Source organism: Rhinolophus hipposideros (genome assembly GCF_964194185.1).
Source record: "Rhinolophus hipposideros genome assembly, chromosome: 14".
NCBI lineage: Eukaryota > Metazoa > Chordata > Mammalia > Chiroptera > Rhinolophidae > Rhinolophus > Rhinolophus hipposideros.
The window spans coordinates 15,365,408-15,598,899 of record NC_138060.1 but is presented as its reverse complement, the minus strand read 5'-3'; the positions used below and the strand labels follow the sequence as shown (position 1 = coordinate 15,598,899).

The window sequence follows — 233,492 nt, the reverse complement described above, 5'->3', positions numbered from 1 at the left end:
GCCAAGTCATTCTGGAAATAAAGTGAGAAGAAGTTAATAGTTTAAATTAGACTTCAGGACTTGGTCTGAATATTCTAATTTATCAGAAAAGAGTGGAACATAGATCTTAAAAACAAGAAGATATGAAAATGTGACATATCAAACATGTGGGATGCAGCTAAAGCAGTGTTCAGAGGAATTTTATAGGCCTCAATGCATATAATCGAAAAGAAAGGCCGAAAATCAGTAATTTAAGCTCCCATTTGAAGAAGCTAGGAAAAAAATGGTTCATCAACCCTAGAAAAAAATAGAAGGAAATAACATAGATCAGAGGGGGAAAAAAATCAATTAAATAGGAAAAAATGTTGATATTAGACATGCTGCTTGTTCCAATCTCCCAGGCTTACCAGGAGTTCTGAGCTGAGGAGGTTCTGGGAGAGGGGGCCAGTCTTGGTGGGTTTGGTTGGTGCGAGATGGTTTTCTGAGGGTCACGGAAGATGCTCCAGACCTGGGTAAGTACCTCAGGTCAGAAGTCCTACTAGATGCAGGTATTGTGCCCTGGGTTGGACAGCAGCTCTGGATTACCTCCGCCCTGCACCTCCGTGGGGCCATCGAGGCAGGGCCGGGTGCTGTCTCCCCCACCTGTAAGGGCAGTGGGCAGGGTCTGCAGCAGGACATGGCTCCCACCTCCTCCACCATCACTGGAAAGCATTGCCTGGAAGTCATGAGCAGAGCATGTGAAAGTCATTTTTGATAAACCCATCAAGTGGTTTTCAGGGTTCTCCCTTGGTCCTGCAATTCTGTTCCCAGCATACTAGAGACTTGAAAGCAGACAAGCACAGCTCCCCCTGGCGCCCCACTTCCCGCCTTTGTGACTATGAAGAGCCTGCTGATTACTGCCAGCTGGCTGCCCCCCAAGCCACGCCCCACTGGGCTCTGTGGTGTGTGCTTTAATGACAGCCTTGGAAAGAAGAAAGGGGTCATTCATCACAGCCCTGCCTGAAAGACTGCCCGAAGCTTCTGAAATAACAATGGAAAGCCTCCGGGGAATCACAAGTGGACACTTAATCCCACTGCCTGGAGTTGCCTTCAGGGCTGCTGAGGATGGAACCTGCTGGGCAGGTGTTGAACAGGCTGAGGGGCAGGCCATGGTTAGGACTCAATCTGACATCAGTCTGGGCTTCTTGTCCTGGGAAGAGTCAACACCAGGGGTGGCCGATGCCAGAGACACATAGTTGGATGGTGCTGCCTGTGTGTGTCTGTCTTCCTTCTGAGCCCCTGAGTCTTCCCCGTCCAGGAAACATCACTGCTTATCCAAAGACTCCCAGAAAGTACTGGGAGATTGTAATGTACGGCAGCCCAGGCTGGAGGACGGAATCATATAACTGTGCTAGGCACTATTCTAAGTGTTTCCCATGTGTACTATCAGCTTACCAAGCTCTCACACAGCCCTAACAGGTAGGTACATATGACCTGTGCCTATATTACAGCCAAGGAATGGAAAGGTGAAGTGTCTTGCCTGCCCAAGTTCACACAGGTAACAAATAGAGGGAGGTCTCTTAGTTTATGATGGAAGGTGACTTGCAAAAACCATGCTTTTCCAGTGTGAGCAGGAACTCGGTGGTGCCTGGGGCCGTGCTAGCTCCCCTGGACCAGGCCAGTACGTGGCAGCTTCAGCCACAGATCACCAAGGCTACACCTCAGGCCCTTGCTAAGGAAGATGACCCAGTTTTTCATTCAGCAAATAGTTAAGACCCTCCCCCTGCCCAGCCTCCTGCTAAGGAGGAAACCAGTTCACCTGGGTTCCAGCAGCATCTGCTAAGAGGGCAGCAAGGGTCACCTGCCCTCCTCAGTCCAGCCTCTGTAACAACCAGGACCCGTGTCACATCCTCCCTGGAAGGGCTCATTTACCTTGCTGATACCCTCATCCCCCAGTTTTCAGGAGGGGAGACATCTCCTGCAGTTCTTGTTGCCCCAGGGACTCAGACTTGGAAAGAAGCCAAGAGATACCGCCCTGCTCATAGCAGCTAGAGGCCAGTAGGGACACCTTTGAAGGAGAAGCTTGAGGCCCTGAAATTCTTACCAGCGAGTGGCTTTCCCACTGCTTTCAGACAAACTTCAGGTTTTAATTAAACATAAATGCTGTATTTAGGGCCCCTTATTTACTTTCCAACTCCTGGATATTGATCTCAGGACACTCATGGGTTGGTTAGTTGATTAACATTGTTCTAAAATGATGGATGCAGATTTTAACATCCACAGGTACCAGCCTCCTGCTTTGGGGGGGTTCTTGTACAAGACAAAGAAGTCTTTTATTAAAAGTAGCCGTTCACTGGATCTGTTTCAGAAGCGTTTGCTGAAATACTGTATGGGCAGGTTTGGGTGCATTTTTCTTTTTAACTCTCTTAGTCTGTCTCCATGTTTCTCTGTGTCTGTCTCTCTGCTCTCGCCTCATCTGTTTCATCACTCATATTTGTCTCACATCCATCTGTCCGCCTCTATCACCCACGCACGCAGGCACACACAGACATACTGTCCGCTAACAGTTGGAATCCTGACTCTTCTGATCCTTCATCTTTTAAATCTTCCAACATCACTCCTTTAACCACACAGACTGGTCTTTCTCATCAGCCACTTCTCTCCCCCGCCCCCTCTCCCCGCCCTCAAATTGGATGATGTTCACACAACCCCTCCATTCCCTGAAAGGAGGAAAAAGGTAGAATTTTGGAGGAGTGGTAGTGGTCACAGATGAGGCTGTGGAGATGTCCTCAATTACCTGCCATAGTCAGGGCCAGAGGGTGACAGTTCCAGTTCCTGGTATCCCCAGCTGCCCTGGGGCCCAGTATTACTGCTCTCTGGGCTGGAAATGACCAGGATGTGGGTGTGAGGTTGCCTGTGCCTGTGGTGGGATGAGGGTCCTGTGTGACTATCATTAGCCTAGTAGTCGAGGAGGAGGAGGAGAGGTTCCTTTCAACAACAGGCTGAGGCAAGCCCCTCGGCCTTGCCTCCTAAAGGAACCTTTTCTTCATTGTTTTCTGGATGTTTGGTCTCTAAACCTTCAAGGGACTAGATAACTTTAAGGCACTCTTAATAGGCTGCCATCCTTGGGTAGGGGATAGGAGAATGAAGGGTTCTGAGGGGCAGAAAGTGGTACTAAGGTGACAATCCCAGTGACCCAAAGTCAAAGCTGGCTGGGAGTTGGGTAGCTTGCTGAAGGGCACCTATTAATGGGACTATAAGTCTGCAATCCCTTACCACATCTCACAGAGCCAGGTGTGAGTCCAAATTCAGAAACTTTCCAATTTTAGGAAGGTATTATGTGTACATTATATCAGCCCCCCAGTAGGGTGTGGGGCCACCTTACATGACCAAATGCATTGTTAACAAAACTTCAACCAAGTAAGTGTGAAGATCTAATTGGTTTTATTGACTCATGAATTGGGCAGCATACCATCTAGCAACTAGGGAGGTGCTCCAATGAGTTGTACAAAATGGAAGGTTTTTATAGGCAGAAAGAGGGCAGGACCAAGAAGTTAAAAGAGGGATTATGTCAGGCAAGGATATGTTTCCCTAGGGGAAGGTATGGGGTCTTATCAGGCAGATTACCTCAATAGATAAGGAAATTCTAGACTGACTGACTTAAAATTCCACTCCTGGGAGAAGCTGAAGCTGCAATTAGATTAGTTATTAAGTTTTGGTTTGGTGACCTGGCTTCGTAAAAGTGACTCCATTTTGGCTTTTTTTTTTTTTTTGTAGCGGTAGTCATATTTTTACTGTGCAATGTATAAATATCCACAGTAAATGGGACAAAAGCTATAAAAAGCTCACCTCAGTTCAGATTAAGCATTGGTTCCAATGAAGAAAAATTTTGTTTCCAGATTTTTCTTGGATTTCAAGATTGCAGATAAAGGATGGTAAACTTGCATTTCCTGTTCTCTCGCTTCTGCCTTGGAAGGTCAGGATGGGAGTCGGGGTGGGAGGTGTCAGTGTAAGAAATGTCCAAACCTGTAGAGAATTTTTTTTAAAAGATTTATTTTATTTTATTTTTTTTTTTTTATTGAGGAAGGGGAACAGGACTTTATTGGGGAACAGTGTGTACTTCCAGGACTTTTTTCCAAGTCAAGTTGTTGTCCTTTCAGTCTTAGTTGTGGAGGGCGCAGCTCAGCTCCAGGTCCAGTTGCCGTTGCTAGTTGCAGGGGCACAGCTCACCATCCCTTGCAGGAGTCGAGGAATCAAACCAGCAACCTTGTGGTTGAGAGCCCACTGGCCCATGTCGGATTGGAACCGGCAGCCTTCAGAGTTAGGAGCACCGAGCTCCAATCGCCTGAGCCACCGGGCTGGCCCCCGAGAATTTTTATGAGTTTATTTGAGCCAAAACTGACAAGAATTGCTGGGAAGAAAGCTCTCAAATGCTCCCCAGAATGGCAGTTTGCAGTTTCTTTTATGCATTTGGAATTAAGGAGGAAACATATGGAAAATTATGTGGAGGTGGGAGAAAGCAAGGCAGGGATTGAATTATGGGATAGTTAACAAGATTATGTGCTCTCTTGAGAGTCGTTATGCCTTTGAGGGGTATTCCTTCTGGCATTTCAAAGGTGTGTTTACCTAGCTGCACAAGAACAGTGGACAGGACTGGCTTGAAACCTTTCACTAAAGAAGTTTTAGGCTTCGGGCTGGACTACCCACCTTAACTGCCCAGTTAGAAATTTATGATCAGATCAACTTGTGAGGTTACTTTTCACAGAACCTCTTTTGCAGCCACACAAGTGACATCTTGAGGAGGAGTCTGTTCTTCCAAGGAGATGTCTGCAGATGGGTGTGATACACAGCTCCCTCTTGTGACCATCCGGGCAAGTCCTGATTTGTATTTAACAATTAGAAAATATAAAAATGATTCCCTGTCGCTTTAAAATAAAACAAATGCTGAAAAACAAAAAACAGTGAGTATCTTCTACACCTTCCAAACAACCCCACCCTTCTCCTATCAATCCACTTGGAACTAGTGCACACATACACAAACATACACACGAATAAATGGTTGATTTGTGTGTTATCTTCTTAACATAAACGGTTATTACTGTTGGACATTCATGTTGCCTACCCCACCCCTTGCTTGCCCTTTTCATTTCTGTATCTTGGGGCTCTTGTTGGTTAGAACCCACAGATCCCTCAGGTTCCTGTGATGAGGATACAAAGTCCTCCAAAGTGGGGGTGGGGTGGACTGCTTCGTAGGGAACCTGCCTGAGAGGGTCTCTGAATTTTAAGAAAGGATCTTGGGCCCCTCCAAAAACAGCTGCTAAGTACAGGTGGTTATCTCCTCCCCAAATTCTCCCTTCCTGGGGTCCTGGGGCCTTTTTAAGGGAGAGTTTCTAACTTCCCTTCAAAGGAAAGTCTCCTCCATTACTTAAGTACCTTTCAAAAATGCTGAATGAGACGAAGTTAAATAGCCCAGCTCTATCTCTAGCCCCAACACAAGCAGGAAAATGACTGCAGGAGCAAAAAACGTCCTCAGAAGGCAGCTAGGGAGCTGGCCCGAAGCGGGGACCAGGCTATCCTGAGGATGCTTTGGACTTCTTAGAGCTACTTTTCCTCATTTGCGAAAGGCAATAATAAGTGACATTGCAGGGTAGATGGGATAATGTGAGCAAACTATCTAGCACTTGGCCGGTCTCCCTAAATGGAAACAACAGCTGCAGTTTCATAGCTTTTAATGTCTGATCATTTTCACTTCCTTTGTCCTATCTTCAGTCTGCTGACATAAATGGATACAATTCCCGTGTGATTGATGGAGAATTGTGGCTGTGAATGTTAAGGGACTGTCATCCTACTCGGGCTTCTCTCTTGCCTTTTTCCCCAAGTTGTGAATGCTCCTCAACTTTGAGCAAAATCCATTTGGCACCAGTTCACAAGGCAGGGAGGGGAGCTGAACACAGCCACGCGGGTGGAAGTATGGACTCATCACTTTCTTGACTGCCATAGCTTCCAGACGCATAAAATACTGATGTAGGTGATGTTGGATCTGAAAGCAGTTTCTGAGTGTGGGCCGGGATCGTGTCGCGTGAAGCCAAAGAATGGAAATACGGACCAGGGAGAAGCAAAAAGTTTTAAAAAGAGGATAGTTTATTAGAGGCAGGAGAAGAGGTTGCAGTTCCCAAGTGGGAGAGGGTCCCGAATGGGGGGTGCCTCATGACTGAGGCAAAAGCTCTTACTTTTATGCCTTCCCTTGCCTGCTTGGGGAAGGGGAGCTGTTTGAAGACGGGAACTGGCACCTTCTAATGAAATTCGTCTACCAGGTTTGTTCTGCTTGCCCATCCTAAAGGAATTAGCAAAGTAACCCACTCTTATCTATCAGATCTGCTCCATTTATGAGGCCAAAAGGAATTTTATGATTAACCTCAAGACCTTGTTACATTATGTCCTAGAGCGAAGGAGTGATTTCAAAACCTGAAGTTTTAGGATATGGCTGTCTTTTGTTTATTCCACCAGGGACCTCCCTGTCTATCTAGGGACATGCTAACTCTCCTATATCAATACGAGCAGATCCTTCCCAACAACTTTGCTCTGAAATGTCAGATACAGAGAGTATCCAGAATGGCCCCTCTTGAGCCAGCTGACTTCACCCAATGCAATGCTGGGCAACTTTTATAACGACTGAGGCAGTCTTGTGTATTTTGATTTGGAATGATGTTAAGATATCTTGTTAAGAACGGAACGCACCCCCTACCATATCTCTGGGGAGACACTTAAGAAATTCATACTAGTTGTTGCTCATGGAGAAGGGGCGGGAAGGAGACTTACTCTTCATTGCTTATCCCTTTATACCGTTTGAAATGTATGGCGGAAGCCTAAAGTATCTACTCAAAAAATAAAACTGAATGGAAAAACAAAGGTCAACCAACTATTTTATCCCAAACTCTGACAGCACTAAGAGGATTCAGGCCGTGTGAAAGGCACTTCATTTTCAGGGCTTGGTACAGGAGAGTGAAAATTATTCAAGCTCTTTGAAGTCCAAAATATAAAGTGTGATCAAAACATATGGTGAATATTTGTTTATTTATATATTCATCTGTTTACTTATTTAATTTTATTTTTTTAAGGAGGACACAGCTCGCAGTGGCCCATGACAGGATCGAACTGGCAACGCTGGTGTTATCAGCACCACGCTCTGACCAACTGAGCTAACTGGTCACCCCACGGTGAATGTTTAAATTAAAAAAAATTATTACAGTAAAAGACACATTGCCATTAATCCCCTGCAAAATACTCCCCCTCGCTTCGAACACACTTATCCCATCATTCTTGCCACTTTCTGAAGCAGTCCTGGAATTCTTCTTTCGTGTCTTTAGTTGCACTGTCATGGCTGCCTCAAGGTCCTGAATCGATTCAAAACGTTTACCTTTCATGGTCGTTTTGACTTTGGGGAAGAGCCAGAAGTCACACAGTGCCAGATCCAATGAATAAGGTAGATGAGGACACACCGTAATGTTTTTATTTGACAGAAATTGCCGTACCAGAAGCGATGTGGGACATGGTGCCTTTCTGATGTGATCAAAACATGGTGAGTGCTGCTGCCGAGTGCCGTCCAGCGGAAAGGCAGGGGTCTTCAATACGGGAAGCGGTGCCTGGAACCTTAGTAACAGTGTGACAAGTTTCAACTCGTTTCCTGCAGTCGGGCGTGGGCTACAGTTCAGAGAGGTGTTTTAAAGTGTGCCATACGTCATTCTCCATCATGACAATGCTCCAGGTCACACATCATTTCTGGCATCTGGCAATTTCTGTCAAATAAAATTATACGGTGTGTCCTCATCCACCTTATTCACTGAATCTGGCACCGTGCGACTTCTGGTTCTTGCCGGACGTCAGAATGATTCAGGACATCCAGGCAGCCACGACAGCGCAACTAAAGACACTCGTGAAAGAGGACTTCCAGAACAGCCTCAGAAAGTGGCAAGGACGACGGAGTGTGTTTGAAGCGAGGTGGCAATGTGTCTTTTACTGTAATAATTTTTTTTTATTTAGCCATTTGCCGTATTGTTTGATTACGCGGCACACGCGAGCTGCACTGGTTTGCACGGGCTGCGGCCTGGCAGGATGGGTTTGCCAGGCAGCCGGTCTGGGAAACGCTCTCCCATTGCAGAGTGTCGCCGGGAGCCGGATACTTTACACCAACTATTTTTGGCTCACGGCTCTGAGGTTGGTGCTCTTCATCTCTCCGTGTGATAGACGATGAATCTGAAGCTAATTTTGGCAGCTTCTGAAAGCCCTGCTTTTTTCAGAAAGAAAACGCCACTGTTCGTGGGGCCTGTGTTGATTTCCTGCACCTCTCCTCCCACCTGGAGCAAGTCCGGCGTCCTCCAGGGGCAGCGGGGAGCCCGCGGAGACCAGGCCCCGGCCTCGCTGCGGACGTTGGCTGCGGCCGCCCCGCCGCTCCGCCCGGTACCCCGGCCTCACGCCACACGCGTGGCGGGAACGCGACGGTGCAGTGCGGGGCACACCACCCAGGGTCCGACGGCCCGCTCACAATTACACGCGCACAACTGTGTGGTCCCGGGCGGGTAACAGCCTCTCTTGCCTGTTGCCACCTCTATGAGACGGGGCTGATGGTACGGAGAGCGACATGAGGTCGTGAGAGCCCCCTGAGACGACATACGTCAAGTTCTTCGCACAGGGCCCGGCACAAAGGACGCACTTGATGAATACCAGCTGTTATTGTTGTTAGTGTGAAGTACAAGGACTGTTTCAGGAGTACAGAAGCCGTACCTTTTTGTTCTCCGCCGAATCCTCAGTATCTAGCACATAAAAGGGGCTCGGCAAGTGCTTAATGAATAAAGGCGTAGATGACATTTGGCTTCCGTTTGTAACTAGGACCACCTGGGTCTTTTTTGTCAGCTCCGGCCGACCGAACACCTGCTCTGTGCTGTCGGCCACAAGAGACACTGAGAGCAGGGCCCGTCCTTGGTGAGTGATTGGCAGAGATGCTCAGCACAAGAGATGCTAGATATCAATGTATTGAATGAACGACTGCATGGATACATGAGTGACTATGAAGCAAGCGTCCTGGCCAAATAAACACGCCCTGAGTCCCGCACCCCATGCAGACCCGTGCACACGCGGTTTTCCCCGGAGTGGGCACCAGAGGGTGCCGAGCTCGGCGGGCCTGGGCTCCGGATGAGGACTCGCTCCTGGGGCCTTAGGCGGACGCCTCGCGGTGACGTCACACCCGCGCCAAGCCGCCACGCATCCGGGGGGCGGGCAGACTGAAGCCGAACGTGAACATCCCCGGAGTTTCCCGGACTCAGGCTCAGGCCTCCGAGTCTGACGCCTTGGCGGAGTCTCCAGGCCTTGGCGGATGCTCGCAGTGAACAGGACTCAGGGAGGCGTCAGCGTAGTCCCGCAAAGGACGGGTAGGCGGAAGCCCATAGCAGAGCGGCCGTTTTCCGGGTCTGGGCTTAGTCGGCCGGCGGGTGACGCAGGCCGCGCGGCCTAGGCCGCATGCGCAAGACGAGAGTGACGGCGGGCGGCGCAGGGTGGCCCGAGGTGCTTTTCCGCTTCCGCGCAGGACCCGGCGGGTGGGAGGCGAGGCCTCTGTACAAGGCGGCCGCGGAAGCACAGGGTGGCTGTGAGAATGTAGCGGGACCGTGGGTGCTGAGCGCGTGCTCTCGGCGCCAGCCGGACGCCAAATGGACGTTCATCGAAAAAAGTTGAAAACGACTTAAGTGCTCGACAGTAGGGGATTTAGCCTTTTTTTTTTTTAACGTCATTGATTTCGTCCATGATTTACATACGGAGTGCTTACTACGTGCGGTGCACTGGTTTAGGCTCTTGGGAAACAGTGACCAAGGCAGATCCCAGTTTCTTGGGGCGCGTACGTCTGTTGGCGTGGGGAGTACGAACAAAGGCCACGACGTCGTTGTGTTAGCAGGTGGTGCGTGTGTGAGAAGAGCCAAGTGGCGGCGTGCTGGGACGGGTGCCGCGGTCGGTGGGCCCTGGGTCGGGTCGGGGGGTCCGACGGGAGCCGCGCCGGGCGGAGGGGCCGGGGGCCGGGGGGGCGGGGCCGGGGGCCGGGGGGAAGCGGCACCCACCGCGGGGTTTGGCTGAGAGGGACGACGTGGCTCCAAGAGGTTTTGATTGGCTCACGGTGGCCGCGGTCGAGGCTGGTTCGGGGCGGGAAGCGGGGAGAGCAGTGACTGACGGACGAGGTGCAGAGCGTCCCTGTGGCCGTTAACAAGGCTAATTTCAGAGGTGACGATGGCGATGAGTGTAGAGAAGTGCCCGTATTTTGGTGGTGAGCCTGGTGACTGTGCCGGGCTGTCCGAAGGGCTTCCCAGGCATCATCGTTTGAAATCTCAGAGCGGCCGGCGGAGGGCAGCGCTGTCCTTGACCTTGAGGCGCAGGCCTGTCCGGCGAGCGGGGATGCTCAGAGCGGGGATGCTCAGAGCGGGGACGCTCAGAGCGGGGACGCCCAACCCGCGCTCCTCAGGTCTGCGTGTGTGTGAGAAACAACAAAATTTACCATGTTTTTTAATGTACAGTTTCTTGGCAGGAAGTACACACTGTGCAAGTATGAGCACTGCTCACTTCCAGAATAGCCTGTAAGTCGTCCTTGTTGCTGGCACCCTAACCCCAGGCCTCGTCTCGGTCCCCTGCCTCAGGCAGCCAGTTCCATCCAGTTAGTCAGTGACACTTGGAAAACGCCGGTCGCGTGCCAGGCAACGGATGAGGTGCTTGAGTCCTGTTCTCCCTGCCGTTCTCGTCATTGCCGCGTCCCGAAACCAAAGACGCGCTTGCGGTCCAGGCCGCGCGCTCCTGGCATCAGCCGTGCGCTCAGTGGGCTGGCTGAGTACCCGCCCTGTGCCACACGCAGTAAATAGTCACGTTGGTTGGATGGAGGAATGTAGTTCTTCACCCTGACTTCTCCTTTTCTCTGGTGGGAGTGGTCAGAACCGGCCTGAACCAGGGGCTTTTGCACGTGCTGCTGGTCTGCAGCGATGTGACCTTGGATAAGTCCCTTTCCTTGGTATTGCCTCAGTTTCCTGGCTCTTATGTGGGGGGGCCAGGTATTACATAGACAAGGTTAAGAGATCGCATAACAAGGGAACCTAACAGAACAGTGTCAAAGAAGGCTCCCGGGAAGGGGTGAAAGTCCTGGAAGAAATGAACTGTAAGCTACAATGCGCAGGATGGGGGGGGACTATGGAAAGGGAGAGTAAAGTGGGAGCAGAGCCAAGGACGGGGATTCTCTACAGGGGGAGCAGCATGTTCTGAGTTCTTGAAAGGCTCAGATCTGTTGGAAATGGCATGGAGTGCCCATTCCAGGAATTCCTCCCCAAACCCGTTGCTGTTCAAGCTCAGTCCTTCGTGGGGCTGCCAAACAGCCCTCTGTTGACCTGGCCTGATGGAAGGAACTTGCAGATCCAGTCAGCAGAACTGCTACCCCGCTCTCTGTTCATGTTCTGCGTTGACTGAGTAAACAAGAAGAGGGCCTTCAGATCCCAGATTTACTCCTTTATGGTTTTACTTTTTTTTGGGGGTGGGGGTGGGGGGATTAAGAAGTATCGTACCAGAGGGTCATGAAGGCGCTGGGAGTGGTTGGAATCTTTGTTCCCTTGCGCAGGTGTTCCTTATCTTTGCCACGCTTCAATGTCCTCCTCTCAAAGATGGAAATAATAATAGCTTTTATCTCATAGGATCATTTGAAGACATGACTTAAGGCATGTAAAGCATTTAGCACAGTTGGGTACTCAGTAGGGGAAAATGTTCGGTGGGGTTATGTTATTAGAATTTAAATAATACAGTTGTCTGGCATATATGAAATATAGAAACTTCCTTTGTGTCTGTATGGGCAACCTTAGTTTGACCAGAATTAGATGAGTTACTGTCCTTAGGAGTTCTTTAAAAAATCAAATAGGTCAAATTCTCATTAACAAAGTGAAAAATAGCTTGTACCTTGTTCATTTCTAATCCTCTTGACGCAACGTAGGTGTAATCAGCATGGAAAAGATGCCAGCCCCCGCTGCCACATATGAAAGAATAGTTTACAAAAATCCCTCTGAGCACCACTACATGAAAGTCTGCCTGTAAGTGCAGTCTCTTAAATTCTATTTTTGATTACTTGTGTATGAATCTGAATAGCATGAAGTTTTAATACAAGGTATTTTTTCTTTTGTGATGTTTTTTACAGAGAATTTCAAGATTGTGGAGTTGGACTGAATGCTGCACAGTTCAAACAGCTGCTTATTTCAGCCCTAAAGGACCTGTTTGGAGAGGTATGGGATCACTGGTAGATCGAACACTCCTAAGATCTTTGTAATGAATACTGAAGGAACACTTTTCCAAATATTATTTAAAAACTTTAAAACCATATTTGAAATTTCAGAATTAGACTTTCAGAAATGAAGAATTTTTGGTAGGTTTGTTCTAATATGATTTCTTTTTGTCAAGGAATTCATTAGACAAATGTTTATTTTAGTGCAGTGCTATTCCAAGTATGGTCCAGATTGGCAACCTGCAAACTGTTTTTTTGCCCATTGCGAAGATTTGTGACTTGCACTAGAATGTAAATCAGCACACCACTTTCTTTACTGAGAAAGTCTCCTTAGGAAAAATACTAAGCTGAACTAAACAGTGTGATTAGTGATTTATTGATTTACATTTTGATGCATTTCCTTATTATGGACCAGCACTTTGAGCAGTCCTGTTTTAGTATTCACTTGAAAGCGAGTTTTGAGAGAGAACAAAGGTGATTTTTCAGGAAAATTATTTCTTGATTCATATGTTTTGTCAAATCAGAATCTGCTAAGCATCTCATCAAAATTAAAAACTTACTCCACAAAGACTTGCTTAAGAGGATGAAAAAACATATAAAGACCGGGGGAAAATATTTGCAAACCACGTATCTGACAAAGGATTAATATCTAGAATATATAGAGCTGTCAAAACTCAGTAGTAAAAAAAAAACCAAACAATACAGTTAAGAAAATGGGCAAAAGACTTGAACAGATATTTCACTAAAAAGGATGTACAGTTGGCAAAGAAGCACATGAAGGAAAAGATGTTCAATATCATAGCCATTAGGGAAATGCACATTAAAAACACAGTGAGATACCACTAGCAGAATGACTGAAAGAAAAAATCGTGATAATAAATGCTGGTGAGGATGTGGAGAAACTGTCACTTATACATTGGTGGTGGGAATGTAGAATGGTATAGCCTCTTTGGAACACAGTTTGGCAGTTTGTTAAACTAAACATGTACCTACCATACAACCCAGCAGTTGCACATCTGGGCATTTATCTTAGAGAAATGAAAACTTAATATTCACACAAAAGCTTGTATGTGCATGTTCATAGCAGCTTTATTTGTAAGAAACCCAAAATAGAAATAAGCCAGATGCCCTTCAATGGGTGAATAAACTATAGTACAGTCATACCGTGGCATATATTCAATAATGAAAAAGAACAAACTATTGATACAACTTGATCAAATCTCCAGAGCATTAGGCTAAGTAAAAAAGCCAATCCCAAATGGTAACATACTGGGTGATTCCATTTCCATAATGAAATAACATAATTGCATAATCTGGAGAAAGATGAGTGGTTGCCTGGGGTAAAGGATGTGGGGGAAGGGTGGGTGTGACTAAAGGGGTAGAAGGAGGGGCCCCTGGAGACGGTATGGCTCTTTACCTTGATTGTGTGGTTACATGAAACTACGTAGGTGGTAAAATTGCATAGAACTATGCACACACACACACACACAAATATGAGTGGAAATATCACTGGTAAAATCTGAAAAAAACTGGTTTATCAATTTCAGTCTCCTGGTTTTGATACAGTACTATGGTTATATAACGTGTTCGTAGGGGAAGGGGTGCTGGGTAAAAGGTGCATGGAACCTTCCTTTACATTTCTTTGCAATCTCCTGTGGCTCTAATTTTTCAAAATAAAAAGTTTAAGGAAAAAAATGTACCTTTTGTATATCAAGTATAAAACCTGGTTCCTGGGGATATAGCTATAAACAAACAGAGATGGCCTCTGTCTCGTGAACTAATGGTCCTGGTTATTTTCAGTAGGAAACCACATTTCCTACTAAATGAATGGCAAGAATGGTGAGTCTAATGAAAGAGGAAGTATGGGTCTTGTACATGGCATGGAAGGACATAGCAAGTGACTGAGCTTAATCTTCGGGAGGGAACAACTTAAATGAAGACTTGAAGGGGGAAGAGTTACAGGAGGAACATTTAAGGCGTGGGAAGAGGGTTGTAAATGCGCAGGTCCAGTAGTCCAGGACCATTAAATAAAATACTGCTTTTTTGGAGGAGAAAAGCACCTGACAGGATTAGTTATCAGAGTTCAAGACTAATGATGACAATAGTCTAATAGCATTATTCCACACTTAGGTTGGTGCTGCCTTACCCGTGGACATCCTGACCTACGAAGAGAAGACTTTGTCAGCCATCTTGAGAGTATGTAGCAGGTACGGCAGACAGCGGAACATTTCTAGTGTAACAGCAGAGACGGATGGAGAGATAGAGCAGAAATGCTCCTTTTGAATAGAAGAGCTTTGTCATTGTGAACTCTGATTAGCTTTTGGAAATTTAAACTGGGGAGAATATGAACATTTATGCAGTAAGCATTTACACTCTAGAGAGCAAAACTTGGGATTTGTTTACAACTGTGGTGTTTCCCATTGACAGTCACGGTTGCAAACTCAGAAATACCAGGCGTGCCAAAAAAATGTATGCAACTGGACACTTCGGTCAACGTTGCTCAAGCAGTAATTTGCCGTAATGAGAAGTGTCTGGACGCTGATGGTAACCACTTTGAGCACCTCTTGTAATTGCAGAAGTCAAACGTGACTTGTATTCATTTGTTATCGGTATATATTAAGTTTTACTATTTTACTTTTATTTTTATGTTTTTTAGAAGAAATTTTTTTTAATTTTTTTCTTTTCTTTTTTTAAAAAATTTATTGGAGTGACATTTGTTAGTAAAATTACATAGATTTCAGGTGTACAATTCTGTATTACATCATCTATAAATCCCATTGTGTGTTCACCACCCAGAATCAGTTGTCCTTCCATCACCATATATTTGATCCCCCTTACCCTCATCGTCCAACCCCCACCCGCAAGTTTTACTATTTTAATAGTTTTCCTGTCTTAAAATGTGTGTACATTTGTTTGCCACCCTCTGTATATATTTTAAAAACATTCTTAATTGAGGTTTATTTTTTTTGCTGCCTATTGATAATATACTATCCTCTTACTTTTAAAGTTTTCTCATTTAAATGGGGTTTTCTGGACCATCACAAACAAAAGAAATAGGGAGATGTTGCAGGGACAAATCTTTATGCTTCCTTGCTTTTTCCGCAGTGGCCTTGTCAAGTTGTGGAGCTCTTTGACCCTGTTAGGATCCTATAAAGGCAAGAGATGTGCTTTCAGAGTGATGCAGGTAAAGGCTGTTCCTTCACATATTCCGAACAGGGCTGAGTAGTGGATCAAACTGCTTTTTAATATGTGTTCTATTTTTGTGCTTGCATAAATCTAGTATGGTTAACATTATCCACCTTGGGGGAGGGGGGTGGGAATCCATGACTTCATTGCTTCCAAAATCGTGAGACAAAGCACTTAGATTTTAGATTGTATGAGAGGAGTTTGGGGATAAAATTTGGAATTCTTGTGGAAAAGTCTTAACTTTAAATTTATTGCTTCATGCCTAGTGCCTTATGTATTGGAATGCTTTTTTTGAGCTTATCATGACCACTTGCTTATCTAAGGCTACCTCTTAGGACTCATTAAAATGCTACTACATCAGCTTGTCTTGTCCTATAAAACTGGACATGTTTCTGCATTGCCTTGTGTTTCAGTGCAATTTTCTCCTGATACTGCGTTAATGTTTTTCTTTCTCTTACAGGTTTCTCCGTTTCTCCTTGCATTATCTGGTAATAGTAGGGAACTAGTGTTGGATTGAATAGTCTTCAATTTCAGAAACATTCCTCCGCTCTCAAAAGTACTTTTTGATGCCAGCATAATGTTTGAAGACTGAAGCAGGGTAAAAACTCTTGTTGAGGGAGCTGAAGATGTTGCCAGTAATTTCCAGCCATCTTTGGTGGGGTGGGCTTCGGAGGAGAATCTGCCTGAAACAACCAGTGCTAAGCAGGCAGCACTTACAGCATTTGCACATCAGAGTTGGAGACCGGGCTGAACTCAGCAGGGCCTTCACACAGAGGGATGTGGTTACCTTCTCAGAATTAACAGGGGATGTCAATCCTTTGCACTTAAATGAAGATTTTGCAAAACACACCAAGTTTGGAAAGACAATTGTACATGGAGTTTTGATCAATGGACTTATTTCAGCTCTCCTGGGTACTAAAATGCCTGGGCCAGGCTGTGTATTTCTTTCCCAGGAAATTAAGTTTCCAGCCCCTTTATATGTTGGAGAAGTTGTTTTAGCTTCGGCAGAGGTGAAAAAGCTGAAGCAGTTCATTGCTGTTATTGCAGTGTCATGTTTTGTAATAGAAAGTAAAAAGACTGTTATGGAAGGCTGGGTCAAAGTTATGGTCCCAGAAGCTCCCAAATCCTGAAATACATGTTTAAAGATTCAAGTTCAGGTATCAATGTTACCATTACTGAAGAGCCTCTGGGGAAAACACGGATTGCTGCTCTTCAACAAGGAATGGCTAACACCTAGCAGCCTATATTGGAGGAGGGGTGGAGGTAGAGAGGTGTCATGTGCACTTTACAGTTTGGCTTATGCTTCACACAGACTTGAGTATATTTATCTGTCTGGTTTTTTGTTTTTTTTAATTGAAAAAATACTGGAAAGGTTATTTAGCTAAAGGTTCTATTTTAGGATTTCAAACCTAGTTAGATTTGCATTTGGATAACACAAGCCTACCTATCTCTATACAGAATAAGTTTCTCATTGAATTCATAACTAGCTAGCATTTAATTATTGAAGGCAACAATAGAAGTTGGGTCATCTTTGAACACTTGTCTTTTACCAGTAAACATTCTTAGATACTGCTCTTCAGCAGTTTCTGGGTTAGAGTTTTTTGTACTTTGTTACTGTTACATGAAATGGTTGGCATCTAGTCTAACCTTCAAGTGGTACTTGCCTTTCAGATGTGCAGATTTGGACTCAATTATATAAACTCTTGGTTTAATCTATAAAATGGGGACAATAACACCTACCACACAGGATGTTGGAGATGATACAAATAGCAAAGCACAAGGCCTAACCTGTAAATAGCTACTACTATTCATTCTCCCCTGTGAATGAGGTTAGAGGTTAAAGCTAACTGACCCACAGGTAAGCAGGCCAGTCTTTCAGGATGTTAGCCAGTCTCTTGGTATTCTAAACATGGAACAGATCTGAAATGCAAAGTTTCTATTTTAGTAATCCAGATTATGTTCTCCTTTCCTTGAAAGTATCGTGGGTTCCCCTTTTATATAAATAATCTATGCTTATTTTCTTAAAAAATTGTAAGAAAAAGTATAAGGAACACTGGAGTCCAAGTTCTTAAGAGTTGAGAGGTACTGACAAGGAAATGTGCCTAATATGCTAGTACTAAAAGGTCATCCGCAATATAGCTAACCCTTTGAAGACAAGAATCTAGAATGGAACATAGATGTGGTCTGCCTGTGCTGTGGTTTTAGATAGTGGCTCTGACCACAGCTCGGTGCTTTGACCAGAAAGGTAAGATCAAGTGGAATTGGTTGGATCAACCTACATTTACTGGAAAAAGGTTTTTCCTCATGTTAGTGGATCAGTAATTAGATTTTTAATTTTTTTACATTAAGGGGATCATATTATTAGAAAGAATTATTCTAGTCACTAGAGGGCAGTGATGCATATAAAGTGAGTATTTTAAACCTAAATATTGTACTACTGTTTGTGAATGAGATGAAAATAACCAAAATCAATGTGAGAAGCAAGGGTGCCCCTCTGACGAGAGTGTCAGAACGGGCAGCACGTGCAGGCTCAGACCCACCTGATGAAGGCTTGTAGGTAAAACACATGTTGAAAATTTGATGTAACTGAAAAAATGGGGAACTTGCACAAAATATGGACGTCAAGCCATATTCAGGTTCTACTCCTATAGAACTCATTTCCTGGGCCTTAGCAGCAGTGTTGAAGTATTGCTCCCTAAACAGAGTGTGTGTGGTATGGTCATTAATACTAATAGCTAACCATTGTCACCCCAATACATTTTAATTGAAAAAAAGTACCAATAGCTACCATTTTTTCAATACCTGATGAGCCAGTTTTCTACATTAGTTCTAATCCTTGACACAACTTTGTGAAATTATATTGTCTCATTTCATAGGCAAGGAAACAAGACAGTTACTGTGTGACTTGTGCTATGTACAGCTAGTATGTTGTAGAGCTGGGAGTCAAACGGGCCTGCCTGGCTCCAAAGCATTTTTTTCCATCACACTGTGGGTCTTCTAATGTTACCATGATTAGAGTACTGTCAATTTCTATACTAGTATCTTGTTATGTGACATTAAAATATTTGGAACATGTCTAATTTTTTTTTTTAATATTCAGAATGTTCTAGATCTTATTCACGGCTACACGGAATTCCCTGTAGTATTTTCCTACATATTATTACTTTATGGCTTCCACCCATACCTATTGCCTACCCTTTTCCTAAGTTGACATTTGGTGATTATTTGTCTTCAGAGTAGAATTACTGAAAAGGTTATTCTAAAGAAGGCCAAGTATGGTGGGAAGGGGAAGATGTTAGATCTGGCCAATAGCTGATTTATACCGTGTAACTCAAAAGTAGTTTCTCAATAAGCTCGTTTCCATTTTTTTTTATTTTTCATTGGGGAAGGGGAACAGGACTTTATTGGGGAACAGCGTGTACTTCCAGAACTTTTTTCCAAGTCAAGTTGTCCTTTCAATCTTAGTTGTGGAGGGTGCAGCTCAGCTCCAGGTCCAGTTGCCATTGCTAGTTGCACAGGGCACAGCCCACCATCCCTTGCGGGAGTTCAACTGGCAACCTCGTGGTTGAGAGCCCACTGGCCCATGTGGGAATTGAACTGGCAGCCTTCGGAGTTAGAAGCACGGAGCTCTGAGCCACTGGGCCGCCCCCCCCCCTTTTTTAAGTGCTCCCTAGGTGTCATGGTCTGTGATCTCTGTAAATCAATAAAAAGATAAGTAGGCAAGAAGTTAGGGATACTTCTCTGTAAGTGACTTGTTATTCTTACTAAGTCAAGAGTCTCAAACCACTGATGCTTGCTGGCTGTAAGGAAAAATGGTGGTTTGGCTGTTTCATTTTGAACCCTTTATGTAGAAGCTGCTGGAAGGAATGACCCAGTGAAAGCATGGGTGACCCTCAAATTAAGAAATCTCCCAGATAATTGAGAGGTGACCTTGACTATATGAGGTCACACATAGAAGTGACTACAAAAGTACTGACTAAAATAGGCCAGATCATACTAGCATTTTCCACATAGGGGCATTATAAGTCTGCAATTCTTTCAGTGTTTGATTGCCACAGAAAGATATACTCATCTTAAGCAATTTCAGCCTAATGTACTGGAAAATTGCTTAACAGATTTTCATATTCTATTAGAAACATCTCCATATTGGTGAAATGCCACTCATTTCTTTTTCTGAGCAGCAAATCTTGAGTAACAACAGGGAGACAGCCTCACTACAGCCACCATTCATCTTGTGGACTTGACTTGTGTATTCACCTAGAAAAAGAAGAAATTGCCAAATGCACACCGGGTACCTATTAGGTAACTACAGGTTTTCATTTTGTGCTGAATTATTAGTCATTTTTCTTTTATGTTTACTCCCAAAGAAAATTGCTATTAAATTACATGTATTAAGTTTTTATATTAAAACATACTCTACCAAGGGCTGACTGTCACTGAGCAGCTAGCTGTACCACTCTGAATGCCTCATGTGTTGGCATAATTTATTAATTGGCTCTATCTGAGTTGAATGGGAGCACTGGAATTACTCTTGGGCTGCAAATTACTCTTGACTATCTCCAGGGTCCCAGATGCTTCACTTTCTTTGTTCTTGGCCTCTCTTCATTTGGATTACAAACACAGCAGATAGAAAAATTCTCAACATCTTCAGTGAAATTTTGGGTTTGAGCAATGTGACCAACTAGAAGAAACCATTTAAGTTCAAAATCACAAGAAAACCCAAGACTAATGTTGACACTACATAAATAGAGCAGGATTAATAGGCCCCACAGTCGATTTCTAGGCCACAATCAATTTCTGGGGTGGCTCTTAAACACAGTTCATAGGACCTTATAAACCCTGGGGAATGTTCCTCTGCAATTAGATGGACAATATCAACACATTAAGGGAAATAAGAATGACCAAATTGGAGTTGAATTTTATTGTTTTTCTATGCAGATCATAATATTTAAAGAAATAAAATCATTTTGGGTTGGGAGGTGATGCTGCTTAGGAAGCACTGAGTGTTTTATAAGCTTCTGATTGGATTTGTAGAGCAGTTGCCAGGTCTAGAAGCATCCTCACTAAAACTCATTATCTTCAGTCAGTCTGGCCAAACCAAGTTGTTAGGTAAGCAACCTGTAGGCCAACATACAAGAATATAAATCTTTTTTTTTTTTTTTTTGCCCTGCTAGCCCTGAGTAGTAGTGTATGTGGCAAAAACTAAGATACTGAATACCTCATTAACTTTACCCAGACAGACTGGAAGCAGAGATGATTTGATTCATCTCAGCTCTGCTTAAGGAGGGTTTCCCCACATTCAGTGTGAGCCACTTCAAAAGCCAAGCTGTTGAGGCTGTTCCGTGAGGTTTGGGGCCTGGTCTTCAGAGAATCTAGGGGTCTAGTTCAGTCCAGGATCCTCAGAGGGTCACTGACAAGGCACTGATTTGGGAAGATGAAAAGACTCACCATAGAATCTCTTCTGAGTTTCCAGAAAAAGGGAAAGTCTGGATTGAATTACTCTGGCTTCATTCCATTACTTATCTGACTTCTGACTTTCAGTTTCCTTTTCTTAGTAAGGAAGACTAGACAAGGTTATTTCATGACCTCTGCAACTCATTGTATGGTATTTCCCCCCACCCAATTATACAAGTAAAATATCTTCATTAGACACATTTTGAAAAACACAGCAAAGCATAAAAATCGAAAATACCACTTCTTAAAGACCCTAAGTTAATATTTTGGTATATCTCCTTTTGGTGTTTTACCTGTTAAATATATTTTTAAAACTTGGGGTCATACAAATGCATATACAGTTGACCCTTGAACAACACAGGTTAGGAACACTGTACCCCATGCAGTCAAAAAATCCACATATAACTTTCGATTCCCCCAAAACGTAACTATAATCCTCCCTTGGTATGGGTAGATTGGTTCCATGACCGCCATCAAGGATACCAAATCTTCAGATGCTCAAGTCCCTTATATAAAACGGTACAGAACAATGCATATAGCCAGCCCTCCACGTCTGCAGATTCCCATCTGTGATCAAAAATACTGTTTTTGATCTGCAGTTGGTTGAATCTGTAGATGCGAAACTGGGGATACTGAGGGCTGACTGTATACGTACTGAAAAAAATCTATAGATAAGTGGACCTGCGCAGTTCAAATGCATGTTGTTTAAGAGTCAACTGTATTGCTTTTCTCCCCCACTTACTATTACATCAAGAATATATCCCAACATTATTAGTCTTTGATTTTTAACCATAACAAAATACTCTATTTATGATTGTACCATGATTTGTTCAATTTCCTTTTGTTAGATACTTATCCTTGCATGCTATATATTTCCACTGATCTCTGATTATTTCCTTAGGATACCTCCTAGAGGTGGAATTACTGGAGGAGAACATTTTCAAAGTCCTTGATATGTATTGTCAAATCCCAGTTCCTAGCACCAGGCCTATCATATGGTAAGTACTCAGTAAATAATTATTGAATGAATAAATGCCCTCAGGAAGGTTGGACCAATTTATACTCCCACTAGCAGTATGCAAGAACAGCCTTGTCTTGGCCAGCCCACATGATAGTAATGATTGAAGCAGAATTTGGGTGTCTGTGATTCTGGCAATGAAATAATCTACTCGCCTTCAAGAAATGAAAATAAAAAGTTGAATCCTCCCTAAGTTATACATGGTTTTGTTTTAATAGACTGCTGCTTTTAAACATGCTGGCAAAAAAAAAAAAAAAAAAAAAAGGAATGCAGGAAGAGTTCTGATTATTTTAGGACTGAATCATGAAGTTCCATATTTCTCTCTTCCCATCTCTATCCATTGGATCTTGGCTTCTAAGACAGTTTGTCAAAGCTACTTGACCACTTGGGGTTGCCCAACAATCCCATTAAGCTTGAGATCTGGAGAGGGTGCCCTTTAGATACTGTCCAGACCTGTGATGTCAAATTTTGTTGGTGGTGGTAGTGTTACCAAGAAACTTTGTTCTCTTGTTTTCTGAATGTAGAAATTTAGGGGAGAAAAATTTAAGTTAGAAACCTTCCCTTCTGTAAACTGTAGGGGAAAAAAGAAAGTAATATTGTTTGAACTTTTATGTGCCAGTCCCCTTTCCATCGTATTGCATTCTTCATACCAAACTTTCCATACAAGTATTATCTCCATTTTGCAGATGGGGAGGTAGGCTCAGAGAGAGTGGGTAACTTATTCAAGGTCACACAGCTGGTAAATGCCAGAGCCCTGGATATCCTGGTCATCTAATTTCAAGTCCAATTCTCCACATCATCTTAGGATGCTGCCCTGGGAAAGTGCAGTGTGGGTGGGATTTCTATGTGTGTGTGGAGTGGCCTGGGTGTGTGTTGTAAGGAGTGCCAGGATTGTAGCCTTGGGCTCAGGCAGAATGTGAGCACAAAGTTTTCTGGCTCTGGGTTTGAGGTTCTTGGAGCTGGTACAGTGGGACTGAGGACCGCAAGTCTGAGGGATCTTGGTTGAGGGATCTCAGGGTTGAAGGCCTTGTGAGCTAAGAGCTGGGGCCAAGGGAAGAAGCTGGGAGTCCCTGGACAAGTGCCCAGTTTCTAAGGCCACCAGTTCAAAGAGCTTGGGTCTGAGGGTTCTGGAGTCCAATGGTTCCAACTGTGGGATCTAATTCTTAGGTCCCAACTCTTAGGTTCTTGGATCTGAAGGATGAAGTTCAAAAGTTCCTGTTAAACCTGAATCTGAGGGACTTGTTTCAGAAAGTCTCTGGGTCTGCAGGGTGCAGATTGAGGGTTTCAACTTGAATGCCTTTTTTCTGGGTCTTAGGGTCCTTGGGCCTGGGAGGCCTGGGTGGGAAAGGTCCAGCTGTAAAGGTCTCAAGTCTGCAGGCCCAGCTTGTGAGGTCCTAATGTGAAAAGCCGAACACTGAGAATCTTCATTTGGGGATCTTTGGCCCTGAGGGTTCCTGGACCGCAGGACTCAGGGAGCGGTTTCTTCGGATCCGAGGATCTCTGGAGGTGATGGCTGATGGCTTAGGTGTCCCTTGATCTGAGGCTCGGTGCTAAGGGTACCTGGTCTGCGGTGCGGCTGCGAGGACCTTGGAGGAGCGGGTCCAGGGCAGCGGCGAATGCGGAAGTTTGGCGCTAGGACCTCGCGGGAGGCAGCAGAGCGAAGGGCAGCCAGTACTGACAGCGACCGCGGCGGGGGACGGTCGGCGTTAGGACCCCGCGGGCCCGGCGGGTGGTGGCGGCGCGTGGGGCGGCGCGTGTTGACAGCGGCGGCAGCGGCGGAGCCGGGCGGGCGGCGGGAGTCGGCGCCTCTGGTTCCTGCCCCTGGTCCCGAGGCGGTGGCGGAGGGGCGTCCCGGGATGGCCTTTATGGAGAAGCCGCCGGCCGGCAAGGTGCTGCTAGACGACACGGTGCCGCTGACAGCAGCCATCGAGGCGAGCCAGACCCTGCAGTCCCACACGGTGCGCGGCCCGTCGGGCGGGCGGGCGGCGCGGGGCGGCCCCGGGCCGCGAGCGGGCAGCGGACGGCCGGGCAGGGTCGCCGGGGCGGGGACCCAGGCAGGGGTCGGCAGCCCGGGCCGGGAGGGCTGTTCGGTGGCGGTGGTTCTGGGTCTGGGCCCCCGGGGCCCAGGCGATCGCTGAGGTCCGGAGGGGTCGCGGGTGGGGATCGCAGCCCCGCGGGCCAGGGAGTGGGAGGGGCTCGGCGCTGCCCTGGAAGGGGACTCCGAGTTGGGGGAGGTGTTGGCTTCCCGGGCCCCCCTGCGCCGGCGGGGTCACCAGACCGCTCGGGACCCTCTCATCCGCTTCTGCCTGTCGCCAGCCTCCTCTTTAGGGCTGCAGTTTCCCTCCTTTCATCTGGGGGTGAGTGGGGGGGATGCGGGTGTGCCCGGCCAAATGGAAATGACTTAAGCCTACTTGTTGGGGTGGCAGAGTGCAAGGGGCTGGGGTGCAGCCCCATTTCCAGGCCAGCTGCTGGGCCGGGGCGTGGGGAAATCGTGAGCAGGCAGGCTGGGCTCCTGCTGAGGCAGGTGTCTGTATGGACGTGCTCCTTCCCTCCCCCAGTCTGCGACTGAGTGGGCCGTTGTAACAGTCATTTGAGTTTAAAATCCACTGGAGTAGCATAAAGGAGTAATAGATCCTCACAGTAAACACAGGCAGAGTTCATGTCTATAACATATACTGTCTTTTATGTGGCTTTAAAACCACGGTTATTTTCATTTGCCTGTCCTTTTTTTTTGAAAAAGCACACTATGCATTATAATTTACAAGTAATAAATCCAGGAACCAGTTTTTTAAAAAAACACAAAACAGGAGCTGCCAGCCAGTGGGACTTTGGGAAATAATGAATGGGGAGAGAGATTCCTTAAATTGTAGTGTTTTGTTAGGTCATGAAATCAGATTCCAGCTCAGAGGCTTGTTTGTTTACCATTGCAGTGTGTTTGGGGTTCTTCATCTGGAGGCTAATGCCCCACAATCGCCTTCTGTTTCTCTTTTTGTCCAAGCTGTTCTGGTGACTTCAAAGAGACCTTTTATTCTGTTGTATTAAAGTGGGACTTTTTGAACCTCAGTTTCCTCTTCCGACAACCATGCTTTGTAGGGCTTGGATTGTTCAAAGTGTTCATTTCCAGTTAGGAAGTGATATTTTTAAAAAGTGCATTTTATTTCCTTGTGCTATCTTTAATTCTGTTCGATGGACTTGGGACAAGGCAGTGTATAGGACAGAATTTGTTAAATCCTCTGTAATTTGTGCTAAGGGAGTATGCGTTAAGGGTTGAAATTTAGGTCTGGGAGTCAAGAATAAATTCTGCTATTAAAATAGATTTTTGGCTTGACTGATGCAAGTAAATGTTACAACCTTTAGGGAGTGGGGTTGAGTCTTTAAGTATATTTTGTATTGAGAGTAAAGAGAGATGTTTATAAATGTTCACAGACCACTTCTTCCAGGAAGCATTCCATGATGGCCACTACCCCAAACCATGTGCTCACTTCCACCTTAACATTGATCAGTTTATTCTGTAATTACTTCTTTAGTATTCCTCTCCATTAGGCCGTGAGAGGAAGACATTTCTTGTTCATTTTTGGGTGGGTCCCAGTCCTTGGCATCTGATAGGATTTCATATGTGTTTGTTGAATGGATAAATAATTTGCAACTATACTTTGCCTCTTTCTGTTTGTGTAAAATGTAGTGATTAAAATTGGGACAACATGGTATCTGAGGCATTAAGTTAAGGGGTCAGTGCTTCAGCAAGGTGGTGAAAGGTGTAATAGGATTCAGATTTTATTGCAGAGCTGTAAGAAACAAAGTGAAATAATTTAAGGTAGAGAGAATGGCAATCCTTATAACAATGACTGAACACAAAAGACAGTGACTCACAGGAGGCCCATAGAGGCAGATGTGGTGGAGTTAAAAAAAAAAAAAGTAGCATTGTCTTACATAATTTTTGACTCGTCTGCGTTCTTGTCATTTTAGCTGTAAAATATAAGACTGAGAAATGTTGCATCAGCCATGAACTTTACTGAGAAGATCATATGCTGATGCAAACTTTTTGGACTATTAATGCCTATGAGTAAGTCCCTTTAAAACAGGAACTGTTGGAAATTATTTTGGAACGTAGTTGTTAAGGGTGGTATATAGAAGAAAAAGGCGTTGTTTTCTGTTGGTTAGATTGAAGATAGCTTTCTGGCTTGTTAGCTGAAGGGAGATGGTGTCCCCAAAGTCAGAGGGACATCCTCCCTTTGAAATACTGAATCTCTAAGATGTTGCTTCTTGGCTGTGGGATAGAAACAGAGACAGTATATGGTAGACAGCCTTTGGGTTGGAAGAGGTAAGACCTTCATAGGGGTTTGTGCTGACACTTGCTAGTCATGTGACATTGGTTGGGCAAGTCACTTAACCTTTTTGATGTTTAGTTTTATCATCTATAAATGGATTAAATGCCAGACCTGCTTTACGAAATGTTTGTAAAGTGCATTCAGTTGTTCTTCCCTCTTTTCACTCCTTGGCAACATATATGCAAAGGGTTAAACACATTAAAGTGTTAATATTGCAAGCAAGCTAATTTTTTTCTATATAGTTCCTTTCATTTATCAAGGTTGTTTAGCCTTGGGAAACAGAATTTACAGGAGAAAATTTTAGGGCTATCTATGATTTAAGATTTATGGACTTGGGAGGGAAAAATTTTGTGGATTGGAAACTGCAGATGCCGGAAGGATGAAGGAACAGTAGGTCACCACCAGAGAGGCATATTGAGATGAGCAACTGGCAGAAAGTATGCAGGTTGGTAGGTGATACTGTGCCTGACTGTGTTTAAATGATTTTATTTTCACTTTTATGGAGCACAGTGAATTGAGCTTCAGGAAACAAACCAGGCCTCTGCTGCAATAAAATGAAGTTTCTATAAAATCATACATGAAGGACAGTATTTAGGGAGAGGAACTTTTCAGCATGGGGTGGGAGGAAAGGGAAGGATTTTCTAAACAAAAGGAATTCTGGTAAAAAACCACACATGTAAATTGAGGGAAAGTTTGGGAGAAGTAAGAGAATAAGGGAAATCTGTAAGTTCCTGGCTACATGAAAAGGAAAACTTTTAAAGTCAATAGACTGAAAAAATGCTTATCTAGTTGAAATAGAAACCAGAGGAAACTGACAGTTTTGAAGAGGGGTGTTATCAAATACGCATATCCAATTTTTGCTGGTCAATCTGCTGTAGTGTGATAGCTCTTAATCTCGATTTCCACCTTTTAAAATGTACTTCTCTGAGGTTCATCTGATCAGGGCCCATTTACTCTGCATTTGGTGCATTTTGTTCTTGAGAAACAAAAGATAATTTTAGTGATGTTTGAGGCATAACAGAAAAATTTTTAAAATCTGTGGAAAAGATTATATTACATGTTAAGATCTTTCCTGAAAATGGATCTCTCCTTGAACCTTTGATTTTGCAACCTGCATTCCTGCACAGTTTATTCAACAATACTCATTCATTCAACAAAAATACAATGAGTGCCTACTATGTACCAGGCACATGCTGGAGGTGTGATGGTGAATTAGACAGCTTCTGCTTTCATGGAGCTTTTGTTCTATCGGATTCTGAGATCTTCCATTTTACAGAGTGTATACAAGTCAACCAGAATCTTTACCTCTCATAACACATGGTTTTGAAGTTCCTTTTCTGGCTTGGTTTATATAGCTTCAGCTTCTCAATCAGTGACGTTTTTTAAAAAAAATATAATCTTCTAAATTCTTTCCACTTATTACCAGAATACCTATTCAAATGTGATGCCAAATTATGAGACATTTTAAGACAATACAGTGCTCCATACCGGAATCTATCTGGGCTTCCTTTTGGGATGCTATTTGGAAGCTTTTTAGAATTCCAAGTTATACTGAATACTTCAGAAGTTTTTTTGAAGACATTTGCATAGCCAAATGCAGACAGTATGATAGTTAACTTGTAGCACTTCCACATATTACATAATAAAATAATAATAATTATTTTCTGGGAATCTAACCACTCGTCTCCTACTTGGTTAAGTATTTTTCCTCACTTGTTCGTGAAACCTATGGTGGGTGCAGTCAGAAAATTGAGTTGGAAGCATTTAGAGACTGGTAATTTAGAGATTGTAAGTAATCTATTCCTATTGAAGTCAATTTTTTGCAGCCTAATTTTAGGGGCTGGTGATTCTTAATCCTCATATGTCACCTCTGAGGAGGGTTATCCCACTAGAAAGCTTTCTTGTGGTAGGAATATAAGTAAGAAGCTGGCTGTAGTTACTAGAAGGAAATGTAGGATTCCAGGGCTGAAGTTTATTTTATGTGAAAAGATAGTTATGTGCTTTGCTCCCCACGGGAATCGTGGACACAGCCACCCATGTGTACAGAGCTTCCACATGGAGTGTGATCTTGAGATTGTGCTGTGGGAAGGAGAGCAATAGACTTTTTCATTGTTTTTCTCAAAGTGGAAATCAGTCTTGTCAGTGACTTCTTTCATGAGTAACATGCACATGGTAGGGGGAAATTCAGGTGTGACTCCTTTTTAGAGAGGACAGTTTGAAACTTCATTTTCAGTTTGAAACTTTTGACTAAGGACTATGGGACAAGCACTTATTTCTCTTTTTTTAAAATTAAACTTACTGGGGTGACATTGGTTAGTAAAATGATACAGGTTTCAAGTGTATAGTTCTATAATACGTCATTTGTATATTGCATTGTGTGTTCACCACCCAAAGTTGGGATGAGCACTTTGTTTTGGGTAAATCCTTGGGCTTCAGAGGGGAAGAGTTTGTGGAGATTGACAATTTAGTCTCCAGCTGATCTTTCTGGCTACCAAATCTGGGGTAAGTCTGGCCGGTTCTGGCTGAAGATCAAGATATCAGGTGTTGGGCTGGCCCGGTGGCTCAGGCGGTTAGAGCTCCGTGCTCCTAACTCCAAAGGCTGCCGGTTCGATTCCCACATGGGCCAGTGAGCTCTCAACCACAAGGTTGCCAGTTCAATTCCTGGAGTCCCGCAAGGGATGGTGGGCTCCACCCCCTGCAACTAAGATTGAACAAGGCACCTTGAGCTGAGCTGCCTCCCGGATGACTTAGTTGGTGGGAGCATGGGCTCTCAACCACAAGGATGCCAGTTCAAGTCCTCGAGTCCCACAAGGTATGGATGGTGGGCAGTGCCCCCTGCAACTAGCAACAGCAACTGGACCTGGAGCTGAGCTGCGCCCTCCACAGCTAAGACTGAAAGGACAACAACTTGAAGCTGAACGGCACCCTCCACAACTAAGATTGAAAGGACAACAAATTGACTTGGAAAAAAGTCCTGGAAGTACACACTGTTCCCCAATAAAGTCTTGGGGGAAAAAAAAGATACCAGGTGATGCTTCCTGCTTACTAAAAAAACTTGAAAAGCGAAGGAAATGCCATTGTCATTGTTATCTTCAGATAACCGAGTAGTTATTTTTTGGTGGCCAAGAGGTTCACCATTATTAGCATGTTAGTTTGAGGAATCCATTGCAGAGTAACAGGGGTCTTCCTGGAAAGTTGGTTGGTTTTTTTTGTAACAGCTTTATTAATTCACATACCAATACGTTTTACCCACTTCAGGTATACAACTCAATAGCTTTTAGTATATTCACAGAGTTGTATAGCTGTTACCATTATCAATTTTAGAACATTTTCATTACCCGAAAAAGAAACGTCAACCCCTTAGCCTTTACCCCGCAAAGTTTTATAACATTGCAGTATGCTAACCTCAGAATATATCCTAAGCCCAAGTTTTTTAGCTCTTTGAGTCCAACTCCTTTAAAGATCTCCTCAGAGGGACAAATTCTCCATAAACGCTTATGCACATGCTTATGTAACCTCTCAGAATCTCACTGACCTGAATGAAGCCTGTTCTTAGGCTGTGAGTCTTAGGATAAGAATCACAGTTGGAAAAATATTAAAAACTGTAAACTTGTAGAATTCCTTTTCTTGGTTGATGAGGTATGTGCATCTAAAAACTGCAGTACTCTAGCACAGATAACCTACTTTATGAAAATCCTGTACTTAGCACAATAGAATTATGTCCTGTTCGTTAGAAGGTTGCAGCACGCCTGCTGCGTTTAGGTATGTGCCTAGATGACTTAATAAGCAGAGTGGCTCAGGTGAAAAGCAAAGGGCTCTGTACCGGAAAGCAGGGCGCCTGCGCCCCAGCCACAGTTCCACCTGTTTATTGAAGCACCTCTTTTTATGATATCTAAACAAGGCTGCCCACATTTCTTTGACATGGCTCATCAGAAACAGGTCATTTCTCCTCATTAATTCAGTTGATGCTTTTTTATGGCTGTGGGAGGAGGGAATGAATGGAGTGTTGGTATGGGAGAATCCTGGAGGTGAAAATATCTAAGAACCACCTGTAGAGGTGGAAAGGGAAAGAAAGCAGTGTTGTTCATTTAGGGTCTTCCTTTGAGCCTACCCTTCCCCCAGGTGACAGGTGATTCCTGGACAGGGACTCACCCTTTCCTCTTTGCAGAAGCAGAGGGTAATGAAGCCTGAATTGGTCCTGCTCATGTTCAGCCCTTAGTGTCAGGCCAAGGGTTTGGCCAGCACGGCAGCACCCACTGACCCACCAGATCCCAGGGAATGTCTGGGTGGCCTGTTGCCATGCCCGGGGTATCTCTGCATGTGACCACCTAGCTCATCACATTCGCTGGCAGCCTGGCGCCCATTTATTCCATGAGTACTTCTTGGGCTCTGCTGGGCGCTGTGGGCTGCTATGGAGGCAGTGGTGAGCAGGCCCTGCTCTAGGCCCTCACGGAGGCTGCTGAGGGTGGGGAGGGGGTCTGTGCAGTGAGGGCACACCTCTCTGCTCCTTCCCACTCCGTAGGTGGCACGGCCGTGTGGGTAGCTTGTTCTGCCTCTGTCCAGGTCTTTCGTTTGGAGATTTTTTAAAACTCTACGTCAAGCCTTTTAGGTCCCCATGTTGCTGTTTTTATTCAATTTCAAACTAGCACCATCCCTAGCACATAGATAGTAAGCGTTCTGTAAATATTTGTTGAATAAGTGAATTTGTTGAATAAAAGCAGTTATTTGAGATGCAGCTCAGGAAACCCTTCCTGTAGACTGTTACAACATCTTACCTACCAAGCTGGATATGGTTTTCCTTCCTCTGAAAATCCCATTCAGCTTTGGCTAAAAGTTGCAAGCTTTTTACACACCTGTTGTTTCTTATTACCCTGTTTTCAGTGTATACCTACCCCTCCAACACAGGTGAAACTGTATATAATTTGAGGACAGTGACAGTGCCTTAATGACTTTGGACAAATTGCTTAATCTCTCCAGCCTCAGTTTCTTCATCTGTAAAGTGAGCATAATTAAGAGTATATTAGGGCCGCTGTGAGGATTAACTGAGCACATATACGTGGAACATTCTGAACAGAACTCAGCATGGAAGTATCAGCTGTTTTGTTATTTATTACCTTTGTATTTGCCGGAGTACTGGTAGCTTTTTTGGCACTCAAGTATGTTGAATGGAAAAAGGAAAATTATTTATTTATTGTATTTTTAAAGATTTTATTGGGGAAGGGGAACAGGACTTTATTGGGGAACAGTGTGTACTTCCAGGACTTTTTTTTCCCCAAGTCAAGTTGTTGTCCTTTCACCCTTAGTTGTGGAGGGCGCAGCTCAGGTCCAGGTCCAGTTGCTATTGCAAGTTGCAGGGGGCACTGCCCACCATCCATACCTTGTGGGACTCGAGGACTTGAACTAGCATCCTTGTCGTTGAGAGCCCACTGGCCCATGTGGAAATCAAACCGGCAGCCTTCGGAGTTAGGAACATGGAGCTCTAACCGCCTGAGCCACCGGGCTGGCCCGAAAATTATTTATTTAAAAGTTTGTCTTACCGTCAATTATGAATACTTCGCTAACAGATGGCAAAAAGACCAGTGACATCTCAAAGAGCAGCTCCCATTTTCTTTTTCCCCTCTTTTTACCCTGAGGAACACATTTGGACAGCCAGGCTCAGGGAGATGAAGCACAGGGTCTCCTTACTGCAGAGCTGGCTGTTTGTGTTTAAATGCTGCAGAAGAGGTGGAAGAGGCAGGGGGGCCAGTGGAGGGCCTCAGCCAATGAACTGGCAGATGAGCGCCCAGAGGCCAGGTCTGGGGAGGTAGGAGGCCACTGGCAAATGCCTATTTCAGCTCTTCACCTCCCAGCTTTTGTTCATCACCAGAGGAACCCCAACATGGGACACACAGAGTGGACTCTGGCAGTGGAGTGAAAAAATACAGTGGAAAGCCCTGTGCTTTGTTCTTTCCCCTGCCACTTCCCCAGCCAAGTGATCACTCTCACTGACACTTGTGAGGGGGATGGGGTAGGAGGCCGCTGACACCTTCAGAAAGCTGCTTCCTGAGAAAGGCACTTGTGGTCTCTAGTCCAGCTGACTTCCTTTCCCCTAAGTGGACCACTCCAGTAGTGGGCAGGTACCCTGGGGTTGGACACAGTTTACTCCATGTTGGAAAGCTCCTAAGGTGCTGGGGACATTAGTAAGACTTATGAAGAGTCTTCTGTGTGCCAGGCCCTGTGCTGTGTACTAAGATAAAAGATGAATGAAACAAGGAGCGTACATCTTTGTAGAGGTGGCAGACACCTAAACTAAAGGTGAAGGGAGGAACTGAAAGTGCCGGGTCTGTCTGAGAGTGAGGGCGTGGTAGGAGGGGCTCCATCCACCCAGGTCCTGCGGAGGTTTAGGGAGCTAGGAAGGGCTGAAGGGAGCCTTTCAGAGGACAAGATAGTCTAAATCCCCACTCCCCAGGTTTTTCTTGTAATTTAATAATTTGCTTTCATAGTAATATTGAATTGTAAAAACCCCCTCTGGAAGTGATTTTATATCTAAAGAGTATTTTATTTAGATCAGTACATTATTTAAAATTATATTAAAAATATAAAATTTAAAAATAAAATTAAATAAAAATAAAATTTAAGATTGCCTAAAATTTTAAATGTGTGGAATCTGAATTATACTGGATTTTGCTATATTAGAGACGGTAAGAATTGTGATAAGATGTATATAACTTAAGACACAGAGAAAGAGCATCTTCAGATAATTTGCAGAATTACCATTTTTATGATAATTCTACTTCTCTTATTTCTAACTTCTCACTAACTTGTACTTTGTCATTGGCATTCCTGAAGCCTGCCTTTAGTCATGCATGGTCCATTATGGGCATAAATGAAATCATATATGAGTAAGAGCAAAATTAGTTAAAAAGCTATGGAATGGTAAAAACCATGATAAACCAACTAAATCCTGACTGTGCTCATCTGATCTCCGTGACCCCGCCCGTTTCCTGAGTGCGCACACAGAGGCTCCTAGTCTGTTCTAAGTTAAAGGGATAAAATATTTAAGTAATTATTTTATTGACAGATTTTTTTTTATAAAAGTAGAAATAAAACAGAGGCCTTATAGCCTTTAACACATAAATCCTGAAACACCTCCCAGAGCACCTAGCTGTTCATCCTGTTCTAAACTGTGACTCACTGATTTGAGTGACCAAAGTTTTCTCAGTTCACTCAGCCTGACTGCATGGGAATGGATTTAATTTATTATATGCAGTGGAGGCGTTAGGGCAGTGCAGTCTAATGGAAATACAATGCGAGCCACATACGTAATTTTAAATTGTCTAGTAGCCACATTAAAAAATAAAAAGAAACAGGTGAAATTAAATAATATAATCTACTTAACCTACTATATCCAAAATATTATCATTTCAACGGGTAGTTAATCTAAAAATTATTAATATATTTTATGTTCTTTACATCATACAAAAAATTTGAAACCATGTGTATTTTACAATTATAGCATCTCAATGTGGGCTAGTCCACATTTCAGGTACTCAATAGCCACATATTGCTTGTGGCTACTCTACTGGACAGAGCAGATATATAGACATTAGAAATAATATTCGGATGTATGGTTGCTAACATTGAAAGAGATTTGTGTTATATTAAGTGGAAACAAAGCAAATCACAACACATTGTGTTTAATATGCTTACATTTTTCATAAATATCTATGTTTATCTCTACAAACGGTCTGTACCATCCAATACTATAGCTACTAGACTACTTAATAAAATTGAATGAAATTCGAAATTCAGTCCTCTAGTCACACTAGCCACATGTACATAGTAGTTGCCATATTGGATGTCACAACCTTAGGTCATGACTCTCTTCAAATTGCTGAAATGATTGAGAAAGGCGGAGCTAGAGAGTAGGACCTATGAGTCCTGCAACCAGGCGGCTTTGGGTCCATTGAGACCCAGAACCTCCATGGTTTTTAAAGTAAAACATAGGAAGAGGTTCATTTTCATACAGCTGTTGTTAGATTTTAATAGGAGCATAGCGTGGAAGCAAAGCCTAGTCAAAGACCTGGTTCCCTTTTGGTATCACTGAAATTAGCTGCCATTCAAATTGCTGGGGATGTCCACAAACTTGATGTCCACTTCAGCACGTCCACGTAGAAACGTTCCTTTCTGCTGCTGTAAGACCTGCCTAATGTTCACAGTGGGGCCTATTTAACTTGGGAAGAGAAAATAGTTTTCTTGTTTGTACACAGCTTCTATGTGGTGCCCAGATTCAATGTAGCCCCGATTTACAGACAACAGTTTGTATCCATGTAATAGGAAGGAGGGCTGCAAAGCGCAGGGATATTAGTCAGCAGCCTGGGCCGGGCGGCATTCTGAGAGCTCTACAGCTGTGTTAACTCCTATGCCCAGGCCTGGGATCTCATCCTGGCTCTGCCCCTCACTTTCTCCAGCTTCTTCCTGACTTGACGGACTGGTTCTGTTGGTTCGGCTGACCTCTGTGCATCAGAATGAGAGGGTGTATGATGTGAACGCTTTCTGCCCAAGGCCATGGAACATAGGAACTGCCGTGTCCCTGGGCCTGCCAGGCCATGGTGAAGTTCATCCTTATCACTGACCAGCTGACTGCACTTGTTTAAGTCATTGACCCTCTCTGAGCCTTGGGGTTCCTGTAAAAGAGAGATAGTGACACCTCCAAGCATTGCTGGAATAAGCTGAGCAACAGAAGGCATCAAGTAAGGGCTCCCTAAACATAGCAATTTTTACCTTGAGCTCTGAGGAAATAGATGGCACCGTGGCATGTATAGTCTCTCTATGGTTGGTTACGAATTGGAACTAATGTTTCAGGAAGACAGTGACATTTTTAGGCTAAGTAGAATAAATATATGTGTAGTTAACCCTCCGTTATTCTTAACGATGATGATGATGGGTTCTACTGTAAATTACTGAAAGGACTAGGGACTCCCCTGGTTTGACTTTTGATTCATTGTTTCAAGCTTCTTTCCCACCAAATGTTTTACCACCCCGATGCAAGTGGAAGAGTTAATTTATTTGACTTTCATTTCCTGTTTTCCCAGTCTAACCAGTACAGTAAAAGTGCTGAAGAGTCGTAAAATGACCAGAAGTTCTCTTCCCAAAGGAAAACAGATGATAGCTTGTGCTCTTATCCATGCTCAGATAATCTCTATTTTTATCATTCAGGATTCTTTATTTTAAAGTTTTAAATTACGTGTGTAGCAAACCAAGGAACTTTTTAAAAAATTCCTTTTTCCTGATTAGAAATGTAATACATGCTCATTGAAGAGAACCTGAGAAATACAGAAAAAAAATAGCTAAGAGAATTTAAACCACACAAAATTTTACCTCCAGAGGCAACTGCTGTTGACATTTGGTGTAGTTCCCTCTTCTTAATCAGATATCACAGAATTCTTTTTATCCTTGTTTTCATATTTATCGTTATAGCATACGCCTTTCCCCTTGTAATGAAAAATTCTTTTAATACATCTGTTTAAAGGCTTGCATATTGTTCCTCTATATGAATAAACCATGTGTAACTTAACGCTTTCCCTTATTGTTGACATCCAGGTTATTTTAGGGACAGACTTTTTAATTAGCCACTTTTACAAATGGGCAAAGTAGCTGAGACAAGAGAGGCTGGAGTAATGGTACTTCCTGTTAGAAGTCAGAGACAGGTAACATTGTTTCCCATGTTCAAAGCAAAGGACTGCTTTTTTATTTTTCCTTCCATGGTCTCCATAGTGAGGTTGCTGTCTCCCACTGCTGTCTCCCATGCTTGCCAATTAAAGCTGTGATGTATTTACCAGCAGACACACCTGGTGTTTGCTGTTTTCTTAGCAGGAGAGAAGAGTTGCAAAGCTGGCCTTGGTGTTGGATGCTCTAAATTTACAATCTCATCTAATAGTCACCACATTCCTTTTGGAAAGGTCGGACTTTTCAGATGAATGAACTGAGGCTCAGAGACGTTAGGTCACAAAACTAGTAAGTAGCAGTGGGCTTAGAACCGGGTCTCTGAATGGAAAGCCAGGGCCCTTCCCCCTGGGGACTTGTGGTGATGGTGTCTGGGAGAGGGGCACTGGTCACTGATGACCAGCACACAGTGACCAGCTCCTCCAGCAGGCTCCAGGAGGGCCCCTATGGCCTGTCTTTGGGGCAGTGCTAATGGGGGGAGGTAGAGAGGTGGCCCAGGAGGCAGAACAGGTACCAGCTGAGGGCGTGAGGCGTGAGCACTGGCCACCTTAGCTACTGGAGCCCACAAAAATCATGTACAACCAGACTGGAGTCTTTGTGTTTAACTGTCTTTGGGTTTAACTGTCTTTTCTAGTTAAACATGTGGTGGGCGGTTCTCTGAGATTATGTTCACTGCCTGTTTCTGCACTTCTAGGGTGATGACCCGAGGGATGTGAGGATTATTGAACAGTGAAGGTTATATTTCATTTTTAATTCCTATTTAATTGAGCCTTAAATGTTTGAGGGCTTTTTTTTCTCATTGCTTTGATGTAAGGTGGAATACTGGGTTCTCATCTTAGCAAATTATATAATTTGCTTTGGCATTCGTTAAGGGTCTTTGTACGGGAGAATGCTACAGGAACTGCTTTTAAAGTGCTGTATCCATTCTGTAGTCATGTCTGAGGTCAAAAGAATTTTTGAGTGCTGCTTTGCAGTACTCCTGCCTGGAACAGTGGCTGTCTTTGAAGTCCGAATGGAGACCAGCTTCCCTAGCAGCGCAGGAGACCGTCCTGCAGAGAAGAGAGTGGACTTCAAAAGGCCCAGATAAGGGAGAAGCACAAGCCACGGGGCCGCTGCATCTCACTGCAGGAATCAAAGCGTGCTTGTGCTGTGTTCCTTGTTCCTTCTGTGAACGCAGTAAAAGCTGGATAATTTGTTTGCATAAATTAAAGCACACGGATCTAGGATTCCATCAGTTAGATTTTAAATGAAATTTATTTCGGTTGGTTGAAAAGGAGATATACTTGGCTTCCCTCACCTGCCACAATTTAGGTTAGCTTCAGATGCTTTTAAAACCTTTAGTGTTTTCATTCGTTTGGGGGGAGGTTTTGCACAGTATTGGATTGTGCAGCAATTAAAACACAAGGAAATTCCAGCATTGAAAATTTGCAGATGAGACAATGATAAATAATGACTATTTAGCAGAGTAAGGAGTAATCATTAATGCTGAGTGAAATATTAAGGACCATGAGCCGTGAGGCAGGTGGCCAGGGAGCTGAGCAGAAGCCTTGTAACTGAGAATTTCCTTAGAAACCTCGCTGTCCTTCGGGGTGACACTGCCTGCTGCCCGTGAGCTGCAGCTGTTGTGCTGTGTGAGACTGTGGGTTTGAATACTGATTTTATAAAGGGATGATAGGTCTGAGAGCTTGCGAGATCACAGGAGAGTGCTGTTTGACTTACCTCGACAGAGGTACACAGGAAAAAGAGCAATGTGCTTCCTCCTTGCCGAGGGGTAAGCCATCAGTCAACAAATACACATCGAGTGTTTGCTGCACTTCTGCTATTGGCCTGAGCTTGTGCTGGTTGCTGTTTGGAATACAAAGAAATGTGTGATTTCAGTCCGTGAAGAACTTAATCCTGTTGGCGAGATCCCTCCTCCCCCAGCATAGGCAGACATGGGACAAAAATAGCAGTAATATGACTAAAAGGCTGAACTAGGTTTTGAATAGGTAGAACCACAAAGAGAGGAGAGTAAGAGGTATTTAGGGTACAAGAAGTCTGACTGGGTAGAGGAGGGTTTGAGTAGAAAGAAAGGGTTAGGACAGTTAGGTCAGGTGTGGAAGAATATGGAAGCTAGGCAAAGGCGTTTGCGTTTTAGCCTGCGGGAGATGGGACCCCTGCAAGAGTCCTGAGCAGGGAAATAGCATAGTGTTGGATGTCCATCCAGCGAGGGCACTTGTGCTCAGCATTCTTTGCAGGCCTTTCTCTGAAGATGGAAGCAGGTTTGGGAATGAACCCAGAGAAGTGGGGTGGCTGGTGGGTGCTGGAGACAGACCTGGCTTCGTAGCCCAGAATCACCACTCTCGACGAGGTACTTATCCTCTCAGAGACTCACTGCCCGCAGCTGTAAATGAGGGTAATGCTTCTTTCGCAGTCACTTGAAAGGGCCATTGGGAGATGGTGTGACTGTTGCCTGTGGAAGCCATCTTCCAGGTCCCGTGTGGGGGATCCCTCTAGGGCGCAGGGTAGGTCCCTACATTACCCAAGAAGACAGGAGAGTGGAGTCCACGTGAAGCGGAAGGGAGGGATGGGGGGAGAGGAGACTAAGGTTTGGTGGGTGCACGGTTCGTTTGTTTCCTTCATCTTGTGACGGGCTTTATTTTTGTAGTGTGAAGCTGCTTCCTATTTACGAGGGTTTTAGAAATGTGATTCTCACCCCTGGCTGGGGAACTTTTAAGACCTCCTGATGCCTGTGCCGCAGCCCAAACAAGTGAATCAGAATCTTAGGGCAGTGGGGTCTAAGCATAGGTGTCTTTTAAAAAGTATTCTATAGGTGATTCTAGAATGTAGCACGGTTGGGACTCTTTGCTTTAGAGGTAAAGATGTGGGAACACGTGACAGGTATCTGTAAAATACCTCCGAAGAGCTGCCCTGTATTTTTGTACTTTGAGTCTCTAAGAGTAAATCTAATAGCTGTGTGTGCCAAAGGGAAGAAACAAATTACATGGGTTAGGCTGGTTTAAAGGTTTGCTGAAGTTTTGGCTTTAGCTCCTTTAACACATTTCTTTTAAAGTGGCCTGTGTTTATAGCCTCACTAATGTAATTTGGGGCCAGATTCAAAATAAGTTTTCTTCCTTGGTTTTCCTAAAATCTCACCGAAGTGAGACATCTTTGAATACCAGCTACTGTGCACAGAAATCTTAAATACCATTTTGGAAACTCAGGAGACACAAAATGCCAGTAAGGGTGCTTACGTGGAGAATGGTCTGTGTCGGAAGCATGAATTATGATTGTGGCAAGGACAACCCTGCCCTGCATTCTCAGCATATGAGTCCCTAGTCTACGTCATTAGGGGTGAACCACCCGAGTCCCACGGACTGATGAGGACCCCCATCTTTCAGGGCTGCAGAAGGAGCCAGGCTCAGGTGCCCCCTGGCCCTGGGGGTTGCCAGCTGTGCCTGGAGGGTTAGAAGGTCTTAGAGTCAGCGACTTGGGTTCCAGTCCCCAGTCAGGTGCCTCCTCGCTGGCTAGTGACACGACCTTGGAGAGCTCACTTTATCTCCCTGAGCCGAGTGAACTGACATCTTCTACCCTCTTGGCGGCTGTGAGAACTGAATGAGAAGTGTTGAGTAAGGAGCTTAGCAAAAGCTCCTGGCACAAAATCAGCACTCACTTTCCATGAATTCTTTTACTTAAGTCAGAAATCATGTGATCCCGGTGCCTTTCCAGTTTGAAGAACTTCAGCACCAGACCTCACTGACTTGCCAAACTGCCCACATTCGAGGGCTTGACAAGCAGCCACGCTGCCCGTCCACGATAAGGCGTGTGGTATCCTGAGGAGGAGCAGGAAGGAGAAGAACAGCTTCCCCCCTTTGGGGAAGTGGCAACAGATGGCAGAGTTTGGGGCAGGCATATCTGTGTGACTCAGGGCTGCCCTACGGGGCTCTTAATGCCCCCTTCTGTGCCTGATGGGCATTGGTGTTTATTGTCTCTTTTATACACACCACAGGTTCTGTTCCACATCAGAGAGGGTGGCAAAGTGGGGACGACGCACTGGAGGATTCTGGGCGCTGACTCCAGCTCAGGAGGTGGAGGCCTAACTTCAAATGGGGGATTTTTACTGGTCTCCAGGGCACTCTTCTCTGCTTGAATAAGAGCACCAGCCGTGGGTGCAAGCAGTAGATAACCATACGGGGTTTTTCAGCTTACAGCATTGGAGATTTGAGGCGAAAGTATTTTCTTTTGGTCAGGTTGGATGGATAGTATCAAGCAAACTAAAATAATTCAAATGTTTTATAATTAGGGAACAGTCTGCCCCATTGAAGTGGAATAAAAATATTTCCGAACAGCGTCACCTTATCTTATTTCCCATTGTCTTTCTGTATTTGTAACTACATGGTGGATGGGACTTGGGGCTGCACTGGACCCTCATTCTTAATGAGCCTTTACCGGCCAAGTACAATGGGTGGTACTCGAGGCTGCCAGTAACTGATTTCACCCTCTCGGGATGTGCACTGTCACAGATGCTGCTGTGTGTGGAGGGCCGGGGACTGTGGCCAAGGCAGATGGTGACAGAGGAACCCCCACCAGCACTCGCATCCCAAGGCTCCGTGGACTGGGATGATCTGTTGTACTCGATGCTCCCGAACGTGGGTTTCTCAGCCTCGGCACCATGGACATTTGGTTCTTTGTTGTGGGGGCTGTCCTGTGCTTTTAGGTATATAGCAGGTTCCCTGGCCTCTGTCTACCAGATGCCGGGAGCGCTCCTGCCCTTCCCTGTGACATCCAAAGATGTCTCCAGACATTGCCAATTGTCCCCTGGGGGCAGAATCACCCTTTTTGGAGAACACTGGCCTACACACCAAGAGTGTCTTGGCAGGAACATGAATTCACATGTCACTTTTGGGTATCACAGTCTGACCTCAGCACCCAGGCACTGTCTCGCAGTGCTGCCCGTCTGCCAAATGCTTTTCCCAAACATGACTGTGTGCCCTTTTGTAGCCAAGTGAAAACAAAAAAATCTAAACTACATGTCTACCTGGGAGGAATGGAGTCAGACAGTACTTTTCTTGTTCAGAATTATATCGCCAGCATGAACGAAGCACAGGGATTGGAACATGGTAGGTGCTTAGTGGGCATTTTCGGTTGGCGGCACCATCTTTGTAGGACACAGGTACAAATTTTACACTCAAAGTATGTGAAGCAGGACAGCAGATGTCTACTGAGCATCTACCAAGTGCCCGACATTGAGCTGGGATTTTGAAAACTAATATTCTTTTTCTGGCAAATCATAATGGGGCAATGGAGGCTTGAAGCAGTTTTGTAGAATTAACATTCCCTCCCCCCCCACCCCCCGACTTTAGACATCAAAAAACTTGTCTATGCGTTGTTGTTTGGAATTACTCAATTATATGTGCTAATTTCAGCCCTGTAAGAATGTAAAAGCTCAGAAAATTTGCCAGTGAGACAAGTCTGAGAAAAAAAAGAAAATTTCAAAGCTAAAGGACTGATCCCAAAATATAAGAATGTCACATGTTTTTAGCATTTTGGCTTGACCTATTCAGAAATAATTGCATTAGTGTATTGCATAAGAGATTCACCACACTACACAACTCAGTTTTGAAGTATTTTATAACCCTACATGAAACCAACTAAGCGTGGTGCCAGGCTCATCGTTGATTCACTAGTAATTGAGAGCATGTTGTTGAATGTATCATCCTTAACATATTCTAGAGGAGGTGGAACTTCCTGCTTATATGGACTTTATTAGCCTTTGCTAAATAAACAATGGAAATGACTGATTGTGTAATAAGATCTACTTTAAAATCCAGTTACCAGGTTAACAGTACTTATGTGGCTTTACTCTCTAACCTATTTAAGTCAGAATTAATTCAGTAGAAAGGATTTGTTGAGTACTGCGTTGATAAGGATTTATTGAGTGGTGACTATGAGTGCTGCCTAAATCATACTATCCAATGATGTTAAAACAATTCTGAGCATCTGAGGAAAGAATATTAACATTCTTTGTATAGTTTAATCTGTACACTCATCATAACTCCTGTGTGTATAAGCTGGACCAGATCTGTTTTCTGCTTACTAGTGAGAATTACTTAGGGAGGCTATTAAAACTTCTAATTCCCGGGTTTGTATCCTAGAGATTCTGATTCAGAAAGTCTGATTTGGTCCTGGGAATGTGTATTTTTAACACCCTTACTTTTCCTGGCTCCCGGGGAGCAGGGAGATTTTAATGATCAGGCAGGCTTGGCGGTTACTGGATTTGGTTTCTTTGGAAAACACCATCACTGCATATCTATTCTACCGTTTTGTTTTCTTAATCATGGCTTTTTCTAGATGACTGCATATATCGTGCAAACTCTGAACACTAAATATCATGGATCGTACTTAGTCTCTTGACTGCTAGCACATCTAGTTTGGAATGCCTACGGTTAAACTTTTTATTTGAGATAATTGGAGATTCACGTGCAGTTGTAAGAAATAATTCAGAGAGATCCCAAATGTCCATTACCCAATTTCTTTCAGTGGTAAGGATATCTTACAAAATGAGTACCATATCATAACCAGGAGAGTAACATTTGATGCAGTCAAGATACAGAATGTTTCCACTGTCGGGAGGGAAAATTTTCCTCTACCCTTTAAGGTTCGTCTGGCTGGTCTAATAATCAAATTGACAGACAAATTAGCAGGTGAAAAAAAAATTTAAGTTTAATAACATGTATATCTCCTCTATACATGTTATTCAGTTAAAGACAAAAGAAGATGTGGAAGGTGGGGAATGAGTTGTGGAAGGTTACAGGGGAAGTACAGTGAACAAACGTAAGATTGTTATGCAAGATTCAAGGTCCTGCCTTCTCTTGGGCTAGTGAAGGCAGGCCTGGGACAGTGACGGAGGGAAACAGTCTCATAAATGGAATTTCCCTTCCAAATGGAATTGCCCTTTACAAAGGGTAATTTCTACTTGGTTTTCAGAGCTTCTCCCATGTCTGCTGTTTCTTAAAGTTAACCAGCCTAAAATAATCGATATCCCCAAAGAGTCATATTTTGGGGAGGCAAACTCTGCTCCCCTTTACCATCAATCCAAGCAACCTCATGTTTTAGTCTGTTCAGGCTGCTATAACCAAATGACATAGACTGGGTGGCTTATGCACAACAGAAATTTATTTCTCACAGTTCTGGATGCTGGAAGTCCACGGTCAAAGTGTCAGCATAATCCCAGTCTACTGAGGGTCCTTTTTCTGGCTCATATCTGGCACCTTCTCAAAAGTGTCCACACATGGTGGAAGAGGCAAGGGATTCCCCTGGAGTCTCTTTTGTAAGGTACTGATCCCGTTATGAGGGTTTCACTCTCAGGACCTAAGTACCTTCTGTCTTGCGGGGGACCCTGCTTGCTGCGCCATTTGTCGTGTGGGAGACCCTGCTCGTTTCGCCATTTGTCGTGCGGGGCGGCCTGCTAGGTCTCTGGTCCCGCTCCCCACGTAAGAACGCAGGACATGGCTAGGCCAAAAAGGAACACCCATGGAGCCATAGATAGGGGAGTCATACCGCTATCGTCTCACTGGAGGCCGGATCCACATGACCTGGAACCTGCTGTCGGCTTCTCTGCCTGCCAACCGACTGACCAACGCAGCCATGGCGGTTACATCAGTGGCTAATTGGCTAACTGGTTACAGCTGACGACCATCTACTACCTGAGCCAGCACCTTTCCACGTGAGGCCGAGAGCCTGGAAACTGCTCTCTGGGACTCTGTCCCCACATCTTCCAAAGGCCCAACTCCTAGTGCCATCATCTTTAGGAGTTAGTATTTCAACATGTAAATTTTGGGGACATAAACATTCAAACCACAGCACCTCACTTTGCCGTTCTATAGCCACAGCCATTTCCCTCCCACATGTCCCTACCACCCCAGCCTTAACTCTTGGCAACCACTAATCTGTTCTCCATATCTATAATTTTGTCATTTCACATTATATAAATACAATCATATACAGATGCTCCTTGACTTACAATGGAGTTATGTCCCCATAAACTTACCATAAATTGAAAAACTATTGTTAAGTCAAAAATACATCTAACATGCCTAACTTACTGAACATCATAGCTTAGCCTAGCCTACCTTAAACATGCTCAGAACACAGTATCCAAAAACCGCTGGCAGCATAGTACACTGGAGAGTATCTGTAGTTTACTCTCGTGATCTCGTGGCAGGCTGGAGCTGTGGCTTGCTGCCTCTGAACAGTAGTCGCATGAAAGTATTGTTCCTCATAGTGCTAGCTTGGGAAAAGATACAAATTCAAAATCTGAAGTAGGATTTCTACTGAATTTCTATCGCTTTTACACTGTAAAGCGAAAGAAAAATCATAAGTTGGAGACCATCTGCAGTTTATAATCTTTCAGAATTGGTTGTTTTCATTCATCATAATTCTCTGAATTATCAAGTTGTTGGCTTGTATCAGTAGTTTATTCCTTTTTGTTGCTGAGTAGTAGTCCATGGTGTGGATGTAGCAAAGTTTAACCATTCACCTGTTAAAGGATATCTGGCTGGCTTTACTTTGGGGCTCTTATTAATAAAGCTGCTATGAACATTTGTGTAGAAGTTTTTGTATGAACCTAAGTTTTCATTTCTCTGGGGAAAATGCCCAGGAGTACAGTTGCTGGGTTATATGATAGTTACATGTTTAACTTTTTAGGAAACTGCCAAACTGTTCAGAGTAGCTGTACTATTTCACATTCCCACAGGCAATGTATGAGTGATCCAGTTTGTATGCCAGCCAGCATTTGGTGTTATTTTTGTTTCAGCCATTCTGATAGGTGTATTGTGATATCTCATTGTGGTCTTAATTTGCATTTGCTTGATGATTAGTCATGTTGAGTATCTTTTCATGTGCTTATTTGCCATCTATATATCCTCTTGAAAAGAATGTGTATTCTGTTGTTGTTGGATGGAGTGTTCTATAAAGGCTAATGTAATCTTTTGGTTGATGGTATTGCTGAGTTCCTCTGTGTTTTTGCTGGAATTCTGTTTAGTGGTTCTAGCAATTGCTGAGAGAAGGGAGTTGAAGTTTCCAACAATAATCTTGGATTTGTCAGTGTCTTCTTCCAGTTCTATCAGTTTTTGATTCACATATTTTGTATCACTGGTGTTTGGTGCATACACATTTAAGACTGCTATGTCTTGCTGGTAGATTACCCTTTAATCTTAATGTGATATCCTTCTTTGTGTCTATTTTCTTTGCTCTGAAGTCTACTTTATCTGATACTTTCACTTGTTTTTGATCTTCTGATTTGGGTCTTTTATAATTGAGGTTCTTTTTCTCTTTTTTAGGAATATATCATTCGGGTACAAAGAGGAATTTCTGTAGAAAACAGCTGGCAGGTAAGCTATTTTTTTTGGGGGGGGGGTCATTATAAATGTTTAAAATTTCTAAACAAAATTCTGACTGTGGCATATAAAAAAATCTGGGAAAATGAGAATATGTATAAATACAAATCATACTTCTTTTAGATATAAACCTTTAGCTCTAAGACATATATCATAAAAGGCTTTTCTATTCCCAGTTGTTTGGTTTAATTTATGTTTGATGTTACCATGGAGAATATCTAGCTAGGAATTTGTTTTCTAGCTAGACCCAGAATAAGTAGGATAGGCAAATTACTTGTTTTGTTCCTAGAAATTCAAACCTCCCCAGCAGCCTTGGTTTGGATGAGGGAAATTAGAATTCAGTCCGCCAGGTACGGTAGTAAGGTGAGACAGTGCCCTGGACATTATAAAGTTTGGACACTGCATTTCATGGACTCCCAAGTTCACTCATGGACGATTTCTAGTACTGGTTCCCTTGTTGACTATAGGTGGGGGTCTTCTTACAGCCCCAGGGTCTGCTTTCCTCAGTGGTGGCCTCAGAAAAAAACTTCCTGCATGCAGCTTCCATCCCAGCTGACTTGCAGAGGGTGGCTGAATGCTGAGACCATTTCTTTCCTGTTTCAGTAATATAGTTACCTTCTTCCTCTTCCATCTTCCAAAACTCTTACCTTATCTTTCACAGCCCGACTTGAACCTTACCTCTATTAAAGAACAAAATTCAACCGAGTAAATTTGAAGATCTAATTGGCTCTAATAAGTGATTAATGAATCAGGTAGCATCCCACCTCGCAACTAGGGAGGTGCTCTAATGAGTTGTACAAAATGGAAGGTTTTATAGACAGAAGGAGGGTGGGACTAAGATGTTAAAAGAGTGAATTATTTTGGCAAGGACACCTTCTCTTAGGAGAAGGTACGGGGTCTTATCTGGCAGATTACCTCACTAGTGTTAATAAGGAAATTCCAGGCTCATTGATTTAAAACCCCACTCCTGGGAGGGGCTGAAACTGCAATTAGGATAGTTATGAAAGTTTTGGTTTGGTGACCTGGCTTAGCAAAACTGACTCCATTTTGGCCTTCCTTCCTTCCTTCCTTTTTTCCTTCCTTCCTTCCTTCCTTTCTTCCTCCCTCCCTCCCTCTTCCCTTCCTCCCTCCGTCTCTCCTTCCCTCCCTCTCTCCCTCCCTTTCTCCCTCTTACCCTAAGCAAGCTTTGACCACAGTGACCCATACTTGGTCTTTTCTTTGCCTGAAATTTCAAACTGCTTTTTGTTTGAATAATTATAATATTTAATATCTATTGAGCATTTGTTGTTAGGCACTGGTTCAAGGACATTAATTCATTCAACCTTTTCAAAACAGTTCTGTGTGGTAGTGTTAGCCTCATTTTACATTCAAGAGGTAAGTAACCGGTCCAAGGTCACACTCAAACCAGTGACAGATAAGGGTTGGCATTCATATATTCTCCATGGTTAACCACTATGCTACCTTTTGCTGCTTTGCACTTATCAGGGATGGCCTTATATTTAACTTTTGTATGTATATGTGACAAGTATTCTATCAGAAAAATGAACCTTTGATACAGTTTTCTAGATTTAGTGCATTAGAATTCCAGGGGATAAGTAACAAAAATGTAGACTTTTGGGCTCCACCCTACACCTACTGAATTAGATTCTCTGCAGTGCGGTCCTAGGTGATCTCCAGGTAAGTCTTCTGCAGGCTCACATTTGAGAATCATCATTAGTAGTTGAACAATCATCAAATTGTTCAAAAGCAAAATAATTTCCTTGCCCAGAGCCTGGAAAACTAGTAGAATTTGTCTATGGCCTAATCAAAGACATCAACATAGCTAAGAAAGAATGTGTAGACAATGGAAGGTGGACTGTCTGCCAAAAGGGGAAACATGGGAATCGGAGAGGTGTGCTCTCTGCCCGCAGCTGCAGTCCAGTCTTGAGAACAGTAGTATCTCACCTGGGGGTAGTTTTATCCAGAGCAGAGATGAAAAGGCCTGAAAACTGTCCACCTCCTTTTAGTTTTATTTCATTTTTTTTCCTTTTTTAGTAAATCATTAATTCATCTTTCCAGGTGCCTGGTTAAAAAGAAAGATACTTAAATGGCTATTCGTCCTGAAAACAAATACATTATCCCCTTCCCTTACCTGTTGGTGTCTTGTGAATTTGGCTGGCATTAACCAGTTTCCCATGGCCCAGCCAACCCTGGCACAGTGCTAGGTCTGTTTTCTGGGCCTGTCAAGTTAAACAAGTTAAGCACCTTTAGTGCAAGTGCCTCAGCTCTAGAAAGCCAGTCAATATTAAATAAGGAAATGAAAAGAGATGGTCAGTGCTGAATTAAACACCACTGTCTTGTTTCTTACAGATTGTCAGGAGATACAGTGACTTTGATTTGCTGAATAACAGCTTACAGGTAAATATCGTAAGACACTAATGACACACATTGATGGCCTAGGGTGTCTTAGAAACCAGTTGGAAATGGCAATATCGGGAACAAGAAATTAGCAAATTTCCCTGGCAAAAGAGCTAAAGTCATACTTTAAACAGATGATGTGTGTACTCTAAAAATAAACTTTCGAGAACAAACATGTGATTTGTAACAGTCACTCTGCAACTGAGTACCTTTGTGCCAGACTGCTTCCTTACCATGATCACGGGATGCTGTGTATTACCCTTTTTGCAGATTAGAAATGATTAAATGAATTGCTAGAGGTGTTCATTTAGATGGAGCTGGAACTTCATCAGACTCTTTCTACTAAACTAGGCTGTTTACTCAGCATTGCAGACCAACATTCAGCAGTAACTAGAGAATTTTTCAGTGTAACTTTTCCTTTTAAATACATATTTGTAAATTCCTTTGATTTAAATGTTCCTAAGTTGGTGGCCATAATGGAAAAAGGGATGAGCTGCATTCTTTCCCTGGAAACACAGCCCATACGGTAATGATTGAGGGGTCCTAGAGGGGCTTTAGTACTGTTGGAAATATTGGCAATACTACCCATGTCTTCATTTGGCAGATTGGTCTTCAAGTCCAGTGGATTACTGAAGATTATTGGGCTTGTGTCATATCTCAGATTTGATTGGTAACACAAAACCTTTAAACTTGAGCCAGGTTTATTACCTAATAAGCGCTTGGCTTATTACCAGCTCAGCTCCCTTCATTGGTGAGCTAGCCATTGTCACTTATTCTGAATGACCTCTGATCCTGTCCAAAAAGGTCGGGAGGACTGCTGGCTAGGAGGGAGCATAATGCTTCCTTTTCTTTAAATGTTCATGTTTTATTGACCAAACTGTGGAAAATAGCATTTGTAGAGTCCACACTTTAACATTATTTACAACACTGTTAAAAGCATTACCGCCCTATTTTCCTTCCAATAGAATTGGCCAGAGTGTCTGCAAACCTTTAGGTAGTTTCCATATGGCCATGCATTTGACACATGTTGTCTTTTGAAATTTTAATTATAGTATGACCAATTTAAATCTCCAGACAGAATATTGGCAGAGATTGAATTTTCCTCATAGATAGGTTTAGTTGGTTTCATTTATGGATTTTAATAGCATATTCTTTACTCTTAGACAAAAGCTGGGCCTGTGATGACATTATAGCTAGGGCACCAATGTGCAGTGTATTCCAGCAGTGGATGTTCTCCACAAGTCACTCCAGACATTTCCACGTGACAGTTGCATAGTGGCGTGAGCATCTTAGAGTTAACATGGAGCATACTATCTATTTTCACTTTTATACACGATGAACCTTCACCCAGTTTTAAAGAAGGGGGACTCATCTTTGTACTATGTCCTTCAGCTAGAGCTGAGTAAGAATTGTGGGAGAAATATTTCTAAAATGGAAATTGCCTGGGCCCAGCCCCTAAGAATGGGTTGTGGGGAAAGGTTTTAGCTCCTATTTGTTCTTGCTTTAGGGATACAAGGTTGAATCTTTGTTGACTATTCAATTATGGCATTTTTAATATAATAGAATTTTATTTTTGCTTCAGTGTAATTTTCCTGTTTAAAATGAGTACTTTCAATGTGCATCTTATTTCAAATGCAAATATTCATGTGTATTGATGTTGGCTTGTGTTGGGCAGGATATGGCCAGACATCATTTCAAGTGGGAGGTTTTTCTGGATCCAAGTAAACAAACAGAAGAAAGTACATACAGCTTTTTGGCAACAAACTGTTTTCAAAACAGCCTCCATAAAATAGACCAAAAGGATTCCAAAACCGCAGAATAAAACTGTGACCATGATTTTCAGTGTCTGATTACCCTTCTGACAGATAATGAGTTCCTGCTGAAGGAAAAGAAATGTAATACACATATGCAGAGTTCAATAGAAAAAATGCCTAAGCGAAAAAAAAAGCAGGATGTAAAATTATACATGCAATATAATATAATTACATGAAATGTTTAGAAATAAAGATTGGAAGGAAATATGCCAAAATGTCAACAATGGTGATCCCAGATGATGGGATTATGGGTTATGTTTTTTTTCTGCTTCTTTATACTGTTCTGTACTTTGCAAATTCTCTACAAACAAGCACATGTAAGCTATGTAAGAAAAAACAGAGAAAAGCTGTACTTTCCCAACTTTTTATAAGTGAGCACATTTTGTGGTAACAGTGAAGAAAAATCACCACCTTATTTTAAAGGCAACATCAAATTAGTAACCATCTAGGGAGACAGCATAGAACAAGGAAGAAGAAGGAAGCAGGAGTTGAAATGACCGGAACTGGGTCGGGAACCTCAGACTTGGGAAGGAGTCCAGGCTTATCTCTTACTGGCCTTCAGACATTGGATTAGTTATTTCCTCTTTCAGTCCTCCCTTTCCCCATCTGAACTGAAGGAGTTAAACCAGATCTCAGTTCTGTTGTAGCGCAAATGTTTGTTATTTGAATTTTACTGCCCATTGTTGACATTGGAGAGATTCTACTGTACACTGAGGGGACATGAGAACAAATTAAGAGTCTGTTGAGAGTTTAGAACTCCCTAGAATACTCACTGGAATGTGGTTGAATGCAGTTTGTAGGTCATTAAGATCTGATACCAGAAGTGAGAGATTGCCATATGGCCATGCATTTGACACATGTTGTCTTTTGAAATTTTAATTATAGTATGACCAAACCTTCAGAGTTTGAAGGTTTTTCCTGCAGCAAAAGGCAGTTTTCTTGAAAATGATACAGTTTGTCATATAATTTGCAGGCTTCTACTAGGCTAGCATGGGTCAGATTATGGGCTTTAGATCCCATTTTGGTGATCATCTCCCCTTTGCATTGTCATCATGCAGGTGTTATGAATGGAACTTTGGGGGCATTTTCTGCTGGCTTCCTTGTTCTCTTTCCCTTAATTCAAGAAGGGAATCCATCAGGCGTCTTATAGAGGAAAGTACTGGAAAATGGGATGATGAGGTGTCATGGCTTCGAGCCATCAGTGTGGAGGTATATAGGAAGTCACCGGCTTAGTGACTCTGTCACTCCATGTGCTAGTATTCTCTTTCCCATCTTATCATTAGTCACTGGAGTTCTAAATTTTATATTCTGAAATCGGTGAGCATTTTTAAAAAAATTCTAGGAGAAAGTTAAAAGAAAATAAGTGTCTCTTGAATGCTAATTTTTGTAAAAGGCAAGACTTTAAAATAACCCACACATTGCACAGTTTTAGTACTTTGCGGAATATGTATTGTGAGGACGTAAACTCCTCCAGTATGTCTAGCAGACTGACATAGCAGGGACACGATGACCACGGCTGTTGGCGAAGGACTCTGTTTCACCTGATGATTTGGAAGAGCTGATGGTATGTCTGGGCAGATGGGTACATTTTCCTAAGGTGAAATGAAGCTAGAAAAAATAGATTGGTTGAAGCTTGGAGGCCACAGAGTTTGAAACAGGTACCTTATCAAATTCATTTTCACATCCTCACCATGAATGAAATATTGCCCTACTGAGGTTTGAATCCAAAGATATTAGACATGACTCTCCATCCTGAGAGATGTGGGATTCAGCTGGGTCTGCCACTGGGCGGGTAGTGCAGGCAAATCTGCTGACACTGGTGAATGGCATTTAAAAAAAATCTGCTCTGTATGCGATCCGTTTGGTAAGCAAAAGAGTTTTTCTTTCTTTCCTTTTTTTTTATTTGAAAAAAGTAGTAAATGAGCAGTGTAAACATTTTATAGTATAGAAATAAAAATTAATTGACTAGCCCTCTACCAGAGGTAGCTTTTCTCAAGCAGCAACTTTAGATATTTTTTGTGCGTATATAACTATATCCTGGGCACACAGTCTCATATTCTCTCTCTCTCTCTCTCTCTCTCTCTCTCTCTCTCTCTCTCTCTCTTTCTCTCTCTTTCTCTCTCTCTTTCACACACACACATACGAGATTAATAGCCTGAAACTTAATAGAATTTTTAAAAGAAATAAATCGGTTGTATTTTCAGTAATATATTACCTTTGATTATTCTGTATTACTTAATTCTCCTGAACAAAAAAATAATGATAATAAAGTGATTGGTTTAGATGCCATGTTTCCCTGAAAATAAGACCGGGTCTTATATTAATTTTTGCCCCAAAAGACGCATTAGGGCTGATGTTCAGGGGATGTCATCCTGAAAAATCATGCTAGGGCTTATTTTCCGGTTAGGTCTTATTTTCAGGGAAACACGGTATGTCCTAGCTGAGTGATAGTGATGTGCTTTCTTCAAAAGGATGATTTTTTATTTAGCTAATAAAGAAACTGCTTTTAGGTAAAGCCCAATTGTGTGAATGAGGAAAATGACCTGAAATTTGTGTCTTATCTAGCAGTGAATTACCCCTGGTAGAAAATTCACTCTAAGTGTGCTCTGGCATACTTTCATTAATTAGGTTGGAGAAATAGGCAATTTAGAATTGTCCGCCAACCTTTTCATCTTGTCCAATATCAAGTTCAAGGTCTTCATTGTTGTTTGAAAAATACAGAGTGGAACAGGCTAAATTAGGTTTGCCCACATGGGTGGTTTAGATTACAGCCTTGTCTGAATTCAGGATGGCCTTCTCAATCAATACAGATGCCATTTGGACTGCTCTAATCTAAGCACCAGTGTAAAATAGCACTGCTTTTTGAAAGGGATTTTGCTCATTAAATTAAGGTACCAATTTGATGCTTTATTTTTTTAAGTTTAAAAATAGACTTGGAGTTTTAAATGATCTGGATAATGATAGTACATTGAGCACCTGCGTTTATTTTTTTCTCCCTCCCGGAGCCACTCAATTTACAACATTAAATTGATCTTACACACACACACACACACACACACACACACTCACACACACACAAATTGCAGAGGAGAAAACTACAAAACATTTGAAACTGAAAATTCAGTGGCTGAGAGCTTGTTGCAGAATCCAAGACCGGAAAGAACCCAAGTGGCACTCAGAGAGTTAGGAGAGTCTCCTTTATTATACTGGCGGGTTCAGCGGGATCCTTCCCAAAAGACTGAGCCCCTAGCAAGGTTTTGAGAAGGTTTTTATGGGTTGGGGACTTTCTTGAGTCGGGGAAGGGGTAGGTGTCATCTGGTGATTGGTTCAAGGTGTCTCTTGGAGGGGGTTATGCGGAAGTGGGCTGGGGCTTAGGCTGGGGACCTCTCTCTCCACTCGGGCCACCATTTTAGGTCGGTTCCACATGGCAGGGAACCATTTTAAGGTCAGTTTCCCCATCAAGCTAACGAATTAAGCAAATAGGGAGGGCAGAATTTTGACATGGGGGGTAGATAATCCCACTGGGTCCAGTTTACACCGCAGAACTTCTAAAAGCTTTAGCAATTGACGTTATAGGGGCTGCTTTCAGAGTGGGGTAAGGTCAAGCTAAAATCAGGAGTTGAAACTATGTTTAAGAAGCAGTCAGGGGCCGGCCTGGTGGCTCAGGAAGTTAGAGCTCCATGCTCCTAACTCCGAAGGCTGCAGGTTCGATTCCCACATGGGCCACTGGCCTCTCAACCACAAGGTTGTCCATTCAACTCCTTAAGGGAAGTGGGCTCCGCCCCCTGCAACTAAGATTGAACATGGCACCTTGAGCTGAGCTGCCTCACGGATGGCTCAGTTGATTGGAGCACAGGCTCTCAACCACAAGGTTGCCAGTTCAATTCCTCGAGTCCCTCAAGGGATGGTGGGCAGCCCCCCCTGCAACTAAGATTGAACACGGCACCTTGAGCTGAGTTGCCACTGAGCTCCCAGATGGCTCAGTTGATTGGAATGCGTCCTCTCAACCGCAATGTTGTCGGTTTGACTCAAGGGATGGTGGGCTGTGCCCCCTACAACTAGAAAATGGCAACTGGATCTGGAGTTGAGCTGCACCCTCCACAACTAAGACTGAAAGGACAACAACTTGACTTGGAAAAAAGGCCTGGAAGTATACACTGTTCCCCAATAAAGTCCTGTTCCCTTTCCCCAATAAAATCTTAAAAAAAAAAAAAAAAAAGAAGAAGAAGAAGCAGTCAGATCCCCAGATCTCCCCCCATCTGAGCAACTTCTGCCTGCCCTTCTCCCTCCAGCAGAAAACTAGAAGTTTATTTCCTGGAGAGGGTACAACAGTCTTTGGACTGGGGAATGCACGCACAGCTGAGAATATTTACATAATAAATAGCATAAATTTTGCCCCCAGCCCAACCCTTGTTCTTCTCTCCTCTCCTGCGGTCTTTCTCTCAGTTCTCTGAATACTGGCATTCAGACCTAGACCCTCTGGGCAGGAGAGCGGAAGATTCGTTTTTGGGGATCGGCGCAGCCTAAGAGGAAAGAGCTAAAGACTCTTTCTCACACTAAATACAGGTCACAGGTTCTTCCAGTGACAAACCTGAGGGAGGTCATGTGCTACAATGAAGCTCACAAGGACAAGCCCCAGACACTTACACGGAGCTTCTAGTCAGCTTTTGGTGCTCACGTGAAAGTATGAGCAGACAGCCAGGGGTCACCAGATTTGCACATGAAAGGTAAAGACCAAAACAAACAGAAAAGAAAAAGAACCTTTAGGAAGCAGAATACAAACAGGAAGAAGAACATTTCAGGCACTTCAGAAAAATTGTCTTTTATAATCTCAGAGAGATAAGAAATTGCATTAAATTCAGGATGTTATTAAGAAAAAAAGAAAAGAATACTTAGAAATAAAAAAGATAGTAGAAATGAAAACTCTTTAGAAGGGCTGAAAGATAAAGGAAATACCCAGAAAACTTTTTCAGTAAAAATAAAAAAGTCTAACAAAGGTGTGAAATCGGAGGGAAAAGATAAAAATAGATCAGTCCAGAAAGTCCAATTTTGGAAAATAGGAGTTCCAGAAAAAGAAAGCAAAGGGCATGTAGGGGAAGAAGTAATGACCTCATATAAGAAAATACCAAAGAATATAAGGATGTTATTAGTTTCTAGATTTAAAGGGCTAAGTACTCAGCATAGAGAATGAAAGCCGACCACATAAAGGCACATGGAATTCACAAACTGAGGTCAAAGAGAAGATCGTCAAAGCTTCTAGGGAGAAAAAAAAAAATCCAGAATCAAGAATCTACTGCTTGAGTGCTCGCTTCAGCAGCACATATACTAAAATTGGAACGATACAGAGAAGATTAGCATGGCCCCTGTGCAAGGATGACACACAAATTCGTGAAGCATTCCATATTAAAAAAAAAAAAAAGAATCTACTGCTTGAACCTTTAGCAACAGCACTGGAAACTAGAAGACAATGAGGTAGTTCTTAGAAATTCTGAAGGAAAAATATTTCCAACTTAGAATTCCACATCGAGACTCACTATCAATCAAGTGTGAAGGTAAAATAAAGACATTTACACATGCAAGTTTTCAAGACTTTTGTCAGCGTCCTAAGAGGCGGGCAAGGGAGATAAACTTTGGTGCAGGATGCCTAAGAAAAAGGAAGGAATGGATATCGATAGGGTGGTAAGCAGGAGAAAGACAAAAGCGTGTCCAGCATGATGGTGAAGGGAGCTTCCCGGACGCCAGCTGTGTAGCAGGGGTAGGGACCATCCGTCCGGCTTGAAGCAGGTCGGTGGGTTCCGGAAGATACTCAAGATGAAACCAGTGCATCTCTGTCTCTGAATACGTTGAGAAAGGGCTTAGACGGAGAGTTTGGAGTTGAGAGAAAACTAAAAAAAATAGACTGCCCGCTGATAAAGTAAGCATGGTAAGCATGGCTCTGGCTCAGTCGTGAATATCAATTACCTAATGTAAACTTGAACACTGTACTAAATAAAACAGCTGTATTGGAAGGATTAGAAATCAGATGTATGTGGGATGAGGTCAGGATTGTGAAAGAGAACTTAATCCCCTTCTTTCACGATGGGAAATTTATAGATAATACCTAAAAATGAAAAATTAAGCTATAACAATATAAACATGTCCCAATGCTGATTCGTTGAAAGAATTGAATATGGTTGTCTCTGGAGAGTGAGGAATGGAAATGTCACCTGGTGTCATGGGAATGCTATGGAATTGTGGATAATAAAAGAATCGTTTGACTTTTGAAATTATGTTCATGTATAAGTTTGATAAAAATAAACACGCATTAAACTGTTTTATAGTTGCTATGCTTAATGTAGTATTTCATGAACTCTAAAATGCACAGTTTTTTCACATTTTCATAATATCACTGAAATTAGGATGCATCTTACAGTCTATGGTGTCCTAAATTTAGTGAAATATGATGGCTCAGGATTCTGTTACTGTATCTTATTTGGGAATGACATGAGTATAATTCTCTTTTTGTTTTGTTTTTTAATTAAAGGTTTCAGGTCTAAGTCTTCCTCCCAAAAAATTGATTGGTAACATGGATCGTGAATTCATAGCTGAGAGGCAGAAAGGTCTTCAGAACTATCTCAACGTTATCACCACAAATCATATCTTGTCTAATTGTGAGCTAGTGAAGAAGTTTTTAGACCCAAACAACTATTCTGCAAACTACACTGGTAAGCAAAGGGATCTGTGCACTGTGGTCACGTGGCGAAAGAGGCTTTGTGCTTTGCTGGAGATAAAATATGTGGGAGGAACTATTTCCAAATGGGAAGATGTGTGCATTTGTTACGGGGCATTATTCACTTACTAATCCTTACCTGATGGTAATTTACTGTAGATGTATAAAAAGAAAATAGTGACTTCTAATATGTTTGTAATGTCTGCACAGAAAAATACGGAAGAGAAGTTATTGTGTCTGTGTACTTACAGTCTTGTCTTTATTATCTTCCCTGACGGAACAGAGAGTAAATAATCCATGCTAATCTATACAGCAATCTCAGCTTGATTTGTATTAGGTTCCACTTTTGTATTTGCAATATATAGTGGGTCTGGTTTTTCTCAGAATTTCTTTGAACACAATAGTGATTCAGAAGTATCCTCTCTCTGTCTTCCCAGTTGTTGGCTGAGACCCACTCAGTGCAAAGCATCAGGAGATTGTGGTTGTCTTCCAAACCTACTCTAGATCAGGGCTAGCTTTCCACAGAAAGCTAGCATTTATAACCTAAGCCGGGTTCAGCAGAATGAGTGATGTAATGTTGAATTCACTCTGGTGTGGCCTTGAGGAGACCCGTGGAAACTATCATAGTCCTGAACCAATGACTAGAATTCAAATGATTACTTAAAGCTAAACCATGCTATAGTCTAAGTGGAACTCTGGGTATTATTAGTATTAAGAAGCTGATTTCCTTGCTAAGAGAATAGATTGCTTACATGCTACTTTTTGGGTTCTCAAAACACTGTTTTTGAAGTAATTAGAGGGAGGCACTTTTATTCCTAGTTCAGAGAGGGAAATAGAGGTCTACTTGTCAGGCACCAAACTTTTCTGCACCACAGAATCATCTGGGAGCTTTAAAAAAATCCTGTTGCCCAGGCTGCATTCCTGCCAATGAAATCAGAATCTCTGCAGATGGGGCTCACAGTTTGTAAAGCTCCCCAAGAGATTCTAATATGCAGCCGAGTTGGAAAACCATGGTCTTTGGGCCTTAGTACTCACACTGTGGTCCTCTGACCAGCAGCAGTTGCCTTACTGGGCGCTCGTCAGAAATGCAGAATTCAGGCCCATCCCAGACCTACTAATCAGGCTCGATTTTAACAAAGCCACCAAGTGATTTGCACGCACTTTGAAGTTTGAGAAGCCTCACTCCAGAATGTACCTGCTGTCTTCTAATTGAAGTGCCTGTAGGAGAAAGAAAAATGCCTTTCCAGAATGCAACTGAGTGAAGGAAAGTTTATTTCAAATTTACATTTACTATAGATTACAGGTTGAACGTTGAGTTGTTACAAGGCTTCTGTTCACTCCCCACTTGTGTTTTGCTTCTCCTAAGAGAAAAGGCATCACAGCACTGGAATATCTCGCATTCTTTCAGAGTAGCATCTCTCATAGCTTTCATTTCTCCATGCTTCACCTTGATTGTTCCCCGGAGTGTCAAACCGTGGACTGTTTGGATTGACTGTTATCAAATCAGACTGAATGCAGCCCTGTTCATTGGTTTGTTCACATTAAGAAATTTCTAAGACTGCCTGCTAATATTCTCCTGAGGGCAAGCATCGAGGTGTAGTGGACACGTGATGATATTGTGATTCCACAAACTCTGTCTATGCCTGTTCCGCATGCGGGATGTAGGGCTGGTGCTGGGGGTGCAGGCTCGAGAAAGACGCTCTCCATGCTGTCAGGGAGCTTGTATTAGAAGTACACTGAGTCACCGAGGGTGAGAGCTAGGAGGGATCTTGAAGAGGCACATCAAGATGTACCCTGTCGTTTTATATGTGAGAGGCCTCCCAGGAGGGAAGGCCTTACCTCTGGTTGCACATTTGTATGATTTGTCTTGAGTGTTTTCCAATTAAAATGCTGCTCAGACCGATCCCTATATTTCCTCCTACTGTACCTCTCTCACATGCTGCTATTGTCCTTGATCTTCCCCCTCTCCCCCAGCTTGGTGGACAGTCAGGAGTCCAAAGCAGATGTGGTCAGGGATATAAGAAAGCCACTAGATACTCCACTAGAACCCAAATGCTCAAGGAGCCGCCACTATTTAGACGGCATAGTCCTGTCATGGAACAATAGGGGATGGATGCTGTTTTCAGAGAGATGCTGATTTATTTCTCCCTTTAAATGAAATGTCAGAATTTGTGTTGCTTCTAGGCTGATTCACCCACAGTCTCAGGAAAGGGAAACCCAGGCTTCCTTCTCACCCCTGCTTGACTGAGCCATTCCCCGGAAAGCCAGGCAGACTCGTCCAGCGCCCCCAAACTCAGCGTGGCCATAGTCAACTGCGGGGCCGTTGTGAGGTGTTCATATGAATTAGCAAGTCTAACTGGACCAGCTGCTGTACAGGGAAAACAGGCGTCTTCCAGTCATGAGGGGTTTGTGTTGGGACACACACACCACCACCACTACCACCAGCACCTTACTCATTTTATTAACAAGGCATTTCTATCATTGAAAAGCCTCATTGCACTGTAGCTATCTTGCCACTTCAAACCTCAAACTCTCTTAGAGTAAGTGGGGTTTGAATGTCCACACAGAAGTCACTGGAAGGCCTGGGTCCTCGTCCCAGCTTTGTCCTGGGCAGCATTTTCCCTCTGTGGACCTCAGGGTCTGGGCCTATAAAACAAGAGCTGGCGGGGGGGTGGGCAGTGGTCTGGGGAGTGTGGCAGTTCCATTCTGGTCTTAAAGCCCCAGGCATCCCATGAACAGGTTATAGTGGTGGGCTCCTAGATAAAAGGAGGGAAGGAGGGATTGGGGGAGGCGGATTGTATTCAGAACAGCAGCAGGGTGCCATGGAGAGGTTGGAGGCCCACATCTGCTGTACAGGCCTCTGCGACACCACCCCTGGTAGTAGCCCAGCTGCAGGACTGGAGGGCTCAGTGTTCCCTGTAGTCGTCCCATGGGGCCAGGACCTAGGAGCTCAGGCTGCATGTAGTGAGGACAGCTGGTATATTCTGAGCTGAGAACTCTGAGTTCTGTGGGAAACTCAGGATGGATTTGAAGGCTTTGCTCTGCGTTTCCTGCCTGGGGCTTGCTTATTCGCATTTACTGAGCATGCAGTTTCCCCCGTGTCAGTTAGTGCTAAACAAATAGAGGGCAGATGCCTTCCTTTTAATGGATTTCATGTTCTAATGGGAGAGAGCATCCACATCCATTGAACATGTATTAAACTCTTAGTTTTTGCTGCATCAAATATTTATTGAGCACCTACTATATGCCAGATGCTAGGAGTACAGCAACAAGGAAGGAATAGTCATGTTCTCCCCACCACCAAGGCACTTCTGCAGGGAGATTGACAGGTGAACACTGGCATGGTAAACTCAGGGCAGCACTTTGAGCGTGGAGATGGGGTTGCAGATGGAAGGTGGAGGAAGGCTTCTTAGGAGAGGTGATACCTACAGTAGAAGTTAGCCAGGCCAAGAGGCAGGGGCCAGTGCTCCAGGAGAGAGGTATTTCCATATGGCTGTGAGCTTTACCCAGATTACGATCTATCCTTCCAGCCGGAGTTTATGATCTGGTGGAAGAAAATAGCCCTAATACAGAGAATCTCACAGGAGAGGGATAGATAAAGCACTGGGAGTGTACAGAGTAGGGAGGGAAGCAGCAAATTTGGGCTGAGTCTGGCAGGACAGACGGGCAGGAACAGAAAATGCTGAGGGTTGGGGACAGGCCAGTCTTCAGTGACCGGGGGAGGCAAATCTCAGGGTGAAAAGAGTGTGCGGCACCACATGTTTGGGAGACAAAACCAGAGCTAGGCTGCACACTAGGTTTAGAACCTGGGTCTTGACTTGGTGAGGAAATGGGGCACCAATAAAGGCTTCTAAACAGAAAAGTAGATGTTTAGGATTGAAGTATGTTGCCTGAGATTGGAAAGAGGGGATTAGTATTGGGAGCATCGCATTCATGTAACTTACTTGACAATAAATCATAGTTTAGTGGAAAGAAAACGTCCTTTCTACAGTTACAGTTATTTCCCAGTCCTCAATTTGTCAGTAACAAATCTAGCATGTTCCACTTGTTCAGCTATTTCCCCATTCCTAAAACAATGTATGGTGCGTCATAGCATACGGTAAATATGCGTTGAACAATGATTTTGTGGGGAATTATGAGTCACTGTTAGTTTTGAACCAACTGTCCTTCACAATCTCTTAGAATGACATTACCTCTTAGAAGGATCATTATTTTTCATGATCCTTCTCAAAGTTGATAAGAATAATTTTCGCTTAAAAGAATTTCATTTCAAGTTTGTTTACATTGGTTATTTTGGAAATACTAAAAACATTTTATATCAACATTAATTATAGGGGAGGTACAGAGTTCCCAGTGTTGATAATGAAATTTATATGCTTCTGCCGCACCCAGTTCCTCCGAATGGTTTATCATATTGGGGTAATTAGAACAAATGTAAATGGAGTAAGTTTTGTATTTGTTCAGCACATCTTTTCTTCTGTGTGGATAGACTGACACTTTACATATTGAGTCAATAAACAAATAGCTAGTGGGTTTTCTTCCTCAAATCTCTTAACTCATAATGTACTGTAAAGCACATCAAAATGATACTGTGTGCCACGCTCTCAGCATGGTAATTCCAGACTAAGTCATTTTGACATATGGAGAACATTTTTGCCCAATCCCTTATGCTTCACCAGTCTTCCCGGAATGCTAGGCAGAGGTGAAGTGCCACAGTGAATTTGCAGGATTTCTTTTTGCTTTCAGGGAGCAGTAATGCTTCATTTACTCACTGCATCCAGGCAAAGCACAAATTATAAATGTTGCTTTTTGCAGGAAATGTAAAAGCAGAGTTATTCTGATAATTTCTTAATACAATGAACTTTAAAGAACTTCCTCTTCTCATTGTCTTCTTAAAAGGAGGAAACATTCTCATGATAAACACAAAAAGAAGGTTTTTTTTCCCAGTAAACAGTCACACCGTCACTTCCCACAATAGAACTGTGTTGTTGCTGTACATAGATGTTTTGCTAAAACACTGGCTTTTATTTCCAGCGTATTTTTAAGGCTAATCACTTGTTTGTTGGTGAGAGCTGTAATTCCTTGAGGAATGAAGGCGGGATAAATATCACTTGGAGAAACATTAAATACTATTCCAAGCCAACCTTAGAACATTTTGAGTTTTGTGCCTGGGTTATGTCCTGGTGCATACCCGTATATTGAATTTTTGGCTTATACCAACTACTTTACATAATTTAGGTCTTCTAGTTAAAAAAAAAAATGTGTGTGTGTGTGTGTGTATTCACATCATTACCATGTTACCCTGAAAATAAGACCTAGCTGGACAGTCAGCTCTAATGCATCTTTTGAAGCAAAAATTAATATAAGATCTGGTATTGTATATATTATATTATATTATATTATATTATATTATATTATATTATATTATATTATATTATATTATATTATAACCGGTCTTATAGTAAAATAAGACCAGGTCTTATATTAATTTTTGCTCCAAAAGGTGCATTAGAGTTGATTGTCTGGCTAGGCCTTATTTTCGGGGAAACACGGTAGTAATTAATTACTTTTTTTCTTTAATAAACTTTTTACTTTGGAATAATCGTAGATTTACAGAAAAATGACAGTGATAGTACAGAGAGTTTCCATATACTACTCACCCAATTTCCCCTGATGTTAACATCCTACATAACCATGGCATGTTTATCAAAACTAAGAAATTAACTACAGATTTTGTTCTAGATTTCACAGTCTATCCAGTAATGTCCTTTTTCTGTTCCAGGATTCAGTCTAGAATCCTACATTGTGTTTAGTCTGTGGTTTTGTGGGGGTTTTTTTGTAATTAATTTTTTTAAGAAGGTCATAGACTAATAAGGATTTCATTTGCAAGGATAATATCTTAAGCAGATGGTGCTTTCCTGGTATATTTGACTAATGAGTTTCTAAAATGTCTTTGCAGAGATTGCCTTACAACAGGTTTCCATGTTCTTCCGATCAGAACCGAAGTGGGAGGTGGTGGAACCACTGAAAGACATAGGTGAGAAACTGGCATGCTTATTCTGTTACAAAAGATCATAGAACTGGATTCTTTGTCATGCTTTCCTATATGTAGCCCAAGAAAGCTCTTAAACGCAGGTGATTTCTTTTTCTTTCTGTCTCCTACTGCTTGAGGACACAGTCCTTAACTTTTAACACTTAATGAATCTTGGTTAAAGCCCCATCTGAGGACTTTGATGATTGTAAGTTACACTTTCAGAATCATCATTCATTCCTCATCTATCTTTTTCACTAAATCTAAACTGTAGCGCTGCTTCCGTATTTCTGTGGATAATTTCTTTGCTGCTTTTTTTTTTTGTTTTTAGTGTAGTCTTTGCCATGTCATCATTACCAAATGATTGTTTTTCTTGTGCTTCTACGAGTATAGCTATGGATAACGTTGCCAAACTTAATTTTTATTAATTATGCAGTCAATGAAACTTACATCAATTGGCATTAAAATTATATAGCTATAAACACATTTTTGCTTTTATGGCAGGTTGGAGGATAAGGAAGAAATATTTCTTAATGAAGATTAAAAATCAGCCAAAGGAACGGCTAGTATTAAGCTGGGTAAGCTGGTTTTTTGCTTCAGTCTCATTTCAGGGACTTCAGATGGATTTATGAAAGCAGACACTGATAAGAGAGTCATGAAATCACATTGTGCTCCTGAATGATGTTGTAAAGTCCCCCATCAAAGGAGACTCATTTTAAGTCACTGTGTTTATGCATTTGGTTATTTCAATGTGATTCTATTTGATCAGCTAATAAACATTTGGAAAGAAGTAGGAACAGCTTAAAATTGTTCTCTGGAACAATTTTTGTTCTCTGGAACAATTGTTCTCTCTTTAGGATTGGCAGTTTTTCAGTTTGTTTTAAAGAAAGTACTTGGGCATTACTTGGTTATCTCTCACTTTGGGAATTCCAGTAATGCATTTGGTTAATGGAATTCAATGAGATTACAATTAAGTCCTGCTATTTATATGTTTATATTCTATCTCCAGAAAGGCCTTGAAGTATCAAGACTTAGATTGTTTTCATCTTTGGTTTACATTCATGTATTTGGACAAATGACAAAAGGGAAAGACATAAGGAAATTTTTTTTCTTTTTTGATAACTAAGGTAGCACCTTGATATTTCCTCCCATGTTTTCAGGCTGACCTTGGCCCCGACAAGTATCTGTCAGATAAAGACTTTCAGTGTCTAATCAAACTTCTGCCTTCCTGTTTGGTGAGTACAAGTCTTTCTATTATTCTTCGTGCTGATGACAAGTTCACAGTGTGTTCTTGTGGGTGACCGTGGACAGAAGAGCTAGACATACTCTATAGCAGGGGTGTCCAAACTGCAGCCCGCAGGCCAACTGTGGCCTGCAATCCATTTTTAATTGGCCCGCAGCAAATTCCAAAAATATATTTAGTTTACTTAAATAAACCAGGTGAGGCAATACGTACTTCACCTCGAGTGAGTGGCCCGGCTGTTTGTGTATTTTACCGCATATGGCCCTTGGTGAAAAACGTTGAAAAAAGTTTGAACACCCCTGCTCTATAGGCTCAAAAGAATGGAGAGGTACAGTGGGTTTCAGTTCAGACTGGAATTGCTTAGGCCTAGTCCCATAGATTGGAGGCCATTTAAAATGGTATTCATGACACAGAACCCATGAAACGTGGTAATTTAAAGTAGCCTTTGTGTTTTAAGCAAATATCAGAGGAGGAACTAGCCATTTTGTTCTTGGTGAGGATGTTAATTAATATCAGTGGAATTAAAAGAGCTGTTCTAGCTTGAGAAAACAGAATAATATGGATTTAGGTAAGCTGGTAAGAGAAATAGCCCTCTTGCTATCTGAGTTACTACTGTGTTTCCCCGAAAATAAGACCTAGTCGAATATCAGCTCTAATGCATCTTTTGGAACAAAAATTAATATAAGACCCGGTCTTAGTTTACTATAATACAAGACCGGGTATAGAATAGAATAGAATAGAATAGAATATGTAATATGAAATACTGGGTCTCATATTAATTTTTGCTCCAAAGATGCATTAGAGCTGATTGTCCGGCTAGGTCTTATTTTCAGGGAAGCTCAGTATTGTCACAGGTGGCCTTTAGGAGTACCTGGCATTATTTATTCTAATCCGAGGCCTTCGGTGGAAAAGAACCACATTAATCTATTTCAAAATAGATGCAGCAGGATGTCTTCAGGAAAAGACTGATCTGGCCAGAAATTTCAGTTAGTGTTGATGTTCTTTATCTGTGGTCTGCGTGAGGATGTAGAATGAGGCACTCATGGACAGAGCACAGTTATGCTGACCTGTCCAGTTGGGTTTGCAAGTTCATTTTTGAAGATAGAGTGTCTTGTCAAGCTGGCAAAACGAAGCTTTTAATGAGGTGTGATGTGTAGCCAAGAAAAATGCTGTGGTCTTTGAGTTTGATTAATTGTGTGACACAGGCTGTCAGCACTCAATTCTAAACTTCTTTTAATAGATATGCTTTTTAAAAAGAAGTTAGTGCAGACAAGTGATACATATTAATTGCAGAAAAGTCAGAAAACACAGATAAGCAAAAATAAGAAAATAAAACTGACCGGTAATCCCAACCAACCAGAAATATGAACAAAAATATTCAATTGTTACTTTTCTGGAATTTTATATGATTTTTAAAAAAGTATATACAGGGCTGGCCTGGTGGCTCAGGCGGTTGGAGCTCCATGCTCCTAACTCCGAAGGCTGCTGTTTCGATTCCCACATGGGCCAGTGGGCTCTCAACCACAAGGTTGCTGGTTTAATTCCTTGAGTCCCACAAAGGATGGTAGGCTCCGCTCCCTGCAACTAAAATTGAACAGGGCACCTTGAGCTGAGCTGCTGCTGAGCTCCTGGATGGCTCAGCTGGTTGGAATGCATCCTCTCAACCACAAGGTTGCCGGTTTGACTCCCGCAAGGGTACCCTCCCCAACTAAGATTGAAAAGACAACCACTTGACTTGGAAAAAAAGGCCTGGAAGTACACACTGTTCCCCAATAAAGTCCTGTTCCCCTTCCCCAATAAAATCTTTAAAAAGAAAAGAAGTATATACATATTATTTTAAAACCTAATTTTTTTTGGCTAATAGTATACCATGCACACCTTTTATTGTCAATAAGTATAGTAAAACATCATTATTATTGGCAGCATAGCATTATCGTTGACTGTACCTCAGTTTACTCAACTAATTTCAATATTTGGGTCACCTCTAGTTTCTTTTCTCTTTTTTTAAAAAGCCGTAGTGAACAATGTTAGCTAAGTGTTTGTATCCATTTTTAATTATTTTCTTGAGACAAACAACTTGAATTAATTAGTAAGTAATTACAGGGAGTTACCTTGAGACTATGTAAGTATCCTGTTCTTCATCAGATGCACTGGTTTTAACATTCATTGAGATTTTCTAACTCCAGCGTTCCTCTTATGTTCATTAGTCGGCATTCTACTGTAAGGAAGAGTTTCCTGTTCGCCCTTCTTTATTTATGTATAACAGTATGGACTCAAGGATTTTATTTTATTTATTAGGTTTGTTTTTGGGGTGATGAAAATGTTCTAAAGTTAGATTGTGTGATAGTTGCACAACTCTATGAATATACTGAAAACCATTGTATACTTTAAATAGGTGAATTGTAATGCTATGTGAATTATATTTCAGTAAAGCTATTAAAATATAAACAGCAATCATTTTGATGTGATGGTCAGGAGAAACTTCATGATCAATAACTATATTTTCCTGGGCACAACTACTACATTTTCCCTCAACCCATTTAGGCCCTACCCCCAAATCTTTGCATAACTCATCTCCCTTGGGTTTACATTTTTATGGTACTGCTTTGAGCTAATGGACATTGTAATAATACCTGTCTGGTGCCAGTTGGTTCATGTAACCAAAATTTCAGGTCCTATGACTATTTTCCTTTCGGTCATTAATAATTTGTCTTCCTCCCCACTGCACTTGGTTGACGTCAGTCCCCATCTCAGGAGGATACTGGGAGTCATCATATTACATACTTCAGGGGAAGGACAGAAAGATTCATGCTAGCTGCTTTGGAAAAGGGCCAAGATGCCAAAAGATGCTACTTTTGCTTGTTTTCTGGCTGTCGTGCTTGGCACTGTGCAGCAATGTGGCATGTTAGGCAAAGCTGTGAATGAAGACGCATTTATTCTGGTCCCTACTTGGCTGTCCTAGGATTCGGCTTTATTTTTCACCAGTTTACAGAGGCAGAATATTACAACCACTATTCTAGAAACTCAGACCTTCTCTCTCTTCCACTACACTTCTGCCGGGAACTATGAGAACACACATACCAGAGCAGATGTCTTTGCACGTCAAGTTTACCAGATCGGTTACCTACTTCCTTTTGTCAGTATTGTCTATGTTCCTTCTCTCATGTAAAGAATGAGGTACGAGTTGGTCATCTAATGACTTGGAAGTGCCATGTGTTTAGGGAATATCTTTACATTCGTATACAACTAAACTGTGGAGATGGGACTTGACTATAGAACGAGATCCTGGATGTAAAAGAACCTAGATGCTGATGCAAATAAATGTGAATTTTTTTTTGTTTTGGCAGCACCCTTATATCTATCGGGTTACCTTTGCCACAGCTAACGAATCCTCTGCATTGCTAATTAGGATGTTTAATGAAAAAGGAACTTTGAAGGACCTGATATACAAGGTACTTGTGGTGCAAGTTCATGGTCATAAAAAAGTTCTCAAGTCCCTTTAGAACCTGTTATGGATACTTGATCCCTAACGTTTCAGAAACTAGGCCGTGAGGATTTTATTTGGAATTTATTTTGATTTTAGTAATAAAAACTACCCAGTTTGGTTAAAGATCATTCCTTTCCCCACCTGAGGGAAGGTTGAACATTCAATGATTATGTCCATTGCATTGTAGGCTGCTCTCTTAAGGTCAGTTTTAAAGTTGTGTCTTCCATTTAACAAAGCAATACTGAACTATCTCAAAGTTGGAAAAAAATTTTCTTTTAAATAATAGTGAAAAATTCTAACAGTATACAAGACTTGGGGGTCGGCTAAAACCAAGACCAGGCTCACGTCTTCACTGGACTAGAGAAGGGACGAAACCCAGGTCAGCCTTTTTCTGTCAGCCGTACAGGCTATTGTGTTTTAAAAACTCACATCCTGCGGTCTGGTGCCCCTAGCCTCTGTAGTGTTGCCTGTTGGGGAGCCCATGTGCAGATGTCCTCCCTCTGCTGGTCTCTTACATGCTTTTTGTTCTTTTCCAAAGTCAAAACCAAAAGACCCATTCCTAAAGAAGTACTGCAACCCTAAGAAGATTCAAGGCCTTGAACTCCAGCAAATAAAAACATATGGGCGGCAAATATTAGAGGTAAGAGGCATTTAATTTTTGTTGAAGTTGCATTGGAATCTCACCCAGCATTCCAGGGTTCTTTGGGGAACGTTCTTGGGCAATATCCGAAGTAGCTTACGTTGCCCGATGGCTTATAAACGGAAGGTGTTGTCGTGTTTCATCCCAAAAAGCAAATATTTAAGACTAAGACTGAATAGAACTACAAAATTCCAAAAAGCTTCGCTATTGGAATTTAGTATCTGATTTTTAAGAATGTACCGGTGTAGGTACGAACTTTTGTGTTATTTTTGGTTGATCTTTATCTCTTTGCCAAGATTCTTGATTTTTGTTATATTACCTATTAATACATAGCCATATGGCTCCCTTACAGAAATGTAAACAGCATGAAAAGCCTTTCCCACATCACTCTCTAGAGTAGTATTCTCCAAGCTTCTTGGACTGTGCAACCCTGTCAGTGAAAACAATTTAAGCATAACCCCCCTTATATTGTATACATTTAACTATTATGTACACATACTACTATGGATATATTTTATACATTATAAGTTAGGAATGAGATTAAAAACAAAACAAATAGAAAGAGAAGTTGTAATATTTCCTTCCAGTCCTAAACTGATAGTCCTGGGCACCTTTATTACTGGATGAGCCACTGTTTATTAAATGGCAACTGAAAAGTTTGCTTCTTTTTATGGGAGCCTGTCACATTTCTATTAATAAACAGCCAAATATATTCTGGGGTTGATTGGGTTAGAGATGGTTTCACCTCATCCCCTTTTTCTGAGTAACTGGCCAAAGTTTTACTCCTATATGAAGGAGGACCAAAACTTTGCCCTGAAGAGGGCTTGGCCTGTTGGGATCAGAAAGTGTTTAAAGGAGAGCATTCTGACATAAAGCTATTATATTAACCCCAAGCCCACGCAGGCTGCTTCTCTATTCTTTGGAAATGAGGGAGTTTGGCATTGAGTCTCATGGCTGGAAAGCATGCAGCATCACTCCCTTTTCCAGAAAAATGGATGGAGGTAGAAATTTTCTTTCAGAATCTTAGTGACCTGTTTGATTTTGTTTCAAAATATATTGACTTAAAAAAGAAAGTTTAACCTATCTTCTCTCTGAATGAGTTGGGGGGAAATGTAATCTGTACAAATTTTTTAATAGGTACTAAAGTTTCTACACGACAAGGGATTCCCATATGGGCATCTCCATGCCTCCAATGTGATGCTAGATGGGGACACGTGCCGGCTGCTAGACCTTGAGAATTCCTTATTGGGTCTTCCTTCCTTCTACCGATCTTATTTCTCACAATTCAGGAAAATCAATGTAAGTTGCTGGGAGTATTGAAACAGCAGGTTCATTGTGAGGTATAAATCGCTCCATGGCCAGACGCATGATCTGCCCATGTGAGAAACGTGCACTCATCAGTGAAAGCTACAACTGGTGCGCCAGGCCTGTTGGCCTCGTTTCTCCCACAGAGCTTTACTTGTGTCTCCAAGAGGCGGAGCTGAAATGGTAGGCGGGACAAGGAGGACCATAGAGTCACTGATTGGATAACCGTGAGGGTGGGACCAAGACTTTTGGTCAGAGCAATGCCTTGTGAGCTTTGACAAACGCTTTGGAGTTGCGTTTTCACTATCTGTCATGAGTGGGGTTGTCCGGGCCATTTTTTTCAGTGGAAGCCTGGGGTAGGGGTTCTGGGATTCACAAAGCCATACCACTGCTCTATTTTCTTCCACAGACATTGGAAAGTGTGGATGTCCACTGCTTTGGCCACTTATTGTATGAAATGACTTACGGACGGCCTCCAGACTCGGTGCCTGTAGACTCCTTCCCTCCTGAACCGTCTATGACTGTGGGTCAGTATGCGGTTTGAGGGTGTCTTCTGGGCCCTGGGAATCTACAGAGCTACTCGCCCCCTTTCTAGAGTCCAGGAAAGTCCCAGAGGAATTTGTCATGCTCCACACAGCCAGAAATTCTATCCAATTTAAAAGTAAACCAGATCTGAGTAATTTACTTAAATGTGCTTCACTGAAAATTCAGATGTCTTGTCCATTTGTCAGGCTATCTGAAACGGGCTTTTTGTAACGTGCATTAGATTTGGGGAAGCAGGAGAATGTAAAGAGAAGTATAGCCAGACTGAGTCTGATACAGAAACAGAAGTCAGGATCAGGCAATTTGAAGCCAGTCTTGAGGACTCAGGCAGGTGTCAGACCAAGGCTGGAGTAGGACCTGCAGGAACAAGAGAGCCATGGGCCGGATACCTGGGAGGTAGGAGCCCAGCAGGTCCAGAGCTGAGCGAGGCAGACGGGGATGCAGACCCCCAACAAAGTGGACCTAAGCTCTTCCCGCATTACCTCGGGCTGGGAGCAGGTGGGAGGCACCATTAGGGACTGATGCAGGCTCCTCCAGGGACCCTTTCGTCCCCTCCACGGCCAGCTCAGAATTCAGGGCTAGCTCGTGGGCCACTGTGCCGTCGAGGTATGCAAGTCAACCCTCCCCCAAGTGCTAGAGTGTTAAATAAGGGGGTTCCAGAGAACAGGCCCTGAGACTACTTTGTGTTGAGTTTGAACAGCTGAAACTGAACAGTGACCCGTGAGGAGGAAAATCTGGCTGCTTTTGTTTATATCATCCAAGGTGTTGGATAACGAGGTATCAACAATTGGCATTTTGCGGGCTGGTTTTGATTAAAAGCAGGCAAGCAGCAAAATGTTTTTCAAGTTCAGAATTTTACTTCTGTTTAGTGTTTACTTCTCTTTTAAGAGAGCAAAACACTTTCATGAATGATATCCTAAATCCGCCCTATAATTATCTTTGACATATATTTAGCTGTCTGTCAGCATGTGGTTCCTAAACCAATCAGTTTCAGTCGTCGGTACCATCGGTGTTGCCAGCATTCCCCTCCCCATGTACGCCATCTGTCTGCGTGAAGAATTTTGACACTGTCCTGATCAGCCTGCAGACAGTTGTTGCAAAGCAGTGTCAAGCTTTTCATCACCAAGTGGATTTGCCAGCGTGTTCTGTGGAACTAAAATGTGTATCTGTTCATTTCAAGTGGCCGTGTTGGAGTCTACGCTGTCTTGTGAAGCCTGTAAAAATGGCATGCCCACCGTCTCCCAGCTCTTACAGATGCCGTAAGTCAATCACATGCCTTCGTTGTAACCTTCATAACTGTTGAACAGCGACTACTCACCCAGCCGCCTGGGACCGGAGTAAAGACTCAGCTGCAGTCCTTGCAGAGTCCAAGTGAACCTGTTTGCCGAAGGGCATTGGCAGCACTGTGTCATGACCTTTCCTGTGACCTTTCTGCCACCTTAGTCTGATTGCTCTCCTGTCACCTCAGTCTCCTTTTCACGTGTGTCTCTCCCTGTCGACGTCAGCACTGTGTATGTATACGTGGGCAGCCCCCCCTTGAGGACATCCCGAAGGAGGCCCGCTCGAGCAGCTGTCCTGTATGACACTGTTTCCGGGCACCAGTTGGGCCACAGCTGCGGCCAGTTCACAAGGCGCTGGCCTTGGAGCGTCTGCCCTCCAGGAGGGAGGCAATGTATTTCTGGCCTCCAGGACTTGTTTATTCATTTACTCACTGGGTAACATTTATTAAACATCTAACATGTACCAGGCAGTGAGCTAGAAGCTGAGAGCTCAGAAGACATTCTGTCATCACCAGGGTTATGAATAGGTAATGAAGTGGTGGAAATTTCCTTTAGTACATTTTCTGTCCTTTTATGGAGAAGCAGCAGGGTGCTTCAAAAGGGTGTGTCTGAAGTTAGAAAGGCCTGGGGGTGGACCCAGCTTCACCACTTCTGCCTGGGTGACTGGGCAGGTTTCCTCACCTCTGGAAGCTGAGTTTTCTCATCGGAAAATGGGGATAGTAATAGGCCTCAGAGAGTTGCTGGGAGGATCTGATGAGATGATTCCTAGTACAGTGCCTGGTACTTAATAAGTGCTTATTAAATGTTAGTTATGATTAATATTGATTCAGCTTATATTTTGTGAGCATCAGGTGCCATGCAGTGTACCCAGTGCTTGGTCTGTACCAGCTTGCTGTAAACAGATGCACTGAGGAAACAGTAATGTGGGGAAACAGGCAGGGGACAGCTTGAAGTACATACTCAGCTGGAGTCCAAAGGAGGTAGCCATAACTTCAGGTTTCTTATAGAGGGTCTGCTGTAGCTCAGGTGCCATCCTGGGCCCTGGGGAGGCCGTGATAAACAGAGCAGCCCAAGCTCCTGCCCCGTGGATGTGACTGACACTGATATGTAACTGACACTAGTGCATCCCTTTCCAAAGTAGCCACCGTCAAGAACAATGCGAACCTGAGAAAATCAGTCCAGTTAGGGAAACGTGAATTTTCACGCAAACTTTTAGAACTGAACGCATTTGTAGTTAGGGACCGCTGAGTCACTTGGGTTTCTGTTTATCCTCCTACTGCTTATGTGTTTCTCCCAGTAGTCTACTCCTACAGCAGATCCAGACATGCTTTCTTCATTTAAGTCTTTCTACCTCGTCGGCTTCAGCCTTGAGAAGGGCACCTGGAGAAGCGTGAACTGTGTTCAGTTAAAATGTATTGTCGGGAAGTAAATGGACCCGTGGCCTTGAAGGAGACAGTTATGTCTCCACCTCCAGAGCTGCCCAGGGAGCTCTGTGGGGAGAGGTTAACCCTGTTACTTCTCCTTGTGATGTAGTTCCTGATTTTTTTAAATGGGGACAGTTTAAGGAAAGACTCACTTAGAGCCTTTTGGGCACTGCCCAAACAACCATTTAAACTCTCTGATCTATTTTAGCCAAAACAGTTCAGGATTCTTCATGCTATTGTTTTTTTGTTTGTTTGTTTTTTAATCGGGCAATATTGGGGAACAGTGTGTTCTTCCAGGACCCATCAGCGCCAAGTCAAATCGTTGTTTTCAATCTAGTTGTGGAGGGTGCAGTTCACTGGCCCATGTGGGAATCAAACCTGCAACCTGGGTGTTATGAGCACTGCGCTCTGATCAATTGAGTCAACTGGTCACCCTGGGTGTTTTTTTTGTTTTCTTTTGTTTTAAGGAGGGCACAGCTCAAAGTGGCCCATGTAGGGATCAAACCGGCAACCTTGGTGTTAGTAGTGACGTGCTCTAACCACTGAGCTAATCAGCCCCCCTCATGCTATTGTTTTTAATTACATAGTTTGGAAGAGAGAATTGATGTATCTAAACGCTGCTATTTCTTTTTAAGAGAACATGAGAAACACGACTTTTTTTAGAAGAAAAGTTTCTCATTAGATTCCAGTGAGAACAATTCCTTTCTACTTACTTGTACATTTTAATTTTATTGATCTCTAGAACAAATTTTATCCTTCTCTGGGGCAAAAAAACCCAGGAAAACCAGTTATTCTATTTACAAATATCTAGTACATATATTATTTGCAGTATAAGTAAATAATATAATATAATAAATAATAGTTTGTAAAAATGATTATTTTTAAAGTATGAATTAATTTACTACATACCATGAGAGGACTTTTGCCCTGCAGTAGGGAAATAACCTCCAGTACACAGCTGACCCAGTAACTGGAGTGGGGGTTTTCCCCAACATCATACTGGGTTGGTGGCTTGTAAATGTTTTTGAGTGTGTTGGTAAACATGAAATGATGGATTGGGCCAGGACTGGTGGAATGGTGGGGACTTCATGGGCTAAAGATGTCTCATTCTGTTTTGATTCTGTTCTGAGAGTGCACCTGTTTTAAGAATGATTTATTTTTTCTTTCCTTCACAGATTATTCAGTGATGTTTTACTAACCACTTCTGAAAAGCCACAGTTTAAGGTAAAGCAAATCATATCATTTTTTGGTTTGTGACGTAAGTTGACTTTGAAAGTTAGCACTTTTTTAGTCAAAAAAAAACAGGATTTGTAATAAGAAAAATTTGAAAAAAATCTAAATGTCCTACAATTAGGGAGTAGTGTAATAATTCATAATACATTTAGTTGATAAAATATTTTCATCTAATAAAAACAAAATTTATAAAAACATTGCAGTAGCATGGAAAATGATTATTGGACCAAGGAGCAAAAAAGCAGCATGTGAAATACAGGGTATAAAAAACACCTGTATCTAGAAGAAAGGCTGGAAGAAAGTATCCTGGGAAGCAGCAGTGTTGTGTGGTGTCAGGGAAAGAGCAGGGGCTTTGGCACCCTAAAACTCTAGTTTGATGCCTTAATCTGCTTTTTCAGTACCAGCCATTTAACTAAGGCAGGGTTTCTTAGCCACAGCTTTGACATTTGTTGTGGGGGCTCTTCTGTGCATTGCAGGATGATAAGTAGCATTCTTGGCTTGTACCGACTGATGTGAGTAGTGCATCGTGACAATCAAAAATGCCTCCAGACATTGCCAAATGTCCCCTAAGGGGAGGGGACAAAATCACCCCCATTTGAGAGCCTCCAATCTATGGGCAGGTTCCTAATCTTTGGGTCTGCATTTACTCAGAGTGTGGGCTTGGTAATACCTGTTTATTGTCATCGGACAACTGAGATAATCTACGTGAATGCCTGGTTTAGGGCCTGGCCCTCCTCTGTACTCACTGTTAGTGTTGTTTTGAGCAGGAGAATGAAGGTAGTTCTCTTTCTCCTCTTTACAGTCCCAAAGAATATGTAATATTTACGATAAAATTACATTTAGGAAAAACAAAAACAGGGTGGGGTCAGAAGATTCCGTGTTTCCCCAAAAAAAAGACCTAGCCAGACCATCAGCTCTAATGCGTCTTTTGGAGCAAAAATTAGTATAAGACCTGGTCTTATATTATATATAACTGGGTCTTATATTAAAATAAGACCAGGTATCATATCATGATATTGCATCGTGTCGTATCGTATCATATCATATCCAGTCTTATATTAAAATAAGACCGGGTTTTATATTTTTGCTCCAAAAGACGCATTAGAGCTGATGGTCTGGCTAGGTCTTATTTTGGGGGAAACATAGTTGTATAGGTGACAGAGATGTTTTCCTTTGTCCTTTTTTGCCAGTTAGAGGGGTTCTGATACTAATAGCTTCTTTGGATCTGAAGAAGGAAAGAAAAACATTTAAATTCATCTCTTCTGTACTGAAACTCCTTAGGAAATGTATTCAGCCTTGTCAATAAATATACTCTCTACCAACCCTGATAGTCCAGCCCAAGGATTATTATCAGACCTTGCTCTTCCCATAAGCCAAGAGTCTATGCAGCAGAGACAATATGATTTTAAAAGCCAATATTAATTTCTTGTACATGTGTTTTCTTTCTGGAAAGATACACAAGATACTGGTGACATTGGTTGCCTCCATTTAAAACTAGATGGGAGACTTTATTGTGTACCCTTTTATACCTTTTGAATTTTGAATCTATATGACTGTATTACCTACTCAAAGCTTTTATTAAGTTTATATTTTTTTAAAAATAATACAGACAAAAAGTTCAACATGATCTGTGTATCTGTTTTCCAGACCTGAGCTCCTCTCCTCCTGGTTTAAACAACTGATAAATTAAGGAATGACAGGCTCAAAAGCACACCAGGCTATTATGAGTATCTTTCAGCAAGTAAAAGCTTAATCTTGTGAAATTCAGAAGTATATCTTTCACAGAGAAAATCCTTCTGAAGTTATAAAATGTTAGAATTATTTGAATTTGTGTGTGTGTTCCAATAAGCTTTATATATGTTAAGTATATTCACATTGTTGTGTAACAGAGCTCTAGAATTTTTTCATCTTGCAGACTGAACCTCTAGTCTCATCGAACAGCAACTCCCCATTTCCCTACTCTCTGCTTCCATGTTTTTGACTACTCTAGATATCTCATATAAGTAGAATAGTATATTTGTCCTTGTGTAATTGGCTTATTTTACTCAGTGTAATGTCCTCAAGTTTTATCCATGTTATAGCGTGTGACAGGCTGAATAATATTCCATTGTGTGTATATACCACATTTTGTTTATCCACTTATCTGTTGATGGACATTTGGCTTTTTCCACCTCTTGGCTATTGTGAATAATGCTGCAATGAACATGGGGCGTGCTTAGATCTTGCTTTTAATACTTTTGGATATATACCCAGAAATGGGATTGCTGCATCATATGGATATTCTATTTTTAGATTTTTTTGAGGAACTTCCATAATATTTTCATTAGCAGCTGCATCATTTTATATTCCCACCATTAGTGTACCAGGGTTGCAATTTTTCCATATCCTTGCCAACACTTGTTATTTTCTGGTTTTACAATAATGACCATTCTGATGTGTATGAGGTGATATCTCATTGTGGTTTTGATTTGCATTTTTCTAATGATTCGAGATGTTTGGTCATCTTTTCGTATATTTTTTGGCCATTTGGAGAAATGTCTTCTTTGGAGAAATGTCTGTTCAGGTCCTTTGCCCATTTTTATCCCTTTGATTTTCTGTCCTTTGTTTTATTTTGTTTCAGCTTTCTTGTGGTATAATCGATTTTTTGTGACAAGTCCATTTTTTAATTCAATTAATGTTTTTTTGTTGAGTTGTAGGAGTTCTTTATGTATTCCGGGTATTAATCCCTTGTTAGATTTATGATTTCCAGTTATTTTCTCCCATTCCATAGGTTGCCTTTTCACTCTGTTGATTGTTTCCTTTGATGTGCAGAAGTTCTAAGTTTGATGTGGTACCATTTGTCTTTTTTTTGATGTGGTCCCATTTGTCTTTTTTTTGATGTGGTCCCATTTGTCTTTTTTAGCTTTTGTTGCCTATGCTTTTATGTCCCGTCCAAGAAATCATTGCCAAATCCAGTATCATAAACGTTTCCCTTATGCTTTCTTCTAGTTTTATAGGTGTAGGTCTTCAATCCAATTTTTTTTCCTTATTCCTACTGATGATTATTTAAATTGTTTATTTCTAGGATATTTTTGTTGGTTTTTTTTGCAGTCTTGACATGGCTTCCTCTGTATATCCTTAGTAATAGGACTTCTGTTCAGTTAGACTTCAGGTAATTCTCACTGATGGTTGTTCTATAGTTTAGTTGTAATTTTGACGTGGTTGTGGGAGGAGGTGAGCACAGTGTTTACCTACTCTGCCATCTTGACAGGAAGCGCTTCAATCCAATTTTGAGTTAATTTTTGTATATGGTATAAGGTAGGGGTTCAGCTTTATTCTTTAACATGTAGATATCCCATTTACCTAGCACCATTTATTGAAGAAACTCCTTTTCCTAATATGTGCTTTTGACACCCTTGTCAAAGATTATTTGATTATATACATGAGGGTTTATTTCTAGGCTCTCTATTCTGTTCCATTTGTCTATGTGTCTTTCTTTATACCAGTATCACACTATTTTGATTACTGTAGCTTTGTAATGTACTTTGAAATCGGGAAGTAAGGCCTCTGATTTCAATCTTCCTTTTCTTTTTCTTTTTTTTAATTAAAGTTTATTGGGGTGACAATTGTTACAGTCTTCCTTTTCAAGATTGTTTTGGTACTTCAGAATCTCTTGGGAATTCACACTTGAAACATCATGTTTATTTATGTGTTCATTTTAAATATTCATTGATAAAAATTCTAATGAGCTATTTTACTAACCATTGTCACCCTAATACATTTAATTTTAAAAATGCTAATGAGCTCAGTGTGTTGGGGATACCAAAAGGGGCCAGGATAGGATTCAAGTAGGTAGCTTACAACTGATTTCATTCCAGATGTCCTTCTTGATAACCAACTGCTCCTTCATTACAACCAGGATTTGGGAGAATCTCTGGCTATTTTACTCAATAGAGCATGTACTGTCTCTTCTTTCAGATCCCCACAAAGTTAAAAGAGGCATTGAAAATTGCCAAAGAATGTATAGAAAAGAGACTAATTGAAGAACAGAAACAGGTAAATTGCGATTTGTTCCTCATTGCCGTTGACCTTTTAGTGTCCATCCCCTGCTGTGGAATTCACCATGATTTACTTTAACCTATTGTTCATTGCATAAACATTTCTTACATATGTACTCTGAACCAAGCTCCAGCCTCATTTCTGTGAGACAGATGAATACTTCACAGTCCTGTGCTCAAGGAGCTCAGCCTGTGGAGGAAACAGACACGCCCATAAAGGGCAGTCATCTTTTATAATTGGGGTGGGCTGGGTGGTGGGGGTCATACATGGTCTGTGTTCTAAAGGTGTGGGGATCATTCTCATCTTATGTAAAAGAGGCAGGAAGGAAGTAGGGGAAGTGAGAAAGGTCTTCACCTTCTGGCATACTCTTCTCCCAAACATCCAGACCTGAGCTTGGAGGCAGACTGGCTGAGCAGGGAAGAATTTTTCATCCAAATAATTTGATTTGGCAAAACATGTTAGAGACTTTCCTCAGTGTAGGATACCCTTTCATTTGTGGTGAATGGTGGTCTCTTATAGATTCACCAGCACCGAAGACTGACAAGAGCTCAGTCTCACCATGGATCTGAAGAAGAAAGAAAAAAGAGAAAGATTTTAGCTCGAAAGGTAAGCTTGGTGTCTCTCTGAATTCTCTCTGTGTGAAGAAAAGTTCTAGGTTACATGTGAAGAAGGTTCTATGTTAATGGTGCACATTTAGTTAATGACAGATTTTGTGCTATATCTCCTTGAAAGCTAAAACTATTTCCAGATGACTGGTTTGCAGTTTTCAAAAAAGAGCCACATAATATCAGCAGAGAAATGGACCATATAGTTTCCTGGCTTGCTGGGCTGATTATGTCCTAATGTAACTGGGGGGTGTGATTGGCCTCAGATAATAGTCAGAATTCTTGGTTTTATTTTCCCCTTTGGTTTTGGCTTATGACTTTTTCACTCTATTAAATTATGAGGCCAAAAATGATCTCGTAGATAGATAGTTTAACTGTGTGCCTAAAAAATATTTTTATTCTGACTCTCAGCTTCAGTATGTTTATTCTTTGCTTTTCCCCGTCTCTTTTTATTTTTAAAGAAGTCAAAGCGATCTGCTGTTGAAAATAGTGAAGAACATTCAGCAAAATATAACAACTCCAATAATTCAGGTAACTGGTTGTAGATTGTAGTGGAGCCCAGCACCCAAAGATCAGGATCAGGAGTCTATATTTGGTCAAGAGGTCTTGGGTTCTGTTGGCCAGAGAATGGTAATGAATGTAGAAAACCAAAGAATTCAGTCCCTAGTGAAGGATTACGGCAGTATTCATTGGCTCACAGGATTCAAGTGCTGGAAGGGAGCTCAGAGGTTATAGGGTAACTCAGCCTCCTCACTGATGGCGAGACTCGATCAACAGAAGGTGAGCATTATCCATGGAAGAAAAATTAACACAACTTAAAATGCAAGGCCTCCTGTTTTTTAATGGAGCCTGCACAAACAGAAGTGCCCCTAAATCTTATCCTCTGCTGCGGTCACCATGTGGTAGGAGAATGTGCCCTCCTGTGTTAAGGAAAATACTCAGTAGTTTGTGGGGATGGCAAAAAGCACCATTCCAGAAGAACCGAGATGGTACAGAGAGCACTGTCCTGAGTTGGCAGTCATCGCTGCCACTCCTGACTGCCCCGCTCCCAGCCCTGCTGGCTTTGGGCCTTAACGTCCCCATCTTTGGAAATCAGGGCTAGATTGAGTGAACCCTTGGGGCCTCCCATTTCTTCTACCTTGTGAATCTGTGAAGTAGAGTTCCACACAGAGAAGGGGAGGTTTCATTCTAAGTCAGGCAGCTTTGGCTTAGCCCTGGAAGGCCAAGGGAAGGGGAGGTTTTTTTAGGTTGAGGAATAGCCATATACTTTTAGGCAGGAGAAGAACCTAGCAGAGAGGGAGAAGCCAAAGATGCAAAAGAGAGAGTGATGGGGTGAAGGGGCTAGAAGGCCAAGGGCTTAGCATCAAGACCCAGCTGTCAGTCTCAGCCATGGAAGAAGCCAGTCCACCTCTTCTTGGAGGCAGGAGCCCCGAGGGGCAGGTGAAGAGGTAGAGGCATTTAAAAGCAGAAGGAAGGGAGGAAATTGAGGATGTTCACAGTTCATGCCTTCTCCAGTCTTCTCAGTGAAGTCAGGGAGGAAGATATCTGCTGAGGGCATGAGGAGAACAGTGAATAACACACAAGACCCAAAGGCTGGACTAGCCACAGCAGAGAATGCAGGTGGTGTGGATGGAGCTGAAAATTGAAGGAGTTGGGATGAGAGAAGATGGTAGACTCCAGAAAGAGGGTGAGAATCATGCTGACACTATGGCCTGCAGAGTCCAGGCCAGACAAGGGCTCGGGGATCTACAAGGGAAGAGTAGGAGGGGAGGCCCCAGGCCGGAGGTCCCAGTGAGGACCAAGGCAGCTCCTTAGTTGTGGAGGCTGGGAGGGGAGAGGGGCTAGAGAGTGTTGTGGCCAGCAGCTAATTTCAGACTTGGAAGTCTGTTTTCCCCATGGTTGATGGGATGGACATAGGCCCATCATTGTCATTAGGCTGAGAATCATGTCTGACTGTCATTCTGTTCAGCAGCTCATTCTTTATAAAGCAGAGAGAAAGCCCAACTCTGTGTTTTCCACCTTCCTGAAGCAACTGCATGCCTCCGCGCAAGGCTCTCTGCAGATGCAGTGAGATGGGATCTCCAGGACTCCAAGACACTGCATGCCCTCAGGGAGGTTAGGAAAGTGAAGTAGCAGTTGATGGACATGTACAGGCCATCTCCAGATCCCACTGGAATCACGAGTTCAGTCTTCTCCCTGTTAAAATCTATGTTAGCACTATAAAGCACTATGAAAACAGGAGAGGCTGAGTTTTACCTCCTTTACCAGTAAAACTCCTCTTATATTTTATAGGGAGATGAGAGAATATTGCAAATAGTGGAAAAGTATTCAGGTGCAGGATGGTGTGGTTTAATTAGGACATTTCTCCTCGTGCCCAGTGTCCATGCCATGCCCAGCATGTCTTGTAGGTGAAGTGATGGTTGGAGGCTTCCCCAGAGCAACAACTAGTGGTTTCTCGTGGGCATGATCACAGCCCCCTTGGAGTTGTGGTTAGTGAACCCCTTGACAGGACCTCCACAGGGAGGAGGGGCTTATGTAGGAACCTCTATCTGTTCATTGGGTTACTTCAATGTCAGGCCAGCAGGATGTATTTTGAGGATTTCTGAGCACTGGGAGATGCTGAGAACTTGGGAATATTTGAAATATAACAAGGTGACTAGGTCCAGAAAAAGCATGTGACATATGGGGATATGTATATTGTTTTAATGTAACTTAAGGTAGTTACTGAATTTTAGGTAAGAAGGTCTGGAAAACCCACAAACAGAATAGGCTGACCCTATCTAATTGTACCTGCTGATAAAATGGAACTTCTGCAGAGAGCATTGCTTTGTAGCTGCTGTGGGGAACTCTCACCTCCTTCAGAGAAGCCCCCACTGGACCGCTCTGTACCTCTGTGGCACTTCCATTTGTCATTCATTACCCAGGGACGGGTTGGGTCAGGAAGAATACTAAAGCCAAGTGGGTAAGCTGTTGATTTCTCAAAGTGGGTTTCAAATAAGGCAAGCTATGAGGAGCAGCCTGGGGAAGGCAGGCAGCATACCCTGTCCTGGAGCGGAAGCTTGGTCATCTGTCCGGTTTCTGAATTATCTGTCCCTCCTCACCTTTCACCACAAGGCCCACACACTAAGCCAAGTGCAGATTCTCAGACAGTGGTGGGGCTCAGCTAGCGCCCAATTCCAAATGTCTTTCTTTGGTCCCCATGTGTGTTTCTGTGTGTTCTTTTAGCAGGATCTGGGGCCAGCTCACCTCTCACGTCTCCGTCATCGCCGACTCCACCCTCTACAGCAGGTCAGTGATGGAGGAAAGGTAGCTTGCCTCCCTCCTGCTGTCCACCAACAGGAAAAGGGGCGGGGCTCTTTCTCTTCTCATCTTGGCCCAAGCGTTTCAGGGGTTAGATAGTGCGGCCTTCTCCAGAGAACCAGTGGGAGTGCAAATTAGCAGTGTCATTGGGAGGGCTGAGGGTCTAGATTTACAAACTCGGGTTTCATGGGGAGTGGAATAGTTGGTTTCAGGGCCGCTAACCACCCTCTACCTCCCGCTTGCTCTCTGCTGAAAAGCCTCATGCAGGACTCCTCAGATCAGAGCTTGTCTTGGTATGTGCTCAGTTGAATAAAACAGTGGCACTGCTGCCCAGGGGCCCTCTCCTGCCAGAGCTCTTTCCCCAGGGAACCCAGCCATAATGTTGGTTTTGTCACAGAGCAAAACTGGTGAAATGCCTAGGTGTGGGAGTGAATAATCACCGAGTTTCTGATTTCCTGATAACTCTTTGTGCCCTGTTCTGCTCTGCAATGCATTTAAGCATCTGAATATTTTTCTGTGGCTAGCCTCTGTGAATCAAATCAGATACTAGGAGTTTTGTTTGAGAAATGTAGAAAGAATTTATCTCAGGGAATACTTATAAAAATAACCTCTAATTCCGTGGAGTGATCTTGTAATGCTATCTTTCCTTCTGTCCTTTTCGAACTAGTTTCTCCTAACCATTTTGTAAGCCCCACTAAAAACACACTGGGGTACCAGTATCTCCTTTCACTTCTTAAATGAACCAAATATTCTAGATGTCAGAGGAGCTGATACTGTCACTTAGAGCTTGTCAGCTGTGCTTGGAAGAGTTGTTGCAACTATCTAAAGGGAGAGTCATTGGCTGGGGTTGATAATACCATAGGCGGCACCGGAAGCCACCAAAGTGCATCATTATCTGACTGGTCTCAAACGCTTCTAACTGACCTTCCTTACAAAATAACAGGCCATGGGAAGTGGACTGCCTTGAGCAGTTCACTTCTGGCTGGCGGTTACTTCCTTGCGGGCTGAGCATGGTTACTGCGGCTCGCTGCATGTGTGTGGGGGGCAGAGTACCTGGCTCGTGGCGATGATACTCTTTCCCTGACTTTGTCCACACATTTTACAAGAAAGCCCCCAAATATTGATCAAGACAGAAAATAGAGTTCTGTCTTTTGTAGAGGTGACTTGTATAGGCTGGTCCGAAATTTCTGGAGATCCACTGCCCAGATCATGTTGAGCCATTTTCTAGTAGATAGAATACTAATTTCACACCACTCAGACACATGAAGGAAATTAGAAAGAATTAATAGTGAGACTCCATAAACCCTCCTTTAACAAATGAGATGTCTGTTTCGGAGTACACCACTGTGCGTTAAATGTGATCCTGGGATATTAACTGCCAATTCTCATTTATAAATGCTTTGGGGAATTTTACATATATATATTTTGTGAATCCTCTAATTTATCTGTGATTTGAATGGGAGCTATCTCATGCACTAGCAGGTTTGCATGAAATGAGATAACTTTTAGAATGAGAGAAGAAAAAGAGGAATCTTATAGAATCAATGTTGGAAAAACTTTAAGGTGAGAAGGAGTGGTTGGAGGGTATGACTGTGAATTTGATAATATCTATCTTGAATGGGAGCCATAAGCATTTGGAGGGAAAACATATGTAAGGCCCCAAGCACAATACCTAGCAGAGTCAAGGGGTTCCTAGCAAGTATTGGCTCCTTCTTTCCCTTGTGTCCTTTGTTTTGTTGATGAAATTATCAACTCAGACCCAAAGACTGTACTCTGACCTCTGCTGGGCATTTGTTGTAGTACAGCTCATAAAAATGATAACTATAATAAATAGCATTGGCCTGTCAACCTAGCATTTGAGGCCCTAAAATGGGGCACCCACAATGAGTTTATTCATTCAGTTATTCAAGCTGCATTAATTGAGAGCCTGTGGTGTGCCAGGCACTGTGTTTGGCATTGGATTACAGAGATGAAGAGACACACACGGCCCCAGCTGGCGTGGAGTCACATTTCCAGCACCTCTCTGCAGCGCCAAAGTAATAGACAGAATTCAAGCCAATGCTTTCCTCGGGGTCTGACCATGGAGAATTTTTTCTCCCAATAGTCCCCCTTCTTAAATAGTGAATCCACCTTAAAAACGAGTCCACCAGCAAGCAACATCTCAAGCTTCTGTTCTGTACAAGGCATCAGGGAGCTACAAATAGGTGGTCACCCTCATGCTACTGTACCCGTGGGAGATGCTCAGTAAATCCTGTGGGTGGATTTGCTGGGGCTTGCTGTGGCTTCAAGCTGTTTGCTGAGTGAGGGCAGACTCGCAACTGAGAGGTGGCAACTTCTGGCTTGTCAGACCCTGCTTAGGCTGGTCCTGTCTTCCAGGACACGAGGCCAGGCTTCTCATGGGCTCATCTTTCTTGCTGCCTTTGCACACTGCTCATTTTGTTACTGGAGTCACATTTAGTCCAATTTATGTCTTTACTTCTAGGCCAAGTTTATGGTCTATTTGGGACCTAAATAAAAGAGAGTGTCTTCCGCTTTATGATGAAATGCAGTTTTCTCAAGAAATGAAGAAAATTCTTCACTTTCAAGGGCTTGCATTAAAAAAGAATTCTTGCTAAAGGTGGCATCTCAAACACAGCTCAATTGGGAGCTCTTGGAACTACACCTTGGGCCGGGGGACCTAAACTTAAGGGCCACTACTTGCTAGTTCTGGGACTTTGGACAGGACACTTCACCTTCCTGTGTTTCAAGTTGCCTATTTGTAAGTGAGGATAATAAATGTGCCTGCCCAGTCGTGTTATTAAAGATGATCCAGTGAGTACGAGGTTAGAACAGTGCCTTGCTTCCTGAAATAGTCAATTTTAAGCACATTCATGGTAGCTGAGCGTGGTATTAAGCCTAGTTACTTTTAGTATGGGGAAGAAGTGGTAGATGTTTCCAAGCAAAGGGATTTTACTCTCTTGAGCCCTTTCCAGCATTTGTGTAAGAGTTGGGCCTTTCCTGCCCTGGGGCCTCTTCTTGAGGTCCTGGCAAATTGATGGGAGAAATATCATTTCTCTAAGTCTGTTGGCAGTTCCATCAGGTGGGATGGGATTCTCAAACTTTCATTTTTTTTCTCACTGAGACATGACTAGCACTTTGCTTCCTGCTAAAGGTTATGTTTCCTGCCACTAGAAGGTCACTCTTTCAAGGAATTTTAAAATTCTTTATCCTGACTTAGTTCATGGTAAATGTCACCAACTACTGTTTACACTCTGACTTCTTAGAGCTGAGTGATTTAGAAGGTCCCATTTTACCCACACAGAAATATTCCCTTCCACCTTCCCTTTGGAAGCAGGCAGGCCTGCTGCCTTGCTCTTGTGTTTTTATTTTTTTTAAACAGGTTCTCAGTATTTTTGGAAAGCTAAATAAGGTCCTAGATTCTTGTTTTTAATAATCATATTTAACGTAGTTTGAGCACTTATTTTGTGCTAGGCACTGTTCTAAGTGATTTATAGTCATTGTTTTATTTAATCCTCATGAACGCTTTCCCATCCAAGGAGGATGGATTCTAGAGCTCCATTTTACAGAAAAAGAAACTGAGGCTCTAGTGGGATTAAAAGACTTTGACCAAGGTCACAAAAGTCGGGGATGCTAGAGAAGGATTCAAGTTGGCTTTGTCTTTGCTTTTACCCCACTAATATGTTTTGAGTGTCTGCTCTCTCGGGTGCACTGCACGACCTGTGCTGTTAAACATTGCATTGCGAGTGTGTAAAGTACCCTGAAAAAAGAGTCAGAAACCCCAGCTTGGGTTATAACTCCTCCACTTTTCAGCTGTGACCTTGGAAAAGTAATTTCCAGTCTTAAAGCTGTCCTTTAAAAGAATTCCTGGTCTGTATTAAGTAGGTAATACACATGACCAGGCTTTATAAGTAGTAAAGTACTATTAAGTATAATATAAGCTATGAATGCTCTGCAAGAGAATCCTAGCCCTTCCTCTTGTTTGCAGTTTCTAGTTTTAAGCAGTCATTTTGAAGAGAGCTGGCAGTTTGTAGAAAACCCAGTCTGTACGAATGACTAGAGAGAGAGGGAGGTTTCATATCTGGACAGGAGCTGGAGGAGGGAGAACAGAGCCTATGGGCCCAGAGGGACTGAGAACTTGACTAACAAGAAGGAGAGCTAATAAATAAGGCACCAGAAAAGAGATGAAGGATGCTGGAGTTTCCAGAATTGGTGTAGCCAAATCAAAATCTGAAACCCATTTTAGGTTCAAAATCAATGTCTCTGGCCATAAGAATTTTTATCCAAACCTGCACATACACAAAGTACTTGCCTTCTTTGGGATGAACGGGTCTGCCCTGCCGTGTTTCTCTGAACGGTATCCGTCGTTCTCTCACAGCGCTCCCTCCCCACCCGCGTCCAAGCAGGTGTCTCAGCTGGCATGGGCGGGGGAATGGCAGGAAAGCCAGCGTCCCCAGCACCCCCACAAAGCTGCACCACGTGAGAGAGCCTGACCTGCCCAACATTGGCCTCATTTCCTGGCTCCTCCTCAGAGGAAGGGCATTTTCTCTGACAGTGGGACAGGTTGGTGCATTAGTAACTCGGGGGTTCACTGACAGGGAAAGTGTTATCCTTCACATTCATCTGGAATCTAGTCAGTTAAAAAGAAGACAGGAAAAATGTTTGTCCTGTTTTTAATGGTTTTATAACCTTAAGTAAACTAGCAATGCGGCTCACTGCCCAATTCAGCCTCTAGACCCCAGCAGCCTTCGGGGAGGGGGCCCACACCACCCCTGCCCAGGAGCTCCACCTTCCACCTGCCCTCTGCACTTGCTCCTCCCAACTTTGAAAAGACCTGTCTCCATTTTAGACTGTAGGAGACTTGCTTGGAAAAAAGTGATGAGTTCTAGTTTTTCTCCCCGCTTGATAAACTGTCCTTATTTAGTAATAGAACTAAGTATAGTCCCAGGACTCACTTTTCAGGGGAGGTAAAACCTTCCAGGGTCTTCTGAAGTGATGTTGTGCTTGTGAATAAATAAAAATAACACCTAAGTGGCTCAGAAGAAATTTTAAAAAAGAACTTGAGGAGGAAAGCAACTCATTGGTTTGCCATGTTCTATACCAGTCACTCGTGTTTACGAACCAGTACATTTTGTGCTTAAAGTGTCTCCTAGTTTGGTAGTGTGAATAATCAGCGTGTGATTCAGACTAATATTTTACTGCCTCTTACTATTTAAATGACACTAAAATCGGAATAATGACTTGTGTCCCCTCTCTTTCTCTCTCCCTCTCTCTTTGCTGTTTTCAGTAGAGCATGCACCCTTTTGAACGTGAATTTTCGGTAAAGTAAGCTATACTGAATTCTCTAACTTTAAAGATGCTGTTTCTGTATGTGAAATGGGACCTCGTGCTCTAGATCACTGAAGTGATGAACAAATGGGAAAGCAGATTTGAGACGATTTCCTTATCTGAACATTTAAATGAAATACAGCATCTTTAAAAAGCACCCAAGTGGCTTCATTTACATTCATTTCATTATCATCATGACCTTTAAAATCTTCATTTTCACTCTGATTTCAGTTTTTTGTGTTTTTTTTTTTAAAGATTTTATTGGGGAAGGGGAACAGGACTTTATTGGGGAACAGCGTGCACTACCAGAACTTTTTTCCAAGTCCAGTTGTTGTCCTTTCAATCTTAGTTGTGGAGGGCACAGCTCAGCTCCAGGTTCAGTTGTCCTTGCTAGTTGCAGGGGGCACAGCCCACCATCCCCTGCGGGAGTCAAACCGGCAACCTTGTGGTTGAGAGGACACACTGCAACCAACTGAGCCCTCCAGGAGGCAGCTCAGCTTAAGGTGCTGTGCTCAATCTCAGTTGCAGGGGGCGCCGCCCACCATCCCTTGTGGGAGTCGAGGAATTGAACTGGCAACCTGTGGTTGAGAGCCCACTGGCCCATGTGGGAATCGAACCAGCAGCCTTCAGAGTTAGGAGCGTGGAGCTCTAACCGCCTGAGCCACCGGGCCAGCCTGATTTCAGTTTTAATATAACAATTCTAAAACCTGCAAATCAGCTGTATGGCATTTGGGTGTGTTTTAACTTGGGGAACGAGGCTCTCAAAGTCCTGTTGCTGCAAAAAATGTTGGTTCCTTGTGACTCCGATGAAGGGGAAAGGGCATTAGGTAGTTGAGTTCTCCGTTATGGAGAGACAACTTACAGGCGTTTATAATTGGCAGTAGGGAAAACCAGTTATTTGTGAAGCATCCTTAATATTGAGTTGGGACACGAGTGCAGCCTTCTTGTGTGTCTGAGGCAAAAGCAGTTCCCAAGAGCTGTGTGCCCCCTGCTCCTGGGGTCACTGCCATCCATTCCCTCTGAAGGGTAGCTGGCAGGTCTGGTGGCCCGTGGCCCATGCCCCCCCCCCCCATGTGAGGATCACAGAAGAACTCAGACCTGCAGACACCTGTAGATTGCCCACTGCTAAGTTGGTCCCAAGGTCGGGACCCTCAGACATCCTTTCCACCAGGCAGGCGAGGATGTTTCTTTCTAGATCTAACCTATGCTCTTGTTGCTACAGGCTGTGGTCTGTTCTAGGGCCCCTGCTGGATTGCCAGGTTCCCATTTGGTTTGGGATTCTGGGGAGGGGAGAGGACAGAAGTTGTCTCTTGGGGGTTTTAGCTAAGAGAAAGTGAGATTGGAGAGATGAGGCCCCACCTGCTTATAATTGTAGCTAAGCTGTGTTGGAGCACCCTCGTCCTGGCGTACTACAGACCAGTATCCTGCCAAGCTGTGTGAGTTCCCTTAGTGCTCAGCCTACCGTGGAATCTGTCCAGTTTTGTCTGGGGCCTGGGGATAAGGACTGTCGGAGGCCCCTTGTCGGGGAGCCACATTTGAGGAATGGGGGGGCTCAGGCTTTAGGTACTTGTTCGCAGGTTTGTCGCAGGCCAAAGAGCCAACTCCGAATTTGGCCCTTGTTAACAGTCCTCCCCTCCCCCTCTTGTTACCAAGGTGTTGTAGCTTTACCCCCAATGAACCTTTAAAGGAGGCTTGTGGACCATAGAAAAGCCAGAAAGAAAAAGCAGAAAGAATTGATGGGGTCTGTAGTCAGTGAATCCGCGGGTCTGTGTTCTTTCTCCTCCAGTGATGACCTTCTCTCCCCTCCCGGTGTGCTCTGAGCTGGCAAGCTGAGTTCTGGCTTCCTTGCCCTGATCATACACATCAAGAGCTGTCCTAGTTGTCGCAGGCCCAGTGAGGAAAAGTGGACCTCACGGGACATCAGGCCCTTTGCGATTGGTCCAGCCCTCTGTGCGGACGTCGGGGTGACTTTGTCTGTACCTGTGGATGAGCAGCCTTCTTTTGCACAGCCCTGAGCATCCCGTCTGCTTTACAGGCACAGGTTACCCTGTGGCACTTTGGACAGTGTATTTATTTATGCTACTTATATATTCAAAGAGATTCACTGAAATTGGTAACAATCTCCGCCTTTCCTTTGAAAATGAAGATCCATGTACTGAACACCACCCCAGCTCCCAAACTCTGTGGTAGTGAATTTACCCTTTTAATTTTGAGCGCCTGGTAATGAGGCCAAAGTCAAGGGCTGGTTCCTTGTGAAAGCCAAGCAGTTTTGTCCTGTGCTAAGACGGCAGCCATATCCAAGTCCAGCCTTCGAGGCCCATTTCTAGCCTCCCAGCATGCTGGGCTGGAGCGGTAGCAGTCTCTGGATGGCCAGCTCCATGCCTTTAGGACACAAGTGCTGTTGCAGCCTAGCCTGTCTTCTCATCTGTAACCCGCAGTGACTCTTCTGCCAGGCGCAAAGCACAAAGCTGGAAGGCAGAAACACTGCTGCTCCTCTGGAGCATGTTGAGCTCCAGAATCTGTCTAGTACAGTTTCTGACTCCCTTTTCTGGTCATTGGATGGGAGGAGGATGGCGTTGGCACCTGCTCACTGCTCCAGGCTCTCTCTGTGCTGCAGTTGAGTTCTAAGAGCCCTCAGAGGCAATGTCCCCTTCTCCTGGCGTTTCACTGGCCACTATCTGGAAACCCCTTTCAGACGACTGCTTCTATCACACATTCACTCTCCCCGATCTCACCTCAACACTCATTCCAGGTTTAAATGCCTTTTTATCTTTGTAACCCTGTAACATAAAGCCAGGAACATTTTCCCACAGTCCACCTTGGCACAGAACATAATCAAATTTCATTCATTAGTTGTTATTGTGTAGAACCAATGGAAGTTACATTTTGTTCATTTGTCTGTATTGAATGTTTATTTGTATCACCATATCATTGTTGAGAATTCCGAGAGTGCAGAGCATGAGTGTGTGTATTTGTGTGATTCTTTAATTTCAGCTACCTTAGGTTTGGGTAAAGATGTGAAGGAAGGTAAGTGATTTTCTATGAAACACAAGACTTGAACCGTTGCCTGCCCCACTTTAACCGTTGCCTGTCATGCACTTACCTAAGTGTTTTTTTGGTGATCCTGAACCACTCACTCATCCATATAAACTCAGATGGTGATTGGTATGTTTGCCTTTTAACACCACAGCTTAGTAGCAGTTGGTGGGGGGGGGGGGGAGAACCACCTAGCAGAATGTCTCCCTTGTGTAGCCCCAGAAAGGGGGAGAGGGTAAGGCTAGAAACAGATGGGTGGAGACACGGAGAGCTGCAAGTTCACAGGAAATGGGGCAACTAACTATGGCAGAGGCAAGTTCTTTAAGGCAGGGCTTCCGTCTGTAGTCAGTGTTTCTTTTGTCCTGGGAGAACAATTCATTCATTGATTCAAAACTGTAAAATTCAAGTGCCAAAAGTGTGCTTGGAACCCAAAGGAAGTTTTAGACACCTGTCCAGTTCCCTTCTTGCCCACTAGGGTAGAGCTCAGCATTCCAATTTCTCCTTATGCTTCAGCAAAGATGTAGGGTTAGTGCAGTTCCATTCTGTTCCTGAGTTGGGCCCCAGTGCAAAGAAGGGTACTTGAGGAAGACTCCTCCCTGAGAATACCATTGCTGGGGAAGTCCTTTGCCCCTTGCTTTGAATTGCAACAATGATTAGCTTTTTGTGTTTCTTTAATGCAGCCTAATAGGAAATGATTTAGAGACAGATGTCCCTGGGGAACCCATAACCCAGCAGGCACTGGTTCCTTGCCAAAAATCCCGAGTGGTTTGTCATTTTATATTAAAACACATCCTTCAAATATTGTGTGTTGGAATAGCTAAAGAACCGTTCATCCCTTATCATTAATCGATACTCAGATAGGCCAACTCTGTGCTTACAGATGTTTACCTTCAATTGCTAGCTCAGGAATAGGCGGAGCTGCCCAGGCCCTGGCTAAAGTAGTTGATGGCACTTTTCTTTGGGGACCACTACTAAAATTTGGAAATGGAGTTAGAGTCTCATCTACATTAAGAGAATGTCACTACATATAGCCTCATGTAATCTGTGATATTTGTTCAGTCCTTTTCACACGACTGTTATTTGGGAGAAATGACAACTTTAGATTTAAATTCCCCTCTGATGCTTCTAGCTTTCTTGTTCAGTACTTAAGAAATCGTACAGCAGTGGGTATTTGGTCCCTCTGAGGAAAACCGCTTGCAGTCTCACCAAAGTCCATTCTGCCCAGCATTGAGCAGGAGATTGTATGCGGAAAGGATGCTGACTGTCCCTTTTCCTCCACAGGGATTTCCACAGTACCTCCACCTCCCCCACCTCCACCTCTACCAGCAGCAGCTCCCTTGCCTCCTTCGAGCACAGAGGTGCCCACACAGCTCCTGCCCCAGGCTGTGAATGGCGTGAGCCGAGGGGCCTTACTCAGCTCCATCCAGAATTTCCAAAAAGGAACTTTAAGGAAAGCCGAAACCTGCGACCACAGTGCTCCTAAGATTGGTTAAAGCTTCATGTTTACACTTGGAGAGAAAAATTTTGTTTTCTTGTTGGTTTTTTTTCTTTCCACCTCCAACCAACCCCTGGAAGCACCCTCTTCCTGGATGAATAATTGCTGAGCCGGTACAGACACATACTGTTTTGCAGATGCTCGTGTAACGGTCTTTTCAAGAGGGAAATACCCTTCAAGTAGATTAAAATCAGGCTGGCATTGCTGCCTTAAGAAATATTTTGCTCCTTTACTACTGTTTTAAAGGAGTCTTCTTCATCCTCTAATGGGCATCTTTTTGGGGTAGCAGCATTATTTGAATCCATATTTCTACCAACTGAAGGAAACAAAACGATGACAATATTCAGTGACAGCAGCGAATGGTCTTTGTATTGCAATCCCTCCTGTCCCGTCAGACAGCTCCTAGAAATGTTCCTCTCATAGTTTATTTCTCTATTCTAAAGCATTTTCTGGTTCTTTCTTAGATAACTCCCAGTTTTGCTACCTTAAATTCATCTTCAACATTAACACTATAGCCCAAAGCATAGTTATGTCACCAAGTCAGAGAAGCAGTTGAGTTCATTTTCCCCTTAAATAGAATGCGGAAAAGTCGTAACATTCTCAAGTTCTCACAGGAATACTGTTGTGGTTCTAGAACTCGGGGCTGCTAAAGCAACTACTTGATTCATAGTTCCTTATAGTTAGAATGTATTGAACAAAAAAATGTTAACATCAGATAAAGCTCTTTCCAATTAGAGGATCTGACTCCTCAACAATTAAGTTTGTGGTTTGTGGGAGATTATTATTACAAGTGAATCTGGCTATCTATAAAATTGTGATTTTTCAAAGATTTATTCAAATTCATCATCTTTAAATGTTACTCATTTATTAGAAAGATCCTTTATCCTATGATTTGCATAAACCCTTAAATAAACTGCACTTTAAAGGATTATAAATAATCCATTTAAAAATTCAAGTACACACATCAGTGTTGGTTACTATGCAGAGAATGTCACTGTCTATAGTTTCATGTAATCTGTGATAAATGTTCAGCTGTATTTTTTATTAAAATAAACCATGTCAACACGTGTTGTCTGTAGCTTGGCTCAGTATTTTAAAGGGGAGCTTTTTGTAGTACCTTTTGTAAACACAGACCAGATCCTCACAGTATTTCTAAAATTTTCTTCACTCCTATCTCTACTCCTTTTGCGTCATATTTTCCCTTAATTAATAAGAGCTAACAATTCTGTGTTGCTGTTTAAATTAGGTACCACTTGTATGCTTCTATAACTAATTTAAACCTGTCTTTTCCATCTCAACTTCTGGAGAGGGTAACGTATGGCAGGTCTGTTTTTTGGCAATGGGAAAATACCTGATACGAATTTTGCTTTAATTTTAAAGGGATTAGAATTTGGCATTTGAAGAGTCTGTGGACAAGCTCCAGTTTTAAGTGTGATGAGGTCGAGGTGATTAATGATTAGTTCCTGATAACACTAATTTCTTAATAGAATTTTAAGACTTCCACATTTAAGACCCCATATTTATTTTCAAGAATATAAAAATACAATTAGTCATAGTTAGGAATTCCTTTATTCCTTATCAAAACAACCTAACAGTAAATGTAGACTATATGCTTTTATTTTTACATATATAAGTTGTCTTGTTTTTTGATAAATCTTTCGTGAGGACTCTGTCACATTCATACCTTGTCCTTCCATTGAAAAGGTAAAATTTTACATTATTCTTCTTCAAAGTACACGGTAATTGTAACAGACAAAAAATAGGCCTGGAGTCTAGGGCAGGAAGAATGGAGAGTGTTTCCACATACAAGCGCGTGTTCACTTCTTCCGAGTACAAAGCAGTTATGGACCATAAGGCCTTACCGTCCAGTCCGGGTAGTGTCCAGGGAGTATCAGCCAAGTATTTTAAATAAATCCCAAATGACTTGAAATTCAAATCTAAACTAGATATTTAATGTTTTCTTTATTGCAAAAATGATGTCTTTAACCTGAGGCACAGAGTTGTCTTCTAGAACCTTTGCGTAAGGCATAGGGACATCAGCACCGGTGACACGAACTGCAGGAGCATCGAGGAAATTGAACGCAGGGCCTGGGAGAGAAAGAGGCTCCAATGAGAGGGGAGCAGGACGAGCCAGCTGAACATCATCATTTGGGCACAAGAGGGAGGTATGGCTGCCCAAAGGCCAGGGAAAGTCTAAAGGAATAATCACTGGGAATTGTTTCTGGTTTTGCTTTTGAAAGCATTTATCCGAAGGCAAAATGCCGAGCTGACTAGCTAAAAGTTCATACAATTTGGCCACCCTTAGTTTTCAATCTCTTTATTCAGTACCCAGGTGCGCAGTGTTCACTACAGCTCGACTGCTCTAAACCCCGTGTCTGCGGAATACCTTCCATGACCCTGGCACAAATTTCAGCTCCCACTCCGAACTGCGGCCAGCCTCCTTCCACGGTCACCAGGTGGCTGGTCTTCATCACACTGGCTTCTATGGCGTCAATGTCCATGGGCCTGATGGTGCGCATGTTTATCACCTAAACACATAAGCCTCATAGCGCCGCCGCATCACAAATACAGTCTCATCCCCACAATGCCACTTCTTGTTTTGTTTCCTATTAGTCTTTGGGTCTAGAAAAATCTAATCTGCCTATCCATGAACCAAATATAAAGAGGGGGAATTGTAATTAAAACAAAATCTTTACATCGACTACAAGCAGCTCTTGTTAACAGAATTCATTTATCCTCCCTAGGATTTAACTTCCTTCTCATCAAAATAATTAACCACCGACATTTGACTGCTTACTCTGTATCAGGCACTACACTAAGTGTAATTCTCACAATCCCCATGACGGGACAGAAAATGTGTTATCCCCACTCTGTAGCCAGCCCTCCCTTTTCTGCTGTTCTTTCTAAGCCCCTGTCCGTCAGTCCAAGTCCTCTGAGATTTAGAGTACATAACTTGCCCAAGAGTAACTAGCACGTGGTAGGTCCTGGATGTGAAAGGGTTAGACTCATTGACTTTAAGTTTCCCCTTGTCCCAACCTCCAGCTCCAGCGCTGGATCTTAGAAAGCATGTCCATACTGTTCTAAGAGACCCAGAACCTACGTGGGGAAAAGCTAGGTATTTGAATAGCAAGTAGGTTCCGAGCTTTAAGCAGAGGCAGAACTGAGTGACAAAGATTTTACATCTAATTAACCTGTTACAGCAATCAAACTCCTATTTCTGGGTCTTATATTTAAAAGGAACCTTTCTGATTCGTTAAGAGCAAGTGAATGTCCACTCACCTCACATTCAATTCCCTCTTTAGAGAGCACAGTCGCAGCTTCTAAGCAGTGGCCCACAGGTCTTGAATGGGCAACTACGGTTACATGTGTCCCTGAAACAAAGTGGTCACAGATCAGAGGTCAGGTTGAAACTAAGTTCATTTGTAAAATCTTCAACTCAGCTTCACTCTACTCATGAGAAATGTGGCAGCCTTCCTAGAAAAGAAATACAACTCTACTAGACTAAGATTTAGAACAGCACAAGTGTGTGAGCAATTAGAGCATGACATTCTTAACTTGAACTCGTCCTATAATTTCTTAGTCAAAGTAAAGGGCAGTAACGTCTAGACTGAATCTAACACAAAGAGAGGGGATGGATTACAAATAAAGTTTAAAAGTATACTAAGTTCTCTTACCTTGCCTTTCTATTTTGGCTTTTCCAATGGGAATCAGAAAATCTTTTGACTGAGCTTCCAAGGGAAATTCAAAAGAAACTCCATACATCAATTCATTTTCCAGCATCACCACTGCAAAATATAAATATTTAAACAAAAGTAACTACATGACTAAAAACGTATACACAACACTTATCATTCACTTTGTGAAAAGTTTCACTGTGCTGATTAGGAACTCTTGTGTCTACTGTGTCCAGTCACCTTGAGGATGGTTTAGGTACTGACCTTTGTAGTCTGCTCAATCCTAAATTGTATCTATTAAGGTTAAATAAATGTTGCAGGTATGTAGTAAATGTCTCCTTTACCTAACTGACCCCCATATAGTCAGAAATAAAAACAACTACATTTTTTACTGTCTTTACTATATCTGTAAATCAGTTTATGTGGTATGTCTAAGCCTAACTAGAAACTTTATTGGTGTCTTGCATGCAAAGATTTCATTTTAGTTCTTTAATATCTAAGAGACCCAAGGGTCACGCTGCTCACCTGGGTTATTATCCCGAATGGCTGATTTAATAAGTCCTTTTGCGTCTTCTGCATTCCAGGGGCTGACCACCTTCAAGCCTGGGCAGTGCCCATACCAGGCAGCAAAGCACTGTGAGTGTTGGGCAGCTACACCGGCTGAGGCGCCATTGGGCCCCCTGAAGACTATGGGCACAGGCTGAAGGCCCGCCGACATGTAGTAGGTCTTGGCCGCTGAGTTTATAACCTGGTCAATGGCTTGCATAGAGAAATTGAAGGTCATAAATTCACAAATGGGCCGCAACCCAGCCTGTCAAATCAAAAACATAGACGTTAAAAAGACTACAAAAGCAATGAAGAGAGGCAACCACTTTGTTCCTCCAAAATTCAAATAACGTTCTTAAAAGTTCCTGTTAAAAATCTCTTTGGATGAGATTCACAAAGAGGATTACATACCATAGCTGCACCTACGGCAATTCCAGCAAAGCCCATCTATAAAAGTGAAAATCCATAAAAATTAGAACTGTGCGTTGTAATAGACGTGCCCCTCAAAGGTCTGCTTCCTGAGGCAAGGCTTACCTCAGATATGGGTGTGTCTATGATCCTCTTATCTCCATATTTCTTCCACAGGCCTCGACTAACCTACAAGTAAATATCGACACTGTTTTAAGTCTGTCTGGTGGCAGGTGCCCATCTCAATTTTGTGTAGCTTTCCCATATCCTGGTTACCTTGTATGCCCCGTCATATTGGGCAACTTCTTCCCCCAGCAGAAATACCTTCTCGTCTCTTTCCAGCTCCTCATCCATACCTTGATTGATAGCATCACGAACTGTCACCTGTCATGGTATGGGAAAATAATAAGTTACACGATTATTTAGGATACTATTGAGTTTCTCGCCCTTTTTAATTACCTAGGCTGCCCACAGCACATAATATAAAAAAACTATCTATAGAACAGGCTTCTCTTTAAAAGTTCCAAGAATGCTAAAAGTCAGATTTCTATCACACACAGCCAGTTTCTGATTGGATATGTTATTGAGAAGTTTACTGACATTTTTCTTGATGTATACCTAAGTTGAAGAGATCTGCATGCTGGCCAGACCGGCTCATAGGCAAAACTTCCTAAGTAGAAGGTATCCTGGGTTTTATTTCCACAGCTGGTGTACTATGGGGCAGAGAATTGTTCGGGAAGCCTAAATAATACATATTGAGCACCCACTAGGTAACAGGCACTGCCACTTTGCCTTCAGGATCTAGGAGTTATTTTACTACAAAAGTTGGTAGAATTCTCTAGTAAAAAAAAAAAAAGGGAGGCTCTCAAAAACTTGAGCACATAATTACCATATGATCCAACAATTCCCCTTCTAGATATATGCCCAAGAGACTTGAAAGCAGGGACTCAGATACTTGCACACCAGTGGTCACGGCATTACTTATGAATCCAAAAGGTGGAAACAACCCAAATGGCCATCAACAGATGAATGGATAAACAACGTAACATATGCATACAATGGAGTATTCTTCAGCCTTTAAAAGGAATGAAATTCTGACACGTGCCACAATACGAATGACCCTTGAAAATGTTATGCTAAGTGAAATAAGCCAGCCATATAAGGACAAATGCTGTATGACTCCGTTTACAAGGTGTACCCAGAATAAGTTCATCGACCCAGAAAGTGCCATAGAGGTTACCAGGGACTAAAGGGAGACGGGGAGGTAGTGTCTACCGGGTACTAGCTTCCGCTTGAGATGATGAAGTTCTGGGAACGAGCGCTGGTGACGACTGCACAGCGTGGTGAACGGACTTACCGCCGCTGGGTCTTCCCTTTCAAACGGTACCTTTTGTTGGGTATATTTCACCGCCGTAAAAATAAAAGGGGGTGTGTGTGACAGAAGAAGCGGCCAGTTTCATCAGATGGCCCGGCAGATTACAATAAGCTCGAGAGGAGAGCGTGCTGGTGGATTGGGCGCCGGCTGCAACAGAGCCAGCACGAGTCCCACGCCGGAGACCGTCGACTCCAAGGCCAGCGGCCGCCTTTCTCCCCTCAGCGCCGAGAGGCCACGAGGCAGGGGCGACCCCGGTCTCCACCCCCGGACAAGGGGCCCCTCCCTATCCTGGCTGACGTCCAAGCCGGTTACCTGCAGCGCCGCTGACGCTGTCCGGTGGAAGCGCCTCCTCAGCAGCCCGGAGACCTGGCGGGAAAATAAAAAGGACGCTCAGAGGGAACGGAGGGTGAGCAGGGGTCGCGCAGGGGGCTCGCGTGCCGCTGCGTACCTGCTCAAGGGGTCTCCGCACCAGGCCAGACACCGCAGCCATCTTGATCGTGTCCTCTAGCCGCCGCCGAATGACAACACAGCGGAGCCGCCGACGTGTGGGCCCCGCCTCCCTCGCTGGCGCCGGCCAATGGCAGGACGCGGCGCCTGCGTGCCCCGCCCATCACCTCGGGTGAGGGGCCGCGGGGCGGGGCCGAGGTGGCGCGTGCGGTGGTTCGGCAGCTCCGCCGGGGGTCCACTCCATTCAACTTGACTGAGGAGCCGCGGCTGCTGACCGACGGAGTGCACGCCGGGGACGTCCCCGGTTGGTGTTGCTTGAAGCGCCGGGACCGAAAGTCAGACTTTGAGGGCATAACTCGAGGCTGAAGGGACCTTAAGACTTAGGCCCGCTTTCTACAAGCACTGAAATCCTTTGGGCACCAAGTAGCACTTGCACACACTCTGGTGACGGGGAACGTACCACCTTATGAGCGAGGCTCGTCCTCCCTGGGCAGCACTGTCTGTTGGTTCCTTAGAATGCGAACAAGAGCTTTTAGTCACGCATTGAGCTTCCAGTGTGCCGTGGTAAGTGCTTTATAGCTAATGTAATTCTCACAGGAACCCTTAGTGTTGTACTTATCTCCATTTCACAGATGGGTAAACTGAAGCAGAGATGGTTAAATGAGCTGGGATTTGAATTGCACACTGACTCTCAGCGGTGGTCTCTTTTTTGCTGCTTCCTAACACGGAAGTCGGGAGTCCCGACTGGGGGGAGGTTACAACACCTGCATTTGGAGAGGGCCTTGTGGTAGGGGCCAGAGGCCTGTCCAGGGCTCATTGGTCTCAGTTTGACCCTGGGGAGTCAGAGGGAGCCACTGGGGACTCCCTAGTGCACACTCGTCCCCCAGACGTTGCAGACAAAACCTTCCTTTGGGCGGCGGTCTGCGGGCCTGCTACCCCCGAGTCTGGCCTTAACCTCGGGCTCCGGGCTCCGGGAAGACCGCGCAGCAGGGGAGTGACTGGGTCACAGGGATCGCTGGTTGTCCAGTGAGAACGGGACGTGGGGGACTAGGGCGAGGCGGGGAGATCCCAGGGAGGCCCCAGGGATGAAGAGAGGGGGCAGGTTGGGGACTCGAATCAATGGGATTGCTGTGAGGGAAGGGGAAGGCGGGGCAAGGGGCTGAATGGGTGGGTGGCGGGGAGCCTGGGAGCAGGTGGCAAGGTCGCACTGAATTTGGACGACCGGTCACACCCAGGTTGGATACTGGAGCCTGCAGCTAGAGGCTTGGCAGGGCCAGAGGTGTGGATTTGGGGACAGCGGCACAGAGATGGCCTTGATCCCTGGGCCTCCGCTTCATCATGTGTAAAATGAAGAGGCGCTCCCGAAGGTGTGGAGCCAAGACCTTCCCAGCCTCCCTCACGTGGCTCCATCATTTCGTCCCTTCAGGGTTTGGCAGGAAAGCCCAGCGCTTCCCAGACAGCCCCAGGCTCCCCGAGAAACCCTGGAATCTGAATGTCAGCGCTCAGGGATTTCTGGGCTCTGCTTAGAATGGAAACGTCGCTGTTCTTTCCCCGTCCGGCACCGGAAGATTTCAGGATTAGAATTACAAAGCCAAAGGAGACCTCAGGGGAAGGCACAATGACCCAAAAGAAAAGCCAGACTTTGGACTGTAGTCCAGACAAAGGACCGCATTCTTGGGCCATATTTACATGGAGATGCCAAGGAGCCGGGAACATGGAATCCCTTCAGCTCACGTGACCTGCTGAGTCAGGAAGGCACTGCGACCCCACGGGACTGAGCGGAGAATTTTCTTTTGAAAGAATGACGGGCCATTTCAGACGCCCTAGGTACATTCACTGGTATGTGTGCCTTCCTCTCAAACTCTATAAACAGCCGGTTTGGAAAAGCTAGGCCCCGTTTTCTGTTTCAGCATAAACGATACAAAAGATTACAGTGCTGAATTTTAAATCCGTAATCTTTACCTTCACATGCTGTAGATTTTACAGACAGGGATGGGAAAGTGTAAATTGGCCAACGAGGCCACTCCTTTCTCAGAATTAAATATTTCCAAGGTTACAGGAGCATTTGTCCACAGGTCACTTCAGGTTGCCAGAGAGTCCTTTATCCAACACTTTCAATCGCTGTGGGCTTGACCAACCTTTTTGTGTGTCACTGCAAGCAAGGCTTTTTAAAGACGGCGCCCCCGACCCCAACTTTTTAGATGTAACTTAAACATAGTAAAATGCACATTTCCGCCACCCCAGAAAGTTCCTTCATGTCTCCTCCCCACACGTCACCCCACAGGCAACCGCAGATTTTCCTCCTCATATTTTAGTTTGTCTGTTTTAGAACTTAAAGGGAGCTATAGGAGGTGTCCTCTTTTGTTTCTGACTTTAGCTCAGCAAAATGTCTTTGAGCTTCATCAATATTGTCAAGTATTAATAGTTTACTCCATTTTTTCTTGCAAGTTTTTCTTTGGAAAGACTTCAAGACTCCCAAGAAGTTGCAAAAATAGTACAAAAAGTTCACCCAACTTTGCCCAATGGTAACATCTTATGTAACCATCGCACATTATCAAAACCAACCAATTGACATTTGTACAATACTGTTATCTCAGGTAGAGAGAGACTTTATTCAGCTTTCACCGGTTTCATATGTTCATACACTTGTTCCATCACCGCTGCGCAAGCAACTCCCTCATGTTACCTCATATCTCACCCTCCCGCACCCCTAACTCCTGGCAATTGCTAATCTGTTCCCAATCACTATGATTTGTTATTTCAAGAATGGATCCTACAATATGTAACTCTTTGAGATTGGCTAGTGTCACTCAGCCTAATGCCCTTGAGAGCCATTCAAATTGTTGCATCAACATTTCATTCCTTTTTGCTGCTGAATAGTTGTCTGACTGTGTCAGTTGAGCCATTCATCCATTGAAGGACGTTTGGGTTTTAGCCAGTTTTAGCTATTACCAAGAAAGCTGCTATGAACTTTGGTTCACAAGTTTTTGTTTGAACATAACCTTTCATTTCTTCAGGTAAATACCCAGCAGTATGATTGTATGGTAAGTGTATGTTTAACTTTTAAGAAATTGCCAACCTTTTCCAGAGTGCTCATACTATCTTACATTACCTCCAGCAATGTTTGAAACAGCTACTTGTTGTGGATCCTTGCCAGCACCTGACATTAATATTTTTGATTTTAGCCATTCTAATAGATGTGCAGTGGTATCCCTCATGCCTTTAATTTGGATTTCTCTAGTGGTCAGTTAGATAGTGAACATCTTTTCATGGGCTTACTTGCCATTCATCTTTGGTGAGGTGTCTGTTCAAGTCTTTTGCTAATATTTTGATTAGATTGATTTCTTTATTGTGGTAAAATACGCATAATGTAAAATTTACCGTTTTGACCATTTTTAAGTATAGAGTTCAATCTCATTAATTGTATATTCACATTGTTGTTCAACCTCCAGAACTTCTTCATTTTCCCAAAAGGAAACTCTATATCCCACTTATAAGCAAAATATCTCATAATTTTTGCATATTTCTTTCCCATATGTCCATATGCACTTATGTTTTATATTTCGTTTTTAATTTAAAATATATTTTTGAACAGGAGATTCATCTTATTGTAGGGAGAAAAAAAATCAAGTAGTACAGAGAGGTGTACTTCCCATCCCTGAACCTCAGTTATCCTGCTTCTTCCCTCTGCCATAGCAACCATTATGACTCACTTCTGCGTATTTACAGGGAAGGGCTATTTGTGTATAAGCATACAAGTATATGTCTGTATTTCTCTTTCTTTACCTGAATCTTAGCTTTTTAAGAATATTTTTTCAAATGAGCATAGTAAAATTGTGCATGTGCACACACACACAGAGCTCTGTGAGTTTTGAAGCTGGTATAGGTTTGGGTAATAATAACCATAATCAGGATACACGATGGTTCTATGACCCCCAAAACTCCCTCCTGCTCTCCTCGTAAAGCTACACTCTCTACTCCTAATCTCTGACAACCACTTATCTGTGTTTCTGTTATCATATTATTGCCTTTTCCAGAATGTCAAATAAATGAAATCATGCAGTATATAACTTTTTGAGATTGCCTTCTTTCATTCAGAATGCCTTTGAGATTCATCCAACTTGTCATGTATATCGCAAGTTTATTTGATTTTAGTGCTGGGTAGTATTCTGTTGTATGCATGTACCACAGTTTGCTTATCCGTTTACCTGCTGAAGGACATTTGAGCTGTTTCCAGGTTTTTGGCAACGATGAATAGAGCTAATGTAAAAATTTTGTACAGAGTTTTGTGTGAAAATATATTTTCATTTCTCTATGGTGTGGGATTGGAATTCGTGGGTCATATGATAAGTGTACATTTAAATTTTTAAAAAATATTTTATTGGGGAATATTGGGGAACAGTGTGTCTCTCCAGGGTCCATCAGCTCCAAGTCGTTGTCCTTCAATCTAGCTGTGGAGGGCGCAGCTCAGCTCTAAGTCCAGTCGCCGTTTTCAATCTTAGGTGCAGGGGACACAGCCTACCATCCCATGTGGGAATTGAACCAGCAACCGTGTTGTTGAGAGCTCGCTCTCTAACCAACTGAGCCATCCAGCCACCCTAAATATTTAACTTTTAAGAAACTGCCGAACTGTTTTCTGAAGTGGCTGTACCATTTTGTGTTCGCGCCAACAATGGATGAGAGTTCCAGTTGCTCCACATCCTCACCAACACTTAGTGTTGTCATTTATTTGTTCTTGTTTTTTGCCTTTCTAATAGGTGTATAGGGATATCTCATCATGGTTTTGATTTGCTATTCTCTAATGGCCAGTGATGTTGAGCATTTCTTCATATGCTTATTAGCTATTCACATGTCATCTTTGATGAAATGTCTGTTTAAACCTTTTGCTCATTTTTTTGTTGTGTTGTTTGTTTTCTTAAAGTTGAGTTATCTTTGTATTGTAGATAGTCCTATGTTGAATATGTGATTTGCAAATATTTTCTTCCCATCTGTGGCATATCTTTCCACTCTCTTAACAGTATCTTTTGCAGTGAAAAAGGTTTACATTTTGATGAAATTCAAGTTGTTGTATTTTTCTTTTATAGATCACGTTTCGGTGTCATACCTAAAACTCTGGCTAATACCAGGTTGCAAAGTTTTTCTGATGTTTTCTTCTAAAGTTTTATAGTTTTACATTTATATCAGGGGTGTCCAAACTGCGGCCCGCGGGCCAACTGCAGTCCGCAATCCATTGTTAATTGGCCCGCAGCAAATTCCAAAAATATATTTAGTTTACTTAAATAAACCAGGTGAGGCAATACTACTTCACCTCGAGTGAGTGGCCCGGCTGTTTGTGTATTTTACCACACATGGCCCTTGGTAAAAAATGTTGAAAAAAGTTTGACACTGATCTATGGTCAATTTTGAGTTAATTTTTGTATAAGAGGTGAGGTTTAGGACCAGGGTTATTTTGCATATGGATGTTCAATTGTTTCAACATCATTTGGAGAAAAGACCATCTTTTCTCCATTGAATTGCCTTTGCATCTTTATGCAAAAGTCAGTTGTCTGTTTTCAGTGGGTCTGTTTGTGGACTCTATTCTGTTTCATGGATCTGTGTGTTTATCCCGTCTTCAATATTGTACTCTTAATTAGTGTAGATGTATAGTAGTTTTTATTGTATTTAGGGGGGGGTATTTATTTATTTATTTATTTACATTAGTTTCAGTTGTACAAAACAACACAATGATTAGACATTTACGACCCTCACAGAGTGATAATCCCCCAAGTCTACTACCCCTCTGACATCATAACATACTAAAGTCTGACAATTAGGTTTGTGAACTCATCCTAGAAAAAGTGCTACACATCTCACTGCTGAATATCACTACGGTCACCTTCGAAGTACTCCCCTTGGGAAGCTATGCACCGACGCCAGCGCCTCGTCCACCCTTCAAAGCAATTTTGGAACTCTCTTTCTGGAACGGCCATCAGAGTTGTCATCGTATTACCCTTGATGTCCTGAATGTCATCAAAATGTCTTCCTTTCAATATTTCCTTTATCTTTGAGTAAAGAAAGAAGTCATTGGGGGCCAGTTCAGGTGAGTAAGGAGGGTGTTCCAATACAGTGATTTGTTTACTGGATAAAAACTCCCTCATAGGCAGTGCCGTGTGAGCTGGTGCATTGTCATGATGCAAGAGCCATGAATTGTTGGTGAAAAGTTCAGGTCGTCTGACTTTTGGTTAATTGTCCAGTTGGTATAAATTCATAATGAATAATCCCCTCTGAAATCAAAAAAGGTTAGCAACATTGTTGAAACAAGTTTGCAAACTTAATTGTCAGACCTCGTAGCTATTATACCATTGACTATATTCCCTATGTTGTACTTTACATCCTGTGAACATATATATATATATTTGATATTCAGTATTATTTTATATTAGTTTCAGGTGTACAGGGCAGTGGTTAGGCACTTATATAATCTATGAAGTGATTTTCCCCCATAAGTCCAGTACCCATCAGACACCCTACATATGTAGTCTTTACATAATTGATTATGTTCCCTATACTGTATTTCATATCCCCATGACTATTTGGTGACTACCAATTTGTACTTCCTAATCCGTTCACCTTCTCCCCCATCCCCAACCCCTCTCCCATCTAGCACTATATAGTAGTTTTTAAAATCAAGTAGTGTGAGTCCTCTGACATTACTCTTCTTTTTCAAAATTGTTTTACATTCAGCTTATCTACATCTTTTTTAAAAATCTCCGTAGAATTTTGATTGAAATCATGTTGAATATGTAGAACATTTGGGGAAGAACTGCTGTCCTAACTATATCGAGTCTTCCAATCCATAAACACAGCGCAACTCTCCATTTACTTCAGTCCTCTTTGATTTCTTTCATTGGCATTTTGTAGTTTCAGCAAAGTGATCTTGCACATATTTTATTAGATTTATACCTAAGTATTTATGCCCTTTTTAGGCTATTGTAAATGTTATTTTTTTAAATTTCAGTTTTCAAATGTTTACTGCTAGTATATATAGAACTACAATTGAATTTCAGGTGTTGACATTATGTCCTATAACCTATTTCTAGAAGCTTTTTTGTAGACTCCATGGGATTGTCTACATAGATAATTATGTTGTTTGTGAAAGAGGCACTTTTACTTCTTGTCTAATATGTCTGTCTTTCTTTTTCTAGCCCTCTAGTACCAATATTGAATAGGAGTGGTGAGAATGGACATCCTTGCCTTATTCCCCATCTTAGAGAGAAAAAGCGTTCAGTCTTTCATCAGTATGTAAGTGTCATATTTCTTTTAAATTTTTTGTAGATGTCTTTCTTCAGGCTAAGGAAGTTCCCTCTGTTCCTAGTTTGCTGAGTCTTTTTATCACAAATTTTGTCAAATGCTTCTTCTACATCAATTTATATGATCATTTGATTTTTCTTCCTTAGTTTCTTAACATTGTGGATTGGGTTGATTAATTGTCATATATTGAACTGACATTGCATTCTTAGTATATACCCTACTTGGTTATAGTGAGCTATAGATATACACACACATACACATATATATTGCTGGATTTGACTTGATAATATTTTGTTGAGATTTATGTCTGTGTTCATGAAAGATAATTGGTCTACAGTTTTCTTTTATTATCTTGTCTGGTTTGGATATCAGGGTAATGTTGGCCTCAAAATGAGTTGGGAAATGTTCCTTCCTCTCCTGTTTTCTAAGAGAGATTGTGTGGAATTGGTTTTATTTCCTCTTTAAATGTTTGGTAGAATTTGTAACTGTAACCATCTGGAGATTTCTTTTTCAGGGAGTTTTTAAATACAAATTTTGTTTCTTTAATAAATATAGGATTATGCAGGTTATCTATTTATTCTTGGGCAAATTGTGGTTGGTACTTTTCAAGGAATAGGTCCATTTCATCTAAGTTGCCAAATTTTTATGTGTTGAATTGTTCATAAGATTCATGTTTAAAGACTATAAGGCATCCCCTTTTCCATTTTTGAAATTAGTAACCTGTCTTTTCTTTCTATTTCTTTGTCAGTCTGACTAGAGAATGCTGATATTTAAAATTTTCACAGGTAATCCAGAAGGTTAGGTTCAGGTTGCAAGTTTCAACCTGCCTGCTGTGGTCTGTGATGTCAAACTCAGCTCAGTTTTTTTGTTTGTTTGTTTTTTTAAAGTACTAATATATATTATTATGGCATAAAGTAGTATTTTATACATTAACTCAATTTTACAGTAAAAAATTTTTATATACAATTGTAAAAAAACCACTGCACAAATAACTCCAATGTAAAATCGTGTTGTATTTCAAAAGTTCATTGAGTTGTTTGATACATAAATTGGAAAATATTTTCTCAGTAGAAAATAGTAAAAATGATAACATTTCCCAGACTAGCCCAACAAGCCCGTTTAAACCGGAAATAGCTGAATTATACATTTATAAATATGGTCTAAATTCTGGGATCCAGGAGAAACTTTAACTTCAGTTATTGAAACAGCTGTTTTCCTTAATATTAAGTTGCGTAAAGTGAAACACCCAACCTCAGTTTGAAAGCATTTGCAGTTCCATATGCGCGCCCTGCAGTAGTCAGTCCGGGACCTGGGCGGTGTGCTACCCTGTAGCTCAGTTGGCTAAGCCTTTGATGTGCTCATTAGGGTCTGATCTGGAGGGTAAGCCCTGGGGTGAGCCTGGGAGTTTATACACAGCTTTCGGGGATGTCTCTCTTGATATCCCCCAATACTTTCTGATGCACTCGAGCCTCCCTTCCCAGTCCTCCAGCCAGAAAGTGAGGTATATTAGTTTGCTACGGCCACCATAACAAAATACCACAAACTGGGTAGCTTAAACAACAGAAATTCATTTTTTCTCATTTCTGGAGGCTGGAAGTCCAAGATCCAAGTGCCTGCAGGGTTGCTTTCTCCTGAGGCTTCTCTCCTTGCTTTCTTGCTCTGTCATTACACAGTCTTTCCTCTGTGCATGTACATGTCTGTGTCCTATCCCCTCTTCGTATAAGGACACCAGTCATATTGGATGAGGGCCCACCCTGACAATCTCATTTGACCTTAATTACCTCTTATAAGGCCCTGTCTACAAATGTAGTCATATTCTAAGGTACTGAGGTTAGGACTTCAACATACAGACTTGTGGGGGGACTTCAGTTTCCCTGCTCTGTTGTGCACTTCCCACTACTGTGTCTGCCTCTGGGACCAAGGGAGGACAGGGAGAGAAACAAAGCAATGGGATTCTCTCCATGCTCTCGGAACCATAGCTCCTCTGGTTAGAGACAAATTTCCGCTCCCTGAGTTGTAAGTGTCTGCCCACATGCTGCTGGCTGCTGCCCCCAACAGCAGGGTATTGCCTACAGGCTGGGGCAGGGGAGAACAGGAAAAAGAAAAACAAAAACCTAAATGGAGTACACCCCCACACACACACTCCTCAGATCAGAAAGAGAGGGCTTCTCTTGGAGCTCTTTTTGTCTGGACCTGATGAACACTTCTGGGTTTTGAGCAGCTGCCTTTGAGGCCAGGCTGGGCAATACTGAAGGAAAAGAATTGTGAACTCCCGACGAGTTTGGCAGACCTTCGGATTCTGGTCTCTTTCACAAATTCACCTGCTACCATTTGCTTTTCAGCATCCTTAGCTAGCTACACCATGCATTCTGAAAGTATTTATAATTTCAGTCAGCGTGATAGGTAGGCTGGAGTATGTTTATTCTCTTTTCACTGAAATCAGAACCCCAACTTTAGCTTAAATGTTAGCTTTTAAGACACACATAATGCCCCATGCTTTGTTTTTTTATTAGAAATACATCTTGTAGGACTTTGCATATCAGTGTAAGTAGATTTCCCTCATTTGTCTTCACAGCTGTATAGTATTTTCGAGTGTGGCTGTATCATAATTTATGTAACTGACATCCTATTATATTATGCCCTAGGCTTCTAGTCTTTATTATTACAAACATAATACAATGGAATGCCTTGTCCATATGTCTTTGTACAGGCATGAAAATGCAGAAAACTAATTTCTAGAGGAAGATTTTTAAAATCAAAGCAGCTATGTGCATTTTAAATTGTGTTCAGTATTGTCACATTGATTTCCAAATTTACCTTCCCACACGCAATGTCTGAAAGTGCCTAGTTCACCATACCCTTGCCAACATAGTTCCTGTGCACATGTTTCTCTTTAGAGATCCTGCTCCACTGGCCGGAACAGGCATCCCAGCTTTACACTTACTCGCTGGATGACTTTGAGCTCATCACTAGTGGCCTTTATATCTCAGCTCTCTCGTCTGTTAAATCGGTGTCTTTGTCTGTTTGGGTTGCTATCACAAAATACCATAGACTGGGTTGCTTATAAACAACAGAAATTTATTTCTTAAAGTTCTAGAGTCTGGAAAGTCCAAGACCTAGGTGCCAGAAGATTTAGTATCTGGTGAGAGCTAATGTAGAAAGGGTGAGGGAGACCTCTGGGGTCTCGCTCTCTTTTTACTTTTATTAGCATTTATTTGATGCTGAATTTACTCTTAGACCATAAGTTTTTGTGTCTTCAGTTCCTTCTGGGATGTTGTTTTCTTCTGCAACCTCCTCTTATGGTTTGGGAGCAATCTGCTCTTTCTCAGGGAGGATCATTTACCTCAGGGTGGCAGGGGGCTCACGTACGGGTTAATCTGCTCGTGAGCTCTCTACACTCCGCGCTACATCTCGGGAGCTTTGTTCACCTGGCTGTGCTCCATGACCAGAGAGTCTGCACCTAAACCCTTAGGTTCAGCAGCATTTTCTGCTTTTTAAGCATGTGCAGCAAAAATTCTGCACTCTTTTTGGGCCACCGACCCTGTGTCCCGCCGCACTGTTTTGCCTGGGTACACCTCCCAACTCCACCATGTGATAACGGAACAGCACACATTGCTTCTGTGACGTGACATCCTTTAGATGCTTGGTGGCTTTTTGGATATGCATATCCTTGATGGCCTGGGCAGTTTCACGAGTGTTCTTAAGGTGAACACGTAGACTTGAATGTCACGAATTACCTGATTTTGTGGGGTTCTCTGGGTCAAGTGAATAGTGAACCATTTTCAGAGGTCACCTCAGGCCACTTACAGGAAGAGTCTGGGGTTTCTTTTGTAAGAATACTAATCACCTCCCAAAGGCCCCACCTCCAAATACCATCAGATTAGGGATTAGCTTTCACCATATGGATTTTGGAGGCACAAAACATTTAGTCTATTGCAATCAAGGTAATAGCAGTGCCTACCTCATAGAACTGTTATGAGGGTTAAATGAGTTAATGTTTGTAAAGCTGCTTAGGAAAGTGTCTGCCACATAGTGTCATATAAATGTTAATTTTTTAATAATAAATTAAGGTCTTCCAAGAGGAAATCACCAGAAGGGCAAGGCTCAAACCAGGGAGCAATGCCTACCTTGTAAAGGGATTGAGGTGATAAGTTGAATGCAGTAATGTATTTAAAGCATCTTGTGCAGTGCACGCTGCACAGTAAATGCTCAGTAAATGCCAACCATTGTTATTATTAGGGTTTCCCTGGCCTTTGTTGCGGGCACTTCCATAGCGACTGGCTATGAACTGACGCCCAGACAGAATGTGTCCAGGTCCACTGACGTCCTGTGGAAAGGGCCTCTTCTCCAAGGACAGTTGCACATGAGCGGGATCAAGTTCGAGGGAGCAGCCTCCAGGAAGTGGAGCAGCACATGTGGCTTTAAGGAACCTGCTCTCATTGGTGTCCAGTGAGCAGTGGCAGAGACCAGATAGCTGAAAAACAGGGCCCTTGAGGGGCAGCCGAGTTCTCCAATTCTCTCTCCACAGGACTGGAGTCAGTCTCTGGATTCGTAGACAGTTGGCAGGAAGGCCTGAGACTCCAGAGGAGCATTGATGGTGGTTAACAGAGTAGGTGGTGACTCAGCTAGTTTATCTAGAAAAGTGAGAGATGGAGACTTACGGTCTTTGGCTAGGAAAAGGGTTAGTCTGGCCAAATATAATTCAGTATGTGGTAAAAACCAAGTAGAGAGTCTAACTAGATTCTCTATGAGATTCTCTAAATAAATTAATTTAAAATCTTTATCATATCATATGTAATATAATATGCACATATAACATATATAACGTAGTATATATGTTATATATACATTTGTATGCATAGAGAGAAAAAGAGACATAGTTAGCATACTATCTCTAACTACTTGGTTTTTACCACACACTGAATTATATTTTATATTTATGTTATAATTCTGATATCAGAAAATAGGGAAACTTATTACAAGATAGTCTGTGGGAAAAGGTGGGTATTTGGAGACATGAAGCATTTTTCTCGGAGCAGCCCGGAAGGGTTAAGTGCCAGGCTGCCCAGGGCCTCTTCACTGCTCATTGGTCTGCTTCTCACAGGGTGGTCTGGAGGCCCTGCCACTTACCTGCAGGGTGTGATTATGGCTCCTGCTCTGGGCCTGCCAGGAGGAGCCTTGGAGAACATGAGAGGGCTTGGGAAAATGGAAGAGGGCTGGATTGGGAAAAGGCCCAGACACCAGGCCTGTGTGGGGACCCCTTGGTACCTGGCTGCCTGTGAGTCACTGAGCTTTTTGGAGCCTGGTCCTCTGCTCCAGCAACAGCCCTGTCTCGTCTGTGCTGCCTCCTCAGGGTGAAATCAAAGGCGATGAGTTGCCTGTGGAACTAAAGAGCAAGTGAAGGGAAATCTGAGAATAACCAGAGTTAGCATTTACTGAGTAGGTGCTCTCCGTGCTTGGCACTGTGCAGGTATTTTACCTATGTCTTGTCATTTAATTTGATCCTCCCTCACGATTCCTCTCAAAGGTGATTATTATTACTAATAAATTTATTTGGATAGATGATATATACACAATACAAAATTCAAAGGGTATAAAGATTTTACTGTGAAATGTGCGTTTCTAACCAAATAATCAGGCAAATTAACAGAGGTAAAAAAATGGAAATATGGCAAATGACAAGCTCAGTGGAATCTAAGTGGTGAGTAGGTGGGAATTCATTGCACTATTCATCCAACTTTCCTGTATGTTTGAAAGCTTTTCATAATGAATTTGGGGGGTAGGAAGTGAGTCTCCCTTCTATCCCCATCACCCTTATGACATTCCCTTCTAGGAGGTGAGCACGGTTATTCGTTTCCTGCTTCTCCTTGCAGAGATACTCCGATTTTATAAGCGTGTATGCATGCATGCACTCGCACGCACTAACACTGGTCCATCACTTTATTTCTGGTACCGCACTGATAGAATTTAGTTTCTGGAAGCTTTAGAAGCGTAGCTGCTTAGGAAAGGCCATCCAGGTGAATCCCCACTGACCCTGTCCCAGCTGTCGTGTCGGTTTTGTTCCCGAAGCTCACCCCTAGAGGGCGCTCGCCCCACTTGACTGGCTGCAGCAAACAGCAGAAGGCGCAGAACCCACTGTTAGGGCCGGCACCACGTGACTCATGAAAGAAACCACGAGGCCTCCAAAAGTATAAATACTTCTGTTCTTTGGCCTTAACCACGTTTTTTGTGGGTTGCAAAACCCAGACTCAAAGCTTACATTTTGGCTTCACACCAGCAAAGGCTGAAAGAGGGAAAGGTTGCCCAGAAATCTTCACCCACACGCTGTACCGTGAACTTTCAGAGGATGGCTAAAACTCATTTCCGGGCATTAGAGATGCTTCGTAGCATCCCAAACATTTTGATGCTGATTACTTGACTAGATTTAACAACAACAACAAAAAAAATTGGGGGGGGGGGGAGGAGAACAGGACTTTATTGGGGAACAGTGTGTACTTCCAGGACTTTTTTCCAAATCAACTTGTCCTTTCATTCTTAGTTGTGGAGGGCACAGCTCAGATCCTGGTCCAGTTTCCCGTTGCTAGTTGCACGGGGCAGAGCCCACCATCCCTTGCTGGACTCCAGGAATTGAACTGGCACCCTTGTGGTTGAGAGCCCACTGGCCCATGTGGGAATCCAACCGGCAGCCTTCGGAGTTAGGAGCATAGAGCTCTAACTGCCTGAGCCACCGGCCAGCCCCTCCCCCAAAGTTTTTTTTTACTGGAGAAAATTCATTTTGTTTAATATAGTAGAGCCCATTTATAACACTGGGGCTGGAATATGTTTCTGAATTAATACCAAGCTTATTCTATGTGTAGTTATCTTTAGGGAGACAAAATTTTACCACATTATCTCTGGATCGTGTAAAAATGAGCTGTATTATAATAGTAAATGTATAACAAAAAAATGTTTAAACTAACACCAATAAATAAATGACTAGTTTAAATTAATCAAATAGAAATGTTTTATTAACATTGAATGTGTACAGTAACTTGAAGTACAGTAAAGTTTTTGGCACTAAGAATGTGTATGTAAATATCTATTTTCAGAAATAAGTTTTTCAGAAAAAATTTATATATTGCTTAATATATAAAAGCATAAATATAGATTATAGCATAGTTGTTAAGAAAACCAGTTTTGCTGCTTCAAGGAATTTGTACTTCATAATCCTAAATGCAATGGGTAAAATGATTTATGTGTAAGGTGATTCGTGTAACTATAATAATAATGCTTTGCAATAGCAAAAAATTGGAAATAACCTAAACATTCATCGGTAAGGGTCTGGATTAAAAAGTATATGTACAGCCATGAAATGGAATATTAAGAAGCTATAAAAGGAATAAAGAAGCTTTCTGTATATGAAAGGCATATCCATCTTTTCACCTTACTAGAATTTCTGCAGAATGGTTATGAAAGGAAATTTGAGAAATCAGGTGATACTTTCAACCCCAATTTTTAAATTTTTTATCTAACTTGCTATTTTTAAATACTTATATATTCACAGGAAGTTGCCAAGATAGTACAGAGAGGTCCCTTGTATCCTTCATCCAGTTGTCCTTACTAGTTACAGCTCAGGGAACTATAGTACAATATCAAAACTAAGAAACTGACATTGGTACATTGGATGTGTTTGCTGTTTTATCACCTGTACAGAACTGCATAACCAGCACTGCAGTCAAGATAGAGAACTGTTCCATCACCACGAAGATCTCCCTTGTGCTGCCCTATTCTAGTCACACCTACCCTTCCTCCCACTATTCCTACCCCTGGCAACCACTAATCAGCTCTTCAGCTCTATAATTTTGTCATTTTGAGAATACCATATAAGTGGAATCATACAGCATGAGATTGGTTTTTTCCACTTAGCATAATGCCTTTGAGATCCATCCAAGTTGTTGCCTGTATCAGTTGTTCCTTTTTATTGTTGGATAGTATTCCATGATATGCATGTACCACAGTTTGTTTAATCATTTACCTATTGTAAATGGTAAATGACAACTTTGGCTGTTTTTAGTTTGGGGCTATTACAAGTAAGGCTGCTATGAACCATCATGTCTTTGTGTGGACATAAATTTTCATTTCTCTGGGATAAATGCCCAGGACTGTGATTGCTGGGTTGTAGGATAAGTGTATGCTTAGTTTTTAAAGAACTTGCCAAAGTCTTTTCCAGAATGCTGTACCATTTTACATTCCTAACCGCAGTTTTATTTTTATACAAAATGTTAGTGACTACTGTTAGCACAATGACACTAGGCCAAAAGCACATGAGCATTTGAGACACTTTTAATTTCTAGAGAAAATAAATGTAATATACATGAGATGAAGAAAAATAGAGAGGTCAAGGTTAATCTCTTTGTTTAGTCCCATATTTATGTCTTAGGGTTTCAGAATGCTTCTTCTCTCACCATCTTGCTAATCTTTTGTTGGAAAGCTACAACACATTGCACAGGCCACTCAGGTATACCCCTGCCCTCTGACTCCTGATTGTATTCTGTCCCAAGGCTCCCTATGAAGCTTGGGCTCCTCCTGGAATGTTCTACCCCCAATAAAAGTCATTTAGAGACCTTAGAGAGTCGTTTCAGAGCCATCCCTTCCCAGCGACCTCTGTACCTACTCACCCGCCCCCAGAACTAAGCAGCATTAAAACTGTGTTGAATATGTCTTCCTCTCCTCCCAACGCACACCCAATTTTAGTCGTTAGGGTACAGGGATGAGGTCACACTCCCCTGTGTTAGGAGTGCGGACTCCATGGTCATGGTCGTGCTGCCCTACCTGGTGTCCTTGGACAAGTGACAACTCCTGACCTGAATTTCCTCACCTGTACACTTGAGGTGATAGATAATAACAGTCCCAGCAAACAGGACCGTCCAGTTAGTCTGCAGATAGTTATGGGCCAGCCGAGGACACAGCAGTGAGCGAAGAGGAGGCCCTGCCCTCAGGGAGTGCAGCTGAAAGAGAAAACTTAAGTACGCGGTTCAGCCCCGACTTGGCGTGCAGTGGGCCTCTGAGAAGCATTAGTTCTTTTATTGGTAGAGTCAGCTCAGTACTTGTTTGTGGACTTGAATGGATGATGAACCCAGTATTACACATTTGGTCTAGTATATTCGTATTCATTGTAATCAGACATTAATTACCATTAATCGTCAGCCATGTTGGTCTCATCCCACTGCTAAAGTCAGATCAATTGCTGACCAAGATCACTCCATTTTGTGCTTAAAACTTAGGATTATTCTGAATTTAATATCTTGAATATCAAATTCAGTAAGTGTCTCTTACTGTAAACATACAACTTTGAAGAAATAGTCTTCATACAAACTTGCAAAAAGATCCCTTACAGTGTGTTTGAAAGTTCATATATTATCAAAAGGTGCCCACAACAATAAAGAACAATTTCATTGTTTGTAAAAGGTGACACATTTCACAAATACTTAATCAGAAATACAAAATTTAGCAGGGGGGACAAAACCTGCAGAGGAAAATAATTTTTTAAATCTGTAAAAATACAAAAAAAAAAAAAAAGAATAGGGCAGTCGAATGAATGCAAAAAACTCAAAAGAGGTGTGAATTTTAGGCAAACTGTTCATTATGCAAACTGGTTACTGAGTGAACTGGTCACCAGGCAAATGTATTATTAAGACATGTGGCTCTGGTCAGAATAGTCTGTTCCTAAGAAACGAACATGGAGGTGATGGGCAGGTTGGACATTACAGTGAGACTGGATGGAAATGTTCTGTTGGCTTAGCCTAGGCTATAGCCCTGCTTCCAGGAAGTAGGGATAGGGATTTTGGGCCTCTCTCACTTCCATACGAGAAGTTGGGGCCCTGTTCCCCACTATGACCCACACAACCACAGAGGCCTCTAAATGGTCACCAACAACAGTTCATTATAGTGAATGAATAGACAGAGTCAGGAAGCATGGTCTGCAGTCACAGGTGACCGACCATCCAGCAATGTGACTTTGCTCAACTTCTCTCGTTTCTCCTGTGCCTGTTTACTCATGCATAAAATGACAGAGGAGATTTAGATGGTAGCTGCAGTCCTTGTAAGCTCTAAGATTTCCTGAGATTTCACTGCTGTCAGAGCTCCTCCCATATTTTGACCTTTTCAAGTGACTCCAGGATGCAATGGGGAGGAGTACCATGTTTTTCTTAGGCTCTTGAAGACAGCCAAGACTTTTGCTATAGCAAAGGTTAATGTTCTGTGTCTCAGAGATCCATTTCCCCAGGCTCTCAGAATGTAAATGTTAAGGTGATGAAAACAGTGAAATCCAAGCTCTGGTTCATTTGAGTCAGAGCTGCTCACCCTTCAGGGTGCAGCCCTGGAGCCGAGGCCCGCTGCTGTGGCCTGAAGCTTCATAAACTTGGGTTTAAGCTGTCAGCGCTGATTTGATTGATTGATTGATTGATTGATTGATTGATTGCCACATAAAACCCAGCATATTTATTCGGAAAATAGTAGTTTCAAAATTAAAGAGATTTGGTAGTTCAATTTGCTTCTGAAAAAGCGCTGACATTCACAGCGGGGGGCCTGGGGGAGAGTCAGATGTTTGCTCCGAAGGCTGTGTTGTCACATCCACCAATTCACAAACCATATGCCTTAACCAATTTCAACGGGAAAGGTGTTGCAACATAACAGTTTTAATTGCCAAACCCTAGCTACATATCCAAATCTCTGGATTTACTAAGAATTGGGTGTGGAAGGCTGTGAAAGGCGGCAGTTTTCTGCCAGTGTGTTTATGTTCTTCCTCTCCCGCGTTTGCTTCCTTGTTTGCGCCCAAGCCCAGGCCAAAGGCCTCTGGACGATTGCAACCAGCGTGCTCTCGTCCAGGTGACAGGCATGGAGTGGCGACCACACGTTTACCTTCTTTTCTATTCTTTGCTATAGAATCTGTGAACCTTGTATCCACCAGGCTTCCGGGTGGAACAAGCAACTTTGAATTCTTGCCATAGATGGTATGAATCTCAGTCCATGACATAGGTGGACCAGAAAGAAGCTTCATACCTAGAAGTCCCCTCTGAGTGCAGGGCTGGTGTACACCCTCTAACTGCAGTCTTTCCTGGGCACACGCCCCTCACCTACTCCTCAGCCACACACACTGCGTTTCACACAGGTCTGGGGGTTTGAGCGAGGCCAGGGTGGGGGAGGGATGATTCTGGCGCTGGGTCATCAGTCACACCGTCGCGGAGGGATCTGTTGGCTCCCCCCCATGTGATCCCCCGTGGCGCTAGGGTCCTCTGCTGCATGCCTGCCATATGGGGCCCGAGGAATCCTTCTGAGTTTGTCCCAGTGCCTGGCTGCACCACCTTCCAAAGGGTTCCAGACTCTAGACAGTATTCCCAAATCAGCACCCTTCTTGAATGGGAGGAAGGAGGAAAGGAAACTACAGGAAGAACCAAAAGAGTGGATTTACAACCTCCGGCATAATCCGGCCCGGCAGCCAGCCTTCCCTTTTGCTCCCGCTCCATATCTCTACATGGGAGAGTAGAGGCATCTACTTTTTCAAAAGGAATAATAAAATGATAACAAGTAATGTTCTCTAACATCTGTTGAATACAATATGAACCTGGCATTATCTGATTTCATCAGCACAATTGCCTTTTGAACTAAATAATATTATTATTTCCATTTTACAGATCAGAAAACTGAGGCTCAGTGAGATAAGAACTTGCTTAAGGTCACACAGCAAGAAGAGGGAGAGCTGGGATTTGAACCTCAGCCTTCCTGACACTAGAGTCCAAATCCTTATTTATAAGCAGTGTTCAACTGCATTTTAGATGCTTTAAAAAAAAAGCCAGACCTGTAAGCTTAGAGTGGCGTTTAAAAATTCTATTTTTATGGAGTTTGTACTACAATCTAGCCTTTCTCTCAGTGGGACTATAAAACAGCACCCAGCAGTTATTCCTGCTGCCAGGCCCATATTACGAGCTCAATAAATATTTGTTGACTGATTGATTGTACATCTCACAAGCAATTTTGCATTTTCACATACTTTTGTGTCTGATTCAAATGTGGCAGGAAAAGTGAGAGGTTGCTGTGGCTTTGTCTTTTCTAAAAAATAAGGAAAAACTCTTTAGTTCTGTTTAAAAAATGCCTACTAAAACTCCTTCATTTTGGCTTCTTTTTGGCTTCCTAGCTTCCAGCCAGACCAAATTAGGACGGGAAGTCCTGCAGGATTTTGTCAAGACACCTGGCTTTTAAATCCTGGCTCTGACATTTGCTGTTTGTGTGACTTGGGCTGGTCACATACTTTTCTGAATCTCTACAAACGTCCATAAAACGGGAGCGATAATAAAACCTACCTCAGGGGTACTGTACATAGTAGGCACTCAGTGTTTATTTCCTATCTCTGTTAATTAAATCAATCTCATTGGAGTATTCTATTAGTTTGAACTTTAAACTTAAGGCCCTTCTGAAAACTCTTTAAGGAAAGGATACCATCCTTTGGATGGATTTAAGAATTTGTTTTTCCCAGTACAGCTTAAAGACACTGTAGCATATTTTCAATTGAAAGGAAGAGAAAATGCTGACCCAAACTGGCATAAATAAGAAAACGCAGTATTCAGAGGTATGAGGGTTTTTCAGTGGTTCTCTGGTGGTGGTGAAGACCCAGGTCTTCCAGCTCTTTCTCAGCTTCCTTTAGAGGAAGCTGTATCTACTCACGGTCACAGGTTAACTCGAGGAGCAGATCAGGGCATCATGTCCAGACCCAGCAATACCCAGAGGTAGGACAGTGGCCTTTTGTTCCAGTGTCCTCCTCTTAGGAGCCAGGAAAGCTTTCCCAGAAACCTCCTATCAGATATATCCTCACATTTCAATGAGCAGAGCTGAGTCACATGATGGAGTCTAGGGATGACTAAAATGGAATTAAACCAGTTAGGATTGATCTCTGAGCTGGGGATGTGGTGACCACTTCCTAAGTCACGTGGGGGAGGATGGGTCCTTGAATTAATCCAGGATCCGTTAGGAAGGAAAAACAGGGAGGATTGTTGTGCTTACCTTCTCTCTACCCTGTTAGTGAGGGACAGATTCCCATCCTTGAATTATGGAGATGACCAAAGGACACTTGACACTGGACAGATCAACAGCGGTCGTTTATTAGTGACCTCTACTCAGCCTGGGGAGGAGGACACCACGAACCACGCAGAGCCATGCGGGAGCTGCACTTGGGAACAGAGTGTTCATAGTATCAAAAGAGTGAGGTGCCCTTTAGTGCCTGCAGGAGGATGGTGACTAGTTTGTTGGGATAATTCCCAACAATCTGGCAGGAACTGAAGTCCACTTCAGAGGAATAAGCAGGAACTGTGCCTGGTCCGTGCGACGAGAAAGTTGTTTGTCTAGGGAACCATATTCACAGGAGCGTAGTGGGGAGGAGGACTGGTGGTCAGGCCATTTGGAGATCTCGCAGTTTTCTCAGATGTCAAGGCAGCTCATAATACTGAACTTTCATTTTAGGTCTTACATGACAGAGATGGACGTGAGTTGTGTGGACATACAGCAGATGACCACCCATCTGAGCAACCTTTCCTTCCTGCCCTCCATCATCCATCCGTCTGTCCATCCATCCATCCATCCATCCATCCATCCATCCATCCATCCATCCACGCATCCTCTATACCTTCTACAGAAGTGGGGCAGCCTAAATATTCTGACTACACCTCTGGTTGGACCCGAGCTCATAGTTTGTGAGTGGTCGTCATTCGGATCAGCCCTTCTAGTCCTGTCACCAGCTCTTCACCCTTCTCAACCCCGCACTAGTCAGTAGGGTCAGCTCTTTGACCCTGGAATATGGTATTTTCTGTTCTGCTTTTGCTACAACCATCCTCCCCTCTTCTTTCCCTTGAGCCAAATTCCTCATCATCCAAACACACCTTCTCTCTCTTCCCTGAATTCTGGTTTTTCTTGTCTGGCCAGAACCTTTGTGGCAACGTGCAAGCACACAAATAACCACATACTCCTGTGTGTCACTACGCTCAAATCATCCAATTCCTTCAGAAAATATTTATGAAGTAAATACAAAAGCAGTTTGACTAGACTCTTTAGATGAACATGCATCTAGCACATAGAAGGTCCTCTGTAAAAAATTGTTGACATGGTCAATAAAATACCTGAATGGCCTTGAAATTCTGAATAGTATTTTTAAAAGGCTACATACTTATTGATATACAGAGAATTTCAGGGCTCACAGAAATAATTTCTCTATCTTAATTTACACCACTATTTTACTGGCTTCATTCATTTGCACACACCCTTATAATTTTTGTATTATCTGTGCACTATCTCTGTTGTACTAGCATACTTCTTAAATTGATTGGTTTCAAAACCTATTCTTGATCTAAGCAATGTTATCTGTGGCATCAGATAATATTATCTGTGGCTTGATGTGCTAATTATTTCCACGTATCTTAGAAAAAACACAAAAATAAGGTATCGAATATTTGTCTACCAGACATCTAAAGTTATTTTATGTACCACACTTGGGACACTCTAATGTGGCCATATTCATTTTTACATATTTTATGATTAAAAAAACCAATCACAACATAAAAGAGTACTATTGTATGTTCACTCTTGTATGCTTTTACTTATATGAACATTTTAGTAAAGACGAAACTCTGGAGACAGAAAGCAGATCAGTGATTCCCTGGGGCTAGGGATGGAAGAGGGGACTGGTGTTGAAGAGATACTAGGGAACTTTTTGGAGTGATGGAAATATTCTAAAACTGGATGGTAGTGATGATTGCATAACTATATGACTTCAGGAAAATTCATCAAATTTTACATTTAATATGGATACATTTTATGGTTTGTAAGTTATATCTCAGAGAAGAAGGAGGAGGAGGAGGAGAAGAAGAAACGAAAACAGAAACCATCAGCCAAGAGGGGAGATGAAGGGGCTTCTGCAGTCCAGGAGATGTTCTGTTTCTTGATGTGTGTGTTGGTTACAAGGTTGTGTTCACTTTGTGAAAACGCATCAAGCTGTTCATTTATGCTTTGTGCACATTTCTCTATGAACGTTATACCCCAGCAAGAAAATATACTAAAAAAAAATAAAATAAAATCAACCAAGATGGGGACCCAAGTAATAAAAAATTATTACTTTCCTGTTTATTATTTTGTGTAACTATATTGCCCTACCAACTTAGTTTCACAGTGTTAGGGGTTTAGGTTTTGTGTGTCAATACCGAAAGGGTTATAAGAAGCTATATTTAGCTAATCACGCAAGTGCTATCAGAATGTCAGTGGACGCCATTGTTCCTTAATTATTCATAGCAATTATCAACGTGGACAATATTCAACTTGCAACTAAAATAAATGGATGTTTTAAGAGGCCTTGGTGGAACAATCAAATCATCAGTCTCAAAAAGTTCCCTCTCTCAGCCAGGTTCTCCTGCTGCCTGCCAGTTTCAATTCTATATTTATCTTTCAAATCAGCAATATAGCAATTAGTTGTTATAACAGGAGCTACCAATTTATTGTGTGCCGACTTCATGCCAGGCACTGTATTATCAGAGTTTTTCATACTTTTTTTTAATGTAACTGGGGAATATTGGGGAATCGTGTGTTTTTCCAGGAAGTCAAATCATTGTTTTTTTCAGTCCAGCTGTGGAGAGCGCCGCTCACTGGCCCATGTTGGAATCCAGCTGGCAACCTTGGTGTTATGAGCACCATGCTCCAACCACTGAGCCAACTGGCTGCCCACCGGTGGCTCAGCTCCAAGCTCAAGCCGTTGTTTTCGATCTAGTTGTGGAGGTCCATGTGGGAATCGAACCGGCAACCTTGTTGTTAAGAGCTCGTGCTCTAATCAACTGAGCCATCTGGCCACCCCAAGTTTTTCATACTTTAATTGCCTCATTTTATTGTCACAACAACCCTGCCAAGGTATTGTTTTATTCCGTTTTGCAGTTGAGGAAACTGAGGCTGAGGGCTCCTGAGTGGGTCCAAACCCCCATTGCTGGTGAGGGACAGAGCCAGAAAGCAAACTGGAATCCAACCCAGTGTGCTTTGCTGTGTTTTGGGACCTGACATCAGTAACAGGAAATAAGTGACATGTGTAACAGATTCTGAATCCTGAAACATGGCTCTTCACGAGGTTACTATAGTTACTTCTCTACATGATGCTCTCGTTATTTTGCCGGGATAACAATGGATCCACTGTTAGCCACTGAGAAGTTGAACCCCCACCATCATCACAAAACCCAAGGGACATTATAATAGGTTTAAAATAGAATTCCTGCCTTTTAATCATATCTTTTATTTCAGAAGCCCCTGGAACCTTAACAGATCCCATACTGTGGCAGCTTTACAAATGTCATTTGCTCCCGTGTAAAACAGGAGCTCACTAAAGGTAATACAACCATATTTCAGACAGAGACCTTGACCAAGTGATGCATTTGGGTGGGGGGAGGGGCATTGCATAGGTGGTCCCTCACTAGCTTGAGGGAGAAGGTGGATATCCAGGCAGGAAGACGTGTAGAAAGAGAGACCTTGGATATGTTAGGAAGGAGAGGTCATAGGACCCGGGAGACCCACCTGGGAGGGACAGGACAGAAGAGGCAGGCGGTGTGCTGTCTTTGAAAGTGAATTTGGCTCTTGCTCAACTAGCAAACACATGCGGAGAAAGTGGTTTGGATTAGGAATGGGGCAGTAAGGACAACCAAGGACTAAAATGTGTTATTGACAAGCATTTACAGCACTGAGCTGTCAGGAAGGATGAGAACGCAGAATCTGGAGTTGTCTTGCCTTCTGCATGCCAGCTGGCCGTGCTATGGCCAGGCAGCTTTTTTTATTCCTTCTTGACATATAAGAATTCTCGAGGCCTGGGGCTTCTCAGATGTGGCACACTGAGACCCTCTGGGGACTAAACACAGAAGCCAGAGTTGCTGATTTCTGGTCTAAGGTCAGATCCATTCTCTCTAATTACAGAGTCACAATGGTGAAGGGGATGGTGACATCCAAGGATGACCACAGGGCCTCTTTCTCAGCTCTGGTGGGAACCAGATTTTCCCCCACTGGTTCTATAGCTCCCAGCAGAGTTCTGGAAGCTGAAGAAAGAGAAGATCAGAAATAATAGGTAATTAGAAACCTTGTAAAAAGGAAAAATACTCTTGTCAAACATACCATAGCGTCTCCATGGCTGGAAGTGGGGGAGGTGCTGGAAACTGCTGCTGCAAGGGTCACTTGTGCCAGAGGCTGGGGTAAATGTGCAGAGGGACTGGGGCCAGCCCGGTGGGGATGAGGGGATGAGACCAGGAGGGGAGAGATTGGTTAGAACGCATTTCCCAGTCAGGGCAGCCATTGAGTAAAAGGCTAAGGAACGCCTTTTACCAGCCTTAAGAGAACCTCTGCTAGTGAAACCAGTGGACCAGGGCCAAAGGGGACTGAGGCAGGAAGGGAGAAGCACACGTGCAGAGAAGGGACAGAACCCACCACCAAGAAGGGCAGAGTGGAGCGAGTTTCTCCCCTGGCCAGTTCCTCCGGTGTTCAGAATACTCAGAGGCGTAGTTGGAAGGAATTATCTTGGGTCCAGATAATCCATGCAGTCAGCTGCTTACGGTCTCTTGCCTCCTGGAGTCCCTAGGGACCATCCCCAACTTGGGAGGTAATTAGATGGCCGCAGGTGGGCTGAGTGCAGGTTCAGCCCCCAGGTGCCTGCTTAAAATTTGGTAGCTTTCTGGGCAGTGGAGCAGCAGCCCCCAACTTTTGGGGGCACCTCCCTACCTAGGGGATCCTCACAGCCTCTTTCCAGTATAGGCTGAGGCCTGCCTGCTCTCCCACCCTGCTCCCCATAGGGCCTCCTACTTGAATATTCAAGAGGCTGTTTTGGAAAACCCCCTAAAGGGACTGTTTTCTCCTTTTTTCAGTCTTTCTCTACCAATCATAAGACTCCCTGAGACTGGGGGGACCTGGTGGGGGGCTCAGTGACAGAAGCCAGACAGGACAGGGAGGCGGGATGGGAAAGGGGGCTCCTCACTGTGGATAATCAGCCAAGAGATTCAGCCCGTTTTGTGGGCTGTGTTTCATTTGCTGGTTCCTTTTTTCATCTTGTATACTGTTTTTATTCTGTCTTCGGTGCTCTTTCATTTCTCCACTCGGGAACCTTACTAACCATTTCCTGTGGCCAGGATTGTCCCAGGTGAAAAGAGATACTCTGCATGAAGACTTGAGACAGTCTTCTCTGTCAAGGAGGCCACGTTCTGGTTGGTAACAGACAATTTCAAAACACAGTGAGCATTCATGCTGAGCCGGGGCAAGCAGGGGAGTGGTTTGGGAGCCTGGGGCTGGGGGATGAACAGACCTAGTGGGGGGGTGGACCTGGTGGGGGGACATTGAGGCCAGGGAGATCTCCTGGGGGAGGGGGAACTGGTGTTGGTTCCTGCGAGATAAAGTACAGGATGCTTTTATTTAGTGCAATATTTGTGACATACTTATAATTAAAAAATTATTCATTGTTTATCTGAAATTCAAATTTAACTGAGCATCCTGTCTTTTCATTTCCTAAACCTGGTAACCTTAGTTCCTGATGAATATACAGGATTTAGTTGAGTAAATAGGGGGCAGGAGGGACGAGCATCCCTGTAGAGGGAACAACATGTGCAGAGACCTGGAGATGAGGGATCCCATGCTTCATTTAAGGCACCAAACATTGTGCAGTGGCTGGAGAATGGGGTGCAAGGGGGAATGCAGGGAGTGGAGAGAATGCACCGAAGTCTCCCCTATTGTCGAGTACGTGCTGAATGCCAGGCTCATTGTGAAGTTCTAGGCTGCTGCCGTGAGCCAGGCAAACAGCACTGCTCTCAGGGAGCGCACAGTTCGGCTGAGAAGCAGTGAGGTAAGGAGAGAAGGACAGGCACTGTGGAAGTTCTACTTGGGGGACATCAGCCTGGCTGAGCGATCAGGAAAGGCCTCTCTGAGGAGGTGGCCATATGTAGGAGGATGAGGATACAGGCATGCCAAGGGCTGGGAGAATGTTCCAGGCTAAGGGAACAGCATAACAGAGGCCCTCAAGTGAAAAATTTTGCAGTGAGTCCTAGATACCAAAAGATGGCCAGAGGGGTTGGGGTCCCGACAGAGAGAAGAGGGTCCAAGGAGGAGGCCAGGGAAGTGGGCAGGAGCCTGGTCCCCCCAAAGGGAATTTGGGCCGGATCCTGAAGGCAATGGGTGCCATCAAAGGAGTTTAAAGCAGGTAGGGTGACACAACGACTTTGTGTACTTAAAGGTGACTAAGGCTGGAGAGAGGACAGCGGATGGGGAGTGTTGGGGCAGAGAGAATGAGGGACCTCAGGATGGACGGCCATGTTAGTGGCTTGGCCCGGTGAGACAGTGGTGGAGATGGAGAGAGGAAGATGGATCCAAGCTGCATGGAGGAGGAAGACTTGGCAGGGCTGGGGTGTCTGGCACTGGGAAGTGAGGGGGCGGGAGGGGCAGGCATGACTCCAGGTTTCTGGTTTGGACAGATGGGAGGATGGTGGCACCATTCGCTGAGCTGAGCTGGGGACTTGGGAGGTTTGGGGGTGGTGAGGTGGGAGGGTTCAGGTTTTCACATGTTAAGGTGAAGACGCTGGAGGTAGACCATCGGAGGAGAAAATTGCAGGGAGCCGTCAGAGCTGTGTTCAGATCTCTCTCCTCACGCTTGGCTGTATGGCCACGAGCAGTGGCTTCAGCTCTGCTTGCCTTCGTTTTCTGATCTGTACCATGGGGTGTTGTACGGATGTGGTGGGCAGCGTCCAAGGTAACCCCATGATTCCCACCACCTGGTAATCGCATCCTTGTGTTGGGCCCTCCCACACGATAGTAGGACTGGTCTGCGAATTTCAAGGCTGGTTTATAAAAGACATTGCGGCTTTGTCTTGTTCTCTCTTCGACCACTCGCTATGGGGGATGCCAGCTGCCATGTCGTCAAGAGGCTCATGTGAAGAAGAACTGCTGTGCCTGCTGAAAACCACACAAGTGAGCCTAGAAGCCAGTTCTCCAGCCCGAGCAAGCCTTTAGCTGACTGCAGCCCCAGCTGACATCCACGCTGCAAGATCTGCTACCTGCCTAATCCACTTCCACATTCTTGACCCATAGAAACTGTGAGATTAGAAATGTTGGTTGTTTTAAGCCATACGTTTTGGATAGTTTGTTACGTGGCAATAGAGAACTGACCCAGAAGGTAGAAGCACTTAGCACAGTACCTGGCACATCGTAGGGGCTGGAGAATACACAGCATCTGTAGGTCAGAAGTTGAGGACAGAGGCCTGGGCTGGAGCTATGGGTTTGGGAATCTTTTGGCTTAGAGACAATCCTGGATTAATGGAGGTGGCTGAGCTAGTCCACAGAGAGGGGGAGGCAGAGAGGAGACGATGGACTTGGCTAGCAGCCTGGACAGAAGATGGGTAAAGCAAGGAGGAGCATCTCCAGGAGTCTGAGAGATAGTGCTGCAGAGGAAGGAGGAAAAGTAGAACAGGGCACGGGAAGAGACTGCCTCTCACAGGGTATGGTCCACGTATCACCACAGGAAGGCCTGAGAATGGGAGATCTGAGGAGGTTCTTTTGGATTCAACAACCAGGAGATTCCTGGTGGCCCCACAAGAGCTATTTAGGTATAGAAGGTGGGCCCTGAGGCCACATTGAATGCGGTGGGTTGGGTGTCAGTGTAAACACTCCCCACCCCAACCCCAAGCCACGATGGTTCATAGGAGAATCCTATAGAAAATCCAAACTACAGAAAATCCGTCTTACAGAAGCTGCTCTAGTGAATAGACACATCCATTCCTTAATTTATTTTATGAGGCTTATGTAACTTTGATAGCAAAACCAGACAAGGAGACAATAAGTGAAAAAAAAATAGCAGACATATCTCATTCATAAATATGGACACAAAATCCCTAAATAAAATATTAGCAAACAGCATCGAGCACCGTTTTGAAAAATAATACATCATCAAGGTAAATTTATTCCAGGAATGGTTTAATAATACGAAATCCATGATTGTAATTCATTACTTTAGGGTTAAAAATCCCACATTTGATAAAATTCAACACCCATTCATAATAAAGTAGAATAATGCTTCCTTACCTTGATCAAGAGTGTCTATCAAAAATCTATAACAACAAACACCATATTCAATGGTGACTTATTAGAAACAGTCAAGAACAAGATAGAATTGTCCACCATCATCAATGCAATTCAACATCGTGCTGGAGATTTTAGTCCATGCAGTAAAACAAGGAAAAAGGAAATAAAATAAAGACTAGACAGGAAAATACCATACTGTTATTACTTGTAGACACTATGAATATTTACACGGAAAATTCAAGAGAGCCTATAAACTTAGAACTGAAAAAGAGCTCAGGTCTGGCCCAGTGGCTCAAGCGGTTGGAGCTTCGTGCTCCTAGCTCCGAGGGCTGCCTGTTCGATTCCCACATGGGCCAGCGGTCTCTCAACTACAAGGTTGCCAGTTTGATTCCTCGAGTCCCACAAGGGATGGTGGGCAGCGCCCCCGGCAACTGGCAACAGCGATTGGACCTGGAGCTGAATTGCACCCTCCACAAATAAGACTGAAAGGACAACTTGACTTGGAAAAAAAATCCTGGAAATACACACTGTTCCCCAATAGAGTCCTGTTCCCCTTCCCCCGCCAAAAAAAAAAATTTTTAAAAAAAGCTCAAGTTTGTGAAATACAAGATTATTGCATAAAAACCAACTGCATTTCAATAACCATCAATACATTTAAAACTGTAAATTTGAAAATATAATTTATAAGAGCAATGAAAACTTTAAGAGGTATATAGAAATAGTTCTGTGAAAAATCACTGACAAATTCTTCTAGTTTTTAGTTGGGGAAAATAGAACCTCTGAGAGGGAAACCATTCTTCAAAGGACATCAGTAAGTCAGGGGCATATCTGGATTTTTCAGTGGCGACAAATCCTGGACATCTGAGTGTTAGATATTTTTGGTATTGTCTTTCTTTTGTAAAAAATAGAACTCATATTTTTCTGATTATAAATTCAATATCGATTCTAGGAAATATAGAAAATTCAGAAGAACATTAAAGAGTAATAAGTCACTAACATACCTTTCCTATTACCTATAGAGCTGTGATCAATGATTTGGTATATTTCCTTCAAAATTTTTGTCTATATATATTTGTTTTTAAAAATAAAATTAGGGTTATACCATGTATAACCTTTTGTGCACTGCCTAGTTGATCACACATTTTCCTATATACTCATCTATTCTTTTTGAATATGATAATGTAATACACAATTATGTTGAAGAAGCATATGTCATTTATTTAAACTATCAATTCCAGTTTTCAGAGAAAAACCAAGTATCAGATATGGCTGTGATGATCATACGATAAAAGTTAACCTCAGAACCAGCTCATGCACACGCAGGCATGAAACACAGGGGAGTTTCTAAGGCCAGTGGTTATCCCTGGTGGAGAAAGAGAAATGGCAAAACCAATGTCACATATCCAGTCCCACCGGGAAGGGGACAGAGATCTGGTTAGCAGGAGTAAATGGGACTTGGAACGAGTCTATGCTTGGAGACCAATTAGCCCTGAGACCTTTACATAATTCCTCACCCTCTGCAGCCTTGGCTTCCTTCCTGGTGAAATGAGGACACTATCGGTGCCCAGTCTCAGCGAGGGCCAGCTCCTTTAGGCCTCAGAGCCTTTGCACCGGCCATTTTTTCTGAAGTCAGCTCTACCCTTCTCCCCATCTGGCTGCCCATATTGACCCTTCAGGCCTGGCTGCCCTTCCTTACCCTGCTCACCAGGCTTGATAGGTGACCTTAATTACAGGGTCGCCTCTCCCATGGGAGGCAAGGCCAGGAGGTGCTAGGTGCTCTGCCACAAGCCCAGGGTCCAGGGCTTCCTTGGCCATTGCATCTGAAGCAAAGGCCCCCTCCCCTTATTCTCCATCTAATTCCTCTTATCATGTACCTCCCAACACTTATTATCATAAGTTGTCATGATTTTGTCTATTGGCTGTTTCCTTGGGTCTCGTCTGTTTTCTCTATTTAGAAGCCCCCTCCATCTTGGTGGCCGCTGTATCCCCTAGGGCCGGCACATGGTCGAGACCGTATATATATTAGAGAAAAAACAAGAAAAACAGCTGTGGGGACCCGAAGTCCGAGGACGCAGAGAAGACTGCGGGGGATGGAGTACGGTGGGGAGGAGGCTGGGCTGATCCCAAATGTGGGCGGAGGCAGGACATAGGGGCGGGGCCTGGGCGGGGCCTTGGTGTTTCGGGGCGGAGCCTCGGGGGGGAGGGGACTGGGCTTCGAGACTGGGCTTTGAGACGGCTGCGGAGCCCGCCGGACCGCGAGGCCCGGCTGCACCCGGCGGAATCCCTCGCCTCCCGGCGCTCTGGCTTCCCGCACGCGCCGCCATTAGGGGGCGCCCGCGCTCGTGGCGCCGCGGCCCTGCTGGGAGGCACCTCCCGCGCCGAGCGGCAGGAGCCGCAACTCCGGGCGCCGGCTCAGTCGTCCCCTCTGCCGCTGCTGCCGCCGCCGCCGGGCGCGGGCTCGCTCGTCCTCGCGCTCGCGCTCTCCGGCCGCCGGTACCTCCCGGCCCGGCCACCGCGGCCAGCTTGCAGTGAGTGGGGGCGGGCCCGGGGCTCAGGGGCCTGGGGCTGCGGAGAGCAGGGCACACGGAGAAGCCGTCGCGGAGCGGCCGGGGGAGCGGAGTGCAGGAGAATGCGGGGCGGTGGTGGGGCCGCGCCGAGGGGACCGCGGGGAGCCCGGGCAGCGCGCTCCGGGGCTGGCACGAGCCCGCGGCGGGCTGCCCGCGGCCGAGTGGCGGGGCTTCGGCCGGGGTTCCGGGGCCCGCCCGGCGCGGACGTGCGGTTTCGGCGGACCGGGGTCCGGGCTCCAAGGCATGGTCCCCGCCTGTGCCCGGAGCATCTCCGGTTCCACGCCCGGGCGGGTCGGGAGAGGGGGCATCGCCTGCGGGGCGACCGCGAAGCCCGGCCCGGTCGGGGACACCTCGAGGTGTGCTCGGAAATGATTGGTTTCTTTTTGGAGGGGTGGTGGTGGCGCGTATTAGCCACCGCTTGCCCTAATTTAAAGCCTAAAGCAGGGTTCCCTGTCTTAGGGGGTCTTCTGCCCCAGAGAGGCACTCTGACTGCAGCTGAGGGTTTTATGCTCAGATTTATGTGTGTCATGGCATTTTTAATGCTTGATGTCAGAGGCGATAAATGGTCACGGGAATGGGGAGCCCCTGGAACACCTGCTGAGCTGACGGTGGTGGAGGCGGTGTCTGGGGTGGGACGGGAGAAATGAAACAGAGGTCTGTTTGGAAATTCTGCTGAAGTTATCAAGTTTCTGTTCAAGTATACCAGTCATGGGATAAGTTGATAAATCCCATTTTAGGACTTTGTGATTGAAGAGATTTGAGTGCAAAGAGACTCGGATGACCTGGTTTGGCCAAGAATGTTTGGGGTAGCCTAAGGTCTTTTACCATTTCCTCTTGGCATGCTCATTTTCTTGTCACAAATGCTCAAATACATGAATGATTCCAGGACAGGAAAGAAGTAGGGGACAGCATTTATTACAGGCCTGAACCCAAGATTGAGATGTTTTCAAATGCACCAATCTGTAGCTAGGAAAAGGAAAACAATGTTTACCTGCGGGGTTGGTAGGTTGAGAGAATTTGCTCTTTGTTTGAGACTCTCAGTCCATACTCATATTTCATTTGTGTAATGCCATAAATATTAAGGATTGAGTGGTCAGGATGGTCATCATGCCATTCCTAAGGTTTGTGTGATCTGAATTTTCATAATTGATATTTTAACCAAAGCATTACTACATAAAGGGATCCTAGGCACCGTGCGTCTTACTATGAATTCCTCAGTGTGTCTTGGATTTGATATGTAAAGTCTATTTAAGATGGAATACACGTATTTATTTGGATTCAGCTTTAACTTGCAGATAATCCTGAGTCATGCTTTCAAGAAGTTCCTTCTGTGCTCAAGAGCTCAGATGTCTGAGAAATGCACACTCCCCTTTACCTTAGTTCTCCCTTCTGGAGCTCCGGGGAAAGGAGGACCTGGGGAGATTGGAAGCAGATTAAGAGGACTTCTCTTCCATATTTGCCGTCTTCCTGCTGTGCTCTTACATTACTTGTGTTCACACTCTGAAGTTTCTTAATTCATCATAGGACGTTTCTTTATGTTGTCACTAGTATCTTTATGTTTGTTTAATACTTGCCAGTTTACAAATGGTTTTCTATTCATGATCTCACTTATTTTCTCCTGTCCTGCAAAGACGCAATGGGGCATAAAGAGTGATAAATAGTAATGGAACAGAATTGGGATTACAGATCCTTACCCATAACCAGTTCTCTTTCCTCTGCACTGGTCTGTGTGTGACTTCAGAACCTTGGTCTGATCTGTTACTCTGTAGGTTACTTGTTACTACCTTTGTGTTGTGCCTAAGTGGTATTATTACTTTTGTTTTATCTTGTAGAAACTGAGGGTAAGAGGAAATGAATTATTTTGTGACTATTTGTGACAATTCTTTGTATTAAAGTCAATTTTCAATTTAGCCTTTCCTCTGGACGGCAGTGGAGAGAGAAAAGAACTAGTTTTAGGAAGAAACAATCCATTTCTTCAGAGTATGTTAGTATAACCTAACATGATAATCACATTCTTGTGCGCCTGGCTACTTGTGCCAGCCTGTATGTGAATGTTAACCCAAAAGACTCCTTTAGATGTCGCTGAACTAGTTACGGTACTATAAAAAGTATCTCACTTTCAAACTCCCACGTTTCAAGAACAGAGAAATTCAGTACAGAGGTAATTTGAAGGTATGTATAGATGGAATTTATTGAGCCTTCTTTTCTGAGTGCCAGACACAAAGATTTCAGTAGAAAGGCATTTTAAAAGGGCTACTTGGAAACTTTGGGGAGGCAGTAGCTATAGGGTTTTAAAAAATTATTTAAGTTCGGAGGTGTGTGCATTGCAGTGTATAGGTTGTTATATAGGAATAGAACTTTTGCCCCAGAGAATTCTTTGTCTGTAGCAGAAATGATAAACACAGAATATTTGCGTTAAGTTAGTTCATCATAACCATAAAGCCTGTAACCTGCAGTGGTGAGGAGAATGGCTTTCAGGTGGTCTTAGGTTAATTCTTTAAGGTATTAAACTTGTTGAATTGTGCATTTTTCATATTTGCTATTTTAGAAAATTCTTAGCAAGTTCTTTTAAGGCTTTTATAAATTATTTAGTGTTTTCCTTAGCTTAATTATCTGCTAACAGAATTTATGCATTAGTCATGATTAACATTTGAAGCTTAAACAGGGGTGAATTTTCAGTAGCGCTTTGTATTTTCTTTGGAACCTGTCAGCCAGTTTCCACAAGAATTTTATTTGGGCCAGAGGTCAGATCTTTCCAGGTGAACTGATTTTGTAGGGTCTGAAGCCTTTCTTTGAATTCTATAATTGTGCTTGGTTGCATTCGCTGTTGTTTAAAACGATCTTTAGTAAGGCAAGTCACTGTAAAGGAAACTTTTTTTCATTGTTACCCTCATAATCTCCGTTCCTGGCAAATTTTCTGAAATAGTAGATTTTTCTTTGTTTTCATCGATTAATACAGGCCCATTGGATGCCCATTTCAAGCTCTTCCTTCTGCTGCCTATCTTATGGTCATTTAACTTCTCATTAAGCCCTCCACTGGAGACTATGCCAGAAGGGAGAGAAGATGAAAAGCAAATAAATCATTTTCTAATTGTTAGTAGCTCTGGAAAATGATTTAGAAGAGATTGAAGCTATTCCGGAAATTCTTTTGGATTATGTTCTGTTTCATTCATCTGCGTTGTCTCTGAGATGTTCCTAGTAGTCATGGATTCAGAGGCTGATTCTCCCGCTTTTGGATGACCAGGCATCTTCCTGCATTTTTTGGTTTGTTTCTTGCTGTATGTAAAGCATCTCCACTGAGGATGTTTAGAAGTAAGGAGTAGAGATAAAATTTAAACTAATCAATACTATTTTTTCCCTGAGAGCTCTTTAGTGAACAATTAGATTTTTTTGGATAGTTTAGTCCTTGTTATTGGAAGTGCCTCATAGTAACTTCATTTTGTTTTGATGTATTTTTTACACAAGTGCAAGGAGGCTTTTGAGTGTTTTTTAAGAAACATGGGCTTATATAGATTCTCATAATTGCTTTCCTGAATTATTAAGCTTGAGGTTTCATTACATTTTTGTACCAGAAGAGAACCTTGGCTTTTGCTGGGGAACAGATTCAGGGGCATCATCTGATTTTCTTTTTGTGATTGCTCAGGAAGTTATCTTCTTTTGATGTAGCAGTGAAAAAGAGAAAGAAAAAAAGGATTAAGAGTGGGCAGACCTTGCATAACAGCTGTAACATTGATATCTTTTTTTCCCTTGTCTTTGGTCCCCCACTTCTCCTTTAACCATTTGAATATTCATGTATTGCAGTTCTTCATTTAAAAGACAGGACAAATAGCCTTCAATCACACTAGCGAGTAGATTCTTGTATTTTGCCTTAAGGGAATTTTTATAAACCCATTATGACTGCTGACTTAAGACTGAGTTACTGTTAAATTTGTAAATAAATCCCTACTAGGTGGATAAGATTAATAGATAGCTGTAGGGGGTCTAAGGTTAATCCTTCAAGTTTCTTGTTTCTTAAATTGCTTCTTCATTCTGGAGTCCCTTTTCCGGTTGTCCAGGTATTCCTGCAGAATTCTGCTGAGTGAGTTCTTCCCAGAAGTCCTCCGTTTTCCATTTGGAATTATCCTTGCTCTTTCTTCCGGAAGGCCTCTGCCAGTCCATCTGGTCTGGGGCCCTTTTGAGTTCTGTTCTGTACTTCAGTTGTATGTTGCCTTTCTTCATAGATTGAAAGCTCCGTGAGGACCAGGATTGTACCTTCCCTATTTCTGTATATCCACATAGCACATAATGTTTAGTGACCAACAGTGAATGTTGGTTGATAGAATTCTTTTGAGACTGTCAGGAATGAATACTTTGGGTGATGAGAAGATGCCAAAGACGAGCATCTTCCCAGAACTTTTGGAAGACTGGCCTTTTAAATTGCTCAGCTACTGATCTGTCTGTTGTATCAGTAACTGAATCAGATGCTCATGGTACAAATTGGTAAATCCTGCCTCTTCGTTTTCTTTACTTCAAATATTGTTTATGGAGCAAGTCAGAGGAATGAAAGGATGTTACAGCAGCCCTGAATTGGACATTTATTCCGTTTCTCACCCTATAGCATGTGGAGGCCTATCTGTATCTAACTGCTGAGTGTGGAGAATAGAAACTGACTGCACGTTGTCTGGTCCACGTTTTAGCTTGTTTGCTTTGAAGAATTTTCGAGGTGGAGAAATAGATGCTTCAGGCTCTGATTTCAGCTCATGCTGTGCTATGCAAATGTTCTCTACATGCCTGAGTGACCTTTTGAGAAAGAGCCTTTGTGATCTTCTGTAGCCAGGGCCTGTTCTGGGAATAGTGTGCCAGATTCCTCTAAAAGTGGGAAAAGTGAATCTGTTCAAAGACCACATAAAAAAGCCTGGATAAATACCGATAAGTCCATGTTTCTTGTAGTCTATTGCCAGAGCTTTTGAAATTTGTTCTGCAGTTTGCTTTGCTGGTTGACTTGGGGAATGAGGTGTGTGAGACGGAACTGACTAAAGCAGCTCGGGAGCTGGGAACTGTTGAAAGTGATTTTGAATTGTAGGTAAATTCAAACTGGCATCATTACTATCTGGATGTTTATCAGCACCTACAGGCTGGCTCTTCACAGTAGTAATCAGTAAGGTTGTTTTCACCACAGATTGTGCTCTACTGGTTTGGCATTTAAATCATTTTCTATTTGTTTTGATTATTATATAAAATGGAATGTATCACTGTTAGAAGTATGATTAGTTTTTTTGTTATAAAAGAAATACCATTCGGATGTATTTCTCTTGGACAGTTATATCGGTGTTATGGAGGTTTGTGGCTTTCAATGCTTTTACTGAGATGTTTAGTTTGTATAGCTGAAATTCTAATGAAGAGTTTTCTCTTTCTCCCTTTCTCTTAACCTTTGTGATAAAGATCATCATAAGTTTGCACAAGGATACATTTGTAGAGTTAATCATAATGTTCTATATAAATTCTAAAACTAAAATTTTCAGAGAAGATAGAATTTGAACGACTGGTTTACTTACGGGGCTGTTCTTCTCTAAGTATAAGATAATTCTTTCTCTGTAAAGGTTGGGTACATGTTGTGGGAAGAAGGATAGAGGCTCACAGAAGGCCTGAAGGCCCTAGAGGAATGCTTTCTTTCCCAGATCTTTGCCCTGTAGCAGGTTTTAATTGAGCAAAGATGAGTAGTTTTCTGGTATTTTGCCTGCTTTGTTGGGTGGAAAAACCTTGCTTCTCTGTTTTCATAGTTACATGTGCTATCATGTCTTTTTTTCCTCCCCAAGTTTCCCTGGAACCTGGGCTCCCCAAGACGCAGAGCTGGAGCAGATGGATAATGGAGACTGGGGCTATATGGTGAGAGGCTTTTGCAGATGCATTTTGAAGGCTGGCAAATTATGTTTGTGTGTCTTTCCCCCCTTTATATGTATTCTTATGTATAATACATCTCGTAAGACTGGAAGTTATAAATTGGTGCAATCTCCCCTTAGTTTACATGTATTTTTGGCGCATTTTTGTTTTGTTTGGTGTTTTCTATGGGAGCAAACTCAATAGACTCTCCAGGTAACTTTTTATAATCACTTATTTGAGAGAGATCATGATTTTTTGGTCTTTAAAGTTTATTGCTTTTAATACTCTTCCTTCATAGATGAGTGACTCTGAAAATGGTCCACTAGGTAATGGTATAGAAGACATTTTCTTGTGGATAGGGAGGTTAACCATGGAGAAGGTGTCTTTTCTCCCATTTGCACTTTTTTTTCTTCGCGTGTGCATGTGTTCCTATTTTTCTTTTCCTTTGGTAAGAAATATTTTACTTGTCTAGAACCAGAGAAGTCTATCTGCCTGACTTTATTTTTTTTTCTTAAATATAATTTCTGAAACACAAGGTAGGTATATATTATTTAGAGAAGCTTGCTTTTCAAAATTAAAGGCCAGATTACAACATGAATGTTACAAAAGTGAATACACTATGAGATTTTGAAATCTGAAAGCTGCCCTTAGCTTTTGAGCATATGAGATTGTGTTGACAAACTGCATTTTAACTTAGTGTTTGGCTCAACAGTTATTACCATGAAAAAGTTACGAAGATTAAATTTTTATCTTTAAAATAAATTTCACGATTTCATCCCCTTTTTGAGGGGGAAAAACAAAAGAAGTATTGAAAATAGATGTCTTTCATTATCAAATCTTTTTTTTTTTTTGCGTATTTATGTCAAATTGACTTAAATGAAAGTCTTCTTAAAATCAGAAACTTAAGTTTATTTTAGTTTGGACTTTGTCTTTCCATAATCTTTCCCAGTCTTTTTAGTCTCTTTAGAGACTTTCCCAGTCTCTAGACTATCTTTCCCAGTCTCTTTAGACACTGGGCCTGAAATTGCCTGGCTTTGGAAGTCATGGCTTTGTTTCTTAGTATAAATCTTTTAAAAATTGGATTTATACCTTTTTTTTCCTATCGAAAGCAAATGTTAGAATCTTCTGCTGTGCTTGTTACCATTAATTTTCTTAATATGTCAGTTAGCATTTTAAAGATTTCAGATGACTGATCATGTTTTAAAAAATTTCAGATGACTGACCCAGTCACGTTAAATGTAGGTGGACACTTGTATACGACGTCTCTCACCACATTGACGCGATACCCGGATTCCATGCTTGGAGCTATGTTTGGGGGGGACTTCCCCACTGCTCGAGACCCTCAAGGCAATTACTTCATTGATCGCGATGGACCTCTTTTCCGCTATGTCCTCAACTTCTTAAGAACTTCAGAGTTGACCTTACCCCTGGATTTTAAGGAATTTGATCTGCTTCGGAAAGAAGCAGATTTTTATCAGATCGAGCCCTTGATTCAGTGTCTCAATGACCCTAAGCCTTTATATCCTATGGATACTTTTGAAGAAGTTGTGGAGTTATCTAGTACCCGGAAGCTTTCTAAGTACTCTAATCCAGTAGCTGTCATCATAACCCAGTTAACCATCACCACCAAGGTCCATTCCTTGCTAGAAGGCATCTCAAACTATTTCACAAAGTGGAATAAGCACATGATGGACACCAGAGACTGCCAGGTCTCCTTCACTTTCGGACCCTGTGATTATCACCAGGAAGTTTCCCTGCGGGTCCACCTGATGGAGTACATCACAAAGCAAGGCTTCACGATCCGCAACACCCGAGTGCATCACATGAGTGAGCGGGCCAACGAGAACACAGTGGAGCACAACTGGACCTTCTGCCGGCTGGCCCGGAAGACGGACGACTGATGGCCAGCTCGGGACGCGCTCCTGGAAACGGACTCTCCAGGAGGTAGAAGAGACTGATTTGGTTTCCTCTAAATAACAGCGTGGGATTTGTTTTTTCTACTTTGTATTTATTTGAAGACACTGAGGACCAGAAGGAGGTTTTGTGCTTCAGCAGACTCTTCTGTTTGTTCCCTTCACCCTGAGTTTGCATGTGCCTGTTCAGAGCCTCCAGATACCTTTTTTATAAAAAGAAGTCTGAAAATCATTATGGGATATAATCTACCCTTAACAGAGCTTTTTAAAAATTACAGTGCTAAGATGATTTCCGATTAAATGGTCCCTAACTCAGCTAGAAGGCGAAAAATGCAGGAATGAAAGCATAAACAGAGTAGTCATGATGCCTTTGAGAAGAATCAAAACATCATGTAGGGTGACCTAGTTTCCAGATCAATAACCAGTATTGTAACGGTAAAGGAAAACGGTTCCAATCACTTAAAAGTACGTGTTAAGTACTGCTTTTTGCAGTGATGACAACTGTTTCTTTCTATGCATATAAATCAAGCAACCAAATATCTGTAGCCATGGAAATGTCTGACTAGAAATATTTATATTGGATTCTGAATACAAAATCTCCCTGTGGTAGAAATCTTACTTCTTATGCCTGGTGCAGTATAATTCCCAAGTGTACTGTCTACCAGAAAAAAAAAAAAACTAATAAAAAATGAAATACACAAATTAGGTTTGTATTCATTTATTATTGTTACTTCAGGGGGGAATCATATTCTTCGTCTAAAGTATGCATTGTTTTGTGAACCAATAGATACTGCCTGTAGCACACTTGCATTTGATTCAAGAGGATTCAGTGGCACCATAGGAGGCACTTTATAGAACTCGACTGTGTTAGTAAAGCAGGAATATATGGGATTATTAATTTTGTCTAAAACAGTGCCATGTGAACAGTGAACATACAGTTTGAAAAAGTTTTTCAAATAGGACATATGTTGAAGAGTAAAGATTTTCCTTCAGGTATCCACCAATTGTCATAGTTGTGAATATGACCCTTACCCTGGCCTTGTGTGGAGCACAGGGACAAACTGACTCCTCGGCCACATTATTATCCTATGTTTCAGTGACCCACAAATGCATTTTATAATTCACATTAAATTTATTTCTGAGGAGAAGAAATAAACTGCAGTAAATGGGGGATCTGGAACAGTTGGAGATACATGTACTTTTATTTGTTTCAGTGTAGTCTTATTTTAGAAAGTTCGTTTGATTGTATTTCTTTGAAATTATAGGAAGGATTATGTTAACTAGCATAAGACTTCCTGGTTTGCTAGAACACCTAATGAAAGGAAGTCTCATAATTTCTTCCCTGTTCTATGGGAGGAGCGGTGCAGAGGCTGTGTGCTCTAGGGCAGGTTGCTCCTTTTCTCCTGTGAGAAGAGTCTGAGTCTGTCTCTGAAAAGGAGGATGAGAACACTTCATCCCATGTCTCTGAACATTTAAGATTTGACAAACGAAAAAAAAAAAAAGATTTGACAAGTTACCAGCATTCAGAAATTACCCCATTTTCACCATCTTCAAACTAAAATTCCTTAATGGTATTGGCAGGTTGCTGTGGTTTCAGTACATATACTAGTATGATGTTATCTTTTTAGAAAATGGCCTCCTACTTCAAATTGATTAGTGGTCGCCTAAGAAAAAACCAAGCCAGCCACTTTTGTGTTAAATTAGCTGAGGTGAATGTGAGATAAAATGATTTGGCTTGAATACAAGTATAGAAATGGGAATAATTTTAGCTCGTCCGCAGTTTAAAAGTTAAAAATTTAAGAAGTCTCTTCCTTGATCAGTTTACTGGAGATAAGTTTGCTTTTGTTAAATTTTCTAGATTTATTAACAGCTAAATCGAGTATATGAGTAAATTAGAAAAAGTACCCAGCTGAGGTATTTTGCAGTTTAATTTGTCTGGTGGCATTTACTTTTGAGAGTTTTATAAACTTAAGCAACTAAAAATTATGTAAAAGTGTAGCTTGATTATATTTGGGTAATTTGAGACAATGATGTCTTATGAAATTTGCAACAGTTTTCTGCGGAAGAGTTGATTAAAAAGTTTGATAATTAGTTACATTCTTGGGGCTCCTCATTTGTTTAGGTTACATTTCCACAGGCACTTTGGGAGCATGTGCGCACATGTTTGTGCTTTTAAACCTTCCGATAAATGTGTGCCACAGACACAAGTGATAACTAAGGAGTTTATTGGCTTTTGCTAGATCTAAAGCAAAATCCTAGCATTTAACAAAATCGATGCTACACGTGGATAGTGCAACGGTGTTTTATTGTGGGAAATTTCAAACATACTCATAGAGTGTCAACACCCATGTACCCATTCACCAACATCAACAACTATTCATTCGCTTCTTTTCCTCCCAGGGATTATTTGAAAGTAAATCACAGTATTTCATTCACTTCAGACAATGTCTCTAAAAGATAACTCTTTCAAAACTACATACATTGTACTTTAAAATTTTAATGATATATGTGCCGTACTAGCATGATCACATAGTAATGCTTCTTGAACGCTGTTGATTATTTCAGAGCTTCGGTCTCCAGCTTTGTAATAGTGGTCTTATATATTTTTCGTAGGCAGGGTTCCCCTGTGTGTAAAAAGAAGTGTGTTAGTAAGACAATATTTCTGCCAGGATTAATGACTTTTACTTTCAAATTAAGATTTAGTTTCAAAAATGAACATTATGTAAGATTCTTAAATTTCTTTTTTTAATTGGGGAATATTGGGGAACAGTGTGTTTTTCCAGGACCCATCAGCTCCAAGTCAAGTCGTTTTCAATCTAGTTGTGGAGAGCGCAGCTCACTGGCCCATGTGGGAATCGAACCAGCGACCTTGGTGTTACGAGCACTGTGCTCTTAACTGAGTCACCCGGCTGCCCCCAAGATTCTTAATTTTTAAAATTATTTTTAAAATTCATTTTGTGTGAACATATGGAGAAACATTTTTTTCCAAAGGGCGTCCTTCATTTTCTCATGCAGATTTTAAATTGTGGATGCAGGTGGCCAACTATAAAACACAGTTATCATTTGCTGTTGGAATTTAATACAAATAAAAGGCTTGGCTCTTTGAGGCTCTTTGAAGCTGAACATTAACCATAAAGCAAGGAAGGAGTCAGAAGGTGGAATCAGGGAAACAATATTCTGTCAGAATAGATTATCCCCGTTATTTTTCAGTGTAATGTCTTGATTCATTCCTTCACAGCTCTAGCCTCATCTTTCATATTTGTTTATTTGCTTTTTTGCCTGTCTAGGCTAAAACCGTGAGCTCCTTGAAGACAGTGTCTAGGCCTCTTGTTCTCCACTGTATCCTTATACCTAGAGTAGTTTCTGGAGTACAGCATGTGCTCAGTAAATACTTGTTGAATGAGCGAATGAATGAATCGGTAGATGTGTTTAATGCATCTAGTAACTCTTTGGACAAACTTTTATGATAGATAATTGGGGAAAATAGGATTCTTGTTTTGAAATTATCCCCAGTGTTTCCTCCATTGCTTGTATCTATAGGAATCACTTAGATAGGAGTTCCCTTGTGGAGGGGGAACAGCCTTTTGCAGCTCATTGGGGAAAAACTGGCTTGAAATAGCATCCAGATCAGGAAAAAAAGCCAAAAAACAGACACCATGGCCCCAGAGAAAACCACAGGAAAGCGCATCGTCCCGTCTGGGGATAAAGCTCAACACTTCCCTGCCTAGACAGAATAGAGACTATTTATGATCTAAGACGTTTACCTTAGCACCTTTCTTCTGGTAGAAAATGTCAGGGAAATACATTCTCATTTGTACTTTTGTGTCTACAAGGCATGTTTTCATGTAGCTGTTCTTTTAGTTGCAATACCTATAGTGCATCTTTTTTCTACTAGAGCAAATGAGGAAAAATGTCTCGTATTGCAGTTTGAAAATAATCTACAGCAGATTAGAAAAATATACTTTAAAAGTGCTATTTTGCTGGTTACTCTATGGGAGTCAGAAATTTAAGATGATGTGGCTCTATATCAGCAGTCACCCGTGTGTCATTTTAGCTAACTGGAAACGGTTCTCCAAGGTCATTTATAATTTCAGTTTCTAAATTGCTTGCGTGAAAGAGTCACATTGCTGGACCTGTCACCGTTTTAGCAAGGTAACGTAAGCTAGGATGGCAAGAGTGCAGCATTGTGTATGCAGCAAGTTCCTTCGTCTCACTGTGTAGGTCATAGAACCACGTTCATTTGTTCCATCAATGCGAAGGGTCTACTCCGTGATAGATCCTGGAGTTAGGAAGATGAAGACTCCATCCTCTCTCCCAGTCGAGGGGCAGGAGATAGATAGGTGAATGGGATGAAATGCATCAACGTTTGCCAAATCTGTTGATACTGTGGGTCAGCCACGCGCCTCATTAAGATAAACCTGCCCTCATACAGTTTCCAGGTTGAATTCTTTTAAAATAAAGATGAGAGACAAAGTGAAAAACAAGACTGTCCCCTATGTACTTTAGTGAAAATGAGGAGCCAGGAGAACTGGCATGTTTCCTTGTGTTGCTAATAAAACAGGTTTGAGCTAGATTACGTCAGCATTTCCTGACAGGTGTTACGCCAGGGTAGGTTTTTCTCTGGAGCACCAAAGGGCATGCATTTATTTATGTTTAGACCGTAGGAGCTAATCTGGAGTGGGAGGACTGCTGTAGTTTTATGCCAGGATTTAAATGGTAAAAAGTAGAGTGATCTAATCATTAGGAAAAGTAACACATTCGGATTAGCTTAATTGTACTAAGCAGTAAATGTATCATACCTTCTTTAGTTGTTTATATTTCCTTGTTGAGTTAAAAGGACGCCTTCCTAGAGACAGGGATGACCAAAAGTGGAGTGGCCTTCTATCTGACAACCATCTTGCGGGTAACTGGTTGTGTTACAACTTTAGATGTTAAATTAAGCTGTGAGGTATGACGGGATACAAGACGTTAAGAGCAAGTCTTAACACCATGGTGGGTGTGAGTGTGAATGAAAGCCTGAGAGTTGCCGATTTGATGAGGTGTTAAGACACCTTTTCTGAAAATTTGACCTAAGAGGTGAAAAAGTAAGCTTCATCACCTAACATTTGCATTACAGAAATTAAAATAATCTGTTGTGTACCTACAGACTCTTTTTGTTTTGATCGTCTGTATCAAATGTGTCATCAAATATTGGTTCCCCAAATTCTAAATACAGGGTTTATTTCTTCACTCCAGTCAATATACTCATTGACATAACTTTTCTCAGTGAGGGTGATAGCAGAGTCTGGGACCCTGGCCCTAGACTCTTAGGATTTTATGACTCCTCCCCCACTAATGTTAATGTCGGAGAATTCTGGTATTCTCTCCGAGGACAGCTGGGAATCTTTTCAGCATAACCCTTGTAATTGTCATTTATGTGGCTCTCCTGGGCTGCTGATGGCAGTGCAGCAGCTTTCTTTGTTCTTGGGATTGTGTTCCTCAGACAAGAGGAAGGAGGCATCTTGAGCAGACACTCAGGTCTGAGACTCCCTCGCCCCCCATCGGCACCCCCCCCAGCTTCCTATCACCTTTGAGTATCCACTTTTATCAGCACGAAACTGAGAGTTAAGAGGCTGAAAATAAGATGGGGTGTGATGTCTCTTATTTTTGTTACTTAAAAGCCAGTTTGCTGTTATGTTTCTATGCCCTTGGGTGTGTCAAGCCATGATTTAGAGCTTGGGTCTTCCTCCTAATTCCCTTTATCAAATTCCGAGCAGTGCATTTTGCTGATTACAGTCCAGACTCAGAGTTCCTGCCAGGCCACATCCTCGTTCTTGGTTTCTTTTATGTAGTCTCAAACTATTTTAAACAGACATGCTGTGCCTAGCGATTTCTAACCTGACGGGAATCAATTAAAATGGGAAAACATGCATGTGTATTCACTGCTTGTTCTCTGCTCTCTTACATAATTTATACTGTGTTCTACTCAACTACCTGGGTATTGGTTGGTGACTTCTGAGCCCAATGGAACAGACGTTCGTAGGCATTTCCATCGTAACAGCCAAGTGCTGAATTTAAACACTGATCCGTGAAGTCGAAAGCGTCAGTTAACGAGATGGCATCCTTCCTGAGAGCAAAAACACGTTTGTGAGTACTTTAGATTGTCTTTATGAATCTGATTGATTTGGGATGGTGAATAACAACACCCCATTAGAGGTTGCATGATTACTCACTTTGCCAACAACTCCGCTTTAATTTTTTTTAACGTTATTATTTTTGCACAGTTATATAGTCACAGCATAAAGAGTCAAATAATTCTTTAAGCTTGTTATTTACAGTCAGCATATTCTTGTCTCTCACCTGCATTTCCTATGCTCCCCATCCCAGAAGCAATTCGTTTCAGTCTTTTAACTGGTAGTTTTGGTTTTTACCTGAGTGTCTCAAAAGACCTTATGTGGATTGCTACTTCTTGATCATTCAGTTTCAGAGGATTCCTGTTGACTCTCCATTATAAAAGATGAGGATTTCTTTTTAGCACCTCTCTCACGCCTGCCTGTCATCACCTCTGCTTCCTCCCCTTCGTCCTCCTGCCTCCCAATATACTTACAAAATTTCAGCCACAGAAATATTCAGTGCTTATGTTATCATGACTTGTGTGTCCATATATTAGTATGAGTTCATTTGTCCTGTTGACAGCTGAGCTCCTGTTACAGCGACCTACCTCCAGGCTCACTGTTCGTTGGATACACATGCCAAGCATTTGTACTTATTCTCTGCCTGGAATGCTCTTTTCCGGGCCAACCACAGGGCTCCTCTCACCTGTCCCCCTTCAGGTCTTTCCTCAAATGTCACCCTCCCTGAGTAGCTTTCTTTGACCTATTTAAAATGACAGTCGTCCCACCCCACCTCGCCCCTAGTATTCCTGATCCCCTTTCACTGCTGTCCTTTTTTTTCCATAGCATTTATTACCATTTCGCACGCTGTATGTGTGACTTATATGTTATGCCTGTGTTTGTCTCCTCTTTTCTAGGCTGTAAACATCTGTTTCTTTTTCAGTCTGAAACTTGTATGCCTCATTTGAGGAGTGTTTTCTCGAATTCTTTCATTAATGGTCTGCTCTCATTTTTTTCTGTCTTCTCTTTCTAGACCTGTTTTTCAGATGATGAACAGTTAGGATCAGCCCTCTTATTATTTTTATCTTTTCTCTCCTATTTTTGTCCTTTTGCTTTCTTTCTGTGAGATTTCTGCAACTTTATATTCCAGTCCTTCTATTGAGTTTTTCATTTCCACTCTCATTTTTTAATTTTATAGAGCTCTTTTTGTTCTCGGAATATTACTTTTTAAGAAATAGCATTCTTGTTTTATGGTTACAATGTCTCCTCCTAACTCTTTGAGGATATTACTGACCTTTTAAAAAAGATTTTTCTCCCTGAGGATTCTCGTGTGTCTCTGGGGTGGCCTCGTTCTAGCTTGTTTGGTCTCTGTCTCTCATGTCGGGAGCTTTCCTCAGGTGTCTGCTGATCCCTGAGTATCTGATCATAGCTAGGAGTGGGGCATTCACTTGCTGATTAGAAGTCTGGGTGTGCTTGTCAATGTGGGGTCCACTATGGGGTGAGTTGGGTGGACCATTGGGGGACCCTGGTGATCACGGTATCATCTCCCTACAGTGTACTAGCCTGGCTGCCAGTTTCCTGGGGCCCAGTGAGAAAAGAGGGCTGGAGGAGGGGCTCATCAGTATTTGGCCTGTCAACATTTATTGAAGCCCCTGTTTCCCTCGTTCACAGACCCTGTTTACCTTGCTGCCAGGGAGGGGTCAAGGAAAGTCTAAAAACTACTTATGGCGGAGGGGAGCTGGGGATTCAGCTCTTTGTGAAACAGACTTTTAACCCTTCCTGTCAGTCACCTTCACCCCCATTGCCAGAGGTGCATAGTCCTGCTAATTCTCGGAGTTCTTTGGTATACTTTGGTTGCTTTTCACTCTTTGGGTTTATGATTCACTTTTCTCAGTTCTGCTACGTCTCTGTCCACTTACCGTGTTTCCGCGAAAATAAGACCTAGCCGGACAATCAGCTCTAACGCGTCTTTTGGAGTAAAAATTAATATAAGACCCAGTCTTATTTTATTATAATATAGGACCGGGTCTTATATAAGATAATTTTAGACTGGATATAACATAATATAATTAATATAATATAATTAATATAATACCGGATCTTACATTAATTTTTGTTCCAAAAGATGCATTAGAACTGATTGTCCGGCTATGTCTTATTTTCGGGGAAACACAGTACTTCCAATTTTCATGTTTCTTATGTTCTCTTTCTTTTTGTGGGTCCTTTTTAAAAATTGTAACCCATTTGCTGATGGTTTAGTGGTGTTTCAGGAGGGAACAAAGTAAATGCATATGTTCAATCTGCCATCTTTACCTTGAATTCCCGTAGCTGGGATTTTATGACCCCTTAAACAACTGAACACTATTTGGGCCAGTTAATCACCATTACACAGAGAGCTGGTTTTTAGTGTCACTTAGCTAGTGAGTGTGCCAGCCTTCATTTGTCATCTCAGAAATCTGAGGGCGATACTGAATAGCCAAGGCCAGGAATTGTGACACAGAACTGTTAGGAGCACGGAGTCTGTCACATACTTACGGAGTTGCCCTGCCATATAGGAGGAAGGTTACTTAGGAACCACGATGGGAGTAAATCAGTTTGTGGATTTGATGCCTACATAAATTATCTATTTGTGTCAGCGCTGTCTTTCTTGTCTTGAATTGTAAATTTCTAGGGCCAAGTCAAGCAAGCACTCAGAAATGCTGCTGCAGATAAAAATCATGCTTATGAGGTGCTCATTCCTTTTGTGTTTCATCATCACTGCCAATCAGGGCTAGAACATTATTGTCTTCATGGGCTTTTAAAATGCCAAGCTTTTCAAAAGTTAGATACACCTGGACTTGAACTGTGCAATAATTATTCTATTAATGGTTTCTGCCACTGGATTCTCAATTATATTAGGGAAGGTTAAATACCTGGGGCATAATTGTATTACATGTATTTTTGACGATTTAATTGAACAAACATTTACTGACCACCAGCTATCTATAAGGTGCTTATGTGGAGTCAAATGGTATGTAACATGTTGCATATTGTTAGAAATAAGATAATTTGGGCTAGTTTCTTTTTTTTTAACCTCCACCATGAATATATTATATATTTTTAAATTTCAAATCTTTTTTTTTTTTAATTCTCTTAGTCTTATTGATAATGTGAACTCTGCAGGTTCTGGGGGGAAAGTCACACACATATGCGTGTCACCTCCCCCCCCCACTCCTCTTCCCCCCAATACAATTGGTATCATATTTTCACAGAAAAGGTTTTTGTTCTCAAGTTAGTCTATTTTTCATGTTATGGACGATGGTAATTAATTTGTTTTAATTTCTGTTTCTTCTAGTATCCTGGTTGTTTGCGGACTTTGGTTTTGATAGGTTTTTAAAGTGATCGTGGAGATTATATGCAAGCATTGCATTAATATGCCATGACCTCACACTGCACTGCATTAATACTGCATTTAAAAACTATTTGTGGTATTGTTTTATCATTAGTATGAATTACTGGGTTTTAAATTTTCGTCTTGAAGCTGAGGGAGGATTAAAGTAAGTTTAGTTAATTTAGTAAGAGTTGGTTTAAGCACATTCAACAAAGACAAGGATATATTTGAAATAAACAAAAGCCCAATCGTGACCTTATTATACAGCGTAAGAGTGCATTCTCTGGGCCCCAGATTTTACTGGCTCCTCCTCTGGCGAATTGTGTGACCTTGGGCAAGTGACTTACTCCCCTAAGCCTGGATTTCCTCCCCAGTAAAATGGGGGGATTAATAGCATCCACTTCAAAAGGCTGTAAGGATTAGATGAGATGATGTATGTAAAAGCTTTTGGCACAGCGCCTGGCACACATAAGTGCTCTTTAAATATTAGCTATGATTAAGACTCATTATTATTAATACATATTATCCATATGTAGTATGAATACTACATATGTTTTATGAATTATTTTATTCATATTCCTTAGATGTGATTCCTATTTCCTTGACAGTGTTGAAGAGTTCAGTTGAGGCAGCGAGATGATTTATTCTTAGGCATTTTTATTTCTAATACTTTCTCATTAATCCATAATGCTTTCTGTTGGTGTAATAGTGCTAACGTGTAAACCTCTCCAGGGCTGTTGCTGCTTTTGCCAGACCCCAGTTAGCAAGGCTTTGGAGCTGAAAGTTTTGGAGTTTGAAGTGAACAAAGGGTCTAGAATTATTTTCTGAAGACAACCCTGGTTTGAGGGCCAGCCACTCACCGGATGAGGCGGAGCAGGTCTAGGTAGGCTGTTCTCACCATGTCCACTTGGGCCCCAGACAGGAAGCCATCATGTAGAAAGTCGCCTGTGTTAGACAGGATGCCATGCAAAGCGTAGAGATCACAGAGACGTTTGAGTGCCTGCTGAATTGCTGGTTCGTTGGCTAGTTTCTCCAGAGCTTCTGTGAAACTCTTCACAGTGACATAGTAGCAGTGTGCCTGTAAAGACACAGAGATGCTGTTAGCTTCTGATGCCTGACTCCAGAAGTCACCCTGGAACTTGGCGAGGCTGTGGGAATTAGCTTACTGCAGCCCTGAGTTTCCCAGCAGGCTGACAAGCAACTGCCTTTGCTCCTTGCTCGCTGTGGGTCTGACAGCCTTTTGGACGGTGTGCGTTGGGGGCTGGTGGGCTCTGGGACTTGGCCCTGAGTTTCCTCATTTTACGAGGGGCAATTTCAAGTAGGTTTGAAAGTAGAAAGAATACAGGAGTAATGAAGGCTGGCCTGGGGATAGTGGAGGACAGCACCACTTTTCTTAAGAAAACAGCTATTTATTGTCTGCCATGTTCAAGGCTGTGTGTGTGTGTGTGTGTGTGAGAGAGAGAGAGACAGAGAGAGAGAGAGAGAGAGAGAGAGAGAGAGAGAGAGAGAGAGAGAGAGAGAGAGCATCTTGAGGTGAGAAAACAGTTCAACGTGTACATGAAGTTTATCCCAGCTGGAGAGTAAATAAACTCCTAGAGGTAGCAGTGCTGTGATTTAGCCCATATGCAACAGTCAGCTCTGTTAGTGGTTAAAATATCCAGTTGGTAAGTGACTTTGGCCTCAACCAGGTGGGAGCCCCCTCTACCAGCCAGGCTCCTTCTCTGAGACCCGCTCCTCCTCATAGCCCAGCAACTAAAGCATTAATGCCGTACCCAGCAGGAAGCTTTCGGGACCCTGCTTCTCTTAGGCCTGAAGTCCTTTCTGATTTGTGGGTGCCTGCCCTACTGCTTAAGTTTTTGAATATTCCCCCTCTCCCCAAAACAAACACACGTGTTTTTTTTATTTGGTAGGATATATGAGTTCCTTGGAGGGGGAAAGAATGGAGAGCATACAAAACAGGTCTTAAATGTTTATGGATGTACAAACTACCTGAGGATTTTGTCAAAATACAGATTCCGGGATAAGAAACCTGTGCATTCTTACAAGCTCCCCAGTAATGCCGACGCTGCTGCTAGTGATTTAAGTAGCAAAGCTCAGAGCGTCTTCAGGGTTCAAGGGCATTTACCCATGGGGACAAGGAATTGGAGGGAAGGTGATTCCTGGCAGGCGGAACTTCATATGCAAAGGACTGTCCTCACAGCAGGCTGCAAGCAATGAGTGGGGCGGAAGCACTGGACTATGTAGTGTAATGATGGGCCCCAGGTCATGAAGGGCTGTGAATGACAGGTTGGGATATTATTCTGTGGGGGTCAGAGAGCCACCAAGTCATCAACAGGCCAGTGACCTGATCAGGTTTCTCACTTGGAAAGAATCTGCCTTTCCCAGAGAGGCCTCCCATGGGTGCTAACAACACCGCTTTGCACCTGGACCTGGTGTGCTCACAGCCATGCTGGGTTTGCAAGATTTCAACGTGGAAGAGGAGCGGGTGTACGCTGCTGCCCCTGCGGGGATCAAGCAGCCCTTGATGCTCAGACTGAAAATAGCGGACAGTCTGGTAAAACTAGAGACACATTTTTGTCTTTCTTTTTTTACGTCGTCCCAGCTTCCCTGTTCTAATCTGAGTGCCAATCTTTAAATTCTCAGGGCCTTGGGTGGAGAGTGGAGTCCCGAGCTGCTTGAGGGCCTCTCCCTTGGAAAGCAGGGTGAAGATGAGAGGAAGGGGGCCTCTGCACTTGGGTGAAAGGCAGAGCTAACCCCTGGCGCCATGCTTGGAGCACGATGAACTTTATCTACTTTTGTGCGTGTGGATTTCAGTCTTGCCTTCTGCCTCATTTGGGGGTGGAGTGGGATGTATAGTATTTATGCTCTAGGTGTCTCTCTAAACTTTTCATGGATTAACTCATTTAATCCTCATAATAATCTTAAGCGAGGTACCAGTATTCGCTCCATTTTGCAGATGAGGAGCCTGAGGTGCAGACAGGCTAAGATCCTTGCCCAAGGTCACAAGGCTGGTAAGTGGTAGCAAGAAGAGCCAAAGCAGAGCACACATTTCCCAGGTAAGAGTCTATACTTTGTTAATTAATTAATGTTCCAATTACAGTTGACATACACTATTCTATTAGTTTCAGGTGTACAGCATAGTGAGTGGACATTTATATATCTTATGACATGACCCCCTGACTAGTCTAGTACCCATCTGACACCACACAAAGTTGTTACCGTGTTGTTGACTAGACCCTCTATACTTCACATCCCCATGTGGAGTCTGGACTCTCCATTGCTGCCCTGCATTGCCAAAGCCACCCGAGCCGGAGGCTGGATCATAGCGTGAGGAGGCCAGCCCTTGTTCCAGTGCTCCCTGGGACTGACATCTCTCCTCGGCAGAGGCTGAGATTAGAGGGCGAGTGCCTATCAGACCCTAAAGGACTTGTCCATGCCCCTTTATTTTACAGACAGGAAAAGTGAAAGCCCCGATGGGGAAAGACTGCCTGAGGTCACATGGCAGGTCACATGGCAGGTGACGCACAGAGCTGGGACCAGAACTTAGACCAGGACTCTCTCCTTGTGCAGCCCCTCTGCCACTGTTCCCTGCCCCTCTTGTGTTGCTGTCACTATCTACCTGCATATTTATGGTTTCCAGATGGGACCTGGTTGGGTGCTTGCGGTTTCTGTCGAGTACACAGCCTCCCAAAGCACACTGCCCAGGCAGTGCAGAGTCCCTGCCCATTATGACTTTGGGGACTTGGCTTGGGTGCCACCTTCCCAGGAAGCCCAGGGACTTGCTCTTCTTCCCAGGCTGGCTGAGCTGCTTGCGCCCCCCCCTCCCGCCCCAGCTTGGGGCTCACCTCCCTCACCAATGCACAGTGGCTCCCTGAGGGCATGACTTGCATCCTTAGTGGGAAGGGAAAGCAAAGCATCTTAACTCAGCTGTTTCGTACCTCTGGGACTTAACTCTTCAGAGTTCTGTGTTCTCATCCTTAAAACAAAGATTATGCTATTCTCCCTCCCAGGGTTTTGTGTATTAAATGAGGTAACCCTGGAAGCAGTGTCTGGTCCATTTGAAGGCAGGGCATAGGTTTGGAAAACAGATGAGTAAACGGGAGCACTTGTTCCGTTTTCTGCTAGTCTAGTGAGAGCACAGCGTGGCTCGCCCTCCCCTGTGTTGCTAGGACATTGAGCACAGCAGGGAGTGCCCCTGCAGTGGACTGAGCACAGCGGACGGTGGCAGAGTTAATACCTCCTACCTGTGCCAGCCAATGTGATAGAGGTGGCGGGTCGCCAGGTGGCGCTCGTGTCCAGCCTGCACCACCAGCCCTGCCTCATGAAGGCTGCTGCAATCTCCTTCAGGGCTTTCTCGTTCTAAGGCTGCCATTTTCTGGGCCCGATGACTGCTGATTAAAGTGATCGCCTTGATTTTCGAGCTGTAGGTAGAGCCAGAGTCTCAGCTGCCTGAGCTGGAGCTCAGGAGTCATTCTTAACGTTTCTTTTACCCCCTTACGGTCTCTCTGCATCTGTCCACTTCTCTCCATGCCCTCGGTCAAGTTCATGGTTGGGACCACCGTCAGCCCTCGCCCAGACTGCTGCTACCTGCTCCTAACTAGCTTCTAGCCTTCTGTCCATTCCTCCCCCTGCAGCCTGAATGATCCTTCTAGAGTGAAACTAATCACTTCATTCCCCTACAAACTGCAAAGGTTTCCCATTGCAATGAAAACAGAACCCAAAGTTCTTAACAGTGGTGCAGAAGGTCCCAGGCCTTGCTGATCTGTCCTCCTGTGACTCTCCTTTCTTCCCCTTCTTGTTTCAGTCTTTTTCCTTTAGATCCTTGGGAGGATACGCATTTCCTCCTACCCACCATGCCTTTCCTCACCTCCTCTGCACCTGTTGTTCCCTTTGCCTGGAAACCTTCCTCTCCAAAGTCATAGGCTCTACTCTTTGCCTGGATAATTTCAGCTCATCCTTGAGGTCTTGGTCTATAAGCCACTTCTGGGACGCCTTTCTGACTCCTCACATTGGGTAGAGACGTGCTGCTCTGAATCTCGTGTCGGCTGCATTTCCCCATCACAGTGCTTCCCCGAGTGCCACGGTGATGGGCCCTCCCGAGCCCCTAGCACCCAGCCCGGGGCCTCATGTTGAGTGGGTGCCCAAGTATTTGCTGACTGACTGGTAATTACGCACAAGCACAAAACATAGTGGAAATTGAATCAGACATTTAAGGGGCTAAGGGGGAGACTTGACCTGATTTTCTATCTGGGAGGAAATATTTGAACAACCTGAAGCAAATCCAATAACACTGCCTCATTACGTTTTTCCCTAAGAGCTGCCAGCAAGATTGCTTTGGAGTTAAATCCTTTAATTAAAATACTCCGGACTAAAGCTTTGGAAGTGAAATGAGGGCAGCCACTGAGCAGGGCTGGGGAATAATGTCAGAGCTTGGATTTTCCCAGCAGGCTAGCCTGCTGGGGAAACAAAACAGTTTCCTTTCAGCTTCAGCTGACAGGCAGCTCACCTTAGCTGCCTGGAGGTGTATGACGGTGGTCTGGTTCCATGCCTCGTGCCGGTCAGCCCCAGACTGCTGCAGAGTCTGTAAATGATGCACTGAGTCCCTTATGAGCCTGAGGCCAAAGACAAAAGGGTCAGCTTCTGGACTGAGTGGGAAAGAGACTGATGGCGTTTGGTCCCAGGCTGGCTGGGGTCCCACAGAAGTAGAAATAATTCCCATTTATTAACCACGTTTGTGTTATAAAATTAATTGCCTGATAAACCTTATCTCTAACTCTTTTAAGGGTAGGCATTCCCAATTTACCATGGGGAAAACTGAGTCCCAAGAGAGGTTAACTAACTGGTCCAGGGTCACACAACTAGTAAGTTCAGTCCTTCTTCACCTTGGAGCTGTAAAGCCTCAGGCCCCTAGGCTGGGCACTGCCCCCTCTTTCTAATGCAGACTCCACCCAGTGTTATGGGGCCATTCTGTTGACTGCCTTCTGGAGAATGGTTTTTCTCTAAAGGCTAATGTGGCCTCTCAGTTACCTAGCCTGCTCCAAGTTCTACCTAAGGGATCTTAAAAGAGAACCAGCCCTTGTCCGCCAAACAACTACATGGTCATTTGCCATTTAACCTTTATTCTTTTATTTTCTAGTCCCTGCCCATCTACTCATGATCCTTGGAATCAGTAGGCAAAGCAAACTGTTTATTAAGCAATATTTATTTTGCTTTTACAGGGGATAGATAAGCAGATATCACACTGAGTTCCAAGCGAAAAGCAATATAATGACGTTTAAATTTCCCTGAGCACCCTTGTTTTGCCTTTCCCACCTCCCCCAAATAAAATGTTAGCTCTGCGAGGCCTGGACTTTTTATCAGACTGGTTTATCGGTAGCTCTTTAGTGCTGAGAATAGTACCTGACGTATTGTAGGCACTTAATAAATATTTGTGGAATAAATAATGGCGCAAGTTGCTTGTGATCTTGAAATAACTATTAACCATTCCTGGGACCACAGGTTGGGATATAATACCTCTTGATTGTACATTGAAAATATTTTTTCCAAGTAGTCAGCTCTCTCCTCTTTCGTGATGGGGTCTGCATTTAGCCAGGACCTGTCTTTATTCCCAGCACCTGGTATATTTGGACATTTTTGACACATAGTAGGGGACTGACAATATTTACTGAATAACAGAACGGATGTCCTTGGTCTTATCCTAGTTCCCTGGAGCCTACTAGACCCTGGAAATCAACTAATTTGATCCCTTGATATAGTCATCCTTTTGAAAATTATTTTTAGATTGTGAGATATCTGAAACATATAGGTTTATTGCTTTATTTATTGGTATTTACATGCCAGTATGTTTGTGATATTTACATTTGTGGTATATTCTTTGCATTGCAAATCAGTAAGAACCTAAGATTTAAAAAATGCATGGCACTGGCCAGAGAGGTGATTACGCACAAGCCTACTAGCCTGACCAGGATGGGGCAGTGACAGCGGTCCATTCCTGGTGGGTGTGACATCCCCTTCTCTCTGCCCACAGTGGCAGGAGCTGAGAAGACTGAGAAGATAGGGGAAGAGGCTTGTTTTTGGTAGAATATCCAGGAATGCCCACACAATCCCAAAGGTCCTAATGCTGGAAGGAGCCTGCCCCAAGGTGGGATGGCTGATTTCTCAGCTGTGACTCACCTGACTGCCACGTGTGCCCAGGCCCTGGTGTAGAGTTCTGGGTGAAGGAAGTCCGCTGCCCTCTGTGCTGGGCATCTGGCCAGGTCAGGTGCTGTCAGGTACGCAACAGACTGAGGAAAAGACCTCTGCAGTGTGGAGCCTGGGGACGCCTGAGCCTGCAGGTAGCTCTTTATCAAAAACCTAGGGGTGGGTAGAGGCAGGTGAGAGGGTGGGGAGTGCTGTGGGACAGCCCAGCACCCCTCTCTTCCAGAGACATGCACTCTGCATCCCCTATGGAGAGCCAGGGCCACACAAGTTCTCGCCCAGGCCCTCCTGATGGTTACTTCTTGCTCCAGGCACTCTCCCACCCCTCCAGTTGGCTGGCTGTGAAGCCCTCAGCAAGTGTGCCCTGAGGCTGTACTTCCTTCATGGTGAAAGTGGGCTGCAGCCGTGGAGCTGGGCAGACACTTACACCTTGAACATAAACCCTTTTGCTATCTGAGCAAACAGAATTTTCTGTGTTGGTTAGGAGCTTGTGGTTTGGGATTTATGACGAATTGTACAGTGACTGTGGAAATTAAATTTTTCTTAGCTGAATAAAGAAGGATAGATGTAGGAATGCAAACAGGAGTGGGAGGATTACAGGTGACTGTTAGCTTCTTCCTTATGATAATTCAGTGGTTATAGGCTCTGGGCTCAGACAACCTTGGATTCCCATGCAGCTCCCCTGAGACCCAGGCGATGCTGTAGAAGTTACTTCACAGCCTCAGTTTGTCCATCTCTAGATGGGGATGGTAATACTGACGGTGTTTGTGAAAGTGGAATGAGATATTATCTGTAGAGCACAGAATGTCTAATACATGATATTGTATTCCTTTTGTAATTAAAAAAAACAATAAATATTATAAAAAATTCCAAGAAATGTTCTATAGCATAGTTGCCAGTAAACCTTTCCTTTCTGCATAGAGAAGTATTTGCCCTGTTTCATCACCTGAGAATAGGTGAGCGTGAAAGTCTTTGTCAGAGACCCTAGTCCCCTCAGTAGATACAGAGAGATGAAAAGAGAGCCCCTGTTGGGAGGAGGCTGTCGCAGCCATTCCTCCCTGACCTCAGGGGGGAGCCTGCTGCGTGCAGCCCTGCGCTAAGCGCTAAGCCCGGGGTGCTACGGGTGAGTGAGGCAGGCGCCCTTCCTGCCCTTCAGGAGCTCTGCGTCACACACATAAAAAGACACTTTCAGCCTGGGATAATGCTGCACGGAAACAGGACAGTGTTGATTGGAGGGTGGGGGCGGTGCTACTCTAGATGTCGTGGTCAGGGAGGGCGTCTGAAGGAGGTGACATCAGAGCAGAGACCGGAAGGACGAGAAGGAGCCCGCAGTACAACAATAAACTGGGAACAGGGTTTTGGGACAAGCGAGGGGCGAGCCAGGGCCCCCTGGGGGGTGGGGAGGAAGACATGTGACTGGCTGGCATGGTGAGCAGAGGCAGGAGGCTGCCAGGGCAGGATGGAGGGGGTGCGTCAGGTGGTAGGGCCTTGGGGGCCGCAGTGTAGAATGTGGCATTTTCCTGTGAGCAGTGGGAAGCCAGCAAAGGACTTGAAGCAAGGGAAATATGTCATCTGCTCTGTGCTGGCTGCCAGTGGAGAAAGGACTGAAGGGGGTGGAAGCAGGAGAGCAGGATGGACGCCGCTGTACAGGTGATGAACTGGCTGGCTGGGAGCTGCAGTGAGTCTGGGGGGAAGAGGGTGGATTAGAGACACACGTGGCACTCAGATGCTTGCTGACGGCACTCCCCAAAGGCTGCTCCTTCTACGGACACCAGACAGACGCTTCAACCCAGACAGAAGCCCCAGGGGCCAGGCAGAGGAGGCCCGGGCCGGCCGCAGCCTTACCTGGCCGTCTGCAGGTACAGCACAGTGTTCTCACCCTCGTAGGTGCAGGAGGCCGTCACTCTGGTGACCAGCGATGGCAGGCCGCTCAGCTTTGAGTAGCCGTGCCCGCCGCAGGCCCTGCGACACAGCTCAGCCCCCTGGGTGCAGAAGTCTGCTACCATGGCCTTTATACCCGAGCTCAGTGCGTGGAGCTGCAAGAACGGGAAGGGGGTCAGGCGGTGGAAGGGGGCCCTCTGGGAACAACCGTCTGTACCGCTCACTGAGCTCAGCTAAGAATTGTTTCCTCAGCTCACAACTTTATGAATGAGAAGGCTGAGACTCAGGTTCTGTGACTCACCCAAGATCCCACAATGAGCCAACATAACTAAGGACAATAAGAATGAAGGAAAACCCTCCAGGCCATTCTTCAGGGTCTTGGGAACTGGGTGCTTCCTGGATGGGATTCACTGTCATCCAGGAGCCGCGGACTTTGCTGGCAAGCAGAGGTTTGGGAGAGCTGGCCTGTGAGGATGCGAGTCCACCATCAGCCTGCTGCCCTGGGTTGGAAGCCAGGCTGCCAGGCAGCAGACCTGGCTTGAGTTTGGGTTCTTAGAAGCTCCTAGCCATCTGCAGCCTTCCTGTCCTTGGGGGAGGCTTTAACCTGTCTGAGCTTCACTTTTCCTCACCTGTAAACAGGATGGGAATGGTGCCTGCTGTGCAGTTCAAGGATTAGTGAAGCCATCTGGCCTGGACAGAGGGAACCTTAGTGTCCAGGGAAGTCCACAGCCCTTTATCTCAACCCCTTTGGGCCAGATGCGTTTTAGAATCAGAATGTTTTTGAATTTTAGAAGGGTAAAGCAGGACATTTAAGGTATATTGTATAGAATAAACCTGGAGGAGTCTGGGGCAGCCTTAGCGATCAAACACGTTAATATTTATACTGAGAAAGGTACACTCAGTGGGATAAACCATGCCAGTTCAGGTCAAACTGTGCCACCAAATGAATTCTAAACAACTTTTGGTTTTCAGGGCTTTTTGGATTTCAAATGTGCATTAGGGATTGTACACCTGTGTTCTATGTACTATGTGTGATTACTTCCTCTAACATTTTTGGAGCTTTCTGGGGGCCCCATGGGCTGGATTTCCACGTCGGGGTACAGCTCCCTAGGTGCCCTGACAGGTTGGAAGGCTGGGGAAGGGAAAGTGGAAGGGCCCAGGGGCGCAGGACTGGGCAGAAAAGGCCAGCCACCCTCCCAACTCCCGCCTTCTGCCCGCAGACAGCACATACCTCAGGCAGGAGGCTGAAATCTCTGTTCAGGATGGCGTTGTAGGAGCGATGGAAGAATTCCAAGAGGTCATTGGCCAGGAAGTGGAATGCATAGGCCGTGGCCAGCTGAGGAAAGAGTTTCTGCTGCTGTGTCTGGTACTCTAGGACTTTTGCCTCTGGGTCACTTAGGGGAAGAAAGTGTAAGGTTTAGAAGGTTGCTACGTGCCACATCTACCTTCCCAAAGCCAGAAAGCCTTAAACTGACAGTTTTTATGTCTCATTAGAAAACTTGACCCAAACTGACATGAGGCAGTAATAATCTTTTAAAATCCCACCTAACATGAATATCCCCTCATTTCACTCCAGAAACATTGACGTCTGCTTATGGCTGCTGCCCCTTGGGGGCAAGATTTACAAAATACAGCATATGCACTGTATCATCCTGCTAAAATCCACAAAGTTCTGAGTTCTAACACATCCGGTACCCAGGAGTGTGGGTGAGGGGCTGTGGTCCTGTATCCCTGAGGATTTGAACCTTGACCTTTTACTACCAGGTGCACTCACTGTGTGCTGGGAAGTATGTTGAGCCTAATCATTAACTCAGAATGTGAATGTGAGTCCGATGGAGTCCCAGGCTGGGGACTGTGCCTGCCTTGTCCGCTGCGGTGCCCTCAGAGCCTAAGACCGTCTAGCATGCAGGGCCTGCATTAACACTATTTGTGGATTGAAAGAAGGTATGAGAGAGAAGCCTCCATGGCTGATGGGGAGAAACCTGGCATTTCTTCTTTGGACCAGTAGCCCCTCACCTGGACATGTACTATTATGACCATCCGTGGGACATTTCTGCAACTCAGAAAACGGGGCTCCACACAGCACATTGTCGACGACAGCACCTTCCCAGTGCCCCTGTTCTCCAGAGCACACAGCCTCAGCCCAGCAAGCTGAGGCCCAGGCCGGCTGAGTGTGCTATGGCTTTGCCAGAGCAAGGACCCTGGCTAAGGGTCTGTTACGCTTTATTGCACTCCACCCTCAACACCTCCCTGAAAGACCTTTCCTGTCATGCCCATTGCGTCGATGAGGACGCTGAGGGACAGAGACGTGGGACGGCTAGCCAAAGCTCCCCCAGCCAGCAGGTGGCTGAGCTGGTGTGGCCCCCAGATCTGCCTGGCATCCAGCCCTCAGGCCACTGCATTAGACGCCCGATCTGTGTGCCCAGGGAATGAAACACCACCAGACTGTTGGGCTGGATGTTCTCAATTCCAGTCCTGGTGATGTCACTCTTTACAAGTGAGAAAACTTGCCAAGAAGGGCAAAGGACTTGCCCAGGGTCACTTAGCAGAATTAGGCCAGGAACCGCCAGGCTGAAGCCCGTCTCGCGGCACCATGAGCTCAGTCAGTTTTGCTGGCCCTGCTGTACCTCTCGCTTCCTGTGCACAAACTGGGGCAAGCACATGCCCAGGCTCCGTTTGCTGCATCCTGGGCAAGTCCGCGTGGGACATAGTTACTCTAAAAAATGATGTATTGTTTACCTGAAATTCAAATTTAACTGGCAGTCCTGTATTTTTATTTGCTGAATTTGGCAACTCTTGTGTGTGTGTGTGTGTGTGTACACGTGTGTGTACACGTGTATAATACACATTAAAACAGAGTACAGTCAGCCCTTGGTGTTTGGTGCCACGGGGTAGAGGGCGTGTCAGTCAGACACAGCCGTGTGCAACAAAATGGGTCCAGACTTGGCCATACCACCGCTGGGTGCTGACATTCACAGCCAGACAGTCTGATGTGACAGATGCGCTTTGTCAGACACAGTTCCTCACGCCCTGACAGCCACTCAGGAGCCACAGTCACCTGCAACTTGGCAAGTAGCCGACCCAGACGTAGCTGTACAGGACCTGGTTGGACTCGGACAGACAAACTGAGTCAAGGTCTGGTGGTATAGGGCCAAAGACACATGATCACACAGAGCCCGATGGGCCAGACAGGGACAGAATGTCGGCCCGCTGATTAGCTGGAGGGAGAGACCCCCTAGACGTGGCTAGGTGGGCAGGGCCGGGCGGACGTGTAATGCGTGAGCCCTTTCCCTGCTCTGGCAGAGGGACCCTGTCGGGGGCAAGTGCTGCGGGACTGACAGGTAGCCGTGTCTGCAGTGCCCAGCTCTGGGCGCCCCTCACCTGGGCCGGAGCTGGGACTGGCGGCGTATGACTGAGTAGCGAATGGCGATGACGCAGGCCTTCTGCAGCAGCGGCGTGATCTCGCCCAGCAGCAGCTCCACCCGCGTCACCACCATGGAAAGGTAGTTGCTCTGTGGTGTCCCAAGCTTGATGTAGGTGCCATCTGGCAAGACCTGGTAGGCCAAGGACAGGTGCTGGGTCTGAGCCAAGGCTCCCCAGCCGGGCTCACACCCAGAACCGTGAGCCTCCATGTCTTGTGGGAACCACAGTCCTCAACACTGTTTCCCTGGAGTAGGCACAGCTGGCTGTCAGTCCAAATGCGCCCGTATGGCCGTGCTGATGGTTAAAACAGAAACATCTGTGCTTGTCACTAAATAGCCACTGTGTCAAGTGCTCTGGTTCACAGGTCTTCTCCTGGGACATCCTGGACCTTCCCACAGTCCATAGCTAAAGGTAATGCCTGGCAAAATGTGGACCTCCAGAAGTTTCTCCAGCACTTGGCTGGTGTCTGTTCAGTGATTGTGTCCAGGCCTCATTGTAGGTGAATATGCATGTCATCTTTAGCCCCACCCCTTTTCTCTTCAGATTGCCATGCCACCCCATCCCATGATTGCTCTGTCACCCACCCCATGAGGTGAGCATTCACCTAGGAGAACTCTGAGGCTCAGAGAGGCCAAGTGACTTGCCCAAGATCACACAGTTGCTAAGCTGGGGTTTTTCCCAGGTCTGTGGGATACCAGAGCCTCTCTGGGGGAGAAATGTCTCAAACTCAGCGCTGTGGAGGAGGAGCCAGAGCCAGCAGCAGCCTGGGGGTCGGGGGCAATGTCCCCTCTCCAGGCAGTGCAGGCCTGTAACCTCCCCAGAGCCCCGACCTGTGCAAAGCGACTCAGCATGTTCTCCCTGGGGACGCGCACGTGGTCCAGCCGCAGGAAGCCGTTGTCAATTTGCTCAAAGCCCATCTTGGGCCCAATGTCTCCAACGGTGATTCCTAGGAGGAGATGGAGTTGGGAACGTTCATCAGTTAAGCGCTTGCTGTCTTCCAGGTACCACGCACACACACATTCCACGTCCTCTGAGCCTCACAGCAGCCTGTGACACTGAGATTATTATACCTGTTTTGCAGGTGACCAAGCTGAGGTCAGAAAGGTGCTCAATCTTGCTCAAGTCCACTCCGCTAGTTAGCACCAGGCCTGTCCAATGAGACCCTCCCCCGGCCCACCCGCCCAAGGATGACATGTCCCAGCCTTCCCATGGACCTCTGGAGCCCCAGGACAGGGAGGCCCGGTGGGGGGGGTCTCCTCCTCCAGCATGGGCTTACCGGGCAGGGGGCTGTGGTCCTGGAGGCTCCGGATGGGCACGATGAAGGCGTGCATGCCCCGCCGGGCTCCGGAGCACGTCAGCTGGGCCTGCACCAGGGCGTGGGTGGCCGAGCGTCCCACTGAGGGCAGAGAGGAGGCCCCGTGTGATCCCTGGTGTATGAGGCCCTGGTGTAGAGCTGACAGGCTAACCTCATCGAGAACCTGCGGTGAGCGTCTGTAACAGGTGAGGGGGGCCAGCGGTGGCACGGGGAACAGCAGGCCTCAGGCCGCATGGGGGTTTCATCTGCCTCAGAGGACGTGGGTCGGGAGGGTCCCAGGGAGCCTGGAGGGCGAGGGGCGTTTTCCAGGGAAGCCCCACGGGGAAGGGTGTGCAAGGCCGAGGGAAGAGTGTGCTCAGCACCCTGAGGACTGGATCGCCTTGGTGGAGCTGGGCAGTGGAGGAGGTGGCATCCAGGACACCCAGGGACGCTTGTTGCTTGTTCAGGGTACCCCTCAACTCACGTGGCCTTCACTCATCCTTGAAAATGACTGGAACCGTCCACAGAACTTTAACGTGTCTGGCTTTAGAATATACTGGGTTGGAGGGATTTATAGATAGCTGTTTGGTGGCTGGAGGTGCAGGAGGTTCTGTCTAAACAACAGGTTTGTGTACAGACCACCCTACAGTTACACAGGCAGGACCCCCGTGGGTCAGGGAGGCGCAAGGAGGCTGATGGCAAGCCTTAGGGGACCAAAGCTGTCCACACCCCCTGTGCTCTCTTCCAAAGGCAAAGCGTGACAACGGTTATGGATTTTAACGAAAACAGTCCAAATGGAACAATCTGGGAAAGCTTAGCATCTATTAAAATTTGGTTCTACAACAGTCTCCTGAAGTGTGTGCCCTTGAGTCATTTTCTTTGGAATCAAGGAGACAGGACTTTACGTCAGAGCTGCTGGAGTGTGTAAGTCAGGGTGCATGGCGAGAACACTGGTCCTGTGTCACAGGGAGAAGTGTGCAGCGCTGCCCCCTCCCAGCTGGGACTAGGGACTAGGGCACCTTTGAAAAGTCACTTTTCACAGAGAGGGAACCCCCCCTGCCCCTCCCCCCCCCCCCCCCCCCCGCGCAAGAGCCAAATAAATCTAGCAGTGGCATGCTAGAGGCACTGTGAAATGAGCAAGCTTTTTGTTTTTTCTGTCCTCAAAATCCTTTTAATAGGGGCAACCAGTTGGCTCAGTTGGTCCGAGCGCAGTGCTCCTAACAAAAAGGTCACTCACTGGTTCGATTCCCACCTGGGCCAGTGAGCTGCACCCTCCGCAACTAGATTGAGAACGACTTGACTTGGAGCTGAGGGGTCCTGAAAAAACACACTGTTCCCCAATACTCCCCAAATAAAAAAATAAAAATAAAACACCAAAAACCTATTACTAAATCACCTAACTATAATAAACACAGATAATTGCCATTTATCAAAATCCATTGGTACTACTGGGCCCTGTGCTGGTGCTTCCCAGTTCTTCCAGGGCAGGTATGATGAGTCCCACTTTCTAGATACAGAAACTGAGGCTCAGAGAGCAGAGCTTGGATTTGAACTCTCCGATTTCAGAGGCTGGTTACTTTTCTGGTTACCTCGTGGCTGAGAGCCCACTGGCCCACGTGGGACTCGAAGTGGCAGCCTTCGGCGTTAGGAGCATGGAGCTCCAACCACCTGAGCCAACAGGCAGGCCGCTTTTCTCTGCAGTTTTGACAGCAGTCATTCATTCTCTCTCTGCCCTCTCATTTCTCTCTCCCTCTCTGTCATTCTCCCTCTCTGTTAGCCTCTCAACTCTCCCGGTCTCTCTCTCTGCTTTAGTTGGACTTCTCACATTCGTTGTATACTTTTTTCTATATCAGCTTTCACCAAATGGGTCCCCAAGTGCCACAGATGTGTCCTAGGCGGTGTAGTCTCAAATCGGGGGAAGAGGGCCTCGGGGACCCCCTCCTTGGCGCGTGGCCAGTCACTGAGCCTCAGGGAAGCATGGTGCTGTCGCCACCTGGTGGCCACGGGGAGGTGCGGTGCTGGTGGCCTGACTGGTGCTGGGGGTGGGTGTGAGCCTTTCCCACGTGTGGAGCAGGGCTGGGGGGATGTTTTTCTCAGTGTGTAATCCCAGGGCCCTGTGCTCTGGCTGGTGGCAAGCTTTGGGGGCTGAGAGGACCTGGGATTGGGGGAGTGCCTGGGACTAGGCCAACTCTGTGTGTGTGTGTGTGTGTATGTGTGTGTGCATGCACACGTGAGTGGAGAGGTGTGTGGACAGCGTGTATGAGAGAAACCTTGGCCCTCATCCCCCAAAGGTGGGATGGATTTCCTCAGTACTTCAAAGTTCCCGTGGGGGCCTCTTGGCCACTCACTGATGAAACTCTTCATATCCCACCAATTTCACAGAGTAGGAATCTGAGGCTCAGAGAGGTGAATTGACTTTCCCAAGGTCACTAGCCCAGAGCAGGGACTTAATCAGAGGTGTGCTGGACGTCAAAGTCAGTGATATTCTGCTGTCCTGCTTTGTTCTCCTTGGGGACAGATGGGGCTGGGCGACGGATGGGTACTCACGGTCACCCGGCCACCATTTGATGGCAGTTATCGAGGGGCTGTGCAGCACAAACTCCTGGGTATCTGCATCGTAGGTGGCTTCAGTCTCCAGGCCCTGAAGATACGTCCCTTGGAATCAAGGAGGGGAGTTAGACATGGTCTCAGGGTGGGAATCTCACCCGGGGACCAGTGTCTCTGCAGGCCTGGAACCCTCAGGCACCAGCCCAGTATGACTGGGGGAGTCTCCCAGCTGTACTTACAGGCATTTCTTTTACTCATCAGCTGTGGTGGGGACACACGGCCACCCCTGGCAAGGGATGGTTGCTGACATTTCCAGAAGGAATTACTTGCCCCACTGCTCTAGTTATACGTTTGTATAAATTAGAAAAAGACACCATTGCTTCCTCCAGACCCTTGACTGCTGTAACCTTTTCATATTAACTATACACATCTATGACTACGGAGACACAAATGGGCGCTGTGAAACTGTGCGGTGCATGTCCACTGCCTGCAGCAGCCCTGGCTCACCATGTCCCAGTTCTGTCTGGGCATACGTTGCGATGATCTGGAACTTGTTGCAGAGTGGGGCCCATTTGGCAATCTGCTCGTCCGAGCCCAGGCTCCTGAGGGCTTTCACGAAGATGTGATGTAACCCAAAGGCCAGGTCTCCAGAAAGGGTTCTGTGGGGGAGAGACGCTGTGAGTGAGCAGCCCAGCGGGAACGGGCCCAGCATGAGCACCCTCAGCATGAGCAGGGCAAGAGGGAAGGGGCACCGTGTGTCCTGGTTCCCCAACAAGTGCTGCCATTGTCAGGTAAAATAGCTCAAGGGGCTGGGGATTCTGGGGGATCCCAGGTGAACTCCTCTCTGGTGGGGCTGGCCTGGAATGAGCACCTGGAAGCATAATGTAATTCGCGACTGTCTTCCAACCAGCCCAGGCGCTCCGCTATCTTCTGGATGTGGAATTTCTTCTGAATGCTGGCCTCGTAGCGCTCATTCTGGCTCATGAAATAATTATCCTTCAGGTTAAACACTGGGTCGCTGTGGATGATGCTCTCTGCCGGAAACAGAACAGTGGGCTTAGGGACCTGGGTGAGATTCCTAGAACCTTCACATCTTCCCACCCACTTGCCTCATGGATGTGGAAAGGCAGTCAGACGTTACTGACATTTTACAGATGAGATGACAGGCCTAGAGGTGGGAAAGTGCTTGCCCAAGGTTACAAAGCTACGCACTAACAGTACGAGGGCCGCCTAGGTCTTTTGCTGCCTAGGACTCTTCTCTCCCTCAGACAGGCTCAGGGAATATTGATGTGTTAAAGATGCCTGCCAGCCCAGAGGAATGAATCTGTAACAGTTGCGTGTTGAGAGCCAACTTCGTTGTTCGAAGGTGGGACTGCTAGTGAAGGACTCTTCTTCCAAGAAGTTTGTGGGCACACAGCAGATGTTCCATTGCTCAGCCTCCTCTTACCAACTTTCCTCCGGAGAGCAGTGTTCTGGGCGCCTCCATCAAGGATGTTGGTGAGTCGTTCCACATCAAAGGACTGCGTGTACCTCTCGCTCGCTATGTCGGGGTGCACTCGCCTGCTCCAGGGGTCCCCCATCGACACTCGGTGCACTGGGTGGTCCATCGTTGCCTGGATCGGCCTGGCGTTTGAGGAGAGAGTGAGGAGTTTCCCCTTATGTGTGGTTTTGCTTCCCATAGTTTCAGCTACCCATAGTCAACTGCAGTCTGAAAGAATTATATGGAGAATTTCAGAAATAAATAATTCATACGTTTTAAGTTGTGCCCCATTCTGAATAGCATAATGAAATCCCTCGAGTCGCGCTGCGTCCCACCGAGGACGTGACTCATCCCTTTGTCCAGCGTTTCCACGCTGCAGACGCCACTGCCCATTAGTCACTTGGTAGCTGTCTCGGCTGTCAGATTGCCTGTCGAGGTATCGCAGTGCTTGTGTTCAGGTCACCCTTATTTTACTCAATAATGGCCTCAATGCACAAGAGTAGTGATGCTGGCGATTTGGACACGCCAAAGAGAAGCAATAAAGTGCTTCCTTTAGGTGAAAAGGTAAATAAAGTACAATAGGATAATTTCGAGAGAGACCATTCGTGTAACCTTTATTATAGTATAGTTATAATTGTTCTATTTTATTACTAATTATTGTTAATTTCTTACTGTGCCTAACTTATAAATTAAACTTTATCTTAGGTATGTATGTATAGGGAAAAACATGGCATATAGAGGGCTCGGTACTATCAAAGGTTTCAGGCATCCATAGAGGCTCTTGGAAGAGATCGGGGATCAGGGGGACTGCCGTACTTCTGGCCTGGCTGCTCTGAGCCTTGCGCGACGCTAAGAACCTGTGTGCAGGAGGAGCTGCCGAGGGCTGAGCAGTGTCTAGGCAGGCCTGGCATTCTCAGGCGGCACCGCAGCGGGGCTGGTCGGTGGAGGAAAACAACTCTCAAATTCTTGAGTGCCACTCCACCCCCACGCTCCTCCCTGTGGGCACATGGCGTGTACCAGGCCTTGTCTAGGTGTTGTATGCAGGAATTGCTCAGGAAATGGAAGATCAGCATGTGTTCGCCAAGATGTGGACAGGATCTGACTACAAAGCTCGTGCTCTGTCCACTGCAGCTTGTGTCGCAAGCACTGCCTAGGGGAATCCTCACAAGTCAATGAAGATCACACAGAAGGAAATTCATCTTAGATTCAGTGTGTGGCTTCTACCTGCCCGGGATTGGATGGGGTCTGAGCACACAGCACATGCCCTGTCCTTGCCATAGCCCTGCCATGGGACACACCGGGGGGACCTGTGGTCCCCTTCACTTTGTCCCCTACATCCTGGGCTCACTTGGCCCATTTCTGTGAGCCTGGAGGGTTACTGTGGAGCTGAGGGGAGGAAGCCTGCTCCTTGCCTGTCAAGTGTTCGCCCTGGAACCCCCGTGTGTTCCTTGTGGCCAAGGTGGATCCTGCATCCTTCACAGCAAACCCTCACCCTCCTAGAAACCCCTGCTCCCCCACAGGGCACCCTCCAGGTACCGTCTGTTCTAGTTCTCAAGGCTCTCAAATCCATCTGGTCCTCCCACTCGTGTGGCTATCACCCCGGCCACCCTCATCGCTCACCTGGCCTCAGTGTCTCTCTTGTCTGTTCTCCTGGCTGCAGGGTGGACTCTTAAACTACAATCACATCGTTTTCCTCCCCTGCTTGAAGTTTGCTTCTTGGTGCCCACACTTTGCCTCTGCTATTTCCCGGGTGTTTCTAGTCAGCCCCAGCCTCCAGGGACCCCTCCTCTAATGACAGTAGTGTCCCATGGGACAACTGAGCACCTTTTCAGTGCCCCAAAGCCAGTGCTATTAGAATGGACAATATTTACTCGAATGCCCCTTTCCAAGGCAGTGAGTACCAGGGGGGCTGGCTCTGCTTTTCCTTGGTTCCCAGGAGCATAGCTCACAGGAAACACACTATTAATCTTTCCTGCAGGTGGCCCTGCTTTGATGTCCTTTCAGATACACTATGGTTATTATTACTGTTTTATAAATAGGAGGAACCTCGAGAAGGGAGGAGACATTGTAAGGTCATGCAGGCACATGGGATTCATACACAGCCTTCCAAACCCATGTCCCTCAGTGGGCGGCTGGGCCGTGGGCTGCTGACTAGGGCCTGGCATGTTTAGGGAGCACGCCCTCCCCCATCCCTACAAGGTCACCTCGCCCCGTCTTTTCTCTTCCTGCCTCACTTCCTCTCTGCCTCTTGCTCTCTCTGCTGTTGCCTCTTTGCTGTGGTCCAACACTCTGGGCTTTCACCCTCTGACCCCCGGACCCCCTCCCAGTCTGGCCTGTGTCCTCTTCCTGGAACACTTCCCCCGCATGTCCTTGGCTCCCTAATTACCTCCTTCAAATCTCTGATCAGTCTCTTTCTCAGTGAGGCCCACGTGACCACCCTCTTTAAAATCCCAAGACCCCTTCCCCCAGCATTCCCAATCACCCTCACTCTGCTCTACTTTTTCTCTTTTCACTTGTCCTAACATACAAGACCATTTCCACATTTATTACATTTTTGTTTATTCCTGTCTCCCCCTACTAAAAGGTAAACTCCAAGAAGGCAGGGATCTTTGTCACATTCATGCTGCTGTTCTAACACGTAGCCCAAGGCCTGGCCTGAAGGCAGAGTGTAGTAAATAAGTGTCCAGTGAAAGAAAGCAGTGCTCAGGGTCACTGGAGCCATGGGGAAGGCCATTACCGGGTGGCCCGTCCTCAGGGGTCTCCCTGTCCCTCCCCTGCCCCTCAGCCCGCTGGCTTGACTCACCTCTGTCCTTTGCACTGCAGGCCTGGCCGGGCCTCGCTAGCTGTAGGCCCCGGCTGCTTGTCGGTGGCCCAGCCCCTTTCTCCTCCCCTCGAGAGACAGCCCTGCCTGGCTGTTCTCTCAGCTCTCAGCCGTCCCCTCCTGAGTTCCCTGCATGTTCTCTTCTGCCCTCTTGTCTCCCTCAAGTGGGTGCAAGGGTGTCGTGGGAGGACTGCTGTGAAGATTAAGCAGTGTGGATGGCTTCATATGAAGCTGGCTGGGCAGCTACTTCCTCTCCCCGCCTATCTGGCCCTGACTCCCAGAGCCTGGTCCTGCTGGAATGCACACACTGTGTTGTGCCTGAGGAAACCCCACAGCCCCCACTCAGAGTCCAGAGACCTCGGTTCAAATCCCAGCGGTGTGACTCTGAGTTACTTCACCCCTCAAAGCTTCCCTTCCCTTGTCTATAACTTACAGGGTAGAACGGAAAGCTCTGGGTAAACTGTAAAGCCTCAAGCATTTGTAGTTTGAGATAATTATTGTTTTCTTAGTTCCCTATAAGCGAATTTCTCAATTCCCAGGAGTCATATTTGCTGGTGGAATTTCTGATTCTGGGGCAGTTGTGTGAGGCCTTTGGTTGTACGGGGTGCGTCGATTTGTTTCATCAATCCATGTTTCTGAGTGCCCTCGGTTGTCTAAGCACTGCAGCACACAGCAGGAAGCAAAACTAAACTAAACTGAACTGAACTAGTCCCCCGCCCTTGGGAAGCTTCCAGGCTGGGGTTGGGGAGCTGCTGGGGAGACAGATAATCTCAGTAGGAATGAGCAGGGAAACCTAGATGGGATATTCACAACCACTTGTAATGAATTTACAACCTTTTGAACTTAAAACCTTCTTGCCCTCTCTCCCTGCTCCCCCTGTCCCCAGGTCCCTCCTGCTTTATCTGGCCAGCTCTTTACTCCTTCCTCTTAGTACAAATGTTACACTTTCTTGGGAAGTCATCCCAGTCTGGATGAGAAGCTCCTGGGCTTGCTTTGTTAGCTCCGCTTTTGCACCTTGTGGTATACTAAAAAATGTATGTTTGGTCTTTGACCCCAGTTCCTGGCATAGAGCTCCTAAGTGATAAGCTTGTCTTTTGTAGCTACGATTGGGGGCCATTAGATAGCTTCAGGAAGGGGCCTGGTTGCCAGAAAGACCAAACCTTAATTAGAGGGTTGGAACTTTTAGTCTTCCCCCTTACCCAACATTCAGGGAGGACATAGGGGCTGGTCTAATCACCAGTGGCCAATGATGTAGTCAATTATGCCTACATAACGAAATCTTGATAAAAATCCCTAAACACTAGGTTTGTGGGAGCTTCTGGGTTGGTGAACACATGGTGTGCTGGGAGGATGGTGTGCTCGGAAAGAGCACGGAAGCTTCATGCTGCCCCTCACCCCCATACCTTGCCCTGTGCGTCCCTTCCACTTGGCTGTTCCTGAGGTATCCTTTATAATAAAGAGGTAAGCATAAGTAAAGTGCTTTTCTGAGTTCCCTGAGTCGTTCTAGCAAACAACTGTACCCGTGGAGGGGGTGTGGGAATCCCTGAATTTGTAGCCAGTAGGTCAGAACTATGGGTGGCCCCCAGGATTTGCAATTGGTGTCTGAAGTAGGGGAAGTCTTGTGAGACTAAGCCATAAACCTATGGTGTCTGCATTAACCCCACGAGTTAGTGTCAGATTGAATGGAATTGCTGGAAACCCAGCTGGTGTGAAAGAATTGGTTGTTGGTATGATAAACCGCATATTGGGTGTCACAATGAGACAGGATAGTTAACATACTGTTAGGCAGACAAGAAAGTCCCTGGTGGAATAAACAAAAGACAGCCATATCCTAAAACTTCAGGTTTTGAAATAAATCCTTCACTCCAGGACAAAGATATGAGAATGCACCTTGAGGTTAATAAATTATCTCATAAATCCCTTTGGGCCAGACAATGGAGCAGATCTGATAGATACGAATGGAAGTTACTAATTAACATCCTAATCTTCAGGCAATGTGATCTCAACTCCATAACAGCCCATGGTGATAACTTCCCTGTGTAGAGGGTAATATTTAACATAACATTGAGGCAGACCCGAGGCACTTACCCGCCTATAAAACCCCTAAATCATTTTGGCTTGGGGAAGGTGGTTTTCAGACACGAGTCTGTCATCTTCCCTAGCTGCCAGCATCTAGAATAAAAGGCGCTTTTTCTCCTCACCAACCCTTGTCACACTCGTTTTGGACTCTTCCGGCGGCAAGCAGCATGGAACCTGAGTTCAGTAACAAAACCAAGAAACTAACACCGATACACTGCTATTAACTAATCTTTACAACTCATTTGAGTGTGTTAGAGGATTCCTACGATCAGCCTCAGGTTCAATGACTTGCTAGGAGGACTCACTGAACTCAGAAAAAACGGTTACTCTCGTGGTTATGGTTTATTCCTGCAAAAGGATACAGATCAAACTCAGCAAAGAAAAAGGTGCGTAGGGTGGAGTCCAGGAGAGACCAGGCATGCGTGTCCAGTTGTCCTCTTCCAGTGGAGCCATATGGGCAGCATTTAATTCTCCCTGTGTGACAACACGGGTGAAGTACGAAAACCAGGGGAGCTCCCCCAGCCTTCGTGTCCAGGGTTATTAGGCATCGGTCAGAGGCCTGGCCTGCTGGGGGGCTGACCGTAGTTACTCAGTCTCCAGCCCCTAGGGAAATAAACTGGTACTGCGGCTCCGGCCCCAGGTGTTCAGAGACACTGGTCAGGCAGGACATCCCAGGCTGTCAGGGATGCCAGTTTTCTCTTTGGAATGTGCAGCTTTGAAATCCTGCTGTGTTAGCTATTTACTGCACATTGAGTTTGGCCAGTTTTCCCAATAATGTCTTTTTTCTCGTTTAGAACCCAATCCACCATTCCCCATTGTATTTAATGGGCCTGTCTCCTCCAATTGGTACAATTCCTCAGTCTTTCTTTGTCTTTTATAACCTTGATATTTTCAATGGTACTGGTGAGGTGTTAATTTTTAGAATCGCCTCAATCTGAATTTGTTCTGAGATTAAGCTCTGGATGTTCTTCTATTTGCTTTTTGATACCTCATGTACATAACATTTTGTTTTTGTTTATTCACATGCATTTGTCTCGTTACTGATTTCATCCTGTGTTGCCAACAGACAGAAATTTAACTCCTCCTAGATAAGATTAAGATACTATTTTGTGTTCTTATTTTTATAGTTTTAAAACATTTAACTTTCATTTGCAGTATTTTCTGTGTATGGTATAAGGTGTAGATCTAAATGAATTCTTTCTTTTATATTGCTATTCTCTTATAGAGACATTTATTGTTATCTTTCTAGAACAAATTCACTTGCTGAATGCATGAATAACTATTGAGGAGTAGTATTGTGTTCTCTTAGTATCGCATATATTAACTTCTTGTATTTGATTCTGTTTTGGAAATAACAGTTCTGTGTTGGTGGTTCATTATTTCTGCCTTATTTTGATATCATATGGTTTTATAATTATCCTTTTGTTATGTTTTGAAATTTTAAAATTTGGTAGAGTTGAGCCCATCGTTTATATGTCTCTCTCTCTCTCTCTCTCTCTCTCTCTCTCTCTCTCTTCTCTCTCTCTCTCTCTTTCTCTCTCATTTCTTTAATTGTCCTCCCTTGGCATTCCTACTTGCTTATTCTTTGAGATGAATTTCTGTAGTGGACATCTATTGTTTTTGCCTGCTCAGCAACCCTTCCCCTTATTTTGTTTAGAAAATCCTTCTTTTAGATTAAGAAGTACAAATTGCCCATTATAAAAATAGTCACGGGGACGTAAAGTACAGCCTAGTGAATATAGTCCGTAATATTGTAATACCTATGTATGGTGACAGATGATTACCAGACTTATCGGGGGGATTACTTTGTAAGATACGTAAATGTCTAATCACTATGTTGTGCACCTGAAACTAATATAATATTGTATGTCAACTATACGTGAAAAATTTTTTTAAAAAAGAAAATCCTTCTTTCCTGTGAGGAACCCATATGCTTTGGGTGGGGTTGCTTCTGCCTCCCTGGGGACAAGAGGGTGGGCAGTAAAAGAAGTAGATAATATGGGGATGTGCAAGGTATGGTGTGTGAGGAAGTATGGAGTGACACCTCCCCACAAAACGAGGACTGAGAGAAAGGCAGAGGGTTTGGAGGTGACCAGCCATGAGGGAGGGATGGATGCCAGACAAGCTTAGGGACTAAGAGAAATAAACAAGTGGCAATAGGACTTGGAGGGGTCAGGTCAGTGACAGGTATGACAGAATGAAACTGCTGAGGAAAGGGAAGATGATAATTAACTTTTATTGAGGATTGGCCACGTGCCTGGCACTTGCCAAACATTTTCTGTTTGCTAACTCAGTCCTCTCCACAACTCGTGATGCTGGTATTACTAGAACGCTCATTTTGCAGACAAGAAACTCAAAGGTATTAAGTAACTTGTCAAAGGTCACCCATCTGTGAGTGACAGAGCTGGGTATTGCACTCCACCCCCAAATATGAAGTCTGTCTGACTTTGTAGCCTGGGCTCTTAACAGCCATGCGGTCCACTGTCAAGATGTCCTTCAAGGAGAGAGAGAAAGAGGAAGAAGGAACTTCCATCCTTTGAAACGTACCAGGCTCGGGCTAGACACTTGTTATGTTGTGTCAGGTCTCAGGACCTGAGAGGTGCATAGTAGGTGCTCAATGCATGTTTCTTTCCTTCCTGCTCCTTCCCCAAATTTCTGGGCAGGCATCTGAACCCTTATGTCCCATTTGGCCACTGGTGTGAGTGGAATGGGGCTGGAAGTTGTGTCCCTGGGGCCCACTCTGCCAGACTGGTGTGGGCCAGGCCACCTGCGGCTGGGAAGGAGGATGGAGGGAGGCCATTTGGTTTCAGCAGGCTTGCAGAATGTTTCTGGTGACAGATGGGAAAGCTTAAACGTGGGCGCTTTGCAAAACATCTTCCTGGAGCCTCCACCAGCAAATGCTGCCAGCATAAATATGTGAGCTACAGTCAGGCAGACGTGGGTTCACATCTCGCTTCCCTCACCTACTGACTCTGTGTCTTTGGGTAGTGGCTTTGCCTCTCTAAACTTTGAATTCTTCACCTGTGAAATGGAAGTAATGACAGTCCTGGGGGGGAGTAAATGAGAGAATTCATATAAAGTATTTAGTCCAGTGCCTGGCAGGACACTAAATGTTCAATAAACATAGATAGCATTATCATTATCTGTATCATTGATCTTGGAAATGTGACCCAGGGAGTTGCCCAGGTTTGTGACAAATACCGACTGGCAGAGCTGGGGCTTGAATCCAGGTCTGGGTACAGAACAAGCAGAACACTGGTCTTGCTGGGGGAATGAGCGCTTTAGATCAGGCGCCCCAATGTGTGGGCTTCAGTGGCCTGGGCCCAGGGGAAGCCCTTCCTTGGAGGGGGAGCCCCGGCTCACTTAGCTGTTGCCAGGCAGCCCAGGAGAGCTGCTACGGTCGGCAACCCTCCTCGTCTCTCTGAAGTCCTTTCTGGGAAGTAAACAGGCACACTTAAGGAAAGGGCCAGTTTTGGAGAAAAAGCCCAGCCTTGTGTCTTCTCTGGGTGAGTGAGTGCCAGCTGATCAAGTCAAATCACTGCGACAGGCTGAGATGAGAGCAGTAACCACCAGGTGGGGGAGGGGTGTATTCTTGTGAAACCCAGCACAAGGGCGCACCCTAAGGTAAGGCCTGGGGGGAGCCAGGTGGTTGGGGGTTGGTGGGTCTTTGGGGTACTGACACATCAAATCATTTCGGCCACTGCTCAGCCATAGGTCCAGTCCTGCAAGGGCGCAGGAATGCCACCGCCCTGGTCGATTCAAACCTGTTGGTGGGCTCTAGAAACTGGTGGCCATGGGGGTGGGGCCGTGACATAGTGGGTGGGGCCATGGCAGTGGGTAGATGGTCCTCACTCCAGGATTCACGATGGTCTATGTTGGCCTGAGTCTATTTTTTTAGGTGGAGGTCAGATCTCTTAAGTTCAGATGGACAAATGTCAGATCGAAGGTGAAATAGATTCCCGAATCTTTTGAAAAGGACAGGATGGCACAAGAGCCTCCTAGGAGCCCCTTCTAAGAGCAAAGCCTGGTTATAATAGAAAAACACGTGTGTGCGGCCGACTGACAGCTCTGTGTGAATCTCATCTCTCCACAGGAATGGTTTGTGACTTGTCAAGTCCCTTAATTTGAATTCACTTGAGCTTTGGTTTCTTCATTTGCAAAATGGGGATGAAGATACTGAATTGTCATGGGTGGTGATATTGCTGGCCTTCCATAACTGCAGTGGTCATTACTGCCACCCACTCACAACCTTTTGGAACACCTACTATGTGCAGAGCCCTGGGTAGGACTGGTCAGGGTGAGCAGAATCAGACAGGGTCCCTGCCCTCACGGGCCTAGGAATCAGCATAATATCTAGTGTGGCCAGGGTGCCCTGCAGAAACTACTGGGACCTGAGGGCTCCCCAGGAGCACATACTGCAGAACCAGGGAAGGGGCACCCTCCACCTGAGGTCTTCCCTGTCTCCCGGGTTTCGTACTTAGTCCTGTCTGCCATTGAAGAGGGTGCCCCCCAGATCCAGAGCAGGACTTGTGGTCTGGTGAGTGTGAGAATGTGAGAACAGGGCTTGCTGCTCTTGGCTCCCGTGCAGGGCAGGTCTGATGTCAGAGCTCCGGCAGCAGCCCTTTTCTTCTCCAAGGTCTCCAGGGCTGGGTCGTGGCCCAGAGAGTGGTGTGTAGGAGCCTGTAGGGCCCAGGTATTCTGATGAAAGCCCAAGAGGTCAAAGGAAAGCTTCTGGACCAAGCTGACATCTGTGGGCCAGGGTCAAAATCATGGAGGCAGGAGGCAGGTGGATGACGGTGATGGGAGGAGGATGGGTGTATTGCAGCCCACACCTGTTACATCTTTTCTATGCCCGATGCCCTATTTGGCCATTGCCTTTCCTCAAAGCTGTGAGTGGGGTGGGCTGGGATTTTTGTCCCTGGGGCCCATTCTGCCAGAGTCACAGGAGCCGCGCCACCTGCTGGCTGGGAAGGAGGAAGGAGGAAGGCCATTTGGGAATCAGCAGTAAACAAGGCAGACAGAAATCTCTGCCTTCGTGGTGCTGACATTGTTAGGAGAGACACACAATCCAGAAGTAAAACATATAATATGTTAGATGGTGATGAATGGTAAGGAGGAGAAATAAGGCAGGCAAGGAAGGGATAGGAAGTGGGCAGGAGATTTGAGATTTTACACGGGATGACTAAGGTGTGCCTCGTTTAGCAAGAGCATGAAAAATGACCTGAAGAAAGTGAGGGTGTGTCCTGTGTGGCTCTCTGAGGGAAGGACACTCCTGGTCATGGAATAGCAGATGAAAAGGCACTGAGGTGGGGCGTGGTTGGGGATCGTGAGGAGGCAGGCTGGCTGGAGCTGCCTGAGTGAGGGGGAGAACCGTGGGAAGTAGGTCAGAGGTAAAGAGGGAGCTGGACGTATAGGAACTTCTAGGTCACAGGAAGGGCTCTCCTGGGAGCCAGTGGAGGCCTGTGTGCAGAGAAGTGGCAAGATGTGCCTTTGATTTTAACAAGATCACTTGGCTGCTCTGTTGAGAATAGGCTGTAGGGGTCATGGGTAGAAGGAAGACCAGTTAGGAGGAGGCCGCTGCAATATTCCAGATGTCTTGTTTCCTACTGCGTCCCCCAGCACCTGGTGTGCTTCCTGGCACAGAGTGGGCACTCAGCAAATGTGTGGGTGAGTGGTGTCCAAATACCAGTTTTCAGACTGGTGCCATGTAGGCTCCATCTGGAGAAAATGTAGAAAAACATCCCAGGCACTCCTGCGGGGGGATCCTGATCTCATAGGTTTCTGATGAGAAAGAGGAGTCTGGACTTGCAGTACAGTCTGCAGGTAATTCTAGGTAACAGGGCTGCCTTTCTGTGTCAGGAATGTTTTTGTCTGCAAGTAACAGAGACAGACAAACAATGGCTTACACAAAGAGGGTTTATTTTTATTTACAGGAATTCTGGAGGAGGGCGGCTGCGGGCGTTGGCTTGGTCAAGTGATGAGAGGGTCCGTGGCTTTGAGAGTCTCTTGGTCTTTTCCTCATTGTAGCAAGAAGGCTGCTGTGGCTCCAGGCATCACATCCTCAATGAGGGCAGGAAGGAGGGAAGGGCAGAGAGGTGTCACCCATGTCTGTCTCTTTCGTCAGAACAGCGTAAGCTTTCCCAGAAGTCCCTGTAGACTTCCTCTTAAATTTCACTGGCCGCACCTGGTTCCACGCTCACCCCAAGCGGCACAGGAGGCTGACACAGTGAGAATCTGGATTTACAATCTCTACCGTGAGGGGCGGCTAGAGAGAAGTTGGGACTGACCACTGGGGAGTGAATGAGGGTGTCTGCTGTGGCTCCACTGGACAACGTGGTACTTGAGGTCCCCTCTACTTCTGGAGCTTTGTCTCCATGACTTGCTGCCTCCACGGGGCACGCGGTGACAACTGAGTGAAATCCCTAGCATTCTCTTGGAGGGGCCTTTTCCAGCCCAGACTCTCTGTCTTGCTTCTCTTCACATGTCTGCATGACACACAGACCGCTGAGGCGGCTTCTTTGGGAAAACAGTGGTCTTTTTTAGGGATGATACATCACTAGCGTTACTCTCACCTGGCAGACATTTAACATAGCCGCACCACTTTCTCACCAAGACAGTCACCTTCGAGAGCCTTTCAGCGCTCACTCTCACACACACTCACTCACACACTCACACACACACTCACACAGCCAGCATGTTTCTATTTACACGCCTACACTAGCCCCCCACACAGGAAAAGGACAACATGTTTGGTCACCCTCAAACCACCATTAGGCGGAAGACCAGGATGACCTCGTTCCTCTTGTAAGGCCCACTTCTGGTCCACAAATCAAACAGCATCCCAGGGGCAGTTCTTTCTGGCAGTTTGGGGTCGGGGGTGGGGTATGTGTGTGAAAATGCTTTTCCAGCACTGTCACCCTAACTGACGGGTTTACAAAGTCAAAGGCAGGGTTTTTATTCTTCAGGGGAAAAAGAAACAGGCCTTGTTTATTGTCTAAATCTTTAAAAATAGGATGGGAGCAAAAGATGAAAACATTTAGTATCACATGGAGGGATTTTTCAGGAAGAAAAATGGGTAAAGTCACTGGAGCTCACCCAGGTGACAGAAACCAGGTAGGGGGCGGGTCTTGGGTTCAGAGGCTGAAAATGGGGACTCAAAGGAATGGCAGTGGGGTCTTCAAACCATTTGTTTGTATTTCCAGAAGCCTATTGAAATCACGGGATGTTTGCTCTCCATAGGCTTTAGGAAAAGGTAAAACAAAACAAAACAAAACAAAAAACCACTTTGTTTTTGGCTAGAATTGCATCACAACACTGTGGTAAGAAATGCAGATTGGCAACTATATACATCTCTGTTGAAAACCACAGTCACACACCTGACACAATTTTCTAGGAGTTAAAAGACTTCCCTGGGGTGGGCTGGATAATAAAGAGCCCTGGGGGCTGCAGAGGCAGGTGGGAACCCCCATGGCAGAGGTCCATGGGAGTTGGGGGACAGAGATGGTTTCCGAGATGATGTTTCCAATACTTAGCACTCTCGGATGCTCTAGCCTTGCTACTTAGAATGTGGTCCTCTGTGCAGGAGCCTAGAAGCTTCTCAGAAAGGCAGAATCTCAGCCCCCATCCCAGAGCTACTGAATCAGAAGCTGTAATTTAACAAGATCCCTAGTGATTCGCAGGCACAATAAAGCTTGAGAAGCACTGTTCTGGACTTCTGGGAGAGGAAGGCTGCAGCCCTGGCTAGGTATGGGTACAAGGACTGGGCAGGGAGGGCTGTGGAGAGGAGAAAATACTGTAAAAGCATGGGTAAGGGAGTAAGGCTGGCAAACTCTAAGATGTCTTTCTTAGTACCCTTCCCACCTGGCATGGCATGAGACCCAAGGCCACTTGAGGGCTGCCTTGCCCTTCTTCAAGGACAGCTGCACTTGAACCGTTTTCCCCTGGGTTGGCTTTCAAGGTAGGTGCCCCAAGATGCTTCCCTTAGTTTCCCCAAACCTGGCTGCAGGCAAAACCAGGGGCAGGGAGGTTCTCTGAGACCTGTGAGTTGGGCCCAGCGAAGCAGGGCCCCCTGGGGCCTGGGCAGAACGGAGGGCTGGTCAGACCAGGCAGGACCCTGTCCCTTTCTCAACGCTTCTAGAAAAACTCTCTTCAGGGAGAGGTGTGTTGTGAAAGTTTTCCCAGCAGTGGCTTCCTCTTGGAGCAGAAGGGGTGAGTGCTCAGAAGGAAAGTCCTGGGAGCTTAGGGTTCCCCCAGCTTTGCGGGCGTGGGAGTGGTTGGACGGGCAGGCTCTCTGGGGCAATGCATTTTTACAGGAGCAAGCGTGAACATCACAGATGTCCCAAGGTCCAGGGCTGCCAGACAGAAGGACTGGAGGAGGGTGTGGGGACCACGGGAGGGTTGTGGGGGGGGGGCGGATCTTCAACAGCCACCTTTACAGCACTCTTTCTTCACTTGTCAGCGTGGTGATTCTCCTCAGGTTTTCCCTGACTTTAATAAATTCGGGGGCACGGTCCTCTTCCTTTTCAGGTGGTTTTTCCAGCTGAAGGAGAGAGAAGCAGAGGTGTGAAGTGGGTGGGGTTAGGGGAATTCTGAGTCTCAAAAGCCACTGGGTTTGGACCAAAGGTCCTCTCTGGGGAAACAGAACCAGGGATCAATTTTGCCACCAGCCTGGTAGCTGAGGGGACTGAGCATGAGACTAAGTGCTCCCCGTGAAGCCTAGTTCAAATTGCTTACCTCCTCTGGGCCTCAGGTTTCCCATCTCTGAAATGGGAATGCCATCTGATTCACAGGGCAGTTGTGAGAATGAAATCAGAATCAATATGCAATAGATTGGGCCAGTGAGGAAACAGGCTGAGAGAGGGGACGCTGGCCCAAAGTCACACAGTGAAGTGAGCAGCAGAGTGAGGACACAAGCTAGTGGTGGACTCATGGTCCAGTCATTTTGCTCAACCTCCTCCCTCTTGCCAGCTGCGGCCACATGCAGAGCCCTTCCCTGGGCCAGGTGGCATTCTTGGAGAAGGAGCGGGCTGGCGCTCGGGGACCCCCCACCCACCTGGTTCAGCCTCTGCTGCCGTCTCAGCAGCTCCTGCTCAAAGGGGCACTGTAGCCGCTTCGCCTCCAGCTCCTCCATCTTCTTCTTGATGATCTGGTTCCGCCTGCGGTGCTCCAGGACACGCTGCAGCTCCGGCTTGCTGTCCACGCCCAAGCCCCTGGGGTGGGAGAAGCCGTCAGGGGACCCCAACTTCCCGCAACCCTGTCTCAGGGCTACATCCTGTAGTGACACCAACCTACACCGTTCTCTCACACAATCCCTGGCAGCCCCAGAGGTGGAGCCCTTACTGTCCCATTGTACAGAGAAGGGGCGTGAGGCTTCTAAGACACCGGCCAACTCACCGCTACGGAGCGGCCGAGTGAGAATTTGTACCCAGGGCTGTCTGACTGCGGAGACCAAATTTTATGTTATTTGAGGTTATTTTCTCAGCTTATATTTTCTAGAGGTGGAACTGCTTGGTCAGGCTCCTTTAAAACTTTTTGGACACATATTCCCATTTGTCCCCTCTTAGAAAAGGTTGTCCAACTTATACTTCTGTCACCCTAGATATACAAGGGTGTCTATTTCTCCCCATCGTCACCATCCAATCTTTTTGATTTGAAAATCTGGTAGGCAAGAAATAATATTTGATTTTCATTTGTTTGATTATTAGTCACATCGAACATTTTTTGAGATGTTTACCAGCTATTGGCATTTCCTCTTTTTTTTTCAACTCTACCTATATTTTGTTCATTTTTCTCCTATGAATTTGTAAGAGATGTGTATACATCGTATATTAATTTTTGTCTGTTATTTGTATTGCAAGTATTTCCCCTGATTTGTCTTTAGGCTTTTTTAAAAATTGTGGTGATGTTTTTTGACATTAAAAGTGATGACTCTAAAAGGCAATCAGAGAAATTCTCATGACATGCTAAGTGGAAACAAAACAAAACAACACCAGGGATACAAAATGTTACCTGTTGGCCGCTCGGCTGAAAACAAGAATGAAAATCACAGCCCGCGCCAATACTAACAGCGGCCAGTAGAGGGAGCTGCGAAGGCGCCGCCGCCTCCATCCTGGCGTTGGTGAGCCGGGAGGTTATTTCCCAGGCCTGGGAGAGGAGGGAGGCTCAGCTTCCCTCTCCCCCTTTCTACATTTTCTCAGTTGCTAAGTTCCAGGCCTGTCACCTCAAGCCTCTCTCTGTCACTGCATCCCCCAGCCTCCCTGCTCCACTGACGCCTCCTCCAGGATTGTGATACCGGGGCTTGCAACTTTTCTCCTCTGGCTTACCTTATAATCTGTGCCCCAGCCACACGGAGCTACTCTGTTTCCTGCCTGTTTGTACATGCTCATCCATCTGCTGGGAACATACCCCATCAAACCACCCATCATACCACCTGGCTATGCATTCATTTCCTCTGTTAGGGCAGGAACATTTCTTCTTGTACCCCCAGGTCTGGCACAGTGCCTGGCACATAGTAGGTGCTCAGTAAATGCATGTTGACGGCAGGCACAAAGTGGGTGGTTGGGAGGGAGAACAGGGCTTTTGGACCTTCATGATTTCTGGTGACCACGTGAGGCACCCTCAGCCTTTCTCAAGTCTCCAGGAGCCCCAGGATGACTGCCAGGCCTGCCTTCCATGATGGGCACCTTCCCACACCCCAGCAGGCCTGAGGAGGTGCTGGCCAGGGAGAAGCAGCCGAGCTCCTTTCCCACCTTCTGTGGTTCATGAGCAGCTCTCGGTGCAGCTCCTGGTGGCTCCGTGAGGCCTTCACAGGGTTCAGCAGCTTCTTGGGCTTGATGAGCTCCGGGTTCCACTCTCTGTACTCGGGCCGGGCCATCAGGCCTCCGATGTCCGCCCGCTCCCTCTGGATCTCCGAGTACATTGAGGCTGTAGAGATGGGTGGGGGAGTTGGTCAGAGCTGGGTCCGCAATCTCATGCATCCCCGTGGGCACAGTTGAAGGTGAAGGTTTTGGATGGTGAGGAAACTTGGCCACCTGTTTACTGTGCAGCCCTGGGAAGGCTAGCTGACTTTCTGAGCCTTAGTCTCCTCATTTGTGAGATGGAAATAACTGACTCTGTGCACAGGGTTGTGAGGATTGGAAATGACATTTGTAACGTGGGGTATAGAGGGAAAGTGCTACTGAGTCACAAAATACAGGTTGACAGGTGCAAATGTTTTTGGCCTGACTTTGAAAAAAATGTTTCCCTTCTGTAAAAGGAATTATGTTTTGAGTTTCTGTTTTTCAATGAGCTTGTATCATAAAAAGATATTTAAAAAGAACAATACATACTTGTTAAAAAAATTGGATAAATGCTGTGATTAAAAGAAAATACCACCCCTTATTGTTCAATTTCCCTATCCATAATTCCAAATTCTCCTGCGGAAGCATCTGGGTTTCTGTTTCTCTGGATCAAAGAGGACAGTATAAAATCCCGAGACTGCTATGTCTCTAATTGCACAGGGTTGGTTGTCATCTTTAATGTAGGTGTCTGCCTTGATGGTCTCACTTCCACCATAGCAGCTTGAAATTTGTCAATTTATTTGTAATTCAGGCAGAAGGGATCCCTTCTCAACAAGCTGGCTACATATCCTTGAAGTGCCCAAAAGCAAGTGCAGAGACACACACACACACACTCAGATATAGAGAGAGAAAGAGAGAGAGAGAGAGAGAGAGAGAGAGAGAGAGAGAGAGAGAGAGAGATTTCTTAAGAAAAAAAATCTCACGGGGGTGGCACAACCTGGCCATTAGCTGCTTATAGTAATTAGAGGGAAAATTTAGGCATTGGCTCTGCCCCCTTCATGAGTCCTGCTTTTCTGAAGTTGAGTCTCTACTATATGCCAGGCACTGGCCGTGCTGGTCTGGTATGTAGTAGACACTCAATTAATATTTGTTGGTAATTGATAGTAGAAACTTTGAAGTTGTATAGACGAGGAAACTGAGGCTCATGGAGATTGGTCTTGGGGAACTCGCGCCTTAAGGCATGTGGTTTCCATGTGGCAACTAGGGAGGTGTGTCCCCACCTCACTCACCAGGCTTCAGTGCCCCCTCTTGAGGACCACCATTGCCTACGCACAGACCCTCACTTCTCCCCCTACCCCACTAGGAAGACATGAAAGCTATTTTCTGGCTGAGTGGGGTTTTATGGATGAACAGGAGTTCTCCAAATAAACTAGATAGGGATGGTGGTCTGTGCAAAATCCTGGAAGTGGGTAATAGCTCAGTGGGGTTGGAAAATATAGGAGGAGGGGGTTTGATGGGGTGTAAATTGCAAGGTGACATGTAAGGGAACGTAGGCATCAAAGGGGAGACTGCCTTGCAAACGGTGGCATGCCAGATACACTTTTAGCATTTCTATTATTAACTGTACACTGTGCTGTTAGGATTAAGTGAGAACACATTTGTAAAGGTGCTGTGTAAACGGGAAAAAGTGTTCATTATTATAAGATATTTTGGATGTAGCCAGACTAAGTGTCAGAGCATAGAAACATATCTGCTAATTTTTTTTCTTGAATTCACATTCTCAGAACTGTTTCTAAAATGAGAATTCCAATTCTCCTCTTTTTCATAAGGCTGTTGTTTCTAGGTTATGTCTTTCCCAATTTTTTGGTTCTTAAAATATGATTATGGTAGTATTTAGTTAAAAATAGGCACTTGACAAAATAAACAGTTGGCCATATCAATTCTCTCCCTGTTTAGAAATGTGGATATTTTCTTAATTTATGGAATTAAGTTGTCTGGGAGCCAGTGCATTAGAATACCCTGTTTCAGATTGGAGTTTGGGGAATTTTTCCTCTGGCTGCCTATTCTGATTACCATGTGCCATCAATCGTTTTTCTGAGTAATTCTCAGCGGCACTCTTTCCTTCCTATGCCCTTAGCTCTCATCTTATCCAGGCCATTGTCACACCTCACTTAAATAATTGCTGCAGCTCCTTGGCTATTTGTCCTCCCTTAGTACCTTTGTGCTCCAAACCTTCCAGAGCTTCAGAATTGTCATCAGCTACACCACCTTTAAAACAACTATCTGTATGTTGCCAAAGCGATAAGGCAGGAAACAGAAGTAAGTTGTACAGCTTAGGAAAGAAGAGGGCAGAATTAATATTTACATAAGACATCACTATAGATCCAGAATTCCCAAATGGATTAACAGAAAAGCATTTGGAACTAATGAGAGAGTTCAATAATGTGGCCAGATACAAAATAAATACACCAAACCAAGACCTCCTGCATAACAGGCATGACCATTGAGAAAGTACACAATAAAATTATTCATTCTACAATATGCTGGAATTCCTATAATTTGCCAGGTACCATTGGACACACAGAGGTGAACTAAGGAAGCAAGGTTCCCACTCTCACGGAGCTGACAATCTCCTAGGGAGGCGGACAGTACACACGATTACAACTTTCGAGGAGCCCGCTGAAGGAACGAGGGGAGCTGGGGCAGAGACCACCAGGAGGACCCACCTTCAGCCAAGTGCAGGGGAGGGCCTCCCAGAGGATGCTCCATTTAAGATCTGACGGTTGAGAAGGAGGAGGGGGGCTGTGTGGGGGCAGAGGGAACAGCATATGTGACTCATGTACCTTGAACAAGCTTCATCTGTTCAGGGAACAAAAAGGCATAGTGTGCCTGGAGTGGCCTGAGAGAGCGACGGGGAGAGTGGAGTAAGGCTGAACGGGTGGGTTCAAATGGTGGAAAGACCGCCTCTGATTCGATTTTTAAAAGGTCACTCGCCGCTGTGTGGGGGAAAACTGTCAGCAGGTTTGGGGAATTTTTTATGACTTTGGTTTCTTTCACTACCAATGGGCAGTCTGTCTCTCTGGTTCAATTCCAGAGGAAAACATCTGATTGGCCAGGCTGAGACCATTCACCCATAGGTCACCAGCTAGCCAATGGGTTTGCCGCCCTGAAGCTAGGCCCCGCCACGCCAGTGGGACTAAGTCTGTCGTGTAGGGTTGTGCCAAGAGGGTCTCTGCATTTCCATTGTGCACTGGCCTTGCAAATTATGCAGCCAGTCTTTCACCACGGGTCTCATTAGTGACCAGCTCTGCTCCAAGATCTGCTCCAGGCCTTTTTGTTGTTGTTGTTGTCAATGAAATCAGTAGTGAGCTGCAGGGGATGGTGTTTCCCTGAGGGCAGGGGGCTGCGGTGGGGCAGGGATCCTGAAGGATGTGGTCAGTTCTTAGGCCCAGAGCTGCAGGCTGGGGAAACCGCTACCTTTGCCAGTTAGTGTGAACTCCTCCAGCAAACGTGTGAGATTTGTGCACGTGTGTGTGTGGCAGGGCGCAGGGCTTAGAGGGCTGCTGAACCAGCCTTCCTGCCTCTTAGGTTAATCAAAAGAGGCCCCTGCGTGGAAGAGCTTCACAAAGATACTGGAACAAGAAAAGGCTGCTCAACAAAGCCAGGTGCTAGGCAGAGAAAGTCTGGGTTCTCCTGGGCTCTGCGGGGCCTCCAGACCACAAGTGGGGACCGTCCCCAGGGCACTCCTGGCCGGGTCTCTCAGGCTGCTGGGGTGTCCTGCGAGATCTTGGACTCTGGGGAAGTGGCCACGATGGGTGAAGAGGTGAGGTGAGCATTAGGTCATCTCTGAAAAGAAAAAGAATGTCTGCACAGAGGAAGAGACAGTAAGGGACAGGAACGGGGGTGGGGGGTGGGGGTGGGGGTGGAGGAGACCGTCAAGTGGCTAGTGAGTAGCTTTCACTGGTTGTCAAAGAAGTGCAGAATGAAACTTAGGTGTATATGATGTTGGAGCCATTAGGACCTGGATTGAATTTCGGCTCTGTCTCTTCTTAGCTTTGGGCAAGTTTACCTCCGTCCTGTGCAGCAGGAGCCCACAAACTACAGCCTTTGGACCAAATCCAACCCTTTGGACACACAGCCATGCCCACTCATTCCTCGTTGCCTGTGGCTGCTTTCTGCTAGAACAGCAGAGCTGAGCAGGTGTGACAGCTGCTCTTGATCAGCACCCTTCTCCATGAGGTTGTTGCAGAATAAAGGAGGTGACCCTTGTAAGGAGCTCGGCAAGTGCCTAGCACGGAGTCGAGAGTAGGACTCTTAAGTGCTGGCTCCCAGGGCAGCCACATCCAGCAAGGCTGGCTGCGCGCTCCTGTCCACTATGAATGGGGCCCCTGGAAGTGCACAGTGGCCACCCCGTTAGTTGTTTTTAACAATTCCTATTAATATCCCATTCCTAGTCGTGGATGGAGCTTCCTCATCCTCCTTAAAAACTGCACTGGTTACACCAGGGATCTTAACTCTGGCTGCACATGGGCATCACCAGAGGAAGTTTGAAAAATACCAGGACCTTAATCCCACCCCAGGATTCTGATTTAATTGGCCTGGGAGGTAGCCTGGCCTTTGGGATGTTTACAAAGCTCCCCAAGTGATACTCATAGTCAGCCAACTTTGTAAACCATGGAGTTAAAAAGAAAAAAAACCAAGCTTTTTTGCCTTGGCCTGGGCGATTTCAGCTGATCGGTTGGCTTGGTTACCGTGGAGGCATCTTACTAGGGTCATAGTTCTTAGTAGCTGTGTGACTTTGGATGGGTCTTTCACTTCCGGGACCCTCTTCCTCTGTAAAATCCAGATGCTGTGAGGATTGGATGAGCTAAAGTGCAGGGCATTGGATACAGGCAGCCAGTATGTGATAGCTAAATTGAGTGTTTTGCATGACTACAAGATGGGCAAATCATTCTCACTTAATATGCAGGCTGTGGGACTGACCTCATATTTTGGGGGCGGGGGCAGGGTAGGTGGGTAATAACAGGTCAGAGGAGGGATCGGGAGCTTCTCACTTGGTACTTCCGTGGTTCTGCCGATGACCCAAGAGGCCCCACAGTTCCTCCCCAGAGGCTCTGCAGGCTGTCAGCCCCACTCCGGACAAGGCTCAGCTGGGATCACTAACTACTCCCAGGGTGAGCTCACCGGGATGCTGGCCATGTGTGGCTAATGTTAGGGTGGCAGCTTTGAAACCAGACACTGGCACCCCACTGGCCACAGGAGAGCAATAAGGAGAGATGGAAGGAAGTGGCGCTGATGGAGATAAGGTCACAGTTCATCCTGAACGTAGCTGGGGGGCCCTACGCTACGTACTTTATGTCCCCTTCATGGGCCCTTCCCCTGCTGGTGGTCCTGGTTCTGTCTTTTTTTTTTTTTTTTTTAAGATTTTATTGGGGAAGGGGAACAGGACTTTATTGGGGAACAGTGTGTACTTCCAGGACTTTTTTCCAAGTCAAGTTGTTGTCCTTTCAGTCTTAGTTGTGGAGGGTACAGCTCAGCTCCAGGTCCAGCTGCCATTGCTAGTTGCAGGGGGCGCAGCCCACCATCCCTTGCGGGAGTCGAACCGGCAACCTTGTGGTTGAGAGCCCACGCTCTCACCAGCTGAGCCATCCGGGAGCTCAGCGGCAGCTCAGCTCAAGGTGCCGTGTTCAATCTTAGTTGCAGGGGGCGCTGCCCACCATCCCTTGCGGGACTCGAGGAATTGAACTGGCAACCTTGTGGTTGAGAGCCCACTAGCCCATGTGGGAATCGAACCAGCAGCCTTTGGAGTTAGGAGCATGGAGCTCTAACCGCCTGAGCCACTGGGTCGGCCCCCTGGTTCTGTCTTTGAGGGTATCCATTAAAACAAATGGCACATGAACCCACAAAGCAAAGTGGTTAAGACAGATCTGTTTCGGAGACAGACTGGGTTTGAATCATGGCCATACCCCTTCCTAGCTGTGTGACTTTGGTTAAATAGCTTAACCTCTCTGGGTTAACGGCAATACCTACTCATGGGGCTGTTTGGAGGGTGAAATGCTAGAATGTGCATGAGGGGGTTAGCCCAGTGCCTGGCAGAGTGATGCTCACTGAAGGCATCCTGTGGTCCTGTCCTGAGGGGACCTCTGATGAGCCCTCGGCGTCTGATGAAACCTCACTCACCTCCATTTGGATTTTGCAATTGCCCTAACAGGCAACCAGCGGTACTATTTCATTATTCCCACTCCATAGATGAGAAAACTGAGGTTCAGGGAGGCCAAGCTACTTGTCCCAGGATACACAGAATACATGACAAATCTGGGACCTTCAGATTCCAAATTCAGTGCTCTACCACTCCACTGTCTTCCGGGCACAAAGTTAACAAAGCAGTTTACATCACTTTTCTCTGGATACTCAAGAAACCCCAATGAAGAGGCAATGTGAACCTATTTTATAGATGAGAAAACAGTAGCCTCGTATCAGGGGACTGCCAGCCCATATGAAATACAAATTCGCCGGGGAGCTCCAGCCCAGGCCCCAGCAGCTTTGGGCTTTAGCCAGACCCCACAGGCCTGTCTGCCCATTGCTGGTCTTTGTTTAGGAGGGGACCAGCTGGTGGTCTTCCCGCCCTGGGGTGGTGGTCAGTCTTCATTCCTCTGCCCTCCCCTCCCGCCCTTGTTCTTGTTCAAGCTGCTGGGTTCAGAGCATAGCCAGACCTGGTTGCATCAGCATTTCATGAGGTGGAGGGCAGAGAAAAGAGAGGCTTTTAAATAAACCACTGGCAAAGGAGAAAGGCGCATCCAGTAAAAGTGACAAGTGTGGCCACCGGATCTCCCAACCCTTCTTGTTTTTCCTTCCTGTGGGGTAAGTGCCCACTTGTGTTTTACTGGCCAGCAACCAAAGAACTTCTCCAGATCTCATAGCAGCATGTGGCCACTGCTTGTCCATCTAGACGCAGCCTCCCCACCCCATGAGAAAATGACTCAAGACAAACTTCCTGAACATTCTGCTGGGGTGAACTGTGACCTTCTAGTTTGTGAGGAGGTCGAGATGGCCATTCTGGCTTTTGAATCAATTCCATAGCAGAGTCTAGGGCTGGACATGGAAAGTCCTTAGCAAGGTTGGTGGAGAGTGTTGTGCAGTTGGTCAGGGGACAGGTGTCAGCAGACCAGATATTCCTGCTGGCCCACCAGTGGCATGATGCCAACCATTCCACTCGGCAGATGCCTCAGGGGAAAGATCCCGGCAGGTACTTACCACCAACAGAACTAAGAGCCACTAGGAGCCAAGGCACCTGAGACACAGGTGGGGTGCCTCAGAGCGGGGAAACCACTCCGATTTGGTAGCAGTTCCAAAAAGTGACACGCCCAATCCTGTAACTCTGGCCCAGTCCAGACTTCTGGCCTCGTACTGCAAAATGCCAAGGCCAAATTCAGCAGAAAGGCAGGCGGTGAGCGTGTTCCTGCTGCAAGGTGCCACTACTGTGCTAAGCACCCCACGGGTACATCTCGTGACATTCTTACAACAGACTCAGGAGGGGGTACTATCGTTACCCCTTTTTACAGATTAAGAAACTGAGGCTCTGAGGGGTTGTCTAATTTCCCCAGAGCACACAGCCAGCGAATGAAGGCACTAGAATCTGAGCTGAGCTCTGACGCCAAAACCTGTATTCTCCCCGTGGTGCCACCCTGCAGCCTTTAGTCTATCAGTTATGAAGAGAATGAAAACCGCCCTGCTGTACGATAATGAACTTGGATGAGGGTATATCATGCATAAACTCAGATGCACCTGACGACTTAGAAGACAGAGATCAGCAAGAATGGAAGGTATCTCGCTGCTCCCTCCACTTCGTCTCCTATCCTTCTCCCGTGCCCAGGGTGCCAGGAGGCATTTCCGAGTCATTTCCCAGATGGGGGCCATGGCCCGGGTACCTGAGCTCAAACAGCTCAGCTGCCCCGACAGCCCACCCCGGGGCTCCAAGGTTGCCCTCCTAACCTCACACCTCCTCCAGGCACAGCACCCAGCTCGACAGCAGGTGAAACAGAAGAGAAATGGTCTTACTTCTCAGCAGCGTCGTCAAGAAGGAAACTCGCGGCAGTGCTGCTGGGCTCCTCACTTCACTGGGGAGTCCCAGACTAGCGAGGAGGGCCGCCTCCGCAGGGCGGTTCTTAAACCCTCGGAAATCGCAGGCAGCTGAAATGTGCCAACAGTGAGGTAGCTCTGCATTCCTGTTTATTCTGGTATCAATAAAAAGGAACTGTTACTATAGTAACAGCTATTTCACTTGGTGCAGGGCCAGATCCACGATGTGGAACACCGTGTCCAAGCCACATGCTCGAGAGACACAAATAAGTACGTATTTTGTCAGATTGCTGAGGAATAAGCACATGCCAAGCTTTGTTCTGAGCAAGGAGGCTCACTGGAGGCATTTCCCTTGTTTCCAATGGGAGGTCGGCAAGAATGCATTCCAGCACTGCCCTCACGGAAGGGAAGCCAAGCTTCCTGCTGCAGGGCCAAATTCTTCAGGAGAACGAATGCCAGGGGGTAAGGGGAGGGGGAAACACTGGGCCGGTGTTTGGTCATCCACTGCTGGGTCAAAAGCTCCATATACGTTACTTCCTCAATACCCTGAACTTCATCTGAACTTCAGAGAGCAGCCGACGAGCTGCCCAGGAGAGTGTGTGGGGAGTGGAAGCTAGCGGGCCCTGGGCCAGAGCAGGGGAGTAGGCCTGGGGGTCAGCCCTGACTCGGGCACCAGCCCCTTTGGCTGCCACTCAGTACCCCTGAGCCTTGGTTTCTGTGTTTGTCAAATGTGGAGAATAACACGGTGGTTGGGAGGAAACATAGGTGAGATGACATTAGTGAAAGCACGCAGTCAATGCTCAGCAAATAGGATTCCTGCAGAGAACTGGACTCCCTGTGACCTGAGCGCAGGGCCCCAGTGCGTACCACCTCACGCAGCACAATATGCATTGAGCCACAAATCCTGGCTCAGTGAGTGAATGCGTGCATGCAAAAATAAAGGCTGTAGATGCCAGAGGCTGACCTGCGTGCTTACAGGTCATTCTCCTAATTTCAGACTCAGTGTTCACTCGGAAATTTGAAAGTGTTTCCTAGCTTTTATCATTATCCTTCGTTTCTAGCCAGGACGCTGGCTCTACCAGTTAAACGTGGCCCGCTTCCACCTTTACTTTCTCATGAAGAGTCTTGTTGTCTGGAAGGTGATGCGGACCAGAACATATATCGCCCATGAAATGCAATTAAAAATGCAATTTTTGTCCTCTATTATTCGTGTAACCAACATTTATTGAGTATCTGCTATGTTCCTGGCAGTGTTCTAAGTGATAGAGATACACTGTGAATGAGACACATTATTTCTCTGTGCTCAGGTAACCTACATTGAGGGGGGGAGGTCAGACCTAACCTAAGGAGAAGAAAATGTTGACTTGTGACGAACGATGAAATTCGTCATTGAGTCATCGAGTTGTGACTTACAATGAAAGTAAGACTGGGTGAGGTGAAAGGGAGGGATGGGAGCTTGGGAAGGGTGGGCACCTAAGGTGACATTTTAGGGAGGCCTGAGTGCTGAGGAGCCAGCAGCACAAAGACCGGTCACACAGGAGAGTACTCCAGGGAGTCAGAAGCTCTAGTGCAAAGGGCGCAGCCTGGGAATGAACTTGGTGTGCTGGAAGAAGGCCTCTGGGGCAGGTGGGAGACAGGGCTGAAGAGGGCGCCGGGGGCATGTCCTGGGAGACTTGGCCAAGCTGGCCCTCTGGAGCCACTTAGAGGGTCACACGTTCTTGGGTAGAAAATAATTTTCTGGAAACAACATGTGTTTCTTTTTGTTTCCTCTTCCTAAATTCTTTTCGCGAGGTACTCTGACTGGTAGCCTCCCCAAGCTTTCCATCCTGCTGTGGCTTAATTTCACTAAATTCTGACAGCTAAATTCTTGTCAAAGCACTTTTTTCTGTCTCTGGTCCCACATGTTGTCCTGTTCCACAAATGATGATTTTGGGCATTTTCTGGGGCCCACTGTGGCTTGTCTAAACCAATCCCAGTGCCCTCTGACATTTGGAGGAATAAGAGGGATCGTGGGGGAAGGGGACAGCTGCCAGCTTCTGCTCACCACCTGGAGAAGACGGAACCCCGTAATCCAGCTCACTCCAGAAAAGCAGACTCTGACAGTTCCCATGCCAGCATTTCCAGTCCCCTACTTTGCATTTTCTTTATTGGAAGACTCTGATGGTAGCCCCAGAACAACTGAGAGCCAAGGAGCGTTGGGCAGGAATCTCCTAGGGTTGGGTTCCCTTTTCCCCAGGCAGCTGGGACTCACTGTACTTCTTTCACTAAAGCTCTTCTTACTGTTTACCTTGTGGACAAACCCATCAGGCTCATCACCAGATTGCCAGCCTGAGGGCAGGGGCCTCCCTTTTCCCTTCTTAGTATTCCTGTCCTAGTACCGAGGTGCTCAGTGACAATTGTTAATTGCAAACACCAGAAACGTAGCACCATCTTGCTTTGTGTGTCTGCGTGTGTGTGCACATGCAGGTGTGCATGTATCTGAGTGTGAGATCAGTGATCAACAGCCACCATTTCCCCAGCCATATCCTATCAGTAAGACATTATGCTACACTCCATAATAGGATGCAGTCAATAGCATGTCTAGTTATTGACCTGAAAAGATGTCCACTTCATGTGTGGTGAAAAATCAAACTGCAAAACCACATGTAGTATGACGCCTCCCCTTCTTTTCCCCCCCAAGATAAAAATGTTAGAACAGTTGACCCTTGAACAGCACCTGGGTTAAGGGTACGACCCCCCACTCAGTCGAAAATCCACATAGAACTTTTGACTCCCCTCAAAACTTAACTACCAATAGCCTACTGTTGACCAGAAGCCTTACTGATAACATAAATAGTGGATTAATACATTTTTTTTATGTTGTATGTATTATATGCTGTATTCTTACAATAAAGTAAGCTAGAGAAAAAAATGTTATTAAGAAAATCATAAAGAAGAGAAACTACATTTACAGTATTTATAGAAAAGAATTCACATCTAAGAATTCACATCTTCGCAGTTCAAAACCGTGTTGTTCAAGGGCCAACCACCAACTGTCAGTGCATAGCGAACGAACGTGGAAGGAGGTACCCTGAACTGTTAACAGAGGTCCTCTCCAGGTCACTTTATCTCTGTGTCATTAGTAGACCTCATTTAGAATGTGTTAAAATGGGATTACTGGGCTATGCTTCTGGACTGCTGGTTTAGAACCTATGAGGGAGGGGCCTAGGAATCCGGATTTTAACATATCCCCCTGGGAATGTGTTTATATTCGGGAGTTTGAGAAACACTTTTCTAGGGCATAAAATTACAGGCCCTTCTCTTTTGTCACTATATTTCTGGAATGTTTGTGGCTTAAAAACAAACAAGCATATATTTATTTTGCTATCAGAAAAAAGCAGTAAAGATTAACAATACGAAACAGAGCAACCTTTTCCAACTAACTGTAGTGATTCACATCTGGTTCTGTCATGTCCATTTTGAATATTAGAAAATAGAGGCCTTCTGGGAAAATGAACCTTTTAGCAGTTTACTCCAGGTCATGGCCACATTCAACTTGTTGCTGCCTCCTGCCTTGGTCTGTGAGGCTTTCGCCCAGGCCTTGCTGTTCTCCTGAAAGGCAGGACTCTGGGGAGAAGAATTCAGTCCTGTGGAGGATTGAAGGGGGTCCCCAAGGCTGAGCATATCCCTCCCACACTCCCTTCTTGTCCCTCTCAAGTGTGTTTCCTGGGAACAAGAGGAGTCAAGAGGAAGTGGGGGTGGGCAGTGAAGACCAGGAGAAATAGTCACGAGTGGGAGCTGGGGAATTTTCCTGCATCTACTTAGGCTGTGGCTGCAGCTTGGATTAAAAAAACTCCAAAAACGTCTTTCCTTTCATTGTTGCCCCTCTTTCTTCAAGCCGACAGGCGCCTGGAGCAGCTTATCTGGGCTCACAAACATCAGACAAGAAGTTTCCATGACAACCCCAAACTTCCTCCCTAGCCCTGGATTCTGTTTAAATCTCCAAGGCCACTTTTCAAGGCCTCAGTGAGGTTTTTGAGAAGCCACCCACAAAGCAGCCCTAGGAGCCAACCTTCCCCCCACCCCCTACATGCTCTGCTGAAAGGACATGGCAGGGGGGGAGAGCTGCACTGGTAGAAAACCTTGTCGTGGGATCCATGGGAGATTATAAAAGGAATGAGAGTCGCCTTTACAACAAGTTTGAGCTATGAAGAATTTACCGGTGGAGGGATTTCAAGTGTGAAAACAGGGACTTAGGAGGGAGTGGGGAAGAACGAAGAGTCTTGTTTCAGAAAGCTGGCTGTCAACCCAGCTGTAATTAGGCATGGTTAATCTGGTCTCTTAGCTGCAGAAGGACCCGGGGTTCTCTCCCATTCCCAGCACATTTTTAATTCACTGGTAGCCAGATAAGACATGGAGAGTGGATCTGGGATGCAGCATGCCCCGTGAAATTTGAACTTCAGATAAGCAATGAATAATTTTTTAGACACTAAAATATTATCCTTTGTGTATGTGAGATTCAAATCTAACTGGTCACCCTGTCTTTTATCTGGCAACCCTATTTGGCAGGCAGAGATGGAGGCTCTGGTTGCCCCTCTGGCTGCAAAGGAGAAGCAGAGTCGCTGAAGCTCACAGGCGCCTGGGAAGGTGTCCCTCTGTCTGTGCGGCAGAGAGATGCTTCCCTCCCTGCCAGGATCCTGGCCTGAGCTCCAGGTAGGATGCCAGTAACCGACCGCAGGTGGACCTTTACTACAGCCCTGCAGAGCGTATCAGGCATGGCGAAGCACGAGTGATTCCCCAGAGATGACCTTTCCAGCTCAGTGGTTCAGAGCCTGGGCTCTGATGTCCCCACCAATACCACTCCTGGCTCCATGGTTGGACAGCTAGGTGACCTCGGACTCCCTGTTTCCTCACCTCTAACATGGGCAGACGTTCTTTTGAGGAATAAAGGAAATACAGCATGGGAAGCCCTTCACACAGGGCCTGCCCCAGAGTCTGGGCTCCAAAATGGTAGCGGTTATCTCTAGAACCTCTTTAATAGCATTAAAGATTTTCATCCAAGTGAAAAAAGTGGGATCAAAGAGTAGAGTCAGTACAATTTCAGCAATGTAAAACACACAACAACAAACACAAACGGGTAGTAAAGATTGCAGTGTTACCAGTGGCTGCTTCTGGTTAGTGGGATTATGGGTAAGTCTTTCCCCTCTTTTCAATTTCCCAAAATATTCATGGTGAACATGTGCTATTGTAATATTAAGAAATTATTTTAAAATAATTTGGGATGAAAAATTTTCTAAAAGTGTTCCAGACTTGGGGCTACTGTGTGAAAATGGCTGCCATCTTGGGTTTCATTCTATAATCCTTCTTTGGAAGCTTCTAAAGGAGGGGGACTCTTGCCTCTTCCCTAAAGGGCCTCGTTGACTCCTTACCCCCACTCTTACTTCTTGCTCCTCCTTGTGTGACACAGCCGGAGCACATGGTCCTGGGTTTGAATCTCAGCTCCAGTCCTGACTGATTTCGTGACCTTAGACAAGTCATGGTAGCTTCTGAGCCTCAGTTTCCTCATGTTTAAAAGAGGGGTTAATACTACTTACCTCCCTGAGCGGAGGGACAAATCTGTTCTACTGATCAGTACATCCCTGTGCCTTGCACAGGGCCTAGTGCATATAGTAGTGGTCAATAAATATTGGTCGGATGATTAAATGAATGAAGTTGATGAGATGAGCATTTTGCAGAGACTGGCAATAACAAGTGACTAACAATCACTTGCCATTGTTATTCCTCTTCTCAGAAGGTGTGCAGACTTTGGCACAGATGAGTCTAAGTTTGAATGTGTTTTCTACCCTTTAGTGGGATAGAAAAGGTCCCCTTAGCAGGGCCATACGCAACCTGGCTAAGCTCTCTGAGCCTCAGTTTCCTCATTCATTAAATGGTGATGACAATTAGCAGTGACCTTGTAGGGTTGTGAAAAAGGAAGGAGCCCGTGGCATGTGCCTAGCCCAGAGTAAGTAAGTGTTCCCTCCATGAGGCCCCAGCCACAGTCCTCTGCTCCCTCCCTGGCTTTGTCGCTGTGTGTGGTACAGTTACCAGGCAAGTATGTGGCCCCTGGAATGAGCCCAGTATGTCTGCTAGTCTGGATGGGTTGCAAGCGAAAAATGTTACCTTTGTTGTGAAGGCTCATAGCGGCAGCTCCAAGTTAAAGGGAACACGGGGTTTCAGATTAGACATACCCCCTTCTCATCTTTGAGAGAAGACAGGAACTGGGTGGGGACATTTAGGAAGAGTGCTTGGTGGGGAAATCGCTGGAGCTGGGATTTGAAGTCAGGTTCATCTCATTAGACAGCTTCTCCCTTTCTGCCTGCCCCGGCTCAGCCAGATTTAAGACCCTCCCCCAGGAAGGCGCCGCCAGTCCTGAAGTCTTGGCCAGCTCTTGTTTTTGGACTTAGAGACCCGTTGTTCCAGTGTTCCCAAGCGCGGGGCAACCCCCACTCCCCACCTCGCGGAACCAGTCTGACTGAGAAAGGCAATCAGTCCCAGAGCGGAAGGCACCCGGGGGCAGGCAGGCCCGCTGCAGCCGCGGCCAGGCGCTCCCCTCGCACTGCTGGCTCCAGGGGTCTGCAGGCAGGGCTCCTGGGGCCGCATGGGAGGGCAGGGGGCGCCTCGCCCCTGGCAGCGGGTAGCTGCCCAGTGAGCCCAGCTGCCTTACCACTCCTAATCACGTACCCCCGCCAGCAGGGACGCACCCCCAGGAGACCGATTTTCACCCTCCCTAAACGCCTCTCTGCAGCACAAAGTCCGCAAAGAAACAGCCTAAACGCTTACTGCGGTCATTCTTTTTCTTCTCTCTACATCACTGTTTTCCACGTTATTTGTACACTGACCATATACATATATTACGTTTGTTTCAATTGCCTAATTAAAAAAGCCTCTTATTGTCCTGAGTAGAAAAGTAACATGTGTTTACTTCAAACAAACAAAAAGCATACACAGGAGAAAATCCACTTGTCATCCAACTCCCATCCTCAAAAACGAGTTCTATGTTTCCTTCCAATTCTTTTTCCCCTGAAATGACACATATAGAAGAACGATTCCTCTCCTCCCGTGACTTGCTCTCTCCCTGTCCCCACCTACGGCACCACGCACTGGCCACCTGTCGCCTGCGCCCCTCTCTGCTCGCAGCGTGCGTCCCGGGCTCACCGGTGTTCCGCTCCCACGCCTTCCCGCGCTCGCGTGAATCTCCACGTAAGAGACCCGCCGGGGGATGGAACCTCGCAGGACTTCTGTCCTCACGTAACTGAGTGTGTGTGTGTGTGTGTGTGTGTGTGCGCGCTCACACATAGGAATAAAACCATCTATCTAAGGGTACGTCCCCAAAGGAAAGAATGTCGGAAGGAAAGAAGGAATGCAAGAAAGGAAAAGAGAAAGAAAAAAGGAAAAGGAATTAAGAAGGATGAAAGAAGGGAGGAAAGAAAGAAGGGAAAGGAGGAAAGCAGAGAAAGAAGGACGCAGGCGGCGGGCTGGCAGAGGCTGGGCGCAGAGCCCTCGCCGTGCCCCCCTCGCTTGCTCGCCGCGTCGGGGCCCAGGTGGCTTTGTCCCCACTTACCCGACCTGAGCAGCACGGCCCGGTAGAGCCCGGTGGCCTCGGCGGGCCCCCGCGGCCTCTCGCTCAGCCTCTGCGCCATGCGCCCGCGCGCCGACTGCGGAGCGGTCACTGCGGGCGGGGGACGCGCCGTGGGACGCAGCCCGGGCCCGAGCGTCCCCGCGGCGGTGACGCGCCCCGAGGCCTAAACCCCGCCGGCGATCGGGTTACCTCGGCGGCCCGGGCGCCGGCGGCTGCGGCGCCGGGTGGGGGGGCGGGGGGGCAAGCGCAGGTGTCCCCGCCGGGCCGCGGGCCGGGCGCCGGGTTAGAGCGCCCAGGGTCCGGGCGGGAACCCGCTGTCCTGATTTCTGGCCTCGGTCTCCCACCCACTTTTCTGTAGTTTCCTGGCCTCTGGTCTTGAATGCTACGCGCAGGTGTAGGGTCTGAAGTCTGTCCTATGGGCTGGGGTTGGATCCCAGCGCCACCAGCTAAGTGACCCCATGATTTAACTACCTAACCTCACAGGTCCTCAGTTTTCTCATCTGTAAAGCGGGGATATCTATAGTACTTATCTCACAGTTGTGAGGGTAACTGATACACGGGGGTGCCAAAACATGTATACACAGTTTAAGAGGTATTAACACTGGTCAACTGTTGCTCAAGCAGTAGTTCGCGGGCATCAGAAGTGTCTGGACGCTGATGGGAACCACTTTGAACACGTCTTGTCATTGCAGAAGTCAAATGTGACTTTCTTTTATCTTTTGGTATCAGTGTATATTTTAATACAGTTTTTTTCCTTTCTTAAAATGTGTATACATTTTTTTTTTTGGCACCCTCTGTATTTTAGAACAGTGGCTAGAACAGAACTAGCATTAAAAAATAACGTGTTCCAAGGCATCCTGGGGAGGTGGCCCTGGGAAGCAGGGGACTTCATTGGGGGAAGAGGTCGTGGTAGGAAGCCTGTGGGACACCGCAAGATTGATTTCTCTGGCTTTGTGGAATCTCTTTAACAGTCGGCTGGGAGAACCAACCCAAAGAGTTTAAAGGTGGAAGGGCAAAGTCGACCAGGGGCATTTGGAAGACACAAGAAACTGACAGTTTTGATTGTCTACTCTGTGTCTGGTGCTGTGCTAAAACAAAAACTAATGTTTACTGTATGCTTTATGTCTAATTTTGTTTTATCTTCACGACCCTTTAAATTAGGGTCTGTTAGCCTTCCGATTATACAGATGAGCAAACTGAGGATCAGAGATGTTAAGCAATTTCTCTAAAATCACAGTGTGGCGCTGGGATACAAACTCAGGTGGGCTGACATCAGACATGGGCTACTCTGCTCTACCGCCTCCCTGTTATTTCATTGACTCTCCAATGACGGATAGGTATTATCTTCAGTTTAGAGATGAGATAAGTGAGACTCAGGGAGGTGAGGTGGCTTGCTCATACTCACACAGCTATTTGGAGGAGCCAAGACCCAATCTAGTTCCCCACCTGCAATACTCATGCCCTTGGAGTTTATAGACCCCCTGGAGCTGTCCAGGGTACTGGATGGCGTCTGTTCAAAGCTGTACCTATGTGGGCCAGGGAATCTTGAGCTGGCTGTTGGGGCCTCAACCACACAGTACCTTCTCCCTTTACCTCTGCGTCCTCTCAGTCTTGGTGCCTTCTGGCTGGCCTTTGGCCACTGCCCAGTTCCAGCTCTGACTCAGAGGTCCCTGCACTTCTCTGCTCCTCAGTCACCACCCAGGGTCCCAAGGACCCAAGTGACACACTTTGATCTTCAGAGACCTCTCTGATTGGCCAGATTGATAATGTCTCATCAACAGCCATCTACCATGGGTGCCAGGTATGATGCCAGACGTTCGGCGTTCACTATCTCATATCCATTCTTCAGGGGACGAAGTTATAACCAATTTACTATTCATCTCATTTAATCTATTATTTGATCAACTATGATTATGCCCCCTTCAGAAGTGAGGAAAAGAAAGCTCAAGTGACTTGCCCAAGATCACATAACTAGTTAGTAGTGGAGCTAGAATTTGAACCCAGATGGTTCCAAAGTTTTTGATGCAGGGAGGAAAACAAGCCAGCTGTTGAACAAGGTGGGGGGTTCAGGCAAATTGTGACTAAGGAATGTACTTTTACAGAGCATGCCAAAAGGATTAGCTCAGGTTGCATCCCTGAGGAATAATACGTGGATCTGACTTACCTGAATCATTTAGTCTCTGCTTCTCATTTTCAATATGAAATATGGCCTGAGGAGAGTATTCTTTCTGTGAACAGAAAGAAAGTAGGTGGAGGTGAGGCCCCTCTGCTCCTTGGCAAGGGAGGAATGATGAGATATCAATAGTGTCCCTGAGTCTTTTGACCACAGAAGCGACTGGTCAAGGTCAAAGTCCTCTCCAGAGAAATAAATTACTATGTCCTTGGAGTGTGTGTGTGTGTGTTGGGGGAGCATTTATGAGACTCATGCTCTTTTTTAAAAAATAGATTATTTTTTAGAACAGTTTTGGGTTTAGAGAAAAGTTGAGAAGATTGTCGAGGATGTTTTACACCTTGCACCCACTTCCTCTATGATTCACATCTTACATGTATGTAGGTGTGCATGTATGTAGTATGGCACATTTGTTACAGTTAATGAACTAATTTTCATACATCATTATTAACTAAAGTCCATACATTCTTTAGATCTCCTTAGTTTTTATGTAATGTCCTTTTTCTGTTCTGGGATCCCATTCAAGATACCAAATTACATTTAGTTGTTTGGTCTCCGTATGCTCCTCTTGGCTCTGAGAGTTTCTCAGACTCTGTTTTTGATGATCTTGACAATTTTGAAGAGTACTGAGATCCATGTTTTTTTTATGTTGAGGTCCTGTCCACACTGTTCCTTCTTCCTGGCCTGTATTCTCTCCACCTTCTTGGCAAACTCCTTATCCTTCAAGGACCAAAATTCAGAAGGCTTCATGGTTTGGCTCTCAAGGTCAGTTCTTAGACATCGTGTCCTCTCCCCGTACACTAGACTTTAAAACAATGCTAAGCCAACGATCCCCAAATGTTTAGACTTTCACACTGAGCTTAAACTTTGCCCAATGACTACTTGACATCTCCACTTGAAAGTCTAATAGGCCCGATTCATAATAGCCCAAATAGAATTCTTCACCACTCCAGCCCCCAACCTGTTTGTCCCCTGCCCCCCATCTTGGCAACTGGCTCCACTCTGGCCCTGGGCCTCAGAGGGGAGCCTGGGAGTCTACTTCGTCCTGCCTTCCTGAAACCCCACAGCCCTCAAATCACTGAGGCGTGGTGAGATCACCGCCTGGGATTTCTTCGATCCATCTGCTTCTCCAGACCCTCCGTCCTAGCCCAGCTACCACTGCCACATGCCTGGATGCCTGCAGCAGCTTGTCTTCCTTCAAGCTGTTCTCCACACAGATTTCAGAGTGAGCTTTTAAAATGTAACTCACACTCTGATCCTGTCCTACTCGAAACCCTTTGGTGCCTTCCCTTTGCACTTGGAATCGAGTTCACATGCTTTCCCCTGGACCCTCCCCACCAGCCTCTCAAATCCCATCTATTTGTTCCTTCAAATGTTCAAGGGCTTGGGATGTCTCAGTGAAGAAAACAAAGGTCCTTGACCTTGTGGAGCTGACATTCTCGTGGGAGAGATAGACAATAATGAACAAGTGAAATAGATGGTAAATTAGAGGTGATAGATACTACGGAAAAAAGAAAAATGAGAGGAGGGAGAGGGGTGGCTAGCAGTACGTGAGGGCAGTATGTGGTAATACCTGGCTGCTCGGAGGGGTCTTTTTGAGAAGGCGAGATGTGAGCACAAACTTGAAGGAAACGGGAGAGTTAGCCAAACAGATATCTTGAGGAAGGGTGTCACAGGCAGAGGGAACAGCTAGAGCAAGGGTTCTGAGGCTGGAGCACACAGGAATGTTCAGGGAACAGTAAGGTGGCCAGGGTGGCTGGAGTGGAGAGGAGCGGCACTCATATGAAGGAGGGTCAGCAAAGAAATGGGGGCCACTTTCCCTCACACCCCACATTCAAGACACTAAGAACTACTTGGGTTCCCTGAAAGCCATGCTGTGTCTCATTTCCTGCTGTTGCACAAGCTGTTTTCTCTACGCAGGAGGCACTCTCCAGCTCTTATCCGTTAGTCCCAAATGCAATGCCACTTCCTCAAGGAGGTTGTCCGCCATCGTGAGTTCCTGCAGCACCACAGACTTCCCTTATATTAATAGTCACCACCGAATTGTGATTGTTTGGGCCCTCTCTCCTCCACCAGACTGTATGTACTCGCCTATTCACAGCTGACTCCTCAGAAGAGTCCAGAGCTGGGCTTGGATTGGATGCCCAAAAATGATTTATTGAAAGAATGAATGAAGTGAATGAGTGAATGAATGAATACACCCATATGGGGAGCTCTGGGCTATGTGGGGAAAGCGGCAATTCCACAGAGACTAAGTCAAGGCCAGAACCAAGGGAGGTTCCCTTCTGCGTGCCCAGGGATTATTCAGGGTGGACAGAAGGGCAAGGGTCCTGACATTTCCCCCGGCTGCTCCCATTTTGAGCTCTGCCACCAAGGAGGGAACACAAAAGCCAGGGTGTGTTGGACTTGGCCAAGTCTCTTTTGTGGTTTTTTAACAAAGGGATTAAGAAGACCCGTAACCTCATCTGTGAAAGAAAATTCCAGGACATAGAAAAAGAACCTACTCCAGAGGGCTTAAAGGGGCTCCACGTTTCTTCTCACATCTCCTCAGACAGACCTAGGAAGTGGGGCTGGGTCCCAAGGGCAATGTTAGCATGACAAAGCCAGAGTTTCATAAGGAGCAGCCTGCAGAACTGGAGTCCAAAGAATTGTCCCTTGAATGCCCGCCAACCCTGCTTGCATGAAAGACTTGTTGGAAAATCAGGCCAACCTGTGGCCAGTAAAATCTCAGTGACCAAGGCCTCTCTCCTTTCAATGACTGGTGAACGAGAAAATGCTCACTTGCATGCAACCACTTGCGAAGGCAAAGCTGATTTGAAAAGCCACTTGGATCGTTGCTGATGTATTACAAGTAATTGGTAATCTTTTCCAAGGATTGTGCTGATAAATACGGCCAATCCTCATTTGTGCACACCGTTTAGAGATTGGAAGATGCTGGCTCAGTGGTCGTTTTGGTTAGAGAGTGTTAGTACACACAACACAATACCAGAGGAAATAGGATTGTATATTGTACAACATACCCCACTATGGCGGAACACAGCTCAATGTTGGCTGAAGCCAAAGACATTTGCGTCCCTTTGTGCTTCCTGTGGCCACCACCTGCTTCCTTTTCATGCCCAATTGTTGAGAAAATCTTCTTGGGGTTGGTCCTTGGCGACCTTCCCTGAGTCTTTCCCCAAAGTCTCCTCCTCTTCACTTTGCTGCTTCTCCTGGAGGCTGATGCCTCTGAGATGTGCCAAGGAGACCCTGGGCACATCCCGTGTCTGCCTTAGTGTTCCCCACAGGACGCAGACGCCAAGGAACACGTATGGGACCTTGCTTTGCGTGTAAACATTTTTAAAATCGAAGTATAGCTCACATCCATAAAGTGCACTCATCTTAAGTGTGCAGCTCTATGAAAATCGACAAATGTGTTTACCCACAAACCATCTCCAAGATCAAGATAGAAAACATCCCCTGCACCCCAGGTGGTTCCTGGTGCCTCTTTTCGGTCAATGCCCACCTTCGCCGCCGGAGCGAGCACTAGTCTGACCCCTATCACCGCAGATTTGTCTGTTGTTCCAGAGCTTCATATAAAGGGAATCACATAATTTACCCTTTGGGGTCTGGCTTCTTTCACTCAACAGCGTGTTTGAGATTCATCAAAGCCGTGGCCTGTCTCAGCAGTTCATTCTCTTTATTGCTGAGTGGTGTTCCGTCTTATGCGACATCACAGTGTGCTTGTCTGTTCTGTGGATGGACATTTGGGTGATTTCCAGTTTAGGCTATGACTAACAAAGCTGCTGTAAATACCTTTCTGTGAATTTTTGGGTACACACAATGTTGGTTTCTATTGGGCAAATACCCAGCCATGGAATTGCTGGGTCATTAGGTAGGTAAATGTTTAACTATAGATGTTGTCAACAGTAATTGTATCAGCTCAGGTGTGTGCTTTTCACATCTTCACACATAGATTTCTTTTTTTGACACATTGAGGTCATTGCTGGGTATAGTCCTTTGGATTGGTGGGGGATAAACAGGAAGTATTAGTAAAAGTGCATCTTAGATAAACATAGAAGGGCTTGAATTCTGCCCTTGGGAGAGATGAGGGTAGGGTCTTAAGAGCATTTGGCCTTGCAACCTGCAGTGAACCAGAGGGAAGCGTGTCTCCGGGGTGTCTTTATTTACCCCCCAATTAAACTGCAAACACCATGAGAACACAGACTGTGACTTATTCAGGGAGGTTTCTTCAATGTCTAGCATAGTTCCTGGCACATGGGTGCTTAGTAAAGAAAAACCAACTTAGTAATTGTTAGCAAATGTTTATTGAGCAGGTCCTAGGGCCAGGCCCTGTGATAAGACTACCTAAGTGGTCTCACTTAAGCCTCCTAACAGTCCTTTGAGATTGCAGAAGAGTGGACTTCCTGTTTTACAGACGAGGAGGGAAGCTGAGGCCTTGGACAGGTTACTATATACAGCCTGTATACCATATACATATGCAGGTTACCATATATAGCCTGAAAGCACTGTGACTCGGGAACTTGCAGTCTTAGCCACATTCACAAGTGGTGCGTGCGTGTGTGTGTGGTGGCAAGAGCCTGCACCCCATTTTACAGAAAAGGAAACTGAGGCTCAGATAAGTTAAGGAACCCTTTTCCATGGAGGCAGCGGGGCCAGCCTCCCCATTAAACTAATTCTTAAAAGTGGAATATGTTTTAACGTGGACCCTTGACTGCTGCCACCTTCTCCTTTCCGCATTCCTGAGCCCATGGCCACTGGGTATCACAGGACCCTCTGTGATCCTCTGCTCAGTGCCTCATTTGCACAAAGCCACCCATGCTGTGGCTGTGTGAGGCAGCACCTGCTGTCTCTCTTTCATCCCCAGGGACGGAGAGAATCAAACCCAGCAGTGTTTCCTCTAAAGTGCTGGGCACTGTAGAGAAGGTGCCAAACCCTGGGGCTTGTTCCTTTGCAGGGGTCCACTCATATCGCACTGGTGTTGGGTTCTCAGCTGAGGTGTGGTAATGAGGGCACTGTCTTCCATCAAAGGAAGCGTCCATGATTCTGATCTCCAGGGTCCTCTCCCCACTCCATTCATTTCAGCCCCTCAGGTCTCAGAGGCCCTGAGTGTTCTACTGCCCTCCTGGACCCCAAGCAGAAGCATTGGGCGAGGAGCCACCTCCCATCCAGGAGGCAGAGGGGCAGCCTTCCTCTCCTCACCTGGACTTGATGTGTGGGCTGTTTAGTTTTCCTTAAAAGCTTGTGAAAAAGTTCACACAGGTAATATACAAATCCATTGCTGCTTTAAACGTTTGGAACAACCCAAATGCATATTCATTTAAAAGTAACATTTCTCTTTACTGTACCTTCTCAACTCCAATCTCACCCCTTCCCCAGAGTTCACTGTTTTTGATTTTCTGTGTGTGTGCCTTGGTCATTTTTCAGCAGCTTGCTTTTGAAACTCTACAATATGTCTTGTAGAAATTTCTATGCCAATACATGTAGGTCTACTTCACTTTTTTGATCTACTGCAGTGGGTAATACAGCGTGATGCCCATAGCTCTCTTTTTTTTTTAAACCAATCCCTTTTAGTTGCATGTTTAGGTTGTTTCCAATTTGTCTCTATTACAAATAATTCTGCTCCAGACATGCTTGTGTCTGCCCCTCTGTGCATGGATATGAGCGTTTCTCTAGGCTGACACTGTGAGATGGAAATGCTGGGTCAAGGGGTACATATATTTGAAATTTTAGCAGGTGCAGCCAAATTATCCTCCAGAATGGTTGTACCACTTCATATGCCCACCATTCAGTGTCTGAGATAACTGGAAAGTCTACACCCTCGTTAACTCTGGGTGTTAGGAATCTTTAAATTATCTACTAGACATTAATCTATGGTATTAGAAATCAGGATAGAGGTTACCTTTGTGGGGATTCATGGTGGATGGGAAGGGCCCAGTGGGGCTTTGTGGTGGCTGTTGATGTTCTGTTTCTTAATCTGAGTAGTGGTTATACAGATATTTTCAGTTTCTCAAAATTCATTGAGTGGTATACTTATCACTCAATGACAGCTGCACCTTTCTATATGTATGTTATTCTTCAATAAAAAGTTCCAACTATTTCTTCCCTTCCTCGATCTGATGGGTAAGAAAACAAGATCCCATGATCGTTTTATTTTGGCAGTTGAACCTTCTTTTGTTGATACTTTGGCCTTCCCGATTCTTTCTTGTGGAATATTTACTTCCAGATCTTGTGAGAGCCGTTTATCTGACAGAGGAAACCCCTTCAGAAAGGGGGAAAGGGACTTAAACCTCCTGGAGCACTGACTATATGCTCTAATGCTCACAGCAGCTTTTCAGGGTAGGTGCCATTCACCCCATTTTACAGCTAGGGAGGCAGGGGCTCAGAGCAATGAGGTGACCTGCCCAAGGTCATGAAATTGTCTAACTGCAGTGCCCTGCCCTCTTCACTACCCTTTAAGCAGCTCATGTGACAGGCATTGGGCTAACCATGCAATAGGCAAGATCTCAATTAATCCTTGCAACAGCCCAGTGAGGTAGCTATGTTGTCATCCCATTTTACAGATGAGAACACTGAGGTTTGGAAAGGTTAAATAACTTGCTCAGCTCAGCCCGTTAGTGAGTGGAGGAGCAGGGTTGAGCCCAGGTCTGCCTGGCTCTAAAGCTGTGACAAGGCAGCACTATCCAACAGGATGTTCTGCAGTGATGGAAATGTTTGATATTTGTGCTGACAATATGGTAACCACTGGTCACGTGTGGTGATTTAGCACTTGAAATGTGACTAGTGCTACTGTGGAACCAAAATTTCAGCTTTAGTAAATTTTAATTCATGTAAGTAGCCTGTATTAGACAGTGCAAATCTAAGGAATCAGGTCAGGAGGAAAAAAGCTGCAGGGTACAGGCACAGATGACAGAGCAGCTGCCCCATGGGAAACCATCCAGCCCATCAGGAGTGACCCCCTTGTGGAGGTCCTGCCAAAGCCCACACACAGCTGGGTCTCATTTCAGGCACTAGAACCACGCCTTGTGGAAAGAGCCAGGGCTTTGTAATCAGATGTGGCCTGAACAAGTCTCTCAACCTAAGACTCAACGTGTAGGTTGTTAGCATTGATTTTGCTGTTGTGCGTGAGGTTCCGATGGGCACCTTACCCATGTCTTTCTGTGGGGGCAAGAGCACCCACCCACAGGGGAAAAAATTCTTCCCAGTAGCATCCTGGCCCGATGGTTGCAGTATTTTCAAGCGTGATAGATCTTGGCATATGTACAATCTCACTTTAAACCTCTCAGGAGCATTGGACTTTAAAAGAATGTTCTTCTGAAAAGACTCCTTAAGTCAAGCTCATAATCCCCCCTGGAATGTATTTCCTGGGTGAGTTTGGAATTTTGGAGAAAACAGATTTTTTTTTTTAAGCAGATTTGGTTTCTAAAGTCTCTGTGGTGTAGGGCTGAGGACCAGGCCAGGAGACAGGACTTGGTCAGGGGGCGCTTGGAGGTCAAGGAACTGGATCCCGCTAATCTCGGCTCTGGCTGGCTGCTGGGGTCTGAGGGCCAAGATTCTGCCTTCCTGGGAGGACAATCCTGTAGGAAACAGGGCTGGCGGCTTACAAAATCACGCTCCAGGGGAGCCACTGAGCCTGTGGCTGGGGGGAGGGGCGGGGCATGGGAAGAGACACCCGGGCGGGCCTTGCCAAGGACTGGACAATGGCGCTTCCCAGCAGGTGAAATCCAAACGGCCCACAAACGTAAGAAAAGGTGCCTGGCCTCCCCAGAAACGGAAGAAATGCACACTCAAGCAACAATGGAGGATTATTTTTCACCTATCAGATTGGCAAAAATTAAAACAAAATGATACCTAGTGTTGGAGAGTGTTGGCTACCTAGTGTGGGGAAATGCACACTCAGATGATTCGTGGAGGGGTGTTGGGAGTACAGTCATTCTCCAGGGAAATGTGGGCATTCCAGTCTCTATGCTGGGCCACTAGAAATGTGTATTTTCATAATTGAACGTATGCACAAAGATATGTGGTCAAGGATGTGCATTAATCAGCATTGTTCATAACAGTAAAAAGATTGGCAGTGAGTGTCCAGAGAGAGGACACTGGTTAAATAAGCAGTTTTATCTCCACAAAATGTAGCAATTTGTGCCTGAAATTGATGCTGTAGACCTATGTTTACCAACACGGAAGATGCCCACCGTGAAAATCATATATAAAAATCATGTGGGGAAACGAGGTTACACAATAGTATTTGTGATTCTAGGTTTTTGGTAACAAAGTTGATTATATATATGTATTACTCTATCTGTAGTGTTATGCTATAGATTTAATGTTAAATATATATACACATATAGTATCACATATATAAATAATATATGTTTGCATGTGGAGATATGTGTATATGTGTGTGTCTCTCTATATAGATGCTTATACGATAGAAAGTTTGCAAACTTAACTGTCCAAACTTCGTATGTAAATTCAAATGGAAAACGTTTAGAAGGATACAAATGAAAATGTTTTCAGTGATTATACTCGAGTGGTGGGGAATTTTATTTATCCATTTAGTCATTAATTCATTTTTATAATTCTTTGAATTTCCTGAGGGTTTTTTTGGGCAATGAACTTGAATTGTTTTTATAATAGGAAAAATAATTTGTTAATATCAGTTCAGGAAACAAAGAAAGTCAATAACTCTATCTCAACTGTATTAGCCAGCGGAAATGCACTTATCCCCTCATACCAAGACTGTCCCCAGTTCTTGTCCACATTAGATGCCCCCTCTGATCCCAGGACGGTCTTTAATTACAATAATAACAATGAAGAGAAGGATAATGATGATGTCCATTTAATGAGCACATACTTCGTGCCAGGCCTAGGCTGGTACTTCATGCGCATTCTCTCTTTGGATCCTAACAATGGCCTGAGACGCAGATACTCTCGCGTCTTTGGATTTCCTAGGAGAGCCTGCAATGGGGACTTTGTGCACATGATGTCTTGAGGGAGAACTTTCATGGGAAATCTGTAAAGGAATAAGGGAGGGAAGTAGGCTGGGGCAGGAGAAGATGTTACGCAAAGATGTGGGTTCAGCTGAAGATGTGGGTGTCAGCCTGATCCTATGGGGAGCCCTAGATTGTACACGAATATCACAGTATTGTCCTACTTTGAGGCAAGGCTTTTGTCCCTCCATATCGGTTGGTCATTGGCTAAAGGACAATGGGAAGGGATAACCAGGAAGTTGGGGTGAACCCCCCAGCTATCTCTGGGTGAGGCACCTCCCATCAGTGCAGGGCAGTTGTTCTGAGAAGAATGCAGCTGTTAGCAGTCAGTGGTCACAGCAGCAGGGGCATGTGTGTGCTGGGTCAGTAAAACGGTGAAGCACCAACTACATGGTGTCTACATGTTATCATATAACTACATGTTATCCTCCCCCTTGTACAGATGGGGAAACTATGGCTCAGAGAGGTTAAATAACTTGCCCAAGTTTACCCAGCTAGTAAGAGATGGAGCTGGGTTTTGAACTTAGCTCTGAAGCCCTTGCCCTGAGCCCTGAAACTGGACTGCTGGTAATTGCCCAGAGGAGAAGGAGACTGAGGCTCTGCCCCACCAAGGGCCCCTCCATCTACGGTGCTGCACACTGGCATCTTGGTTGATAAGCACTTCCAACCTGCGCTGTTGAAGAAGGGAGCCACGGAAAGCCTTTGTGTTTCTGCAGAGGTCTCAGAAGGTTGTCTGTTGGTGGAGCTGCTTGCTAGGAGACATTTCTCAAGAAAGGTTCCTTTGGAAAATGGGCTCAGGCTCTGCCCACAGACCCACATTATTATATCTGGTAGAGAGACATCCCAGCACATTTCCCCAAGGTATTAGAAGTAGATCCAATTCTTACTCTAACTGGTTCTTCCAGGCCCCAGCTCAGAGCGTATCTTGGCTGAAAATAGTTTCTGTGCCAGACAAACTCAGAATCCTGAGGACAAAGGGCCCTTTGAAATGACTTGCCTGCCCTCTCCATTATATAAACAGGGAAACTGAGGCACAAGGAGTTGAGGGACTCACACAGTGAGTTAGTGGCAGGGTCATGACTCACCTCTCTCATGACTGCACAAAGAAAGCATCTATTATGCGCCCAGCCACAGAGTAGGTGCTTTAGCACCTTCATCTGATAAATCTGACCTCTGGACTCTCTTGGGGTCAGTTTCTACTGGCTGTTTGTTTCTTGATGAAGGATCACATTTTCTTGTTTGTAGGTCCAGAGAATTTTGATCTTACACTGGATGTTGTGTGCGATGTGTTGTAGAGACTCAGGATTCTCTTTTCTTCTCCGGACGAGTATTACATTTTGTTTTGGCAGGCAGTACAATTACTGGTTGATACCATTGAAATCCCGTGGGCTTGCTTTTACACTTCGTTAGAGAGGATTCATGCAAAGCTCCGTCTGTTTCCCAAGCCTCTCTAACTTGGCAGGACTCGCCTCCGAACTCTGCCCTGAGCATCTTGAAGGATTTGGCTTTGGGCTTTGTTAGGGCAGGTCTAGAGCAGCCCTCACAGTAGAGCGTGATCCTTAACCCTAAGGCATGGCCTTTCTGTTATTTCAGGTCAATTTCTGGGATGAAGATCTAACAACTCCCAGCACTGTTTGACCTGTACTATCTCAGTTTGCTCGCAATCCCCTAACAGCTGCTTTCTGGTAAACCTTGGACAGTTTCATCCTATGCATGCGTAGCCCAGGCTTTGGGCAAGGACTTGTGGGTCCTGGGGGACCCCCACAAGATTTCGGGGCCCCCAGTGTCTATGCAGCTCCCTCCTCTCCAGTGTCCTGTCCCGCAGATTCCTTCTGCTTTTGTTGCCCCAATTGCCCCAATTCTGATCTCCGCCTCCTGAGCACAGAGGGACTGTCGTGCTCTGTTGCCCTGTGCCATGCTTGTGAAATTACCCAGGAGGAGAGCCCAGGTGATAAGCAGTCTCACCTGTGAGTTTCTCTTCCTTCAGAATCACGGTGCCTGTTATACGATGCCTGCTCTCCAGCACCTGAAAACAGTTGTCTCTTATTTTGTCAAGTGTTATGTTATTTTTGTGGGAGGGCTGATCTGGTACCAGGTTCTCCATCAGGGCCGGAAGTAGAAGTCCAACTCAGTTAGGCACTTTTTCTGTACATATATATTTACCTTGGAATGCTCACAAGGACCCCAAGAAAAAGGGCTTAATATCCTCCTTTAACAAGTGAGAAAACCGAGGTTCGGAGGGGTGCAATAGCTTGCCCAAGTGGCAGAGTGATCGAGTTAAAAACAAGCTTGCTGGACCTCAGAGCCCATGGTTTATCCCTGTATGGCCCCTTCTTTCAGTGAAGAAGCTAAAACCAAAACTAAATCTCACTGTCACCATCACCAAAATAGCAGCATTTTTTGCGCCAATTTACAGTTTCACGTATCCCATCTCTCACTGCATACCTGTACTCTGCTTCTTCCACAGACTCCCTGGTCTGGGTGGTCATAACGCTTCCTGATTAGTCATCTCCTAGGGGGCTTCCAGTGTGTTCTTCCCAGGAAACTTTGGCGGTCCTACACCCTTGCCTTTCTGCTGTCAGTGGCTCCCTGTCACCCATTGGCATTTCCCAAAGTATAGAATTAAGAACTGCACCTTAGGAAACGTTGTAACCCACTGGTCTCCTTTTGGAGATTTACAGCTGGAAATGTGAACATGTGGAGTCTCTGCAGGAAGGAAACTTGTTTAAGTGGCTGTAACCAGTCTGTTGGCTCTGAAACCCTCGGCTCCCCTATTACCTGTTAAAATCTTGTGGTTGGAGCACAGAGTAAAGACTACTCTGTGGCTGCATCCTGGTCTTTCTCCATTTCAACCTACTTTTAATTTCATTTCCCACGACTTCTGTCACAAGCCACCCTTAAGCCCCCTTCCTATTTCTCCCTTCAACCTTCTACCCTTCTAATTGTAAGAATGATATAAGCCTGTAACCGCTGGGAGTTTCCTTGAGGGAGAACTGGCCCAGAAACGGGATCAACCAGAGGAAAGTGGAGCCTGAGGAAGAGAGGGGCCGGCTCTTGAAGACTTCATTTAAGACCCTGGATGCAGTCTTGCCTGAAGCCATCTCTCCTACACTTTAAGCTACGAGAGCCGATAAATTATCTTTTCTTCTCCCTCAACTCAGAGCTCTTGCAACCAAAAGAGCCCTTAGCTGGTACCTCTTTCCAACCTCCTGAAAAGTTTTCTGAGACTGAGCTCTATGTCCTGTCCATGTTTACTCCCTCTCTGGACCTTACACAGTGTGGTACCAAGGGTTGGGGTTCCAATGCGTCTTAAATGTCATGAGCCATTGTCCCATGAGGGCCACTTTTCATGGCCCAGGATATGACCAGATGTTAGCAATATGAAACTAACTTCATAGTTGCCAGCTCTGAGTTTTTTCCTAGAGGATGGAGGTGAGGAAACTGGTGGGGAAAAGAGGGTCCGGCTGTGGTGAAAAGACCATGAGATACTCTGAAGTAACTCGGTCTCCCGCTGTTCACACCTGGTGTAATCCCTTCCTTCGGTGTGGGTGGGACCTGTGACTTCATTCTAACAATAGACAATGGCAAAGGTGACTGCCTGTCACTCTCATAATTATGGTGGTGTGTGTGTGCGTGTGACTCAGTCTTGCTAGCATGCACCAGCCAGAGGTTCTCCTTGCTGACGCGGTGAAGTGAGCACCCATGCTGAGAAGCCCATGTCGCTAGGAGCTGTTAGGAGCCTTTAGGACTGTGGGTGGCATCTAGGACCGGAGGACAGCCTCCAGCCAACAACCAGCAAACATCTGGGAACTTCTGTCCTATAAGCACAGGAAATGAATTCTACCAACAACCTGAAGGAGGTCAGAAGAGATTCTTCCCCAGTCGAGCCTCCAGATGAGAAGGCAGCCTGATCAGCCCCTGGGGAGACTGAGCAGAGGACACAGCCCTGGCAGGCCAGGACTCCAGCCCATGGAAACTACAACCGCAGTGTGTTGTTTGAAGCTGCTGAGATTGTGGTGCGTTGTTACACTGCGATAGAAAACCAGCACCATGGGTTGGGGGGAGTGAGAGCCCAGGTTTGATTTCTGACCCACTTAGCAGCAGTGTGACCTTATGTGAGTCACAACACCTCTCTGAACCCCAGTTTTCTCATGTACAAACAGGCACAGACTGGGGAGAATTAGAGCCAGTAAACGGAAAGCACCTAGCAAGGGGCCTGGGACGGAGAAGGAGCTCAATAAATAGTAGCAGTTAAGAGTTATCATGATTTTTAACTTTCTTCATTCATTTTTCTATATTTTCAATACTGATCGTGGATTACTTTGGTAAGTAGAAAAAAATAATTTTGCTTAAAATAACGAAGGGAAGAATTGATTTGTCTAAGAGCACAGAGCTAGTCAGCAGTAGAACCAGACGACAGCTTGAGAATCCTAGGTGGGGCTCTTTCTAGAACAGCCCCTTCCTCATACCTGATATAACAACAGAAGCAGCAGCAACAACAACTACCCTAAGAGCCAGGTCCCTCACCTGTACCAAACCTGCAAAGTATGTAAGTATCCTTCTTTTACAGAAGAAGAGACGGGCTCAGAGAGGTTGAGTCATTTGCCCAAAGTCCCACAGCTGACTAGCAGCAGAGCTAGGATTTGTCTACTAGTCCACAGCATCCAAACCTGCCTGATCTTCCCTCCCCAGACCCCCATGGAGATGGTGTGGGGAACACTTGGGGTTTCAGGAATGGGACAAAGGCAAGGAAATCAGCAGTGAGGCCTGGCCCCAGATCCCATTACGCCAGGAGAGATCGCATTTCCCCCGTTCTGGCGCCCTGAGCAGGGCAGAGAAGCGGGCAGGCAGCCACTTCCCTGGTTATTCAAGTAGAAAATTACAGGTGCCCAAAATAGCCTGGGCATTCTTTTATTTATGAATAAGCAGCTAGCCCGTGGAACTGGAATGGGGGCTTACATGTATTTCTTTCCACAGGCCACTTTCCTGGGATCTGCAAGGATTCCTCTCTCAGGGGACTCTCTCAGAAGTTGGGGGAGCAAGCAGGATTGGGGTGGGCATTTTTAGGGTATGGTCATGGGAAAAGGAGCAATGAGGCCTCACTACACAGGAGCTGGAGGGCCTGAGTTCCCCGGGAATGCAAGGGATGGGATGGCAGACATGGGTCTTTCCCAGCCACCTCCTTCTTACCATGTGACTTTGGGAAAATGGCTTAACTCTTTGGTCCTTCATTTCTTCTGTAAAATGGGATGAGTCCTAAACTCACAGAAAAGTTTCTTTTTTTCTGAGCATACAATTAATACTTGCTCATTATAGACAATGTAGAAAGTGCAAAAAACACCACAACAAGCTACAAAATGACCATTATATCCTTCCATTGCCCCTCCCCAATTAAGATAATCAGTATTAACGTTTGGTATATATCCTTCCAGTCTTTCTATGCATGTGTTTAAAAAAAAAGGCTGGTAGAGCCCACTATCTGAGCCTCTGTGCTCTTCAAATGGAACCCTCTCTTAGAGTCAGTCAACAAGCCTGAGCACTACCCTAGGCCCTGGGGCAGCTTAGAGGCAGGTTCCCCCAACACCTCCAACATCCTCTTTCCATTTCTCCAGCCCTTTGGAGACAATCCCCAACCCCGAGTCCCGGCTCAGAGCCACCTGATGGGTTGTGGGGAGGGAAAGCCATTTTGCAGGTCACAGACGTGGGTGTGGGGCCAAGGTGGGGGCCTGAGTCTCCTGGTGGGGACATCCATGACCTTTCCGTCCAGCAGGGCTCGTGCACAGAGGGGCTGGCGTGTGCCTGGCTTGTTGACTCTCGTCCCTGGAGGGTCAGGGTGGGAAGCTGCTGCCCTCCCCCAGGGGCTGTGTCTTGACTAGTTAATATGTAACACGCTTAGAATTGGTGCCTGGTACATAGTGCACAGTCAGTATATCTGAGCCGCAGATATGACTACGCCATTATTATTCTGAGTTAGGAGCTAGACGGCCAGAGGCCATCCTTTTTGGAGACTGAGTTGTTATGAACCTGAGAAGACAGCAGAATTAGTGCTATGGAAATAACAATAGCACTAATGACGAACACCACCATTTAGTAAGTATAGCCCTCTGGGCCAGACACTGTGCCAAATCCTACCAGTTGCTGCTTACAGCCACCAAATTAAATGGGCTTCATTAGTCCCCATTCACAGATGAGGAAACTGAGGCTCAGAGATGTTAAGTAGCTCTATCGAGGCCACACAGCTGGCAGGTGGCAAACAGGGACTTTATTCCAGATTTGTCTGATGTAGGATCCCTCATCCATGAGGCTCAGCCTGTTGGGATGAGGAAAGCCTGGTCCCTGCCCCTGTGGAGCTCGCTGTCTGGTGGCAGAAGCCCACATTTGGAACTTTCCCCCAACTTCTCTGAATGGTTTGCTGAATGGTGGATCTGTGGGCTTTGGGGTCACACTGTCTCGATCCCTCCCCTAACACCTCCTAGCTTAACTTCTCCAAGCGTCAGTTTCCCATCTAGAAAATGGGAATCATAAAACTGCTGCTGAGAGGATGAAATTAGATGACATAAATTTCCTAGCATAGGTGTGGGGCATAGTAAGTGGTCAATAAAGCCAGCAGTTAATAATTTTATCACTGATATTATCCCCAGAGGACATATTGAGTTTCCAAGGGCCATCTTCCATTTCACCTGAGTGGTGGGCAGGGCCGTGGCTGTTTAGCTTGAGGAAACTGACCTTCCCCCAGCATTTACAGTTTGCTGCTTCAGGCCAGATAATGCTGCCCTCAGCCTCGGCTGCTGCAGACATGGGCCCTACTGTGAAAAGAGGGGTCAGGGCATAAGAGGTCTTGCCCCAAAGCCCCCCAAATTCACTCCATCTGCTCTACTTCCCCTCCTGGCCTGGGACCAGCAGAGTTTGACAGCTGACACTGTCCTTCCAGAGAGGGTGCTGTGCTGAGCAGGTGGAGGTGTAGCTAATGGAGCTTCAGCAGGACCAGCCAGGCCGAGGTGACGTTTGCCCACCCTAGACGACTCCTTCAATCAAGAAAATACGCTTGATTTTCTGCAACATCTGTTTACAGGCAGGTCCCTGACCAAAACTCAGCCCAGAGCCTTGACAACTTGATCGAGAGAAAAAGGGGAAGTGCTGCCTCAGGGCTTGTTTCCTGGGCTCTGGGAAGCCCACCCACTGCTCTCAATGTGCTGCTGGGGTAAGGGCGTGGCCCAGAGACCGGGCTCTGAGATGGCTGCCTGGGCGTGATTCCTGGCTGCACCACGGCCCTGCTGCTGTGTGACTTTGGACAAGGCACCCAACCTCTCTGAGTTCAGTTTCCCTTCTGTGAAACGTGGGTAATAGTGGTCCCGACTACCTGGGGTTGCTGTGAGATGGTGCCTGGTACATACGTGTAATAATTATTAATTAAATGAGAAGTGATTATTTCCTTGAAATGAAGTTGTTTGGAGCTCTGTGGCCCAAGTTGCCAAACTTCTCTGTATGAGAATGAAGAAAGGGAGGAGACAAGTCACATTCTGTGGACTGTGTTTTGCAGGGCAGGTTCTTGACTCTGGGAAACGAGCTCCCTTAAGGATCTGACATGGCCATACTCCCTATTCTTGGAAAATCTGCACATACTCATGTACACACAGCACTTTGCACCCAACTCTGTAGAAACTAATCCAGGCGCCTAAACGTGGAATTGAGTCCAAGGAAAGAACAAAAGATAGGCACCACAAAATGTCTACTAGGATGGGGAAGAATAAAAAATACCCCCAAATCAAGGATTGGCCAAACAAACTGTGGCAGGTCCATATTAGCGGAATATTATGCACCCACGAAAAAGGTACTGATGTGGCTGGATGTGCATGATCTATTGTAGAGTGTAGAGAGGACGTCATCACCCAGATCTCACAGTAAACACAGGTGATGATGTGGGCCTGTAAGAGTCTGAAAGGATTCACACTACAGGTTAGCTGTGGTTGCACTGGAGGGAAGCATGATGGATGATTTTATTTCTCTTTGCTTTCTGAACAGCATTTTCTGATTTTTCTACAATAAAATGTATTATTTGAGTTATAAAGGATAAGAAAAGTTTTAAAAAAATGACAGGAGCAAAGTTTACTTTTTTAAATGATAAAAATGGAGCATTGTGGAAAGTTTAGAAAATAAAGAGGAAGAAAAACCAAATCACACCCCTTTCCTCATGCCTGTTATCACCCACCTTTATGCATTGTTTGGAGTCAGGTTTTGATTGTATAGCAGCTGTGCAGAATTGGTTCCCCCAGAGGAAGCGAATCTGCATGACCCCTCGCCCCTCTCACTGCGGGAATTGGTGGTTCAGGGATCTGTTTCTATCGTTCTCCCCCCATTCCCTCGTTACCCCTCCACTCCTGGGCTTCAGTTATTGTCTCCCTGGAAGGACACATATTGATGATGGTTGGCAGTTCTGCAGCACTAGCCACGACTCTCCTCTGAACTGCAGCCCGAGGGAGCTGACTTACTCTTTGGTCAGATAAAATAACAGAAATGGTAGTCATTTATGTAGCTCTTACTGTGCGCCAAGTGTTGTGTTCAATAGGTTCTGTTATTAACCCATTTCATAGATGAAGAAGCTGAGGCTAATAGAGGTCAAGGAGTGGCCAAGGTAACAAAGCTAATGAGTAGGGAAGCCAGAATCAAACTGCAGTTCCTCTGACTTCATGGCCCAGGCTCCAAATGCCATATGCTGGAATTGACTCCACTTGCCAACTTCAGGCCTCCCATGCCAAGGTCCTCGTCCTAGTTCCCCAGGCGCCATCAACCTCTGGCCCCGTTTTCTCTCTTCTACAGCCCTCACCCCTGCCCTGGCCCTGCCCAGCCTCTGCTTCCTGCTCTGAGTTTCCTGCAGTTTCCTGAGTGGCAGTAAGTCCATTTTCCCTTCCACCTGGAATGCTGTTGCCCTCCTCTTGGCCTGGCTCACTCCTCCAGGGCTCTGCTTACATGGCACCTCCTCTGGGAAGCCCTCCCTGATGCCCCCCTCCCTAGGGTAGGGTAACGTAGGGCCATTACCTCCCCGTGAGGGGTGAACTTGGAGGAGGCCCGGCTCTCTGTCCCTACCCACCCATCCCGAGGAGCTCAGCCTCCCACACCTGCCAGGTCCTTGCCCTAGGATGGTGGAGCCTTCGCCAGGCAAGAGGCAGGAGACAGGAGGCAAGAGGCAGGAGGCAGAAGGTAGGTAACTTCAGCCCTTATTGCCAGTCCAAGGTCTACATGTCACATCTGCCCAGACAGCCTTCTGGCTCAGCTCCTGCAGAAGCCATGATTCCCTGCAGCCTGCAGTTCCCCGGGGAGGCAGCCAGGGCTCTGCAGCTGGGCGACTCCTGACTGTGGGCAGAGCAGGCCAGGGCCAGAGGAGTGCCCGAAGACCGAGCCAGCCAAGTCACCCTGGGACGTCCCTCCCTCTGTCCAGTGTTCACCTGGCTGAATGTAGAGGAGACATCCCTGGAAAAACTGCCACTGGAACTTTCCACTGACTCTGGCCTGGTTCTGCAATGGCAGGATTCAGAGAGAGGGATCCCGTGCCCATTTCACACTTGAGCCCCTTAGCTGCTCTAGCCCAGACTAGACTCACAAAGAGGAGATTTCTGGAGCACATGGGCTAAAAATAATTCCAGTGCTACCGGGTTCCGGCTGTGGGATTTTGGAGTCCTGTAAGGATGTTTTTGTATCAATATTCCTGAATGCGTTGGCCTAGGCATAATTAAATTTTGTTTAATTTTCTTTTTCTTTTTCTTTTTAAAGGTTTTATTGGGGATGGGGAACAGGACTTTATTGGGGAACAGTGTGTACTTCCAGGACTTTTTTCCAAGTCAACTTGTTGTCCTTTTAGTCTTAGTTGTGGAGGGCGCAGCTCAGCTCCAAGTCCAGTTGCCTTTGCTGGTTGCAGGGGCGCTGCCCACCATCCCTTGCAGGAGTCGAGGAATTGAACTGGCAACCTTGTGGGTGAGAGCCCACTGGCCCATGTGGGAATCGAACCGGCAGCCTTCGGAGTTAGGAGCATCGAACTCTAACCGCCTGAGCCACCGGGCCGGCCCCTCCTTGTTTAATTTTGATATCAAAGTTATTTTATTATAAAAAGAGGTGCGAAATGTTCCCTCCTTTTCTATTGTCTAGTAGACTTTGTATAAAACCAAACTGATGAATCCCTTCAAAATTTAAAGAACTTACCAATAAAACTGATGGTTTCTTTGTGGAAAGATTAACTCATGATTCAATTTCTTTAAATGTTAGTAACTATTCAGGCTTTCTATTTCTCCTTAAGTCAACTTTATTCAACAATATTTTCTAGATGTTTCTAGAAAGTTTAAAAATTTACAAGTGTAAAGTCAGCCGTATCATTCACTATTATCTTTTTTAAAGAACCAACTTTTGGCCATATTGCTCTTCATTATTATACATTTGTTTTACACTTCTTTAGTTTCTGCTCTTATTTTTATTTTCTCCTTACGTCTGTGTTCTTTGGGTTGGTTCTGTTGTTCTTTTACCAATTTCTTTCTATTTTTGTTTTTCGGGTACAACTTTTTTGTTTTGTTTTATTTTTAAATCAGTAAAAGAAACTGGGTCCTAGAAGCTGTAGTGATCTAAGCAGCAGCAAATTGGTGCATTCGTCTTTTTTTGTTTTTGTTTAAGTATGTGTGTTTAAATTATCACACTGCTGGCATATTTCATTTGCATGAAATTCTGCACCATACATACTAATTGTAGTCAAGTTTACCCAATTCCCATTTCAGGAGAAAAACCTATTCTAGAAGATAATTTTCATTAAAATCTAACCAAACTTCATTAAGTGGACTGTGACAAGATTATAAATGATATGAAAAATGACATTTTAACATTTGGCCATCAACTTAAGGAAATGGTTTGCCTGTACAAATTTTTGTAATTTTTAATAAATTCTACTCTCGTAGGGTCCTCAGAATTAACGCATAATGAACAGGAAAGAAGAGAATGCAACTGAGTGCGAAGGCAGAACATCTTGCCAGAAGCAATGAAGATAGAGAATATACTAAATATCAAGTGCAGAATTTCATATAGATAACACTCTATATTTTCCACTTACACAGGCAAAGTGGATTTTGTGATTACCAATTGCATTAAATGCACCAAATAAAGCACCTAAAACTCATTATAAGACCCCACCTTAAATTTTCCAGGCTGCAACTGTGCATACTTTTACCAGTTTCTTAACTTTGACATTTAACTCTTTAAATCTCAGCCTTCTTTTCTATCTGCATTTAAGACTATAAACTTCTCCTTAAATATATCCTACACATTTCAATATACAGCATTTTCATTATCATTCCGGTGAAACATTGTCTTGATATATTCTTTGTGTTGATATCTTCCAAATATAATTTCTTTCTTTCTTTCTTTTTAAAGGAGGGCGCAGCTCACAGTGGCCCATGGGGGGATCAAAACAGCAACCTTGGTGTTATTACCACCACACTCTAACCAACTGAGCTAATGGGCCACCCCCTTTAGTTTCGTTTTTATTTGTCTGTTATTATCCTTTTATAACGTTATAGGCTTTGAATATTTGGTATCTGGATTTGCTTTGTAACCTAGAATGTGGTCAACATTTATAAATGTTCCATGAGTGCTGGAAAAAAATCTTACAGGCTTCTAGATATATCTTTTAAATAGAGCCTGCTGTTTTTTTAAAAAAGAAAGCAAAAACCATAATGAGAAACCAGTATACATCCACCAGCTGCACAAAAATGAAGATGTTTGAAAAATAGAAAATGTTAGTGAGAATGTGGGGCAACTGAGCACAATGCCGGTGGGAGGGTGATTTGTTATAACCAGTTTGGCTTTATCTAGTAAAGGTGCGAGAGGTGGTGGAATGTGCCACCCCCAGATATGCTACTGTGGCATAAGGATGATTTTGAGCTAAAGACTGTTGAAAAACAGTAAGTACAAGAAGGGTGCTCTGACCTCTCCTTTTCTTCCTGAAAACAGGTGGTAGAACTCCCATGTGAAAGATGCCCTCATTATGCCAGGAGGAAAGAAATGTCTTGTCACGAGACACAAGAAATTGAGGCTGAGAGAAATCTGTGCGAACAGATCTTGTTAAAAAAGCAAGTATTGGGCCGGCCCTGTGGCTCAGGCCGTTGGAGCTCCGTGCTCCTAACTCTGAAGGCAGCCGGTTCGATTCCCACGTGGGCCAGTGGGCTCTCAACCACAAGGTTGCCAGTTAAATTCCTGGAGTCCCGCAAGGGATGGTGGGTTCCGCCTCCTGCAACTAAGATTGAACAGGGCACGTTGAGCTGAGCTGCCCCCCGGATGGCTCAGTTGGTTGGAGCACATCCTCTCAACCACAAGGTTGCCGGTTCAACTCCCGCAAGGGATGGTGGGCTGTGTCCTCTGCAACTAGCAATGGCAACTGGACCTGGAGCTGAGCTGCGCCCTCCACAACTAAGATTGAAAGGACAACAACTTGACTTGGAAAAAAGTCCTGGAAGTACACACTGTTCCCCAATAAAGTCCTGTTCCCCTTCCCCCCCCAAAAAAATGACAGATGTATAATGCTCAGGACAATGTCTGTCACACATTAAATACACACACACACACACACACACACACACATATAAAAGTAATACCTTCCTTTAGTTTCCCCACATATTTCAGTGACTTTTCCTCAGTTGATATTCCTTATTCAACCTGGTATATAAGCACTGGGGCATATCCAATTTGGGGTCTTCATTTTCCTACGGGGACTCCCATGGACACGTAAAAATCTGTAAACTTTTCTCTTGTTCACCTGTCTTAGGTTGATTTAATTCCCAGGCCAAGCGGAGACCCTGAGGGTAGAAGTAAGGTTTTGCCTCCCCTACGGTGACAATGTGTGTCACTCAAACTCAGTGGTCCTGCTTCTCAATCCACACCTGAGAGACATGTGGACACTGAGATATACACAAGAAAGTTCACAGCGCCATTTCCTAATGGCAACAGTTCTGGGAGCAACGTGAGTGGCCACCGGCAGGAGTGTGGACAGGTGAACTGAGCACTGTTTGTACAGTGAAACACTATTTGACCTTGCAAATCCCTTACACACACACACACACACACACACACACGCAATAATGTGCACGAATCTCAGGAACACACAGTAAATGCAAAAAGCAAATTGTAGACGAAGACACACACCGATCCCATTTATGTAAAGCTGGAATAACAACAACTTAGAACTTAGGGATCTGTGACCACGTCCAAGAAGGAAAGTGGTGGCCTCTGAGAGGGAGGAAAGGGGGAGCATGGACAGGGGCCAGGGTCTTCCTAGGTAAAAGGTGCTTTTTTCTTTAGCTAGGTGGTCAGATATGTGGGGTTTGTTGTCCATGTTTCCTTTTACCTTATATATGCATGTTTTCCAAGTAGTCATTTGTAACTATTTAATATTTAGTTAAAATACTTTTAAAAAGCTAACAATTATAATACAATGTTTGTTTACCTATCCAAAAATCGTCTTTGAGGAAGAATGTGGTAAATATTAGGCAAGGACCAGTTCATTGTGCACTCTCTCCCCAGGAAAACCTGAATCCACTTATGTAAAAGGACCCAAGTGGGGATTTTGGAAGAAAGAAAATGACTAACCTCAGGTGTGACCTCAGTTGGGGCCAGGCTGAGGCCAGGGGTTCTCTGGAGACTTCTGCCTGGAAGAACTCCCAGGGTTTAGGATTTACCTCATCTGATTTCCCCGAACAGGGGCTTTACAGACAGGATGGTGTGGCTCCCGAGCAGGCCTGGGCTGGGCCCACCCTGACTAGAGGCTGACAGGGCCAAGCCATGGGTCAAACTTGCTCTTCTCAGGGATGCCAGATCCTGGGGGCAGGAGCTCCTGGCACACCCCTCCCTGAAGACCCAAGAGTTTCTTCTTGATCACTTCATGGAATTTAAACGACAGTTCAAGTTCCCAGCGTGATGGCTGGCAGAAACGACATCTCCATCATTTTGATATCTTGCTTTGTCCCCCTCTGCTCCAGGGCTGTTGAGGCTAGAAGGCTTATGGTGGGGAGGGCAGTAAGGCCTCAGGAAGGAGGCAGCGGGTCCTTGGGGACATCTGCATGCTGGCACCCAACCATGGTCATGGGAGGCAGTACAGTTGGTTTCATGACTTTCTGGGAGCTGATGGTGAAGGTCTGTGGGAAAGGTACCCCTTCCTAATCCCTGTCAGTCATCCACTGTGGTGTGTCCGTTCTGTCTCCCGGAGCAGACTGACAGTGGCCCTGGGCTAGGCTTGGTCTCCTCTGTGCCCCAGGCCTGAGGCAGCACTGACAGAAGTGGATGGAAATATTTGTGCAACGAAGGAGTGAGATCCTGTATGGTGACTATGGGTTCACTCATGCCTACCAGTGGTTAGACCTGTGCTAGGCACTGAGTGACAGGTAAGGTCCCTGCCCTCACGGAGCTGACATGCTGGTTGGGAAAGCCAGAGGTGAAACAGTTAAAGAAATAACCAAAAAAGTTCATTTCAGATGGTGGTAAGTTCTGTGAAGCAACTGTAGGACTGGGGACCAAGATGGGGATCCTCTCGCTGGAGGGGTCAGAGAAGGCTCCTCTCTGAGATGAGACCTGAAGGAACCAGTCCTGGGAAGAACCAGGGAACAGTGTACCGGGGGACTTTTCTACATCGTACATTTGCCACATCGCACACCCCAAAATGACCCCGAAGTGTTCCCAAAAGCTCAGGCGCATAAAGAAAAACCCTGGGTGGTCCCCCAAAACTCACTGAGTTCTGCAGGTTCTGGGTGTGACGTCCCTTGTGGGACACCGCAGGCCCCACCCTGAATTTCCTTGGGGACCAAGATGTCACCAAGACCGAGCCAAGCTCTGCTCGCTCCCCTGGGGAAGCCTTGCTGATTGTTTTTGGCCTTCTGTGAGATTTTTAGATCACAGAAGAAAAGTTCCAGCTCCTCATCCTTTCCCTCCGCCTCAGGCCCTGAGATCTGATCTCTCCCTGAAACAAAGCCCCTCGTTCATGTCAGCTTAGGAAACACGATGTTCTGAAAGCAGATCCCTGGGGCCCAGCAAGGGAGCTGCGTTTTTGGGTCTCTGCCTTCTCAAACGCCAGCTTTTGATTTGGCCCCTCCTGCCCCACCTCCAAACCCTTTCACGACAGAAATTAAATTCTTCTGAACTTTTAAGACCCCTTTCCAGTGCTGCTCCCAGGGGGACTGAAGCCACCACGGGCTAGTAACTCTACCCAGCAAGGTGAAGATCTGTGCTGGCCTGAGACGCACAGCTTCATCCCGATGCTTGAAAAACAAGTCAATGAGAACATGGGTTGTGGAGCCAAACATATCTGGGTTCAAGTCCCAGCTTGGGGACTTAATGGCTGCATGATCTTGAGTAGTGAACTCATCCTCTCTGAGTCTGGGGTTTTGCCTTGGTGAAAGGGAAATGTCATACCTTTGTGATGGGGTTTGTGGTGAGGTTTCTGTGGGAGTTCAATTACTGGAAAGCATTCTTATTTTTAATTTTCAGGAAGTACCCATTTTATAGATGGGAAGGATGGAGGCCTGCGTGGAATTGTGACTGCTTAAACTTCTGAGCCGTTGGGGTGGTTTCAGTCCATCTCGTGGGTCTAGGCCAAGGTTGGGCTGCTCTGTGTAAGGTCTCTGTAAACCCTTGGCTTTGGTATAGGTGGGAGGAATCCGAAGGCCACCTTGGATTAACTCAGTGATCTCATCCAACCCCTTTGTGGCCATGAAATGGCCCAGGCTGCTGAGAGGGGCTAAGACATCACATGCTCGGGGCCTTGGCCCTACATCCTGTGTGTGTGTGTGTGTGTGTGTGTGGTGATGGTTCCCCACTCTCCTTTCATCTCCCCTGCCTCATTTACCCCTAACCCAGTGGGGAGCACAGCTACCAAATTTGATTTGACAAGGGGTGAAAACTCGGAGCCTACAGAGGGAGATGGTCTTGCCCAGGGTCACTCAGGACCTGTGAGGCAAACATGTTAGGGGATGGGGAACACTGAGTAAGGGGAGGTGCATGAAACCGGGAAAAAGAATGGGAAAAATGTCCTCTCTACCATCCAGAAAAGGAAATTGGCCCCGGGGCCTGAGGATGGGGTAAAGGTGGCCATTTTGGCTTCTTCCCTTTTCCTGCCTGGAGGCCTTGAAACTTTTGGGAGTGAAAAGGAGGCCAGGTGGGCACTGGAAGGGTGTAGGGCGCGGAGGGGCTGGGGGAGGCCAGGCGCTCGGTTTCCTCACTCTGCTCCCAGGGAACTTTCCCTGCGTGTCTTTGTCTGCCTCTGTCTCTTTCTCCCTCGCAGTCTCTCTTTCTCTTTCATTTTTCTCTCAGCTCTATTTTGAATAACCGAGCAAAGGAAAGGAGAGGAAAAAAAAGTTTTTCTTGCTTAGAGAATCTGAGGCAGGTACATAGTTGGGTTTTTTGGGGGGAAGGAGTGCTGTGGCAGGACAAGTGGAGGGGTAGTGGGGGCGTGGGGAGCTACGGCCCCACTGGAACCAGCCCTATGGCGGTTCCGACCCCAGAACAAGGAATCAGGAGGCCCCAGGAGGCTCTGAAAGAGGAGCTAGCAAACCAAGAGGCTCTTTGAGTTCCTGGGATGTGCCATGCCCCTCAGCCCTCCGGACCTTGGCAGATGCTTGTTGTGCTCCTGGAAACTTCTCCAAGCCCCCTGACCTGGCTCACACTTCATTTTTCAGATCACAGCTTGAGCATTCAGGAGCTACCCTGACTGCTCCTCTCTCTTTGGGGTCCCCCTTCTGTGCCCTGGGTCCTCTTGCCTCCCTCCTTGGAGCACCCAGCACCTGCCCTGTCATCTCTGGTGACTTCTTTCTCTCCTACTGGGCTGTGCACTCCGAGGACAGACCTGAGCCCTGTCCACTGGTCTGTCTCCAGTGCCTGGGACACTGGTGTCCAGTAGGTGCCCAGTCAGTGCTTGGGGAATGAATGGTGAACAATCAATGAGGATTTTGCATTTGGCCAGGAAGTTGTGCAGGTGGAGAGAGAGAGAGAGAGAGAGAGAGAGAGAGAGAGAGAGAGAGAGAGAGAGAGAGGTGGGCAGCTGGACGTGGGGTGGGCAATGTGGGAATTTGGGTCAGAGCCTTAAAGCTATTGGAAGGAAAGGAGGGGGCATGTGGGAGAAAGGACATCCTTCCCCCCAGCCTGAGGTTGTGTGTAGACCCTTTCATGAACTTGGCCTTCAACTCTACCCTTGAGTTACTTTCATGGGAACCCAGCTTCCCTCTCTTTTTCTCTTCCTTCCTCAATTTATTGAGCACCTTTTATGGGCCAGGTACTAAAGACACAATGAGGAGCCAAAAATAAAACACAGTCTCTCTTCCTTCATGAGTAACTCACAAAATTAAATATGAAATTACAACTGTGTTCAGTGTGGTGGAGTCTTGAGAGCATAATGGGATTTGCCTTAGTCAGGGGGAGTGGTGGTGTCATGGGGTCCCTGAGGGAGCTTTACCCCCTTCTGCTCTCTCTGGCTCAGCTACTCCTGACAGTCCTCCAGGTTTAGGAAAACGTGAGACCTAGTTATGCAAATGTAGCTCTGACAAGTTTGTCCCCTCTCCACCCTTACTAAGCTCCTCACCCTGCGTACATATTTGAGATCCACTCAGGGAAGTCTTCCTGGAAGTGTTAGCTGGCATCTTTGTTCCTTTTTCTCCTTTCTTTTCCTCCCAAGCTGGGCTTCCAGCCGTAAGGATGGACAGGAAAACTTTTAATCTTGGAAGAGGTGATTGCAGAGCTGTAAGGGATGTCACTGAATACTTCCAAAGAAACATTCCTTCCTTTAGGCAGACCTAGCCAGTACCTGGGTACAAAGCTCCACTGGTAGAGGGTGGTGGACTGGATTGTTATCCCTGCTACCCATCCACTCATTGCCTTTGAGCAGTGCCCAACCTGTACAGCTGTTCGAGGCAGCCATGGGCATTCAACTCCTGAACTCAGCTTGGGAAAGCCAAGGGCAGAGGAGGATGAAAGCCCCATTGGGTGGCCTTGGGGGACAGGAAAACGGCCCTTTCCCTGCTTCCAAAGGTCACTCTGCCTGCTTTCAAATGCTCCTTTCAGTGGCTGCCAGGACACTCCCCACAACTCCCCCACCCCACCGTCTGTCCCTGGGCTTCCCCAGGGAAGAAATTTCAACTCCAACTTTTCCAAGGGTTTCAGGCCCACCGATTTTGAGGGTGGGGTCGATGAGGTTGGGGGGACAGTTCATAGTGAAGGGAAGGGTTGTGTGTTTACCGATGTGCTCAGGCTGGGGAGGAAAGCATTCAGGGGCTTTCAGATCCAGGGGCTGAACAGATGGAGTAAAGGGGAGAGAGTTTGGGACCGAAAGACAAGGTCCAGGGTTTGGACAGCTGTGCTCACAACGCTACCACGTGTGCTTGTGCCTAGTCCTAGAATCCCCAGGAATGAGGCCCTCCACACACAGATGTCACCTGGCTGGAACTAATGACTGAGGCTGGCTTTCGGGGCATGTGACTGGTGTAGTTGCAAATGAACTCAGAAGGATCCTGTGTTTAAATTAATGCTCTGCTATCACACTGCCTTATGATTCATTATAATTCCTGAACATGGGGCCCTGTATATTATTATTATTATTATTTTTAAAGGAGGGTGCAGCTCACAGTGGCCCATGTGGGGATCGAACTGGCAACCTTGGTGTTATTCGCTCCATGCTCTAACCAACTGAGCTATTTGGCCCCGCCCCGTATATTCATTTTGCACTGCATCCTGCTAAGGACAAAGTGACGAGGTCAGAACTTCATCTCTGGACTCCAGATGAAAGTTCTGGAAAGGTGCCCACATTCTCTCGAAACATAATTGCAGTTTGTCATTTTTATCATGGTTGGGAGAGACGTTGGGAATCATTGAATTCAACCCTTCCGGTCCCACATGGGGAAACTAAGATCCAAAGAGGAAGGAATATGTCTGAGGAATTTCAGGCAATTTCTCACTTAATCCTTATACCAATAATACCAAAGTTGCTCCTATTTTCATGCTTATTTTACAGATGAGAAATTGAGGCTTGGACATTATCCAGTGAGTGAATGCCAGAGCTTCCATTTGACTTCAGGCCTCTTCTTCCCTGGCTCTCACACTTTCCAAAGAACCCTGAGCCTGACGCATGGGTCTCAGTTTCCTCATCTGTGTAATGGGGGTTGCAGGGTGGTGGGAGGATTCAAAATAAGAATGCAATGTGCCAGGCCTGAGTGTCACCTGGCTGGGCAGATGTCAATACAACCCCTCAGCCTTGCCACTTCCTTGCTGATGACCTCTGAGCCTCAGTGTCCTGGTCTATAAAATGGGGCTGAGAACAGTAGCCCCCTCATATGGCATTCACGAGGATGATATGAGAAAAGTAGGTGGTGTGTTGAGCTCCGTGTCAGGCAGGGTGTAGGCCTGAGGATGTGCATGGAGGCCCAGAGGGGCAGAGCAGCTCATCCACGAGTGTAGCTCATCCATGACTCGGGCATGGCAGTCTCTTGTTGTTGGCGTGAGAAGGGCTGGAGGGAAAGCATGTGAGAGCACCTAGCGCAGTGGCTGGCAAGGGTGGGTGCTCAGTAGGTGATACCCTTCCTTCTCCTCCTTTTCCCTCACACCTTGTGATGGAATATCTGTCAGGTGTGCAGTCAGAACTCAAGACACACCTGGTCCAAGAACACTTACAAGAGCAGGTGGGCAGGTGGGCAGGTGCTGGGCCTGGAAGTGAGAGATGGGCTGGATTGTGAGTAGGAGTTGGAAGGGCACTCCAGGCGGGCCTGGTGTGGGTAAAGGCCGATAGGCTGGAGTAATCCTGGGAGAGGGGGTCTGTAATGAGGCTGCCAGCAGGACCACAGCTCTGCTTCTGTTGGGGTAAGAAGGGGCTGTTCTTTTCCTCATTCTCCGTGGGCTCCTGACAACCTTCTCCTCTTGTCCCTGAGCCTCCTATTACAGGCGCTTTGAGAACCCCACTGTAGACTCCCCATGGCACTGAGGAGTGGGGTGCTTGCCCCCAAGTCCCCTCAGAGAAGCAGTCTGAGTGGTGGCAGAATGGGTTCATGGCATGGACAGGAAGTGTCTCCTAACGAGGTCCTCAGTCCCCGCTGAGCTGGGCGCGAGAGAGCAGGAGCCATCCATCATCGGCAGAGATCATTGTTCAGGGAGCCAGTGGAGCCCCCCTAGATTTGTGCCTTCTGGGCTCCATGAGAATAAACACTACCTTTTAGGCCATGTATCAAAGTTAGCCATACCTCCCATATTTTTCCCCCTTTTGTTTTAGCCAAGGAAGCTTTCTTCTAATGAAGATGTATGCAAGGCGATCCACGTCTTGGCAAACACCAACAGTCAGAAGACAGGATTCTGGATCCAGGGACGTGCCAAATCTGGGTGGTGATACGTCTGGAGATAGGTTTTAGAGAATGCTAAGTGTCCAAGCCTTCAAGGGTTGTACTGTGATTCAGGGGCACAGCCGGCGCCTTGTCTGCTGACGCTCCAGCTTCAGCTCCTGGAGCAGCAGTGACAGTCTCACCCACCATTCCCTGAGCACCTACTGTGTGCCAGGCACCTCACCTCATCCTAGTGTGGAAGGTGACATCATTATTTGGTCTGACAGATGAGGAGACTGAGGCTCAGAGAGGTGAAGCAAGTTGCCCTGCGAGGGGTCCCAGGTGGGATTTGAACACTGCTCTGCCTCTCAGGAGCCCACTGTGCAGTGAAGCCCATTGGCTAAGAGGCCAGGCTGCCTGCTTCGTATCTCAACTCGACCACTTGCTAGCTGGGTGCCTCTCTTTTCATCTCTCCATGCATCTGATTGTTTGGGTAATAAAAGTACCCAAACAGACAATTCGTGCAAAAGCTGCAATGCACCTGAGCTGTTATCGGTAATATATATGTATTTTTAGTATCAGGGTATCATTTAATATCTTTGTTAGTATCAGCCTCTTTAAGGGTAGAATTAAGATCTTGTCCTGAGGTGCTGAACTTGTATAGGAATAGCTTGTAGAAAGTTGTGGGCCTGTGCCCTTCCGTGGGGAGAGACAGAGGCTGCTGAGTGGGGGCTGAGGATGGAGGGCCCAGAGCCTGTCATCTCAGTGACTCTCAGCTGATGTCTGAGGCCGGTAGGAGTTGCTAGTGGGTCCTAGACCCCTGCTGCCCAAGGACCTGCGACCTCGCTGAGTAACGGAAGGACTTAAAACCAGGCTCCATCCAGGACATGTTGCCTGCACTCATCTCTCTAGTATCAACACACGCTCAACTGGCAGCTTCTGGAATGTTCCAAACAGAGACATTGTTTCCATATATTGAAAATACCTTCATTTGATCCTTGCAAAAATCCTGGTAGTGGACAGGGCACTCACTTTGCAGATCCAAGGGAAGTTCACAAAGATAAAGAGAAGCAACACGTCGGATCCAAGGGAAGTTCACAAAGATAAAGAGAAGCAACAATGTTTGTGTTTTGATTTCTGGTCCAGTATTCTTTCTGCCACACCCTTGAACTTTTCAAGTTCTCTCTGTTCCCTCTGTTTACAGCGCCACCTCTCCCCTAGGGTGGGGCATTGTGATTAAGTCCAGCATCTATCCTCTCTCCTCCCACTGAGTAGCAGCCCTGCCTTCGGGCATTGATCTCCAGCTCCAAGGGGGGCTCTGGTTGGCCTCAACCAATCACATCCCACTTTCATCCTTTGCCAGAGACAGGTTCAGGATTCCAGGCAAAATGCCCTTGGCACTTCCTAGGGGACAAGTCAGGAATGAGATCATGACAATTTGAGCCAATGAAATACAAGGGAACCTTGGCTGGGGGCTTCTGAGAAAGGTCCTGTGGACTTCCACTTAGGAAACCCCATACTTTTTCTTATTGTTTACACCAGCTGCAGCTGGGCTTTCCATTCCTCATAGCGGACATCATTCTAAATATAACATCCGAGTTACAGAATTTCTGCAGCCACCTCCTGCCTGAAGTCCTCACACCCAGGCCTTACACTGCAGCCAGCGATGGTCCCGACACACTCATCTGACTGGCCACTCCGTGTCCACTGTCACATGGGCTGCTCCCAACTGTCATTATTTGCTTGCTGAGTCTCCCCAACCACCAGGGAAGGCTGTGAGGGCAGACACCATGCCTCTCCTTCCTTGGCCCAGCTCCCAGCACAGCACAGCGGGTACCCAGTTAGTATTTTCTGTGGGGGCTGGAGCAGGAGTAAATGAAGATGCTGTAGACAAAGTTATGGACCGAGAGGGTACACGTAGCGTGCAGGAGTCCTCTCCCAGGGCAGCTGGGCCCGCGCTTCATGGTGCTGCGGGAGGAGGCCCAGTGCCTTCCTGGGTGCTTCTGAAGTTTGGCCTGGGGCTGCCAGGCATTGTGGAAATGCCCTGACCCTGGCTGCATGGCCCTAGGCAAGTCCTTTTTCTCGCTGAGCCTCAGTCTTCCCAGTTGTATAATGGGGAGGCGACTGGACCGCATCACTAAGGGTTTTCTAGAACGGTTATTTTATGACTATGATTAAACTGTAACTGTGGGAAGGGGTCTGGAAGCCCTTCCCACATTTCTATACATGTCCTATAAATGTAATGACATTTATAGGACAAGCCAGTGGCAGAACAAATGTATGGGTGCTAGGCATTATGTTCCACACTGAGGCCAGTTGGACTGTTGCCTCCAGACCACAAGAGAGAGGTAGGCACCTGGGGGGTTGGGTGGGTGTTGTGTACAGATGGAGGGGTCCCAGAGGGTGCCTGGTCTGGGCATGCTCACATCGCTCCCCAAGGCTGGCTCCACCACTGACCAGCTGGGGGAAGTCACGTTTGCTGGGCCTCAGCTTTTTCATCTGCCACTGGGTGTGTGACGTTGATGCCTCAATTAGCTCAACAGTTGTGAGGCTCAGAAAGGATGCAGGTGTGAAGGATCAAATTCAAGAAGAGACAACATTGTCTGAGCACCTCTTTTGTCCCAGACATGATATGATTTAGGTTTTACAACACTTTGAGGACTATTATCTGTAGCTCCTTGAGGCAGAATCTGAGGCTGTGCGATGACTTCTCCAAGGTCACAGAGGATGTGGAGGAACTGACTCAGACCTGTCTGACTCTAAAGCCCATGTTTCCAATCACTGTGCCCTGCTGCCTTCTCAGAGGGCTTTTCCCTGAGGGTGGCTGATGGGCTGGGCCCAGGGATAGGCATGGCTTTCAACCTGGGGGCTAGCTCTGACTGACTGGTGATGCTGTGTTGAGAAGGTTTCTGAGGGTGCCTAGACTTCGTGGGAAAGGGTGCAGTGATTGATTTGTGATGTCTGCCATAGGCGAGGGAGTAGGGAGAGGCAGTGCATGAGCCGTATTTCGCTATTCCTGGTCTAGACCTTGGTGGGGTCTTTCCCAGGCCTGGGAAGCTTGTCTCCAAGGTCACTCTCTCCTCACATTCACCTTCAGCACAGATAGGATCTAGAAAGGATGTTTGTGAAAGAGGCATTGGTTGGGGCCGGGCTCAAGGCTTGGCGGGGCAGGCAGCTCTAGGACTCCCAGAGGGCTGAATCAGATAATCTACCTGCCCCCACTGCAGGCGACCCACACTGGCCCCTGCAGGCGGGAGTCGGCATTGTGTGTGTGTGTATGTGTATGTGCGTGTGTGGGGGGGAGTGACAGCCCCAGGACATTAAGCTTTTAGGATAATGCTGTTGGGAGCTGCTGAGGGGAGGCAGGAGCAGAGGCCAGCACTAGGAGACTCCTAGGTATTAGCCAGCCCATCACTCTCATTTTGCAAATGGGGAAACTGAGGTCCAGAGAGCTTCCTCCATGGGGTCCACGATGTGTTTTACTTTATGTTTAAAAAATGTGTGATAGGCTGGGTTGGCAGAAAGTTTGGACTGAAGCAGAGAGAGGCCAAAATCCTGCTCTTTCCCCCCCACAGGCTGTATGACCCTGGCTAAGAAATCACAACTTGCCTCTGAGTCTCATTTCCCTAACTTTAAAATACTAGGTCATCAAGAACACTGTAGTTTCAGGAACACTGTACGGCTATGCTTTCTACAAAGCCCCAAATGAGAGCCCACGTTTAGAAAGTGCTGGATAATAATATGAAGAACATTCTAATAATAAGACAGCATAGCTGACACATAACCCACTATGTACCAGGCACTGTTTCGAACACTTGACATATTTTCATTCCTCATGGGTTGTTTGAAAACTAGAGACCCTGTTTATTGTGGCCTGCTGGGTGTCAGACAGCATGCTAAGCCCTCACAAACACCATCTCATTGCGTCTCCCACTGTACAGATCAGGAGCTGAGATCCAGGGGGGTTCAGTTTCTCAGCACAGGACAGCAGGTAGGACCCAGGAGCCTGCCCACTCCCTGGGTCATAGTCCTGGGCTGATGTGGTCTGTGAGCACGTACAAGAACCCCCAGAGAGCTGGGGAATAAATTCAGATTCCCAGAGACTCTGATCCAGGAAACCTGGGTGGGACCTGAGAAGGTGACCATTAACTAGTCCCTTCCCATATTCCGCTTTGAATACTAACACACGAGGTCTACTGACTGCATTTTCAGGAACAATGCACTGGCTGTGCTTTCTACAAACCCCCAACTGAGAGCCCAGAATGAGAAGGTGCTGCATGATGCTATGAAGAGCATTCTAATCATAACAGAGCAGAGCTGACACATAGCCCACTATGTGCCAGGCACTGTTATGAACACTTTACACATTTTAATTCATTTAATTCTCACTAGGAGCCTCTGAGATAGTGATTACTACTGTCCTCAGTTTACAGATGAGGAAATGAGTTACAGAAAGAGTCAATAACTTGCCTATGACCCTATATCCGGTACCAACTGGTTAGCCGACTTAATTATAATGATCCTTATTTTTTTTATCTTCCCCGGCACCCACTTGTGCTGACACTCCCATGGAGAATGGGGTGGGGGTGGTCAGGGAGCCTGCATGCGGGGAAGTAGAGAGGAGTGTGCATAAGACCAGGGAGCTGAGAGATTGGGCAGCCCGCAGGTCCGTTCCAGAGAGGCAGAGATCAGGCTCTGAGTTTACCCTGAGCCGCAGCCAGGTTTCTAGAGGCAAGTCTTGGCTGTGAGCTCAGGGAGAGAGGCCGGTGGGCAGTGCCTGGCTGAGGCTCCAGGGAGATAGTGGGTGGGTGGGTGAGGGCTCCCATCTGGTAGATCCAGTCTCCCTTCCCAAGTCCAGGGCCCCAACAGGACCCTCGGGGGCTCCTACCTTCTTTCCCTGGGCTGCTCCCATGGCACGAAGTGGGCACCAGGCCTGGGTGGGCCTCAGGGCCCAGGCTGGGGGTCCTTCCTGCTGGTGCTGATTTCAGGAGCTGGAGCCCGAGGGGTTCCCTGGGCCAGGGTCCCTGGTCCTCTCTCGGCTCATTTTCCTCAGGCACAAAGGCGACTTTCACAGCTGCTCCGAAGCCTGGAGCTCCTCAGAAAGGCTTAGGGAGATTGATCTTGACAGAGGGGCCCTGTGTCCCCACGTGGCTTACGTGCCCTCTTGGCGTTTCTGTGGCTCACCTCCTGGACCCCTGCCTCTCTTGGGAAGGGAAACTGAGGCAGCCGGGAGTTGGGGAGAAGCAAAGCAGTCCTCTCACTGTGCGGCCAGCAGCTTAGCCGCGGCGTGTGACATCTGGCCGGCCCAGCGGGCAGGACTTGGCCTTCTTGCCAGGCTGGGCACTGCTCAACAGACAGGGCCCAGACAGTGTAAGCTGCGTGGGGCGGCCAGGGCACAGGGCTGGGGCAGGCTTGCAGGGGGATGTATGCCTCAGGCTGCACAGTCCTATTAATGTAGATTTTTGAAGAAACTTGTGGCCAGGGCTCTCCCCGAGCAGAATACTTTATTCAATGGGGCAGCAGTCCAGGCGGGAAAGGCTGGAGGTTGGCTGGTCTGGGCTCAGGCCAGGAAAATATCTGGAGGCCAGACTGTAGGCCCTGGTGCAAGTCCTCACAGTACCCCCTGGCAGTCCCCTCCTCCTTATTTGCCACCCACTTCCTTCGCTTTGTCACAAACATGGGGCAAGATTAAGGCTGGAATCACCTTGGACTTGAATCATAGCTGTGCTTTTCACAGCTGTTGTTATAGAGCAGAAAGAGGTTGTCCACCAAGTGACCCCAGAGCCAAATACTAAACAGTGAGGATTGCAGTGGAGAAATATTGGCTATTTTATTGATGAAGGGTGCCGTCCAGGAGAACGGGAAGCTCATGCTCAAAAGCCTGAACTGAATGGTGTGTAGGTTACAGATTATATAGAGCAAAGACACTCCAGGTTATAGATTTGGGGTCGTGTTGGGAGCTGATTGGTCAGAGGTGAGTAAAGGCAGTGAATCATTTCTTCAGGTCTTGAGGACAGTTCTGAGGTCTGTTCTGCTGTCCTTCTGTCTGGTCTCATGGGAAAGTAGCCAGGGGGTCGTTCCACCTTAGGGCTGAGGAGCTGAACCATAACTTCGGTCAAGATGTTATCTTTAGCTGCCTGAGGCCCAGACCACGTGACCATTAGTCATGTCTCAGCTACCGTCTTCTGCTCCCTTGGGGAGTGTTGATTGTCTGGGGGGAAAGGCTAGGTCTCTGAGGGGCATAGAGAGATGCAGAGATGATTTCTAGAGTTAAGATTTAAAACTAAATTTAATCAAAGTTCTAAGGACCCCCTGTTTCACTGAGTGACCCGGGGGACATGATTTGCCCTCTGTGAGCCTCAGTTTCTTCATCTTTGTGTGTGTGGGGGTCAGACAATCATACAGCACAGGGTTGCTCTGAGGGCTAAAAGGGGAAGGTGGGTGCCGCTGAAGCCACGGTTTTGTTAAAGCATAAATCAGATCATGTCATTCTGTTTTATAACCTTCCTCTTGACCAAAGGGGAATAACAATGGTCCCACCCCATGGAGCTGTGCAGATGAAATGAGGTAATTCATGTACAGCTCTGAGCAGAGCATCTTTAGACAGCAACAATTCTCCATAGAAGTTAGGTGTTGTTGTTATGATGCTGTTAATAATAATGATGGTAAACCCATTGCCCACTGGCACGTCCCAGGTAACCAGTCCATTAAGCACAACCCCTTTCCCAAGAACTGGGTGGGTGGGGGAAAACTTGTCACCCTTCCCTTTCTTCTAGTACAGTGCCTAGTACAGTACAGAGGAGGTTGTGATGATTTATGAAATGGCAGTTTGTGGTATAGTCAAGGATTAGGTGTACTAGATCTGTCTTTGCCCATTGAATGAAATCCTCCATGGTTCACACATGATCTATCAAGTCTTGCTTGCCTCTCGGACCTCATCTCCCACCCACCTCTCTTCCTGACATGACGGTGCCTGGATCATACCACATT

The 233,492-nt window shown here is 45.2% G+C and overlaps 7 protein-coding genes across 42 annotated transcripts; 4 read left to right on the top strand and 3 right to left on the bottom strand.

Annotated features, from left to right (window-relative positions):
- The first annotated feature begins 9,218 nt into the window (after positions 1-9,218).
- RPP14 (ribonuclease P/MRP subunit p14) lies at positions 9,219-18,505 on the top strand. Of its 14 annotated transcripts, none has more exons than XR_013994872.1 (7): positions 9,219-9,383; positions 11,960-12,056; positions 12,161-12,245; positions 14,375-14,451; positions 14,672-14,853; positions 15,350-15,428; positions 15,891-18,505. XR_013994872.1 is itself a non-coding variant. In XM_081072024.1 (7 exons), the coding sequence occupies exons 3-7, from the start codon at positions 11,971-11,973 to the stop codon at positions 15,945-15,947; spliced, it is 384 nt and encodes a 127-aa protein (XP_080928150.1). In that variant the 5' UTR covers positions 9,478-9,516; positions 11,594-11,690; positions 11,960-11,970; the 3' UTR covers positions 15,948-18,505. The 14 variants fall into 14 exon arrangements, 12 of the variants coding, with proteins under 12 accessions (XP_080928149.1, XP_080928152.1, XP_080928150.1 ...); XR_013994873.1 differs by having other exon boundaries at positions 9,248-9,383; positions 14,672-14,788; XM_081072024.1 differs by lacking the exons at positions 9,219-9,383; positions 14,672-14,853 and adding exons at positions 9,478-9,516; positions 11,594-11,690.
- On the top strand, positions 16,057-18,505 carry HTD2 (hydroxyacyl-thioester dehydratase type 2; the record flags this gene model as incomplete). The annotated part of the gene is made up of 1 exon (XM_081072022.1): positions 16,057-18,505. One exon carries the CDS (start codon positions 16,057-16,059, stop codon positions 16,558-16,560), a length of 504 nt encoding a protein of 167 aa, XP_080928148.1. The 3' UTR covers positions 16,561-18,505.
- Positions 18,506-23,642: 5,137 nt separating this feature from the next.
- Positions 23,643-92,285, top strand: PXK (PX domain containing serine/threonine kinase like). Of its 10 annotated transcripts, none has more exons than XM_081072014.1 (19): positions 23,643-23,860; positions 45,256-45,306; positions 47,662-47,709; positions 56,047-56,227; positions 62,192-62,269; positions 62,768-62,841; positions 63,424-63,498; positions 66,854-66,958; positions 67,532-67,633; positions 68,771-68,932; positions 69,348-69,465; positions 70,662-70,740; positions 73,361-73,409; positions 77,376-77,453; positions 77,976-78,062; positions 78,523-78,592; positions 81,287-81,349; positions 86,646-86,678; positions 91,004-92,285. In XM_081072014.1, exons 1-18 carry the CDS (start codon positions 23,759-23,761, stop codon positions 86,663-86,665), a joined length of 1,542 nt encoding a protein of 513 aa, XP_080928140.1. In that variant the 5' UTR covers positions 23,643-23,758; the 3' UTR covers positions 86,666-86,678; positions 91,004-92,285. The 10 variants fall into 10 exon arrangements, with proteins under 10 accessions (XP_080928140.1, XP_080928137.1, XP_080928141.1 ...); XM_081072015.1 differs by having other exon boundaries at positions 23,646-23,860; positions 86,646-86,683; XM_081072018.1 differs by having other exon boundaries at positions 23,649-23,860; positions 81,290-81,349.
- PDHB (pyruvate dehydrogenase E1 subunit beta) lies at positions 92,278-97,768 on the bottom strand. The gene is made up of 10 exons (XM_081072021.1): positions 97,669-97,768; positions 97,533-97,586; positions 96,122-96,229; positions 95,972-96,034; positions 95,849-95,884; positions 95,417-95,702; positions 94,892-95,002; positions 94,497-94,588; positions 93,604-93,745; positions 92,278-93,305 (listed from the first exon to the last, which is right to left on the bottom strand). Exons 1-10 carry the CDS (start codon positions 97,708-97,710, stop codon positions 93,160-93,162), a joined length of 1,080 nt encoding a protein of 359 aa, XP_080928147.1. The 5' UTR covers positions 97,711-97,768; the 3' UTR covers positions 92,278-93,159.
- Positions 97,769-97,843: 75 nt separating this feature from the next.
- Positions 97,844-137,875, top strand: KCTD6 (potassium channel tetramerization domain containing 6). 6 transcript variants are annotated; one of them, XM_081071527.1, is made up of 6 exons: positions 97,844-98,231; positions 99,094-99,506; positions 103,500-103,746; positions 104,852-104,948; positions 134,416-134,485; positions 135,694-137,875. In XM_081071527.1, the coding sequence occupies exons 4-6, from the start codon at positions 104,887-104,889 to the stop codon at positions 136,378-136,380; spliced, it is 819 nt and encodes a 272-aa protein (XP_080927653.1). In that variant the 5' UTR covers positions 97,844-98,231; positions 99,094-99,506; positions 103,500-103,746; positions 104,852-104,886; the 3' UTR covers positions 136,381-137,875. The 6 variants fall into 6 exon arrangements, with proteins under 6 accessions (XP_080927653.1, XP_080927652.1, XP_080927654.1 ...); XM_081071526.1 differs by lacking the exon at positions 103,500-103,746; XM_081071528.1 differs by lacking the exons at positions 97,844-98,231; positions 99,094-99,506; positions 103,500-103,746; positions 104,852-104,948 and adding an exon at positions 128,256-128,581.
- Positions 137,876-138,601: 726 nt separating this feature from the next.
- On the bottom strand, positions 138,602-166,763 carry ACOX2 (acyl-CoA oxidase 2). 5 transcript variants are annotated; one of them, XM_081072084.1, is made up of 15 exons: positions 166,480-166,738; positions 163,644-163,819; positions 163,068-163,230; positions 162,704-162,855; positions 162,197-162,304; positions 159,632-159,751; positions 159,186-159,301; positions 158,314-158,486; positions 156,164-156,326; positions 154,897-155,087; positions 153,028-153,207; positions 151,361-151,466; positions 146,715-146,932; positions 142,366-142,498; positions 138,602-139,016 (listed from the first exon to the last, which is right to left on the bottom strand). In XM_081072084.1, the coding sequence occupies exons 2-15, from the start codon at positions 163,801-163,803 to the stop codon at positions 138,954-138,956; spliced, it is 2,046 nt and encodes a 681-aa protein (XP_080928210.1). In that variant the 5' UTR covers positions 163,804-163,819; positions 166,480-166,738; the 3' UTR covers positions 138,602-138,953. The 5 variants fall into 5 exon arrangements, with proteins under 5 accessions (XP_080928210.1, XP_080928211.1, XP_080928212.1 ...); XM_081072085.1 differs by having other exon boundaries at positions 138,679-139,016; positions 163,644-163,904; positions 166,480-166,763; XM_081072086.1 differs by lacking the exon at positions 162,197-162,304 and having other exon boundaries at positions 138,679-139,016; positions 163,644-163,904; positions 166,480-166,710.
- A 7,711-nt stretch (positions 166,764-174,474) lies between these two features.
- FAM107A (family with sequence similarity 107 member A) lies at positions 174,475-231,808 on the bottom strand. 5 transcript variants are annotated; one of them, XM_081072089.1, is made up of 5 exons: positions 231,391-231,808; positions 197,198-197,261; positions 179,325-179,499; positions 177,629-177,785; positions 174,475-177,115 (listed from the first exon to the last, which is right to left on the bottom strand). In XM_081072089.1, the coding sequence occupies exons 1-5, from the start codon at positions 231,412-231,414 to the stop codon at positions 177,008-177,010; spliced, it is 528 nt and encodes a 175-aa protein (XP_080928215.1). In that variant the 5' UTR covers positions 231,415-231,808; the 3' UTR covers positions 174,475-177,007. The 5 variants fall into 5 exon arrangements, with proteins under 5 accessions (XP_080928215.1, XP_080928216.1, XP_080928219.1 ...); XM_081072090.1 differs by lacking the exons at positions 197,198-197,261; positions 231,391-231,808 and adding an exon at positions 195,016-195,252; XM_081072093.1 differs by lacking the exons at positions 197,198-197,261; positions 231,391-231,808 and adding an exon at positions 194,610-194,703.
- Positions 231,809-233,492: the final 1,684 nt, after the last annotated feature.

Coding starts and splice junctions, on each gene's coding strand:
- ACOX2 (XM_081072085.1), bottom strand. CDS start 163,875: ATGGGAAGCAAAACCACACATAAGGGGAAACTCCTCACTCTCTCCTCA. Junction 159,302..159,631: donor GGACCACAGCCCCCTGCCCG/GTAAGCCCATGC, acceptor ATCTCCTCCTAG/GAATCACCGTTGGAGACATT. Junction 151,467..153,027: donor TGGGCACACGTGGCAGTCAG/GTGAGTCACAGC, acceptor CTTTGGCCTCAG/GCTCATAAGGGACTCAGTGC.
- PDHB (XM_081072021.1), bottom strand. CDS start 97,710: ATGGCTGCGGTGTCTGGCCTGGTGCGGAGACCCCTTGAGCAG. Junction 95,703..95,848: donor TTGCCGTAGGTGCAGCTATG/GTATGTAATCCT, acceptor TTGATTTGACAG/GCTGGGTTGCGGCCCATTTG. Junction 95,003..95,416: donor CATTCGGGATAATAACCCAG/GTGAGCAGCGTG, acceptor TATATTTTGCAG/TGGTGATGCTGGAAAATGAA.
- PXK (XM_081072011.1), top strand. CDS start 23,759: ATGGCCTTTATGGAGAAGCCGCCGGCCGGCAAGGTGCTGCTAGACGAC. Junction 68,933..69,347: donor CACAATTCAGGAAAATCAAT/GTAAGTTGCTGG, acceptor TTTCTTCCACAG/ACATTGGAAAGTGTGGATGT. Junction 78,593..81,286: donor TAACAACTCCAATAATTCAG/GTAACTGGTTGT, acceptor GTGTTCTTTTAG/CAGGATCTGGGGCCAGCTCA.
- KCTD6 (XM_081071531.1), top strand. CDS start 128,864: ATGGTCCCCGCCTGTGCCCGGAGCATCTCCGGTTCCACGCCCGGGCGG. Junction 128,977..134,415: donor CCGGTCGGGGACACCTCGAG/GTGTGCTCGGAA, acceptor TTCCTCCCCAAG/TTTCCCTGGAACCTGGGCTC. Junction 134,486..135,693: donor ATGGAGACTGGGGCTATATG/GTGAGAGGCTTT, acceptor AAAAAATTTCAG/ATGACTGACCCAGTCACGTT.
- RPP14 (XM_081072023.1), top strand. CDS start 9,329: ATGCTCGCAGTGAACAGGACTCAGGGAGGCGTCAGCGTAGTCCCGCAA. Junction 12,246..14,374: donor TAAAGGACCTGTTTGGAGAG/GTATGGGATCAC, acceptor TTCCACACTTAG/GTTGGTGCTGCCTTACCCGT. Junction 15,429..15,890: donor GTGCTTTCAGAGTGATGCAG/GTAAAGGCTGTT, acceptor TTTCTCTTACAG/GTTTCTCCGTTTCTCCTTGC.
- FAM107A (XM_081072089.1), bottom strand. CDS start 231,414: ATGGGAGCAGCCCAGGGAAAGAAG. Junction 197,262..231,390: donor GAGCAGCCCAGGGAAAGAAG/GTAGGAGCCCCC, acceptor TTCTGTTCACAG/AAAGAATACTCTCCTCAGGC. Junction 177,786..179,324: donor CTGCTCATGAACCACAGAAG/GTGGGAAAGGAG, acceptor CTCCCACCCCAG/GGGCTTGGGCGTGGACAGCA.